Source organism: Haemorhous mexicanus, chromosome 4, assembly GCF_027477595.1.
Source record: "Haemorhous mexicanus isolate bHaeMex1 chromosome 4, bHaeMex1.pri, whole genome shotgun sequence".
Taxonomy (NCBI): domain Eukaryota; kingdom Metazoa; phylum Chordata; class Aves; order Passeriformes; family Fringillidae; genus Haemorhous; species Haemorhous mexicanus.
The window spans coordinates 13,250,126-13,538,483 of NC_082344.1; the positions used below are offsets into that span (position 1 = coordinate 13,250,126).

The 288,358-nt window shown below is 41.4% G+C and overlaps 2 protein-coding genes and 3 long non-coding RNA genes across 13 annotated transcripts; 3 read left to right on the forward strand and 2 right to left on the reverse strand.

Moving 5' to 3' along the window:
- The first annotated feature begins 285 nt into the window (after positions 1-285).
- GAB1 (GRB2 associated binding protein 1) lies at positions 286-100,092 on the forward strand. Of its 6 annotated transcripts, none has more exons than XM_059843845.1 (11): positions 286-425; positions 55,861-56,155; positions 66,685-66,898; positions 73,866-74,467; positions 76,337-76,422; positions 76,629-76,932; positions 88,252-88,341; positions 90,033-90,126; positions 90,477-90,600; positions 93,524-93,646; positions 93,854-100,092. In XM_059843845.1, exons 1-11 carry the CDS (start codon positions 354-356, stop codon positions 94,010-94,012), a joined length of 2,163 nt encoding a protein of 720 aa, XP_059699828.1. In that variant the 5' UTR covers positions 286-353; the 3' UTR covers positions 94,013-100,092. The 6 variants fall into 6 exon arrangements, with proteins under 6 accessions (XP_059699828.1, XP_059699832.1, XP_059699831.1 ...); XM_059843849.1 differs by having other exon boundaries at positions 76,722-76,932; XM_059843846.1 differs by lacking the exon at positions 286-425 and adding an exon at positions 1,964-1,999.
- Positions 100,093-106,274: 6,182 nt separating this feature from the next.
- SMARCA5 (SWI/SNF related, matrix associated, actin dependent regulator of chromatin, subfamily a, member 5) lies at positions 106,275-129,750 on the forward strand. Of its 3 annotated transcripts, XM_059843852.1 has the most exons (24): positions 106,275-106,599; positions 108,878-108,952; positions 111,151-111,317; positions 111,928-112,028; positions 112,671-112,771; positions 114,749-114,928; positions 115,283-115,438; positions 115,546-115,677; positions 115,948-116,016; positions 116,390-116,499; positions 117,348-117,574; positions 119,649-119,770; positions 119,859-120,011; positions 121,250-121,386; positions 121,834-121,978; positions 122,364-122,483; positions 122,720-122,830; positions 123,371-123,484; positions 124,096-124,218; positions 125,442-125,574; positions 126,545-126,663; positions 127,789-128,001; positions 128,454-128,564; positions 129,459-129,750. In XM_059843852.1, exons 1-24 carry the CDS (start codon positions 106,456-106,458, stop codon positions 129,522-129,524), a joined length of 3,129 nt encoding a protein of 1,042 aa, XP_059699835.1. In that variant the 5' UTR covers positions 106,275-106,455; the 3' UTR covers positions 129,525-129,750. The 3 variants fall into 3 exon arrangements, with proteins under 3 accessions (XP_059699835.1, XP_059699834.1, XP_059699836.1); XM_059843851.1 differs by lacking the exon at positions 127,789-128,001 and having other exon boundaries at positions 106,313-106,599; XM_059843853.1 differs by lacking the exons at positions 126,545-126,663; positions 127,789-128,001; positions 128,454-128,564; positions 129,459-129,750 and having other exon boundaries at positions 106,313-106,599; positions 125,418-125,521.
- A 59,171-nt stretch (positions 129,751-188,921) lies between these two features.
- On the reverse strand, positions 188,922-190,356 carry LOC132326108 (uncharacterized). The gene is made up of 2 exons (XR_009486136.1): positions 190,218-190,356; positions 188,922-189,622 (listed from the first exon to the last, which is right to left on the reverse strand). It is a non-coding gene; the product is annotated as an uncharacterized LOC132326108 (long non-coding RNA).
- A 79-nt stretch (positions 190,357-190,435) lies between these two features.
- Positions 190,436-194,811, forward strand: LOC132326110 (uncharacterized). 2 transcript variants are annotated; one of them, XR_009486138.1, is made up of 4 exons: positions 190,436-190,576; positions 192,740-192,879; positions 193,429-193,602; positions 194,636-194,811. It is a non-coding gene; the product is annotated as an uncharacterized LOC132326110 (long non-coding RNA). The 2 variants fall into 2 exon arrangements; XR_009486137.1 differs by having other exon boundaries at positions 193,429-193,570.
- LOC132326111 (uncharacterized) lies at positions 194,178-201,229 on the reverse strand. The gene is made up of 3 exons (XR_009486139.1): positions 200,926-201,229; positions 200,460-200,585; positions 194,178-196,622 (listed from the first exon to the last, which is right to left on the reverse strand). It is a non-coding gene; the product is annotated as an uncharacterized LOC132326111 (long non-coding RNA).
- Positions 201,230-288,358: the final 87,129 nt, after the last annotated feature.

Consider the following 288,358-nt stretch of genomic DNA (forward strand, 5'->3'; position numbering starts at 1 on the left):
GATCCTGGCCCGGGACGCCGAAGTTGCGGCGGGGCGGCGGCTGCCCCTGTCGTCTCTCTCGTTGTCGGTGTAACTCGGCGTCGGCGAGGAGGAGCAGGAGGAGGGGGCGGAGGGACCCTCCCGTCTCTGTCCCGCTCGCCGCCGCGCTCCGCTCCGCCGGGCTGTTTTGCGACAGAGACAGACAGACACACACACCCTGCGCCCCGTCCCGCCCCTCGCCTCGCAGCCCCGGGAGGCCGGGCCGGGCGCGGTGCTGCCGCCGCCGCCGCCGATCACGGCTCCCTGTGTCCGCTGCCTGAAGAAGAGAAGGAGCAGGACGCGGAGGGAGCACCCCGGCGGGCACCGGCGCAGCCATGAGCGGTGGGGAGGTGGTCTGCTCGGGCTGGCTCCGAAAGTCCCCGCCGGAGAAGAAGTTGAAACGCTACGTGAGTGCCCTCTCCCACTTGCGGGCCGCGCTCGCCCTTACTCCCTCCCTTCCTCTCTGCCCCTCTTCTCTCCCGCCGGAGCTCCGCGCTCGCCTCCCGCTCCCGCCGGCCCGGCCCGGCTTCCCCGCGCAATCCCTCCCGGCCGGGCCCGGGAGAGCCGCCCTCCCGGCCGCCTCCCCGTTCCAGCCGGGACTTCTGCACGCCACGTCCCTGCCACTTCCCCAGCGCTTTTCTTTTATTTTTCTTTTTCTTTTCTTTTCTTTTCGGCGCTGAGCAGTCAGATGTTTCAGCCCAGCTTTTATTACCTTTCCAAGGGAGGGGGCGGAGTTTTCCCCTCTTCCCTCTGGATCCGGGCTCGGTATATATGTGTTTTTAAACGTAAACACTTGCTGTCCCGAGGCTGGTGCCCGATGCCAGGGAGGGCGGGGGCAGCCCCGGTTCCGCGCCGCTCCCAGCGGGATTGCACCCGGGGCTGGTGGCCCGGAGACGGCGGGAACCGGGAATGCCCCGGGAGAGCTCCCGCTGGGGCGGGGGGAGCTCTGCCCTTGCTCTCCGCACCGGGGTAGAAAGAGGAGAGAGTTGGGAGAGAAGCGCCTGTGTCTTTCCCGAAGTTGTTCCCGCTGTTGCACGGTAGTGGCTGCGCTCGCTGGAGCTGCGGCAGATCGGACACCGCGCTGCTGGCAAGAAAATGGAGCGCGTTTGCTGAGCGGGCAGATTCCATGACAGGGCACAGCGGAGCTGCGGGGCCGCCGGGGAGGCTGTCAGGTCACGTAGGAGGGATGGGTGATGCCAGGAGTCATCACTGCTGGCTGAGCCCTTTCCCACTGGCACCCGGCTTGTTTCGCGGTATCTATGTAATTGGGACAAAATGTTGGGCCTTTTTTTTTCTCTTTTCTTTCTTTTCCTTCATTTTCCCCCCCAGTGTTTACCTTTTTTAAGCAGCTAAACTTCAGATTTATTTGAGAATCTGTGAATACAGATCTTAAGTGACCATGATATTTTTGTCTGTTACCGACTAGCAGTCTCTTCTTGAAGAACTGTTCTGGGCTTTATTTTAATGCCAGGAAATTTGTGAAATGAATCTCTGTTTAAATTAAATTAAATTAAAATAAATTTAAATAGTTGGGGTAGCCTGCTCCCTGGTTCCCAATGTCAAAAATCCTCTTTGTGCAAAGGAAGGAGAGCATTCTGATGGGTCATAGCAGGGTTCTGCTTCCCTGCTGAATTGGACATGGACTGTGTTCTTGGCCGATTCTCCATGGCTCTGTGTGTGTATTCACAGGATATCTCTTTACCAGTGTGGAGGAATTAAGAGCAGTATTCATGTTTTTAAAGACTTTTAATACATTTTCCACTCAAACTCTAAATCCTGTGAAGGGTGCTGTCTGTAAATGGACAGAGTTTGCCCTCATAAATCAATCTCATTAATCAGTCTCTTTATATACCAGCTTTTTTCCATGTAGCTGCCCCTTCAGTGTATTTATAGCTCCATTTCTATACTGGAATTACACAAGAAACTTTGAGGGGAAAAGCCTGACTACAGCGCTGGTCAAATGGTTCCCTGTCCTAAAGAGGTAATGCCTTAATTTTCACTTGAAAGGGGGACCTGCTTTTTGAGTATCAGGGAGATAATATGGCAAGCTTATGTTAGCATGATTTGGTTTAACATTGCCATGCATTGTAGGCCATAAGGTCGTGATTTTAAATCCTACAAGTTATTTTTGACTCTTTTCTGCTTGTATAAAAGAAAGGTACCACTTAAAGAAGGGCTTAAAGTAAAATTCCTCCTGTTTGTATGTAGTGCCTGATCTGTAGCAGGCTGAAGGCTGACACTCCCTTCAAAGACTAAAAGTGACCTTGACATTATGGTCACTGTCTTCAAGCAAACAAAAAGTTGATGTGCTTAAGACAATGAACTTTAGCTGAGTACACTGTCTGGAGAGTTGGCTTGTGCTCCCTGTAATTCTATGCTTGCACGAAGGCATAGCACAGAACTGCCTTTTCCAAAGCTGTGTTTTATGATAGTGGTATTTCAAGGGGCTGCACCAGTTGAAAAGATGGGAAAGTGATTTCAATAGGAAACTGCTTTTCTGCAATGCATGCTTTTCACAGGTATATATGAAAAATTGTAGCTTCATGCTCTATTAGTTGCAAGTGTTGGGGCAAACCCAAGTTACCATCTGGGAGGGAAGATAAAAAAGTCTGATATTGCTGTCAAATTGGTTTAGTTTTTAGAAAGGGTGAAAAGGAGGACTTTGAAGCTAGTACACAGACATATGTTTCACAGGGACTTTAATTTTTAGTTTGAAACTGTTGGACATTAACTGTTGGTATTAAAGCTAGCTTATACTCATTTTGAAGCTAATAAAAGTAAAATCTCTCTACCAGCCCTATTCTGCAGGTGGAATAATCAGATTTCCTTGAGTGTATGCCTTATGCCATGAGTGTCTGTTTCACCTCTTAGGAGTTCTGTTCTCATGCCTTCTTTATGTGGTTTTGGTATGGAATTAGTGTTTTGACAGCTATTGGCACCTGCTGTGAGTTCCCTGGAGCTGCTGTTCAGAACAGTTTGTTTGAGGGAATAGACTTGTTGTTTCCAGCAGCAGATCTCTGAAGAAAGTACAGGTAACTTTTGGTGCTGGTGGGGGTCAAGATGTGGATTTAGCAGAGGAGAAGGAAAAGGGAATTGGGGCTAAATCCTGCATAGTTCTCCACAGCCTGTGCTCTGGTTTCACAAGTACATGAAAGAACTTGTTTGTGCAAGAGATGGAGGACTGCTAAATTTCACAGCTTCTGCTATTTTCTTGTATGTTTTTCTTTCTTCCCTTGTTCCATTGCCTTAAAATTTGCAAACATTTATGTACTCACTTTAACTTGCTGTGATTTTTCTGTTTTCTTATTTTTAAAAAATGTAATTGGAAAGCCCCTTTCTCTCCATCTTTCCTTTAAAATGTGATAGTAAACCTTGGCTTCATGGTTTTCTGCTGCATTGCAGTTCTGCTGTGCATGTGCCAGTTAAAATAGCTGATGCTTTGTGGTGGCAGCACAGAGGTTTTTTTACTGCCATTATGCTAGGAAACCACCAGATGTTTAAACACAGCTGCCCTTGGTAAAGCAAGAAAAAAAAAACTTGAGGGAATAGGAATAAGTCTTAAATTCTTTCCTAGAATGACTACACTTTTATCTGGGGTAGGCTAGTGCTCAGTAGGACACCTGGATGTGCTTTAAAACAGAATCTTAGCATTGATGGCTGGTTTGTGGAACCAGTTTGTAGAAAGTCTGATGTAGTATAATAATTCCCAGTATTCTGAGGGAATCTCACCAGTGCATATAAATATCTCAAAGTCTGGTGCCAAGAGGTTGATGCCAGACTCTTTTCAGTGATGCTCAGTGACAGGATGAGTAGCAATGGCCATAACTAAAAAACCAAGAAGTTTCACCTTAACATGAGGAAGAACTTCTTTACATTGAGGGTGGCAGAGCACTGGAATAGGCTGCCCATGGAGGTCATGGACTCTCCCTCTCTGGAGATATTCCGGACCTACCTGGACATGTTCCTGTGTTACCTGTTTCAGGTGACCCTGCCTTGGCAGGGGTTTGGACTGGATGATTTCCAGAGGACCCTTCCAATCCTAACTGTTCTGTCATTCTAAAATGTCCTACTTAGAAATACATTTTATTGGATAAAAAGTAAAACTCCTTCAAAAATACTCTGTGTAGACTAAGCACTTCAGGATAAATTGGTTCTGATTTTTCTGTATCTAATAGACTTCCCCATTCTTCTTACAGTTCATAAGATGGTTTTTTAAAGTAAATTAAGGAACTTTAATTTCGATGTAAGTATGGCTAAAAATTGTCTGGTTATTTGACAATTCCTGTTGATAGTTCATTTAGTTATTTTAAAGCAAGGAGTTTAAAAATGAGAAATGGGCTTGATCTCCCTAGGATGTAAGGGGCACTGATATGATTCAGACAAGGCTACAGATAGCATCCTCTTTCTAATCTTTTGAGTTGTAGACAATGACTAAAAAAATGCCAGATTATTAAACTAGTTATTGATGTTTAAACTAGAGGCTCAGACAGCATAGGTACATAAGTGGAATATTTTGCTGTTTTTTTGTTTGGCAGTTGCTCTTTGGCACTAGTCACATAGGTGCATCTTTTGTCTTTAGTAATACTTAAATGTGCTAAGATATGTAAGGTTTTTAAGAAATGTTATATTCATCAGAATAGCTGTAATTTGGTAAAAGCTGCAGTGCCTGACCAAAGCCCTTTTTCTGGAAGACACCTGTTTGTGTTAAGCTTTTTTTTGGTGATCTTTCATCAGCAAAGTGAGCAAATTTAAGAAGCTGGTTAGATTACAGGAAAAAAAACAAGCCAAACTAAGATAAGCTTGTCTGACATCATTCAGTGCGGTCCCCCTGGAACAGGGTAAAGTTAAGTTAACTCAAGACATATGAGTATCATCAAGAAACATTATGTGACATCTTTTGTATTCTGAACTTGATTGTGCTTGTGCTACTCAAGAAGTCGCTGAAGACGTCACAGAGATTGGTGTTCAGGAGGAAACTTTCCTTCTGGAAGGAAGTCTGACCCTCCCCTTCTGCTGTGCACTGGTCAGAAAACAGCAGTTTCACTTTTGATCCTTTCAAACATGGGTTAGTAAGCCCTAAACGATGAAGCTGAAGGCATGACTAAACACGGTGTTTTTGTGGATTAGAGGAGGAAGTTGCATTGTTTTGTGTGCCAGCTGAAGATGCTGATATGTTCTTGGGTATGACTTCAGGGCTGTAGTTACGTCCTGAGCAAGCTGTTGGGCTGTAAGGCTCACTTGAGGAGCATGAAACTCATCATGCAAGTATTTGTCATCTTTGACAGGACATCAGCAGCTGGTGTTAGCTCTGCTGCCAAAGCTGCAGTACTCTTAGTGACTGACCTGTGGTGCATGCTCTGAATTAACTCCCAGAGGATGGTTGCAGAGGATAAGAGCAGGCATCAGCATATAAAACAGATTAAGAAGTCTAATGTGTGCATAATAAGATTATCTTCTGCTAGTTATTTTAATTTTTATGTAGTTTACTATACTAATAATTTAAGCATTTCTGAGCTTGGGGGTGAGTTGGTACCTGAACCACTTGAATGCTTTTTTTCCTTGGTGTAGATAGGCAAATTGGAGACCTAATTAACAGAAATTGTCCAGTTCCTCTTGAAGTGCAGGTGAACTACTGGATATATGAAATAAGCCAGATATTCTAGATATATTAAATGATGTGAAAATTTTTTCCTAACATCTGTGAAATAATAACTACTAATTTGAGAACACAGTAGCTGAGAAATTAAGGAACAATCAAATTCTGACTTTTCATTATATTGAAGATGATTCTCAATTGGATGTATAGCAAATTATGTATACCTTTTCAGTATTGCTTCTGTGTTTTGATTAAGTCTGTTAATGAGTTTTGGTGCAGCTAATCACGGGATTACAGTTCAATGAGAAACTAACAGGGAGCAGCGAGAGGAAGTGGGAAAACAAATCAGTGTCTGCTACTTTCTTGATGCTGCGTAGTGGCTGCTCCTCCATGTGTGCACAGTCTTGCAGCATTGAAATTGAGCATAAGTAACATATGTATTAAGAATAGGAAATAATGAAATAATATGATTTTAATTTCCAGTTATACACAGCTGAGCTTGATTTGCATGCCTTTTAGTCAATCATCAGCCCAGAGCAGCTGTGTGAAATGTCAGTTGGATAAATTGAGAAAAGAATGTTTTATTGGACACTTGAGCTTAAAAAAGTATAGATCTTGACTGTCAACATGAGCCTCAATTCTGGAAATCTTTGGTAGACCAGGTAACTCTTTTAGCTGAGAGGTAATTCTTGGTATTCAACAGTCCAAGAGGGAGAAGAAAGTGACAAACAAAACTGTTTCTAGTGTTCTTTTCTCTCCCTCTTTAAGTTTGAAAAATGTTGGAATAATGGTCACTTCTGAAGCATGTTTTATTTTTGTCTTTTTTGACATAACTTTTGAATCACTTTATTAGAATCAAATGCACTCTTCTGCAGACATTTAGAAAACATTTACTCCCCATTAAATTTTACTGATGCCTTTGACAGAAGTGTTGGAAAAAAAGTGAAAGGAATATCAGTTATTCAAAACATAGTAAATTTAAGGAAGAGGATAAACCTGTGGGTTGTAGATGACTCTGGCTTGGGAATCTTATATTTCTTTAGTCCTTCTTTCATCTTTTCCTAGTTTAAAAGTTGATGCCACTGAAATATATTGGGTGAAATATTTTCCTAAATCAAGAAGGGGAGTACAACTGATGAGGTGCAAGTTTTGTTTTCACATAGAGCTAAGATCACCCCCTTATTTTTTCATTCCCACTTTGCAGAGTTGCAGTGAACAGACTTCTTGAGACCTTTTCAAAATTATCTTAATGTTTTCTGTGCTTCAGTGAGTAATCATTTTGTTGCCAATAGAAGTAAGTTCAACTGTTGCAATTTCATTGCAGTGTTTCATTAGGAGGGACAAACCTTGTGTCTTGCAAATTACTTGTGCCAGGCAGGCAGAAAGATCGCACAGAAAGGGATAATCTTGTCAAGGGAGGTAGGTAAGTGTTGTGTACAGGTGAATATTGTAGTACAGTATAATTTGCTGCTGTTTTAGGAACTCTAATGTGAATTCAGCTCCTTATATGTACAAACAACTAGCTCTAAAGGAGTACTATGTATTTCTTTCTTTTTTCCTTTCTTTTTTGTTTTTTTGGTTTTTTTTTGGAGGGATGGAGGGAGAATTCTGCCATCTCCCAGCTGCAATGATATACTATTTTTTTTCAATTCCCTCTTTATCAATTCTTGATTAGGCTTTTACATTGGTTCTTTTATTAATTTTCTTGCTAGTTTGCTTTAGAAATAGTGTTCATAGTTGCACAAATAATGTTAGCATTGTATTGTTCAGTGCAATATGCTAGTTGTATTAGTGAAGTTTTTTTTTAAAATAAAAGCCCCCCCCCCCCAGGTTCCAATAAAAGGTTACATAGTATGTTTTCTGTACTTGTGTTTCCTACTAGCTGTTGACAAAGGTTTTGTTTCTCTTGAAGAACTTCTGCAGCTCTTTCAAGCATGCCGCAGTGCTTTTAGTTGTAAAAAGTACTCTTATGTTACGTAGTATCTGACTGTCTCCTTTGTAGTATCTAGCGAGGAAATGTTAAAATGTTAATGAGGTAACTTTCTCTGAGATGAAAGAGACTGAATTAGCTGTTGAACTCTCTAACCATCTTTTTCTTGATGTGTTTTTGTTTTTCAACTGAGGAGAAGGAATATATCTAATTGCTTTTTATGCCCAAAATTACAACTTTATGATTAAACTCCCTGAGGTTATGGTCACACATTTTTCTTCCTCTTTTTTCTTGGTAAATGGCAGCTATTTGGGGTAAATGGCAAATGGGGTATTTGGAGTTGTGTCTCTTGGTGACACAGCAGCATGTAACTAAAAAGGTCAGGCAGCTATGTCCATAGCTTTATAAGGCTTGTGTATTATTAAATATAATATCTGTGCTTAATACAAATAATTCGGTTTAAAAACATACCTTGAGAAAGAGGTGATACCTCAGCTAGAAAGCTGTGCCAAGATCCAGCCTCTCTCTTCAGACAGCCAGGTTTGGGCCCCAAATCAAGAAGTGAATTAAATGAAAAGCTTTTGCTCCTTTTTATTTTGTACAGCAATTTCTTGGCAGACTGATTTAAGAACAACTACGCTTTTTCAGGAGCTGTGCTTGTTCTTTTGTCTGAGAATTTCTAGGAAGCCAGAAAAAAGCTTTTCCCTCTCTGTGTTTTTTAAAAGGAGGTAGTTTTTGCCTTCTGCCACAGGCTGGCTAGCTCAGATGAGAAACCTTGATGGGCCTGCTGTGCAGGCCAGTGGCTGTACCTGGTGGCTGAGGATGGTGGCCAGGCATTGGGATAGCCTTGCTAGGAGGAGAAAAGCAACCTCGTCCCTTTGCCTGTTCCCCATATGAGTTTTCCAGCCATCTTGCTGGTGACATGTGGGTTGTTCTGCTGCTTTGTAAGTGAAAACAACGCCAGATAAACCCTTCATGGCATGGAGATAGTGGCTGTTGCAAAGTAAATCTGCTTTCCCACCCACTTCCCAGCACAGCCAGCCTTGGGGCAGGGTGATGGCAGATGTGCTCTCTCCTTCCTCCTGGGTAAGCATGTCTCCACCCCAGGAGGAATGCGATGGGTTTCAGTGGAGCAGGCCAGCAGGCTCCTCTCTCTGGTGCTGCAGCCACCACCAGGCTCTTTGGTATTTCTGCCTCAAAGGAAAAGGGGGAAAAAGAAAAACAACACAAAATTAGACTTTGGTTTATTTTTCTATGTTGTCTGGGGTTTGGGATTTGAAAGCAAAATAAACCCTCCGTAGGTATTTATTTCTGACACTAGGAGGTCACTCTGGGGTATGGAATAAGAACACAGAAAGCTCTTCAAACACAGTTCAAATAGATCTTTGATGCAATCAACACTGAATAATTACAGAGCTTTTGGGAAAGTTATTAAAAGGGTTAACACAGAAATTATATCAGATGAAAAATGGATTTTGAGTTTCAAAATGGAATGCAACCAATTTCTAAAAAAAAAAAAAAAAGGCAGTTCTGAATGTTATGTGTCAGTTTGTCACTTTCCCTTTGTATGAAGAATAACTGCACTGAGTCATGTACTGTGTTAGACAAATGTTCCCATTCACACTTAATGCATATTTCTGTTACAGTTTTCTGATGCTTGTGTTTCCATGTAGATTTTTTAAGAGGATCAGATGTAGTGGAAAAGCTGCACCTGGTTTTGGGATGGTGCAGGGAAAATTGCTGCTTTATAAGGAAAGCTTTATGAAACCAGTCGTAAGTCCTTATACAGAATTTAACAAACATTTATGATTTTTAAAAATGCATATACATATCTGTGATCCTTAAAAATAGGGTAAAATACTGACAGCAAGTGTGTCCCTTTGCAGCAAACACTGAAAAGTAAGGAATTTATTAGGAAAAAGCTGGTGGGGATAATTTATTTGATGCTTCTGATGGTTGTTATAAGGATTGGTATGTGTTTGTTTCATCAATAAACAACCAAGAAAGATGTCAGAGTAATGTATGAACTTGTTGTGAATTGACAATTTGTCCTTGTATTGTTTAATTAAACAAAAAAAAAAAGAGGGGGCAGAGAGAAAAAGAGGAGTGTTTGGAGTGTAGTTTGAAACAGAAGAGGCTGGTGTTTTCCAGGGCAAACAAGGCTGTAGAATGCTCTGCCATGTGGTGTCCACACTGGGAATGCAGGAGATTTTGGGGAGGCTTGGAGAGAATCCTCCGTCTGTAAAACATGAACACTTGGAGGTCTAGGCCTTGATAAGAGGAAACTTCTAAAATGTCATGTTGTAACTGGTTCCTTTGGTTCACTTGTGTGATCCAGTCTTTTCCTAGTTCTGCTGATGTGCAGGAAGAGTCAGAGGCTGTGAGTGTGATGCCATCTGGTAGTTCTGCTTTCCTAGAAAATAAAGATCTATATGAACTTAATTTGAGAGTTGAACCACAAACTGACAAAAACTTATTCTTTTTGAATCTTTTACTTGATACATAATTCTGTTATTTCTTTTGGTGCCCTTCATTAAAGAAATGTTTTTTCTTTCAATTGCGTGTTACACTGGGTGATGTTCTCATGGTAGCATTAGACAAACTTCTTGTTTACAAAATCCTTCCCTGTTGCTAAGGGAGATAACTGTAGTAAGTGTAGGAGTAGGGATGTCAATAAATATATCTTACTGAATCTTGCGTATCCTAGTGCCTATCCATTCACTGTTTGTATGCAATTATTACTGAAATTATTAGCATCATGCTGTGTGAGCAAGTTTTGCAGTCTAATAGCTTGTTACTCAGTGTGAAATAATGCCCTCAAAGCTGAGGTCATGTCATGCTCTTAGTTATGACGTATATATAATGCAGTTGTCTGTGTGGACAAATGAAGGAAAATTGCATAAGCTTCTCAGCACTGTGAGAGATAACTAAAATGACCCTTCACTACCAAAGGCCTGTTAGCAGAGAGGACATACTTTTATTCATTTAGGAGTCAGTCATTACTAAAATAAAACCTGTTTTTTCTTTTCTGGAGTTTTGGCATGGGGAAGGGAGAAATGGGGCAGGAGGAAGATCTAAACTGAGGAGTAGTACACAAGTGACTCATTAGTGTAAATTGGGAAACTTAACCCAGGTTTCATCCCAGGTTAATTTTGTCCTAGGACAAGTAACTACAGAGTTTTCTGCTATGTTGTGTATTTCAGTGCTAAGTTAATTCACAGTCCTTTGAATTTTTCCTTGATCTGATGGCCCTGTTGGTCTATGAATTTCTTCAGCTCTAGGAAAAAAAAAAAGCAGGAATTTATTCTGATTTAGAAAGAAAATGGCAGGAAGATCTTTACTGATAATATAATGGAGGCACCACTATCATTACATAAATTTGAGAGTATTCTTTGATGGGGTTTTCTTACGGTACAGCCATAACTCACTGTGATACAAATCTGCTTGTTTGCTGTTTTAGCCTTGAAGTGGGGATGTTAATAATGCAAATTATTACTGCAGTTTAAGAAACTTTAAACTTCTGTTGGGATCTAACAAACTGTGGATGGGAGGTGCAAAGTCGTAAGCAGCACTGCTGAGATTGCTTCCAACAACTGCTGGGAACGCAGTGCTATTCCCATCAGGGTGCATCTCCTGCCTTCTGCTTACGGGAAGAGGCTTTCCTGTCAGTCTCTGCAACCAGCATCAAACAGCTGGAGAGTGCTCCTAACTCCTTTAGCTGGCTGGAGAATCAGCTCTTTGATCCTTTGCTTCAGGTAGTTGTTGTTTAACGGGAGGGCAAATAGAATGTTCTTCTGAAATCTCAGTCTGCTGAAATAAAATAAACTATAAGATCTGTCCTTTCCAACTGAGAGACTGAGCTGGACAGATGTTTCTTACTCAGTGCTGAGGAGGAAAGTCCCTGGCTAGGGACTCTATAAGGAGGGTTAAAAGGTGAAGGAATCCTGTTGGGGCCTCCTGCTGCAATGATGGATTCAGCCCTGCACAAGTGGGATCGAAGATAAAAAACTTGTGTCTCTTCATCCTTTACCCCTCCTCCTCCTCCTCCTCTTCCTCCTTCCTCTCATTGCAACAACTTTGTGTTTATTTTTCTACTTTTAAATTACATAATTTAGTCCTTCCTGTCACTTCCTAATGTCTGAATCATAGGTAGCTCTTCCTGCCTGCAGTAAACAAACGTTTTATTCCTGGCGCCTTTCCAAACATTGAGATTGTGTTTATGAAGGTGGAGGGGGTCCCTCTGGCAGTGTGCTTGGGAAGCTAATTCAGTTGTGTACAGATTGGGTAATCTGCTTATTGCATGCTTCTGTGCCCAGCTGATTTCCTTGTCTTTCCAATCTTCCCAAACTGATGGAGTTGGTGGGCTAATCAGGGCCAATAAGGTGAATGGTAACAGATGATAAAAGCAGAGCATGAAGAGTGGGCTATGAGCTTCTGCAGTTAATAACAGTAGCAAGTAGATTGCCTCAAGTCTTCCTGCTGTTGGTGGTGCCTCTTGGCTCTCTCACACCTTGCATATAGGTACAGCGCTGAGGTACCTGGAGTGGATCATCTATCTAGTCACTTGGGAGAAACATTCCTTGGTCTAACACTCAGGCTTTGCTCATTTTTTTGGATTCTTTCACTGCAAGGCAAGAAGATAACACAGGATACTTGGGAGCATGTGTCAGCCTCCATCAGCCTGCTGTATATCTTGGACCACATTTGTAAAAGCTGCAAAATAGAAGTGTGTCATCCTCATTTTTCATATTATTACTCCTCTTTCTCTAGCTTTGAAAATCCTTTATTTTGTTTTTTAATTGACTGTGACTCCAGAATGATACAGAGAAGACACAGCTAACACCCATGGAGGCTTCCCACCTCTCCTGTTGCATTTGCACACTTTTTTCTGGTTACTGTTCTTTATGAAGAAAATTCATCTTGAGTCATCATAGACCAGCCTCACAATGTGTTGAACACTACAGCTCCTGCACAGCCTGTGAAACTATTAAATGGACTTCATTTGGTAAATGGAGACATTAGGGGAAAGATTCAGTCTTTTGTTTGGCAGCTTTGCACTTGTACCTTCCTGCTCATCTGTGCCTCCTCACTTCCCTCTCTGGTTCTTACTATTAAGATGCAAGAAGGTGAGAATAAGTTAAATACGTTTAGGATAGATTAGATGAGGAAAGAACACCCTGAATATTAGGCTGACTTAATTGTGTTTTCTTGTAAAAGATAAAGAGATTGCCTTTTTCTTAAGCTGCAACTTACCCTGACTTTTCTGACAGTGGTTTTTATAGCATGGGAGGCATATTCTCTATACAGATGACCTAAAAAAGCTACCAATACCATTTTGCAGGTTGTGCCAATAAGACAAAGTAACAGAATGTTACTCTAGTCTAGTTTAGTACCAGTTTCAGAAAAGACAATTGAAGCAAGAGAACCCCACTTTTACATGCCATAGGAATGCCTCATGTTCCAGTTTGTTCTGGCTGAGGCTGCACATGCACAGGGACATGGGCTTTCCCTTGTGCTTTTTTTTCTCATCCAGTCAGTAAATGAATTAATGAAGTTCCTCAGAAAGATAGGTTTGGGAGACTATGAACCTGTGAGCTTGTTTTAGTTGTGGTTGGGTTGGATACCCTTTTTGCCATCATTGCCTGCTTGCAGTGTTTGCCTATGTGTAATGAAAGAATTTACATTTTATTTTGCAATAGTGGGAGGAGTTACTTTTTCCTATAGTTGAGGCTGAAATGAGTTTTCTGTATGTGGAGTATGAAAGTAATTTTCTTGAGGGTGCAATTTGGGTAATGTACTATTCATTGTGCATACTAGGGAAATGGAAAGAAAACTTTGTGATAGAAGACAGCACCCTCTTAATAGTATATTCCAGTCTAAAATCATGGCAGCCTCTTTCATAATAATACTGTACCGTGTGGAAACAATTACATGAAAATATTTTTATCTGTTTGCTATATGCATTTTGGAAATCTTGAAACTTAACAGTACAAATAAATGCCATGGTAAATAATGTAGAAAATACTTATCTGTCCTTTCTCTGCCATGTGGTAAAAGTTTTGCTGAATCAGAAACAAAATGTAAGGGCTGGGTCCTGTGATTATTGTATTATAGGGCCTGTCTACTGTTGTCTTTTAAGCTTAAAATATAAAGCGTTTTGGTTAAAATTAAGATAACACTTACCAAAGTACAATGAAGCTCAATTTTGCAGTCATTTTCATTACTTTGTCTTGTAATGTTCCACAGTACTATTTTATCAGTTCTTGTCAATAAACATCACAGTGGTGTCCAAATCTTTCCATTGGAATTTGAGGTTATTAAATTATACTCTTGCACTGAATTTCGGTGATTGCATTATTGTCATTCATCTGATGACAATCTTGCCTTCTCAAAGAATGTTGGGTTTTTTATTTGTTTAAGAAGACATAAGTGGTATTAAAGTGAAATCTGATGGGGTGTTGTATGATTTTTAGCAACTTGTTAAGCAACGCTTCTGAGTTGCTTGTGAAATTTTAATAAGTCTCATTGTAAAGTGCAAGTATTTCTTTATGCAATTGAACTATGCAGCCTTAAGTTGCTATTAAACACCTATATAGTATAATGAAAAAAATCATGCTGAGCTTTATACCAAAACTTGTGACTGTGGACAGGAGTAAGTCAAGAAAATGGTTGTGGCTATAGTAGAAATGTGCTTTCCTATGAAATAAAATCCAGGGATGTAGCCACTGTAATTGTGCAATAAATTATCATAAATGTGATGTCATAGTCTCTGCAACTTTCTGAAGGGGTAGTCTGATTTTGAAATCAACCAACTAGTGAATAACAAGCCTCTGAATTGGCTGAGACAACAGCAGACAAGTCTGCATCATTTTGGGGAAAGTAGTCATCTCCTTAGTGAATTAAACTATTTCAAAAAAGAACTTGTTGACTCAATGTGTTAATCCTAGCTTTTCATGAAGAAATGCAGTATCCAACACTGATTAATTATTTTTTTTGTAACAGATCCCTGAACTGCAGACTATGCAGTTAGGAAGAGACTAATTAGAAGAGAGTTCATTGAGGCTATTAAACGTAACTCTTCTGAACTGCAGTTTTTCTCTTTTTTCTCTGGTAACATTCAAATATTCTTATTCACCTGTAGAAAAAGATCCCAAGATGCAGATGGGATTGCAGGACTGAGCTTTTGATTTACGAGGACAATTTCACAAGGGTGAAATTACCCAAGGATGTATCATAAAGATTAGACAGAACCCAGCAAATCTTTAAGATTTCAATGGCGTAATACAGAAAGTTTGTTTGGGATAATTATTGTATGTGATAACAAGGACATATTGCTTGAACTGTAGCTCTGTTAGTCATGTGTTATTGTAACTTAAAAAAAAAAAAGGGAGAGTCCTCCAAGTTTGTTATGGGTCTTGGTTAAAAATTAAGTGTCTTTAATGACATTATTTGAAAGAACAAATTAAAATTCAATTGATTGTGGTAAAACTTTCCTCAATGTCCAAATAAGGATAAATTCTAAATGTAATAAAGCACAGTTTATGCTTTTCAGTGATTATCAGAACCTCTTCATATATATATATATATATATATATATATATATATATATATATGTATGTATGTATGTATATAGTAATTAAAGCAGTTGAAACAGCTTAGGAATTAGGGAATTAGTGGTGTGCCAACAAAATAAATCTCTGTGCCTTCCTAGTAAGAAATAGGAGAATCTTTACAAAACCTCCATTCCTGTGGTGTTCAGGTAAAAACGCGGGTAAGTAAATAAGTCTTGCAGTGTGCCTAGAAGGTTTTCTGTGAGGGGTTGGCTGGAGCAAAATTCGGAGCCAAAAGCCTTCCTAGAAAGTGAAGCCTTGGCTTTAGCTTGGCTCAGTCTTTCCTCAAGAGTTTTGCAGATGCCTGCAGAGGCCTACAGGTGACCTTTTCCAAGCTGATACCCATTCGTTCTCTTTATTTTTTTCTCTTTTCACCTTCACTTTAGAAGCAATCAAAAACTCCTTGCTTGAGCTCTTTTACTTAGCCTTGTGACATAATACCCTGCTACCCTTGTAACTTAATGTCTTTCCTAAAAGGTAGTAGTCTTTTATTTTATTTTTTTCCTTTTCCTTTTGGTCTCACTTTCCCTTGAAGATCTGCAGCTTCTGTGTCACTTCGTATCTGTTCATTTTTGCTCTGCATTGCCATTAATCTGTCTGTGCATGGCTCCTCGTGCTCTCTGTATGTAAACTTTGCATCAATGGCACACACTCAATCTCTGCTCCTAAATGTTGCCTCTTCTCAGACTTGTCTTCTGTACACTACTACCATAAATGTTTTGCTACCAAATTAAGTATATTTTCTGTTTTCTTGGAAGTTGGTTTTGCAGCTGACATCTCTGTTCATTTAACATACACCCAACATTTTCCTGACATTTAAGTCTCTTCACCACTAGAATTGCCTATTCCAGGAACTTGTAGATGGCCTTGCCCACATTCATCATTGCCTGGGCATGTAGGCATTTACCAGACAGAGCTCACTGTAGCTGCTTTTTTTGTTTTGTTTTGTTGGTTTTTATTTTGTTTTTTTTTTGTTTGTTTGCTTTTAGTTTTTGGTTGGTTGTTTGATTTTGTTTTTTTTTTTTTTCTGTGTCAGTCCTCCCTGAGCCTCCTTTTCTCCAGGCTACAGAGCTCCAGCTCTTTCAACTGCTCCTCATAGCACTTGTGTTCCAGACTCTTCCCCAGGTTCATTGCCCTTCTCTGGACATGCTCCAGAGTCTCAATGTCTTTCTTTTATTGAGGAGCCCAAACAACAGAATTTGAGGTGTGGCCTCAGCAGTAATGAATACAGAGGGACAATCACTGCCCTGGTCCTGCTGCCCACACTATTGCTAATCCAGGCCAGGAGGCCACTGGCCTTCTCGGCCACCTGGGCATAGCTGGCTCATGTTTAACTGCTGTTGACCAGCACTCCCAGCTCATTTTCCGCTGGGCCACTCTGCTCCAGCCTGTGTTGCTGCCTGGGACTGTTGCCCCAGCCCAAGAGCAGGACCCAGCACAGGGCCTTGTTGAACCTCACACCATTGGCCTCGTCCCATTGATCTAGCTGGTCCAGATCCCTCTGCAGAGCCTTCCTGCCCTCCTGCAGATCAACATTCCCAGTCAATTTGGTGTCATCTGTGAAATTACTCAGAGTGCACTTGAACCCCTCATCCAGATCATTGATAAAGATATTAATCAGGGCTGGCCTATATATCTCTAAGTACCACAACTGTTTTTTCGTCATAGATTCATAAAATGCAGTCTCCTTGAAGGTTGTATTTAAAGCCATTCATAACTGCACTATATCTCTATAGAGACTTATCTTTCCTGACTGCTCTAGCAGATTTATCTCTGGTTTTAAACTCTGCACTAAGTTTGCGATTCAGTGATAAAACTATTTTCGGAACTATTAGAACTAGACGGTATTTTTTGCATTCTGTTCTCAATCAGGATTGATTTCTCCTATTATGTGTACAAAAGATTTTTGAGGTTATTCTATTCACTTGTGTATTTTTGTGAAATGCTCTTATATCTGTACTGAGGGAAGGAACTACATACAAATTTTTCAGAAGACTTCATGGTGGAACACATCTCTTTCTCTGCTTGGAAAGCATGTAGCAGGCTTTAAATGTAATTGCTCTTTTTTGTCTAATCTAGGCAGATTTAGAGATTTCTTTGTAGTTTGGATTTTGCCCATATGGAAATCCATGAAGGCCAAAATGGATTGAATTTGTGCATAGACATAATTGACAGAATAGAGACTGGTGAGCATGGGAATTATCTCTGCTCTTTAGGGAGTGCTGCCAAGATAAGCTGCTGTCCTCTGTATCAGCTGTAAAGTTTCTTTGTGGTCATCCTTCAGTAAAGCTCCAAATAGAGTGCATGGCTCAAATTTCACTGAGATATAAAAGCAAACACAAATCTGAAAGCTGACCCCTAAAGGAATGCAATATTTACTATAAAGCCAAATTTTCTTTCATTTGATGATCTCACTACTCTAATAATAAAATAATTAGGTTTTTTTAAATTTTATTTTTAATGTAACAAAACCTGAAGGCAATGGTATTCACAACATGCATTCATTCCGTCATTTGAATGAGGTAGAAAGTTTTGGAGTCTTCAAGTGCTTTGGCAGCATCAGTCATGTCTTCCCTTGACTATGCCTCAGTCGGTACTTTTCTCCCAAACTGTGTCATGCAAGTCTGAAGTTATTTGGAGCTGGAAGATACATTTATAGTGGTGACATGGCCACTGGCACTACTGCTTTCTATTTTCACAAGTCTTTGAGAAATTCTCTAAGAATGATGTGTGACAAAGCAGAATTAATTACTATGCACATGAGATAAGCCCTGTATCCTATGTGCCACCCCTTCCAACTCAGAATATTCTGTGATTTGATGATGTAATCCAAGCCTGTTGTTGTCTAAGAGGAAATAGTTGCATGAGTCCCCTCACCAGGATCCTGCACAGATCCTGCACGTAGTGACACAGATCAAGGTACCGAGGGCTGCTGCTGGTTGAGCTAAAACTGACCAGGCTGCATGTTTTGAGGTTTGCAATGATCCTGATTGGGGGAAAAAGATAGAGCTGTCTGCATATCTATAGGAAAGCAAATTGGAAGTGGTCCAGACCTGTTTGTGCACTCTCCAGTTGTTCTGCTGCATCAATCTGTGCAAAGTATTCCTAAAAGGAGGGTCCAGGAGGGGGGTGGAGAAGGTGATGGCTTGTTATTTTCTGATCTTGCTAACCAGCAGTGTTCTTAATGGGAATAACTGGAAATGAAGAGGCTACTCAGGTGTAATGAGGTTTAACTAATGTAACCAATGTTTCAACTTGTTCTACTGCATGTTTGCTCGAAGGCTTGTTTACGTATTGTATAAGCCAAACTAGCCTGTCTTGTTCGGTGAGTGTGGTAAAGTCTGTAGAGCTGTGCTAATGTACTGCAATGTCTTACATAGCATTAACAAAATATGCTCCTGTGCTATGACACACTATTGGCACATGAAATCTCTGTGCTTTTCAGACATCTCAGAATGATTATACCAATTTTTTACAGATTGTGGGAAATCAGGCACACTCCAAAAATATCATAATACCAGCCTTTTGTATTAAAAAAATAAATCAAGGGACATGAGTTCCTGACAGAGGCAAATGGGAATTGCAGTTTTTCTTATTGACTACTCTGAAATGTAGTGAAAATGTGTTGATGGACAGTTTGTATCAAGTGAGGTGACTTATTTTCCTTTTTTTTAAACCCCTTTCCCAACCTCACTGCCTTATTGGTTTTCTGGTGACCATTTTGAGTTCATCACAAGAATATTTTTGGTATTTCATATAATATAGCTACTATGAACAGCTTCTTTCACTGAGAAGATCTAGAGTAATAAGAACGTAGTAGTCGTTGTGCATAACACTTCCAATGCAAAGGGAAGTTTTATTTTCCTCTTGGACTAAGCTTCATGAATTAATATGAAGCAAAATCTAGGGAAGAATTTTTCAAGTGACCCAGTGAATCAGAGCTACTGTAATTTGATTGCTCTTGTGCTGAACAGAAAAACATGAAATTAATCTGGTTGTGAACCAAGTTCTGCAATTAATATATGTTTTACCAGTTTTGTTCATGAGAGCTGCTTCAACTATAGAATCAGATCTGTTGTAAAAATTTGGGGCTTTGATGTCTAGAATTACTTTTTGAATGCCTTTTGAACATAAGTATGTAGTACTCATTTGTCTCCAGGAATCTGAAGTTTCTCAAAAGAGTTGATGTTTTCCTTAAGAGAGTTATTCAGAATATTTGTCTAGATGAAGTATCTAAATATAATCCATTTTATAATGACCTTTGAATAAAAATGTTTTGATAAAATAAAAATATTTAATTATTATTTCTGTCACAGTAAAAAATAAAATATTTTAATTTTGCATGAAAGCGATAATAAAATTTAATCAGAAAACTAAAAATACAGCTCCACTGAACCAATTTATGTTTCCAGATTTTTTTTGTTCTGCTCTTCCCACTCTCCCAAAAGGTTGGAAGGAAATGTAACTTCACAATTTTTGATTTTTCTGACTTTACCTAATTTGAGAGCCTTCCTAATGTGCTTATCATAGTTTGCTTGGGATAGATTGTTCTGAGTTTCTTAGGGTAACTTAAAGTGGAGATAGTGAGCCTATGTTTATGCATAGTTTACCATGTGTCTTGCATTTCAATATTTCTGAGCAGTTATCTGACCTCCATAATCTATGTTACAGAAAGAAGGTTTGTGCAAAATGCTGGTTTTACAACTGGAGAAACCAGGACCCATAGTGATTTTTATCTGGAAATAGTAGCTAGAAGGGAAGATGTTCCCTTATTTGAAACTTCTCAGTAGTTTGGTTTTTTGGTGGTTTTGTTGGGGTTTTTTTTCCATTATTTAAATTTCCAGTCCAGTTATTTGTGTGTCATGTGAGAAACTGCTGTTTTCAGACTATAGTGATGTCAGCCCAGTGTGTGGGTACCATAGGGATGAAAATCTGGCTTTCCCTGGGATTCAGGGGTACTGGTGAAGCCAGCGAGGGGCAAGGAGCACTGTGAATATGTTAGACTTTACAATTCTGTATCACAATGTCTGACATTCCTGTGTGTTGAGAAACCTACAGGCAGAAGCTCAGGCTTGAAGGAAAGAAAATTGTGACTGGTAAATTTTAAATTTACCCTGGAGTAGATTTATCTAGCCAACTGGGGATAGAAGAATTCCTTGCTGCTCTTATTGTTTTCATCGCCTTAAACTGAGAGTATACAGAGAAGAATTGAGTAATATGGGCTACATGCACTGTGGGTGATTGGATGGCCTTGTATATTTACATTTGACTTATTATAGTATAGTCATTCTTCTTCATCTTCTAAAATTAGCAAAGCGCAGCACAATTATAATACTTTCATGCTTCAGGATTAGCTTTGCATTTCATTAGTTCATTGGTTCTTGTTTATGCTATGTCAGTTCAGGAAGAAAATGTTAAACTGGAATAACTTGTTTTGAAAGTTCAGTACAAGTGTGTGCTTTCTTTATCTCTAGTTTTGGATCTCCCACCTCTTCTGGTAATGTCAGAGTCTGCCTACCTGTCCTCTCTGTTGAGTTGTAGACACCACCGTGGAGCAGCATCAAAGCGGTTTATTTGCTTTCAAATACATGCATGCATTTGATAAGAAGTTTTTAGTTAACACCCCACTAAATCCTCAAATCCTCCTTTTTTTTCTCTTTCCTCCTCCCCCACGCAAATATTTTTAGGACAAAAATAGCAACAGGTTAGAGGCACCTTGCTTTAGCTTGATTATGCCTCTCATTAGAGACTGGTGTTTGTGTTTGTCTGTGTGGTGGCCTTTGTCACCTGGAGGGCATCATGCTGCAAGTAGCCACTTCTTTCTTCAAAGTCATGGCCTTCAGCAAAAGTAGTTTCTAACTGTTTGGGGAGGAAGTTTGGTCAGAAATGTGAGGGCAGCTTTTCTTCTCCGCCCTCAACCTTCAAGTGTAGGGCTGGAGGCTGCTCCCTGCACCTCTCCCCCCTGCTGTGAGGTTCTGTCTCACTCCATGCACTGCTTTCCAAGGAGACTATGAAGTGTGTCTGACTGTCCCCAGGGAATCCCCAGAAGTTCCTGCCCCTCTACCTTAGGCTGGCATTGCTGATTTGCTTTTGCACCTTGTGGGGTTTCTCCCACCTGGGCTGGATGCTGGTGGGAAGGGAAGTCAGGCTGTTGTGTTTATCTTCCTCGAGCGCCGCTTTAAAGTTATCTGGCAAGGAGTGCACGCTCTTTAAAGATGACAGTCTTGCAGTATTTTTATGGGTACTTTGAAAGGCAAAAGAGCACTCAGCTGGGTTAGTGGGCAGATGAATGGATGTGGCCCTGGAGCCTTACGCACTGCTGGAGCACTGTGCTAATGAAGCCTTCAGACAAAACCAGAAAGATGAGGCAGTCAGCAGTCACATTTCTCTTCCTCCTGTGACATGGTGCAGAGGCTGGAATGAAAGATGAAACACTCACCCTTAGACCAGTCTTCAGGGTGCAGCCATGTACTTCATCTCAGCGTCTTTCCTTGCAATTGATGTTAATGGAAATGGCCTTTTTCACCACTCATTTTTCTTGCTTGCAGGCTTCTCTGTGACCTTGTAGTGAAGTCATAAAAGCTTGAATCTTTGCTATCGCAGTCCTTGCCATAGCAACACACGTCATAGCTGAATAATAATTTATTTAATGGGTTTAATTATGGAAACTGGGGAAGGCACTTATGAAAACTGGATCAGGTAGGGGAAAAAAAAAGCACTAGTTTTAAAGTAAAAACAAAAAGCAGCAACACTTTTATGACACCGGAGACAGGAATAAGTTAAGTACTGAAGCTTTGGTTTTAACTATACTTTCTTCTTGGTCTGCCTTTTCCTCCCATTGAATTGTTTTTTCTTGTCTACTGTGCAAAAGCCATGCAGCTGCTTCAGTGTTTCCCTCCCTCCTCCATTTTCAAACCTATAAATACACTTCCTTTGTTATGTTGTTCCTTAAAAGCTTCACTTCCAGATAGCTTTGCTACTTAAAATCTTCCATTTTCAATTTCCTGCTATGGTGTAAAAAATAATTAGCAAGCCCAAAATTAAATGCTCTTTTTCAGTCTTCAAATTTCAGATTGTCAACAGCTTTCACTCTGTATGTTCAGAAATCAGTGTTTCTATTGACAAACCTTCTTAGAAAGAACCATCTATAGGAATAAAATTTAAAGTATTTAAGAACATACAGACACCCGCACATCTGTAGAGCAGAGAAACTGCGTTTTGTTTTTTATAACAATGACTGCTATGCTCTGGAGGATTTCCTCATTTATTCTTATGAGTATATGCACCAAAAGTTACACAATCTGCAGTACCTGGTGAACTGATCTCTGATCAGTAGTTGTTCTTTTTCCTTCATTCATGAGGCAAGAATTAAATGAGACAAATAGCTTTATTGATTCCATTGCAAATTTACTGACATGTTGGGAATCTTTCAGTTTGAATTGTCAGAGAACTCAGTAGCCATAGGAGAAAAATACCTGGACTCCTGGCAGAGGTACCCTTTCCTTGTCTCTGCTTTGAGGCTGTACTGGAGTCTTGAATGAGAGTGGGAGCAAGCGGAGTGGGAATATCAGAGCAGGTTTTGACAGGTCAGGATTTTATGGATTGTTCTTGCCACAGATACACTGAAGGATCATTGCAAAATATGTCTTGGTGACCGAGCAATGAATTGTTAGTCCAGGATGGGACTACTATTTCAGATTTTTGAACTTTTGGCATGGAGAGAAGGGTGGGGATTTGGAAGGAAATTTATTTGTTGGATTGTGATATAAAATCAAAGACTTTTGACTGAATAGCTCAAAAAATAACGTGAAACAACTTTTCTGTTGAAATTATTACTGGAGTCAGAAGCCATCTCTAGTGAATATTCCTGCTCAGGTCTGATACATGGAACCAGAATTTCCTGGTTTTGCGGTGTGTGTTTGTTTATGCTGGGATTTTTCTTAGGTTTTTTGTCAGTGCTGAAAAGGAAAACTTTACGTGTTGGCTGACTTAAATACTCTTTTGGTAGTCTCTTACTCACTGTGTAGGAAAAGGAGACATCTACTTCCCAGCTGCCTGCAGAGAGCTTTGTGGGACATAATCTTTCTTTTTTTCCTTGGAAAATTACTTTTTTGCATTTTATTCCACAGATGTGATGCAAAACTGTGTACAGGACTCACTGGCTGATAACAGTATTTTGAGAGAAAAGTCTTGCCTTAATAGTTACATTCTTGTTGTATCTTCTCGGCTGCCCACAAAAGTCTGCGTTTTGGAATTGCCATGAGGGAGTGCCTTAGACTTGGGTGCTATTTTGTGGCATTGCTCTTCACAGGAGGAATCAGCAAACCCCTTTTGGGTTAAAAACAGGAAAGAAAAAAGGGAAAAAGGCAGTTCTAAAAGCAGACTGTGGGGTGGTGAGTTCTCGCTGGTCCAAATGTTGTGTGAGTGACAGATGTATTTTTTAACCTGCAGATGTAAACCACCTGTGGGCAAATAAATTCATGTGCCCCCTGGGCTACAACAGCAGAGTCTCAGAAGTACAGTTCTGGAGCTTTGTGAGGTTCACAGTTGGACTTGGTGGTGGTCCAACAAAGCATACCTTTATACTGCTAATTAATCTTTACCCCGCATTCAATCCAAGCATAAGTTTAATATTCACAATATTAAAGTTTCTCTGGTCCTTCAAAGAAAAAGCCATACCACGTTAAAACTACTAATGCAAAGGTGTGCAGAAGTGTGTACAAACTTGTAATGTATCTCTCTCTGCAGCTGTTTTGACTTGAACTGTCTCTCTTAGTCAAGCTTCCAAAATTTGGAGGAAACTTGAAGTGAACAGTTTTCAGTTAAAAATAGAAGGAGATCTCCCATTTAAAATCATGATGCTATATTGTCAATTTGGATAACCAAGAGCTATCTGGGGTCACAGATATCACAGCATGTTGTGATAATGTTGGCTGAGGAACTTGAGGTATCTTTTTGGTGTCTGGCTTGTGTGTCCAGCAGATGCTTCCCTATTAGGGTGAACTTACTAGGGATCAAAAACTTGTTGTTTGGGTGAAGGGCAGCCTTTGCATTTGGAAAGGCTGGTGAAGTTCTGACAGTGTCCTTCCCTCCTAAGGTACTTTCCTCTTTTCTGGATCAAAGTGGAGCAGCACCCAGAGCTTGTAGTTGATGGGGGGGAATGTGTGTGTGTGTATTATTTCTGTCTGCAGCAGAAAAGTAGCAAATCCGCAGTGGACCTCTACAGTCTCCTTGAGTGACTGTCCTGGTTTAACCGCAGCTGGCAACTGTGTGACAGTTACATGGGAAGACTGAACATTGCTCCTTTCTTCTTCTTCCCTTACTTTTATATGCTGAGCATGGTGTTATATGGCCTGGAGTATCCATCCCTTTGATCAGGCAGGGTCACCTGTCCCAGCTGTGTCCCCTCCCAGCTGCTTGTACATCCCCACCCCACTCATTGGTGGGCCAGGGTGAGAGGCAGAAAAGGCCTTGGCTCTGTGTAAGCCCTGCTCAGCAGTAACAAAAACCATCCCCGTTATCAACACTGCTTCCAGTGTTGATCCAAGTTACAAATCCAAGTTACCCCATACCACTACTATGAAAAAAATGAACTCTAACCCAGCCAAAAGCAGCACATTGACACTTTCAGGAGGCATGGTGTAGAAGAAGATAGGTGGTGGACTTCTTTCTCCGCTGTTGCTAACCTCTACTGATTCCTCCTCTGTTGATGTAATGAATGCTCTTGCTTCCTACAGAAACTTTTGTTCTTATCTTGGGCTCTGAGTATAGAAACCTGGAGAGTAGCTGGCCTGCAGCACCCAGGCTGTGCTTCCGAGGAGAGGTGGTTTACTGGAAGCTTTAGAAGTGAGCCTACGCCTGCTGAGAAGGAAGTGGAGGGAATAACACAAGATACTTGTGCCTAAAAATACAAACAAGAAAAGCCAAAAGAAATAGAATTTTGTAATGTTACAGTCTTTTCCATCTTCTTAAAGCATGATCATTAAATTCACCCTTTGCTTCCATAAAACTTTCACTGGATGTGGGAAGCCATAGATTTATAATCCAGTAACTGTTGACAAAACCCCCTTTCTTCTACTGCAGTTTTTTAATCTTTTTTCCTTGCCACTATCTTGACAGTGAAACTATATTTCTTCAGAGGAAGATCAGATGTTCTTTTAGCATTGCTGCAAAACTGTACCACTTAACCGTGTTTTGATGCATAATGTAATCAGCTTGATTGCTTTTTATTGTCATTCAGACCTAGAGTTGGTGTCAGTTGGGCTGAAATTGTTCTCTTGGGGAATTTCAGTATTACTTTCTGGTGGATCACAGCACCTGGTGGTAATAGGGCTTTTTTTCTTAGGTGCAAATCTGTGTCCCCAGGATGACTTTAGAGGGGAGAGCTGAAACAAGGTGTGAAAAATGTGCTGGGTTCTTGGTATTTCTCTGCTTTTACAGTGAAGGGGGAAGGGCTGAACAGAGTTCAGCCTTTCTGCACAAGTACCAGGTGGCACAGCTGCACTGGTGTATGACAGGCATAAGTGATGCTGGGTACATACCTTGCAGGTTTTCTCTGGAGGAGAAGCTGAGGAGGATGAAGTGGCAGTCTGGAAACTGTGCTGCGTAGAAGTCTTCCTTCTTGGATATTAGTTGTGCATGTCTTATTATAGTTTGAGCACTGCAGAACTATTACTAAATTGTAACAGCTTTAAATGTATTCTGTTTACTTTGCAAGTCACAGTGACATGTTCCATTAAGAGACAGTGTTTTTTCTTTTTGAGTGTTTTGCTTTTGAAAGGCTTTATTGACAGTATTAGGTGTGAAAATAAGGCATATATGTGGCTGTGGGTTTTTTTCTTCCCTTTCTGAGTGTTGTAGCATATCATGCTTAATATTAATGCAATCTCACTACAATACCAGCTGGTTGAATGTGGAACCTCTTCATGCTATGCATTCTTGATTAATTGTGAACTAGACAGGTTTGAGTAATTAAGATTTTCAGTTTTCTTATTGGAGTGTGCTGGTTGTAGAAAATATGGGTGCTTTCATTTCTCCTTCATTTAAAGTAAGTATGACAAAACCCCAAACAAATCAAACCCATGTGGACTCATAAGAAATCTGCAATTGACATAGGTAAGAAATTACATTTGGCATTTTCATGTGTTTGCTTGCTTAAGAATACCATTATAGATCTAAGTATTCAGAGACTTTTCTTTTAACAGCAATGTGCCTACTTTTCTGTGGCAAGATGCTTGGCTGCAGCTTGGATGATTTAAAAATGGCACATAGCTGTTTTATAAACACTGGGCACAAAATAAAAATTGAACATAATTAAGTACTTGTGAAGTGTCCTTAAGAAAGAAAAAGTCCTCTGTGTGGGAGTGTGAGGAAGGATTAAAAGTGAGACAGTCATTAATCCCCCTCCTCTCTTTTTAAAGAAAGAAGGATTTCTAAGGAACATTGGAGAAAAGAATATTACTAATTAGAAAGACTTAGAGGTAAGAGCATATTGGTTAAAACAAGACTAATTACTCACCCCTTCAGGCTGATTCTGCACTGTGAGTGACTTTATTATGCATAAAATACAGATACTGGTCTCTTATTTTCATGCCTGCTTCTTTAGCCTTTCCGGCTCTTTTCTTTTCTTTTCTCTGTAGAAAACTTTTTGGTGAGGCTATTGATGCAAATTTGACCTTTAAGTTTTTGACTAAACAGCTCATGTATCACAGATAGCTTAGAATGTGGAAGATAATTTATTGCAGGAATTTGGTGCATTTAATCACTCTTTGAAACTTCCAAGGCCTTTTAAAATTCCATCTCTCCAGTCTTACCCTTTACCATGGGAAGGTTTTGCTTGTCAAGTGTCTGCATGAGGTGCTTGATGGTGGGGCTGAGGAGGTGGTTGCCTTGTAAGTGCCTTGGTGTGTGAACAGTGAACAGCTACCCAGCAGGGAGTGGGATGCCTGTCTGTCTTTTTTTGTCTTGCACCAAACTTGTGTCCTGTGTTAGTTGGCACAGCAGGTGCCAGCATGGATAGCACTCCAGAGCTGGTCCCATGCGAATGAGCAGCTCCCTTGCCCATCTCTCTGCATGCCTGCTGCTGAAGGGGGATTGCTGAGCTGAGGGTGCAACCCCTTCCATTTCCACTGGCTGTCCCCTGCCTGCTGCTTCTGTCGCCATATTAATGTGGAACAGTTGAAATCACTCCGTTGGCTGTCGGCCAATCTGTGCTGGATGTGCAGCTGGATGTAAAGACCACTCAAACTCACAGGCAGGGATGTTAGCCATGGAGAGGGGCAGCACCAAGGGCACAGGTATGTCTGATCTTTCTGCCCTGCCATCTTCAGTATATTCAAATCCTGCACTTGTCATTTCCTGGATTCTCCTTACTAGACTGTGTCTTTGTCCCACTGGGATAATTCTACTTTCTCACTGGGTAGGCAGAGTGATGCTGTTTTGTAAGCTAATGGTCTGCCTCCATTAAATCATTAAGCAAGTACACTTCGTTGGTCAAAGTCGTGTTCAACCGGCTTGGCTTTTAAGGTCAGTAGATCTCTGTGTAACAAAAGGGCAGGTATGCACCTGTAAGTATATCATACAAGCCAAACTTTGAAGAATTGTAGCAGGGGTTCTTTGCCCATGATAACTACGGGTACAGTAAATAGAAAGAGCAACTCAGATTATCATCAACATTATTATCTTGAAAGTTTCTCTATTTGCTGTTTCTTTTTTGGAAAAAGTCAAGTATTTTGCCTAAAATAATATAGAGCTTACTAAATTTGGGTCAAAAAAAAAAATACATGAAATCTGGAGTCATGTTGAGGGATTTCGTGTCCTAAATTGATAAACCAATTTCACAGGCATAGAACTGGTATTTCTCTTTACTTGTAATCTCAGTGCCTTTTTACTTGGATGTAAAGAGACTGTGGTGGAACACTTACTGGATTTACTACAGTATGTAATATGCTTTTTCATGAAACAATGTTCGTCAACTCTAGAGAAAGCAGCTCCTCATAATCTTTTTATGAGTTCTTCTCAAAAACTGCAATAATAAATAAAAGGGACGATGTTTGAAAACATACTGCAGAAAACTAGCAAAAAAGCTCCAATGGGTTTTGCTTCATTAGAACATACAGTTTGAAGGAGAAAAAAAAAATCCTTATGGGGCTTTGCTAACTATCTAGATTCTCATAACTGCCTAAAAAAACTGAATAAACTATTGAAATTCAGTCTTTGCTGTTGCAGTAACTTTTTCAAACTTCTGTGCAACTGAAATGACTGGTGTTTAGGTTTAAAACTATGACTTCAAGTTTACCAAGGCAGTTGCAAAACATTTTGTTTCTTCTTAGTGCAATAGATCTGGCAAGTGCCTCAGTCCATGCTTTTAAGAAAAACTGTGAAAGGTGGAGAAAAGAGAAACTGTTTTGGAGATGCCCTGCACACTTTGTCTCTCTCCATGTGAAGAACAGACTTTTCCCCCCTCATGCATCACCTGTGCTAAAGAAACTTCCGTGAGATAATGTATTGTCCAGAGATAACTGGACGCCTCAAGTGAGAAAATGTAAAACTAACCTTGGCTGCTATTATGTTCTGGGTACTGATGTTCTTATACTGAAAATAAACTTAACTTTTGCACTATTTCTGCTTTTATGAGTTGTTGTACTGACTTCATTTTAAGGGAGGAAGTATGACAATGCTTTCAAGTTCACCCAACAGTAGTAAACACTCACGTGAAGGTCTTTATTCTGTGTTTTTGTTTTGGTTTTTTGTTGTTTTTTTTCTTTAACTGTAGACTTTGGGATAGGTGCTTATAAGACTGGGATCTGAGATATGTATTGATTTTTGTAAATTCTTGTGTCCTATACATGCAGTTTTAGCTGTAACTAATAGCCTTTTGTTATAATTTGCAAAGTATGTTCTGAATGGCAGATCTCTATAGCAGCCCATATAAAATACAACCAAGATTTCTTATTTAGGTGTCAGGATCTGATGGTAATACAAAATGAGAATATCTGTAGAGAGAAGTGAAATAGTTTCTGGTCACTTATTTCAGTATGACTTTCTGTATGCTTAATAAAAAAAAACAAAACCAACAGAATATTAAATGTCCCAGAGAGGACTGGGGAGACGGCAAGGTTTTCCACCTTTCCAGTCTGACAAACTAGATGACATAGGCATAAAACTGAGTTTGAGATCTCTTGTGATTTTAATTTTTTTTCTGTGTGCCTGCTTCTCCTGCTGTATGTATTTTTTTGTAATACTTCTTAGGAGTATCAAGAGTACCACTTGTGCTTTATTACAAACTGTTTGTTTACTCATGGCACAAATACCAACCTCTTTGCTTCACCTTAGTATGAACAGCGATTCTGCTCTAATCCATAGGTATTGAAGTAATTATTTGTAGCTCTCAGATTAAAAGTTTTGGTTAAAAAATTTACATAATTCCTGTTGAAGTATTCCTTAGCCTTTCATAATATAAGACAAAATAAATATGTTGACTGATGGCAGTTGGTGCTTTCTCTTTCCTTTTGGTTGTTTACTCTGCAAATGTGGTTTTATTCCACATGAACAGAATTACAGTGACAATATGAGTTATGTCTTTCCTAACACATCCCTAGTAAATAAGATAGATGTGTATTTCCTAGTGATTGACATGAGTCAATTGGCTAAATACCATGATAGCTGAGAGATGTTGAATGCAAGAGTTGTTGATTTGGACTCTGTGCATTGTCTTTTGTTGTCACTGTTGATATTTTGCACATGCAAACTTGAAGTCAGTGTGGTAACTGGAGTTTTGTCTGATGTTTTTTTTTTCTTTTTTTCTTCTTTTTAACTTCTGAAAAGCTGAGATTTGGTTTGCTCTTGGAGCTACTGCTGTTTGTGCTGACCTGCTAAATGTCTAAACATGAACTGAAGTTGTGGCTAAAACAGTAGCCTATAACCAAAATTTTTGGAATTTGCAGGTGTGAGCAAGGTCTCTTTGATATTGCTGTGCTACTTTTGAACCTGCAGGTGATAGCAAAAATAGTTTTGCATTTAGATGGTATTGCAGAAAAATTTTTGCATGTGACACAAAAGAGAACTAACAGTTGCATAAACAGATGCTTGAATCCTTTTGCATATATGTTTGCCAGTGAAGAACCCTCTACAGTTTACCAGTTGTAAATTTGTTCAAATTAATAAACCTTCTTTTTTGATAATGCATTTGTAGAGCTGCTGGTTGTGCTGCACAGAAGGGGAGAGGAGTTCTAAAAACTCAAATGGCAAAAGAAAATTTTTTTTTTCTTTTTTGCTAATACAGTTAATCCAACCTGTTTTTATCATAATAAGAAATGTTTTCTATGCTTACTAAAAAGGATCCTTGCTTTGTATGTGGCTAAATTTTTGACTTCTTAAATTGTTCTTATCAAGGCCAAGATGAGAACTGGAAAAAAGGAAAACAATGCTCTACTGTCACTTGTACATACTGTAGTAAGTCTCAGCAGCATTGAATCATCCAGTATAATTCTGATTGTTTTGCTCAGTTCTTCACCATTTTTAGAGGATTCCCCCCACCTCAAGACTATTTCCTTTATTTATATTCTTTGTCTGTTATCATTTAGTCTGAGGAAAACAGTCATCCTTATTAACATGAAACTGAGGTAATTTTGATGTCATTCTTCAGAAAGAATTTAAATTTCTTTGCAACAGGACACTATTGTGAAAAATGACTCTTTAAAATTACCTACTTTATTTGCATTGTAATTTCCTCTGGGCCTTTAATCAAAGGCAATTCAGTTAAGTCTCTACATAGCTTTAGTCTGAGAAACTTATAATTTTTTTCTGAATAGTTGGCAGTGTGATCAATATTTCTGTGACTTAATATTCAAATAGTAATGGCAGCAGTGAGGAGATGATGATGAATTGAGGCAGTTGCAAAAGTAGCAGTTTCTTCTGTAAATGAGAGTCGCATTGCTAAAGTATACCAAGAGCAGTCACAAACCAAAAGAAATACATCAGTAACAGTTTAAAATCATAGCACCACATCTTGATGGCGTCTTTTGTTTTCTTAATGGAAGAAGTATCGTCAACGTGTTATTAGGCCAGTTCTAGTCACCCATTTTTATCGTCAACATGTTATTAGGCCAGTTCTAGTCACCCATTTTTACAAATTGGTAGCAGAAGACTTCTGAGATTTCTTTGTTGGCTCTGAGATGTAGGACACAGCTAATTAGCAAGCTCCTTCATTTGAAGCATCTTCATTAAAGATAATGCTTAATCATGGTTAATGACATTATTTATTATAATAGTGGATAGTCTGGAGCTGCATCAAATAGTGATTTATTGCTCAATGCTGCTGAATAATTAGGTTGTTCCAGTAATTACCCTGTCCATGGTTATTTTCTTGCAAGAACATCTTGTATTGGAATATTCTGACTGGCTTGCCATGGTTGCACTGATATATCTTGATTCTTACTTGGGCACGTAAGATTCCCAGATGATACAAGCTGTCACCCTCTTTCCTAGCTCTTCCTCAAAATAATTCAACTGTTTATTATTTTCTGCCCCACACCAGGAAATAGAACAGCTCTTAGAGATCAATTGTTCTATCTTGCAGGATGTGTAAATTAGAGGCAACATTTTCTTCTTTGTTTTTCTTCCCAGATGATGTAGGTTATCTCCAGGCAAGACTAACCTTAGGTTTGTGCGACGCTATAATGGCAAAACTCTTCTGCGCCATCTAAATTCTAAAGAATTTAGCCATCTCTTTTTTCTACACACACCCAGTCATTACTAGTCTTTTGTTTAGTTTACACAATTTTCTTATGTAGATAAAATGAGTTACTTTTTATAAGTGTAATTTAACAAGTATTTACACAATATGGCATGGCTTAGATGATGCTTAATTACTTGTGATTCAACTTGTTGGATGAGAAAATTTGCCGGAACTTATTTTAAGGAAAACACAGAAACGAAACTTTAAAATTAAATTCGGTGTAGCACAACTGCATCCTTCAGACAACTGTGTGTCATATTGAGCAATGCTGGGAGGACTGTTGATTGCAGGAAGTTTAAAAATACTTTGTATAAGTTCATTGCCTCAGACACACTTGAAGTGACTTGAAACTCTAATGCATGCTTGTTAATATCCCACACTTTGCAGTTCCAGAGTTTCGAACGGAGAGCCTCTGTAGAAAAAGCAATAAAACTCTGAATTTGCATTTAGAATGATGTGCTTAGGCAGTCAACTGTCTTGTCCTGTGCAGAGTTACTGCAGTTTCTCTTTTCCTCTGTAAACATCTGGGATTGTGATAATTCTCTAGTTTACCTTGGAAATACAACAGGACGTTACATTTGCAGGAAATCAATTCTTGTTCTCCCTGTCCTCCAAAGACACATGTGTTCAAGTGTGTGTGCACCCATGCACAGTTGCAGGGAGATTCTTAGAGGATGAGCAAGAGTTGTTTTCTTTATGATCTTAAGAGGCACCTCTGATCAAGTATAAATAAATACAACCAGCTTTCCCTTTTAAGTTGGAATCTTGAAGCCAAAGCATCAGAGGTGCAGCCAAATGCAGTCTGTATAGACATCCTTCCTGCAGATGGCCTTGGATAACTATCGCTCTTGGAGGAGGTTCAGTGGGTGGTGAGATGTGTGCCACCCCACACATCCCTCCAGAGCAGGACAGGGCACAGAGCTGGCCCTGTGTGGGCAGGGCTTTGCTGAAATACACATGGTGTATTACTGCTAGCTAATGCTATTTTAACTTGTCAGGTCTTGGGGCTCATTAATCAGTTTTTCCTCTTCTTGAAGGTGTGTTTCTTCCATGATATTTTGCACCTGGAACAGCATACCCTACACATATGTCTTGTCTCTGGTTTCGTGAATGTACTTCAGTGCTTCCCCCTCTTCCATAAAACTCACTGTACTTTGTGAAACATTTCAAGTGTGCTTTTAGTAAGTAAAATTAATGAGACTGTTCTGTTTTTCTTTTTGATTATAAATTTATAACATAAAATCTCATGTAGTTTCAATTCATATGTTAGCGAATGACTACTTGGTACTCTTGGAACAATAGTTGAAGTCACTGTCTTACCAAATGTTGGTAATTTATAATTGTAAAATCATGTTGTTTCTGGTGTATGCATACCATATCTCTGCGTGTAATAATGTACAATGGAAATTAGGGGCAGGAGGCAGATTCCAAAAAAAAAAGATGTTATCCTTTATTTTCATCCCTGAATTAGCACTACAGAGGTTAGGAGATATCACAGGTTGGTCATTAGCAACATCTTGGGTCTAGAGCTCACTCTGCTAGGGCTCTGCTGCCTCTGAAGACTTGTCTAGGCCAGCTTTTTATTTTGGCTCTTAGTAAGACAATGCCCTGGAGCTCCTTACTATTCAGCTGGTCTGTCCCTGGTAATGGTTGTCCCTGCTCACCTGTCTGAGAGAGCTGGCTGGAGGATAAGATCAGTAGAAGTGGTCAGGGTTCCCTGTTCTGGTAAGTTGAGATACATTGGTTTTGTCAGCCTGCGTATAAATGTGTGTGTTTCCCTCATCTGGTGCTGTTCAGGGAGGTTGTTCAGTGAGCTGGGCAGGAGCTGTGAGGGTGGGCTGAGATATGCCTTGCTACAGCCATGGTCTTGGCGGTGCCATGCAGCAAATATGTTGAGGTTTTTGGTTCTGAACTGCATCCGTTGCAAATCTTGTAGGCGAGGTTTGAAAGCATGCTGGCCTGAGGAGCACCTGCACTTTCCCTGAACAGACTCTTTTAAATATTCAGAATTACAAAAACACACAAACAGCCCTAATCCTATACGTAATGTGGTCAGATGTCCATCTCCAGAAGCATTTTCTCATCTTTAAAGTTTTCTGTGGGTGTAAGTTCCAGTGCAGCTTCGCACTTTGCTACGTCATAATGAAGTCAGAAAGAAATTACTGTCAGGTGGGAAGATATTTCTTAAAGCCTTCTTTCAATATTTGAACCTATTGAAATGCCCTGGTTAGAAGTGTGGAGCAATCTGTAGGTTCTGACCAACGAGAAATGTGCCAGAATTAGCATGTTTTAATAACCCAAAATGACTTGTCTTGCATCAAGCATTATTGTGGTCTTGCATACCAAGCTTGAGATAATAATTTCTTGATATGTGACAGTAATTGGAATTTTTTAAAAAATCTTTTTATAATTGCTGTTCCTATTCCAAAACAAATCCCTATTTTCTACTTGTCCTGCACTGAAAATCAGTTTTTTCTTGTCTGTCACTTTTTACTATTCACTGTTTGCTTGCATGTTCATGCAATTTTAAGATGCTTATCTTGCACTAGGAGAAGTATTTTAGAACCTTGGAGATCAACAAGAATAAGCAAATGCAGGAACTGCATGAATCTGTCACTTGGTTTCAATCACAAAGAAGGTAATTTCTTAATTTAGTCCTAGTCTATTCTGAATGATAGGTCACCTGCATGGATAAATTCTTATCTTCTGCTCTCTCCTATCCCTCCTCCCCATTCCAGATCCTCCAGAAAAATTAACAGAAAGGTGAACAGTGATTTGATATGTTTGATTTTTTTTTTTTTTTTTTTTTTTCTGGGCAACTTCTTTTCTTCCTTTTTAATCCTCTAAGTACTCTTGGTGATTCACTGGTCTTTCACCATAATGAGCTAGTACCTGGGTATCTCTGTCATGCTCAGACTGGCTCTAGTCAGCAGCACAGTGTGCTTATTTCTGGCCATGTTGTGCCTTTCTGTTGTGAATAACAAAAATTGTTGTGGGAGAAAAATGGTCCCACTGATAAATGAGTGACAGAAAGCCAATAAATTTTGTGCTTTGCTATTAGAAATTATTTTAGAAAAATGATATTAGAAATGAGTTCTCTCATCCTCATGCATCTCCTCTGGGCTTTATGCGACTCTCCTGCCTAAGCTTATAGTTACTGTAATCTAAATGACAATTTTATAGAGCATCACACAGAGGCATTAAGCAAACTTGGGATGCATGGTAAAACAAACTTCATATAAAGTTGATCTCTTGTAGTTTTGTTTGGGTTTTTTTTTTTTTTGAGAGTGCAACTCACACATTTTTTGACTTTTCATTTAATTAACATTTTGGATCCGTATGAAACCTAACATAAAAACATCAGGAATCTTATTATGGGTAGATCATCCAATGAATTTCAAACTTTTAGGTTGCCTAACATCTCCCATTATAGTATTGTCTTAGCTAAATCCTGTTTGAACTGGTCATGCTAATGACTTTCGTCATTATCACTTTTGGTCCTGGATATCTGTTGTAAGCTGTGTGTGAGAAAAGGAGTGAAAACGAGATAATTGTTGGTTTCTTTAAGCAAGACATCCTTCTTTGTCCTCTACCCCTCTTAAATTGTTGCAGTAACAAGGTTGAGAGACCCTGGAAAGCATTTCAGTGTTTTTCAACAAGAACTTTTTTAGAGGGGATGGGAAGGAAAATATTGGTCTCAGAAGGAGGAGACTTTTGGAATATTGCTCAAAGTTGAAAACAATAGAAAGTTCCTGGATGGGACAGAATTAAATATTTAGATCTATTAACAGCTCAGCAGTGTGAAGACAGACACTTTTGCACTGTGAGTGTTCCATGCTTACAGAGACCAGCTAACAGTTGCCCGTTCTAGGGAGGTTTCAGTGTTATGCTAGTGGCAGAATAATAATGCCACTTTTAATACCAGCATTCGATACTTTAGATTAAATGAAACATTATTAGCGAGCTATATTTTTTCCTTCTCTTTGTAGCCAAGTCACATGCATTTTCTCTCCTCTCTTCTGTCTTATCTCCTTTTTATCAGCTCAGTTATTTTGTTGAAATAGTGGAAGAAGCATTGTTGATTTTTATCTAGAGTTTTGATTTTGTGCATTTTTAAAATTATTTTACAATTTTACATTCTATTCTGAAGGGCTAGTATGTATTTGGGTGGCAAATTATTTGTAGGTCTTCAATTATTTGAACTAGAACTATCTGCCTTCACTTTGGGATGTCCAAAGATGGTATCCTAAAAATACAACTGCTTGAATTGAGTATCCTTGTTGAAAAGTAGGGCAAAAAATCTAGATATTTTTAATGCTATGTGTTTTGTCTCGAATGTCGAATTACACAAAGTCACTTTTGGTATCTTAATGTCTTAAAAAAATATTGCTCAGCAAAGCAAGAGTCCCAAGTGAGATCCTGGCTTCTGTTGGGCCAACTGAGTTAGTGGCTTACTAGGCAGTAATTTGGGATTACAAGGTCCAAAGCCTTATTTCCCTGACATTGCCATGCTAGTTTTCCTATTTTGCATTTCCATTTTAAGTGAGTATTCCTGCAGTGGAGTGAGATGCATTCAGAGGAGTTTTGGATGCTTAGGCTGATAGGGTTGTAAATGTGTAAAGCTGCTTCATATTAGTTGTGTCAGTTGTGTGTGTGTTTAATATTTGGACTTTCTCATTACCCGCATCTGTCAAACAGAACAAGTTTTATTTGTACATGCCTTATATTACTTTGAGGTTGGATGCTCCTGGCTTTGGTGAATGAAGGGCATACTGTAATATTTTTATATTGGTAACAGTAAAACGGGCAGGGGCTGTGCTTTGTGATGGTACCTGGGGAAGAAGCTTGTGCTTCAGAAAAGGCAGCTACTGATGTTCTGTGAAAGTTTAAGATTTTTCCAATGTGATATCTATTAACTGTAAACATGTAAATTGTTTTATGTAAACTTCATGTTTTCCATGAGACCTATTGTATAGAATGCATAGCGTATGTATGTAAAATTTAACAATGGAATGTGCCTGCTGGGTAGAAGTGACATTAATTTTAGGCTGGGACCTAGCAGTGTTTTCTCTCCACAATTCCTTTTAACATGTGGGTTAAAATGGTGAAAAATGGTGAGAAACGGTGTCCAGTTTTGGTTTCTGTGCATGGCAGCATGTCCCTGTAGGAGTGATAGGAGAGTAAGCCGATTAGTATGATTGATACTGTGTGTCAGGGGTCTGGCATAATGGGCTACCATTGAGACTGCATCGTGAAACTACACATGGATGAGGTAATCTCATTAGATGACTAAAACCGTCATTGAGTCTAACAGATTGCAGAGCATTCAGTTGTATTGGTGTTGGGAACTGATGCTAAATAAGTGACGTGCTCTCCTCGGAGTGATGCTGAAGTGGAGATCTTGCTGAGTTTTTCTCCAGGATAATAGTTGCAGCAACTGGAAGCTGATGAAGAGTTTTCCATTTTCCTGTGTTTAAAAGTAAGATTCTGCATGATGATGTAATTTTCTCTTAGCCTTATCATGCTTTGCTGCTTTTTGTGAAATTCTGTACTATTTATGTTGGGAGGATATGCTTTGTGTAACTTCATATGGAATATTGCAGTGTATGTATCACTGTTCTGTTTTTGTATTGTGTGTGTTTTTCCTGTGTGTGTTTTTGGCTTTGCCTTTGTGATGAGGTTTAGTGTGTCACTCCTTATCGTCTTGGCTGTTCTGTTTACAAGCAGTGTGGTAAGGTACCACATGTTCATACCAGAGCTGGTGTTATACAGAAACCCCACGTAACTTCTTCACATGCTACTTGTTTTAAGGAGCTCATTGAAAACACTCCATTTCAAATTAAAAGTATTATGCTTGATTAGTCCTATACTTGAGCTTTGCTTTTGCTAGCAAGCTACAAAATTTCTAATTCTGCATCTCCAGTGTTACAGTATTTGTAATGCGAGGGTTACTAGAACAGAGTTTTGGAAAGTCAGGACTTCTATTGTAAGACTAATAGTGACCACTGTTGCTGTATAATCAGATTTTTCTGTATTAAAATTAGTCCAGTTAACCTGTTGGGAGTTTGAGTACAAACAGAAGAAGGATTTGTAACTTCCATTGTGTGTCCTGAGCAGTTTGTCCATTTCTTTTGTTTCCAGAAAGTACAGTATGACACTAATAAGCACATCTAGCGAGACAAAAGCACACATATTCTATTTTTTGGCAAGGGAACTGCAGCAATGCGTTATCTTCTGAATTCTATCATCAGATGTGGTTTATTTATTTAGCAATTCTGCAAGGAAGTGACCTTTGTCTAGGAACTCTTTTTGGATCTGGTGTCAGAAAAAAAAAAAAGAGCCACCTGTACAGACTATTCCAGTATGTGGAGACATGGGGCAATATACAATATACACACTGTGAAGAAAATATTCTTTCATGTGTATTTGACAAAAAATAAAATCACGAACTTGTACAAATTAATAACAGGTTATGGACACCAGTATTGTGTGGATTTGATCTGCAGAGCAAATCTAACACATCAAGTTTTTTGGTTTAATTTTACCAGCTTACTAAAAATGGCATAGCTTGATGATGGGAGACATCATCATGCAATTGATTTTAAAATCCAGGGTTATACTGGCTATTAGTGATAGGCAAATTAGAGACAGGCCAATAATTTATATGGAAAATCAAATAAAGTTTCCTCAAATACCAAATACTTAAGAAAATAAATGAATTGAGAAGTGTTCTAATTTTTTGCATTTTGAAGAAAACTTTTGAACTGTTCACAGGGTGTTATTTTACTGTAGTTATCTTTCTGTGTTGTAGACTGAAGTGAATTGACTCTTACAATATCTGGTATGTATATTTAGGCAAATATTTTCCATTTCAACTTTAGCTTGCTCCCAAGTATGAATTATCTCAAAATCTCCCTTTCAGAGACCTTGGTCAAGTCCTGATGCTTCCTGAAATGTTTAAGGCTGCTCTATTAATGGCACTACTTTGCAGGTACTTTTTCCTGTAAGAGCAAATGTTATGCAGCTGTATTTTGCCAGTGAAGGACCTGTTCCTCTGAACAGAATATAAAATTATGAAGTGTTTCCATGAAACAAGACAAGTGTTTTCCAGAGCATCTCCTGTGAACGAAGGAGAGAAAATCACAAATGAGGGACCTCACAAAACCCTTTCCAAAGGGAATGAGTTACTGGCTTTACTTCTTCATGCAGCTTTCTTCTTTCTGCATGCTGGATGTGCTTAGAAAATGTACTCCAGGGATGATATCTCAGCCCTGTTGGCTGTTGGAACAGATAAGTGACTTCAGGATCACCAAGATGGAATATAAGCTAGGGAGATTAATCTGTAATTGTATTTGTTAGTCCGTCTTTCTTATTTAAAACTTTTAACTCTTTTTCTCCTTATATAGGCTGGTTGTGAAAGGGCTGAAAAATCCGTAATCTCTCTTGGTTCAGATATACTTATTTCAACTCTGTATCTGTAAACTGAGTCCCCTGGAAAACAACTGTAAAAACCCTGACTCCAAACTCCTCTCCTGACTGAAGTGAGGAAAAAAAAGATTTTTAATGTCATTTCTTAGATAAATGTTGGGTAGAGTGGAGAACTGGAGTCAAGTGCCTGAGCTGTTGCAGAAGAGAGGAAGGTAAGACTGAGCCCTTCTCCTTATAAAATGCAGTGGAAGATTTAGGTATCCATAACATGTGTTTTGTCCTTATTCTTTGTTCTTAAAGAAAACAAATAGGTTTTTTCCACTGGCTGAAATTTTGATAATGGTAATTTGTGCTTTGCCCAATTTCCTTTCACTGTAAGAAATCTATGTCCGCTGTTTCTTTGGTTCTTTTGCCTTGGGTTAAGCCAGGTGATTTAAACTACTTGATTGTCTGTATGAATGTTCAGGAGTTATTTTGCTAAGCATGAACCAGCTCTTGAGCCATCTCTTTTTTTTTTTTCCAAGAAACTTTCCACATTTCTTAAAATAGTGTGTTCACAACATATTTGCTCCACTGTTTTATGCTGTTTTTCTTCCTTCCCACCTCCCATAACAGCCTAGTGGATGAACCTGAGCAGCACCTTATGCTCTACCTCTTTGCTGTTTCTTTTGTAGTGTGTTTGCTGAGCTGACTGGCCTGTTTATACATGCAGCCTGTGTTTATACATGCAGCCTAATAATAGTATCATAACACCAATTTGTTTTACCTGGGGTGGAAATAAAAATATAAGTATTGTGAATCAAAGAGAAAGGAGTAATTTGTATATGCCTCTCTACCCTGTCAGCTCATTTCTGTTGAGTGTGATAAAGTCACTGAAACTTTTCTAATGTTCTGTGGGAATTTTGTCAGTTCTTTCAGTAGGAAGCATTTTAAATGCTAAGAAAAGTTCGGCTGTACCTTCTCCCCCAAGCTGCATCTGATGCTGCCAGGAGGAAGGTGATTAATTTGTATGTCTTGTTCAGGCACATGGTATTGCAGAAAATCATCTATGCCTGGCACCGTGGGGAGGAATTCATAGTATAGCAAAACATTAAACTGTGAACCATTAAACTATGCTTTTATTATAGTGTTTAAGCAGAGTTGTAAGAGGTAGGAAGAGTACAATAAACACTGGTTATGCTTATTTATTAGTCATGAAGTGACTAGCAAAACTGATTGCTCAGCATATTTTGGTTAAGGTGCCAAGACATTAAAATAAGTGCTTTTTACTGTTACTTTGATTCAGCGACTGTCAACACCAAAATAATTTTCCTCTGGATTGAAGCAATTCGGATTGTGTCCATCAGTAGCTGATGTGAGCAGTTCTAGCAGTATTTATACTATTCACATGCCATGGGGCCTCATGTTTTAAAGTTTATGTTTTGAACCTAAACACTCTAGCTATATCATCCCATTGTCCCATCCTCAAAATCTTCTGATCTTTACTAGGTGGTAGGATTATGTCTTATTTTCTGTGAAAAATTTTTACATGGAAGTGGAAGAATGGATGTTCTGGCCACTCTGGCTCATCAGCTTGTTACCAAAACTGAGAATTCCTTTGTTTCCACATCACTCAGCCTTTGGCCTCTCTGCCTATTGAGCATAACAAGTGCTGTCAAATCATGTAGTAGCTCCAGTGAAGTGGCACCTGCCTGGCTGTGGGCTGAAGCTGACAGCAGCAGTACGAACAAAGTGACATTAGTAGTGTCTTGCTTGCACAGTCAGTGACAGTGAAGATACAGTCACTCTGCATCAGTGGTTTCCAAAATTCTAGTTTGGCATTGTTATTATTCATCTTAGTTCATCTCTCATGATTCATGTTGTGAATGAGCAGCTTCAGCTCTGTGGCTTTCTAGGAGGAAGAGACTTCCATCAGAGGGGAAACAACATGCTCAAATTTAAATCATCAAATCAGTTGTGTGTCTAACTGGATTCATAATAATAATGTTATATATAGGTTTAAGAGATGAAAAATTTTGTACAAGATACTGTACAAAATTAAATTTTGCTTCTGATTTCATGCCTCTTGCTCTTGTCTCAAAGCTCTTTTCATTTTAAGGACTAAAAATGGTTGTTAGACTGCACTTCTTCAATGTCATGATACGGATGTTGAAAAACAACCAGTGCTGTTGCAAATCATTACTACCTATTACATTAGTAGGAGTTATTACTCATAAGTGGCTCCAGAAAAATAAAAAGGGTTAGGTTAGGAGTTGAGATAAAGTACCTACTGACTTAAGTTGTTTTGTCCATTTGAGGTTATGCGCTATTAAAAATATTTTGAAACTTCTGCATGTGTACCTTATAATTCTGTTAGATGAGAAAATGTAAAAAAACATGTTTTTCCCTTTCCACAGTCACATTGTTCCTGAAGTGCTGGCAGTGGTAAGAGCTTCCAGTCAGTAAACAAAGCAGATGCCATTTAGGTGTATAAGAAAGACAACAAATAAAGTAACAAGGTGTCCAGTTTTAGAGTTTCTTTCCTGCCTGTAAGTTAAAAATTAAACATTTTTATAGTGTATGAAACCAGTTATGAAACTATCAACAAAAAAAAAAAATTGAATTATGCAGTGCTTGCTTTTCATGTCAAAGAGCAAAATGTAAAAATGTGAAGTACTTTGCAGACCAGATAAGGTAAAGGGTAATACTTGATTCTGCTCAAAACCAGAAAAGAAATAATATTAATCTGATGGGGCTTAAATTCTCAGAGCAGTGTTGGTAATTTAATGGTAGATTTTTTTTCTTTAAAGTATTTTTAATGTTTTTCTCTATTCCATGATGTGACCTGATTCAAATGAAGAAATTAACAAACTCACTGTACTGAGCAAACAGCAGGCTAATTGTTCACTTTTTATTGAGTGTACAGAGGAGGAGAGGAATAGTTTGTGGTGAGATCAGAAATTTTTGATTTCCATGAATCTCTTAGTTACTTGTCAGAAGGATGCTGTTATTAAAAAAATCAACAACAACAAGCTCCACACGGATAAATGCTTAAAAGAAGAAATCCTTCCTAGCAGTAAAAAGTGGAAATAAATGGTGATATTTAACATGTCTTGAGTTTGTGGGCATTTCCTAGATTACAGGAATGATCTTATAGGTCCTTTTGCCTCATCTTGTTCTTTATCCAGAGAAATGCCTGGCATTTTTAGTGAATTTAATGTTGAAATTATGCCAGTTAAATTATTTGTCCTTCGATTATACTGAAGATGTTTACATTCATCATCTCTCCAGATATACAAAGCATGACTTCTCTTATGCTTAGATGAAGCCTTAGATGTTGGATGCTTTTAACTGATCTAAAAATGAAACACTGTACATTTGGTAAACTAAATGCCCTTTGTCTGGTAGGTGGTTAGATGCAGGGAGCTGTTCAGCTGGAGCTGCAGCACAGCTGTGGCATCTGGCTTTGAAAATGAGGGCTAAGAAACAAGTTCTTCCTTTCATAATACAGCTACATAGAGATATTTTTATTTTTCTCTCTTTACTTTCTTTTTGTCATATGATATTTACAGCAAAAAAGTATGAGTCAAAATGACAAGAACTGTTGAAGAAAGATTTCTCCCAGCAATTGTTGAAGGAAATGCTTCATTTTTAGAGAAAATGACATAAAGCTTCCTATCTTTTCACTTTCTTAAACTTAGCATCCAAACTGAATTCAAGGTGAGTCTGGGAAGAGGCATAATTTTATCTGTCACCTTCCACTTCTATTGTTTTTGCTTTTCCTCTCTCAAACATGCTAATGCCCTATTTTTAATTTTATTTTTAATGAAGGTTTCATGAACTGTGAGGGTTGGCCATTAAATTTAGGCCATTTTGTGAATGCTAACTTAAAAATAGTCATGGAGTCAACCTTGCTTCCTCTCAGGGTTTATCAGTTGGAAGCATCTTCTTTTTATCCCATGTGTAAGCAAAGACTTCTCTGGATTGACGATTTGATCCGTATAATGGAAAATCTAGGCAGGATATCCTTTCTCTATTATTCCTTGGTGTGATGGCATCAAGTTGTGTCTTAAAATGGGGGAAGGGAAGAGGAGGATCCTATTAGCAGACAGAGTGGTATCAAGGGACTCTTAAATTGCTGGCTGAGGACCTTCTATTTACTTTCCTTGTTGGACTATTTGTGCTTCAAGCTACTCCTCTAACATGTCAGTGGTGGCTTGTGCTGCTGTGCCCAGAAGCTTGTCTGTGTGCTGTTTGAATGTTTTGTGTTTGGAAGTTGTTGTTAGATACCGAGGTCTGTGAGGGGCTTCTCTGTAGTTATTTTGAGCTCTAGCAGATCTTAATGAAATGCTGCATTGACAAGGTACATCCAGTCTTATCCTGCAGAAATGCCATGCCTGAGTTTACCCTGGCAAGAAAAGAATGTTTCTGTTGTGATTCCATTATTAAAATGTCTCTGAAATTGAGCAGTGCCTAATGTGCAATAGAGGTGCAGTGAATGCTTAATGAAGTGTGTGCGTAGGGTAGCAAACATACTCAGTATTTTGAACATTAATAATGTTGGAAAATTATTATGACCTTGCATTTCAGCATGCTTGTAACTATTCCGTGTAATACCCATAGCTTGAGATTTTCCTTGGTATTTGCAAGGCAGAGGATGTTACCAACCTCTCTGATTGTGGAAGAACCGTGGGTTTGGTCATCCTCTGCTCAGGACCAGGAGTCTGTGTAAAAATCACACTGACTCTTTATTCCACCTGCTGCTCCTTCCTTTGTACAGAAAACACAGTGTAGCTCTGGTAAAAGAGGTGAGTCCCTCTCTCAGTTGGTGCTTCTGTTGTTCTGACTGTGGCTTCTGTGTCTTGTGGTGTAACAGCAGAGGAGGAACCTGGGACATGATTGTGGCTTTGCAAAATAATAATCAGCAGGTGCTTGGGGTGCAAAGCAAAAAGCATTAAAACTAATAAAAAGAAATGCTTCAATTGCTTATTTGGACTTTGGAATCTCTAACCTTCCAGTGTTTGTGTCAAGCTATTGTTACAATTTAAAATACATGAATTTTTTACTGTTAATGAAGATATATATGGGATCGTTGCTTGGGCTTTTATATGAGGAATAAAGATCTTTCCTTCTACACTGCGAAGTGCATCTCGGCTACTTAGAGTTAGCAAAAGTCCATTAGCAAACTGATCTGTAACTTTCCATCATCATGGATTAACTGCAGTGTTTAAATGGATGCTTGCATTTCTTACAATAACGTCTTCTAATTTTGTGGAACATATACCTATTTCTGATCTAAAAGCTCACATAAATAAAAGTTTTTTAAAGAACGACAAAATGCTCTAAGAAACTTATACTGCTCTTGCTTACACTGCTGGTAAACTAGTTTTGTTGTATTTAACAGCCTAATAACTATGACTTAAACACAACATCTCAACATATGCAAGCATTTTTACCTCTGTGCTCTTAGTCCCTGGTAAAAGTTTCACAGTTTTTAGCCCCATTCAACCTAGGATTGTGAGTAACATTTTAAGTCTATGAAGATAATGTGTTTTAAGTAGCTGTTGAAAAACCAAAGCAAGAGAAATTTTTCAAATCTTAGGCCCACACCTCATGTATTAAATCATGTGAAATCTTACAATTGCTGTTATTTTCAGTCCATTGTGTCGGCTTCCTGTTGGTCAAAGGTTATGAGGATAGGGTGGTGTAGAGTGAGGTGGGAAGCTGGCAGGAAAAATAAAGCTTTGCTTATTTTGGGGTGGACAAAACCACAGAAATGGCCACGACATTGCTTAAATTTTCTGAAGACTTGAAGAGGTAAACTAGTCAAAAACTATGTTCTTGATGTTGTTTATTTCCTGTTTTGTAACTTAGGTATGGGGAGAATGAATTGGAGTGAGGGGGCTTCCTTAAAGAATGTTATCTTTGTGCTTGAATTTTTTTTTTTGTTCAAAAAGAGTTTTAGTTTTGATTTACAAGTTAACTTGGTGAATGCTGTTGCTGAAGCAAGAGCCTAAACCTCTCTACCTGTTTGCTCACTCATATCTACTAGCTCTGCAAAAGAAAAACAAGAGAAAGGTATTGTGCCATGGAGTACAAACAGAAGCTCTGGTGTATTGCTTCAGTACATTGTGGGTATGTGTAAAATACATAATTTACATTATTTACTAAAATATTTAAATACATTATTTACTAAAAATACAGTTTATCTTAATATTTGTGCTGTTACTGAAGAGCTGTCTGTAATTCCTTGTCTGTCCTTGTCTGTGAATTGGTTGTGGTGGTTATGTTCTACAAAGCTGTTCATCCTAATAACGTATGGCCGAGGGTACTGTTACAGTCCAGGAAGCAGTAGAAAACATTTTATGTGAGCTGATGAGAGCTAGAGGAGTGTTTTGTAAGATAATCCAAGTAATTATATTGAAGCCTCTTAATATTCAAGTATCCTGGTATGTAGTGGAATTAGATATTGATATGTGAGGTTGCTGTTTCCTGAATTTCTTAACCATTTTGTTACTGCCAGTGAGTTATTCATATCTAAAAGTATTGTGTGCATTGTTGGAAAACCAATATTTTTGCTACAATAGGAACTCAGGGTTAAGGAGTGTAAAGGAATCTATATATCATAATGTCTTGAAAAGAATTTGGACTTTATGCTTGTTTATTTTGAAATTAATTTTTCTCTGGAGTTATTCAGGTCAGTTCTGCTCAGAAAAAAAACTGCTGGAGTCTAATTGGTAAATATTTTCAGCCATGTAAAGTGAGAATATATTTATCAGACAGAATACTGAATTTTATTTTATCTTAGCCTTTACTTTTCTTAGCAACTCTCTCTGCCATCTCTGCATATGCACATTTCAGATCTGGTGATTTGTAATGGGAAAGTTTATAGTTTGTGTTAAAATGTAAACTGCCATTCCTAATTATTCCCATTTCATATACACAGAGGAAAAATTACATGTTCCTTATATACGAACAGGAATTCCTTGCAATGCCTCACAGTATATAAAAATTACTGTGCCAAATCTGTGAAGCTTTGGCATAAAAATAGGTTTCCTTTAGCTCTCCCTTCACTGTGCCTGAGGGAAAGGGCTTTAGTAAGTGTCAGTCTTTTCATTGCTGGAGCAGTGGCTCACTCATTTGCAAGGGATGCTTTGTTCTGCACATACTTGATTTGCAAAGATGTTAGTGACTGTACATCCTTGCTCTCATGAGGAATGGATAAGGATGGAGTGTCAACATGTCCTAAGTTTAATTTGTAAGGACTATTTAAAACATAATCTGAATTTCCACTGGACACTGTGTGTTAATGGATGGCTAGGAGCTTCTTTAATGCAACTGGTAGGTTAAACCAGATTAGTTACCTGGGATACAAATTGTAGAAATTATGGGATGTCTTTGTACCATCATCCTTAATTCATTGCTAAATCCCTCTTAATTCATCATTCCCTATTGAAGCTGGAGAAACTGATGCTTCTGTAGCTCAAATCCCCTTTCTTTTGTAGGGTGCACAAAGCGCAGGACTGAAGCCTATGAATATTTTGTTGAAGAGATGATGTACAGAATGGTTGGCCTCTTGCCATCTGTAGAAAACTCTTGTATTGTATGCAAATGAGCATGCTTGAGTGATCCAAACATGAAGCAGTGATGCAAGCATGTGTTGTGTGGTCATTGCAACTGCAGTGTCCCAGGATCTAAACCTGTATTACGAATGGCATGGTTTTACAAAATTCTAGTGTCTCGTCTTTCTTTTCCTTGTGTATAAGTCTTTCACAGATGATGAAGATAGATATCTACACAGGAGAGTAAGAAGGAAAAAAGATAAAACTCTGTACAAAATATTACAGGAAGCACTGGAAGCTTGTGATGTGGAGAAATGAGAATTTTTCCCTAATATGTTACAAACACTGCTTCAAAACTTCTGTCCTCCTAGGAAATGAGGAATGAATGGATAAAAACACATGGTGAAATAGTTAATTCCCAGCTGTTAGAAGCAGCTGTTGATATCAGTAGAGTGTAGCCTTGATTTTTTTAGCTTTGAATTTTTCACGGCTCTATAAATGCTAATTATTTTTTCTGGGTCTTCATTCGTGCAACCTACACCCATGAGCTAAGTTGGAATCCAAGTCAAAAGGCATGGCTGGTGTCTTCTCTGCCTTGTCATGTTAAGGGGGTCCTGTGAGCATGGTGGCAATCCTTGTGATAAGCAATGTACAGAGACTTCTAAAAGCAGGGCAGAGGAAACCCTGAATTATTTGCTTTCTTAAATTAAGAGTTGTGGGGAGAAGTGAATTCTAATTAAAAGCTGATGAAAAGACTGAAGCAACTTTTAAAAAAAGATCTCAACAAAACCTTTGTCTGGTGAATACACAAATCCATCATTTCTTAAATAAATCCATGTGATGCAAAGCCAAATTGTAATTTGGTTGGGTGATCACAAGCACTGTCAAAGAGGCTGATCTTCAGGAGCAATCTGGAGGAAGGAGATGTCTTGCCCTTGCTTATTTGTTCAGGAAGCCTTCAAAAGAAAGATGAGAGATGCCGAAGAGAAGGAAAAATTATCCAAATCTGGTATCAGTGCTAAAGCAAAAAGCAATAGTGGGAGACATGCAAGAGGGAGAGAGTCAAGTAAGAGCACAGACCTCACTAAATAGAAAGTGTCAAAAAAGGAAAAGAGGCCCCGAAGTACAATACAGCAAGTCAATAAAGGGGAATTTTAAAATAGAAGATGATGTAATCAGAATAAGAGAAGGGAGAGTCTCCTGGCAGCATTAGTTCAAATAGGATGGATATGGGAAAGACTAGAGAGGGGAATGATCCAAGCATGCTCATGATCAGAGAGGAAATAGCCAAATTTTAGAAATATTCTGGGAAACAGGGCGGCAGCAAACCAAAGACCATGTAGATGTGTGAGTAAGGGACCTGCAGTAACTGCATTTCTCCTTGTACCAAGGCAGACCCCATGCCTTGAGTATTGTGTCTTCATTGCTGACAAAGGAGCGAGATGGAGTGGTGAAAGGAGATTGCAAAGCTCATATCAGTGGTGGGGAACATGTTCCCAGCAAGTTTCTAGGAGTTATGTCTTGGTTACACAGGATGGTTGGTGGAGGAGAAGTGAAAAGGTGGGTTTGCAAGAGATCAGAACCACTGGAACTATTATAGGCATTTCAATTGGATTAGAGAATGTAGGAATAGAGAGAGACAATCTGGTCACTGGTCCAGGCTTGGAGACAGTGAAATGGGGGCTCAGCTTCTGGCACTGATGCAGGGGTCTTGCTTTATTGCTCTGTAAAGCTATGAAAAGGTTCTTCTTTGCTGAAGAGATTATAGTCTCCTTTGGTGATAATTCCCAGGTGTTCAGGAGTAAGTTTGTGCTTGCCATTAGAAAATTTCTGGCATGTTGCAGAAAAGTATTTACTGAAACAAGTTGTAATTAAGATCAGTTTAATGTGAATTAGATGATACAGACCTGGCTGCACTATTGCACATTGGGAATAGGAATAAGTATGTAGGAAAAAAAGATGTAAAAGGCAAGAAAAAATTAAGAATTCCTATGTCAAATTAAGAGAAAAATGAAGATATTCAGTTAGTTTCAGATTCACAAAATAAAGCAGCAGTTTGTGCTACTCTGTCTGCATTTTATTTTGTACCTTTTCTGGCGCTTTATTAATGCTGGGAGACTAATTCACGTGCTGAAACATTGGTTATGAAACAGAGCTCACAGTAAATGTGTGTGGAAGTATTGTTCTGCTGTATAGAACAGTGTTTTGTTTATTTAACTAGCTAAAGTTAGAATTGACAGCACAAGACTAGAAAATGGTGACAATAGTTTGAAAACAGGAAGTTTTGGCCTTGTGTGTATTCGGAATAGATGATCAGGATGATGGCCAGGAGAGTGGAAACTTCCACTGAGATTGTTTTTTCCTTATTTTACTCAGTGAGAAAAGATGGTGCTTCCTGGAAAACAAGTCTTAAGTATTTAAAGAAAGTCATACATATTCAGTATTTTCCTTATATCCCGTTTGTTTGTTTCCTAGCAATCTATTTACACTTCTGAGTATCTAGTACTACTTAGAGTAGAATATTTGGACTATTGTCAAATCATAGAATTGTAGATTCTGCTGCTAAGACACTAAATATGCTTTGGGTTTTTTTTTTTTTTTTTTTTTTTTTTTGTTCTTGGTTTAATTGTTCTGTCTTAGGTTTCAAAAAATAAAGGACATCATTTTTAGGGAAGAGAATAAGAGAATGTCTGTTGCCAGTTGGTGTTATGACAAGGGTTTCAGAAATAACTAGTAATTACATATCCTTCAGTTCCTGGTGCTCATGATATAGCCTTTAAAAAAGAAAACAGTTAAAAAAACCCCACAAAACCAATGAACCTAAAAGATTTAAAAGAATTACAGAAAATGCGTTCCTTAAAACACCCCAAAATAAGAAATCTATATAGAAATCCATATGGAAATCTACAAGTGTTAATTTATTAGGGAAAACATTTGAAATTTTGCAGTTTCACCATGGTGTAGTAAGTTCTGCAACCTGGAAGAGTAGCAAGTGGAAAAAGTAAAGTCCTGTACTTGAAGTATTGTTACCTAACGTGACCTCTTTCTGCTACTTCCCAGCAGTCCTCCCAAGTATGTGCCTTGTGGGATGCAGCTCATCGATTATAGTTGTCACTGGTCTAGGCTGACCACAAACAGGATTTAAAAAGAAGCACAGTGTGAAGGAACACTTTTATTTTTGTTTCATTTGAGCTTCTACTGGGATGCAGAGCACAGATCTAATCCACAAGTCAGTGAAGCTGTGCCGGAGGTGTGTTTGTCTTCTGCGATGGCTGGAATACCTGCATACTGGAAATGTGGAGGCAAAAAGGAGCAGAAATACTCAGCTGTTGTTTGGGATCCTTTTTCTGGTTGTTTGTCAGAGTCATGTACCAATTTCACTGTTATTTAATCTTTGCACTGAGAACTAACTAGAAAGAGAGGAATAGATTAAGTAGATGGGAGCCAAAAGCATAAAAAGAATTAAATCTTGATTCCAGCAGACAATTGAAAAATGCTTAATTGTAGCTACAGGACTTAAATGCCCATAAGACATTTAAAGTGACATTTGAGGTGACAAAGTAACCTCAGGCTGTGTCTGTTGCTATTCCTACATCTCTCTGGTTCATGTTCTGCCTTCTGTCTTCTGTTTACTCCTTACTTCAAAGTTCTTTTGGAGTAAGGAAATGTCTTGCTGTGCATTTATGAAACACCAGGTATTTTTTGGAGCCTTCCTTGTGCCCCTGGGCAAGTAATTTCTTTCTGCCAGGTCTTAGTTGATGTCTCTGAGAAAGAAGGATGCCAAATAGTGCCCTTTTAAAGTACTCTGTGAGTACAGAGATGAAAACCTAAGCACAAACATCCACACACTTGAGAGATGAAAAGGAAGGCCTGAGATTTGTAATTTTATTCTTGGGTTGACTGGTCATACATAGGGAAATATATATTAGCAGTGTTAATGGGGTGGAGTGTAAGGAATCGTCTTTGACTTAGCTGGTTCTCAGGAGTTTTGATAGGTTTTTTTGACTGGATGCTACACAGAAGAAAAATGGTGGCAAATGTGCTAGAAGAGGAAAATCAGCTTTAAGCAGCCTTAGAATGGTGAGTAATTACAGTAGGAAACTACAGAAGGATAATCGATTAGTTTATCGGTAAGCAGTCACTTGGCCATGTGAGAGCTAAATCTGTAAAAAATGGATCACAAAAAGCTGCCTTTGATTTAACATCTCTAAGCTTTTATTTTAACATGTCATGTAATAATTTTGGCCTCTTGAGAAACCTCTTAAGGGGATCTAAATGGAAGGTTAAATCCTTTGAAAAATCTAAATTATCTGCTCTTTCCTGCCCCTTCCTCCTTCCTTTCCCTTTCCATTTACATATGCATCCCTGTTTCCTACATCTTTGAACTACAGGCAGCAGCTGAATGAAGTACATCTTGAGTGTGTTTGAGGAGAGGAGGGGAAAATAATCCATAAATGTAAGGATTAAGGGAAGTATAGCTACAACTTCTTCAACAGGTACACCTCTTGTAAGTAGAATATATTGTAAATTCTGTGTACTGCATACAGTAGTATGCAGTAGTTAAAAAAAAAGCCAAAAACCAACTAAACCCTAACACTGCTGCATGCCGCTTTCTGTCAATTTCTTAGCTCCTTCATTCACATTGAAATCAGCAGTTTGCATATATACCTTAGTAAAAAAAAACAACCCTAATCATTGAAATGTCTTGGTTTTACTTTGTAACCTACTCAAATTGCTGTGTAAAAAATACAGAATTCCACTGTTCCTTTGATAATTTGATGCTCTGTGGGTGAGCAGCATGCCACATTTCAACCTCTCTCAAAAGCAAGTAAACAAGCTCGTTTCTATAGTGATAATGGTCTCATGAAGCGATGGTCTCATGACAGAAGCAGGACAATGTTTGGCAGGCATGGTGGTGTCCTGTGTTCGGCCAGCTGATGTGCTGTGCAGTCCAGAGGAGAAAACAAGCTGAGAGGCAAACAAGGCCTTTCTTAGACTGAAGGAAAAGAAGGAAACCTTGTTAAACTGTGTTTTGTAATAATTTACAAAGCCTACACAGGTTTTTGGTGAACTTGAAAACCATGATTTTTGCCTTAGAACACTTACAAAAGGAGCCATTTTTTGTCTGAATTAGGAATTTGCTCTGCAAGCAATGTTTAGTGACTAAGTGCTATTATATTTATAAAATATATTATTAAACCATATTTATATTACTAACATATTTTATATGTTTGAGTGAATCTTTCATTTAAAAATATATTTGCTCAAATTTATTTCCAGAATTAAATAACTACAAAGTACTTAAATCATATTCTGGTTATTTTTTTGACTTCTGAAACTTAAAGCAGTTGATTTCTAGCAGAGAAAACCAGTGTTTGATAATGAATGGCTGATAATAACATCAGTTATGTGACAGATAAATAATTGGTACATTTAATTTTCCTGTGATGTAAATTGGTTGTATCTTTTTGAGTGATTATGAGAAATAGTTTGTAGCATGCACTTCTATAAAAGAAAATACAAAATTTTCAAACAAAAATGCCCAAATGGGTAAAAAAAAAAAGATCAAACTTGCATAAGTATGTATTTACACATGTGCACTCTCACTTTTAGAGACTGCTCTTTGGAAAGCTGTTGCTGAAAAAGCTCTTCCTTCCACATATAACACAAATAGCACAATATTCTGTATTTCAGTGGGGCAGTGCACAGCTTTCTTTGCAGCAACAAATACCGAAATGTTAAAAATAGATCAAGCTTTAAGAATCCCAGATATTTTCAAATAACAAAGGGTGATTTATGTGAGCTCATTTTACACTTGGACAAAGTATAGAGGCGCTTTTGTACTATGATTAGCAAGGGTGCTGATGTCAGTTTGCTCGTCTAGCTTTAAGCTTTATTCTGCTGCTAAATTGTGCTTTGTACTATAGTCCAGACAACCTCTGCATCTGCCTTATTTGTGTGTAGTTTATGGAATTGCATTTGTTTTTGAATATAATCTGTGCCAGTGTGACTCACTGTAGGACTGAAATAAATGTTTGCATATGCACTATGTGAAAACTCTTCAAAAATAGTAGCAGGTGCCAGCAGACTAAATTCAATGTTTTAAATATTTAAGACTTGCTGTTTTGTAGCCTGAAGGGCTGAAAGGAAATTCTTTTTAACGCAGTGTTTTTTCTCAGTTTTAGAGTTCTATTTACTCATCAATACTCCACAGAAATTGTCAGGAAGTCTAAGAACCTTTCATTCCCTAACACAGTACTAGAAACAAATTCTTGGAAGAGGCATGCCTGGTTGATACAGAGATAATAGAGGGTTTTTTGCCTGGCGTTTTGTTGTTGCACAAACTGTGAGACAAAATGCATCATGCTTCTCAATTGCTCTTGTTCCTCTCCTATCTCTAATGTCTTTCCTCTTGATTTCTGCTTTGTAAATTTCATCTGAGTGACTGAAGGTTGAGGTTAAAGATAAAGCTTGTTTCTGAAGCAGTTTGTAGCAGTTATCTGCGATCAGCCTTGCCTGAAGAGAGGCTCATCTACTGAAGTTTCATGTTATCCCAGCATCTAAGTTGTCGCTTGATTTGGAAGCAGGAAACAAAACAAACTCTGCTGATGTTTTTGGGTTGATGTTAAATGCTGCTTATCTAGCTGTGCTGCTATGATATACTCACATTTGAAATCTAAATTGAAGGAGTTTAATCTATTACATCTTCTACATTTTAACTGTTCACCAGCTAAATTTACTGCTACCATGGAAATAGTTGCTTGAGACTTTGACTTGATTCACACCTTTCATCATTTAAAAACAGATGCTGTTATTCAGCATTACTGCAGTAAATGCAATGGTTTTGTAAAGTATAGACATGATCTTAAAATCAAGAAACTTTTAGAGCTTTGCTAGTTGGAGAATGGATCACAAGCCTTAATTAAGCTGTCTGTTCTTTTCCCCTTTCTCCTGTTTTCTGTATTATCTTTTCATAATAGCTTTCAAAGCTTGATACCCCAAACAGGCATGCACAATGGGGGTTTTATGGGTCTCTGGGGTGTCACCCTAAGTTCTTCTATGTCTTCTGATGTTTACATTTTTGTAACGGAGTTTCTCACACACTTTTATGTAAATAATGATTGTTTTTGCATTCCTTTCTGGAGGAGGAGAAATTTGATAAACTGTTGGTTTGACCGGTGTCATTGGAGAAGTGGCAATTTCATCCTCCAATCTAGAGTAACTTTTAAAATTCTGTATATATCAAAGTCAAGAAAAAAACTTTCTTCTTTTTACCTTGCAAGTTTCAGTGTGCTTGTCATTCATTTCGTGTCCTATTGCAACACTGGGGCAAAACCGACAGCGCTTGTTCAGAGTGGGGAGACGGCAGTGCAGTACTTGCTCCTAGTCCATTATGTCCCTCTTCCACTAGTTTGTTTGAAGGCAGCACCTCCAAAAATGAAATGAATGCACTCTTGTGCCTCACAAAAATGGCTCTGAATCTTTCCCTAATACACAGTAAGAAACTATTGTTTTCAGAGCTGCTGTTCCAGTGTTTAAAGGACATCACAGATCTTGATCCCTTCTGGGACCATCCTTGCTGATTCTGTTCCTTTCCTTGGTTAGCACACAGCCAGGGCTGGCCAGGAGGAAAATGCCCTCACCTGTCTTATTTATGCACTTCTTCGGCTGTTTTTTTTTTTTTTTTTTAATCTTTCAAGGGACTTGCTGACAACCTTGTTTGAATATCCTAAGGAAGTTTAAAGTGGGGTGTCTTGGAGCATGCTGTGAGTCTGTGGTGCAATTCACAGTGTCTTGGCTACTGCACTGATTTACCTTGATCTCCAACTTTTCTGAAAAGTATAAGAAAACATGGATGACAAAGGGCTGGCTCCCCACTGTGTCTGGGCTCTGCTTTCAGATTTCTCAGTGTGAAAGACGTGCAGCTCTCCTAGTGATCAATGGCAGTGTTTCTGGTTTCCTCTGCTGTGCCCATTATCCTGCACTGGGATATAAAAAGAAGCTGCTAGCATAGTATTGCTGATAGAACTGAGGAACAAAAGTGCAGCCGAGTGGGACAATAAAGATGCTGTTGGAAGCAACAAGCTATATGCTGAGCTTGGTTGAGTGGTTTCAGTTAAGGTCTTTGATGAGAATTATGGCAGGTGATAGAGGCCCATGGGATGAAAGGCAGCTAAGAATTCATTAGAGAATACAACATTTTGCATTTGCTTTTCTCTTAGACCAGCTTCTTTCTGCAGCATCAGGATGGCTGGTATAATAGCCATAGTGTCAAATTATCAAATTAATTTGTTCTGTATCGTCCCCAAAGGCTGCATTTATCTGATAAAACTACAACATTTGGTCATTCTCTCCATCCCCATCTCTCTAACAGTTTCAAAAAATAATAATGTTGCTCTTTTTCTGTATGAAGTACTACTGTAGAGATGTGGTGAAGTTCTAAATGCAGAGTTCCCCTGGAATCGAGGTGCATGTACTGTGTGAGCATTGTCTGTTCCTTAAATGTAGGTCATATCATTGATTATTAGTTTAAAATTCAGTTAAAATGCGTCAACCTGAAACAACAGATATTGGAAACAAAACACAATGGAACACTTAAAGATGTATTTTATTTTGTCTTTCTCATGCCTGTGACAACTTCGTTCGGAAGCCCTTTTTGTGTGCTTTTTTCCCCCTCTCCTGATCCCCACCCCACTTTTTTCTTTAGTGTATTCATGCTTTCTCATTTTATAAACAGTGATTTAATTTATATATCCACTTGTTACAAACAAAGTCAAGATATAAAATTTAAAATACAAATTCACTAATCCTTAAGTCCACTGCTGTAACAATACCTAAATAGTGTTAGATGTGGGTATTTGGTGTGTAATCTCTTAGTATAATAATTGAACTGCTTATTAGTACTTGGTTCAACCCAGGCTGGAATCACACATAAAAGGTCTTAAAGTGTGATTTCTTCCTTCTTATTTTTCTTCTTTTTGTCTCTCTCCCATTTTCAGGCATGGAAGAGAAGGTGGTTTGTGCTTCGGAGTGGCCGCTTAACAGGGGATCCAGATGTATTGGAATACTACAAAAATGACCACGCCAAGAAGCCTATCCGTATTATTGACTTAAATTTGTGTCAACAAGTGGATGCTGGATTAACATTCAACAAAAAGGAGTTTGAAAACAGCTATATTTTTGATATCAATACTATAGATCGAGTTTTCTATTTGGTAGCAGACAGCGAGGAGGAGATGAATAAGTGGGTTCGATGTATCTGTGATATCTGTGGGTTCAACCCTACAGATGAGGGTAAGTTCTTTTGCTTTTTCTGAGAAAATGTCGTGCCTATATGTGAAGAACATTTTAAAGATCAGATGACTGTCTTTAGCTGGCGTATATTTTAAAACTTGTGTGTATTGGCATTGAAACTTCCTTGTTATCCTCAAAAAAAGTAAGCAGAACAGAGGGAGATACTCAGAATTTGTTACAAATTAAGTGTGCCATAGAACTTGGATGACGCTCTTCTGTGTGATGTTAGCTCTTGGAAGTACAGGAAAAATCTCAAGTAAAATCATGTGCGGCAGTAGATCTTCATAATCATCAAAGGAGTCCCATTTGGTATAAAAACATATGGTTATACAAGCAGGAATGAGAGCAAAATGTCAGGTTTCTAATATCACCATTTCCCTGCCTGCTTTGAAACTTGGGGGAAAAGAAATCAACCCCCATCAGCTAAAACAAACAAAAAATAACCTGTAGTTTTGCACTATCCAACTCAAATCCTACCAAAATAGATACTGTATGAAGGCAGCTTGTAGGAGACATGATGGTGTGTTTAATTCCTTGCAAATACCTTGTGGCCATTGCTTATTTATTTACTTATTATTCCTGCATTCCTTTTGGAGATTAGTGGGTTACATGACTTGCTTAGATCTGTGCACAGTTCCAAGAAAACATTAAATAGGAGTGGTAAGAGGGATAAGAGGCATAAGGCATAAGAGGGTTATACATAATGCCTGACTGAAGGGGCTAGAATTAAATATCTGCCTTTTGTAGGATTGTGGATTGAGGGAGGTGAAGGAGGAAAAGGGGCTTGCATCAGTTTGCTCCCACCAAATCTTTAAAAGTGACTGGAAAATACTGTCGCATTATGAAGGGGCCCTTTTCTTTCTCCTTATTGCAGTTTTGAACTACAACTTTGTCATGAAAACCTCATCTATGAATTGCCACTCTAATAGCAAATTCAGGGAAATTTGCTTCTTTTGACAGTTCCAGCATGGTTTTGTGGCATCCTGAGAATATCCAGGACCTGCAGCACATCTCAGAAAGTAACTGCCATGGGATTCAGTGCTCAGCCTGCCAGGCGTCCCTGTGTTCCAGAGAGGTGTGGGCAGGGGGCAATGCATCAGTGCGGGTGTGGGCAGAAGTTCTTGGTTCTGGGGACAAACTGGAAATCTTGGATCTAAGGATGAAACATGTTCACCTGGCAGCTCTTTGGCAGAGCACAAAGGAGCACATATCTGTTGCACGGAACAGAGAGGTGGGGTCCCCTAAAAACCATCAGACCTTTCCTCTGAGAGCTGGTGTTTTGTTAGCCCTTAGTTTTCCGTCATTGAACTGAAGATGAAACCTGCTATGGCTGTGGAGAGATGTAACTATGCCCTCATAAACTGAGTTTTTGCTTCAGTCAATTGTATCGATAACTTCTCCCCATTGTACTCTCATTGCATGTTTCATTTTTGGCATTTTAGCTTTGTCTGAATGCTTTGGTTTGAAAAGACAGGTGTCTACTACACTGAATTATTCCAACACCTTTACTTCACATGACTGAGAGTTGGCAGCACTGTCTGTTTTATTGGTTTAGTGATGCCTTGTAATGTATTGAGGAAAAATTTAAAAAAAGGAAAATGGGAAAATCAGTTGCTGAGTGTTTATTGCCAAGTTCTTATTTTTCCAAGATGAATCTTCCTGCCAGTGAAAGAGCAGGTCGTAAATGTACTTTAAAAATCTGTGTTCACCTGCAGCTTATTTTGGGAAGTTAAAGAACAGGCTAAGTTCAGATAGTAAAAACGCAATATTTTTTTAGTCTGGAGCTAAACAAAAGGAGTGTGTAGCATAACAAATCTTTCTATTACCTGTGGAAGCAGAAGATAGTTTTCTTTGAAGCTGGAAAAAATGTCTCTTACCAGATTGATTAAGGGTTGTGTTTTGAGTGTCCTGTCATTGGCATCCATTGCTCAATCAAGAACACCACTGCCCTGTTGCTCCTTCTGGGGTTCATTTGGAAATCCAGGAACATTGCCTTCTTGGATTTATAAAGAAAAAACTTGCAAGATGGCAGTGGCTAGTGCTATTAGAAAACAATTAGGGAGTTGATGTTATGGTGTTGGGACAAATGAGGGAGAAAGAGTTGCTCATAACTGTACAGAGACCAGAAGAATAACACTCAGAGTAGCTTTGAGCTACTGCTTTCATACATAGCAAAGACTCAGTGATTCCTGTAATGTAAAGTTTCATCTTTGTTTTATTTCATTAGAAATTTTTTTGAGTACTTATTTTTACCTAATGCTTTGTTTTGACCTTCCAACTAGAAACTGATTTATGCATGTGAAATCTCTACATTGTAGAGATCTGAAATGTTACATTTGTATTTAGACAGAGTGGATAATTTATGCTCTTCAATCATATTTACAAGCATTGAGTGTCACATTTCTGGTTGCGTCATAGTCTATGTAATCTGTAATGATTGCATTACAATTACAATATATGCAATATTTAGCTTTTTATAGGGACTTTCTTTTAAGAAAGGTTTCACAGTGATTTAGGTATTTTAAAATTAGACAAGACAGAAACAGGAAGGAAATTTTTTTTTAAATAAGGTAAATAATTCTTTTACTTTTAAAAATAAAATTCTGGGCAGTTTTAAATTTTCTTCAGCTAATGCTTCTTGTTTTCAAATGGAACCTGTAAAGCATTTCTTTCTGTAGCATCTTTCTGTTTAAAACGCGTGCAAAGTTGGGGGGGAACCTGAGCACTGCATTTGGTTTTGCCACAGAGTTTCATACTGCGCTTTTAGCATTCATATTTTCTCTGTAAGATCATGATACAATAGATCATCTAGAGATTAAAATGGAACTATAAGGCAAAAATGTGTCACCAGTATTTCGCTTTGAACTGTACTGAGAGACAATCTAGGATGGAGAGATTGAATGGACCTAATGGGTAATGGCTGTTTTGTGTCTTCTGCTGTGGAGATGTCCTCTGAAATACTTTCAGCAGGATGAGGATAAATGTTTAAAAAAAGGTAAAAAGAGAGGAAATGTTTTTTTAAAAATGATTATTGGGAAGAGAAATTGAAGGATTTTTTTTTCCCTGAGAAGAAAACATGGAGGGAAGAACTGACTTGCAAAAAAAAAGCCGTGATAAGCAGGACATGGATTTGTTGTTATCTGAAGAGAGAAGTTGTTTTTCTCTCAATGAGTGATGTAACGATAAAGAAAACCCTTCAAAGGATATCTAAGCACAGGCTGTGAAAGTCCTTCCCTAGAATTTAGTAGACATCTGTGATGAATGTTTTATACGTGATCCAGCTCAATGTTTCTGTAATTTAGTGAATTGTGTTCTTGGCAGAGCAGGGAAAGGAGGAAATGATCTTACTTTATGTAGACATGTTACATTTGAATAAAGATAGCAGTAGCAAAATAAACCAGAAGAAATAACAAGGTAGAGAAGAAGAGGAAAAAAGGGAAGAACAAGACATTGAAATCTACAATTACATTTAAATAAATAATAAATAATAAAATGTGGTGAAAAAAGTTTCTGTCATCTTAAGGACCATACATTGAAGGAGCTGCAGCTTGCTCCACACATGATGCTTTCAGAGTTTCTTTTCAGGCTGTTCCTATCTGGTGTATGCCTTCCTACCTTTTTGCCTTTGGAACAATAGAATTTTTTATTTGCTTTTTTTAAATGATATTCTGATAATCCGTGCACTGCAGGTTGCTCACAGCTTAGCTGCAATATCAGAGACTGAACAGGATGAACGTAACTTCACCTTCCCATCCTGACTCCTTGTCTTTGCTAAATAAATAGTAGATATTGGGAGTGTTTAGGGTGTCCTTCCTGCATGAAGGGTCTCCCTGTAAGAAACAAAAAATGTTCCTCTTTGACAGCTTTAAAAAGTTCATGACAGGGTCTAGCACACATGGCAAAGCAAAATTGCCATTCCAATAGCATATGTTGAATATTCAAGACCTTAGTCATTAAAGGTCTCAAAAGTAAGGAGAAATAGCTGAGCTTCTGGATGAAGGAAGGGCGGCTCTGGAAGAGCATAAAGGGAAGTGGAAGGACAAAGTAATAAACTTTAAAAAAATTGCAACAAGTTTGCACTATGGAGATGATGTACTTAATGAAGAGTTGAGGCATTTTTGTATCTCTCAGACATGATTAGCTAGAATTGTTGGCTCAAAGGTGATGTGCCAGAAGGATGGGTGATTGATGACCTGGAGTGCAGTAAAAAGTAACAAAAGAACTGAGTTAAGCATTAAGAGAGAAACTCTCCAGAGAAGGGTCATGGGTCTGTTGTCACAGAAGTGAGGCGGTAGGTTTAGAAGGAATAGTGGCACAAAGGTGTCTGTTTTTTGAAGTTGTTTTTGGTTGCTTACTTTGAGTAAAAAAAGTTGGGGAGATAATGGCCACTGAGACAAACAAATATGATTTTTTTAAGAGTGGAATTACTGAGAGGAAGGTGATGATAGACTGTGAAGAATGATGTTAGAGCTTTCTAGCAAAATTGCATAGGTATAATCAAGGGTTTGACAGAACTGGTAGCTGGTGGCTTGAGCTGAGATGATCACTGCCTGTTATCCAAAGGAAAAGAGAAGACAGCAGACAGGATTAAGATGTCTTCTACTGTAGTAAAAGAACAGGTGGTTAAGTAAGATGATGATGATGAAGAATAGAGCACAAAATCTGCAGCAGATCTTCCCTTTCAAGATGTGAAGCAAAAATACATATATTTTACATATATTTAAATAATTTACTATCGGGGTATGATCAGAATCTTAATCTTGAGTGATGGAGGTCATTATCTTAAGCGGACAGCTGCATGTAACAGAAGTTCACATGGAAGGTGATTCTGTTCTTCCTTCAGAAAAAATAAACTCAACCTATTATACCTAGGTAATTAACTTAATTTTCTCTTGTTCCTGCTGGGCACTTCTTGAGCTGTTACATTACTGTTGAGTCACTGGGAGAAGGGTTGGCAAAGTGTTTTGCAGGTTCCTGTGAGTTGTGAGGTGCTGAGAGGCAGCGCGTGGAATGATGGAAGCCTCTCTGGAACACAGAGATACCTACAGTCCAGGCACTGAGCTGGAGCCCCAGCTGGGAGAAGTCACCATGTGGTCAGAGCAGCATGCTCTGCCAAGGAAAGCTCTGGGCCTTTTTGGTGAAGAAAAATTTCCAAGCTTTTTAGTGTGGCGGGCTGCACTATTTTTCTTCACGAGCACCTACAGAAGTTAGTCTATAACACGGCTCCTTGATTATTTTTCCTGCATCACCCAGCCTGTGTGCCATCTGAAAATGGGGAGAACAGGCTACAGATGTTTCCTTGTATCTCCGTTTAAATGAAGTCTTCAAAACAAAATTGCAGGTGGAGAGGGGTGTCAATTCCAAGTGCAAATGCTTTTGGTATTTTCAAATTTTAAATGGGTAACCAAAACTACAGCTTAGAATTACACCTGAACTGTAGATAGCAAGAACTAAATTTTGGATGCTAGCTCTGAAAGCTGGAAACTTCCGTGTGTGATGGAACCTGTAACAGTCAGTCGTGTTTCTGGTTCAGATGCAGGAGGTGGGATTGTCCTGGACATAATGTGTGAAGCTGAATTCTTCATTCCTTAAATAGGGTATCATATTTATCTTCAGGAAGGGAGAGGTACTGTGAGATTATATTAACCTAAGAAAATAAACCTATAAAATGTATATGAAGTTTTTATTAGAACATTTTAAAGGACTTTCTCTGGCTGTAGCAGAAAGGTTCAGTATGGAGCTTTACTGCATAGATTTCATATTGATGCCAAGCTGATCACTTAATGCCAAATCCCAAATCCATGCTCATGTGTCTGTGCCTCTTCTGGGCTGGATCTGGCTCTCATCTATTGAATTAATGTGTGAACAATGCAAGTGCCTACCAGCATACATGTGCTTCTGCTCTGTGTGCGCACATGTGGCCCTTTGATTCCAGGATCTCTCAAACAAACAAAGAAGTTCTTTTAAGGCTTCAGGCGTAGTTATGAAGTTTTTATTTGGTGGGGGGTTTTTAATTACGGCTCTTATTATTGTGTCTGTGAATTTTTGGACAAGGTTATTGCTCTGATATTTTGTTGGCCACTGGTTTTCTTAATAACAGATGTTTTATAGTAAGTGGCTGGAATGAAACATTTCAGAAGAATGGAAGAATCATGCCATTGCACATTTGTTGCTGATTCACTGTTGCAATGGAAAAATCCCATTTCTGTTTTCATATTTCTACCTACAATGCACAAAGAATACATTTAATTACTTTGATTGCAATTTTGACATTTAAAGAAATGTGTGCTGTAATGAGGCCTCTGTGTTTTTTTCATTATGAGAACATTTCAAGTTTTTGCATAATTAGAATATTAAGAGACTGTACATCATAGTGTAGAAAACAATTTCATTTTTGCTTTCATTAAAAAGCAAACAAACACCAAAATATAAACCCAATCCTAAATAGAAACTCCCACACTCAGATTTTCTAGGTTGTACACAAAGCAAGATATGAAGGAACTTGTGGAATAAAGTAGCTTTATATATTTTAGAAGGAAGAAAGTGGAGCCTTGTGTTATTCTTGTTCAGAAAATGCTCTTTATACATCATAAATTTTCCAAGATATGAAAATGGTTATGAAGAAAAAAGTATAAATTCTAGTGAAAATTAGGCCTGTAACTACTCATAACAGGAGAACTGAGAAAAGATAAAACTCTTGCCCTGTTTTGAGAAAGCTGATTGTTCTAGCTGTACTGAATCCAGGAATAATAAAAACAAAATAGGATTCTTGTTAAACTAATTTGCATGTTAAATTTTCTGGCTGTTTTTCCAGCTCCCAGTTATTTCAAAGCAGTCTGAGTGTCTGAGCTCTGGGAACAAACCAAATGACTTAAAACGCTCTTTGGTGTGCAGATGACCCCATCCCTAAAAATCTGCTAGTCCAAAGTGGAGCAAGTTGATGATGTGCTCTTTGAAATCATAAATGGCTGCTGGAAGAGCAACTTTCCTACATATCAGCTTCAGGAGTACTTGGCGGAAGAGAATATTTGAGAGGGTGCAGATAGGCAAAGAGCTTCCATTTGCTCAGTGCTGAAAGTTTTAACATTACTTCTTCCCTTGTAGTCAAATTTGAAATGGCATCAATGCATAAAGCAAATCTGAAGTGCTTTAGACCAAATTCAGTACATCTTTCAATCTGGCATTAGCCCACACTATTTAACACATACAAAATGCCTGTATGAGGATGGATTTCAGATCAGAAATTTGGTATTTTAATAGTTAATGCTCTATATGCTGGAAAAACCAAACCAAACAAACCTCAACCAAACCACACAAACACCAATCTCAAACAAACCCCACACAGATCTGTGAGAGGATCAGAGATTTTATCAAGTGTTTTCTGTGTCAAAAGTAATGAGACAACTCATCACAAGGAAAGTATCCCTAACGGTCCATTAACATTAATGGGCTCCAAATCCTTGCTCAGAGAAGAGATTATACAGCTTCTGGACAGCTGGACAGCATCACCTTTAATATTCAGTAACAACTGAAAGGGAAAGGTTAGGAGGAATGGAATGAATCATTGTTATGTCTTTGTAAATCAGTGTGTCCTAGACTTTTTTTTTTTTTTTTTTTTTTTTTTTTTTTTTTTTGGTGCTTTGTGTGTAATAGTTAGTTTCTCTTCTCAGGAAAGAAAAAGTATCAGAGCTAGGAAAGGTGAGGGTAAAGGGAACCCAGATGTGCAATGAAATGGCTTCTGCACCAGGAAAAATTAAGCAGTACCGACTCAGTAAAAACTATGACAAAGTTGTGTAAAGTTGGGAATGGGAATTATGAGTAGGAGGCAATTGTTCACAGTTTCTTTGAAGATGGGAGCTGAAATATATCAAGGGAATATATCAGGTTTAAAAGGAAGTGGGTTTTCATGTCATGTGTAGTAAGGTGTGGACCTTACTGCCACAGGATGGTAGTAAAGGTCAAAAATATAAAGGCACTCAAAGAAACAGAAATTCAGAGAATAGTGTGTCAGAGGGTGGGTCAGCAGAGGCTGTGGAAGCAGCCTCTGTCTTGGGATGCCCCAGAAGCTGGAGCAGTACATCAGACTTTGTGGATACATTAGCCCTCTTTCAAAATTTGTGATTTTATTTTTCCCTGGAAAGTCACCCTTGAGTTTTGCTACTCTTCCTGGGAATGCTAGTGCATGGTCCTGTTTAATTGCGTCAGATCACGTAGGCATCTTACTGTGTACATGTTGGGCTCTCCTGACTGCATGAGGGCTAACTGACACACCCATCTTCCCTGGAAGCCCCAAGGATATCCTGCTTGATTTCTTTTTTTTCTTCTGTGAACTTGGCGCCAAGCAGTTCCAAGGCATGAAGGTTGTGCGTCGCCGGGCCCAGGAATGGGGTGGGCACTGAGGCACAGGGAAGCTCTTAAGGATCTCATCTCTTAAGTGTGGTCAAAAAATTACATATTTGGCAGGAAACTTTTCTTCCCCACTCCTACTAGTGCGTACATTTACTTCTGTTCTTCAGTTCTGCAGGGGACAGGGCCGAGAGCTGCTTGTCCTTTCTCCCACTGCCACTTTCCCAGAAAGTACAAAAAGTACATTTCTGGTAGGTCCATTGAGGCACTTCTCTGTTCTTGCTGTTGAAGCCCCGCATTAGGGGAATTAAGAAACATTAGTAGGTGCCTCAAAGAGGCTCCTTCAAGCTCTTGAATTTCCTAAATGATAGAAAATTGTTAATGTTTTATATTTAGGCATGTAGAAAATAATCTACTTTTTTAGTAGCTTTTGCATCCAAGTACTGTTGTATATGAAAGGAAAAAGGAAGTGACTCTAGAATACAAATAAATAGGAAGTGCATAGGAATTATACAAACAAGGGTATTTAAGTAAACATTGGCTCTTTTAAGTAACAGTTTTTAGGTAACAATTAATGTAATGAATTTTACTTTTTTTCCCCCCATTTTTCTAAACCATAGGACATGGTTTAGGAATATGTGTTTCAAGAAATGTAATGTATAAAGATTTTATTAATTATAAACATCTCTACACTATTATTTATCTGATCTGAGTGCATCAATTTATTTTTATGTGTGTGATCCCTCAATACAGTCTGTTTCTTTTCTTTCTTCTGCTAACTAGTTTGATAAATAGGTCAGCCACAACCCTTCATAATAACTTTTTTTAGGCTATCCTACCTTTTCAGGTAGGTTGAGTTGAAGAATTTTCATACGCCTAGATTTCTTCCAACCACATGGGTGTGGTGGGATTTAATTTCTGAGCCTGTTTAGATACCATGGGAGTTCAATGCAAGTGCTGCTATTTCTATTTCCATAATGTCAGTGTCGAGTAAATCACTTGTACTTGATGTTCACAGAACTGGAAGCAGGAGGGCTGTTCCTGGGCTGTTCATCTCTTATTTCCCAGGATAATGCTGAGAAGCAGAAGCTGAGTGAAGCTACTTTGTAGTGCATAGCTGGCCTGTAAGGCTGACAGGAGCAGGAGCGTTGGATAATAAAATGTTCATTTAAACAATTTAAACATTTAATCAGCATCCATTCTTGGGATGTGCAAATTGGAATGTACGATGAGTTGCAAGTAAGCCTTGATAATTGGGAAATAGTTTGCTTAATTATGTTGTTCTTAGTCAATGTCATTAAAACAATAAAAAAGCCAAATGATTGTTTAATGTTTGATGATGTTGATATTTTCTAGTCTCCCAGATAATTGAATAGTCTGGATATATGTATTTGGAAGGCAAAAAGAAGGTACATGGATAGGAAGTGGATAAGAATTATAAAGATAAGGTTATTAAAAAAAAAAAAAGAAAACCACAGTGCAACACCTCCTCTCCCCCCCACCCCAAAAGAAATCCATACTAAGCCAAAACAAAACAAGGAAAGGGAACCAAAACCAACCCCTTCATTTATTGTAAGAAATAAAAAATTAGGGTGTGTAATCAGGGGGCTTAGTGAAACATGTTACCTGTTGTACCTTTGCATTATTTTTCTAGTTGTAAAGAATCTTCCATTGCCAAAACAGCAGTTTTCCTGTCAATTTTCAGATATTGAGAGTGGCCAGGTCTTGCCTGGTAACTAATCTCAAATGTTGAAATTACCTTGGTCAAAAAGGAATGAATACTTGCAAGTGCTGACTCAGGTTGCCATGTTCAAGCAATAACCTATGGGGTTTTGCCTGCTCTTGATTAAAACAACAGATTTGTGTTTTTAGCTGTTTTACTGCAGCTGTCAACATATTTGTTCTTTCTGTGGCCAGAAAGCAGGTTAAATAAGTCTTTAAATAAGGCAGAACCTCTGTTTCCAAGGCTTACTTAAAAAATTGATTGCAGTTTGAAACTATAAAGATTGATATATGTGTAAATACCCTGAAACAAACGTTAACACCCAGATGTTCTCATGTCCAAATTAACAAATTTGAACTAAAACCTGAATTCTTTCCATCCTCTGTTAATAATTTTTTTTCTTATTATTGAAGAACTATTTCTTCACTATATAAAGAAATCTTTGCTTCGGTGTTTGCAGATGCTGTGAAGCCACCAGTTAGTTCTTTACAACCATCTACTGAGTTACCCTTGCCCATCAACACTTCACCGCCTTCCATGCAAGCAGAATCTTCCCTTCCTTCTCCTTATCAGCTTATTAATGTCCCCCCTCTGGAGTCTTCCTCTGGTCAAGAAGATCCTCAAGACTACTTACTGCTAATAAACTGTCAAAGTAAAAAACCTGAACCTATGAGGTAAGTGACTTTTGTTTCTTAATAACACTTATTTAAATTACAGGCCAAGAATGTTTGTGCTGAATGCATTTTTTTACTACTGAGACACTGAGCATTTGGATACACATATCTACACAGAGAAGCTGCCTGTAACTTTTCAATTTTTTTTGTTCCATGCATTAAACCTTTTGCTGCAATAGTAAGTTGTTTGATCAGTGTTATATTGCATTCTCCAAAAGCGTTGACAGCAATTGCCAACATGAGGTATCACAGTGATGCCGCAATCCAGGCATTCCATTGGAGCTTGGATTGATGCATGGCGCAAAGTATGCTTTCTTTAGCCACAATCTGGTGTGCTTAGTCCAGCTTAGTACTAGAAAAAGCTGGAGGAATTTAGCCTTTCTCCCTCCTGGCATTTGGCTCCCCAGTTTTGCCAGTTAAAGCTTTCATGGAAGGGGTTTAGGAAACATGCTGATTTTATAATCACCTGCCAGGTTACCACATGACTAAGTACAGTGATCTTCAGGTGGCATTTGTTTACTATTACTAGCATGGTTCAGACTCTCAAAACAAGAAAAAAACCCAATTATTTTATGATAACTAAGAATGCAGAGGTTGAAACCACTCAGTTTCCATATCCTGAATTTCAGCTTTTTCCTAATAACAGATACTTAAAAGGAAACTCAAATAAGCTTTATTTTTTACTGAAAAAAGAGTACCTACACAATCAGTTCTCTAGAGAATTGTGCAATAGGAAACTGGAAGAAAAAATTTAGAACTTCACAGAATTAAATTTCTATTTATTTCTCCAGCTGCTACTTCTAACTTAAATAAATCCACAGCACCTCCTGCATAGGAGGATATGATATTCATAGTAGCTACCTGGGAAATATCACTCTGGTTTTCCAGAATTTATCATGCTGGCCTTTCCTAGAGGAGGCTGCCCAGGGACATACTGGAGTCTCTGCCCTCTTTTAAAAAAACTATTTAAAAGAACCAAAAATGAACTTCACTGGACATGCTCCTGAGGAGCTTTTCCTGATTTTGAAGGGCTTGCTTAGAGGTATTGGAAAAGCTGAGAAGATAAAATCCAGAGGTCCCTTCTGACCTTAAACGTTCTGTAGGAGAACCTTATAAATCCCTCTGGGAAGCTTCTTTTCTGCAGTAATTTCAAATAAAATCTGCTGAGATATTTACAGAAAAATTAACAAAGCACCATATTATTTTTGTAATTACAGACAAGTACATGGAAGGTTGAGGAAAGCTTCCTTTGAGAGTGTTTTCATGACTATTTCACATGCTTCCTTAGGGCCATACCTTTTAGTGGAAGTGCCTTCTGCATCAACACCTTGATGCTCTGCCAGTTTTACCTGTACCATGTGCTCTATGCTCCCTTGGCATTTTTATCTTGCTCTGTTGTGCCTGAGTTTCCTGCTCCATTTACTGATGATTATGTAGAAAAGTATCCACCCTTTAGAGTCTTCCTTACAAAACAAGGGAATGAGCCTACACTTCCCCTAGAGTATGGAACATGCAGGTTACAGGCAACATGGAATGTCCCAGAACCTCCTGCAGGGGAAGGGGAAACCCAGTGTTGAAGATTTCAGTGTTTAGTGATGTTTAGAAGCTGATAGTGCTGAGGAGGAATGTCAGTGTTCCTGCCAAAAGCTTAGTTTGCTATCACTTCCTGAACAGCTTGGCAGAGGAATTGACTTGGATTTCAGCAATCCTGGCCTATCAGAAATGTGTCTGAGTGCCCATTTGCTTCTTCAAGGGACAGGCTCACAGCAGAGTTTTACCACCACAATGTGAAGTTGTTTTTAGGAATTATGAAGGTTGGGATGTGTAATTGACTTTCTGACCTGACTTCCACAGTTATGTGATGTGTGGGTTAAGTAGAGGCTGAGGAAACCATAGAAGGGGCCACAAAATGTGGTAAAGTATAGAGTCTGTGATTAGCCTTCAGAATTTCTCAAGGAAGTCTCTGGTGACACAGGAGAGAAGGTATTGGGGAAGGCAAAAGGTCCAGTGGTGATAAAATACCTAGTGAACTGAAAGAACGGGACAAAATCCTTGGGAGTGTAGAGATTATTTAAATAAATGATGGTTTTATAGGAATATCTGAAGCCATTGACATTATGATCACTTGGAGATTATATGAGTTTAGTTTATTTTCTATGACTAAAAAGCTGTGTCCTTTCATTAAAAAGGCTGTGGTGATGAAAATTCAGAATAACAGTTATGCTGGGCTTTCAGTTCCACCTGAAATGACTGCCTATGTTTTGTGTCTGGTAACGTAGGTAAGCTGCTGGATTTGGGACAGAGTATAGAGCATATAGACATTTTCCTGTGGATTGAGAGCTTTGTGTATCTCAGTAGCACATTGGTAAGATGATTAGTAAGAGTGCACTCTACCCCAATCCATATCCTTATAGGCAAAGAAAAAAAATTAAATGGCTGCACCATTTTCCTATTTTCCAGGCTTGGAACAATTTATCTGGGTATTTCTTGCAAACTTAGTGTAAACTGCAAGGCTTAATAGTTGTAATTAAACAGGCAGGTACTGTTACTTAAATGTTTTCCCTTTAGACTTAAAAATTACCAATATGCAGAGGGAACATTTTCTGTTCTGATTCTGCATGTTACTTTGCAGGTAATCTGACAACCGCTGAATTTTATTTCAAGGCTTTGAGGTTCTTTTCTGGGTGAGATGAGTCACTGTGAAACATATATGTGAAACATATATGTATCTGAGTCACCTCTTTGGGATTTTTGAGAATTGTAGTGTTTCAAACCTAGAAAATAATTATTAAATGTTCCATTAAAGTGTCATAGAGTGCACCACATGCTGTTGTGAGAATGTCTTGTATGCAGCAATTGCAGCTGTAACTATCTCATGCGGTACTTTGTCTAAAATAGTTTCATGCTCTGATCACTGCTGACTTAAGAAAGAGCATTGTTTCACTGTAGCATTTAGGGATATTTAAGGTTGTATTTGGATCCTAGATAAGAAAATGCAGCCAAACATTCCCTTATTGTTCTGGCTTATTCAGTAGGTGTATTGAAATACTAAATGCTGTCTTCCTCATCTTTCCTATTGTGTATGAACCAGCCAAGGGCCACCTTTTCTTTCAGAAGAAGGGCAGGAATACCTGCTATTAGAAGACTTTGAAAGTAAAAAGATTCCACTTCAGTGAGTGAACAGTAGCCATTCTTGGAACACGTGTGAGAAATTATTCACAGAGCCATTAACTTGCCTGAAAATATTGTTTGATTGAGACTCATCTTGCATGGTGTTCCATGAGTTTTAACAGAAAAACTATATAACTTTTGCTTCCATTTTCTGTAAAAAGGTCTGGATATTATTTATTTTTATGTATATCCTGTTCTTTCTATGCTTGCTATTGCTGTCCCACATTGCTGGCACACAAGAGCAGTTTTGCTGCCATTTTGTTTATAATATTCTGTTTAATCAGTCATACTGATTCCTGTGATGGGAAAAGATTCAGCTGAAAAGGATGAGTGGTCAAGCCAGCCCAAATACTTTATCTGGAAAAATGAGATTATTACCCCTCAGACTAAAGCACTTGATATACCTTTTTTCTGTGTCTCTGTCAACAAGTGGTTTTTAGTACATGGAGGCTGGCTTTTTACTGAGCTCCCCTTGCCTCACTGCCCCACCTCCTCTCAGTGCATCCTAATGCCCAGTCCTTGTAGCTCAACTGGCTGGACAGTTTTCTTTTCTTGGTATATGGAAGGAAATGGCCAGTCCTAGCACTGAGTAAGGGGTAGTTTGGCCACTCACCATAATTTGCGCATATGTGTTGCACACATGTGATAACACTGAATTCATGTCATAGTCATCCTCTGCTAATAAAGTGAGGAGTTATCATTGTGTTACATCCAGCCTTGCCATTATTTTAAATGGAGGTGTAAAAACCCTTTAGTACTTATCATAATAACCATTTGTTAATGGAATATTTCAGCCAATTCATTTTTTTTATTGACCTGTACTAAAGGGAAGAAATAAAATTCCTGAAGTACAGAAGTCATAAAAAAAACCAAAAAAACAACAACAACAACAACAACAACAAAAAAACAACAGGAGTAGAACCTGCTCCTGTCTAGTATGCACTGTACACTTTCAGAATTATATATAGTGTTCTTATCATGATCAGTGGTTAATGCTGACTTTTAAAATAGTTAAAATTCTGAGGCTGAATTCTCTGGCTTCATTTTGGCATAGACTGCTTTCTTTGTTTCACATTTTCTTTCTTCAAACTTTCAGTTGTGCAAAATCAGGTTGCTTACAACCCATTCATATTTTGAAAACTATTTCAGTAGACTAAGATGTTGATTCCAAAAGATTGCTTTCAAAATTGTGAATTAAATCAGAAATGCTCTCTTGTAATAAGAAATGTAAGCTGTTGACATCAGCTAAGCCAATGACAGACCTGGCTGTCTCATGTATCCTGGTTTTTGAAAGCCTTCTGTTTGCACAAGTGCTTGAGGTCAAGAAAGAATAAGCATCATTCACTTAGACCCAGAAAAACTCCTATATTTAGAAGGATAGCATTTGTTTCTTGCATTTCATGGGTAATCCTTAGGCTTTGGCATTGTAAATATGCTGTTGTTTATTTTGAGCTTTGGTTATATATTCCTGCATGTTTTTGTAACATAAATGTAGTGTTTATGTTTTATTCCTGTAGTTTTAGATTTTTTTTTTTCCTTTTAAAGTATATCCTAGTGAACTGAAACTAACACCTTTGGTTCTGCAATTGATTTTCAGTGTCCAACTTCTGTAGACTGCCCCCTTTATTTTTATAGTATAAAATTCAAAGATCCAAATCCTTGCCATATTTGAAAAATGCTTGACTCTTTCTGGGATTTTGGACTAAATGGATATCATAGAACCAGGAGAGTACATCTAGAAAGTGAGTAACTCCTGAATCAATCCTTTTTATAAAGAGGAAGGGCTGCAGCAGGGCCTGAGCTCAGTGTTCACAATCTATTATGCACTCTGTAGCCTCATGTGCTTCCTTCAGTCCTATGTGCTCTATATTTTGCAAGTATTTTAAACTTCTAATGGTTCATACTTGAATTTTTGAAGCTCTGAGGCAAAGAGCTCTGAGGCAACTGTTAAGAAACGAGAAATATATATTCGTGGTCAGCGTCATGAGGAATGTAGGAAGTTTTACTTCCTTGGTTATGTGAAGAATAAATAATGAGAAAACTATCTTCTTTTTGGGGGGGGGGGTCGACTAAACTAAATGCAGATTAAAGTTCAGAGTTACCTAGAAACCTGTTTTGACCAGTGGCAGAACTGAAATCTGTATTTAAGACAGTAATCACAGCAAAATTACTATACTTTTTAAATGGATATTAGAAAAGGTATAGTAAACAATAAGCTGATAGAAAAAGGTGATGAAATTGAAATGAGAGCTGTCATAAGCCTCTTGTCCTGGTGGAAGATTCTATCTTTGCTGTTAAACAGAGCAAAACCAGTTGGTGAGGTGAATGACATACCTCTTCAGTGCAGGTGTCCATTCAAAGCAGATCATTTTGGTTCCCCTGATAGCTGGCAGAGAGGCACTTTGGGGGTTATTAGTTTGGTTTAGATGGATATCTAAGAAGAACAGATTGTGTGTCACACAGTCTCCATTTGTCTGATGACTGGAGAAGGAACCTAAATTAATGGCTTAACTGGATTCCTTTTTCCTCAGGTTGCCAGAACGCTGGAAGATAAATCCAGCTGACCCTTAAATTTTTGTACAAACTTACTGACGAATTAAATGAGAATAATAAATATTGCTTGTGATCCTGTTGAATAAGGGGGAAAATGCTTCTTATGGTAGTGGGTGTACTTTATGTATTTTATTCCTCAAACCTTTTGGAACTGTGTGGCCCAATTGCTTAATAGAGCTTACTAAGAGTTGTATTGCAGGTATTCATTGATACACATGCATGCTGAAATGTTTAAATATTCAGGTATAAATTAACACAATGGTACGCTGTTGAGGTAATTAAAATAGGAAATATGGTATGTTTGATCAAAAAGTGTATGGCCTTCCTTAACTGCACCACTAACATCTCCAGTGTTAGTATTTTGCTGCTGTTTTGACTTTCATTTAAGCAAGGAAGCCAGACTGATAACAGAATTTCTCTGCCTGGAGCACAGTAAATGGAGAGGTTTAGAAAGGAAATCAAATTGTTGTAATGTGGTTACTTTCCATGTAAGTTTACTGGTAGTGGTTAGTACCAGTACTAATGAGTGCCGTTCTCATAAAAGAATTTCCTAATCTAACACCACCACCTTCATTTGCATGCAAGACAAAAGTTCTCTGTTGTACATGCAACCTATGGATTTTTTTTCCCCTCAAAGAACATACTATTTTCCTCCTATTTATGATTTTATCACTTATTTCTCTTTTCCTTGTATATTTCAAATGGGTTTTATATGGTCAGTATAACTTCAGGCACACATTTAGGGGGGTTGCAAGCAGTTATATTTTTTCTCTTAACATTTTTTTCATAATGATTATAATGAGCAAGTACTCTAAGTCCAATAATTGAGCATCTTATTTTTACCTTTAACAGTGCCAATAAAGTGTTGCTAGTTTGCAGCATAGGTTAAAAAAAATGAATAAAAAACTCCAGCCCCCAAACTTGGCTTCAAACTGGCATACTGAAAATCACTTGCTTTATGAAATATCAACCTGTTGTTAAGCTGTTGGTAAAGCTCCACAGTAATGCTATATATTTCACATGAATGAATTTGTATGAGTGTAGTTACTTAGGATGCCTAGGTACTCCTGTTTGTTTAATAATTGAGTTCCTGCATCTCATTTTAAAAAATGAAAATAAAAAAATTGGAAGACACTGTTAGACTTTTCAGTTGGTTACATGATAAACATTGCGTTTATGATTTGCAATGTTTGTTTTTCTCTGTGTGTTCATCAACATTCTAATCTCACAATCTCACATGTAGATCTCAGGCTGACTCTTCAAAATCCAGCTCTTCAGAAACAGACTGCAATGACAACCTGCCCTCCCACAAAAACCCTGTTGCATCAGGGAGCAAGCATGCTGTGAACGGCTTCTTCCCGCAGCAGTGCGTCTACGATTCCCCGCCTTCCCGCTCCGCGCTGACACTGGCAGACTCCAGCCTCTACAACCTGCCTAGGAGTTACTCCCAGGATGTTTTGCCCAAGGCAGCGTCTCCATCTGGAACTGATGCCGAAGGAGAGCAACATGTTTTCAATACCCCGTCAGCAACGTCATTAGACGCACAGATGAGGCACATCTCCATTAGCTATGACATTCCCCCCACACCCGGAGGTACTTATCAGATCCCACGAACTTTTCCGGAGGGAATGTTGTCTCAGACTTCAAAACTGGAGACTATTCCAGACATCCCTCCACCTCGGCCACCCAAACCTCACCAGGCAGCAGATCGATCTCCTGTGGAAACCTGTAGCATCAGCCGCACTGCTTCAGACACAGACAGCAATTACTGCATCCCCACTGGAGGAGTGCTGCCCTCACGCAGTAACACCATTTCAACGGGAGATCTGAATGTCTTCCGGAAAGGTCAGCATTCCATGTGTTATCCTGCAGAATTTTTGTCTTGAGTTATGTGGTCTGAATGATACAAATGGAATAATGTGAGGGGCGTTTCTAGCCTGTAGGAACAAGTGTTTAGCCCCTCACAAACTGGTCTGTTTTACTATGTTTGAAATATATTAGGAAGAGGAACAGAGATTTTTAAAGGAAACCATCAAAACAGCAAAGCACAGAACATCCATAAGGGATGTATATGGTACTGTGGCATTCAGCCTTGAATATTTGAAGATCTAGACATATTTATTTGGAAATAAGCTCATATAACTGAATTCAATACTACCATTTTCAGTCTTTCAGAATGACCAAAGTGAGCTTAGTGAAGTGTGGTACAATCTGCAGAAGCTGAAATTGTTTCATGAAGATCAGAGGGATATGGTGTCTACCCAGAGCTTTGAGATCAACCCTGATTTGATGATCATTGCCACCAGCCTTTCTTTCTGTCCATGTGATAGATATGCTTACTGCAGTCTTTTAGTAAAATTAAAGTTGTTCCTTGTGGCCACCTAAATGTTGCTACTCCAGATGTGCTGTCATGTGTATTATCTTGTTAACCATTTTTGGGCTGAGGGTTTCACTTTCTTTCAGATTTCTGAAGCAGGTGGGTATTACAGTGTTGTTTTTAAAGTGAAATTTTTTATTTGTGTAAGTCAATATTTATGTTACAGATGATTTTAAAGGAGAATTATTTGAAATGAGGGATGAATACAAGGATTTTAGAGGAGGCAGTATGCAGAATAGATGAGATCATACAGATACTCAGATACTATTGTCCTATTTGTCATTAATTTTGTAGACTGAGCATAAAATATTGGTGGTTGTTAGTGTTTTAAAATTACAAACAAACACTATGAAAGACCCTTTTTTGCTTTGATTATTTTCCCTTGTGTAGTATTTTCTCCCAAGTAAAACCACCACACTCATTTTGCTAAGTTTATAGGTGAGTATTCCTATACTGAATCTGAGATTTTCTGCCTCAAGAAAATTAGTCATTCTGAAAACATTGTTTAAATTTGGTACTTAAGAGCAGAATTGTTTATCTTTCCTCTGTGTTGAAAATCTTAAAAAACTTCAAAGGTTTTTTTTCAGGGCAAGGTGGGGATCAATTCCAGAGTTTATCCAGTTTCTGTGCTGGCATCAGGAGGAGGGGCATCCCTGCCACAGGGTAAAGGAGCCTGCTGCATGCATGGATGAGCAGCACCTGGGAGCCAGGGGTCTCACAAAGACCCCTGTCCAGCAAAGAACCAGCCACAGAGCTGAGGACCTGCTTAGTGGTGACTGCCAAGAGCCAGGACTTCAAAAAGGGAGAAATCTTTGGTTTTGCAGCAGTCCAGTCCAGCTGAAAGCCCCTGGAGACCACACTGGGGAGCTGAGAGAAGGGATTCACCTGTTCCTGCAACCGATGGGATCCTGTTGAATCAGCACTTTCCAAGCAAAGTGTCAGTCAGAAAACCTTTTTCCAGATGTTAAACTACATCTGTTGTTTGTTTATTTTAGACTAGGTTTTTCATGAGGGCCCAGATTCTCACTCATTGCACTAAGTTCTTACACATGCTCAATTAAAAGATAGACTCTGCTGCTTCTTTAAAAGCAAAAATTCATTTCTCTTTTCTTGCCATGATAAAATGCCACTGTGAGTGCTTCAAGTTGTAACTGATGAGTGCTAAGGTTGTTTGTGAACACAGTCCTTTCAAATATAGATATATCTAAGTGCCACACCTTCAAGAGGTGTGTTTGTGTACTCTCAGCAGACAGTAAATAACAATAGACTCTGGATGCCTGTGCCAAGTGACTGGAACAGGGGTGATAAATAGCCACTTTCTCTTCTTTTTTCCTTAGAAATTAGTTCTCAAGACTGTTATGATATCCCACGAACGTTTCTGAATGACAGATCTAATTCATTGGAGGGCTTCCATAACCACTTTGTAAGTATGACTTGATCTGATGAGAGGCAACAGTGACAGTGCTTGAATGCTCTTTGTTCCTGTGTAAGAAACCAAGCTGTGCAGTGTTTGTCATTTTTCACTTTCAATAGACTACATTCATCTGAGTAGATTAGGTTAAAAGACTCATATGATTCACAGCTGATTGCATAACTTGTTTTGTTAAAGGAAATATATGTTAATTCTAGAAAAACAGAAGCATGTTGACAGTGGGAAGTGTTTCAAGTGAAGAACTAGATGAAAATTATGTCCCAATGAATCCCAACTCTCCTCCACGACAGCATTCCAGCAGCTTCACTGAACCCATCCAGGAAACAAACTATGTACCAATGATACCTGGCACGTTTGATTTTCCATTGTTTGGAAAGCAAGTCCCTCCTCCTGCTCACATGGGTTTCAGGTCCAGCCCAAAGACCCCTCCCAGACGGTCGGTACCTGCTGCAGAATGTGAGCCACCGCCAGTAGATCGGAACCTCAAACCAGACAGAAAAGGTGAGGAAAACCTCCAAGAAAACCTAATTTTTATCGCCTAAGAAAATAACATAGCTCTCTCAACTTCTGCTTAGAGGAAAATTATCATGTTTTTAGAAATTATTTTAGAAATAATTTTTGTCCTATGAGATAAACAAATCACAGAGGAGCCCTGGCATTATTTTTAACATTATTAAAACACTGCAATAACAATGCCAAATAAAAGCTTCCGTTTAGATTTTATTGCCATACCTACTAATGAAAAAATGACACTGAATTCCTAAGATTCATATGTGTGTCCTTGTATATAGAAGGCACTTGTGATGCAGAGTTAGAACTCAAGGCATTGGGTGGAACACAGACTTATAGCCATAGCAATGCTTGGTACAGGATCAACACACATAATCATTTTAGAGGGCCCCTTTGAATCTATCCTAAAAAATTAATCTCTAAAATCTGGCACATAACATGTTTATTTTTCCTTGAAATAAGGATTATTTGGGTGACCAGAGTTCTTAAGAAACCAAGATGATTGGGTTGCAATGTGTCTATAAGAGATACTTGTATAGAGAATCACTAATAAATAGCCTGGATTTTCCAGTTTATCTAAAATGTTTTATCAACCATCTTACTAAAAATACAGGCAAATGCTTAAAGAACTTGTTTCCCTACTAAGTTTTTGAGACAAGATAACTGACTTGTAGAAGAGGGAACTAAAGAACGTCAGGTCACATCACATGTCTGTCCATTTTGCATTTGAGTAAGTCCTATTTTTAATCTTATGTACTTGAAAATATTAGTATTTACACTGACAATGGCTGACTTAATTTTGGGAAAGTGTAATGGCTAATATTCAGATGATCCAAAATATGTACTTATTAAACCTTTAAATTAGTATTTTTACCACTAAGTGAAAACCGTCTGTAATTAAGGGAAGTAGAGAGTGTCACTCTGATAGATAAGCTGTGTGCTATGGAAAGCATTATGTCTCATTCCACCTGTCCGTCTTCAAAAATTGGGGCATGGCCTTTTTTAAGACTTTTGGCCCTCTGCTTGTGTCTAATTGTTTCTGTGTTATCAGACAGCAGTTTTGTTTGGTTCTTAAGAAATACTGGACAGGAAGAGATTGATGAAAGTTGATACTGGAAAACATTCTCAGAATAAACTGAACTAATTTAAAATATTTTTCCAGACTGGCCAGTTTGTGTATTTTATGGATAAAATGTTTGACCTTCAAAAGTCATAAATGTATGTGTTGAAAAGCATCTCACTTTTGCTGTTGGCAGCACAAAGCTGCCACACAGATGTTTGCTGAGGCAGCATCATTGTTCTTGGATTTCTCTTTTTGGAACAGAATTAGTGTTTCACATTTAGAGAGTGGCATGTCAGGCTCCTGCTTTGCTCCCATCCTCAAATACCCTATAGCTAGAAAGATGTAGCTAACACCAGGGGAAGGACTTTAAGATGTGTTAACATACCTCTTAATGAATGTAGAGTTACTGGATGAAATTTTTGCCTGTAGACTTTTGTAAAATGTTATCAAATAAAATAATAGGATTGTTTAATGTAATTTAGAAACTAAAGTGATTTTAAAGTAAAACTATCCTTAAAAGTAAATATGATATAGTGTTTAGGGGCTGAAAAAAGTTTTGTGAATATCTTGAGCTGCCAAGCATGGTAATGATTCTGATTTACAGCTGAGGGTTTTATCTTAGTAGCACACACACAGAGACTGCCTCACTCAAATTTTATCAAATGCACCACTGCAAGTTTTCCATTGTTGTGAAGAACAGATCTGATGACACATTGGAATGGTGATATATTCCCATTTCAGTAATTGAGATCTCTACACAAATAACTCCTTTTAGATATACCTTTGGGTTCCTTTAAATGATGTAAAGCCCTTGTTTAAGTGGACCTTTACCTAACTAAAAAAATGGTGTGCTTTATATTTTTCTGTGTTGCTTTTTCAGTTTCAAGTTCTTGTAGCAGCTTCTATTATCAGGTTGTTTCTGTTTATTTAAATGTACTGCAATGCTCTTCTGCTACAAATTAGTGCAAAGGAAGTGTCAAGTAGGTCTGTGTGTTCAAGAAATCTTTGGCAGACACAGAAGGGGAGGAAATGGAACATAAATTATTTATCTTCAGGCTTTTGCTCCTATAAATGTTGAGGGGATTTAATATGCCATTGGTTCAAGAATGTCTGTTGAAGACCACTGGTGCTTCTCCAAAAGATGGTCTCTAAAATACTGCAGAGATGAGGTGTGTTGGGGGTAAGGTGTTAAAAGGGCACATTTCATGTTCTGTCAGAAGAAACTGCTCTGTCTTTTTTTTTATTGGTTACAGATTGCTGCAAAAACAGTGTTTGCACTGCCTCCAAGCTTTTTGGAAGCTGTTAGAAATACCATCAACACCTTTCACATGAGCTTTAGCTTTAGGTCAGTCATGTTTCTGTGGGCCAGAGGTTTGTTATATCCAGGGCTAAAAATACATTTGACAAAGGGATAATGCAGTGAAACCAGCACATAAAGGAAGGATACACTGCTTTTTGTTGTCATATATATGTGTTTAGCATCTCTTTCCCTTTATAATAAGGGCTTGCCGCTTGCAGCCTTAGACTCTTTGATCTCTGTTTCTTTTTCCACTGATCTCTAGGAGATCTTTGTTTCAGAAAGTGGGTTAAAAAATAACAATGAATAAAAGTATCTATAGCCTTAAGATTACAATACAGATTTGTGTAGTTTCATTTCTCTGGCTCACAGCTGCTTCTGTAATTACGGGGAGGTTCCAGTACTTTCTGGAAATCTTGAAAGGAATTTCAAAACAATGTTGTTTCTCTGCCCCAATAACTTGAATCAAAACACTTTACTTGTTCTTTAGAGAAGAATACCAAAAGGTAAGTGATGTATTGCTTAGGACAAAATGGAGACTGTTTGGCAGGTCCTTTTCTGCATTCACCTGTAATTGAAATTCAAAAATAGTGACAAAATAATTTTTAAGTTTGTTTTTTTTCAGAGTGCTCTTTCTTTAGTTATGGAGGACCATTTGCTATATTTATTTTTGTATTTCTGCTTTTTGGCTGCATTAGCTTGCCACAATTGCATGTAGTCCTGATGCTAAATTGGAAGTGTGTTTACTGGTAAAAGGCTTCAGGCAGAAAAAATACTGCATCCCCCCATGCAGATGGGTCTTGCTCTCTGAATTATTCAAAGACAGTGACTGGTTCTGCCACAGAGCAAAAGTGATACTTGTTGTGGTGGTGACATACCTTCTTCAAAATACTGTTTGTCCTAGAAGGAGCAGTAGATTTAAAGGTGCCCAACGCTGTGAGGTGAAGGAGGACTCCCTAGACAGATTAGGCAGCAAAGAACAACCAGGTTCTCTTTTCAAGCAAAAAGTTTGTGGTCAAAAATAAAGTTAAAAAGATGTGAATTGTTTTTTATGGGTCAGGAGGAAGCATTTGAGTGGTGCAGCATTTGAGAGATGGGGGTCTCTGTGAACCTCTGGGCATGACAGTGACCCTCTCCTGCCCTGGGATTTGTTTCCATGGCTTGAACAGAGGGGTATCTAGTCTTAAATCAAGACTTTTTTTTTTTTTTTTTTACGTTAACAGTTTAGGAGCTGTCCAGAGCAAGTCCTTATGGCTATGTAATATTGTCCCATTTGTAAGGTTGAAATCTCTTAAGAAATATGTGCTTGTCATCTTGACTGATAAAATGCAGTTTTTCAATATCTGAATCAAAGTGCAAAGTCAACAATGGAATTGGAGATGATGGAGTTTACTTTCTCAAAATCTCAGCTTGATTCCCAGCTTACATTTAATTGGTAACTTCTTTTTTCTGTGTTAAAGCACATTTCTATCAAAGTGGGTTTTTTAAGATTCTGAAAAGAAATATATGAACAGTGGGCATATGGCTGAACTAACAATGGCCATGATAAAATGAAAGTCAAAAGTTAAATCTTATTCATTTGTATATAGTATATGATTATAATGTATGAATGAATTAATATAAATATCATTTTTGTAAAGTTTTTGATCAATAATACTTAAAAGCACTTTCTGAGAGAGCTCCATTTAGCTCAGGTCATAATTCCAGGTCATGGGGAGCTGAGATAGAACAATGCCTTCAGGATCATTCAGCAAATTGCTGACAGAGACAATACAGAATTTAGAATTCCCAGCTTATGACATGGTACTGGACTTTGCTTCTTTTGTCTTGAATAGAAACTTTATTTGTCCAAATATTGTTAGGATTTAATTGCATTCAAGATTATTTTGAACAATATTTTCTGTCCTAGTTTTGGATTGGGTGGCACAGATTATTTTGCTGATAGCAAAAATAACCAATAGTTATTGTGGTGCTTGGGTTGTTTGGGTTTTTTTTTTTTTTGGGGGGGGGGGGGTTGTTTTTGGTGGGTTTTTTTTTTTTGGTTTTTGATGGCTTATATTTCAACAAAAATATATCAGCATTTAATCTGAGAGGCTTTTTACAACCTTATATTTCTACAAAAATATATCAGCATTTAATCTGAGAGGGTTTTTACAACTTAAGTCCACATGATTGCCTTTAAAGAGACTGCTGCTTAGCCCTGGTAATTTTCAGCCCAGCATGTGGTAAACTTGGATTTAAAGACAATGAGTGATGACACATTTATTTTCAAGCCAAGAAAATACCCAGCTGCAGCTTGAAAACAAGAAAACAAACAAAAGAAACCAAGAGAGAGCAGGAAAATTCTCATGGAGTTGGAAATCATGATTAAAAATGTTTAATTGTTTATCATTTTTAAGAATGTTTTAAAAATTATCTGGTCACTTTTGTCTTTTTTTTTTTTTTCTCATTTAAAATGTTAAAAGACATAATCTGTGTGGTTAAACCACAAATATGTGGATTGCTTCTAAAAATGTGGCTATATCTTTGCCACCACTCCTCTTAAGCATCTCCCAACTGGATTAACTTCACAAAGAATTCCAGTTTTCTTTATAAAAGTGCTGAGGCCTACTTTGAAAAGGTAATTGTGTACAGAGCGTTCCTGTGTCAGGAAGCACCTGCCACATTCTGGTCCCCATAGGATTCACTGTGATGCTTCTGGATGACTGGAATAATGATCCATTGTTGCAGTGTAGCATGGTGCTCTACAAATCCCAGGCAAAGTAGGTAATTGTTAAGGAAATTAATAACCCATGTTAATCATGAAGGTAGCTATAAATAGCCTGATGAACAGTTTCCTTGTTAGACACTCAAACATGTAAATATTTAAGTTAGACACTGGGAACATATTGCATGTCCTGATACAGCAGGAGCACCACACCATCCTTAAATAAAACTTCAGAGAAACACTGACAGTATTTGTGACGACGGGAACTGACAATTTTTTAAAAATAATAATAATTAGGAACTGGCAACATTTCAGTATTCTACACTGTCATCATTGTCTTGCATGTTCTTTAAAAAAGGTTCAGTTATGTTCTGAGGGTTTAGGACAAGGAGGCATTGAAAATATGAGAATGGTGATTTCTGTCTGCAGCAAGAACTGAACTAAAGATTGTTGAAACTTTTGTGATGACTTTTATGAACAGAAGTATTGTTCATTTTGCTTTTGAGAAATCCATGCATTTTATCTTCTGTTCTCTTTTGGAGAGAGAATACACCCCTTGTTCATTCCATTTAGGAATTTTAAAAAATTAAGCTTTTGGGGGAAAAGCAAATTATGTTTTGGTGCTTCTTTAGAGTTCATAAAACAAGTTGAGTACAAATTTATTGATTTTTTTTTTTCTTCGTTGATCTTCCACAAGTTCCCATTTAGCTGAAAATTAGACTTCCTCCATGCCTGTACTAAATTACTTGTACAAGTCTAGTTTTTCACTTAATGGCTTCAAATAACTCCTTGCTGTGATGTACCAGTTGTTTACTTGCAGCTGTGATTTGTCTTTTAAAACTTTGAAACAACAAATAGTTTCAATAAAGATTTCATTTGGATGGCTGTATCACAGCTGCAGGGATTGGGATTTGTTGGACACAATGGTTGTAAAAAAATTAAACATGCCAGTTTTCTAAAGCTAAACTGCAGTACTTACTCTGCTACTAGTGCTGGGGATGATTAAGTTTAGGGATTAGGGCTAGAGATTTTTTTTTTTTTTTTTTTTTAGGTAATTTTAAACTCCAAAGATATGAGGTAGAGCAGGAACAAGAGACCATGGGTAATAATGCCCTATTTTTAGTTATCTTCATAAAATTTTTCTCTTCTTTGCTGTGCCCTTCTCACTTTTTTCAAGAAAACATAATTTTTAATGCACTTATTGTCATGCCATTCCATTACTTTTTAATAGGCCTAATCTTAATCTTTAGTTTTCCACTGAATAATTTAAATTTTGGGTTTTTTTTCTGTGTTTTGTTTTTGAAGTCTTTTGGACTTTGCAAATATTAGTGCAGCATTAAACCGTACTAAACATCAATAAACACTCCAGAACATTGTACTTAGGTTTTAAAACAGTCTTTGTTATTGAATGTTCTTAGTTCATCATGCTTTGGGGGCTTATAAAATACAGACATGTAGAGTTACTCACAAATTAGAGTAGTCAAATAGTATCCTGATGATTAATAGCTTTGGTATTCACTGAGTAATTTTATGGCATTTGCCATTCTTTGAGGAGTTTTATAGCACTTGCCAAATATTTTAGAAATACCGGTGAACATTTGCTGTCAGATCCAGTTGGACTTATTTTTTTCAATTCATTCTTAATTTCTGTAGTATTCAAATTACCAGTTCACTGTAAAAAGTTATTTTGAGGGGATAAAGATGTCTGAGAAGACTGAAGAGCAACTCTTTATGTGACTGCTTTTAATATTTCATAACATTGAATAGTAAGTTGATTTCAGTTTGTTTTTATTGTCTCAAAGAGACCATAGTTATCAGCCTCCATATCTTATCCCCAACCAAGCACAAAGCACATTATTGATATTCCTATTTGTTGGTGGATACTAGTATGGAAATCCATTGAAATGTTGTATAACTAAATATATGTTTCTAATTGCTAGTACTTTGGCAGGAAACAGTCTTACAAAAACAGAGATGAAAAAGCGAATTCAGGTTTTTGTAGAACTCTGTGTTGAAGACCATGTACTTGGGAATCAGGGTTCACTTGGGTGAGGAAAAGGAAGAGAAGAAAAGCGGGAGTTTAGTCTGCAGAATTGAAAACCAGATAATAAAATCTTTGGGAGCAAGACAGTGAATTTCAGCCTTGTTTTTTGAGGAAAAATCTACAGTGATTCTGAGTATGGGAATTCCTGGACCTCAGTGCAAATTTCAGTTTCATCTAATTACAAAGGAAAGGGGTCAAGATAAGTAGTTTGTTGATGGAAACAAGGAACTGTGGTTAGCTATCTCGCTCTGAAAGTACTTTTGTGTGGATGCAGTGCACTTATGTGGCTGATTTCTCCTTTTGCTCACCCCCTCCTATCCCAAGCACAACACTGCTCTAGCATTCCTACATATGATCTCCTTGTCTCATAAGGATTAGTCCTGCTAGCCAGGAAACAGATAATGCATTTCTCAAATTTTCTGCTACATTAGTATATTTACCTTAAAATTTTAAGCCCTGATAAGCTAGTATTTAAATGGAAGAGTTGGCCTCTTTTGTGAGGATGTTTGAAATTTCCTGACACGAAATCCCCTTGCCAGCAAGCCATGGAGCAAGCATCCAGTCAGGAAAGAAGTGTCCTTAACAGAAATCATGTTTAGTTCTGGTGTTTCAAAGCAATAATCTGAGAACAAAATTATCTTTTCAGCATTATGTCCTCAAAACCGAAAACATTAGGACCCACCTACACTGATGCAGGAATTTACTGCAGTGGGACAACTTCCCCCTGCCCCCAATATTATATTCTAAGTGTTCTATGGAAAACAACAAGAGCCAATGCAAAAACCAAAAAGTATTTCTCAGTTTAAACCATTGTTTGAAATGAACTCAAACATGTCAAATGGACTCTTCTCCTGCTAACTTCACAGACAAAGGCAGCATTGACTTGCCCCAAATATCGGGAACAGAATTCATACATCTGAGTGCGCTCCAGTGCCACAGCCATAATCGCCTGCTCTGCCTGGCACTTGGTACAAGCAGCCATTTGTTAGAAAAATAGACTTCATTATTGATTTTTCAGCTCAGAGTGCCATGCCCTTGGACAGCCTGATAGAACATGCAGAAGCTGTGCTTCTCTCTCCTGGCTGTAGCATTTTGCATTTTACAGGTGGGGACTTGATAGAGCAGTAAAAATATCTAATTTTCACTTCTTGTTTAGTTGGTTTCACTTGACATAATTTATTTGGTTTTGGGTTTTTTTTTCCCTATGTAGGTTTGCATCCAGTGGTGTTGCAGCATTTATTTCCTTTTCAGTTTGAAAAAAAGTTAAATTGCATAAATGAAACTTTTTTTTTCCCTTTACACAGATTTATCTTTCCCAGAATAGGTGTGTAAGTTAAAAGTATTATCTTTCCTGAGATGAGGTAAATCTGGGCCTGTGGGAACCACAGGAAATGTGTTCCTCAGTATTGCTAGTGTTGGAATGCTGTATGGAGCCAGGCTCTCCATGGAGCCCTACTGTCACTACACTGATTTGAAGAACAGCCCTGTGACACTTTAGTGAGTATTTGTGGATAGAACAGATGTGGGAGACCAGCCTGCTGTACAGGTGGGAAGCGCTTTCCCCTCCATATTTTAATCAGTTTGTTGCTTTTCAGAGATACAGAGACGTGCTCCTGGGGAAAATTGTCATTTGAATGCAGTAAGGGATACTATTAAGGCCTTTCAGTGCCCTGGCTCATGTCACTTTATCTTCTTAAATGAGCAAAAACAGGGTGAAAGAATTTTGCAGTTACGCAAACAGGTAACCTTAGTTTTGTGATTTTGATCCCCCCCCTCCTCTTTTCCTTTCCCTGATGTCAGGTCTTTCCTGTTGCACAGTATAAGCCCCTCAACAGTTTAGGCCTTTGGGTTTTTTGTTTTGTAGGGAGGAAAAAGAAAACACTCTGCACAAATATTTTAATTCTCTGTGACACATCAAATGTGAAGAATTGCATTATCCTGGCTGGTTGGTAGCAGCAAGCTAGTTTGCCACAAAATTTATTGAGATTAAACAGTCTTCCAGCAGCAAGAGATGAAAACTCAGTGAGTTTTGTATGTTCTTTTCTGATGTAGAAGTATTAAAAGGGACCTGTACTTATTTATATAGCTCTTCTGAAAATCTGAGTGGTTGGTATAAGTGCTAAATTAAGTGGGAAGCAGGCAGTTACAAAATAGCCACGTTTTACAAATTGGGCTAATCCCAGTTCAGAAAGGTTGGCTGCTAGACCACGTAGCATCATTAACAGAAGGCAAAATAATGAGTTACAGCCTTGAGTTCCTTGAGCTTATCTCTGTATTATGGGTTTCAGGCACTTGAGTCTGTTTGGTTATAAGAGCAGAGGTTATTAAGTGCATGCTGCTTAAATAATTTAATTAACTCTGTTACCTCTGCTAGTTTTCTCACTGTGCTTACAATCTGTGCTTCTATGTCAGTGCAGATTAACTTGAGTTGTATTGGGCCAGATTTCTTTTAAATCAGATTATAAAACTGTGAAATACAAAATTATTATGATCAGCATCAAATTGTCCTTAATAAAAAGTGTTTGGATTTGAACTTCTAAAATTGTTACATCAGTTTGAAGATCCTGGTCTTTTTAAATAGGCAGGCTTTTATCAGAGAGTTGTAGGCAAGGACTTAAGAATATTGGATCAGCTCACAATTGAGTACATGTTGGCTCATGCTTTTGACTTGGCTCTAGTCAGGAATACTTAATGTTCTTCACAGTCTGTGTCTTTGGTCATCATTGCCCAACTGTTCACCCGTTTCATCAGCGCATTGAGCCATTTAAGGGAGCATCTGATTTTGAAATTGGAAAAGAACTGTCTGTGTAAAAAAAATTTCATGTCCTTTTCTTTTTAAGGAAGTTGCTATGCAGCTCTACTAATGAATAAATAAATTTTATCTTACCTGCATGATCCCTCAGAAGCGCTGTGTAGAAGTTAAGATACAGTACAAAACCTGTGTTTACCTTTCTTGTTGTTACTTAATTATTCCCAATATTTCAGTGATAACACTAATAGAGCACTTCATATGCAAAACCCTTGGGGTAGAGATTTGCAAACTTCTGGTGTTTGTTGCCAAGTTTGTTCTTTATGAAGCATTCTCATCCATTGCTGGGAGTACCACACCTGAGTCTGTACCAGGCCTTTTCCATTTTGTGCTGTAGGGCAGCTTTCTAACATAACCAGACTTAAACTTTTCATTTGGTTTATTCATATGGCTTCTTGGTGTACCACTTGAAGGCACTTGCCTTTTTGAATATTAAATTTATAAATATTATAGAATATATTATATTATTATATATTAATATTAATATTATACTTTGTCAGATAGACTTTAATGAAAGCTTAGGGCTATTACACATTATTGATCATGTTTATTTAAAATAGATGGCATGACCTGGAACACTTGCAGAGTTTGGTCAAGTTGGTTAAAGAATATCCTTGTTTTGGGAGAGGATTTGCGTTACTGTCTGTAGGGAGATGATTGGTATTTTGATGCCAGGGTCATTTCTGGTGGAGGTTGGATTGTGCATTGGTTGGGGGGGGGGGGGTGGGGGCGTATGCAGGCTGGAAACTTGGGAAGAAAATCCTACTGTGTCTGCAGGGTTGGAGTGGTGGGTTTTGGTACAGACAGATGGAGACCTGGGGAACAAGTTTAACAAATACACTGGTAAAAAAGATTCTTGGGGCATCTCAAGTGGGAGATACACATTAGGTAGAAGACCCCCCAAGAGCACCACAGGAGGGGAGAATCCCAAGAGTCAATTTTTCCAAAGAAATTTTGTGACTAAGGAGGATTTAATTTCTCTGAGGGTACTTCAACTTGTATCTGAAACATGACTGTTCTCTTTTCAAACATGACTGTTCTCTTTTCATACTAAATAGACCTCAGATATGTACTTTTATTTTTTTTAGTCAAACCAGTTAGTAGTAATGATTAGTTGCAATATTTGTTGATGCACTTTTTAGCCTTTTTGTACAGCTTTTACGTTTGCCTCCAGTATATTTATTACTTGTATGCAGTGTTTTCTTTATTTCTGGTTTGGTGCTTAAGCCCTTAGTGTGAGTCCCAGCTAGACTGTAAAATCTCCTTCAGCAGCTTGCTTATGCTTGTGGCATTAACCTTTCTGAAGGGGGTTGTGATGTTTATTTATAAAATTCCAATTTTCCACTTACAAATAGAATATTATTAAGAGAGTCTTCTTTTTGCCAATTAGGTCAAAGTCCTAAAATTTTAAGACCTAAGCCACATGGTTTAGAGCGAACTGATTCACAAACCATAGGTGACTTTACTACAAGAAGAAAGGGTATGTACTTTAGCACTGTATGTATATGGAGCTTTATAAAAATAAGTGAAGCAAAAATTTTAAAAAATTGTTATTTTAGAATAACTTTGGCATATTCTATTCTGCTATAGTCTGAAGTTGCCAAGCAACCAGTTTCCTTTATAAGGAATTAAAGATTTTCTGGCTTGAACAGTGCATGGAAATTTTTCTTCGATATTAACATGAATGTTCTGATGTCTTAAGTTGTGGCTGTTCATATTTTGTCTGTTTATTTAGAAGCAAGTATATAATAACTTGTAAATTGTACATAGTAACTTGTAAGTTACTTGGGACTTTTGTTAGGCAATAACCTGAAATCACAGTCCTCTTAGGTCTCAAAATGAAGCAAAATACTGATCTTCTGATCATCCACTACTACAGACATCTATTTATGCACCTTAAAGAGGTCTGCAATTAATTTGATGGGCTTTATTGAAGATGCTGAGTTGGTGCCTTACATAGTCACAAGAAGTAGAGAAAATAATGAACAACATTAAAAATCTCAGAGAAGTATCACTGATTACCTTTGGGTGTTGAAGTCCATTGCAACAGGATGAAATATTTCTGCTGTTCTTGGTGGGCTTTGGACGAAGTCCTGGCTCTGTCTGCTGCAGCAGCACCTTGCCCACTGTTTATTCCTGCCAGGTAGTCTCAGACCTTTACAGAAAACTTGAGTCAAGCTGACAAATTTTTGTGTCAGTTGTGCTTTAGTATCATCTTGCCAATGTTCAGTTCTGTTACTACATGCCTGACACTTGATCTTAGTGAACCTGCCAAGACGCAGAAAACTCATGGTGGGAAGGGGCACAAGGACAGAAAGGGCAGTTTTTATGATGACATTGCATTTTGTTTTCCAAGAACAGTTTTAGGGAGGATAAAGTCGACAGCAGTTTGACTCTGTGATTTTTTTTTCCACAAGCCTTTTTATACTTTTCTTTTTTGCTAATGTTTAGGAGGTGTGAGACATATGAGCTAGAGGAAGGGATAATGTGTTTCTTGCTAATAACCTGTTCTGTTCTGAAAATGAAATTTAAAAATTGCACTTTTTTTGAGAACAGTGTTATCTGTCATGAGTGGCACATTGCTCTGCTCAACTGTGGATCTCTGAAACGAGCCAATCTCCTCCTGCTGTTGGTTCATTTCTCACTTTTGCAGACTTAGTCTTAGCTGCAGGTTCTGCCCACTCATGGAGCTATGAAACCTCACCAGTAAGGGCACATGTATGCAGTGAGGGCAGAGTTTGCATATTAACAGCTGTCTCTGAGCCAAGAAAAGTCCCCAGAGTTGGCTCTGCTGAAACAGCCCATCAGCCCTGCCCTGGGCTTGCCAGCTCAACAAGTCATCAAGGCAGAATGAGACAGAACACAATGCTGTCACTTTCAAAATCTCTTTTCAAAACAGAATTTCTACCTATAAGTATATGCTGCAAAATTCTGAAGTTGCAATGGGTTTTTTTATTTTATATTTTAATTTTTAATTGATGTTTCCTCTCATTACCTGAAAAGATTAAAAACGTAAGTTAGTATATCATGTCTTTCTGAAAATGGAAGTGTCTCCCTTTCCTTACTATTTGAAAGATAAAGGTTTTTTCTGTATTTAGTCTGTGAAAAGCTATTAAATTTAAGTTTGTTTAGGAAAGTTCTGTGTTTTACAGTTGTCTGTTTCTTACATAGCAAAACCAGCTCCACTAGAAATAAAACCTCTGCCTGAATGGGAAGAATTACAAGCTCCAGTTAGGTCTCCTATCACCAGAAGCTTTGCACGAGAGTAAGTTTCTTTGCTTTTCCTCATTCAGATTAATCATTTTGGTGACTGGAGTGTACATCTGTATCATATTTTTAGCTTGTTTGTAGCTTGAAGTTTCACTTGGAAGAATATGAGTCTGTGTGTGTATCTGTGCATTGAAATAAAGTGTGTCCGTGTGAAATTTTGTTTTGTGGTATTAAATATAAGGGACTATAACCATTAGAGTGTCGCATTTTTTGTATAACCAAAAAATGTGACACTCTAGTAAACTTGAATGAAAATTTCAGCTCTAATATGGTTATTTTTGTTGTTCACCAGGAGGTTTTAAATATTGCAGATGTATTGTTTGTAAAATAATTCCTGGTAATTAGCTCCTCCAGGTTTCCCATGTCTCCCAGACCGGATTCAGTTCATAGCACAACTTCCAGCAGTGACTCGCATGACAGTGAAGAGAATTATGTATCCATGAACCCAAATCAGTCCACTGAAGACCCAGTATGTAAAATCTACATCTTAACTACTCTCTTCCTGTGCAGTCCTTACTTTTAAATCATGCAAACACAGCTCCTTCACTCAAGATCACTCCCTTTATACTTCTAGATCAACAGAATGATAAAAAAATCTCCATAGCAAAGCTGTAATTTTGGTAGGATTTCACTGAAGAAAATGGTTGATATACATTGTATATCTATTATATAAAACAGTATACAACATGACTTTTTTTCTACCTCTTTCCTAGAATCTGTCCCCTCTTTACAATTGTTTGTCCTTGGGCTATGTACGAGTTCAGTATTATGACATGAAGGGAAATAAACTGTCCTAGGACCTCTGAGACATGCTTAAAAAAACTGTATTAAAAGGACAGGAAATGTAGAAGGAACAGGGGAAAAAAAACGATTGATATTTGTATACATTCTATGAAAATTGAACCATGTGTATTTTATTAGGCGTCTTTCAAAGAAGAAGATAAAAGGAGTCTTTGTGTATTAAATGTCTGTATTTTTTCCCCTTTTAGGAGGTTTTCTGAGATAATGAAGCTTCAGATACTCAGCATGGAGTGCAGCTAGTTAGGAAAAGTTAATGATGCACACTGTGGTTTTTCTTTGGTGAGGGGAAGGAGAGAGAGAAAAAGAAGACTCAATAGCAGTAGTTTTAAGGAAGACAATAGCAGTAGACCTAGGCCTAAACTAAAATGTAGTTTAGAATATGCATAAAGCACTGGAGGAAACCTGTATCTTGAGCTCAGCTTTTCGTCTAGTCATGGAATGGTTTGGATTGAAAGGGACCTTACAGATCATCTTGTTCTAACATCCCATGCCATGGTCAGGGTCAGTCTAGTAGACCGGGTTGTTCAAAGCCCCATCCAGTCAGTTCAGTGCACTCATATGTTTGAGTTGTTAGTAGGGGATACAGCAGTATTTTTCATCTTGAAATCATTTATGTATGACCTTCTTTGGGGAGGGCCTATCTAGCACCTTTTTTGTTCTGTTTGTGTGTCTGCCTTCTTATATGGCATGTGCTGGCCCATCTCACTGCCCCTGGGCTCTCCTCTCACAAAGCTTTTCACTTTCCTGTCCCCTGCTGTTCTGGATGCCCTCCCAGCTTCCTCCAGTATCCCTGCCCCCCAGCTCACCACTGCTACCTCTGGATGCTTCATCCCAGGTCCCTCTCATGCCAGTCCCTGTGGGAGATAGTGGAGTGCAGGCTCCAGAGCCTGCAGAGCGCCCCAAATTGTGCCTTATGCCGTGCCTGTTGTGCTTCCCAGGGGAAAAGTACTAAGCACAGGGGAACTGCTGATGTTAATTCTTAGCTCCTCTTTTGCAAGGGCCATTGGTAAGTAATGGGTGATGTCCCATTTCACAGGTGCAAGAAACATCCTGTATTACACCAGAGATTAGCCCCACCCAAGCCCACAGTTCTTCCTGCACAAAATCACAGATCAATCTGGGTGTTTCTGTTGAATCTTAAGGCTGTTCCAAGGTCTTAACTTCCTTACCAAGATGGTACAATTAATCCTCCAGCACATTAATATCTTCTGTTTGCTTGCACCAGTCCTCTTTTAAGGTTATTCAACAGATTTCCTTTCTGTTTCATTTGCGTGTAATAAAGTTTCTGTTTCCTAATGCATATGTTCTGCCTGCTTAGTTTGTTTGAAATAACAGATTATTTTTTGTTTAATGAGTAACAGCTTTTAAAATTTATCCTGGAAACATTGATACAAAATCTGATTTTTGTATCTTTAATACACAGAAATTTGTTCTGAGAATTTGAGCAACGAAAATGAACTTCATATTAGTTGTTTGTGTTTGTCCTTGTTACCACTTAATGTTGAATGAGCTGGACAGTAGAGATATAATAGATAACTTCAGTTTAAAAAGCCCAGTCTGTTTTGCTTTAGCACATAAAATATTTTACTTCCTAAAGAACTAGAACATTTCTGCATATTTTACGGCCTTTGTTTTAAAAATTGACTTTTTGAGAATTTTTACTTGTTCCAACTCTATCTTAGCAAGGAATCTGTATTTCTTAATCTTTTTCTGTCATCAGCTTTGAAGCATCTTGTTTGATGTCATACTTATGGGGTTTTTTTAATAAAATCAGCAATATTCTGCTTTTTCTTTCAAGTTGCTCTCAGCCTTACCCTTCTGTCTTTCCTTCTGCCTTCTTCTTCATTTTTTGCTGACTGCTGCCCTCTATCTTCCTGTTTTTTCTTTATCTTTTAGAGAAGAGTCCTTCTATTGTACTGTTCCTATAACACCTGTTAAGAGGGAGGGATCAGGCTGGGAGAGGACAGAGGAGGTGAGGTTGTAAAAGTCTGGGCTAACTGAAATTTAGGTGTATACAATGCAACTTCAGTTCGGGCAGCCCTACACATATTTTCCAAAGTTTAAATATTTTTATCCTGTCAGTTGAACAATACTCTTTGATTTTCACCTTAATCATGATGACTTTTGAATGAAATGTAAAAAATTCATTTTTAGATTTGCCACTACTGTCAAGCAGAAATTATTGTAGGTATTTAACAAAAATTGAGGGAAATAGAAAATTTGTGCTTAAGTAATGCTAAATTTGAGATATAATAATTGCATTTAAAAAGAATAAAATACGATCTGTTCTTATTTCATTATATGAAGAGGACATGAAGTGGAAAACACAGATGGGTTTGGTGGCAACCCTAAATTTGTGGGGGTGGTTTTTGACTTTTTTCCTCCCTTTGGGTTTTGACTCTGTCCCATTTTAGACATAGAATGTATCCCCTTGCCATACAGGGTCAATGAAATTTGCATGATTTAAGTGATTGCAATAATAAATGATTCCTTAACCTTTTAGATTTTGGCAGTTTGTAGTAAGCATGTTTGATAATGTGGACCACTAGTTTGTACATTTGTAGCTGAGGTTGTTTATACTATGATTTCAGAATTTGTTTGGAAGCACTAGCCTTGATGGAGGAAGCAGCCCTATGGTAAAACCTAAAGGAGATAAACAAGTGGAATATTTAGATCTGGACTTGGATTCAGGAAAGTCTACCCCACCTCGTAAGGTAAGCAGTAGTTCAGCCCTTGCTTTTCTGCTCTCAGGAGTTCAAAATTGCCTTCAGTAAGATCTCTTAATGGTCATTTCTCAAATGATTAATGGAGAGACAGTGTTGGACCTTTCAGAGAAACCAGTGCTTGTTCTGTGTCTATTTGGGACACCTACTTGCTTTTTTGTTGTTAATTTACTTGAACTTGTTTCTCACTGTTCCCAGAAAAAGAACAGTGGCTCAGGCAGCAGTGTGGCAGATGAGAGAGTTGATTACGTTGTGGTGGACCAGCAGAAAACGCTGGCTCTGAAGAGCACGCGTGAGGCATGGACTGATGGCAGACAGTCTACGGAGTCCGAAACACCCACGAAAAGTGTGAAGTGAAAACACTGCTTTGTATTTGAAGAATGGAAAGAAGTGAATTTTGAAGAATCACAGAACCACAATGGCAGTGTTGTTCAGCTGCACAGTACCTGATTCCCTGGGGTGGGAATCAGTTCCTCACTGAATAGGTTGGAAGCCAAAAGACAATGAATGTATCAGAGGAACTTTAAGATCATGAATTGGCTCTGTGGTGTCTGGAAAAATCACAGCATGTAAATAATCTGTAAAATAATATTACTTAAGTTTCAGAAAACCTTTTGTTCTGTAGTTAACACATTTGTAGTATTACTGTGTTTATGCACTTTTTCAGTTACAATGTTGGTTCAAGTATTCACAGTTACTATACCTTACTGTCTAATTCATCTGGAGAATTCTTTTTTCCTTACACTACTATTCCTCACAATTTTAGGTTAATTAAGCTACATGTAGAAATGGAAATTAATATTTGAACTTCATTTTAACAACTCAAAATTGATTTTGCAGAAATACTTTTGCAATTGAATAATCTACTTGAAATGCCGAGAGACAAGCGTTAGTTACATACTTGTTTATATTTAATACATACAAAATTGTTTGGAAGTCTACAGGTTACCTTCCTAACAAAAAATAGCTGTGAGTTAATAATAATGAACTGTACTCGGTTTAGACCTAAAATCCTGCCTTATATGTTAGTTGTTAGTGGTGGAACTTCTATTGTATTTTATTAATGACAGTGTTCTGTGTTCAATGGGTGAAGATTCTGCAGGGTGGGATCTTACACTTTCAAAGACTGAATAATTAAATGTCAAGTAAGCCTGCAAACCACTGATGGCATGCAGTAATATTGTGATCTCATACTTATTAACAAAAAAATAACCTTTATATTATTTACACAAGGTAGAGTATATAAATCAGGTACGTACCAAGCACTGTTGTGCTAATACACTGATCAGGTTTAGACAATGAGCTTTAGTTTTATACTGTTTAGAAGTTCTAATGTCAGTTTTCCATTCAAGATTAATGGGACAGTTTGACATTCACTTTTTTTAGTACTAGCAAAATACTGTGATTTTGAATTAGACATTAACTCAAATGGAAATACTATGTTTTAACACCATAGTGCCCTTCTTTTGAGCTCTATTTTACTTTAATCTCCTGCTTGGCCTTATATTTAAATCCCTATGCAACTGATATTTTATATCTCTGTTTTTAAAAATTTGATAATATACTTAAATGATCCCCTTGTAAACCACTTGTTGCTCTTTCCTGGTACAGGATTTTAAACTCTATATACTGTGATCCTTTATTTTACTATGCCAGTTCCAAGTAATAATCTGCCTTGGTTTAGAAACATTTTTTTGTTATATGGAAGAAGATAGAATTCTTTAAATACATGAATGAGTTAGGTCTAGATAGAAAAATTGCTAACACTTTTGTTTAAAGCAAATGCCCTCAATTAAGTGGTTGGTTTCATTTTCCTGCCCAATTGGGTTTTTTTTTGTCCAGATCATTTAAAAATTGAGCTTAAAGCTGCATTGTTTTCTGGCATGTTGGCCTTCATACTGTGCCTAATCTATCATTGGTTGTTTCTCTCCCCTCACAGCCACAATCTAGTATGTAAATTATCTTCTTCTTAACAAAGGTTCTTTTTAAATTAGTAATATTTTGATGTTTTGAGTGTTCATTTTAAAAAAAGAAACTAAACACAGTGACTTTTGAGGTGAATTTTAAATAAATCAAGTTGTTCTGTTTTGGTGTGTAAACTCTGTCCTACAAAGCAGCAAATGGATGTCAGTGTGTCTGGGAAGGTGCCTGGATACCAACCACATTTTTTCAGAATTGTAGATGTACAGCTAGAACAATTTTTAACTTGGATCTCTGATTTAAAACTCTGTGCCAAGAAGCCAAATAATGTGAATTCCCACTCTTCTGGGAGCCAGGAAAAAATCAGTCTCCTAAGCCAGCCTCTCTTGCTGAGTTAGTGATAGGAGATGGATTTGCTCTAATTTTGCTGATATCAGTCCTTGATTTACAGATTACACTTACTCTTTCTTCATTTAAAATTTGGCAGAATTCACCAGATTATTTGTTATTATGATGAGAGATTTGTTATTATGATGTTATTATGTTATTGTTATGAGAATCCACTCTTAATTTCTAGGCTTTTCCCCTTTCTTTTGTTAAGGAAAACAGGAGTTCCCACACTGTACAGACAGTGTAACATTTTCTAAGTAGAGCCTACAATTTTTCTTTAATTAGATTTCTAAGCAGTTTCCTCCCCCATATTCCATTCTTACATTTTCCATACTTACATGCTGTCTATGGTATGTTCAGAATCAGAGGAGTGATTTTAACTTCTGATGATACATTTCATTTTCACCAGGGAAGCTGCACGGGCTTCATAGTGCAAATCTGTCTGAGCTCTTGGATGGTCTAAGGATATGAATATAAAATTGAAAAAGTGTCTCCTAAAGTTGTAGGTGATAGAAAGCAAGTGAAACTGATATCAGCCCTGTGTCACTTCCAGTTACTAGATTTGTGAGGACACTCTAGTTGGAGGCAAGCTGGTGGAAATTCAAGCAGATACTGGTGCAGAAGTAGCTTGTCAATGTTGCTTGTCAAGTGTTCTTTTTTCAAATAGGTAAGTTTTCTCTTGTTTTGCTCAAACTCTATGTTACCAGTTGCAGTTTGTTGTATGTGTCATTTTAAATTGCAAATATATATATTCAATATGTCTTTTACAAGTATACAACACCTTGCTCCTAAAAATCGAAAGAAAACTTGGTGCCTTGTACTCTAAGATTGACTTGAGAGGTGATTTGGCATCATTCCGTGGTGTGATCTGAACATTTCTTTATCTGCTAAGTACCAATAGCCACACTTTTACACACTGCGATATAATCACTATTACCTCATGAAGTGCAGGTGCAAACACAGCTGCTCTGTTCCACTAGAACTTCGTAATGTGACATGGAAAAAGGTGAAAATGTGGTGATTAGTGGTTTTTTTTACTAATATTTGTATTTATGTAAAAAAACAATAACAAACCATTCATGTATGACAGTTGTGACATAGTGCCACACCTAGGGAGTACAGGCAAATTACAGTATGGCTGTTTTGATTAAGTAATTTAGAATTTATTGCTTCTTGTCGCTAATTAGGGAGTGATGGGCACCTCTGTAGCTTTTACAGTGCACTATGAGCCAAGCAAGATTTTAATCACAGTGAAATTTAAGTTTAGCTATTACTGCAGCAGTAAATTTGTGTGTGTGTGTGTGTGTGTGTGTGTGTGTACATGTATATGCATATATATGTGTGTATATACACACACATACACACACACACACACACACACACATATATATATATCTATATATCTATATATATCTATATATATATATATATATGTAGTACTTTTGCAAAAGCACTTTGGAAACTTAGCAGCCCTGGAGAGCAGTTCCATTCCCTCCTTAGCTATAGAGGTTTGTGTCATGAAAAGTGAATGGACATTTATTTGCTCAAGGAGAAGATACTGCCGTACAATATCAGTGTGCAATTTGGACAGCAATAGTGTCACTTCATCTGTTGAAATATTTTATACCTGTAGTTCTTAAGAAGCTCAGCACTATCCACAGGTGAACTTAAATTTCAAGATTATCCTCCATATTTCCTAATCTGCTCTTGATCTCTGTATTGCACCAAACTGCTTCTTAAATGTTGATTTCTTGTTGTTTTATTTCTTGGGAATATTAATATGGCGATGACCACAAAAAAAAGGTGCTTGTCTAGCAGTTATTGTAATAAGTGTTCCACAAAAACATTGTGTTGATTGGGTGTAGATGAACCAAATCCCAGACAATGAGGTTTCTGGATTTTGCCCTAACTGAATGAACATTTTGAGTTCAGCTCTCAGCCTGACAAGGTGCAGAGTATGATACAAAGAAAAGGTGTTGAGAGAGTTATGAACAATATCTTTGACATTTTAAGTTTTCCAGAATATGTTTATGGTTCTGCAGCCCTGATGTTAATTTTCAGTAGCAAAAGCAGGAGGAGAACAGGTATTGGATGCATGACCAGCTGAAAGGTTTTTGCTATCTCGTTGTTAAGTAAACAGAACTAGACTGTTCTGGTGCCAGTGGTTTTCTTTCTAGATGGTCTAGAAAAGAAGATTTTCATGTTTCATTTGAAAGGGATGATCTGTTTGCTTCAGCTTTTTTATAAGCAGGTTAGCTGAAGTGTACAGTTGTATAATCTGCTGTGCACACACATAAAATGTTTAATTTTATATGCTAAAATGGAATAGAATAAAATCCTGTACAGTTTAGAACATAAAGCACCAAGTTGGAAAAATGGAGATTCTCAAAGTTTTCCTGCAATTATAAAGCCAGCACTTGTAGTAATCATCATAATTGGCTCTTGAAAATTCTCCAGGATCTCTCATCACTGTCAAGCCTTTTCCTAGTAAGTTGCATCTGCAGTGAAATAAAAAGAAAATGTGTGTCACATTTTCAGAAAGGGCAATCCTAATAAGATTTTATTAAATGCTCTTTGAGGTCCTGGGTTTAATGTGTGGGGGGGGGGGCTTGCACAAGGTACCCAGACAGCTTGATTGTTTTAATCAGAAGGCCAGAAGAGGAGGAAAATATAAATATGCCTTATTTTCCCTGAATTCGTTCCAGACTTTAAAATATGTAAGTTTTCATATTTTTATGTGCTTTTTAGGGAATATACTTTAGAGGAAGGAATCGCTACTTGCTTCTGTGCATTTTTGCTGGTTTTTGCACAATTATAAACTGTGCAGACTAGCTGAAAGTTTAAGGTTTTTTTCCTTTCTATTTTGTGTTAGAGGTGAAGGATGCAGACCTGTGAGTTTGGGGATGCCTCAGACTGGCCTGCTGGTGTACCTCAGAGTCTGGAGTTAATTGCATCAAAACAGTGATTCAACCCTCTGCTGAGATGATCTTCATAGTAATACCTATAAATCATGGTGTGTATATTTAATTAATTTTTTAATTAATCATAATCGAAACCTAAACATTGGAAACAAATAGTGTTCAGAGTTAAGGTCCCTAATATCCAGTTAGGCATAGAGCAGCATTTGAAAAGGCATTATGTGTAACAGGGTTCAAATTCCCCAGGCACACAGATCCATTTACAATCTTTTGAGGAGCAGAATTTCATATTCAAGGCACTGCTGTCCTCTTTAAGTAAGTGAAAGTTCCAAGAACTTTTTCAAAATCTAATTTCTACTCAATTATATGAATATAAGTTTAGGAATTGAATTTGAAAAACACACCTTGTGTTATAACTATGGTTTTTTTCCTCCTTAAATGTCTTAAGAATCATCACTTCCTGAAAGAAGTGATATGATTCTTAAGACATTTTTGCCTTTAGTTCTACTCACTGACAGCCCAATATGAGGAAGCATAAAATAGACTTGGCCCTTGAACTTTTTAAAAAGATGGAAAAAAGTAAAGGAGCCACCCAGGACCAGGATTTTGCCTCTGATCTCCTCATACACTATATGGTGCAGCTGCCCCCAATTCCAGTGCTCAGTTTAGAAGTTGGGACACAGATCCTGTGGCCAGTATCAGGGAAGTACCAACAAGCTCTGAAAAAAGTGGTTTGCTTAAAAACAATATCAAGAGTTCAAGCAAAACTTTAGTTTTGGAGAGGGCTGGTGGGTTTGTTTTCTCTGTGTAAAATGAATAGGATAATATTTAGGATTGTGATGCAAGTATACTCAGTACCACCCTTTGGGAGCTATGCTTTATCTCAATATGAATATTATTGTTCACTCCATTTTTTGGGTATCTGTGGTCTGTATTTTTGTACAGCATTTGGTATACCAGGAAAAGGGCTGTCTTTAAAGTCTGGGATCAAGAATCAGAAAACGTTGGCTCCCAACAACGTTTTAAGGTTAAGGATAAATTTCCAATGGATAGTTCTAAGATCTTGAGATTTTCCTTTAGTAGGTGCATTGTGCATAAGGATGGAAACTTGAAATTAAGCAAGCAGTTATTGTTCTGTAAATGGGATATTGTTCTGTTTTTAAAAAAGCCCAAACAAAACTTTTTTAAAAAATAAATTATTTAAAATTATCCATTCTGCACACGCAATGTCAGACTTTTCTCTTAGTAGTTTTTACCTCCCCTGCATCATAATGATCTGAATAAAGGCTGTTACATTTTCTCCAGGACACATAGTTCTTTGGTGAAGTCTTACTTTGATTTCCTGTGTATTTTTGACATGAATTTTCTCCCAACTATTCTCTTTAATTAAAGGAGGGTTGAAAACCAATTTACTTTTATAAAAGCTGCTCTGTTTTTTGTGAGCGAGCAGAAGGTTTTTTTAATGTAGAAAATCTCTGTTATGATTTAGAATAGTCACTACTGCAGAAAGGAATTCAGACGATGTATACAAAGCAGTAACTCCAAAGCAGTGACTATAGGCTAATACAAAAAGCATATTCATGTCTAAAACCAAAGGCTCAGGAAATACATGTGGCACAAAACAACCACAATCCACAGCACACATGAGGGTTCATCATTTTTCCAATAAAAGCTGTTTTGGAAGCCCTGTATGTCCTATCTATTCTGATACTATAGTTACAGGTAAGTAGATATTTATCAATGTTAAGTGTCAAAGTGTTTTGCAAAGTCTTTCATGACTATTTAAGTATCTAAACACTATGGGAAAACTGGCCTAGATGACAACTGAGTGGAAACATAGCAGCATAAGAAAAGCAAGGTAACCATGAAAATCCGATTAAGATGCCATGGCAGAGGCATCAATATATGAAATTTGAGTGTAGAGGCAGATGGATACTTGTGTATATGTGGAATTCAACTGGAACTATTACTGAAGGGATAAAATGTAGTTAAAATAGAAAAATTAAAGTATTATATCTTCCTTAAAAAAACTCTTTAGATTTATCCCTATCTTTCACTGAAGGTCTATATCCAACTTCTTAAAGTCCTTTTTTGCTCTAAGAATAACAGCAGCAGGAGGAAATCTTGATGATGTCAAAGGTCTTTCCCAACCTAGTTAATTCTGTGATTCTGTAAGTCAGATGGCTTAACTGCTGTGCCAATACATGGAGGTAAGTTTTCCAAAAGAGTCTTTCCTTGCCCTGTCTCACTCTGGTTGCAGTACTGTAAGGTGAGGAGTAAGCTTCATGAAAGGAAACAGGGCCAGGGCAGAACCTGGTTGCTGAGAGGGAGGAGAACCCGGAGTTTTGAAAAGGATCTGTGTGTGTAATAAAGTGTTTGTGCATTACTTTTTATACTAAAATGTATTTTACATATTGAAAAAATATATATGTTTGCCTTTTGGTGGAGCCTTTTCAGTCATAGCAGCAAAGAAATAAAATCTAAAAGCATTTTATTAATTCTGGGGTTTTTTCTGTGAAAGTGCTGCTTGTTACAGAATCTCCATTCTTCGAGGATTTCTGTAATGAGTATCAGCAGTTGACTCAATATGGGGTCTTTTTTTTTTTTTTTTTTTTGCATGGGTAAATTTTATCGATCAAAGGGCCTGTATTAAGATGGACACAAGGAGAGTCTGATATCTGCATGCCACGTTGCTGTTACCAAATATTCACTGGTTTGTGGTTGGGCACAATTTGAAAGACTTTTGGTCTTCATATGTCACTATTTTTGTAGTCTTCTTTTTGAAGATACACACAGAGCAGGCTTACAGTTTGTTTAAGCACAGCAGATGAAGTCTGGGCTATTTATTTTCTGTGGAAGTTTAATTTTACCAGGATAGCTACACTAATTTGAACAATCTCAATGTCATCTTCATGATACTCAAAGAGCACATGGATGAAATTTATACACCTACATATGTTAAACTCTAAGAAGTTTCCATTCCATTGAGGAATCTACTGAAATTAATATATGGTATTGTTAGCATGTGTTGGGTTTTTTTTTTTTTTTGGGTGGGGGGGATGGGTGTTTTTAATACTGGAAATCAATGCGTTGACAGTTTTGATGAAGCTGATGACAGTGACCTTTGCTGATGGGCAGAGGGTTTAGGGGTTTTTGTTTTGTTTTGAGGGTTTTTTTTGTTTTTCATTTGTTTGTTTGTTTTAACAGATGTAGCCTGAGTTTAATGGCTTCTTTGACTGTTGATCGTGTGTGTGTGTGTGTGTGTGTGTGTGTGTGTGTGTGTACACCACCTCTTGCCTGCAGCACTGTTAATCTGAGTCTAGAAGAAAAGTGACAGTGACAGAAGTGATAGTTTGAAACACGTCTAATTGTATTTACTCTTGGTGGGATAGTCCAGCTCCACATCAGCCTTGTGAGGAAGTAGAAAAACTGGCAGTATCTCATCTCATGTGGGTCATATCTTGCTTTGGCATTGTAAACTAAAAAAAACTGACAATTCCCCCCTAATATCTGAACACAAACCAAGTTCTCACCCCTCTCTTACCTTCTTGAACCCAAATTGATGTCTCATGGAGCAACCACAAACAACTCTATTTCACTCCTTTTGTTTTCCAAATTTTGGGAAGATTTACAGTTTTGATACATGTTCAGCAATGCGTATTAGCATAATTGCTACACAGCTAATAATATCAGAGTTGATTTTACTTGTGGTGTTTTAATTTCTTGTTTAACAAGGAGTCATCTAAAGAATAATTAATTAAAGTTATGATTGCTCAACTAAGCAACAAAGTTGCAAGATGTGTCACCCGAGAGATTTGACATAAATCTGTAATTAAACAGCTCTTTACTAACTTCATAAGCATGTTAGCAATTAGTTATCACTGCTGTTGGGTACTGGCTGAGGGGGGATTTCTTGCTTTATTGTGCATTTGACCATAATGTAGGTGTTCAACACATCAGTAACCTTTGTCATGAACTTCTTTATGCCATTGGTTGCTTTCAGTTTAAGGTCTTCATATTTGGGCTCCATATGGTTCATGAAGATTTTCATGTCAACTTGGAAAGTCCTCTTTCCTGCGTTGGTTGGGGTGTTTCTTTGGAGGGGGGGTGGTTTGGTCTGGTTTGGTTGTTGTTGTTGGGTGGGGTTTTGTTTCAGTTTTGGTTTTCTGGGTTTTTTTTGCATAGTCTTCTGTTCTGCTTTCAGGACTTCAGAAAACTCAAAAATAAATTTAGAACCTTTTAACTTTTGGCAAGATTTTTTTTTTTTTCAATTATTTTGTCTGTTGAAGTAGAGGTGAATGTTCACCTTTGCTGATACCAAGCACACAAATATCTCAACACCCCCATAGCCTGGCGTGGTGCTGGGGGGCCAAGAATCGATGAGATTTGGATGGAGGTTGTGCTTTTCTCCCTTCCCCATCAAACCAGATCCTACCTGTCAGTTTTAGTCTAAGAGATGGTGTCATAGGTGCTGAAATATACTCATTGCTCTTCCCAAACACCTGACTTCTTCCCAAGGGCCTTCTAACCCATTTTCCTTCACCAGTGATTCTCTATGTGTGGTTTTGTTTGTGTGCTTTGTAGGGGAGGTAAAAGAATGAAAAATGGGAAAGGGGGAGTATAGCTCCCCCCCCCACCATGACCTACACTCCTCACCACAGAGAGAGCACTGCATTATCTGGAGCAGCTCTGGGAGAGGGGACAGGAGCTGAGACACAGCAGGTGGACACAAAATTATGCTGGAAGAGTAGAGCTGGCTAAAATAACACAGTTATTTTAATTTGTAATTTGCTGCTGTGTGTATTTAAAAAGTTCAAGCTGTGTCCCAGAATGGAGAGAATAGCATTTAGCAAAGCTCAGGGACTAAGTTTTCATCTGTGATAAGAGATGACAACGAGGAGTGGGAAAATATGTCAATAAATTTGTGATTAGCTGAGAAATCCTATTCTAGGAAAACTGAGATTTTCAGGGAATTTATTATCCTGCGTAGTTCTGGCAGAAACAGAGTGACGGCATCTTTTGGAAATGTCAAAGCTAATGATTTTAACTTCAAAAAACTATTAAAGGATTGTAATAAAAGACAATGGAATGAAGGTTGTAATAATTGTCATGAAGATGGTCTGTTTTGCTGCTACATTCCAGGTTACAGTTGTTTCTCAGGATGTGGAAGATGCAGCTTCACAAACTTGTGGAGTGCACTCAGTGGCTGCATCTGTGCTGAAAACACGTGAATATTTCTGGAATACCTACAGGTGTGACAAATCTGCAGGAGAAGACATGTAGAGCAATTCAGATGATGTGGAGAACGTGGCTGTCCACACTGTGAACCAGTCAGGGGACTTTTGCTTCTGACTAGGTCAGGTCTGGCCCTTTGGAAAGCCTCTGTTAGCACCTGGAGGGCAATAGTAGTGCTCTTAAGCAGATTTTCCTGTTCAGTTTCATCCTATTCCGTGCACTCTGGGGTTCTGGGATGCACGTTCTGGTAGGTGGCACCTGGCAGGTTATCAGTGAGGAGGTGCACTCCTCCCATGAGCAAAAGCCGGTGCAGGTGTAGATCTGCTCAGTCACATCCTAAAGCAAGGGGGCTGCAGCCCACGATGCTTCAAGCTGGGAGCAGACACTGTTGTTGTATTCAGGTGGTTACAAAACTGTACTTCTGTACCTACAAACTTGGTCTGGCTCCATTAACCTGAACAAGTGAGAGCAGGGAACTTGAGAGGGTGGCTCTGTGTGACACCCTTTCCGTGAATGTTCAAGTCCCTCTACCCAGAGCGCATGGAGAAGTGAGAAGCCCATGCAGCAACCTGAAGCTGCCTCATCAGTAACTTACTGTATGGCACACTGCTGTCTCCTGCTTTAACCACACCCCCTGCTGCTCCCGCCTGGTGGTGCCGGAGCCGTGAGGAGGCATGGGTGTGGGGGGAGGGCTGCTGCTGGGCTCCAGCCAGAGCATGGCTTCACCTCCTCAGGTGATTCTTGAGCCTTTCCTGGAGGGCTGTGAAGATGGTGAAGGGCCTTGAGGGGAATCCATGTGAGGAGCGACTGAGGTCACTGGGTCTGTTCAGCTTGTAGGAGACTGAGGGGAGACCCATTGCAGCTATAGATTGAGGGGAAGAGGAGGGGCAAGCACTGAGCTCTTCTCTGTGGTGACAGTGACAGGACCCCGAGGGAACGGCCTGAAGTTGTGTTGGGGAAGTTTGGATTTGTGAAAAACGCCAATCACTTGTTTTAAAATTTTTAAAAGTTTAATAGTAATAAAATCGTTATAAAAATAATAATAATACAAATTATAGCAATAAGAATTTGGACAATCAGAGTTAGGACAATAAAGGACAATAAAAAAGCAAAAAAAATTAAAAACGTTCAGATGCTTTCCTAAAAAAAGCATGTCTGCTAACAAAGGATTAGCCCTTAAAAGCAAGAGCCTGCTGCATATTCCTATATCTCACACATGATGCAAACATTCCTTTCAAACTAGGGATTTTTCTGTTTCTTTTTAACCCCCCCACCCCCATCTTGTAAATCATGGTTTGGCTCCATGCAGTCTGAAAGGAGATAGAAGAAGCCTGATTCTTCCCGATAAGGAGGAAATAATTATTCTCTTTCTCTCTAGTGACCTGTTGCTGTTATTTCTGTGCGAAGAATTTCTTGATTATCTTATTGATTCCTTGAGGTAGTTAGAAAAGTATCTTAAATCGCATAGTTTCTATTTTAATATTATGTTGTAGCCTAAAACTATATTTAACACACTACTTAAAAGGATTAATACAGCATAACTTTCTAACATAACACATATAATATTCATTTTAATATTTGCAAAAAGCCAATCCTATAATATGCATTTTTCACAGGTTAGATTCAGGAAAAAAATCCTTCCCCCATAAGGAGGCTAGGCCTGCACTGGAAGAGGCTCCCCAGGAAAGTGGTCACAATAGCGAGCTCAAGAAGCATTTGGAAAATGCTGACAGGCACAGGGTGTGACTCCTGGGCATGTCCTGTGCAGGGCCAGGAGTTGGAATCGATGATCCTTGAGGGTCCCTTCCAATCCGGAATGTGATTTTACGCAAGGTATGAAACCTGATGCCCGTCCAGATTTGACCTGATGTTGCCTGTACAGTCCTAAATCACACGGAGGTGAGGACTCCGCAGTTACAGAGACGACTTCCACTCCCTGCCCGGCTTAGGGACCCCCGCAGTCTCGGTGGGATCCCGGCAGATCCCAGAGCGCTCCGTCCCGGGAGCTTCTGGGAGAGCGCGGACCGGACGAGCCCCGCAGCGCCCCCACCGGCGGCGGCGCGCTGCTCACTCCCCGCCGCGCGGAGGGGGGGGAAGTCTCGCGAGCGCGGGCTCGCGGCGCGGCTTGCGCGCTGCTTGGCGGCTCCCGCCGAGACGAGCCGGGCCGGGACTCGTTCCGTCCACCGGCCTCGCTCCGGGAACCGGGAACCGCAGGCCGCCGCCTCTTCCTCCTCCTCTGCCGGGATCTCGGTTGCCGCCCGCACCTGCCTGCAGCGCGCAGCCCACCGGACGCCAGCCCGAGCCTCGGCGGAGCGCCGTTTCCTCACGGCGGGGATCATGTCCGCCGGGCAGCCGCCGCTGCCGCCGCACCCGGACGAGCCGCCTGCGCCGCCGCTGCCACTGGGCGCCAACACCGGCGAGGCCGCGGGGACGGGCCCACCCTGCGTCGCCGGCCTGTCCGGGGGAGACATCAAGATGGAGGTGAGTCGGCTTGGCCCGGCGGGGTCCCCCCATTCACTCGGCGGCAGGTGGGATACCCCGGCCGCGTGGGGCCGCCGGAGACAATGGAGGAGCGGCCGCGGGGCCGCACCTGGCAAAGCCGGGCCGCGCTCTGGTCCAGCCGCCCTCCCTTCTGCCCTCTCTCTCGCCGGGAGCGCGGCCCGGCGGGGTGGGGGTGTCTGGGGGCGTCCCATTTCTCCGCGCCCCCTCCCCGCCGCGCAGGGGGCCCGGTAGTCGCGCTCATCCTGCCGCTGGGACACGGGGACGGAGGCCCTGCGGCCGGGTCACACCACTTATTTGTTTTCTAAACCGGGCGGCGGGAGCCCCCCGCGCATCCTCAGGCTTTCTGTCTGCTCCTGCCCAGCCTTTGCCCTTCCTGCTCCAGCGGCAAGCTAGCCCGGCGTCTAAAAAGCATGAGCGATGTTTGTCTGCGGAAGTGCTTCAAAACTTTTTTCTTTTTTTTTTCTTTTTTCTTATTTCTTTTGAGGTGGAGGAAGACGGTGTGAGGGTTGTGGGAGGGGTTGTTTTGGCAACAGGTGCTTATATTCCAGAAATTTCAAGGGGTTGGAAGTGATTGCCTGGAGATGTTAATTCTATCGCCGCGTTGTTTCTTTGATGATAGCAGGAAACTGGTCCGTCCTGCTTTCAGCGCTGGGTGTTTTGTACCCTGAGTCACGCTGGGCTGTTCAACCTACTTGTTCTAAATAAATTTGCAAATACCATGCTTTTCGGATGAACAAGTAGCCAAAGCACTGTGGGAAATCTTGTTCGAACCTGCAGAAATAGGCAATTCCAGGCTGGAGTTTAGCGTGTGTAGGCTGAGAAACGTGTGCTCTCGAGGCGCTTGTGTGCGAGGGCTTTCTGTGCTGCCAAGTCCGTTCTTTTTTTACCTTGGGAGGGGATTTCCTGGCATACAGTGAAGTTTGAGTTGGAATGCTTTGGAGCCGTGAGCATTTCAAGGACTGCTTTCCCTGGTCTCCAGCTAAATTGCAGGGGTTTTGTCATCTGTGCAGCAGATGATGGGCTCGGATGGCCGTGCTGCTGTGTTTTCCAGGTTAGGCTTTGTGGAAGAAAGGGGAATTGCGAACAGAAGTTCCAACGGTCCTCTGCTTTTGCTCACTGGGTGTTGGCTCAGTCCAGTGAGGGATAAGAGGATTTGGTTGTGACTTCAGAAGAGCTTTAGCCATAACTTCTTATGCTCAATTATTTATATTTTGACTAGTGAATGAAACATTTGTGTTAGGATTTTTCACCTGCCAGAGGAAATACCCACCGACAAACATCCTGTTTCTTGCCAGCCTTTGTTTCATCTGTTTCTTACTTTTCCTGTTCCTTTCTTTTGTATTTGCCAGTAAAGATTGAATTTAGCCCCATCCTTACTTGGCTCAGATAAACAGATGGTTAATAAACACTTGAAAGCATCTCATTTGTTTGATTTTGTCACCCTTTCAAGAGTTATTTTGTAATATGTTACCTTAGTATTGTTTATCAGGGAAGGATCATCTCACTGCTTTTAGTTTTAACAACAGAAGACGAAAATGCATATGGGAGATGATGTGGAAAGAGTTAACCTAATGACAGAAGAGACAAGGATAAAAAAGCCCTGATCCAAAAGAGTAATTGAAGGAAGTATGTTAAGTATTTGGCAGGAAGGGAATGAGGGAGGACTGCCCTCTCCCAGCTAGCTGGGTTTACTGTTGTCAGTAGTAGCATGGGTGATAAACATTTAATTTAATAAACTACATAGGAGAAAAATACCATTTCCTAAACTCCTCAGCTTTCAGGACAAAAGTGCAGTGTGGATTCTTGTTTAGATTTGTTCCTTTAATACAGAGTGATGAAGGATTGGGCTAATCTGGCAAAAACCTTGAAATTACCCTCACTTCAGGCCTGGAGCTGGTGCTTTCACAGTCCACCTCAGAGACTGCTTCAGGAGGGGTTGGCTCAGCACCCTAGAAGTGGCATGCTGATCTCCTGGACCACAGCTGTCTCCCTCATTCACATTGATGTGATGCTTTAATGATGCACCTAAATCAGATTACAGAGACCCAGCTCTGTCCCTCACCCCGTGGCAGGGATCTTCGATCCATCTCCAGGTAATTGTATAGGAAATAATAGAGAGCTGACTACTATCTGTCCACCATCAGGCACTACAGCCAGCTTTTGCTGCTTTGATACAATGTGAAACAAGCTTGTTCTCCTTTAGATGGGTATCTTCCCTTTTTCAGAAATATTTCTTCTGAATTCTTTTTCGTTTCAGGAGTCTTTTGATGATGCATCTTTGGCAAAGCAAAAAGAAATCCAGGAAACCGATCCTACATATGAAGAGAAAATGGTATGTAATATTTGGCACTGTGTACAGCTGTTCAGTACTTATGCACTTATTTAAAAAAAAATATTGTTTGAAATATGTTAAATGGATTTATAAAGATTTGTCTAGGTATTAAAAAATATTTAAGTAACTTGAAACAAAAAATATGCAGAAAAGCACTCCTGGGACCGTTCTCCTTTCCGGCATTTTAAAGTTACCTGCAGAGCAGTCCATCCTAGGCAAGGGGGATTATAAAGAGTTGAGCATTCAGCTTCTCTGTCAGAAATTGAAAGATTCTCCAGGAATCTCTTTGTAAAGCTTTAACTAGAGTCTTCAGGTTTTTGAAGGTGGGTGCTGATTCTGTGCTTCATAGGTTAGAAAGGAGACAATTTGTTATTATCATTGTTTCTTATTATTTCATCGTTTTTATAATGTAAGAGATGAAGTCGCCCATTCCTCACCATCTCATTGCAGTTTCTTTCTCAGATGCTCCCTGTTTGCCTTTTTCCTGTTTGTAATTCCAGTGTCTGACTCCATGTGAAATTTCTTCATAGGAAAGTGAAACTGATTCTTATAATTTGCTGCTTCCTGTGTTATTTCTTCTTTTCACTGAAAATAATGCCATCATCTTCTGCATATTTGTTTGTGCTACTTTGTGGCACACTGAAGGAAGTGAACTTGGAATTGTCTCTTTTAGTCTCTAGACAGACACAATGACAAGGGCAATTGTGTTTTAGGGATGCATTGAAAAAGAAAATGGGAAGAGTGGCTCTGTTGGTATAAGGATAGCTCAGGGTTGCAAAGTACAGCCTGTTCTTTTCTGTGTGCTGTCTAAAAGACATAATGTTTGTTAGTCCCTTAAAAGAACATCCTCAAGTGCAGTGAAAGCAAGTGTGGGGATGTGTGTGCAGGGCCAAAACTCGGAGAAAATCCCTTACTTAAATTTTAGAATGAGGAACCTTCTGCAATGCAGTCTGCATCTCTTCTGTTTTGTACAGCCAGTTTAAAAACAAGAAGGGTCAGCAATTTGGATGGCAGTGAGATCTTACCTAGTTTAAACCTCAGAAACTCACAAAGTAAAGAAGCAAAACCTATGAAGAATAAACAGGAAAAACCCAATTTAGTGGATGTGGACTGTAGCTGTGTCATTCAAGCTTAAAATACTGTTAGAGTGAGTCTGAGTCCTCTGTGGTACATGGAGATCTATGGAGATCTCTTTTGTGGTCTCTTTATACTCTAATACTTTGTCTTCCTGTCTCTTCCGTAGTGCTCTCGCTAAGGAGGAAAACACAGAGCTGCCATTGCTTTTGGAGAAGCTTGGAACATATGTTCCTTTTTACTAAGAAAACTGACTTCCTGTAGCTAGCTGTCCTGCAAGTTACTAAATACCAGGTTATGCTGTGGCAGGTGGCAGAATGTCAGAGTGGTTACTGTTGGCCTTGAAGCTGGTTTTGGCTTGTTTGTCTGTTCAAAGTTTTGGTGTGGCCTTGGCAGGGTGTGTTGATTCCAAATGGAACCTATCTCAACAAAGCTGAACTTTTCGGATACCAATACTGTCTGCTGTAATTTTTCTTGTGCAGCAGAAACAGCAACTCCTATCAAATGGGGCAGCCTGATGAGTTAGGCCAAGCATATCTAAGGTCTCTGCTACTGAAACAGATGTTCTGGCTTGTGGCTATGAGCTGTTCTGTCCTCACTGTCCCCTTTGATGCCAGCTCTGTTGCTTATCTGACAGCACAGGGAGGTGCTGTATCTCACGGAGCAGGCATTTCATATGATATCAGGGCAGTTGGGAGCAGTTGTTGCAGTCTGGTTAGAACTGAGTTAGTACAATGAAGAATCCTGTGTGTGATGTGTGGGGGAAAATTTCTTGGGAGTGAGACTATCACTTTTGATCGAAGAAAGTTGTTAAAAGGAGTCTGGCCTTATCTAATGAGACTTGGGCAATCTTTCTGGCAAAGTCAGATTTTAGTCTTGGCCACAGGTCTGTCTCACAGCTTTGATCTTGCTGCGTAGCAAAGATGAGCCTTGGCCCCACAAAAGAGTGTTGAATCTGTCAGCAGCAGGTACATTAATGTTACTCATCTCTTCTTTGGTGTTGTAGTGATGTGTATAAAGTAATGTGAAAATCTATATTGAAAAAGTATTTGTTTGCTTTTTCTTTTGAATTAATACATACTGGAATGTCTCACTTGTTCCATTTAATTTTCCTTTGTCACCAGCAAACAGACAGAGCAAACAGATTTGAGTATCTGTTGAAGCAGACTGAGCTCTTTGCTCATTTCATTCAGCCTGCTGCTCAGAAAACTCCAACTTCACCTTTAAAAATGAAACCTGGACGTCCACGAATAAAGAAGGATGAGAAACAGAATTTACTGTCAGCTGGCGAGTGAGTGATGACGCATACTATGAATAAGATCTGATTGTACTTTAAAAGTGGAAGTTGAACTTGCTAAGCTTTTGTCCTGTGTCTCTGTGTGTGCCTTTTTTTTTCAACTGCCCATCTGTAAGTTGATGATTGCTTAAGAATTCAAGGAGTTATAAGAGATTTGTGTTGATGCTTTCCAGCATGAAGAAAAGCAGGGGCAGAAAAGTAAGGCAGTCATGGCTCTGAATTGTAAGAGCTCATGGAGAACATCGCTATGCAACACCTTGCAGGCAGCTTGAAAATTATAAGTCTAGAAATTTGGATTGCCTTCATTGTAGCTTGTGTGGCTGCAGTGTTTGGCAGGTGCAGCAGAACTTAAATGCAGTGTTGTTCCCTGTCTTGTAGTTAAAGGCTTGTACTGATGCACACATTAATCCCTGTCCAGTCACTTTGGGCTGATATTTCAGCCTGCTGAACATGAATTCTAGTGAAGAATGTTGCTAGAAATTTCTTTGGGTGTTTTCATTCTGTATTACAATATATACATTAGTTTACATTAGATTTAATTTTGCAGCAACTTGATATCTTTTCAGTTTGTCCACAGACTTACTACTTTCTTGGACTTTTCCAGCTATCGGCACCGTAGAACAGAGCAGGAAGAGGACGAGGAGCTGTTAACAGAAAGCTCCAAGACAACAAATGTCTGCACTCGATTTGAAGAATCTCCATCATGTGTGTTTCCTTCCTTTTCTTTTTTTTTTTTTTTTTTTGCCCCTGCTCTTTTTATTCAAAATGTTTAAAATGAACTTGATTTGCATACTCTCTAAGGATAGTGAAATAATTTGGTTGGACAGGAGAGGGAGGAAAAAAATCCAGCACTGAGCTAATGGCAGAAAATGTATTATTGAGGAGCTGCTTATTTTCATTCTGGTCCAGAAAGATGGTCCAGTGAGTCTTGTCTCTTAGAAATCCAGTTGCTATGTTTCAGTTAATAAGAAAGAGTTTTTAAGTCTGTCATCTTATTATTTTTACGTGTGTAATCTATATTCTGATATAAAACACCTAACAGCTTCGAATTCATTTAATGGTATTCAGTATTATGTTGTTTTAATGTTTGACTGTGTTCTCATTTTGATAGTGATGATGGATTTAGAATTTCTGTGTGTTTTGGGTCTTTGCAGAAAACAAAGTGGTTGCAGCAACTTGCAGAAACAAAATTAATATGTTGCTGTCTCCACTCTGCTTTGTCCTTGAATTTATTACATGAATTTGTTTTGTAGCTTTGGTAATTGCTGTCAGTTAGCAGCCAACAGGTGGTAAAGTTCTTTCCGAAGTTTTTGTGTATCTTTTAATCTATTCTTTGATGTCTTTTAGATGTGAAATGGGGAAAGCTGCGTGACTACCAGATCCGAGGACTGAACTGGCTCATTTCTTTGTATGAAAATGGCATCAATGGCATCCTGGCAGATGAAATGGTATGCACAGAGCCTGTGTTTAGGATCACTTAAGAACACATGCGGTACAATGCCATTTTAGTCCATCAGTGTGTGTATATATATATATGGGGGTTTTAATAACACATAATTCAATATATAGTTTGCCAGTCTTATTTTTCTACTGTGTTTAAAGTCACTAATTTTGAAAGTGTCAAAGGTATTTTAATTTAAATAAATCATGCAGGCAGGTTTCAAAAATAGACACATGGAAGGGGAATCCATCAACCTTTAGGAACATGAAGTTGGTGGAGGGGAGTTGTTCCACAGAATGACATGTCCTCTGTTTTCTTTCTAAATTGCAGGTGTTTTGTTATGGTATTCTTCAGCTGCCCTTGTGAGGAGAGGGTCATATATGAAAAGATCAAATGTGGAAACGCTTCCTGTTTTTAGGGCCATGTGTAGATATTAGGATATGAGTGTCCTCTATGGACTGATGTCCACAGAACAGCTACAGCAGTGGGAATTTTCTTGAAAAAATGATGCAAAGGTAGATGTACCTAGAGAGCTGTGTAAAAATTTCTTACACATCATGACCATGGGCATTTCAGTTGGCACTGGCAAACTGTGTGTTTTTTATTCTTTTTCCCTGAAAGATATGGGATAAATGCAGAAGTTGTAGTAGTTTCAAAGGCAGATATTTTTGTTCCCTTAATAATTTGAGACGTATCTTTTTTTCATAAGGAGTAGAAAAGAAGAAACAAAAGTCTAAAATCTAATTTATTTCAGTGTTTTGCATTTCCTCTATCTTGTAATTTCTGTGTAATAAAACTTATAGATAAGTTACAGACAAAAGAGTTAAAATTACTGTGTAGTAACATGCTTCACTTTTAAATACATCAAGGTCTTTTTAAACATACATGCTTATGAATAGAGGATTTTTTTTGGCTAAGTGGAGAGGGTTGTTTTAACAAAAACACCTCGGAGGCTTTATGAGTGCTTGGATTTGTGGTATTCCAATATCCATTTTGTGTTAAAGATATTAAATATTATTAAACTTTTTTTTGTTTTTAATTAGGTATCAATTGTTTTGAAGTTATTAATGCATTTCACACAGCCTATAAACACTTTTCCACATCTTGCACCCGGTGCATTTTGGTTATTTTGAAGACAAAGACTCGAATTTTAGAAACAGAAATTCCTTGTGCTGATGGTGTTTGGAGTTTTTAATTCCCATGCATTTGAATCATATTTTTTAATTATTTGAAGTATAGGAATGATCTGGGTTTTCAGTTGTTCCTCAGTTTTGTTTTAGTTAAAATTATATGTTGAAGATACTGTGTTATACCATACTTTCAGTATTTGTTTTCCTCTCTCAGATATGCAGTTTTTTACACTTGTTTGGCTCTTTCCTCACAGGACCTGATGTAATTTTTGGCCTGTGAAAACCTTCTTTTAAAAATTAATTAGAACATATTTATGATTATGAAGCATAAATAACATAATCTATACAAAATATGATAGCATTTATGACAATATATAATATTGTGCTGACAGTGTTATTAATATTAATACTTAAGTAACTGAACAAATTAAAAATTCCTAAGGGTTCTTAATTTATTCACTTTATGTCAAGTTTAAGAGACTACCTAAGTCAAATTTTTAAAGTTTGACCTCTAAATCACCTGAGTACACCATAGTCTACAAAATAAAGTTTTAGGAAATAATGTTTCCTTGCACTTTTAACAAGTTGTCTTGAAAGGTAAGACAAAATTCTAACTTCATAATCCTTCAAACTTCTAACTTCATATCACTTTCAAAGTGATACTCTTGCTACTTTGTTATTCTGAAATGGGGGAAGCCCTGCAAGCTTTTCCTAACAAAGGTTTTGATACCATTTTTCTATCTCCCTCATTCATTCAGGCTTCTGTGCCTTCCATGCTGAGCTCGGAGCTCACTCTTAGGTTTTCATTTTCAAAGGTGTTTTCTGAGAGGTTTTCTTTTTTCTAATACTTACAGGGTCTTGGGAAGACACTGCAAACAATTTCTCTTCTTGGCTATATGAAGCACTACAGAAACATTCCTGGACCTCACATGGTGTTAGTTCCTAAGTCCACTCTGCAGAACTGGATGAATGAATTCAAGAGATGGGTACCAACACTTCGAGCAGTTTGTTTGATTGGTGACAAAGACCAGCGAGTAAGTTTGGATATGGTAGTTTTTCCTGTGTGTTCCTGTGTAAATCCAGCATGTCATCTTTGCTGTCCTTTCCCTTTCCTTCCTGGAGAGGGACGTTACTTGGATTTGTAGTGGTTTAGGAGCTACAGTGCTGCCTACTGGAGTATAACCAGCTTAGAATTCATATGTGTGTTGCCCAGATAGTGCTTCATCACTTTATGTTCATAATTTCTTGTTCAAAGATTTGCAGTCTCGTTTTATGAAGGCGGGACACTGCCTTCATGAGACAGTAGGAAAATTGTAGCAGTGCTGCTGTGTTCTTTTTGCTTTAAATTTGACAAAGTCTCAGTAACCAGCTGTCACCTTGTTATCTAGGCTGCTTTTGTGAGAGATGTGTTGCTGCCTGGAGAATGGGATGTCTGTGTAACATCATATGAAATGCTTATCAAAGAGAAGTCAGTATTCAAAAAGTTCAACTGGAGATACCTTGTTATAGATGAGGCCCACAGGATTAAAAATGAAAAATCAAAGGTAATTTACACTGAGAAAGAGATTTGTGTGGGTTATTTAGGTGGTGGTGTAGGAACTAGTAATGTTTATATATGTTTAATATTTGGTCATGTCTCAATGTCCTTCAGTTATCAGAAATTGTAAGGGAATTCAAGACTACCAACCGGCTCCTATTAACTGGAACTCCACTTCAGAACAATTTACATGAACTCTGGGCACTTCTCAACTTCCTTTTGCCAGATGTCTTTAACTCAGCTGAAGTAAGTCTTCATTTCTGCTAATCAAATTAATTTTGCTAGTTTTCCCAATTTGAAAGTAGACCTGGATATGTATAGTTAGTGGTGTCAGTTATGATAAGTGATAGATTGAGTTAGAAATGTTTATGTTATAAAGCTTTTCATAAAATAGGCCAAATAAGGTAATTTGCTCTTTTACTTCCTGGCCATAGGAGAGTTGTATTTGTTCGCCATTGTGATGCTATTGTACCTTGAAAGGAAGCCTCTTATAAACCAATGATTTTGTTGATACAGGATTTTGATTCGTGGTTTGATACCAACAACTGTCTAGGGGATCAGAAACTGGTGGAGCGCCTTCATATGGTCAGTCCTTTTGCCTTTTGTACAAGTGTTACGTTTACTTAAGTTAAATCCCAAACAGTTCTTCTAATGCTTCTTATGATAGACTATTAGGATGAGAGAGATTATTTCACAAATTTTCAGTCAAGCAAAATTAAGTCAGAGGACACAGAACCATATGAAAGATCACTTTGACCTAATATTTGAGTTTTTCAAATAAAGCATGTATATCCTATAGATAGCAAATAATTTCTCCAGATAGGTTGCTTTTTTTTTTTTACCAGATTGTCTAACACTAGGTCATGTATCTGCGATAGAGATTATCTGCTCTTTGATTCGTCCATTGACTTGATCAGTGTTTGTTTCCAAAATGTGTTTAATGATGAATCTCTTTCAGGTGCTACGACCATTCCTTCTCCGTCGCATCAAAGCTGATGTGGAGAAAAGCTTGCCTCCAAAGAAGGAAGTTAAAATTTATGTGGGCCTCAGCAAAATGCAGCGAGAATGGTAATTAATGCATGTGCTTGACTGGGCTGTGGTTAAGGCTCAGAAGGAATGTGCTGTCTGTGACTTGAAGGTTGTGTGGAACTCAATTTATTTTCTTTGGTATACTCCCAATTTATAGCTAGTTCTTTGTGACACTGCTATGTCAGTGCTATATGGTTTGTGACAGAACCATGCATGTCAGGGAGATTTACCTGATTAAATGAAGGGTAGGGTGAGTTTTTGACAGTATTTGTTGCCTAAAGACTTAAGAAAACTTGTTTAACTTCTTGCTTAAAGGAAAGGAGGTTCAGGAGGAAACTTTTTGCTCTGCATAACTCCTGGATGGGAGGGTGCAGCCGAGGGGGTCATCAGCCTCTTCTCCCAGATAATAGGACAAGAGGACTACAAACTACACCAAGGGAGGTTCAGATCAGACATCAGGAAGAATCTCTTAATGGGAAGGGTTGTCAAGCATTGGAATAGACTGCTCAGACAGGTGGTGGATTCACCGTCTCTGGAGGTATTTAGGAAAAAGCTGGACGTGGCACCCAGTGCATAGTTGTGTTTAGCCTAAGGTTGGAACTGATGATCTCAGAGTTCTCTTCCAACTCAATCGATTCCATGACTCTGTGCTGCATTTCTGACTTGCCCAGAGGCAAAAGAATGACACCTAAACCATGTCCCATGGGTGCCATGATGCTGAGGGTAGGTTCTGTCTCCCATAGGCTTTTCCTGGCTTACACACATTCAAACCTTTCCTCCTCCTCCCTCTGCACCAGCAAAAGATGCAGCTTGTGAATCATCCCCCAGCTTCATTTTACACTTCATTTTAGAGTGAACAGAAGGGTTTTTTTTTTTCCTTGCTGTAGGTATACCCGAATCCTGATGAAGGATATAGATATCCTGAACTCATCTGGAAAGCTGGACAAGATGAGACTGCTGAACATCCTGATGCAGCTGCGGAAATGCTGCAATCACCCTTATCTCTTTGATGGAGCAGAACCTGGCCCACCTTACACAACAGACATGCATTTGGTCACTAACAGTGGCAAAATGGTAGTTCTGGACAAATTGCTACCTAAGTTGAAAGAACAAGGTATGCATCTCCTTTCTGGGGTTTTGAGAGTTTTTGGGTTCAGTAATGTTTTTGTGTATTCTGAGCAAAAACCAGCAGACTTTAGCCAGGATTATTGTTGGTTTCTAGTATGATACCAGCTTGGATCAATCGTCCATTATGGCTTTTTGTGCTGAAGTGCTTTGATTTCTTTTTATTTTTCTTTCCCATTTTTTCATCCCAGCTGAGACCATAAAAACATCATTTGATCGGGGCTTTAGGTTTTCTTTCTTAGTCTTATTAGCTATTTGAAATATAATTATGTAGTATTTTAGCCACACCTCTAATTTGCCATGAAGGACCATTTCAGATTCAGAGTCCTCACACAGACTTCAAGTCAAATCCTGTGTGAAATATTGGTCATTCTTGCTGGATGTGATTTTGAACAGTACCTGAGGTTTTTCTGTGTATTCTATAAACTCAGACATGAGGGAACTCTTGAGTTGTTTTAAAGTTATTTGAGCTTTGAAATGGATTACTGTAAAACTCACTTGCCACAGAGTTTTTGCTACTGGAATAAATTTTTAACTCACTATTATGAGAGCTCAGCACATCACTCCTGATGTCCAGAGCTACCGAGAGAACCCTTGGGGGGCTCAAGAGTCTTAGAATGTTGCCAAAAGCACTTGGTGGCTTAATTTTGATCCATCTAAGGATGTGCCACCGATGTATGAAGAGATAGAACCTGTGAGAATTCACTCGGGTGTGAATGGTGAAGAGAAGACATCATTATAGAGTAAATCACAAATTTTAGAGTTTTAGTACAGGGGAGTTATAGAGACAAGATAGAAAAATCAGAGCGTGTCACCAAGCTCTTCTTTCTTCTTCCTGTCTTCCATTTTCTGTTGTGGTGTTGACATTTGTAGATTAGTCTAGAGTGAGAGTGTAGTTAGTGACGAAAGTAATAAGTATTAGAGATAAAAAGTAAATATAAGTAGTTTTTGTTATAAAAGATGCGACCGCCTTAGGGGTGAGCAAAGTGCCTTTAGCTGCCGTGCTAGTCAGATCCTTCGAGCAAAGAAGAAATTTTGTAGATAAAAGATAATAAACAATTCTAAAGACCAAAAAAACCTAGCGTCCAGACTCATCCTTTGAAGCCCAGCGTGCAAGAACCATCCTAAGCGTGTGTGGGAGCAGAGACAGACAGCCGAACCTCATAACTATTTTTTGAGTATGCTTACAGTAGTAACTTAGCTAAAGAAGATGGAGGTAAGTCTGGGAGTGGGGACACTGCAGAAAAACAAAACCACGTCCAAACCTCAGCCTTCTGTAGTATAAAAGTAAACTGTACTTTGTTTCTAGGTATCATACAAGCAGCTGTGGCCCGTATAACTCAAGACTAAAAACCAAACAATTCAGTGGTTACTATGCTCTTTTGATTTTGGTTTCTTCCTGATACCAGGTTTATTGATGAGGTGTTGTAATTAATACTGGACTGGTCTCAAATCAAATCATCATCTTAAACAAGAGAGTTCAGTATTAACCCTTGAGTCCAAAGGACAAAAGAAAGTAGAAACTGTGTTATATCCTGTTTTTTTACTTAAATTTGTCCAGTAGACTGGAAGTGGTTGAGTGTGTATGCATAAAGTACTGAACATTTGCTTTTTTTTTTTTTTTTTTTAAGTTGTTCTTGGCAGGTAAGTAAACTGACAAGTACTTAAGAAGAATTCACTTTATTTCTAGAGATCTTAAATCCAAAACAAACAAATACTTCAAAATTTTATTATTTATACTTGATGATGTTTTTATATTTGTGCTACCATCTTACTCTGCCTTGTTTGGGAACTTTTTCTGAAGGAGTACAACACAAAATGAAAGGGAGAAGCCAGCCATTAATTAGACAGTGACATATCAGAGTAAGACAAACGTGTCCCATGGTATGGATATGCTGTGGCGGCAGCAGCTGCAGCCCTGCACTGTAGTTTGGCGTCTGAAATTCAAAGACTTATCTTAGTACATGGAATTGCCCTCCTTCCTTTTCTGGTAGTGCAGACTTGAAAAGTTTGTTTAATCTTACATTTTGGTGAAAGCATAAGAAACCTTTTTACCCAAACAGGCTCAAGGGTTCTAATCTTCAGTCAGATGACAAGAGTCCTAGATATTTTGGAAGATTACTGTATGTGGAGGAATTACGAATATTGCAGACTGGATGGACAAACTCCTCACAATGAGCGACAGGTATTGAAAATTTTAAGGATTGTATTTATGTAAAAACACTACTTGTAAAACATTTTGTTTAAATGATACATTCTTTTCATTTATTTAGGCTTCCATTAATGCATTCAATGATCCTGACAGCTCAAAATTTGTGTTCATGTTGAGTACACGAGCAGGAGGTCTTGGAATCAATCTGGCTACTGCTGATGTTGTAATTCTCTATGATTCAGACTGGAATCCACAAGTAGACCTCCAGGCTATGGTAAGATTCCAGATGGAAATTTTGGAATTTTTTTTTCTTTTTCTCACGGAACTTTGCTAGAAATGTACACTTCCAAAATAAATTGGTATTTTCCCATTTTAGCACAGTAGCAGGATTTGTAAGACTAATTTTCAGTTCAAGTGCAGCTTCCATTGCATGGAACCATTAGTCCTTAGTCACATATGGGTTATACAGTGTTTTATGCAGTGGGAAATGCTGGGTGTATGCTACACCTCTTAGGATTGTTTAATACAAATAGCCTACTTGAGTAAGTAAAAATGAATTGAATCTAGGTTGTTAATCCCAAAACTATAAAGGTTTAAAGCTTTACTGTTGTGGGGAGTGGAGGTGAATGTGTTTGCACTGTTTTTCCTGCGATCTTGAAAATGAGATAAAGAAAAGTTGAATTAAACTTTTCAAAATCTGCTTTTATGGTGATGGCAATGGAAGGATCTCATTTTAGCAACTATCCTTAGGGGTAGTTAGGTGTTTTTTTAAGTAGATTTGGATGCATCTCCATCCTGGATACATGTCAAGGACATTAGTGACCACATAAGAAAGCAAATCTATCTAAAAGCTGCCAGTGGTTTGTTTTGGTTTATTTTTTTGACAAATGAGGTCTTTCAGAGACAAGTCTTGGAAAGGTCTTTAATTATTTCAGTTAACCTGTGGGGTCTCAAGTACTCTAGCAAAAATTACTTCAAAAGAATGATGGAACTGTCTAATAGCTCAAGTGGGGCAGTACCAGCTACCACTACAGATGTATGTTGAGAATACTGATTCTCACAGTGGGTAATGTTTCACTAGTCAGGAGAGGCAGGGTATTTTATTTTTCTTGAACCATTCATGGCACTACTGAAGGATTTTGAGAAAGGCAGCTTTTGGTCAGCACAGAGATGATTTCTTCATGATTTGATTCTACAGAAGGTTGCTTAAGGTCAGAAGTATCCAAGTCTTCTCCCCTGTGTGATTTAACAAAAAACACCAAATACTGCAATTTTTTAGCTATGACACATAGAGACAGACTCACTATCAATGTTATTGAAGAAAACTCCCCAAACTTGCAATGTAGATAAAAATGTAATATGTTGGGTAGCCATGGATAGCTGTAAACATTTAAGTAACCTGTGCTGTTCTGTTTTGTAAATTTGTGTGCTGGAAATAATGAAAATCTTAAACCTAATTATGTAGTCATGCTGGAAGGCAAGTGCTGAATTTTTTGTTAATGTTTTGGGCAGGATCGAGCGCACAGAATTGGCCAGACCAAGACTGTCCGGGTGTTCAGGTTTATTACAGACAATACCGTGGAGGAAAGGATAGTGGAGCGTGCGGAAATGAAACTCCGCCTGGATTCCATAGTCATCCAGCAAGGCAAGTATATGAAGGCACTTCATATCTAGGATGAAATTCCATTCTTCTCCCATTGTAAATCATGGTGGAATCAGCCAGTAAGAACCAGTGGGAATGTTGTTTTTGCCTCATCTGAACTCTGAAGAGAGTGGGCAAAGGCCTCATCCACTTGAAAATTTGTTTTACTGTAGGAGTAGGCATTTCCTCACTAACTTTTTGCTTACCTACTAGTGGGATATAGTCAGATTTGGCTTTTTAAACAACTCAGTTTCTTCTTTAAACTGGGGAAATGAATGCCTTTCCTTTTTCTAATAGATGGAGAAAAATAAGGTAACTTTAGTTGACTTGCTTGGAATCAGTAATATGTAGCTTGTATGTGGAAATATAAGGGGCAGAAAAATCCTGTATTGCTCCTTCCATAACATAAACTCTTTAGTGATTGCTATCCTCAAGCATTTTTATCTTTAGGAAGATTGGTGGATCAAAACCTGAATAAACTTGGAAAGGATGAAATGCTGCAAATGATCAGACATGGAGCGACACACGTGTTTGCCTCAAAGGATAGTGAGATTACAGATGAAGATATTGATCACATTTTGGAAAGAGGGGCAAAGAAGGTGAGAAGGTTTGAAAAGGGGAAGCTCACCTGTAGATTTAAATGTGATGGCAAGATAGTGAGTCTCTGGATGATAACTTGGTTCCAAGCTGGAGAAAAAAGGGGTTTTCGCTGTAGAGGGTTTTTGTGTTACTCAATCGTGTTTGTTTTTTCTGATGTTGTCAATAAGATGTTTTATAGTCAAGTACCTTCTAGAATGGCTCCTCTTATTTCTGGCAATGGGATGTTTTAAAATGAAGTACCTCTCAGGGTGGCTCCTTTCTGAAATGAGGTGTTTAATAATGACATGCCTTCCAAAATGGCTCCCGTTCTATCTGGGAATAAGATGTTAAATAATGAAGTACCATCCAAATGGCTACTGTTCTTTTCTGTATCCCCTGTCCAAGACTGCGGAAATGAACGAAAAACTTTCAAAGATGGGTGAAAGCTCCCTTAGGAATTTTACTATGGATACTGAATCTAGCGTGTATAATTTTGAAGGGGAAGACTACAGAGAAAAACAGAAGGTAATGTTTTAAGTTTCTTTTGGAGGAATGTACTGAATTGCATGTTTTAATCATACTTATTTAAGAGGTATTGGGTAAAATACAGTGTCATCTATGAAAATAGTTTAAATAAAAACATTTATAACACTTATAATGAAGTAGATGTAGATTTAATTTTACGTAAAACTTGTAGCTGGTCTGATGATCTTGCAAGACTTAATTTTTGGTTTTGGGGGTGATGGGTTTTGTTTTTATAGTTAGCATTTACAGAGTGGATTGAACCGCCTAAAAGAGAAAGAAAAGCCAATTATGCTGTGGATGCTTACTTCAGAGAGGCTCTTCGAGTCAGCGAACCAAAAGCACCCAAGGTGAGTTGACTAATCAAAAGAAATTTTTAAAATATGCATGGTAAATGGCTAAAGCTCTAAGTAACAAATAAGTCTTTAGTCATAAAAACTGCTCTGTTCACTTTTTTAAAGTGGAGAGACTATTTGAATTTAGAAAAAATTTCCAAAGGACTTGAGACAAACTTCTGTGATAAAAAATAAGAACAGTATGAAACTTCTAAGATGTTAGGGAGGCTAAGATCAAGTTTTTTCTGGTTCTTATTTAAGCAGCTGTAAATTTTCCTGTGGAAGATTGATGCTTTAAAGACGTGTGACTTTTTCACCAGCCACCTCCTCCTCCTCCCAAAAGACCTCTCTTCCCCTTCTCTCACTGCTCTTTTACTTTCAGAATTCTTTGTGGTGGTTGGTGTGTCTTGCATGGTGTGACTTTTTTTCCCCCAAGTCAAGACAGTGCATTTTTGTAACAATAATGCTTTTTGTTTGCGCATAAAATTAAATTACTTCCTACAAGAAAGCAGATTCTGGATGTGAAAGGGAGCAAATGCAAACTTTGTGTTTCAGGCTCCACGGCCTCCAAAACAGCCAAATGTACAGGACTTCCAGTTCTTTCCTCCTCGCCTGTTTGAACTATTGGAAAAAGAGATTCTCTACTACAGGAAAACAATTGGTTACAAGGTAACTGAAGAATTTCCTTGACCAGAGGCATGGAGCGCCTCTCTTAGGAGGAAAAGCTGAGAGTTGGAATTGTTCAGTCTGGAGAAGCAAAGGCTCTGGAGCAACCTGATTGAAGCCTTTCCGTACCTAAGGGGGCTTACAGGAAAGCTGAAAAGGGACTTTTTACAAGGGAACAGCTTTAAACTGACAGAGGGCAGGTTTAGGTTGGATATTGGAAGGGAATTCTTCACTGTGAGTGTGGTGAGGCACTGGCACAATTTGCCCAGAGAAGCTGTGGATGACCCACATTCCCTGGAAGTGTTCAAGGCCATGTTGGACGAGCCTTTGAGCAGCCTTGTCTAAGTAGAAGGTGGTCCTGCCCATGGCAGAAGGTTGGAAAAGAGATTATCTTTAAGGTCCAGTCCCTTCTGTGTTATTCTCTGAATTCTCACAATGGAACAGTTTAATGCAACAGTAGGAGAATATGTACTTTTTCAGCCTTTCACAGTAATTTAAATGAAATAAAATCATGTTCAGCTGTAGAAGTTATTAGGTTATATTAACAGAAAGGTGACAGTTAGTAATTATCTGTGAAAAATTAATTCAGTTTTACAAAGTGCAAAACCTTTCAGGTACCTCGTAATCCTGATCTCCCAAATGCAGCCCAAGCACAAAAGGAAGAGCAGCTTAAGATTGATGAGGCTGAACCTCTTAATGATGAAGAACTAGAAGAAAAAGAGAAACTTCTAACCCAGGTATTGTTGGGTCTTCAGTGAGACTGAAATCAGCCGAAGCTTGTTTTGTGTTTCACAGTGTTATGGGAACATTTCTTGGTCACTGATTGGCATGTGCTGTAGTTAACACATTTGCAAAGTTTGGTTCTGACTGAAGAGAGTTTCTAGCATTAAGTTTGTCATAGGCCTATGTCATAGGATATCTTTGAGGAATGTGCACCAAGTTAGTGCAGTTGGATTCTCCTGAATCCTAGTCTGGCACTGACTGTGGACTGTGATGTCTTTCCATGAGACCTTGCAGAATGGCTACAGAGCTGGATGTGCCGCATTCCACATTATTTACTGCACATATTCTGCCTCAGTTTCACACCCATATGAAAGTGAATCTTGGAATCTGAATGATCAGTTTTCCTAAATTACATCTGATAGTGGATAGTTCCCCTCACTAAAAGAGGGTGTGAGCTGAATAGGTATATAATTAGGAAGCCTGTAAATTTAAATAATTTAAAACAGGTGAATGCCTGATATGCCTTATTTGGATATTGTATTTACACGTTGTATTTTGGCAGGGGATCGGAATTACAGGACAGGATTTCTTGATTGCCTAGTAATGAGCTGGAACAGCTCACTGTGGAGACACCAGAATCACAGAGGTCAGGAATCAGTACAGTCCAGTAAGCTGTGGCTAAATCACAACATGGCTGGCAGAACTTGCTACTTCCCACTACTTGTAAAAGTTACTGGTAATATGAAATGAACCTACTTTGCCTTATGACTTCAGCAGTGCTTGTGTCTCTGCTGAACATCACCATCACAAGATGGCTTTAGTCCTTCTGAGGGAGAGTAACCAGGTGCAATAGATGAGGGTGTCTGTGAGGCACTTGGGTGGCCTTTTTGGCAAAACAAAAGCCATTACACTGCTTTCACTTGAGCAATTTTTTTTCTTAGAAAGCAATCCCACGGAGAGACTATTAGGAGGGATTAATTTTTCAGCTGAAAACTTACCAGAAGTTACTAGGTAAATAAAGAACTAGTACTAGTCATTTTGCAGTATTTAAATAGAGAGACTACAGTGACTGCAGTATAAAAACAGTTCTACTAAATTAAACTGCAGAGAAGGAAAAAGTTTAACACTGTGGAATGATGGAAGTGTTACAGGCAATTTCAAGAAACCTGTTGAATCTAATTCAGAGATGGACAAATCCTGAACCTCTGTGCAGTGTTTCCTCTTGATTGCTGTATAGGGCTTCACTAACTGGAATAAGAGAGATTTCAACCAGTTCATCAAAGCCAATGAGAAGTGGGGCCGTGATGACATTGAAAATATAGCACGAGAAGTCGAAGGAAAAACCCCAGAGGAAGTCATTGAGTATTCAGGTAACTTAATTCTGTATTCAGCTCTGAGAGTATCTAACTCTGCTTGGCTCATTTGAGCTGCCTGAGAACATGGTAACATCCTACTGCTGAGAATTTCTTACACTGCTGTTTAAGATTTTTAGGGTAGAATTATATTGATGTATTTCGGATCTGCTGATCTGTCTTTTACCATCATTACCGCCTGTGCAGCTAAGACTGTACTAAAATGCACACATAAACTCCTGTTGAGCCACTTCACTATATCCTGAATCTAACTGGATAGCAGTGTCTTCAGTTCTTGTTAATTTTTGCAAAAGGAAATGCTGAGAAACACCGCTTAGCTTAAGAGATTTCCCTTGTATTCATTAATGAGAAGTTAACCTTTACCTCCTTCACAAGAGTAGAACATAGTAAATACATCATGATTGAACCTACAGCAACCACTGGTTTTTGTAACCTGAGTCCACTTGGCTACTTACCCTCTCATTAGAAGAGATTTTTTCCACTGTAGTGTAGCTACAAAGTCCTGGCACTACATTTCTAAAGGTATAGAGCAGGTTGAAAATGTGAAAAATTCTTCTAAAAAACCCCCTTATTTAAACACCTAATTGTCTTTCAGGCACTTGCTTGTCTTCGGGCAATCAGTTGCCTTCTTGCTTCTCTTGATAAAACTGTATTCTGTTACATCCGTTTCCATTTGAAGAAGCTTTTTTTCCTTTGAGGAGACTGACACACAAAAATCTTTCTGGCTTGTATTGTACCTCACTTAAACTGAAGATTCCTTTATCTACCCTCTTCAAAATAGCATTTGTAATACTGCAGCATATGGTAGCCAGAAGGGAAGGTTTCTTACCAGCTCAAGGCGTGTCTGTTGTTACACAGCAGTAAGCTCTGGTAAAAGGAAGGAAGAGAGCTAACATCCTTTTTTTAAGGTTAAACCTCTGACTTTTACAATGCCTGATAAGAAACTAAGCAGTTGTTCTTTTCTTAGCTGTGTTCTGGGAAAGATGCAATGAACTCCAAGACATAGAGAAGATCATGGCTCAGATTGAAAGAGGAGAAGCCAGAATTCAGAGACGAATCAGCATAAAAAAGGCTCTTGATACGAAGGTGGGTTTGCTCAGTTTCCTGCTTTTTTTTCCCGGTGCCAGTGAGGGGAGATGCAGGACCCCTGTCTGGCCAGTGCTGCTGATATATGAAGACATCTTGGGCATGACATTGGCCTCTTTGCATAACACTCAGCAGTTTCTTCCTATGGCCTTTCCATCCCACGGAAGTGCTGTGATGACACCCTTAGCTATGGTCTACCCTGGTGTTTGTAACAGTCTTCTGTATCACAGCACACAGTTCAGAGTGCCGTGTAACTCCACATAGTACAGGCTTTGGGGAGGAGCACAGTTCCTTCTGGACGCATGTAACTGAAATGAAGAGAGAGAGAGAGAGAGAAAAATTGAGGGAGAAGGATGGAGTCAGAGTGGGGGATAGAGGGATGGAGAGAAAAATGGAGAGGGATAGAGAGATGGAGAGAGAGAAATGGAGGAAGAGGGGTAGGTGGGGAGAGAAAAGGGTAGAGAGATGGGGAGAGAGAAACAGGAAAACAGAGAAATGGAGAGAGGTAGAAACAAGTAGAGATAGTGGAAGACAGAGGGAGTTAAAAATATGAGATAAGAGAGCACTTTAAAAAGACTAATCCAACAGAGGAGGCTTTTGTTCTTGTTTGTGTTTTACCAAGTAGTATTTGGTAGTGAAGAGATTTATACTTAATTAAGACGCTTTATCAGAATTTTCTCCCCACTTCAGGTTTGCTGAGTTAGTTGTCTTCTAGAGAGGAAGTGTCAGATTCAGTAAACCAGAAAGCAGCCCAAACCATGTGCTAACTCTCATGTACCTTTCTACTCTTACTCTGAATTTACCAGTTCCTGTGGATTTGTGTCAAAAAGGATCGTTGCCATTTGAATCGTGACCAGTCTTGCCTGTTTTTAAGTGTAGTCAAAGTCTGCCATTCGTCAAGATTACAAAGCTGTCTATTGTCTAAACCAGAATTTACCTGTTTAGATAGCTTTGATAAATGCACTGTTCTGAACCTACAGTCATTTTCTTGTGAAGACTTAGCATGGGAGATCCTCAAAGATCTAGTTTTCTGTCTTCATGTATAAAAGCATTAAATCACAAAAGACTTCCATGCTAATTCTGACCTATTTCTTAGCTTTATGTGGTCTTATTTGTTTTGTTCAGATTGGGAGATATAAAGCCCCTTTCCACCAACTAAGAATATCCTATGGTACTAATAAAGGGAAGAATTACACCGAAGAGGAGGATCGCTTCCTAATCTGTATGCTTCACAAACTAGGATTTGATAAAGAAAATGTCTATGATGAATTAAGACAATGTATCCGAAACTCGCCGCAATTCAGATTTGACTGGTTTCTCAAGTCCAGAACTGCAATGGTATATATATATATATACACATATATATATATCTCTATATATATATATCTTTTTTGTTCATGAATGCCTATCACAATATTAAATTAATTAAATTGCTGCTGAAATACTGAGGTAGGTGCATGGGAACAAGGCTTTACCTTTTTATAACTTTCTGACAACTGTATGGGTGTCAAATGCAGCCATGGCAAATGGGAGGAGAAGTTAAAAATTCTAAGGTACCCTTTTCCAATTTGAGTTAAATATAAATGTGTTTTACAAAGCAAACATCTGCAATCAAATCCACTTCTATGAAGCCAGCCAGGAAGCACGTATCACTAAAACATTTAATTATTTGTTACTCTGACAAGATCGAGCAAAATACTTACCTACTCACCAGCATTTTTAATATTCTAAGTGGATTTTTACATTAAGTGGCTGCCTAAGGTACTGATGGAATATGTTGTGTAATGCAGGAGCTGCAAAGGAGGTGTAATACTTTAATCACACTCATTGAAAGAGAAAACATGGAACTGGAAGAAAAGGAAAAGGCAGAAAAGAAGAAACGTGGACCAAAACCATCTTCAGTAAGATTTAAAAGTTATTTCGGTGAAAAAGCTCACTTGAAAACAGCGTTTTTCCAAGTGTCTAGGACAAGTGATATCTAAAGTTATTTGAAACCAACAACTTAGAGGGCAATGTTAAAAGCTGCCTAAAGTTCATGTCAGTGTTCAGCTAGTCCAGCTGAGGATGTCAAATAAAGGAGAAAAGGTTCTTAAGTGTAGCTCATATGCTTTGGAGCAGATAAACTTCTTATGTTTTGGCTCACTGGGTTGGTACACTGTATAGATTTACCATGGTAAGTACATCAGGGATGTATTTGGTATTTTGATTTATAGAATCTGCTAAATAATCCACAGATCTATTTACAAATGGGCCTGTAGAGCTAGATTTGGGAAAACAGCACATATGCTTGACAGCGCTCTTTGCTGACTAAATTCAAAGTATTGCTAATATGCAGGCCTATTTTGTAAATAAAATATCACCTTTATGTATTTTCCTACCTCCATTTGTTCAGGTTGTTGCCTAGAGCTGTTGAAGCAAAAACTTAAAAGCACAACTTACTTGACAGATGTGCAGAAATCAGTAAGGTTAATAGTGATGGATTATTAAGTTTCTTAGACTTGTTCACAGAAATATTTAAATGAGTATTTAGAAATACCTTTTCATAATAGGAAGCTTTATAACATCCTTACTTATTTTTATACACTTTCTACCTCTGCGAAATCATGCTCTTCCAGATTTTAAGAATGAAAAACAACAGCAAAGATACGCATATTTATTATATGCCACATTTGCAATTTATCACATTTTAAAGCTGCCAGGGTGGCAATGTTCTCCGTCTGCTTTGTTTTGAAACACATTGCTAGCTCACAACCTTTCTGTATGACAACAACTTACTATAAAATCTTACCTTGCAGGCACAGAAGCGCAAAATGGATGGCACTCCTGATGGGCGTGGGAGAAAAAAGAAGCTAAAGCTATGAATGCAGAATTTTTTTAATCTCTAAATTTAAGAAGTAGTTCTTTAATTTACGGGTCTTCATAAGATGTACTGTATAATGCTTAACTGTTTTAAAGAACATTGGGTTCATCTGTTTATTGAACTAGAACATAGTACTTAATTGTAGTTTCACTTTTTTAAATGCAACAGCTGTGCTGAATTTTTTTTACCATTAACACTTGAAATAATAAATTGTCTTCATTTATTAATGAGGCTTCTTGTGACCTTTTTTTCATTAATGTTTCCACTTCAATGCATATTTATTTAATCATCCCCCAGTTTGTTTCATCTTAGGTTGTTGTGAACATTATGATAAATAGAACTGTTTAGTGGTGTTTTCTTGGTACAAGCCACCACTCAAACTCTGTTTCTGGAAATTTTGTGGCTCTCACTTTACCTTTACTGAACTTACAATACCAATATAATCAGTTCCTTGAAATTTGTGGAAAGGCACTTACTTTTAGAATAATGATTAGAACAAAACTGTTAACAGTTTTTGCTTAAAATCTGAGCCAGTAGAAAGGTTGGTGAGTCAGGCTGAGGTCTGCACTTCTTTAGAATGGCCTAAGCATGGCAGAATTGGGTCTATTGGCAAACAACCATGAAGTCAGAACAAGGAAAAGTGACAGTTTGGGAAACAACCCCTTCTTTCACACAGCTGTGGTAAATGCAGAGACGGTTGTGACTGGAGTGAAAGGAACTGGTGCTGACTCCAGCTGTGCACAGCTGTAGTTCGCAACTCTCATTCTGCCCTGAGCCAGTCAAACAGTGCCATGCTTGAGTGATCCCTACAGTGTCCCTTCCTAATGCTGTATCTGGCATCTGCTGACTGAGATGCCATCATCTAATGTAGCATAATTTTGGAATCTTTTAAGAAAACAAACAAACCAAAATGGAGCAAATGCTCATAAGCCCTGCTCAGTTTTGGCCTGGTAAGAGCCCAAATCTAAAAGGCAGCAGCTTTGTGTAAACAGAAGTTATGAAAAGTCAATTTTGCTGAGGAGTCCCAGATGCAGCACAGTTCTGACTTGCACAGGACATGAGTTTCTGTTTGTCTGTGACTGGTTTGCAAACCTGCTGAGAACAGGTTGAGTAATCACACTTGCTCTTCAAATAGTCCAACAACATGATAATGTGTAGCAGTGTTACCAGCCAGGCTACAGCATGTCACACATTGAATTGTCCTGGCAGCCCTTGAAGAAATTATTTAACTTAGCAAAACCTAAAGAAAAATGCTTTAATGCTTAAGCCTTTAAAATCATCCATTTTCACCAAAAAACCCCCAAGCAAATACTATCAAAAAAATCCAAAAGAAACCATGAGCAGTTGCTTTACATTAGTCTAAATAAAAACTTGAAGAGCAAACAGAAGGGAAAGATTTATTACATAGTTAAGCAGCACTTCATTTGTAATGATTGTCAAGTGTCCACATGCAGTAAGTGAAAGGAACTAAACTTTACTCTCCCAAGTGGCGTCCTACAAGTTGAAGAAAATCTGTTTGCTTTCAACAAGTAAAACAATGAAAATATTTTGCTTGTAGGTTGTTTTCCGAGTGTCATCTGGAAAAAAAAAACCCTGCCTTTTCATAAGTATTTGCCTGTATTTTGATGTTATTGTCAAGCAAACAAATAGGCTATTATTGTACAATATGGGAAAGCACTCATTACTACTGTTCTGAAGGCTAGAATCTGTTTAAGAATGTTTGAAAGCACTTGAAGCATTGGCATATTATTTTTCCAGTGTAGCTTTACAATGCAGTTTTAGTGCATATGGACCATATGCCATACTCTCCTTGCACCCAACTGCAATTACAGCCTTACCTGTGAGAGCCTCCTGTCCCTATAGCTGGGGTCCTTGTTAAAATTTGAGAAAATGCTGTCTGCCAACTTAAAAAATACCCCCTAACACATAGAAAGCCCCAACAAACCAGGACTCCCCTCAAGCACATTTATTATGGGCTAGAGAACACCAAGTATCAGATTCATCAGGACAGACTGTTCTCAAAAACTCTCAGGAGAGAAATTGCCTAACTTTAGGTGTATTTATTTTTGTATGTGAAAACAGTGTGCACTATGACTGTCACTACTGGTTTATCATGGGTTTTAGTCTCATTTTCTGTTAAAATTCATCCTGAATTATGGCCCTTATGGTGCCGTTCTTTTAAAGCAAGTTCTCTCTTCTCTTCACTAGAGGGCACCCCACGACCACATATAAGCAACTACCAGCCTGATAACATTACAGCAAGTAAAATAAAGTTCTTGACAGGACAACTGAGTTTTAGACTGATAAATGAGGGAGTAATTAAAACCAAAATTATTTCTGGTCCAATACTGTCACTACCAGAAGTTCCCCTGGAACCTGATTACATCTCCCATCAGTGAGTGAGTTCAGTGGCTGTGAGCACCTGCCCTGGGCCAGAATCAGACAAAGATCAAGAATTATTTTGATTTTCAGATAAGCTATTCTGCATCCAGTCTGAAATTGAGAATAATCCAAGGCAAGGAGCCTCGGTGTACAAGTGTTTGATTCCTGTATTTCTGACTGGAATAACCTAAGTAATGAAGGTTGTTTTCAGGAAAACAATTTATTAAAACAGTAGTTATTTTGTATTCCTCAAAGGAAAACTCAAGGAAAAAAAAAAGTAATGCTATTTAAAGTGTACAAAGACAACAAAATTTAACTTGCAGTTTTCTTGTTTTAGAAAATTAACTCTAGAGAAGTATTAGCTCTTTAGAAGTATTCTGTCCAATTCTTATGTGATCTATTTTCACACAAAAAAGGTAACCAAATAACAACTGGTCTTGAAGCCATAAGCTGTCAGCTTATTATCTTTTTTTTTTTTTTCGCAGCAAAATTAGGCCTTATGGCATCAAACAGTATGCTTTATTGTTAAAAATCACGGACAAAGTGTAGACAAGAAATAGGTAAGAAAAAAGCTGCTCATATCAAGAGCTAAAACTCTGTCATCCTGAAAGTTTTCTGATTATTTTTCCCAAAATTTGCAAATAATAAAAAAAAAATACTCCAGAAGCCTCTGCTTATTGAAAGAGACAATTTAATAAAACAGAAAGTTGCTGAGCAACTTGTACTATGCACAATACTAATGTAAGTTTCAACACCTGTTTAAATGTCTCAGTAATTGTTCACCAATTTCTTATTTCAGAACTAGGAAAAGGCTGGAGCAGCAGGTATATTACACTATTTAAGGTAATGGATTTTCTGGAGTTTTTAAGAGATGAACTAAGTGCATTCTAAAGAATCCATTCTTTATGTTGAGAATTTATTACTTTTAGTCTAAAAATAAAAAATAGGAAAACTTTATTCCATAAACCTGTAAAATCTCTCAGCTTCCTATTTTTTAATTTGTAGGAGGAATATGAAGGGGCAATTGCTAGGAAAAAGAAGCATTCACATTATATGCTTTACATTTGCATTTTTCAGAGAACCAACACTGACAACCAACTGTATCTTAAAAACAGGCCAATATGAAATTAGAAGGTTGCCAGTTCTGCAGTTATGACCATAGAATCACAGAATGGTTTGGGTTGGGAGGGACCTTAAAGATCATCTCATTGCAAGCCCCCTGCATGGACACCTCCCACTAGACCAGGTTGCTGAGAGCCCCATCCAGGATGGGCTTGAACACTGCCAGGGATGGGGCATCCACAGTTTCTCTGATCAACCTCTTACAGTGCCTCACCATCCTCACAAGTAAAGAATTTCTTCCTAATACCTAATCTAAACCTTTTTTCTTTCAGTTTGAAGTCGTGCCCCCTGGTTCTGTCATGGTCTTCCAAATAGCCTCTCTCCATGTTTTCCTCTTGTCAAAAAATATTTCATAAAAACCTTGAGTTTCATAAGAGACAGCCACCTCTTTTTACTGTTTTCCTAAAAATACTGCCCTGGTTTATTGCTTTCTTGGTTTTATTACTCCGAAGCAAGTTTTGATGTCATGCCAAGTGTTGTAAGACCAGGAAGAAAAAGGATTAGATTACTGAAAGCAGGTAAAAGCTTGGCATGTGGATCCTGATACTACAAAGAATGGATTTTCTTTCTGTAACCTTTAGAGATAGTATCAATATATATTTACCAGTACTAAACTAGTAAAGAATAGTATATCAGTAATCCAAATGACAGAACACTTTTTTTTCTCTGATGAAAAGTCCATTCCACCAGCATCTCAAACTTTTGTTTAGTTTGGTTGGTTGGCATTGTTCCTATAAATTCCTTCAAGTGAAATTATGTTTCTTTACAACAGCTGTCCTGGGAATACAAGCTTGTTTGCAGTCGGCTTTGATTTACTGGATGGCTAAAATTTATTCAAAGGGATCAGAAACACAGAAAGCAGTTCAGGGGAATAAACAGTGAAGGAGATAAAAGAACTGAAAAGTTGGAAAAGCATGAAAAGAAGAAAGAACAAAGCCCATCATGTCAGAAAAAGAAAGTAGAGAGCTATATGAAAGGGAAACAGTTGAATATGTTGGAAAAGTTTAAAAGGAAGATGAGAGAGAGTAGAAAATCTAAATTAATTTCTAAGTTGAGTTTAAAAATTAAGCCTTATTAAAGTAAAAATGGGTCCTCATCCCCCAACAACCATAAAAACTTCAATGATTATTTAGCAAGAAAACAGGTCAGGAAACGTGAATGTGCTGGGATCTTGGCTGGTTTTTTCTTTAGTTTGAAGGAAATCACAGTTCTCTGAAGAAAAAGAAAATCACAAAACCCTCCAAGTCCTGTTGTCACCTTTCAGTTGACTTTGATAAGCTTTGCATCAATTAATTATACAACATATCTAGAGTCAAGTTCAAAGAACAGTCAAACAGTTTAAGTTTTATTTGCACAAGTTTTTAAACAGCTAAAGTTTTATTTGCACAAGTAGTTTCATTGTGCCTCAAACGCACACAGCTGAGCAGCTTCCTTACTACAGTCGTATTCCCTCATATTCCCCCACAATCCATTGTATTTCAATATGAAATCAAATTATGAGTAATGGTCATAAGATGGTCAATAAAACATGGATGCTGGATATCAGTGAGAGATTGTGGAATCTTGATTTATCACCATGCTAGTCCAGTGTTACAGCACCAGAAATACAATTAAAAGATGAAAGTTGCCTATATTCACTCTACATTGTACATCTCTTTCATTAATACTCCAAGTTCCACATGGGGCTCAAAAACATTTCTGCCCAACATTCACATAAAGAATTCATAGCTAGGAGACAGTCCAAACCTAGTTGCATCACAGCCGACACAGCTGGCTCCTCAAGTTCTATGTATGGCTGTCTAAAAATAACCAAAACAAAACAAACAACCAAAACAAATAAGGCAGCAAAGAAACAGAAGAATGCAGATATAGGGGCTCCAGAGGGTTTTGAAAGTGGAAAAGGAAGTTCCATTAAAAAATCATCACTTTGCACTAGTTTCCTATGCATCACATTACACAGGCTGCCAGCATTAGGATCATGTGGATAGATGATAGGCACTCAGACTCCTGACATCTATAAGAATTCATGGGTCACATTAGCTCCTAGTGGATCATTCTCTAAGTTCTTCATCATTGATACTCCCCACAATCACCAGGCTGAATATACACACATGCCTTGTGATTCAGCTACATATAAATGTTTAGTCAAAAACTGAAATCAGACGGCAAGGCTTTGAAAAACAGAAGATACTTTCCCACTGTAAGGAAGTTTTTTGAAGACACCATAGCTGTACTTGCAGGATGTCAAGGATATCAAGCATAAGAATTTTCCCAGCTTTCCACATATATGTTAGCATAAACAAATGCTGATTTATATAGAGATTATATTGTTCCAGGAGTCTAATCAAGATAAGTTGGAGATTTACTAGCTAGAATCCAGCTATGTCAGTTCATCTTCAAAATAACATGGGATAAAACAATGATCCCACTTCATGAAGGGAAGCCACTCAGCTGGCTGGAAAGAACAGGGGATTTCTCCATGAAAGACTTTCAGGTTTTTTTGCCCACAGCCACTCTGCCATAGGGAACATCCTATGGATGGGAAGGAGACTGGGAAATGCACTGGATTTATAGAAAAGGCGGACAATGGGCATGTTCTGTGTCCCATACACTGCCCAACTGCTGCCAAGGCGCATGGGGCTGCAGGGACATGCCATGTGTCAGGCAGGATTTGGTGTCACCCAGGTGCCTTCAGCCCCAGGCTGGCAGAGCTCCAGGCCCAGGGCAGCTGCCCCTGGCCCCTTTACTGGCAGCCCTCCCACCTCAATGGTGGCCACAGGCCTTGCCTGGAGCAGATGCCGCTGGCAGCTTCCCCCCTTTGGCCACACACAATTCCCTCACCCTGAATGTCACCACTGGCACCCGGCTTGCCTGCCTCACCCTTGCGAACCACTAGCCACTTCCCAGGTATTTTGAACCCCGTTCTACCCAAAAGGATGGCAGCATCCCCTGCCCACATGCTGGGGGAGGCAGCAGGAAGTTCCTAGCAAAGCTACTCAGCCCTTCTGAGCCTGGGAGCTGCAGCTGTCCTCAGGCTGTGAAGGAGAACAGCAGCAGCCTCTTGCAGCAGCTGCAGCTTCCTGCAGGTGCCTCCCAAGTCTCCTTTGCTCCAAGCAGAACACACCCAGCTCCCTCAGTTGCCCATCATCACACCTGTGCTCCAGACCCTGCACCGGCTCTAGTGACATCTCTGGACATGCCCCAACCTCATAGTGTGGTCCCAAACCTGAGCCCAGGATTCCAGATGCACCCTCAGCAGTGCCAAGTATAGGGACATTGGTCCTAAATCATAGACTATTCTGAGCTGGAAGGGATCCACGAGGATAGATCCTAAAGTACTCCAAAAATTCTTAGAGTAGTGTTCAAATGTTGGGATCAGCAGAAGAAAGGAAGGCATTTTTTATATCAGAGCATCAAACAACCTGAATTAATCAAATTAAATGAAGAAACAGGTTATGATGGAATAAACCTAATTTATTTACATCCTGCTTCCCGTCATTTTAAAACATGACCTTATATGATTGGTTTTTAGCATTTGTCACTTTCCTTTTCTTGAGTCAAAATGAAATGGTTCCTTTAAAAATAACACCAAGATGTACCCACTACTAGCTGCGATGGAGCCCATCAATGATGGCAGTAATTCCTCTGAGATAAAATAGTAATGAAGGAAAAAAAAAAATGGACTAAAATGCAGCCAGAGAAGAGACCACAGTGCCAAGAGAGAGTCTCATGAAAATTGCTGATGGGGATGGATATGAGGAGAGCAAGAAGCAGGAGTGGGCCATCAGCAGCAATTCCTCACAGCAGCACAGTGAGCCAAGGGAGCTTCCTCTCAACAGCCAAGTGGCCAGAGCTCCTCAGGACACTCATCTGCCAACAAAAATGCAATGGCCAGAAGCCTCCTTTGCACACCAAGTAGAACTTTTATTTAAGTATTGCAAGGCCAGAAGGAAATACCCCTTAATTCTCCCTTGAACACCAGCATTAAGCATGGGAAAATGAGACAAGGGAACATACGTGCTTTAAAACTCAACTGTACATTTTAAGAGGATGAAGTAGAAAATTTTGTAGTAAACAAAAGAAATGTGAAGTGAAATGCAAGTTCTACTTTTATTTCCAAAGACTGCAGAAGTGCATATAGAGCCATTGGGTTAGGTGGGAAAGAGGCTGGGCAATAGGTATCCTGTCTCTGGTCAGGGCCTTTCTCACCTCAAGTCCCTCAGGGCTCCCTAAGTGCTGGGCACGGCACGGGAGCTTGGTGACACAGGGCCCTGCTGGCCCCCATCTTGAGGAGAGCCCGTGTGCTGCTGCCTGGCAGGCCTGGGTTCCCGCACTGCAGCAGGGTGTGCAGGCAGGCTCCAGCAGGGTTCCGTGCCCTCTGACCCCCTGTGGCACCTGGACACTGCCCGGCCGTGCCTGGGGCATTCCGTTGCCACCCGGGCTCTGCCAACGGCAGAACTGTCTTTGGGCAGAGCCCCGCAGGCTGCAGCAGCAGGGAGCGAGTGCAGCTCCATTCGGGGAGCATTGTTTGGCCTGAAAGCCTGTTTGCAGAGCATTTACTGCCACTCGGGAGCCATTCATCACCCCCAAGCCTGGTGGCTTGTGCCAGGTAATTCTGCGCTTTGCTGCCAGGGGGCAAACAGGCCAGCCATGGCTGTCTCTGCTGCATTCCAGCACTGAGCACCAACACGAACAGCTTCAAACCCAGGTTCTTGCTCCTGCCTCTGCAAGCTGACAGCAGTTTGCTGGGAAAGAGTCACTGACCAGGGAAATTGCCTTTAAGGCCTTCTTTATGCAAACATTTAGCACTATTATTCTCCAGCTTGCAGTGGGACAAATCACTTTCAAGTGCAGAAGACAAGATTGCAGGAGGGCTTGCTTCTGATTTAGGTTGAATCCTAAGTGTCTCTAAGGAGCAGCTAGCCAGGCAGTCCCTGGGAAAGAAGGGTGTGACATGGGAAGCACAAAGGTCCCCCCTTGGTTCTGCCCCATGTGCTGCCAAAAGGTGCCAGCACTGAGAAGGAGAGGCTTAAGGGCAGACCCAGCAGATGTGTGGCAGGGGGAACTCTGGGCTTTTCCTGGGCAGTGCCCTGCAATTGGTGCTCCAGGGGCCTGGGATTGCCCCGTTGGGAGTGGGAGCAGCTCCTAGGGACCGCTCTTACAGTTGAACTGTCACGCCAAGGTATTGATTTATTATTTTTCTAGTTTTAGGAATCAAGGCTGTTATAATTACAATGACCTTGTATCTATCTATCTATCTATCTGTAGATCATATGCATATAGAAACAATGGCCATCAGAATATTTTAATCACTCAAGGATAGGTTGGACAGGCCTTTGAGAAATCTGGTCTAGTGAAAGGTATCTTTGCCCATGGCAGAGGAGTAGAACTAGGTGAAATCTAAGTCCTCTTCCAACCTAAACCATGGTTCTATGGTTTCATGGGGCTGTGGTTCTATGAATCTGGTGTGTTCTCTGACTGTATGTCAAGCTGTCCCTTCAAATACCTCAATATATGCAAAACACCAAGCTTTGCCCATAAAAATATCACAGAAAGGTTAGTGATAGTGTGAGAAACGACCACTCAGTTTTAAAAGTTTAAATGTTTATTAAATCTTAACAAAAAAATACAACAAAATGAGTAAATAAGGAAAAATAACAATGCAGGGATCCCATCGCGCCCCACCCCGTGTCTGCCTGCCACATGGCTCGCCCACAAAAGAGCGTTCTGCCTTTTATACCCCTGGTGGGGTTGCATCAGCAAACTCTGGCCCCTCCCAAAGTCTGCCAGTCAACTCTTCTTTGCCCTTGATTAGTGGAAACTTCTTTCTTGTGACTTGATTGGAGGGCCAGGTGTTGTCATGCTGTGCCCCTCTAACAACAAGCTTTTCCATTCCCAACTGCCCCATGCAAGGGGCATATGTACATGTATTATTGCACTGTGCTAGAGATGACTGCTGGGGATATTTCTCCTCAAAGACACCTTTAGCTCGCAGGCAATTGCAGCCAGGCACTCGGAATGAGCCCATGCAAAGTAGAAACTCAGTTTACCTCTAGTGGAAAAAGTTCAGGCGATGGTGAAGAGAAAGAGAGCGGGTTCTGCCGGAGAGTTAAATCCAGAGTTTATTCCAAGGTGACACAGTTCTGAATCTCAGTACAGCTCCAACAGACCCCGACCGCATGTTTCCAGCACCTTTTAAACTCACAGGGAGGTGGGAGGGAGAGGATAGGTGAGCCACCAACCAGGTGGGAGGGGGAGGGTCTCAGGGGACAATGACACCTGGACAGGCCACAATGACCCCAGGCCTGAGAAGCATCTTTTGAACTTCTGCCAATCACGTGATGCCCTTGCTGGAATGTGGAACTTGACAGACAGCAATTAGGAAGAGGGCAGGGGGAAGGGAAGGAGGAAGTAGTCACAGCTGGGCGACAGGATTTAGCTTCACACCACAACATACATGCTTTCTTTCTACCTGTCCTAGATGACCCAGGTTGTCTGATGGCAACAATAGAAAGGGGAAAAAGGGAACTACGGGGAGAACAGAGGATATCTAAACAACATACCGCAATAACATAACTATACATAAATAAAGCTACTCTTAATATACACACAATATTCATCCTTTAATTTCAAGGGCCACTCATCTCATTATTTATCTATTACAATAGCAGCATCTGAAGGAAAAGCTCTTGAGGTGGGTACATAAGGTTTAAGTTTCCGAACAGCTTCCAAACTTCCTTGTTTCATTAGAGCAGCTCTTTGCCTGTGGCTGGATTGCAGAAGGCAGAAAGAAGAGCAATCAATTATGTCCTGCTATGGGATGCAGAAATGAGCCTGGCCAAAAAAAGCGCTGTCAAAAGATTGTAAGAATTCCCATCAGGGTCACAGGGGTGCCTGCTTTCCTCTCCACAGCGAGGAAAGCTTATGTTCAGAAGCACAGCTTGGTTGCAAGAGCATTTGTGCCTTGTGCGAATAGTGTCAGGTTAATGCCGCCTGTGCAACCTCAAATCCATGGGGCACCAGTGTGGTCAAAAACCTGGCCCTGCCAAGGGCATTTGCAAAATGTTTTGACTGTTCAGTGGAATCTAGATTTCCTGCTGGCCACTTGTGTGCTTTGTGGCCATGTTAAGGATAAGCTGGTGGCAGAGCAGGCCTCCCTGCCATGCTATTTATTCACAGGTTTGTGTGCATCTCTCTCTGCCCAAGTTATGTCAATGCCAGGTCCACTCAACAGAAGTTGGAAGAAAGTTGGAATGACTTCTCCCTGTATGCACTTCCTACTTCTCCCACCTTCATTTATCTTCAAATTCAAATGGGCACCTTGTTCTTTTAAGCAGTTTATTTCCTAGCCAATAAATATTTTCCTTTTCATGATGATGAGGAGGCAGCAAAGATGCAGTGTTTGTTTGCTTCCAGATGTGTTCTCTGAGCTTAGTGTGAGTGTCCATTCTTAGGCTTCCCAGGTGCATGGGTAGGTGGGGGTTTGACAGGATTCCCATTTGTAGTGGCCTGTGTCTCTCTGTGGCTTGCAGAATGGCTCCCTGCTGGTCCCTTCCCTGGTATTAAAGCCATGGCCTAGAGCTCAGCTGCTTCACCTCTTCCCCCAAGTGTCTGTGCTCTTGTTTCACACCAGTTGCCCTAAGTGGGGTTGGTTCACAAGACTTCACAGAATGCTCCTGTAGCCTCCTCCACAGTGAGAAATCATTCTGCTCCCTCCGGAGTGTGAGATGCTGCAAGTGAATGTCATGAATTGAAATGTAAGTGTTTTCAATCCTATCTCCACCTGTTTGAGATTTTTTGCTTCTGCTGAGGGAACCTTGTTACCTTTTCATATAGAACTGTCTTTTTAGGACTTTTTTTCCCTTTTCTTTCCTTCCTCTTTCCACAAGTGCCACCATTCATGTGAGGCCCAATTGATTGTCTAAAAGCAGAGTTCTTAGAGCACATTTATTCTTAAAATTGAACCAAATATCCAGGAGCCTCTAGAAGTGGCCTGGTTTGTTGTGCTCTTGTGTAAAAAAAAAAGCCACTGGGCTTGCTTCTTAGCCGGATAGCTGATTCCCTGTAGGGACAGAGAGCCCCAAGCAAGCTGTATTAGGGCCGGACATCTCAGCCCTCCGGTGGCTGGGTGCCCGAGCCCGAACTGCCACACAGCCGTAGCTAACCCTTAGCAAGCTCAGTGATTGTCAGCTCTTAGTGATTTTCAGCTCTTTTATAGTTTCAGCTCTTAGCTTGCTAAGTGGCTCTGGCTGATCATGGCTTTCAGAAGAGCAGACTGGAGAGAGGAGAAGGCAGCTGCTTGGGCTTATTCCACGGTGGTTTATTGGGGGTCCGCGAAGGGTTCCAACGACAGCTCTTCTCCCAGAATGGGCCAAAGTAGCCACTTTTACAGGGCTGGGGAGCTTGGAAACTGACCAATTGTAAGGGTTAGGGAAAATAGCCAATGGGGTCACAGAAAGATAAGCAGGCCTGGAGGACCGGAGTGAAGACTTCTGGTTTGGTTCCTATGACTTGGCATTTCCTTATCTCTAAGCCTTCATCCACCATGGGGCTATAGCTAGTCCCGTGTCTGCTACACTCTTGGGCAAATCTGGAGTTAAGAGCTGACCTGAGATGCAGCATCACCACTAGGGGAAGGGGATCTCTTGGTTCTTCCATTCTCAGCTATGTGCAGTCCCCATGTTTAGATGGCTGATGTTTAGGAGCTCTACAATGACTCCCAGTTAGGCCCTCCAGGCTCTGAGTATAGCAAGTCCCTGGAGATCTTGACCTCCTGCAGATGGTGAATATTTCTTTGTTCTCTTCCAGAGAAGCTGACTCAAACTGAGGCTTCCTTACGGTAGGTGATAATAGGTAGGAAATAATTTGATGTAATCTTGGCACTTGGGAAGTTTGATGGACAAAGAATTTAGTAATTGTAGGTATAGGGCAGGCTGGAAATAGATATTTGCATTCACTATGCCTGCATGCTTTTCCTTCCCCAATGTTCACAAATATCAGAGCCAGAGTTTCCCTCGTTTTGCAGTAGTCTTTCACAGACCAGGAACAGTTTAAAGGATCTGGTATTCCCATGATGACCTTTATTGGTATTTTGGTGTGGGGGGGGTGGGATTGAGTACATACATATTCAATCCCACCTGAGGAGGAACAGGGGGATTTGAGCTGGCATTTTCTGAATTATCTGTGATCTTCTTTCTAATTATGTTTATGGGATGACTCTAAATGCAGCTACATGATTTTCCATGGAAGCAGCTTTCCAAATATCCGTTTAAAGTAGAGAGTGAATTTCCAAGGCTATCTATAAAGTGGACAAAGTTCAAGCCTTGAAAGTGGTAACACCTTCAGAATAGAGGATTTTGTTTAACTTGCAAGGGGGGAGAGTGGGGTGAGAGGTCTGAAGGAGAACAAGACTGGCAGTTTTTCCCATTAATCATTGCAAGTGGATTTTCCAGCTCATGTGCTGATCACCCCCATGATTTCACAAGAAAATGGGGGGAGAGTCTTTCCCTTCCCACCCTTCTTGATGGCTGAGATCAGGAGTAGCAATCCCTGAGAAGGATGTGTGCTGTCCCCTGTGTGTCTCATTGCTCTGGGGCACAGCACACACTGGACAGAACCAATCTGTCCACTGTCAGCATCCCCAGGATTTCAACATTGCTTTGCTGCTGGACATGTGCCCTTGTGGGAAAGCCCCAGTTTCTGCACGGAGTATAAACAGGGGTTTGAGTGTTAAGTCTCTTTTCTGTGTCTCTGTCTGAAAGCTGGAACAACAACAGAGACTTGCTTCATATTCTGGAGTGAGACAGGTGGAGGAGAAGGAGGCTCCAGAGGACAAAGATCCATTCTTGGAGAAGACTCCCCTCTTTGCCAAGCCCTACAAGGTAATGGGAGTGGGGTGCAGGCTGGAAGGAGAGAAGGAAGGAAGCCTGGGGTGGGAGAGATGAGCTGTGTCTTCTGCATGGACTGTAGCAGACTTGAGCCTGATCCCTGCAAACACAGCATCTTCCCATCTGCTGCAGTGAGCTTGCCTAACTGCCCTTGTCAGGATATGGTGATTCCATGAAGATGCTGAGCAATGTCTCTTGCTTGGAGTGTTTCTAACATTTCTCCCTCTCTGTTCTTGTGTTGCAGACTGATAGAGATGAACTGTCAAGGCACGTTAAGAACTTGCTGGGCAATGAGGACTCCAAGGTGCTCCTGAGCCACGAGTCCCCTCGTAATCCCATATGGATTCCAAAAATGTCCAAATCCAAGTCACAGACCTGGAGTCATAGGCCAGCCTCCAGTAAGATAAACCCATATGAGGACATATGGAGAGAATCCTCACCAGAATCACTGGACATCATACCAAACCCTGAGCAGAACTACAATGACAGCAATGAAGGTCTCTCAAATCGGAGTGACCGAGCCAAAGCTCCACAATCCTTCTTGAGCCTGTCAAGGTGAGTGTAAGTGTTGGGGCCCTCTGTTATTGGCAGTCCCTCAAGGCCAAGGGAAGAGCACACAGGCCCTGCTTGGTTTGTAGCTCAGCCTCCCCGGGGGTCAAAGGCACTTGGTTCCCAGGTGTATTTTGAGGTTTTGCCAGGTTCATCCTTTAGCACTGGGATGTTGCTGTGCCCCATGGAATGTAGGCACCCACAGTGCTGAGCCATGGCAGCTGTGCCAAGAAGGCCACAGAAGTGCTTTTCAAACTGTGTTTGGAAGGAGAAGGAAGAGCTGGAGGCTGCAGTCAGCTTTTCCTGGAAAAGGGTGTTGATCAGCTGCAGAGGAGTGAAGGCAATATCTTGTGGAAAATGAGAGGAAGCTGACAGAAGTATTGCAGGGCCTTGCCTTCTGCAGGAGCCATTCTTAAGTATCAAGTGGCAAAAAGATAAAGCACCATTCCAGGTCTCAAACTCTTGGATATGCAGAGTGCTGCAATCAGCCCTCAGGCTACCAGCAATGGGCAGTGTTTGTCCCTGCTGCTTGGAAGCTCAGCTGACGGAATATCAATGTGAAGAAAGGAGCAGGGATGCTGCATCTTCCTTGGAGAGTGTGGTGAGGGAGGGGAAGGAGTCGGTGCCCTGAAAAAGTGTTTCTGAGAGAGCAGTGGAGTCCTTGCCAGCTTCTGCCATCAGCTGGGGGTGGACTCAGCTCTTGGGGTAGTCCAAAGCCAACATCTCTCTATAGTCTATCTGTGGGCACCCTTGGAGAACATCCATTGCTCTAAATTGGGCTGCTAACTCCATCACTTTGCCAGGCAATGTGAGAGTGAGAAATGGTTGTCGGGGAGTTGCAAATCCTGCAGGGGCAAGAAAAGGATGCCTAAAGTCAACCAGAATTTGCATAAACTGTGGTGCATCATTCCAGATGGGTCAGAAGTCAGTGTCTTTCCCACACTGCTATTGCGTTCAGAAGAATAGAAGGAGATTAATTTTATTTAGGTGAATGAGAAATATTCTTCTTTCTCTAGAACTGGCTTAGAAGAATTGGGAACCACTATTTCTGACTGTTTTGGTTTTTTTTAAGGAAGCTTTCTGCTCAACTTATTGAAATGCAGAGGCAGCATGTGCCTTTGAAGACAAAGCTTAGCTCCTTCAAAGCACAATTCCACAAAGGGAGAAGACTGCACAAACATACTTTCATAATATTATTAGCAATAAGGATAAGCAGTAGTAGTAGTAGTAATAGATTAAGAATGGAAAAAGTGTTTCCTGACTTCCAGGTTTCAAAGAGAACACAGACATTTTTGCGGGATTTCAACTGCTTTTCTGCCTGGCATCCATTATTAACTCCCCATCAGATAAGCCTTTTGATCCTTAGTAGAATTTTATTATTAATGGACTTGCAAGACTTTTCTAGAGTTGTTGGTAACCAAATGCTTCTTAGTGCATGTCAATTAGTAAAAATCCCAAACAAACTCCTTCTGTCTCCCTCGTTCTTGTTTCAGAAAAAGAAGACCATTGATGTGCCATCCACTGAAAAAACTTTAAAGGTTGGTGCTCTTCCATAATAGATTTCTGTATTTGTTCATGTTTTGCATACATTAAGGAAATGGCTGGGGAAAAAATACATTGTTCATCTCCTGTTCACTCAGCAGACGTTGCCCTCCCTGAAAGTGTGTTCTTGGGTGAGCTGAGGAGAAGTAGGGATAAAAGCTGGAGTTATAAGATCAGCCTTCCTCTCAGTCTGTGAGCGTAAGACTGTCTAGAGCACTTCAAGAGCCAGACTGACAACTCATGCCAGGCAGCCAGAGCTGCTGCTCCCTCAAGCTGAGGGCTGCCTTTCCTGAGCTCCCCTTGTCCAAAGGCTCTGGAACCTGCTGTCTTATGTCCAGGCCTCGAAATTTCCATTTGGGAAACAACGGGAAACCAGCCCCATGCTTCCAGCGCAGGGTGTTACTGAGAACAAGATGCCTTGGAGCGTTTCTGAATGGGCCAATGTGGCAGCAAACTTCTCTTTCCTTTTTTCTATTATTTTCAGTAGGCTCTGTATTTGTAGAGCTGAAACGTTTGAGCCAGAGGAAGCGGATGAATGGAAAATGCATCGGGGACTCACACTTTTGTTACAGTTGTATGTACAACTGTACAAAGTTTTTTGTGCAGTGGCTGGGTGGACCCCAGCTTGGGAATAATGAGCCTTGACTCCATGATTGCAGAAGGCTGAACAAATAAGCTATACTATACTATATTATATATTACACTAATACTGTACTATACTAAAGAAAAACCTGTGACCCTTACAGACAGATGACACAGCTTTGACCTAATTGGTCAATCAATCAAAACACCATCACCAGAGTCCAATTAAGAAACTTTTGGTAAACAATCTCCATAACACATTCCACATGTGCCAAACAACAGGTGCAGCACATAGAGATAAGAATTGTTTTTCTTCTTTCTCTGAGCTTTCTCACAACCTTCCCCAGGAAAAATCCTGGGAAAGTTGTGCCTGCTGCTCTCCAAGAAGAGAGCAGCGGCCACACAGTTGTGATCTCCAAATGTGGTGTTTTTCATGAACACTTGAAGGATGTCATCTGTGTGGAAGCACAAATCCCATTTTATCTTGATTGCCAGCAAAAGCATTATCTGAGTGTGTTAGACAAAAGTGGGAATGCAGAAAGTGCTGACAACCGAGTCAGTTTTAGATGGTGCCTACACCAGGCACACAGACATGCCTTTAAATCATCCACAGTTGTGCTGTGCTGAGCTCCTGTAAGAACCATGTCTCTCGGGCTGTTGTTTGAGTCCACTCTGGCTAGCTATGGACCCTGGCCCACACAGTCTTACATGGACGAAAGCAAAAGATGAGAAACGCTCTTCTCCACTTGGGGACGAGTGTCCTGTTTATTGGCTTGGGAAGGGACACCTCAGACTCTGGCGACACCCCAGGCAGAAAAGAGACTGTTCCCTTCTTGCAGGGGACTTTTATACCCGTGGGAATGGGGGCGGAGGAAGAGGACTGCCGCCAATGGGATACCATTGAGGAGGGGCCAGGGGAGGGGTAACCAGGGGACAGATGACCAGGGGGTATAGGGCAGAGGGATAGATGAGGGAGAGACCATATAATGGGAGAAGGGAATAACAATCTACGTGACATAACATTAACTATTTCATGCAAGATGAGGACTACTCAGTGCAAATTTCAAATCACCTAGTGCAAAACAACAATTAAAGAAACTATTAAGTGCAATATAACAAGTTCCCTGAGCTAACCTTTCCTCCCTCTCTCCTCTCTGTTTTTGTGAACAAAAGAGATTGTGGAAAAGCCATCTTCTTCACTTGCTCCTCCAAGGTACAGTTGTGTTCCCAAACTACCCTCTAGACCAAACAAAAATACTTTTCATTTCAGGGGGAGAGGGGAAGTGGTACCTGGTTTCCCTTGAAGCTGCAGGCTTTGGATTGATGCTGCTCGGGGCTGCTGTTGAAAATTTGTTTCATTTTAGTGGGGGTTTCAGGAAAGCTCCCATTAGAAATGAACAATCCAGGCGTGCTAGAGTTTGTCTAAGAACCAGACTTGTATTTCCCCAGGTGTTCTGTTCTTTTCTCTTCCTCATCCCCAGTGAACTTTTGGGGATTCAGGCTTTCAGAAAGGCACTGGGCTGTTTTGAGGGGTTTTTTTAAACTTACTTGTCTGAATGCAGCTTTACAATGTAGCAGTGAGCTCCTGTTTACATTCTTGTCTGGCTGAGTGTGAGTTGAAGATTTGATGGGTTTTTTCATGTGGCGCTTTATTTTTGGGGCACAGCCTTCTCCTCTCTACTCTGAGTGGCCAAACACAAGGTTCAGTTTTAGTTTTGAATGCTGCCATGTCAATGGAATAAGTAAGTAACCTTTCCCCCCCACTACTTCCTAATTTTATCACCTGGTGGCCTTGCAGAGTTCTCCACTCCCAGCACAAGAGGATGTGGCACCAGCACAGCCCAGCAGCTTGGAGTCAGGGAGCACCAGGGACTGCCACAGCTCTTAAGTCTCTGCACTTCCATGAGCACCAGCACCTGAGGTGAATGCAAATCAAATGCAGAAGTTGCTCCTACAGCCCCTTGCCTCACACTCTCTGCTGTCTGAGAGCACTTGGGACAGGAGACCTTAAATATTGTCACTGTTCAGGTGTCCCCTTGAGACCTCTGCAGCAGTATGAGACATTTCTTGTCCTCTGCTTCCTTTCTAGACTTTGTCAATAAATAATCCTTCTTGGACTTCTGGTGCCTAACCTGGCAGTGTTCCCCCTTGTCCTTTGGTATAATTTTCTAGCCCTTCCAGAGTTTTCACTCCAGGATTAATCCATTCTGAAGCTGAGATGAAACTTAGAGTGAATATGCTGAATGATCCTCCTCTGCACTAGGGATCTCTGGACTGTGGCCACTGAGTGATGATTTCTGTTCATGGGTGTTTTGAGATAATACAGTCCTCCAGTGCTGAAGCCTGGAGAGAGGGAGGAAGAAACAGTGAGGCTACAGCCCTGGATCTATGGCCTGTGTACTGGATGTCCAGCATAGAAGAGATGATTGGGCAGCAGGACTGGGCTGCTTGGCTCTTAGGAAACATCCAGTGAGCTGTGCTGCATGGAGGAGAGACATTCAGCCAGAGAAAGGATCTTGGGAAGGCTGATCAGGGGGCCTTTAGCTGAAAGCTCATCCCTCCCTCCTGTTTTGGGTGAAACAAGAGCTGTGGGGAGACCCCTGCCCTGCAGGGACCCTGACAGTGAAGAGGTCTAGATCAGAAGAAACTCTGCTGTTCTTCCCTCCTCCTGCTTTGAATTCCATTTGAATTAAAATGTTTTGCCTCAATTGTACTGAACAGCTACATATCAAATAGGATTGTTCCTGGGACTTCCCTGGACATCCCTTAGGAAAGCCATTTCTTCCAAGCCAGGATTTTGGCTCATTCAATGTCTAAGGCATGTGTCACCTGCAGCTAGGAATTCCTTATTGATGGCTTCTTTTCCTGGCTATCACAGACATGTTTTATGAAAAATCCTTTCCTTAGGATTTTTCCTCCTGAGAAGCTGAGAGGACTCAGAAACAAAGTGTAAACAGTAATTATCTGCTGCTGTGGAATGCAACAGGTGGATCTGTGATTGGTCTCAGGTAGTTGTTTCTAATTAATGGCCAATCACAGTCCAGCTGTCCGGACTGTCTTGGTCAGTCACAAGATTTTATCATCATTCCACTCTCTGCTTTACTTTCAAGCCTTCTGATGAAATCCTTTCTTCTATTATTTTAGTATAGTTTTAATACAATATAGATCATAGAATAATAAATCAAGCCTTCTGAAACACAGAGTCAGATCCTCGTTTCTTCTCTCATCCTGGGACCCCTGTGAACACTACCACAATTGGTGACCCTGAGTGAAGAAAATTTCCTCATTTGGTAAGACCCTAGAGGAGCGTTGCTACACTTGGGGAACCCCGAGTGCATGGCATGGATGGTCACTATATAAGTGACTACAGAAGTGGCTTCTAGTCTGGAGCTGAAGAACCAAAGACCCTGAATTTTGACAGAGTTCACAGCCAAGGCTGACCACAGAGGAACCTTTTGAAAAATCTCCCAGACAAGATGTCCAGAAACCTTTGCAGCCAGAGCAGCCTGCTGAAGCCCAGAGGACACTGTCACAAGGTACTGTTAACTCTTCCCTTCCTGAAAATGATGCCCTTCGCACAATGTGGGCTGGGATGTGGAAGAGGGTGCCTATGGAGATGAAGGTTCCGTTCTCTCCCTCAGAGGAGAAAATTATTGCCCTCTGGCAAAGACGGGGTCATGAAGACAAGAGTTCCTATGGTGAAGAGACATTTCTATGAGTTTTTCAGATGGACAAAATTCCATGGATTTTTTACAGATGTGGTGTATTCCCTTGAATCGTACATATGAGAATGCATGGAATTAATTTTTGACGATGGTCTGTACCAGAGTTTTGGATTTCCTTGAATTTATCCGGCATTCAAAACTCTCTTCAAAGTTTTTAAACTGAAAGAATCTTCAATTTAATGGATTGCCGAATGCAGAGGTCGTGCTCCCTTCCCACCAGACCTTGCAGGAGAGGAACCTGTCCAGAAACACAAATTGCTGCTTCCCAGGCCCCTTGAATTGCAGGGGAGGCGAGGCTTTGCCCTCAGCCGAGGAAAACTTTTTTTGGCGCCTTTGGAGCATGCTCAAATGGAGCCACTTTTCCCACCCTCTCGTTGCCTTCAGGGGGGATCTGAGTTGGCTTCACCACCCCGGCCAGAGCCACGGGCCCTGCCCCAGCCAGCACCACAGGAGGTGCCGGTCCCTGCGGCCCTGCCCGCGGCCCCGCCACAGCCCAGGCCGGCCCTACTCGCAGCTGGACCAGCCCTGCCACCTCCAGCAGAGTTTGTCAGCGTTCCTATCACAGAAGCACCGCCTCCCCCAGCTTCACCTGTGTTGCTAGGCGACACAATTGACGGCAGTGACAATCTACAAGAGCCTGTCTCTGTGTTGCTCGGCAACGCACTTGACAGCAGCGGTGATCGACGGCAGCCCATTCCAGAGGCAGGGGCAGAAGCTGTTGCCACTCCTGTGCCTTCTATTGCATTGCAGCTGGCAGTTACATTCATGATAGTGCCGGCGGCGCTGGCCGGGGCCGACCCTGTGCCGCCTCCGCCAACCCCTCCCGCAGGGGCAGAGCTCGCGCCTGCACTTCTGCTCCCAGAGCCAAGTGAGGCATCGGCGGCACTTCCCCTTGCACCTCTCACACCCCCGCTGCCCCCACCGGCCCCCCCAGCGGTTCTGCTGCCTTCGGGGACCCCATCCTCCACGTCAGCATCTGTGTCACAGGCTGCACTGGAACCGGTGGCATGTCCGAATTTGGACCGTCCCAAGCCGTTCACGCCGGGGGCAGCGGCTGGGGCTGCGTCTCCAGCAACCAGCCTGCCCCTCTGTGGAGGGAGCGTGGCTCGGCAGCTGATTGCGGGCGCAGCCCGGCTGCCTGCTTTCAAACTCAGTGTTTTTCGCGGGCCAATTCATGTTTTGTTGGAGGCTTCTCGTTGGGGGTTGGAATGCCTGCCATCCCTTGCGTGCCCCAGCGGCATGGGGGAGGTGGGTCCTGAAAGTTCTGCCTCTGGTCCCCAGCCCAGAGGGGGTGGGGGTGGTACCAAGGGGCAGAAAGGCGGAACACTTTTTGCATTTGCATTGCAGAGGCAAGAGAAACAGTGGAAAGCGAGCATCACTCGCTTGCTGTGGGGAGAAAGCATCCCCGGATCCGGGGTGGTGATCCCTGGGAAAGCTTTTCTTCCCCAACTGCCAGTATGCATCAGTGGTGCTGGGGGCAGGAAGCGTTCGGTCACTCATGCTGCCCAGGCATTGGCAGCATGGTGCCAGGTTGTGAGAACACAGAGCCTGCTCTGCTGGCCGGGTCTGGGCTGTTTGGCTCATTTCCCTGGGCCAGGGCCTCCGCCCAGCCAGCTGTTGGGTTTGGGGGCTTTGCTTCCCCTGTCAGGACCTGGGCCACCATTCTGTGGGCCAGGTCTGGGATTCCTGATCCATCTGTGAGGGTCAGAGACCCCACAGGGTCCTAGGGGCTCTCTGCTGTTATGAGTAGAAAAGTTGTCCATTTTTTTAAAAAGGTTGCAGAGTTTACAGGTTACACCAAATGCTGCCAGGGTGGAGTTCTGTTTGTTGTTGATGGTTTCATGTTGTAATCACCTGTTGTTAATAGTTTTTCGTTAACTACCTGTTGTTAATGGTTGGAAATCCCCCTTTGTCGAGTACTACCCTGCTGCTTCCTGGAGGATGGCACCCCCTGGGATGGTGAAGAGGAGGGGACAACGGGGTTGGCATGCAAATGAGGAAACCACTCACCAAACCTAGCAAAAACCCCTAAAAACAACGAGCCAACACAGAATTAAGGGATCAAAGTGATGTCTAGACTTAAGGAACAGAATCCAGTGTCCGCTGAGACCCTTTTTACCTTTCACCCTAACCTAAAAAGACGTCGGCTACAAAGGGAGGACCCCAATGTCAAAGTGAAAAAGTGGGAATCTCCTGGTGCTCTCATGAGGACAGAAGCCCCAGCTCTGCCTGCAGACCAGTGGACAAAGCTGCACATTTTGTCCTCCTCTGTGCCACTCCTGGAAGCAGCCGTGGCGTGAGCGCGACCCATCAGTTCTTCCCACCCAAGCTGATTTTTAATAAAGGCATTAAAAAGGAGAAAGATCTCCTGCCCTATTTACTTCAGCTGGGGCCTCGTCCAGGATAGCCACACCTGAAGAGTACACCAGGACTGGGACGGCTGCCCACACTGGACCTCCAGGACAGCTGGCTATCAGGACCAAAGAAGATCAGCTTGGACCAGTGACATGGAGGAGCGCCAGACTGGTGAGAGTATCTGGGAGCAGGGGGTGAGCAAGTGGGATGTGATTGAGAGGGAGGCCGGCAGCTCAGACCCTCAGAGCGAGTGAGGGCTCCCTAGTACTGCAGTTTTGGACTCCCACAATGGAGCTGGCCAGGAGCAGGGGGAAGCAAGTGGGATTGGTGGTTGAGGCACCTCCTAAGGGGTAGAGAGGGCCCCCCTCCGGGCGTGCGGAGGAAATAGTGTGTGAGTGGCACGCAACCCAAAAGTCCTGACAGGGGGAAGTCAGGCAAATCTCAAGTCCCGAGAAGGATTCAGGGCAAGCCCACAAGTCCCGCAGGCAAATTAAGTCCTGACAAAGGAGTCAGGCACGAGTCTCGGCAGAGGAGGCCGGGGTCTCGAGTTTAAGTCCTGATATGTAAGCCCTAGCATTAGGCAAACTATAGAGATCAGGCAGCGCTTTTCTTTTAAAGTCCTGAAGAAAAGGGGTCAGGCAAATCTGGGTTTCGGTGGAGGAGGCTGGGACTCCTCAAATAGAATTTTTCTTGAGTTACCTGTTGGTGCATTTCTTTTTGAGTAGAGGCACCTTTGTGATTTTTTTCTGGTGAGACCCGGAAAAATCAGAGGATGTAATAGTGAGAAGAGAGGCAAGAGACTGAGGAATATACCCCCCCATAGTCCCTTAGGTGAACTGCTAGAGAGATGGGATTCTATAAGGGCTAAAGGGAAACCATTTAGAGCCTCAGTGATTGAAGATGTAAAAATAATCGGAAACTCAAGAAAGTGTGAAGCTAATTTTATTTACCTGCCTAAACTAGAAAAAAGTTTGCTAGGAAGAGATCTGCAAGTTCATTGAGGGATTGGGATTGTCCCAAGAGAAGGGAGGATGGCGGTACAAATAATGAAGTTATCCCAAGGGGATGTCGCAGAGATAAACCCTGAGGTATGGGCTGAAGGAGGAAGCCTATTGGACATTCAGCTGGTAACAATAAAAATGCAAGATGATACTTCATCCATACAGGTTAAACAGTATCCACTTTCCCTAGAAGGAAAGAAGGGCCTTGCCATAGTTATTGAACAACTGTTGCCAGAAGGAATTTTGGAAGCCTGTATGTCACCACACAACACCCCTATACTGGCAGTTAAGAAAGCTGAAGGGAAATATAGGCTGGTACAAGATCTGAGGGAGGTCAACAAAAGGACCATTGCTAGACATCCAGTTGTGCCCAACCTGTATAGTCTTCTAAGCCAAATTCCAAGAGAACATGCTTGGTTCACTGTTATAGACTTGAAGGACGCTTTCAGGGCATGTCCTCTGGCAACAGACTGTAGAGATTGGTTTGCCTTTGAATGGGAGGACTCAAGTACAAAAAGGAGACAACAGCTAAGATGGACCCAATTACCACAAGGGTTCACTGAATCCCCCAACCTCTTTGGACAAGCCCTGGAAGGTTTGTTAGAACAGTTTGTTCCTGAAGTGAAAGTACAGATCCTGCAGTATGTTGATGGCCTGATGGTGTCAGGGAAGGGAAAAGATCAGGTCAGAACAACTAGCATTAAGCTTTTGAATTTTCTGGGGGAGAAAGGACTAAAGGTTTCCCAAGAGAAGCTACAGTTCGTGCATACCTTGGGCACATAATAGGAGAGGGATATAAGAAGTTAAACCCTGACAGAATTTCAGGTATTTTATCTCTCCCAGCTCCAAAACCAAAATGAGATGTGAGAAAACTCCTGGGCCTGTTCGAATATTGCAAGTTATGGTTGGATCAATACACGCAAAGGGTAAAGTTTTTATACAATAAGTTAGTAGCTTAGTAGCTCCAGATCCCATAATTTGGACAGCAGAGGATGATCAACAACTGGAGAGCTTAAAAGACAATTTGTCTTCTGCCCCAGTCCTAAGCTTACCAGACCTCAGGAAGGGCTTTGATCTTTTTGTGAGTGCTGAAGGGGGTATAGCCTATGGTGTACTAACTCAAGAGTGAGGAGGCTACAGGAAACCTGTGGCTTACATCTCCAAATTGTTAGATCCAGTGGCTAGAGGCCAGTTTGTATACAAGCAGTAGCAGCTACTGCTATCCTGATAGAGGAGACCCAAAAATTAACCTTACAAGGAAAAATTAAAGTACATACTCCTCATGATCTTAAAACAGTGCTGGGCCAGAGGGTTCAGCAGTGGCTAACCAATGCAAGATTATTAAAATATGAAATAATACTATGACTTAGAATTCATCACATCAAATGCCCTCAATCCAGCACAATTCCTTATGGGAGAGCCTAGAGAATTTAGAACATGATTGCCTTGAATTGATTAACCTTCAAACCAAAGTAAGAGAGGATTTAGAAGATCAGTCTCTAGCCACTGGAAGAATCTTGTTCATAGATGGCTCTTCGAGGGTAGTAAATAGAAAAAGAGCTTCAGGTTATGCCATCATAGATGGAGAAACTTTACAAATTGAGGAAAAAAGGAAACTACCACCAAACTGGTCAGCCCAAGGTTGTGAAATATATGCCCTGAAAAGAGGATTAGACTTACTGGAGGGAAAGCAGGGAACTATTTATACAGATTCCCAATACGCATCTGGGATAGTTCACACATTTGGGAAAATATGGGAGGAGCGTAGATATCTGAGTTCAAAAGGAAAAAGCTTAGCCCATGAGAACCTGGTCAGGTCCGTATTAGAATCTCTACAGAAACCAACAGAAATAGTGGTGGTCCATATAAAAGGGCACCAAAAAGGAGACAATCTTGAAGTTAGAGGAAATTGATTGGCTGATCAGATAGCAAAGGAAGCAGCTTTAGAACGAGGAGATCCAGTGAAAGTTTTCAAAGCAGAAACCACATCTGAGGAGGGAGAAAAGAGAAGAACCCATATTTAATGAAAAAGAATTGCAGATTATAAAAGATTTAAAGTTACACCAAGGGCGATGAGGGAGTGGTTAACTTCAGATGGACAGGTGTTTTTAAACAGAGCACTTGCTTGGACAGTGCTAACAGAACTACATAAATTAACCCACTGGGGAGTCCAAGGATTATGTGATCATTTCTTAAGAAATAACCTGTGCATAGGCTTATATGGCCTGCAAAAAGCAATTACAAAAGGGTGTTTAATTTGTCAAAAAGTAAACAGAAGGTCATGAGAAAGGTGGCACCCGTGGGAGGGAATTACCTCTAAGAGCTTTCCAGGGCATACAGATAGATTTCACTGAGCTGCCTCCAGTGCCAGGATACAAATATTTACTGATTATAGTAGATCATCTCACCCATTGGGTGGAAGCCTTCCCAACTAAAAGGGAAACAGCCCAGGTCGTGGCAAGAGTAATCTTGGAGAACATTATCCCCAGATATGGAATGGTGAATACCACAGACTCAGACCGAGGTCAACATTTTGTGGCCCAAACATTGCAAAATATAATCAAAGCTTTAGGAATGAAATGGAGATTACATACTCCGTGGCACCCCCAGAGTTCTGGAAGGGTGGAGTGGATGAACACAACTCTCAAAAATGTATTAAATAAATTGACTGAAGAAACAAAAATGAGTTGGCTAAAGTGTTTGCCCCTAGAGCTTTTGTGCATCAGAACAAGACCTCGGTCTGATATAGGGATTTCACCCTATGAAATGATGTTTGGACTGCCATTCTTGTTAACACCCTATAGCACTGGTGACTATTTGGAAGGAGAAGAAGCTACCAGAAAATATTTTGAAGTCATTGGAAGAACCCTGGAAGGAAAAAGAAAAAGAGGATACCACCCCCATAAAAAGGTATCCAAAGAGGATATCTCCCCCAAACCTCCCCTCTTGACGCGAAAGTACATAACATTAACCCAGGAGATTGGGTTTTGATAAAATCCTGGAATAGTGGACCATTAATACCTAAATTTGAAGGCCCCTTTCAGGTACTCCTCAGTGCTAATTTGGCTGTGCGGACCAGAGAAAAGGGTTGGACCCACATCACAAGAATAAAAGGACCAGTCTTACCCCTGGGCATTGGACAGGATTCAATGTCAGTTTCTCCCTCTGGCATTGGACCAGATTCCACACCTCTCTCACCCCCTAACTCAGGACAGGATTCAATCACATCTCGAGTTAATTCACCTGAGTATACCATTATAAAAGGACCAAAAGACTTAAAGTTAACTCTAAAAAGGAAGAGCCAAAAAGACTGATGAACTGAATAGGAAAAGAGTTTGGTATCAGAACCATACCTTATCTTAAAGTGTTTCAAGACAGTTCTGTGTTCAAAAAAAAGCTTGATAAAAAGGTTAAAGACTGTTAATAAGTAATTCTGGTTAAGTTCTCCCAATTTAGTACCAAGGACTCCAGGTTAATCTTCTACAGAGTACTCCCCTAGAAGAAACTAAATCAGGAAAGACGGACCAAGAGAGGGTTGGAGAAGCCGACAGAAGGGACTCTAAAGAGCTTGAAGGCTTCTTCTCAGTAAAGTCCCCAAGAGGCAAGGCTGAGTGGGCAGGTCATCCAAGATGACCCATACCGGACTCATGGGAAGGGTAGTAATGATGGCTTTCATTGCTGATGGTGCTCTGTAGCAGACATGGGACTAGCTATAGCCCCGTGGCAGATGAAGGCTTAGAGATAAGGAAATGCCAAGTCATAGGAACCAAACCAGAAGTCTTCACTCTGGTCCTCCAGGCCTGCTTATCTTTCTGTGACCCCATTGGCTATTTTCCCTAACCCTTACAATTGGTCAGTTTCCAAGCTCCCCAGCCCTGTAAAAGTGGCTACTTTGGCCCATTCTGGGAGAAGAGCTGTCGTTGGAACCCTTCGTGGACCCCCAATAAACCACCGTGGAATAAGCCAAAGCAGCTGCCTTCTCCTCTCTCCAGTCTGCTCTTCTGAAAGCCATGATCAGCCAGAGCCGCTTAGCAAGCTAAGAGCTGAAACTATAAAAGAGCTGAAAATCACTAAGAGCTGACAATCACTGAGCTTGCTAAGGGTTAGCTACGGCTGTGTGGCAGTTCACACTTGGGCACCCAGCCTCCAGAGGGCTGAGATGTCCGGCCCTAATACAGCTTGCTTGGGGCTCTCTGTCCCTACAGGGAATCAGCTATCCGGCTAAGAAGCAAGCCCCACGGCTTTTTTTGCAACTGACGCACCGAACAGGTGAAGGCAAGAAAATTCTTCACTAACGGAGCAGCGTTTCTCTTCAAGAAACTGTAACTGCCAATCGACAAGCGTTCCCCTGCAAAGTGGCTCCTACGTTTTAGTAGATTCCTCTCAGCAGGACAGCCGATGCAACACTCAATTGGACATCCGAACGAAGAAAATTCCAAGGAGCCCGGCCGCAGCAGACGTATCCCCAGCAGCCCCTTTTGACCCACAGCTGAGGAAGTATGTAAGTTTATATCAGCCTTTAAGTGTGCTAGAAATTTCTCGTGTTTTTTTGTTTGTTTGTTTTGTTTTGTTTTGTTTTGTTTTGTTTTTTTTCGTTATTTTTTCTTTTCTTTTCTCGTTTTGGCTGCTGGGGGGGAATAGATAAAATGGGATTGAAATTTTCAACCCGAAAACTTTCCCACATTGAGAGAGATTTATATTTACTAATCCTAGAAATCTTATCTGCTAATAACTTTTCTTTATCAAATGGCAAACATTCTAAGACTAACCTGAAGAAATTTATAAAATGGATACTTTCTCAGTTTCCTGATACTAACAGAGAAAAAATTACAAAAGATTCCTTTTGGGACATTATAGGGAAAACGCTATATAACCAACAGACTAAAACCAGGATTTTTCTGTAACTGGGTATGTGCCTTTATTTCATGTTGTAACAAAAGCGGTTGAAAAAATCTAACAAAACTAGCCCTTGTTGTGTAATAGAGACAAAGGTTTTTTCACATGCTAATCAACCTGATAACGATTCAAGTGCCTCTGTGCAGTCTACTCCGAACCCACTCCCCCCCGACCCCGTCCGCGGGATCTGTACCGTCCTTCCCCCCCCCGCTCATCCCCCTGAGCACTGCAAAAAACCAGTTCTCCCTTTGAGAGAGCAGCCATACCCCCCTCCACGGCCTCCACCGGTCCCGGTCCCGAGCCGCCCCCTCCCCCCGCCAGGGCTCAAGCCACCACGGCCACGGCTGCCCCCGCTTCCCCCCCTACGCTTATCTCGGCTTCCCTAACATCCGGCACACATTCCGCCGCGCTAGCCTCTGCAGTCCCTTCCGCAGAGCCTCTTCCTCCACCCGCCGCGCCCACCCCCTGCTCCTCATCCTGCTCCCCCCACCCCCGGCCCCGCTTTCCCCCCATCCCCTTTCTGCCGCGGCGTTACCGATCCAAGTTGCGGCTCCAGCCGCCCCTGCTCTCGGGTCCGCGGGTACTCCCCCTCCTTGCAGCCGGCCCGCGGCAGCAGGAGGTCCCCTGGGGTGCAGCCATGACCCAGCCCCAGCAAGCCACGCTGTATCCGTGGGGCCACATACCGATCTGGCTGCTCCCCCACCCCCGCCTACCCCTTGTCCCCATCCTCATGTTACCCAACCCTCATCCCACTCTCAATGCCATCCGAACGGTATCTCAGGGACGCCCGACGCCCTTCCCTTCATTTGTGTGTTTGCTGTGGTGCCCCAGCTACAATGGTGACTCCCATTGGCCAAACCTTGCAGGTGCTTCCTCACAGCCTCCAAAACTTTTGAATAAGCCCGCTTCTAAAAGCTGCAAAAAGCACAGAGCACAGACTACCCGTCCTAACTCCTCATTGGAGGGTAACAGCAGTGACAGTGACTCGGAATCCGATTCTTTGGAAATTGACCCTTGGGCTTTGATTAAGATAGAGGCAACCAAGGCAGGCGATTGGCAGATGGCAGAAAAAATAAATGCTTTCCCTCTAGAGTATAGACAGGGGGTAAACGGAGAAGAATCAGCTATAAAGACATGGAAGCCAAATTCAAATAAGGAACTTGTACAATTAAGGAATATAGCTAAAGAACATGGCAGAGGTTCACATATTTTTAGAAATTTCTTAGAAGCTATGTTCTCAGCACATGTTTTACTTCCACATGATATTAAAAACATATTGCATTGCCTGCTTTCACCAGCTGAATACATGTTATGGGAAAGGCATTGGAAAAAACAATTAAAAACATTGTTGGACTCTTATTCAGCAGATGCTGATAGGACAAATTTTACTGTAGAACAGCTGGCTGGGGAAGGCCAGTTACAGAAACCAGCTGACCAGCTTGAAACATTGAATAAGGATGCTCTCCAAGATGTGGCACTTGCAGCAAAAACCTCTTTACTTCTTATACATGATGAGCCAATACCCACTATGCATTTTTCTACTATTAAGCAAGGAGGAGATGAAAGCTTTATCAAATTTGTGGACAGGATTAAAGATGCTTTGGAAAAACAGATAAAGAGCCCAGAGGCAAGAAAGGAACTCTTATGCAAGCTTGCAATGAGTAACTCAAATGAAAAATGTAAAACAATTCTGAGGTCTCTTTCCATAGATACAGACCCTACCATAGAGCAAATGCTGGAATGTTGTACACGCCACTTGTCCACTGATAATACAGTGGCCCAAGCTGTTGCTAAGGGCATTGCAGAAGGCATTTCTGGTGCATATGCAGTAATAGCTTCTAAAGAACAGGTACAATGCCATCACTATGGTAACATAGGTCATTACATATATGATTGTTCAGAAAGAACACCCCCCCGATATCCTCGTTACACCTATCAAAGACCCCACTATCAGCAGCGCTACCAACCACGTCTGGGAAACGCCTCGCGCAGCCTGGTGGAGCCCCAGGCTGGGACAACAAATCGAAGGCCACCCAGACCCAACCACGCTCCATCCCAGGAGGTCCTGGACCACAAGAGGAGGTTCCAACACACGACGCGATCCAGATGGGAACCCGCCGCCAGCTGGTAACCGCTCTGTCTGTTGACTTTAATGAATGAGAAGGTTTATCATGTTCCCACAGGCAAATATGGACCAAAAAGTATTCCTTCTGACATCTTAATTATAGGTGATACTCTCAATAGCCCAAAGGAAATTTTTGTTGTTCCAGAAGTGCAAACAGTGCTCCCAGGACAAGAGATTCTTGTCCAGGTGTGTTGCATGGACTTACCATTTTTTCTTTCAAAGGGAAGTCCAATTGCACAAGCCTTTCTAGTCCCAAAAACTCACAGGGAACAGGTTCCTCTCAACCCTATGGCAATGTGGGCACAAGTTGTGGGTCCAAGCAAGTCTACCCTCAAGTGCGCTCTTAATTACAGAGGGGAGAGGACCCACTTATGGGGGATGCTGGACACCGGTGCTGACATGGCCATCATCGCTCTCTCAGATTGGCCATCACACTGGGACCTACAACCAGTTGCAGGCATGATTTCGGGAATTGGTGGAGCCACCGTATCTATGCGAAGCAAGAACAACATCCTCATCGAAGGGCCTGAAGGCAAGTTGGCAACCATTCACCCATTTGTGGTAAGGGCTCCCATCACCCTTTGGGGCAGGGACGTTCTATCCCAATGGGGTGCTTCCCTTCGTATTCCCAATCGGGATTTTTAATTGGGGCCACTGAGGCACGTGTGCTGCCAGAGACTCCTCGTCTCTCCTGGAAATGCCATAAACCGATCTGGATCCCTCAGTGGCCCCTCTCTGATGTAAAGCTGCACGCATTACAAGAACTGGTAAAGGAACAGCTTGACAAAGGCCACATCGTAGAGTCTTCCAGCCCTTGGAACTCTCCAGTCTTCGTACTAACTAAACCTGGAACCGGCAGGTGGAGGCTGCTCCAAGACCTTCGCAAGATCAACGAGGTCATCGAGGACATGGGCTCTCTCCAGCCTGGCCTGCCTTCCCCATCGATGCTGCCTAGAGACTGGTCACTCGCTATCATAGATATTAAGGACTGTTTCTTCAGCATCCCGCTGCACCCCCAAGATGCTCCAAAATTTGCGTGTTCTGTACCCTCTCTTAACAAACAAACCCCACTCAAAAGATATCATTGCCTTTTTGTTCCTCAAGGACTTAAAATTTCTCCGACTATATGCTAGTGGTATGTTGCTCACATCCTGTCTCCCATTCGGAAACTATTTCCAAGTGCTATCATCTACCATTATATGGACGATATCTTAGTTTGTGCATCCGATAAGGGTTACTCAGAAGAAGCGATTAAAACGACCATCAAAACCATAGTAAAGGCAGGATTTGAGATTCATGAGGACAAAATACAGTACACCAACCCATGGACCTACCTTGGAGTCCAGATCTGGGAAAGGACCATCGTACCGCAGAAGCTCACCATCTGAGACGACCCAAAATCCCTGAGAGACTTACACAGCCTGTGTGGATCCATCAGCTGGATTCGTCCTTTGCTGGGTTTAACCACAGAAGATCTTGCTCCTCTGTTCAACCTTCTGCATGGCAGCAAAGACCTGGACTCTCCATGCACCCTTACAACAGAAGCTCGAGGTGCCATCACTAAGGTCCAGGAAGCCCTATCCTCGTGCAAATCTCATCGCTTCAAGCCCAGCCTGCCTTTCCAGTTTGTCATCCTGGGAAAAGCACCTCGATTCCATGAACTGATTTTCCAATGGGACTTACAGCTTCAAGACCCTTTGCTGATCCTGGAATGGATTTTTACAAGCAACCAACCTACAAAGACAATTACCACCTACCAGGAAATCATGGCACATTTAATAAAAATGGCTAGAACTCACCTTCGCTCTCTGGCAGGGTGTGACTTCAAATGCATTTACCTGCCAATAACCATTTGCTCCAAACCAATGAAAATCTCCAGTTTGCCCTAGACAGTTATACAGGCCAAATTTCAGTTCGGTTCCCAAAACACAAACTTTTTAATCCTGATGTAACTTTTCATCTGACCCCAAAATCAGTTCAAAGTAGGAAACCTCTCAAAGCTCTAACCATCTTTACAGATGGCTCAGGGTCATCCCACAAGTCTGTAATGACATGGATGAACCCTCAAACACAAAAATGGGAATCTGACATACAGATAGTGGACAGATCTCCACAAATTGTGGAGTCAGCTGTTGTCAGAACCTTTGAAAGATTCAAAAATGAACCTTTTAATCTGGTCACAGATTCAGCCTATGTTGCTGGTATAGCTATGAGAGAAGAACATGCTCTTCTCAAAGAGGTTTCCAAGCCAACATTATACAAATTGATGTCTAAATTAATATACTTAATTTCCCACAGAAAGCAACCTTGCCATATAATGCATGTGAGATCGCACACTCCCAGGTTTCATCACAGATGGGAACAGGAAAGCAGATGCATTAGCAATGGCAGTACAAACTGCTAATGTTCCTAACATCTTTGCCCAGGCAAAGTTGTCACATGCGGTTTTTCATCAAAATATACCTGCCCTTGTCAGAATGTTCAAAATTCCAAAAGATCAAGCAAAAACTATTGTGGCAACATGTCCGAACTGTCAAAGCTATCAGATACCATCCATGTGGATGGGAGTCAATCCCTGAGGTCTGAACAGCTGCCAGCTGTGGCAGACAGATGTGACTCACTTCACACCTTTTGGAAGGTCAAAATACGTGCATATATCAGTCAACACATTTTCAGGAGCAGTATTTGCATCATTGCATCCAGGAGAAGCTGCACAGCACACAATAAGACATTTCCTCCTCGCCTTTGCCACCCTAGGAGTACCAAAGGAGATCAAAACAGATAATGGACCTGCCTATACCTTCCATAAGTTAAAGGACTTCTTCAGTGAATGGGGAATAGCCCACAAGACAGGCATACCTGTAAACCCCACAGGACAATCCATTGTGGAAAGGACACATCAAACCCTCAAAAGGGTCCTCAATCAACAGAACTTGGACATGAGTATCAAATCTCCGGCAGAAAGACTTTGCAAGGCTCTCTATGTCATCAACTTCCTGAACTGTACAGCATCAGAGCCTGACCCGCTAGTATTTCGCCATTTTGCTAATACAACGCAAGCAAAGCTCACTGAGAAACCACCGGTGAAAGACCCTGAAACACACCAGATTTCTGGACCTTTCCAGTTAATTACCTGGGGCCGAGGATATGCGTGTGTGCAACTACCCTCTGGTCCAAGATGGTACCCAGGAAAAAATATAAAACCATCCCTAGGCACTGCAAACACAACGAGAGATGACAAGAATTCTCCTGAGTCAAACACAGATCCTCCAAAAAACCAAACTAGTTCTGCCTGGAGACAAAGACATCGCCCAATACCCACAAACAGAAGAACAGACCACCCCATCACGAGACAGCAGACAAAAAAGAAAGTTGAATAACATTCTGCTGCTTCAAACTGTAGATAGCCTGAACACAAAAGTGTTCTCTGAATTATATGTTGTTACCTCTTATATACCTCAAAAAGCCCTATTATCCCCTTTTCCTGACTCTTTTTCAATACCCCTAACCTTATCCCTCTCCCTTCACTTAGAAAAAATAAAAAAAAAAGGGGGGGAGGAGGGAAAGAACAGAGAAAAGAACAAAGGAGTAAGCCCTCCCCTCCCACCATAAAGATAACAAAATTTGCTTATATTCCCTATCAGAAGCCCCATTCCTGTCCAAAGATGAAAAATATCTCCGTTGGTGCTGTCCTCACTGCTGCCTGGATGTTCTTCACTGTACCGCGTGCCTTCGGCTGGATTAGCCCACAGCCTAGCCATAATGTTTGGGTAACCCTAGCAAAGACATTAAAACAGGATAACCTGTGCTTATCCATGGAAGCATTGATAACCCACTTTCCACACGCCTAGGAGGAATTCCCTTTGTAGCAGATGATTGGTCTGTCTATAACTCTGAGCTCCTCCGCACCACAGGTAAGAGACCCAATCTGGCAGATACTTGGGACGAGTGGACAAAAATGCTGCCCAATGCTCTAGATGAACCCCAAGAATTGGATCTGTTGGGGTCCTCCAAGGCCGCATACTGTGTCAAATTCTACTTTAGACACCTGAAGAACAATTGGCCAGAAATTGATTAGACAAAAAACACATACTGAGAAAACATATCACCAATCAACAAAGCCTATAACTATCCCGATTGGTGTAATTAAACTGCTCGTGTGACATCTGTGTCCTCTCTCCACCCCAAAGTATTACCCAAGGGAACATTTCTCATCTGTGGTGACAGAGTTTGGGCTGGGATCCCCTCTCGATTCCAGGGAGGTCCCTGTACCCTTGAAAAACTTTCTACCCTCACTCCAAATATCACACTGTTACATAATTGGAGAAAAGAAAGTGAATCAAAACACCACAAAAGGTCCTACACTGAATTAGATGAAAATTGTGATCCCAAATTATACAATTGGAACAAACCCAAAAAGATTGCTGTCTCCCTATTCCTACCCTGGGTAGCTGCAGCTAAAGCCCTTGGTGAAATAAATCACCTTGGGTGCTGGCTCAGTAAACAAGCTAACACTATATCTGCTGCCCTGAGCGATCTCCTAAAGGAAGAAGAAACCATAAGACATGCTTCTCTCCAGAATCGAGCTGCGATTGACTTCCTGCTGCTTGCCCATGGACATGGTTGTGAAGACTTTGAAAGGATGTGCTGCTTCAATCTCTCTTCACGCTCGGAATCAATCCATGCGAACATCCAGAAACTGAAAGATCTTGTGACGGACTTGAAAGTGGAAAAAACCCTGGACTGGGTCAATGACCTTTTCAATCAATGGGGATTAACTGGATGGGTTGCATCTTTGGTTAAGAGAATGTTGTGGATTTTCCTTATAGTTGTTATTGTATTAGCTATGTTCTCATGCCTTGCTCACTATTTTAAAAGAAGCATAGGGAATGTCTTTTTTCTAAAAACAGAAAGTGGAGTTGTAGCAGACACAGGACTAGCTATAGCCCCATGGTGGATGAAGGCTTAGAGATAAGGAAATGCCAAGTCATAGGAACCAAACCAGAAGTCTTCACTCCGGTCCTCCAGGCCTGCTTATTTTTCTGTGACCCCATTGGCTATTTTCCCTAACCCTTACAATTGGTCAGTTTCCAAGCTCCCCAGCCCTGTAAAAGTGGCTACTTTGGCCCATTCTGGGAGAAGAGCTGTCGTTGGAACCCTTCGCGGACCCCCAATAAACCACCGTGGAATAAGCCAAAGCAGCTGCCTTCTCCTCTCTGCTCTTCTGAAAGCCATGATCAGCCAGAGCCGCTTAGCAAGCTAAGAGCTGAAATTACAAAGAGCTGAAAATCACTAAGAGCTGACAATCACTGAGCTTGCTAGGGGTTAGCTATGGCTGTGTGGCAATTCGGGCTCGGGCACCCAGCCACCGGAGGGCTGAGATATCCGGCCCTAATACAGCTTGCTTGGGGCACTCTGACCCTCTGCGGAATCAGCTCTCCAGCTAAGGAGCAAGCCCAGCGGCTTTTTTTACAGTGCTCTGGGGAGCCCAGGAGAGCCATGCAGTACATGCTACCAACCCCTCTATGAAGAAGAAGAAGTAAGCTCCTTGTCAAGAGTCCACACCAATTTTAACTCTAATTTTGTTAACCTCTCCCAGTCGGTCCTTTGTCAAGAAGATGAGAAAATATATTGGATAGCCCGGAATACCGCCACTTTTAGGCAGCAACTCCTAGGAGAGTGCCCTGTAGAAGAAGCCTGGTTGTGCCTTGAACGTGATGCTACTGAAGCAAGCCTGGTAGATCTGGTCAAAGAGAAAGAGATAGTAAAAGCAATAAGAGAACAAGACCATTTAGAGATACCCTGAGGTAAGAACCTATTCATAGAGTCACTGGAAAAAATCAGCCATGAACTAAATCTAAATAATTGTCGGGTTTGTAGAAGTACTCAGATGACTGAAATTTGGTCATGGGAATGGATTAGCCTAGGGCCATTGGAGATTTTAAACTGGATATAGAATAACCCAGAACATAGTGTTACAGAGGTGAAGGGAAAAGAAAAACGGAATCTGAAAGCAAGAAAAATAACAGAAAAAAGTATTTTAAGAAAAGGGAAGGGGTAGAGTACGCCAGTAGGAAGAACGGTTTGTAAAAGATATTTAGCAGTAAAGAACTCTGCTACCCGGTGGATCCCAAGAGATCCAAATAAATTTTGGTCTGTTGAGAAAAAAGAAGGGAACAAGTGCATCTACCATGAAGTATATGAACTTTATGAGTGTGCTGAAAAAGGGATAAACCTCTTTTGGGGAATGAAAGAAATTTCTAAATATTGGGAATGCCCAACAGAAACTACAAACACATTTTGGGGGGGGCCCTAAACACCTGGTTTGGATCTGTGGTACTACAGCATAAACTAAATTGCCAGGAGACTGCTCTGGCAGTTGCATCATTGGAATGATAAAACCAACTTTCTTTTTATTACCCAAAGAATCTGGATCAAGTTTAGGAGTTCCTATATACGAGGATTTAAGAAAAACCAAACAGAGGAGGTGAAGAGCAATAGAAATTAGGGAAATCCAAAATTGTAAGAGCCAGGTTTGGACCCCAAGAAAAATTATTGAGACTTAAGGCCCAGTCACCTGGGCTCAAGATGGGTCCTGGGGTTATCAGACCACGATATCTATGCTAAACAGAATCATCAGGCTTCAGGCAGTACTAGAGATAAAGAGTGCAATCATTAGAAACATCTCAAATGAAATAAAAAAACTAGCATATGTAAGTAACAAAGAACAGACAAACACTTGATTCCAGTTGGTGGGATAACCCAAGGACTTTCAAAAGAGATTGGTGGAAAAAGGTAGCTTTCCTCACTGTGTGTATACTTGCTGGCTTGCTCTTTTTACCATGCTTTTTTCCCTGCTTAATTAAAATGGTAACATCTGCCATGCAGACCAACCTAGAGATCTCTAAAGAAATTAACCTGAAAAAACCAGAAAAGGTAATGAAGTTAAGTAACCATGATTACCAGAAGGCTCAAGAAATTTATAATCAATACAAAAAATTAAAAAAACCTCTATGTTCATGAGTCAGAAATTGCAAGTTGTTGCGGGCTTAGGTTTAAGCCCGATCAAAGAAAAAGAGGGGGAACTGTTATGAGTAGAAAAGTTGCCTGTTTTTTTAAAAAGGTTGCAGAGTTTACAGGTTACACCAAATGCTGCCAGGGTGGAGTTCTAACCGTTTGTTGTTGATGGTTTCATGTTGTAATCACCTGTTGTTAATAGTTTTTCGTTAACTACCTGTTGTTGATGGTTGGAAATCCCCCTTTGTCGAGTACCACCCTACTGCTTCCTGGAGGATGGCACCCCCTGGGATGGTGAAGAGGAGGGGACAACGGGGTTGGCATGCAAATGAGGAAACCCCTCACCAAACCTAGCAAAAACCCCTAAAAACAACGAGCCAACACAGAATTAAGGGATCAAAGTGATGTCTAGACGTAAGGAACAGAATCCAGTGTCCGCTGAGACCTTTTTTACCTTTCACCCTAACCTAAAAAGATGTTGGCTAGAAAGAGGACCCTGAATGTCAAAGCAAAAAAGCGGGAATCTCCTGGTGCTCTCATGAGGACATGAGGACAGAAGCCCCAGCTCTGCCTGCAGACCAGTGGACAAAGCTGCACTTTTCGTCCTCCTCTCTGCCACTCCTGGAAGCAGCCGTGGCATGAGCGCGACCCATTGGTTCTTCTCACCCAAGCTGATTTTTAATAAAGGCATTAAAAAGAAGAAAGATCTTCTGCCCTATTTATTTCATCTGCTGCTGCTCTTTCAGGGGGAAAAAAAAAAAAAGGAAAAAAAAAAGAAAAAAGTTAAATAAAAATAGTTGAAAGAGCTAGCAGCTCAAAAGCATTGAAAAGCCAAAAATTAGCTTCAGCCGAAGTGGTTCAATTAAGGGCTGTGGCCAAGGCATTCCAGAAATTTTCTCAAAATTGTTTGATAACTATCAATGGATTTTTGAAAGCTGTTGATGGGTTTTTTTTAGCAGTTCTTTGTTTCAGGATTCTGCAAGTCTGTTTCAGGACCAAAAGGGATTTTCAGTGATGTCAAAGAAGAACATCTTCAGTCCATGGACTTTCTCCTGAAACTCAACTGCTTGGACTTGAAGCAATGAACTTTCTTTGCATGAGTTTTTTGCATTTTCTTATATTGTAAGATTGTTTTAGTGATATGATAGAATTTGATGTTCTACAGGTGAAGAATCTCCTGATCATTCCACATCAGCACTTGATTCAGGTTTTGATTGGCAACAGATAACCTCTCAAGTGTTTGTTCTCTCTTCTGCATGGGCCCAGCAGACAAAATTACAAACACTTTTCTTTTAACTGAACTTAAATAAAAAGGGTGACATGTCACACATATGTTTTATGAAAAATCCTTTCCTTAGGATTTTTTCTCCTGAGAAGCTGAGAGGCCTCAGAACCAAAATGTAAACAATAATTATCTCTGTGTTTGCTTATGTTTTGCATACATTAAGGAAATAGGTGGGGACAAAATACATTTTGAGAGCTGCTTCTCTACCTCTCTTTCCAGGAAAAGAGCAGCTCACTGCCATCTCTGCTGTCACTTCTTCAGATGCCTACAAGAGCATAGACTTCCAAATTTCCATTGGCAACAAAGGTAACCCAGCCCATTTATGCCAGAGCTTCTGATTAATTACAAGAGATCTTCCTGCTGGGCAGAAGTCCAGTTCAGCTATTTGGCAGCTCTTAGAATATTTTAAAAATATTTATTCAAAAATGCACATGCCCATTAGCACAGTTTTGGAGTTTTGGTGTCAGTAGATGTGTTGTTTAGCTATATGCTAAGCTACTTTGTCCTTTTATTCTAGGAATACCAACTTGATGGATCTGCAGTACAGAAGCAGAGTAAGTAGAAATGCAAAGAAAACACAGTTCTTTGTGTGCTGACAGGTAATTTTATGTGTTACATGTAGCAGAAACCATCAAGTGTTCACACTGATTAGGCAGCATGACTTCCTCTGCTTTGCTGAACAGGGATGAATTTAGGAATGGCTTAAGAAACTGTAACCAATCATTATCTAGACCTCAAGGTAGCAGTTCAGCAGAGGACAAGCAGTATTTGGTTTGGAAACTCCCATCTGGAGTGAGGAACCATCTGGATGGCAAACCCCTCCTAGAAGAAAGTGACTCTAATCTGGTGCTGAGAGACCTCAGGGTAAAATACACTACAAGGGAGGCATATAAATGCAACCTTTTCATTTTTGCTTTTCAGAGCAGGCTGGCACAGCTTCAGAAACATTGCTGAGTTCTCAGCCAAGTGCATTGTGAGTAATCAGACTCTGTTCTCATCTCTGCTGGGCAGTTACTTAAAAGAACCTGTAATGCAAAAAAATTTGGGTTATCAGACAGATTCCTCACAGAAAACTTAATTACAGGGAATTTTCACCAACAGAAAAGTTATTGTTTCACGATAGACTCATGAAATGGTTTAGGTTTGAAAAGGCCTTAAAGATCATCAAGTCCTATCATTAACCCATCAATGCCAAGTGCACTAAACCATTTCATGACTACAACAACAGCGTTTAAAACCGAAACAAAATAAAAGTGAAGGAAAAAACACCCCAAGTTTTCATGTACCAGACTGAAGTTTTTGTCTTCTTTTAATCTCTGGTGTTTAACATCTTGTCACACTTTGAAGTCGTCGACCTACTAATAATGCCTTTGACTGAAATAAGTGCTAAGGGATACCAGCTGAATCTGATCATTCCTGGATATTGTTTTGATGCCTGGCAGGGCTAGTAAAGCTACAGATACCTAAACTCTGTAAATCTGGCAGTGAAATTTTAAAGTAATCTCATGTGCCCAAAGAAAACTTTTCTAAGAAATGTTGCAATGATTTTATTTTTATTTAAAAAGATGCAGAAATAAATATACTATTTCATATGGATGTTCTAAAACCCTCACTTTATATGCTAATAAGGTGGCAAGTTGCAGACTGGGCTAAAGATGAAATTTCTGTAGGCTATTGGAATTGTGTCTGTTTGTCTGAATGGGTATCAGCTGGAGGTTTGATTTTTTCCAAGGGATTTTTTATTCTGGTGATTTTTATTTCGAGTATGGCAATATATTCCTCTGGCATTCTCCCCTCTGCTCTCAAACACAAGGTTCAGTTTTAGTTTTGATTGCTACCATGTCAGTGGAATAAGTAAGTAATCTTCCCCCCTGCTGTTTCCTAATTTTGTCTTCTGGTGGCCTTGCAGAGCTCTCCAGTCCCAGCACAAGAGGGTGGCAAGAGCACAGCCCAGCAGCTCAGAGTCAGGGAGCATCAGGGACTGCCACAGCTCCTCAGACTGTGACAGAGAGATCAGTTCCAGTGACAGTGAAGAGGACAGCCTTACAAGGGCGCTGGACCTGCCAGGATGTGAGGTGAATACAGAGACCATGGAGAGGCTGCTTCCACAGCCCCTTGTCCACTGCAGTGCGGTGTCATAGGAAGGAAGTAGATGTTGTACTTCTCCTCTATACCAAATTCTGCCTGGTTTGTCCTGGAAATACTGATTTGTAAGACCCCTCCCACTAGAATGAAGGCTTAGGTTTTTCCCACTGATTGGTTTATGGTTTTTTATTCAGCAAATATCCATCCATGGTGCTGAAGAAGCAAGTTAGTGCCCATGGACTATTAGTTTAGAGTCAATTCTTCACAGGCCAGAGGCCAGACTTTACAGCCTCTGGGAAAGAGTCCCGGGGCTCTGGTGAGCTGTGCTAGGACAGAAAGAGCCAAAAAAGGCATCAGTCCTGAATCCTTTTTTTTTTTTTTTTTTGTTGGCAGCCTGAGCCCTCAACTTCTAAAATTGGCACCTTGACAACCTGGTGACCCAGACAAAGCAAGGAGCAGTGCCAAGAGAGGGTCTCATGGAAACTGCCCATAGGAATGGACATGAGGAAGGTGTTAAGCAGGAGCAGGGTATCAGCAGCAGTTCCTGCCAGCACCACTCCAAGGCAAGGGAGCCTCCTCACAAAAGCTGTGTCCAAGTGGCCAAGAATTCTTACAAGTGCTCATGCAAAGAGGCCAAGACATTTCAAAAAAGCTGTGGCAAAGTGCCCAAGGATTCTCACCAGAGCTCTGACCAAGTGGCCAAGGATCCTCAGAAGACCTCTGGACAAGTGACCAAGGATCCTCAGAAGACCTTTGGTGAAGTAGTGAAGGATTCTCAGAAGAGCTGTGGGCAAGTAGCCAAGGACCCTGAGAAGAGCTCTAGCCAGGTGATCAAGCAATTTCAAAAGGGCTCTGGCCAAGTAGACAAGACTCCTCAGGAAGCTTATGCTACAACCAAACACTGCTGCCTGAAGCCTTCTGTGCACACCAAGGAGGCCTTGCCCAGGAAGATTCTGGGTATCAAAAGGCCTGGCCAGCCCTTGGTGCACAATAAATTCAAGAGAGTCCAGAAGGTGGAGAGTGAGCCTGGTCCTTTGCAGGTCATAGACCAGTCTTCCAAAGATCAGATGAAAGACAAGAAAACAATGAAGCCAAAAGCCACTGACAAAAGAGACCTGAAGGCTGCACTTCACAAGCCCTCTGAGAAGACAAAGGACAAAGGCTCCCACAAGGCCAACACCACAGGCTCTTTGGACCCCAGGCTTCTGGAGAGATGCTCAGGAATGTGACACTCTGATCCCCAGTGGCCACAAGCCTGGGGATTTGCACAAGAAGGAGGTGCCCTTGTCTCCAGGGGAGAAGTTCTTGCCTTCAAGGAAGGAAGACTTGAAGAGGAAAGCCATGAGGAGCCCTGAGGAGTCCTTTGGAAAGAAGAAGGTCGGAGGGGGAGGGGGAGGTAGGTTTGGACAATGACCAAGGTGGTGTTTGAAAAACCCATGTGGAGTTTCCACTTCATAGGTTGCCAGTAGAACCTTCTCCTGTAAAGGTGTTATCAAACCTCTAAGGGGAATGTTAATCAAAACTTTCCACAGCTGTTTCCAATTGATCACAAATCCCCTCCTGAGCAAACAAAAAGCCCTGTAAACTGTCTAAAATGCTTTGTTTTTTATAGTGTTTTCATGGAAACCTGTTTTCCTGAGAAAACAAAACCCCTCTGTCAGAAGAGGTTTTGGCAGCAGGCTGTGTCAGCTTGTGGATGACCAAGTCCTGCCAGCACTGATGGGTTTTTCTAGGTTTCGGTTCAAGTAGAGCTTTGTAGGGTGGCAGTGTCCCCTTCTTGTGCTGCTACATCAAAAGCAGTGTGGTACCTGAAGCACTTGGCACATGGATAAATAGGCAAAAAGTTTGTTTGGATTTCCCTGGCGCTGTTGTGATGCCAGCAGTGATGTCTAAGATGTGGCTGTGTGTAGTCAGGGGTTTTCCAGAGAGCCCTCTGCAGTGTCCCTCAGCCATTGGGCTGAGGCTTTCCCTTGAATTCCAAGACAGCCCTTCATTTAACTTGCTCCCAAGTGTTTTTTAGGAAGCTGCCTCCCAGAGTGGACTGGGTCAGCTGCACAAAGGGCTGGCTGCAGGCCTTGTGATTTATGGGTACTCCTTGTGGACTCCCTGATTGCAGGAAATCTCAACTCAGAGCCTGTATCCCAGACATGAGTGCAACCTGGAGGGAAAAGTCATTGAGAGGAGCCCTGCAGAGAAGCTGGTCTCTGGCATTTTGTTTTTAAAGATTTGTTAATATTGGTTGTGTTAGTTTTTTTGTGTTAGGAAAATGGTTTGGTGCATGGTTTCCCCCATGTTCTCCCCTCATGATGGTTTGTCCCAAGTTGTTTACCACTTTCCTTTCCCACCAGCTGCCTGCCCATCAAACCCAGTCATCCTTCCCTCCTCCCTCTCTGCCCTTATAAGTCTTCTCCCCTCCCAATGGTGCTGCCTACTCCCCTTGTGAGTTACTGTAACCACCCCCCTTTTGTTCGAGATTTTTCAGTGTCAGTCATCCCTACCTTGCTGTATGATTTGCCTCTGGGGCTTTTCCCCTCTTATGTATGATCCCCATTGGTTCAAATATGTTGTTCACTCCTCCCCTGCCCTTTTCTTATTGGTTGCCCTGAGTCTCCTCCTTCCACGCCCACTCCCTTTATCAGTTCCTCCCTGAGCCCATCTCTCTTGGTGCTTGTCCCTGGGCCCATCAAGGAATGATGCCTCCTTGACAGCCACACAAGTGTCCTCTCTTTACTTCCTTTGCCTCGGACTCCTCGTGGTCTCATTCTCGCCTGTGCCACCCATGCCACAGACGGCACCACCACCTGGGATCCTCTAAGGGAACTCGGGGGTGGTAAACCTCCGGCCAAGCTTAGGGAGCAGCTAGCCGGGACTGACTGGCTCCCGTTGCCGCAGAGAAAGGCTGCACTGCTCCATGGTTCCATGTTTGTCTGTACTCTGAGAGAGGGAGAGAAAGTCCTGGAATGCTTTTGGCTCCCACCAGGCACCTAGTGGGTAATGCCAAGTGATAGGGAACTTTTTTTACAGCTTCTTGGCTTGTAGCAAATGATTCTGTAGTTTCCCATTCAGGTGAGCTGATGATTTTCACGCTTGATGTTGTAAAATCTAAAAAAAAATCTAAGCCCAGTGTTTCCAGTCCCTCTTCAAAGAGAGACTTTAAAATTGTTGTTCCCTCCAGCTCAATACAACCTTTCATCATTTTCCAAAAGCAGCTTTTGAATGCAGCCTTTGCTGGTCAGAGTTCTTCAAGGAATTTTCCAACTACTCAAATCGTGTCTTCATCTACATCTAAAGCTGCTAAGCATCACTGGTGTGGAGGAAGAGGGGGTCATCGCCACCATCACGTTTGTGGAGTGTAAAAAAATCAATGTTGTTAGCGTTCAGGAACACATAATCACGAGAAATGATTATATGCAGGTGCTTTTATTGAAGAGCTCTGGGTGTCAGGGGTAAAGACCCAAATCTGACTCTGACATAGGTTCGGGATGGATATGCTTTTATATTCTATCGTTATATAACTTTCATGTTAATTATTAAACTTACATTGTTCTATAGTATACATAGATTTCAGCCAAGCATGGCCACCTTAGACTAGGAACATACAGTTTCTCATTGTTCTTCTTATGATTATACAATAATTATTTTAATCACTAAACAATCATTTCAGCTAGCAATTATACTACTTACGCAGGTAAAACACAAGGCTTAACATTTCAGAGTTTATCTTAGCATTTTCCAGGGCGCCACTATCATCCTGGTTTAGGGTAAATTTGGGAGAGAATCCCCAAAGGGTGGCCCCTCCAGAAAGCAAACCCACACGGCGCCTCCCCCCCCACCAGTTCAGGAAGAATTCCTCAGAGAGAAGTGGAAAGAACCTGTTTATTTAACAGGCACAGCACCCCCCAGCACAAAAAATGAACAATACTGGATGACACCACTCTTTCACCGCTCTGAAAAAGATGACAAATTCAGAAAGTCTCTCCTGGGGTGGTTGCTCTTTTATCAGTCCCTCCGGCTCTGGGATAGCTGCTTCAGACCACAAGGTGCAAACTCTCGGTGTTCCAGGTCCCAGTCCAGAGCAGGTTCGAGTAGGTCCAAAAAGGAAAGGAGAAACAGTCCAGGAAGAAATTTGGACTGTTTAGGTAAACTATCTAATGAGGCGAAGCAAAAAAGCAAGAGCAAAGCAGGAAGCAGGAGCAAGCAGAAGCAAGAGTGAGAGCAAAGCGAAAAGCAGGGGAAAAAGCAAAAGCAGCACTATGTATTGTCCCGTCTCTGTGTCCTGCCAGCCACGGGGGAGTGGCTGATAAGAAACCAAAACAAAACTTTCACTCTTCAGAGCCAGTCTTGAAGGCACAGAACATAATAACCAGCATAAACGGCACACACAAATGGGGATACAAGCATCATAACGTCATCCCAGCACAGCAGGTTATTGTTTGATTTGTCCTTTAGGGGTTTTTTCTCCACCTGATTTTAGAGTGACACAGACCTGCCTTTGTTACTCAGTTGAGCCAGGTGTTGATTTATCTCTTTGCTACTTAGCTACTTTTCTGCCAAGTTTCAAACCGCTTTCTCCCACATGCAGTTGTTAACCCCTCCTGTCCCAAGTAGTTTTCCTCTCTTGTATCCCTTGCCCTAGTGTTCCACCCCCAGTGCTCTTGATTAATTGAACATTGTATCCTCCCTTGAGACCTGGCCCCCTTTATAAGCTGCTGTTTGCCCCCAGTTCCTTGCCTGGGACCCCGAGACTCAGGGAGTGTAACATCACATAAAGTAACCCAGTGCCACCCCAGGCCCATGCTGTTCTTTTGTTCCACAATGCGCCTCCACTGGAAGCTGGGATTCTGCGGAGCCCCAGAAAAGGGGGAGTGTCGCCCCCCCCCCCCCCCCCCCCCCCGCCATTGTCACCATCTAGCCAGGACGTGCGACACCACCCCCGTTGTCAATCTACCCTGAGTTCACTGTCAATCCTACCTGGTGCCAACCCCCTGTTTGGAATTCCCCTTTGGAAATTCCCTAAAGTAATATGTCCCACTAGCCCATGTGACCCAACCTCCACTCCTACTTCCCTCATTGGAAGATGCTTTTGTGAACCCTGCCTTTTACCCCACCCCAGGATATCTCCAATTAGCCGCTGGTTTGTACCCTCCCTTTGGACTGTCCCCCTATACACCTTCATTCTATGTCTTTAGTCCCTGATGCTTCTATAGAATAAATCCTTTTAGAAACCATACTAAAGACCTCTCCCTTGTCCTTGCTCCCGCTCTCAACCATAAGCCCTACAACTGTATCCCAGACTGCACTACTTTCTGGGATACAGCTCACTTCTGGCCCAGTGCCAGGAGCTGGCTGGGGAAAAATCCAGCACCATGTCAGGATTAGTATAATTTCTATTCAAAATCTTGATGGTAGTACTATATTCTAGATTTAATATCTCTGAACTTCATATTTCTGAGTGTCCTTGACTGGGCGCTGCCCATGCTAAACACAGAGCTGGGTATTTAGGGGAGCAGGAGGCTTTGATGCCTTAAGTTAGTGAATATGGTCCAGTTCAAGTCTATGGAGACATCTTGGTTTTCTCTTCGGGTTAAGGTGGAACATCTTGCCTTAATTATCACTCTTTCACACCAACCTGATGCATCTGGTTATTTCTACAGCTTGCTTCCAGGAGCTTCTACCTCTTCCTAAAAGTAGCTGTGTTTTAAAGGAAATATTTGTCTGTGAGAAGAAATGACCTGGAAAAGATTTCCTTGCAAAGTAAGGGAAGCTAACATTTTAAAATGTTTGTGTTATTTCAGTTACAAAGAACAACCACACAAGCAATGTGACTCCAGTTTCCCAGTGTCCTGCTGCTTGTCCAGTATGACAGCCACTTAGCAGGGAATGTCTGGGGTGTGTAGAGTGAAAAAGTTTTTTAGAAAAGATAGATCTTGACTATTTTTAGGTTCATTAGGTGGCATGGACCTTTGAGGTGTAGGAAAAAATCAACCGAAGTTGTGTCTGCCATGGAAGCAGTAGAAAGATTCCCATGGGGTGCATGGCAATAAGGACATGTCAGACCACTTTATTCCTGTCCTTATTCAGCTAAGCTGGTTGTTTTAGCAGTTTATACATAAAGCTTGTAGGCTTCATACACTTTTATGCCCTCACAGTTATCTCAGGGGGATGTATAATGATAAATGTATCCATTATCACCTGTGTCCAAGGATTGCTACTGCATCATTCAGACTACACAGCTAGGAATTCGGGGAGGTTGGGGGGGGGGGGGGAGTTTTTGCCTCCATGCCTGAATTTTAAAAAGCTGCCTAGGCAGTCCTTCTCGCTCCTCATGGTGTGGGGGTCAGAGACCACCGTGTGAAGAGAAGAGGCAACAAAAGTCCTTTCCAGCCTCAGTCTTGGTCTCTTCTCTTCCCCACAGTTTTGGGAAACTGGGGGCACTGTGCCAAGACACAAGGCCAGTGACACCTGCTCCAGTTTAAGCTACCATTAGCTGCTGCCAGCCAAGAGGGTCCAGCCCAGCCACTCACTTTTGACTGCCCCTGTGTTTAGGAAAATGAATTAATCTCCATGGGTTTTCCAGCTCCTGGGTTCAAAGTACTCCAGTCAGAACTCTAGCTGTCAGGAAATAAGCAGAATGAGAGAAAAGAGAATAGAGGAGGGGGCGGCTGGGAAAAGACTTGACACCATTGTTTCCGTCTGTCCTACCAATGTGGCCAAAATCCCAGGCATCTCAGGGAATCCACAGGAATGGAGTCGTCTGTATCTGTTGGTTTTTTGCTGTTGTTTCCTGACAGTTGCTGTTCTGCTTTTTAGTAAAGGTTTTTTTCCACTTAATCTTCTTGCATTCATTGTTTATTTGCAACTATAAAGGAGAGAACTCAACCCAGAGATTTTCTCATTAAACTGCCTCAAATCAAGACAATAATGTACAAAACACCATGCAGGGAATTCTTCCTACCATGGCTGTTCCAAAGCTTTCCCAGCCTCAGTCACACTGAGTCTTAAAATATAACCTAAAGATCACCAGTAATTCAGCTGAACTGAGGCCTGCAAGTGATGTCTTTTCAGCATGTCAACAGCTGCTCCTCAGGGATGGGGTCCAGAGCAAGAAGTTGCTGCCTGTAGCAGACACGGGGCTGGCTAGAGCTCCATGGAGGACAGAAGCGTAGAGATAAGAAAATGCCAAGTCATAGTAACTAAGCCAGAAGCTCTCTCTCTGGTCCTCCAAGACCTAAGCTTATCTCTCTGTGACCCCATAGGCTACTTTCCCCTAAACCTTACAATTGGACAGTTTCTGATGCCATCTACCCCTATATAAGGGGCTACTTTAGCCCATTCTGACGGGGAGGGGAGGGGAGGGGAGGGGAGGGGAGGGGAGGGGAGGGGAGGGGAGGGGAGGGGAGGGGAGGGGAGGGGAGGGGAGGGGAGGGGAGGGGAGGGGTGGGGTGGGGAGGGGGGGAGATAAAGAGTGTGCATGGAGGATGGAAGAACAGGGAGAGAGTAACATGGGTTAGGTAGAAACATATGACCCATCCAAGGGTCCCAGGGTCCCAATGACATCTCGTGGCTTCCTGCCATCTGGTAATCTTGGTGGTGAGGGTCCTCTGCTGCCACACTGCACCATGCCACACTGAAAAGTATAGAGTTCTGTGGCTTGTTATGTTCGGACCGGGTGGAAATGCCCAGATGTCTCCCCTGAGGAGGAGAGGTTTGACACTGTCCCCTGCAATCCTGTGGATCTGCTGCCATTATGTTGCAGTGCTCTGGTGCGTAGTCTGAGGACCTCACCTGGGGGGCCTTTGACAGGCCATCCCTCTGGCGTGAATAAGCTTTTCCAGGGGGAAAACCAATCCTTATGCTGACCAGAAGGCCCTGTGGGAAAGGCACAGCTGCAGGCTGGACAGCTGGAAGTCAGTTGTGGTACGAGGGGCAGTTATGAGGGGAGGAGAGAGTAAATTGAGTGACAGTTGGAAGTGAGATTGTGATTGGCTGGAGGATCACAATGACAGCATGTGAACAAGAAGCTGATTGGGTGACAGGACCTGTGGACAGCAGCACTGAAACTGACCCAGCCAATGGATGCCCTTCTTCTATTAAATTCTTTTAAGCCTCTGGTTTCAGTTATGGCTGGTGGAGATTGAAGGTATAAAAAGGGGCTGATTTCTGCAATAAAGTGATCTTCTTCAGATGCATATGGAGGTCTTTGTTATAAGTAAGTTGGCTTTTGTAGGTGGGGTTATGAATTAATTATATAATCAATATAAAGGCACCAATCCAGCAGCTCAAGAGACTTTAAAACCCCCGGGTGTCCAGCATCTTGGTCCTTCAGCAGAACTCAGTGTCCAAAGAAGCACTCTGTGTAAAGAATAAAACCCCAAAGACACAAACTCTTGATTAAGGTGTTAGTTTACTATTGAATACCAAGTGTTAATAAGCTCTTAATTAAAATGTTAGTTTGCTATTGAATGTTAAATGTTAAAATTCTAAACTTACCTTTTGTTGTCATTGTTAAGTGCTAATATCCCTTGATAAGTTAAGTCGTGTTTTGCCAATCCTGTATTTGTATTCCTTCCCATCACTTACCCTGTGTCCATGGCCCTTTCCATTAGGAACCACATCCACTGCTCCCAAAAGAACTTGCACAAGAATCACATGCAAATGAGGGGCCTTTGGTGCAATTCAGACCCCCAAAACAACAAACCAGCATATAACAAAAGAGTAAAAACTGTAACTCTAGCCCAGCAGAACCACAGAAAATATACCATCAACTAGAGCCAGGTTCCGTCCTGTCACTATGACAGCACTCAGTCTAAATGACAGTCCCAGACCACGAGGTAACAAACACATTCCTAGGGACTTTCCTGAGGACAAAAGCCCCAGCTCTGCCAAGAGACAAAGACAAAGCTATGCACCTCCTCCTCAGCATCACCCAGCGGGAGCAGTGGCAGTGTGTGCAACCCCTCAGGCTCACCACCCAGAGCTTGTCTTTAATAAAGGAGCTGGTTTTCCTCCTTTTCAGAGGAGCTTGTCTCCTGGCCTGTTTCTTACACCCTGTGAAGTACAGACTTTGTTGTTCTTAGGCTTATCCTGGGGTGTCATTTCCGATTGCTCTCTGGTCAAAATAAACAGGCTCACCCTTTTTAAAGATTGACAGCCTTGTTTGTTTTTAACAGTCTGTGTTGCTTTGTTCCCCATTGCTACAGGCATTACTGCCACTGATCAAAGGCTGTTTCACCACACATCCAAAGCCTCTCTTCCTCCCATCCTTTGGTGTCAGGGTCTGTGCAAGCCTGGCACCTGATAGCCCTGGGGCTGTGGTCTCCACTACGATCAGTGAGTGGTGTAGGGCCTCAGTCAGAAGGCTATTCAGGGTGTGGTGGTTTTCTCTGCAGCTTTTGTAATACAGTTTTGCTATAATAGGCAGAAGTCCTTCATGAAGATTTGTAAGTCATAAACGATAACATTTCAGTCTGACAGAGGTGCAGGTGGCTGACAGGGTTGTTAAAAATACATTGCAAATGGGTTGAACCTAGAGAAGCAAAACAAATCAAATAGATATGGAATTTTTGTTTTTTAACTCCTATATGGTAATTTTACAAATAGGCCCAAGTTTGACCCTAGGATGGGCAGACCCACAAGCTCTTCTTGCAAGATAGTAGCTGTGGATGACTTCCATTTGAATGCACCCAGAGACACATTTTATAGGGGTAAACCATCAGAGCTCTGGCACTCTTGTATTTCATTACTGGGCTCTCTACTCCTCAGTTATCCCAGTAGTCCCAGTGATGATCAGGGCTTTAAACATTTTGCTTCAGCTAAAGGTTCATTGTCTGCCTGAAAGACACATTAATTTAATGCTGACCATGGATTTATATACAAAATCATGAATGGGACTGGACTGCTGGGGAACACATCTCGAGCTGTTTATTTTCCAGCATCAGTCTCATTACATGGTTATGACAATGGGAAGATGCCAGCAGCTCATGTCCTTGGTAGCAGTCAAAGAACTTAATGTTACAACTCACTTTAAAAGTTTTTTGACCTATCACACAAAGCAAAAGCATATTGACAGTATCCAACCACTATAAGCATACATCCCTTTGGTTAAAATAATGCTTGCTTATTTTGAATAAAAGACCTGCTTTTAAGCCTTAAGATACAATGAACAGAGTTCCATTATTAAGCTTAGAACTTCATAATATCTTGCTAGATATACTTTTCTGTAGCTTAGGGAGTTATTCTAGACAAGTGTTAATACACAGACCATTATTCTGTTTATCCTTTCTACATCTCATATAACTTTTCTGCTGACAAATCTTATGTCTACCACCTGTCTCTAATTGCAGTTCAGCTGTCTCTGAGGCCTACCTTTTGCAACTTTCCCAAAAGCCTCTGATTTTAAGGATTCCCACATATATGACTAATGTGTGCCCTTCTCTTCATGTCTTAGGGGTAGCAGTGCATAATATTATCAAGGGCCTCACTGAAGATATCTTATTTGCATGGATTTGTCATATTATGTATAGTTTTGACTTTGATGGAGTTGCACCATTAATATTTAGTGGCATTTTGTAAGCACTTAATCAGCTCATATACAGGAGACTGAAACGGCCTTTTTACAACCCAGTTCAACATTTTTGGCTTGCTATTTCCCATGTTTTTGTGTTACTCACTTGTGAGCCCAAGTAACATACAGAGTCTTCAACTGTGAACAACAAATGACTTGTCAACAGATTCAGCAGAAGAGTGGCATTTTTGTTGGACAGTTTGCTTCTTTTACTCTCTAATATTTAAAATGGTTCTTCTTGGCAGGTTAATATTTTCAGTCACTAACAAAAGAGTGGTGAGAAAAAAAGCTCAGGTGTGGTAGTAGGTAATGTGTTTGTGGCAGTAGGACGCCTTGGATTTCTTTTATTTTACAGCTTTTTTATTTTTTACTTCAGGGCTCAAGGCAAGCAGGGAATATCAAAAATTGTATTTTGTTTTCTTATTGTTAATTTTAACAAAAAGCATCTGGAATGTGCACAGAGCATCATGTTGCTTCAGAAAGCCCCTTTACTGGAAGTAGCAGCTGAGTAGAAGTCTTGCTTGGCAGCTGGAGTTATGAGAAGGAGACTGGGGGGATTGGTTAATTTCTAAGATGAGCCACAAAAAAACTGTCAGCTTTTAACCTTTCTTTCCTTTCCTCCTATTTCAGTCAAGAAGAAGGAAGAAAATAGGAGGAGGCAAAGAAATAATGATCCTTTTTTTTTTTATTTGCTCATGAAACCAAATGGAAGAACGTGAGCACTGAAAGATTATACTTTCTAGACTTTGCTGTATTTGCAGAATGTACTGCCATAACTTGTGTGACAGAAATAAATGCATCTGAGACAATCAATAGGAAGACCTGTGCTGCACTGCTATTCCTTCTCAGGACCATCCTCAGGATTAGCTAGTCCTCTTTTTGCACCAAGGCTTCCCTCTTCATTAAGTTGTGACTATGACAAATATGCAGCCTTATTTTTTCTCTATTTTTATAAACAAGAGCTTTTTTGTCAGAGTGATAATTGATATTTGGGTAGTGGAAACAAAAAACCAGAAGATGATTAAAAATAATGTGGTATTTATTACTAGTTTTAAACTTCCACACATTCTTGTGGAGATAATGTTTATGATGCCTGAATAACTGGATTGGCAAAAGCAAGAAACCTCTGTGAGAAACTACTCTCACTTTCAAAATTTCAAAGATTTATTAAACTTTAACAAAATACAACAAATGACTGAATTAGGAGAAAGAACAGCACTCGGAGTATGGAACTAAACCACCACATGCTCAACCACAAAATGGTTGTTCCACCTTTTATACTCCTGGTGTTGCATCAGGTAACCCTAACACCTCCCAAAGTCCATCAGTCAACTCTTCTTCGCTGTCAAAAGGTGGCTGCTTTCTCGCAACTTGATTGAAGGTCAGGAGTTGCCATGCGGCACCTCCTAGTAACAAGCCTGCCCTTCCCCCAAATGCCCTGACTACCAAAGCCATCCAGTGGCAACAATACAAGAGGGAGGGGAAAGAAGACTATGGGGAGAACCTATTGCAATAATATAAACCTACATCAATAAAACTTCTCTTAACATATACATACGATTCATCCCTTAATTGTGAGAATGAACCATCACATTACCCATCTGTAACAAACCCCCCCTTTTCTACAAGTCCTTTGGCTCACACTATTAATTCTCATTTTTGATTTCAATGATCTACTCCTACTTCTCTTGAGTCAAAATTTAGTTTTGGATGAGTCATAACAGCATCTGTTGGATCTCGGTGAGAGCAGTGGGAAGAGATAAAAAAACCTCAGGTTTTTCTTAAGCACAAAGATAGGTGGTTTTGATGACTTTATTTGGTTGGGGCAGACAAAGGGAATCATCTCTATGATGGTATGGCTTTTTACCCCCATCTACCATGCCCACGGAGCTATTACACATAGCAGATGTGTCTTGGTGGCATGTACAAAGGCCAACTCGGTCTTGCCCTCTAGTCTGTTGTATTCTACTTGTCAGTTATACCCATATTGGATTCTGGAGGGAAAAGAAAATTGAGGAATGATAGAAGTCCAATATAGCTTCTGCCCCCACTTTACCATGCCTACAGGGTTGCTGTCTGCAGCAGGGCTATATAATCTTCTCAGCAGCAAGCAAAGGGCTGCACCATTCGCTTGCCACACATTAGCTGTATCAAACTCACCCATGCACTCTATTCCTATCCTTCTCCACTGCATCTATCATTGTGTTGTCTGGGTCTTGGTGCGTGTAGTAAGTGCAATTGTTTCCACAGAGGGCTGGAAAAAGAATTGGTAGAAGTACAAGTAGCTCACATTTAACTGCTTCCTTACTACTGCCCGCATGAATTCAGCTGACAGGCTAGCGGCAGCCACAGTTGTCATGCAGCCAACATGCTGCGCACTCATGCCCGGTGCTCTGTGTCCTCCTTCTTCACCTTTTGTAACTTGTCTCTCTATCAATCTCTTGAAGACCAATCATTGTCTACTTCACACACAGAACACTGTGCTGGCAGCAAAGCGTCCCAAAGCATTGCTTCTGCCAATACACTTCTGGGCTATGCACTTTCCTTCTAAACACTATGTACCATATCATTCTACTTCTGCTGTCTTCTGAATCTAAACAGAATGCTTCCCAGCTACATCTTTCACACAGAACTGTGACAGGACAAGCTTGCCTGGAGCTTGCCACAGAAACATTAGGAAAATTTTGAAGCCCTACAGAATTTACATGAGCAGTCTTAAGAGAGAAGTCTAAGGACAGCTTTTCTTGTTGATACCTCTTCTTCTTTCAGCTCTCTATGGAAAGAATTGTGCTTTCATCTAGGCTCCTAGATGCAAGCAATGCAATTGTAGATGAAGCAAAGGGAAGGATGGAGTGCAGCCATCAGTTTGATATGGATTATGTGTGGTAAGCGGATGGTGCAGCTCTGCACTTGGTTTTACTTCTAGAACTTTTTTCTGAGTGTCATGGTTTGAGCCTGGCACAATGCCAGTGCCCCCTATGAAAATACTTCTTCCTTGGTGTCTGCTGTGAGATGTGATCAGAAATAGAGCAAAGCAGGCTCTAGCTTACGAATAAAAGGGGAAAACCTTTTTTAACTTACAACTATAAAAGAAACACACAGACTTCAGGATGAAAACTTCCTAAAAACATTCTTCTTCCCCCCCCCACTAAATTTCTATTACATCCACCCCTCAGTTTACTAACTCTCAGTTCAGCACTACTCTTCAGATAATAAATTTTCAGTTTATCAAGGAGAGAGGAGTCCCTCTTGTACTATAGGCTTCTCTTGGAAACACAGTTGAAACTTCTTGTGTTTCTCTGTCACACGTGGCACTGCCCAGAGAACATCTGTTAATGTGACATCTTCTTTCTATGTACAGTGCTCTCACCACTGCGCATGGACCAGAGCTGCTTCTAGGTTTTTTTTTTAAAGGGTGTTTTGCCCAGTTCTAAAAAAGAGCACAGTCTCTCACTTTTGAGACACTTTTCCCCCCCAGATTTCACCCCCTGGGGCCAAGGGGTCTCAAGAACAGAGATCTTCTTCCCTGGAGATGGAGGGCACTACCACTACCCTCCTCACCCGTCATCTCTGTTCACGCCACTCTTTCGCATAACATTATTGCACTCTCTTGGCTCTAAACTATTGCTTCTCCCTTAAATGCAGTCTCTGTGTCACAGGAGAAATGGTTATGTCCATGGCTATACAAGAAAAGTCTAGCTAAAGGTCACTCTATCACTTCTTCTCACCTAAAATTCTTTTTAACTTCTCCTGTGGCCTATTTCTTCTTATCTTATTTCTATCTCTCTTCTTATTCAACTCCAGGAAGAATCAGCATTTGTAAAGTTTCTAGCATCTAAGAGAAGACTGAAAAGTCTCAGGCTCTGCCTGTCTACAACTCCCATGCTGCCCTGCCGGGCACTTTCTCACAGCACCCCCCCCCTTCTCCTTCACGCCAGCCGTGCTATCAAATTTCAAAATGGCACAAGTACAGACACTAGCTCTTTCTCTCTCCCTCGGGAGAGAGTGGAGAGAGCTGCCCGAAGCCTCTCAGTGCTCTTCCACTCTTCCATCTTGCAGAGGCCTTCACTTTTTTTCTCTGTTCAAAGCCTGACCTACCTCCTCTAGCTGCATGGCTTCCCCTCCCCCACCCAGCTCAGAGCTGGGCAGGGAAGAGTCTGATGTCTTTCACGGACAGTACTCAAGAGAAAGCTTCTCCTGGGAGTTCTCAGCTTTTAACTCTCTTATGTTCTCAGAAGCGTATCTATGTCTTCAGTAGCCACACCAAGTGCTAATACTCAAATCTGAGCATCTATTGGTTTGACTACAGCATCTCAAAAAATTGACTTCTTTTCAAACCACGGCAGTGAGCAGCTGCTGAAAGTTGGCACTGGAGCTGAGAGAGTGAATTTTATGACAGCACATTTATCTGAAAAAGAATGTACACAGCAGCAGTGTGTTTTGCGCAGTTTCAAGGCTGCTTGATAAAAGGTACTTTAAGATGGCCTTCTGTTTTCTCGTGTGCTTCTGGATGTTCTGTGGACTGGGTGAACATGGACTCACATTGCCTGGCTTGTGCAGAAAAAAATCATTCAGTCACACAGGATTATTACAGGTTTTGACCTGTGCAGTCAAAACCCAGAGAAATTCATTGGTTCAATGCTCCTCTGTCACAAGTAACACAGTTCTTGCTGTTTGGTTTCCTATTGGTTATCGATCCCTTTGCCTTCCACATTCATAAGGCTCTCATCCTCCCTTCTCTTCTCTCTCTTTTCCCAAACCAGTAGTCTCAGACCATGCAGGGCTGATGCCTCCTCTGCCACTATCAGGGCAGCTGCAGCTCTCAGTTTCCAGGGCTGCCAAGGGGCAAATGCCTGCACACAGCTGGGCACAGACATGGCACAGCCTAAACACCCCAGGGGTGTGCCTCCAGAGAGAACAAAGGGACAGTACCAAACACAACTCACCAACAGGAACTCCTAGAAACTCTCCCAACACCATTTACTGCTTCTCTCTCTGTCAGGGCTCCAAGAAGTTTTGTTTCACTTCTTGTCCCACACTTGCCAAAGACCATGAGAGGGAAAAAAGGTCCAATTGTTACCCTTCATTATGGCCATAGGCTTTGGCTTCACTGGTGGGTTCAGCCTCCCACAAATAGAAGCAGACACTCCTCACCCTACTGGAGCTGATTTGTCCCCTTTCTGCTCTGCTCTCACAAATCTTTCAACCACTCTGCCAAACTCAGCACTGCTGCAGAGCTAGAATAGAACAGCAGTTTATCCACAGGAGGATTCTCCAGACACACACTTCCCATGATGTATCCAGAGTGGTCCAAGTGTTTATTTTACATCTCCACAAGTGTGGCCCTAGATCTACATACACAAGAATAGCACATTCTCACAGTGTACCTGTCACTGTTGTATTGAGGATGGATTAATAAGGCAACACACAGACTCGCAGGTCTCAGAAGGCTAACAATCCCAGTTTATTAAAATCCACACACTTTTCTAAACACTTACAATACAGGTGGACCTGATTGGTCCTCAATCAATATCCCACACACCATTGGCTAATTAGACCACCCTTTTGTAAACATTCTTATGAGAAAACAACACCATCTGCAAAGATTAAGAATTGTTTTAATTCCTTCTCTGAAATTTCCCAAAACTTCCCAGGGGAAGGCCTGGGAAAGTTTATCTGACTTTCTTCTCTGACCCGTTCACAACATCCACAACTCCCCCTTTTTGTTTTAAAAAGGAAAAGTGGCATTTGTGATCCCCTGTAGGGCCCTTGCAGGAAGGAGAGCAAACACAGCTCAAGAAGTCCCTTTAGTAATTGGCCAGTTACTAAACAGAACCTTAATCAGACACTGGCTTAGAATGGTCAGAGAGGACTAACATCCTTGTTGTTCATTCTTGTAAGAAGTCGATTACTAATTCCAATACAGTAAAAAACCCATCATTAGTCTGCTCAAAGAACTGGCAGGCTAACTTGTCAACATTCACCACTCCAGAAACAAAGAAAAGAACAGAATGCTCATCCTCTACTTGCAGAAGGACCATCTGATTGATGATCGGCATCCTGATCATCATTTGAGTGTTGCCTGTTGGCTACATTCTGCTTTCGGTGTCATGAGTCAGGGCAAACACACCTTGGAGGTATCCACCATACCCCCAGTATCTGTGGAAACTCCTGCATACCCACAACCCCTATAGGAATGTGCCCCCTGTTGATGGAGTGACAAAACTATCCTTTGTCCCCTTAAAAAGGAAAGAAGCCCAGAAGTTTCTCTCTGCAATTAGGTGAAAAGACATCTCATAGGACCTGGGGGACTTCACCTCAAACTTAAGTATAGCTGATTGGACAGAAGCCAACAAGTCCCGCCTGAGTAATTTACTAGAAGAAGAAGACAACAAAGAAACTAATAGCTTTTGTGAGGTGTTTTACCAGGAGAAAGAACCTCTTGCACCTGGCTTGGTTTTTCTCTGTAAAGAGTTTTGTTATTTTGCTTTTTATTAAAACCTTTTTGTTTCCAACACTATCACAAAAGCCATCCTGCTGATTTTATGCTTTCTAAGGTAGCTGAGCTATCTTGGGTGTGAAGTAGATCTCCAGGAGCTTATAAGACCTGGCTCGAGGAGACCCATATTTCAAACCCCAAGTGATAAGCTCACACAGGCCCTCCCACTTATTAGTGGTTAGAGCCCGTACCCAGACTTTCACTCAAAGCATGTCCATCTTACCTGAAGACTGCAACAAAATAAAGTGATTTAAAATGACAGGATTGTTTGAATTTTGTGGCACTGTAAAGTGATTAATTGTATATAGAGCTTTGTTGTATTGCACTAAATAGTTTATTTAGTTGATGTTGCACTGGGTGATGGGAAATTTTTACTGAGCATGTTAGGTCCCGTGGATGGGTTATACACACCTGGTGGTCTGTCCCATGGGTGCCCCTCCCCTCGCCCCTCCCCAATGGCATCCCATTGGCTGCGGTCCTCTCTCCCCCGCCCCCATCCCCTTGGCTATAAAATTTCCTTGTAAGAGTTCCATATTCTCTTTTTCTACCCGGGTTGTTGTCGTCACCAGAGTATCTTGCCACCAAGCCAATAAACAAGGTACTTGTACCCATGTGGAAAGAGCGCTTCTCGTCTTTTACTTTTGTCTGTGCAAGTCTGTGTTGGCTAGAGTCTGAGCTAGCCGGATTTGGACTCATATAAGGCCCAGGAAAACCATGGAATATTGCAGAGCTTTTTCCAATTGGCTGTGTGGGGTTTCTTCAGGCATTCCCCCTTTTTGTTTTTCAGGCACACACTTTTAAGTGCCATGAGTGCGTTCTGCAATAGCTTGACCAGTGGTAGAATGTAGAATGCCAAATTCATGTGACACTCCCCATAAACGCAAAAATGGCTGCATCTTTTGCGAGACGTAGGCGGGACCATTATCAGTTTTCACAGAAGAAGGTATACCTAAGATCGCAAAACCAATCCTCTAATGGGCAATAACATCGTGATCCTTTTCTCCAGTATGAGCAGATGCCCACATAGCAGAGGAGAAGGTGTCAATAGACATGTGCACATACTTAAGTCAGTCAAATTTGGCAATATGAGTGACATCCTTTTGCCAAGGCTGCAAGGCTTTTAGGCCTCTGGGGTTTACCTCTGCTGATAAAGGTCCTGCAGCAAGGTCACCACAGCGCAAGAACTGACAATGTCACGAGCCTCAGCTGGCACTAACTAAAATTGTTTCTGCAAAGTATGTGTGCTGTGATAGAAAAAAATCATGTGATGCTTTGGCTTGTGTAATTTTGTCAGGCTGAGGCGCTACAACGCAGGGTTAGCTAACCTTTCAGCCCTGGCATTACCTTCTGTTATGAAACCTAGTAAATTGGTTTGACTCCGAATGTTTGGTATGTAATATGGATGAATTCAGGCCTGAATTGCACACCACAAAGTTTTCAACAGCTGAAACAAAGCTGCATTGTTGACTTCTTTCAGAAGTGAACAATCCAACAATCAACTGTTTGGTTTCATCTGCTGCATAAGCAGAATCAGTGACCAAGTTCAGATGCACCTGAGAAAATCACTGGAATGCCATGGCAACAGCCTTCAATTCAATCAACTGGGCCGAGCCTGACTCATGGCCTTCCAGCACTTGCTACTCAGATTCATCCTTCCAAATAGCAATGGCTTTCCCTATTTTTCCTGAGCAATCAGTGAAGATGGTGGTCCTTGCACTGGCACCCTATCAGAGTTGCAAGGTGCTCCCCAGAGGGAAGAATGATGCACAGAACTCCATGATATCAGAAGGCTAATTAATTACTTTAATATACAATATGATACTATACTACAAAGAATACTAAAGAACAAAAAAAAAAAATTCGTGACTGTCTCCCAACAGTCAGGACACAGCTTGGACCTGATCGGCTAATTAACATAAAGAATTCCACCAGAATCCAATCAAGCAATCACCTTGGGTAAACAATCTCCAGAACACATTCCACATCAGCACAACAACAGGAGCAGCAAATGAAATAAGAATTGTTTTTTCTTTCTCTGAGGTTCCTCACTGTGATTCCCAGGAAATATCCTTGGGAAGTTGTGCCTGTTTCCTTTCTCTTAAGAGAGCTGCGGCTACAATTCACCCTTCTTACTATAATAAAAATAAAAAGAAGACTACATTTGCAATTCTTCTGCTGGGCCCTTGCAGAAGAGACAACAAACACATCTCGAGAGGTTTATCTGTTGCCAGTCAGAACCTCAGTCAAGTGCTGACGTAGAATGATCAAGGAGATTCTTTACCTGTTGAATATCTAGTTCTATTAAATCACTAAAACAAGGTTCACAATACCAGAAACCCAAACAATGCAAAGAATGCTAATTGTTTCCAGTCCAAACAGCTGAGTTTCATGAGAAGGTCCATTGGCTGGAGATGTTGATCTTTGACATCCCTGAAGGTATTTCTTGGTCCTGGAACAGACCTGCAGAATCCTGAAACAGAGAACTACTAAAGAAAGTCACCAACAACTATTAAAATCCATCAGATGTAAGTTCATATAATTATCAAGCACTAAAACCTTGACTGTCATTCCAGAGTCTGCGCCAGCTGATAAACCTCAATTCAGCAGAGTCAGAAGATCATGTCTGGATCATGATCTTCAAACTCCCCTTGATTTGGGTGCAGAAAACCTCTGGGGTGATCGTCAATCATCCCCTATCCAGACAGAGTTAGGACGTGGCCACAGCCCCAGCTCTAATTGGATGGTTTGCCTTTTCTGTGCAAAAACATCACCAAATTCAGAAGCATTGAGAAAATCTCTGGAATGCCATGGCCACAGCCCTTAAGGGCTGAGGCTGGCTCATGGCTTTCCAGTACTTTACTTCGAGCTGGTAGTGAAAACACAGCCTTTTTTTTTTTTTTTTTTTTTCCCCAGAAAGGACAGCAGCAACCGCGGGTCCTAGGACCGTGGGCCGGTGAGCAGGTCAGTGGTCCAGTCCCCGGTGGGCAGGCGAAGGGGCCCAGACCTGGCCCACGGAGCGGAGTCTTTTCTCTCACAGCCCGCCCCCACCATGCTGCCAGTGTCCCGGCACTTCCTCACCAGGGGCGTCGGAGCCGGGAGCGGTGAGACAGGCTGGGGAACCGGTGGGGTAGTCGATGCAGGCTCCTGGGATGCGGAGTGAAGCCACTTCAACATTCTCTGCCGGCGCGGCGGGTGGCACGGGAGACATGGTGGTCACAGGCGTGCGATTTTCCCGGTACCGGGGAAGGCTGTGCTAGCAAGTGCCCTCGCCACTGCTACAGTGTTTTTGGACTGGCACTCAGCGGCGGAGGCACGCCCTTTCTCAGGACAGGCTGTCCTGGCTCGCAGCTGCCGTTGTTTGGGTTGCCTGGCAACCCGAGCGAAACAGCGAGGGGCGGTGCTGGAAGCGGTGGAAGAGGAGGCGCGACGGCAGGCAGGTCCGCCGCGGGTATGGCAGGCGGGGTGGCCGCGGGAGCAGCGGGTGTTTCTCCCAGTCCCGGCAGAGGCAGAGGAGAAGGCGGTGGTCCCTCCTCCGCTGGCTCACACGCTGCACGGGGGGAAGGAGGAGGGGTTAGAGACGGCGTAGGTCTCTCCGGCTCTAGGGAAAGCGATGAATCTGGAGCGAGTGCTGCTCCAGTTGAAACAACTGTTGACCAATAAGGTGGAGCTGCTGAAGGCTTCGGTCCTTTCTGCGCATGCTCCCGGGGCACAGAAAAAAGCTGCTCTGTGCGCTGCGGACAAAGCGGACCTCCCCCGCTGCTGTGATGGGGGGGATGGGAACCAGCAGTTTCTGTCCTTGAACGTATTTTTCTCCTGCTAGCTATGGCCGGGGAACTGATGGCCCCCCACGCGGGGGGAAACGCCCCTCCACATCCAAGCTGGAGGTGCCGACAGAGTCAAATACACTATCCAAAGGGATGTCCTTTCCCCTCACAAGTCTGAAAAGCATCATCCAGGCCGGCAGTTGCCGATGGATTTTCCCAGTTCTGTCAGACTCCCCCAAAAGATAAACACCCAGGTCATCCCAGGCCTGTGGATCCCAGGAGGAACCCATGCCTATGGGGAAGCCATGACCTCTTGCCCATTCAAAAAGATCGGAGAGCGCTTCAGTCGACACAAGCCTCCACCGTTCCAAAGTGAGTTGTTCACCCTAAGAAAATCGAGTGCTGAAATCTACAGACATCTCTTCCCAGAGTCAAGCCCACCCCAAGTCGGGGTAGTGCTACTGTCAGGAAAGCTTTCCCCACCCTGTAGTAAACACGGCCAGGAGACCAGCTCCTTCAGAAGGCCTTAATTAATAACAGCTCTGGGTGGGGAACCCGAGGGGTTGCGCACACCGCCGCTGCCCCCACAGGACGACGCTGAGAAGGAGGAGTGCAGCTTTGTCTCTTGGCAGAGCTGGGGCTTCCATCCTCACGAGAGTCCTTAGGAAGACACTAGTGGCTGGTAGTCTAGGAGTGTCATCTAAGCTGAGTGCCACTTAAATTATGGTGACAGAACGGAATCCAGCTCTGGTCACTGGTGGGTGATCTCATGTGGTTCTGCTGGGTTAAAGTCAGTTTATGTGTTGCTTTGTTGTTTTTGAGAGGGTTGATACAGTACCGTCAGCCTCTCATTAAAATTCAGCTTGGGTGCAAGTCCTTCTGGGAGCATGGGAAGTGGTTCCCCACGGAAGGGGATACAACTCCGGGGCAAGACGGAAAGGGGTACAAATACAGAGTATGATGGAAAAAGGATACAAATACAGGGTAAGACTGAAAGGGGTAACTTAAAGATTTAACAACAATTTAAATAACACAACTGGTTACAGTTTCAGATTAACTCTAACAACTCTAACAGTATTAACTTGTGAACTTGTTCACAATAGAAAAGGGATACAAATACAGGGTAAGAGGGAAAAGGGTAACTTAAGGAACCACAATTTAAATAACACAACTTGTTACAATTTCAAATTGACCTTAACGACTCTAGCAGTATTAGCTTGTAAACTTGTTCACAACAACCCCAGCCTCTAAGGCTACGGGGCCAAAACTCAGACAGAAAAGACCGGGTCTCCTCTCTAGGGAGAAGCAGGAAAGGTCAGCATTACTTCTGCGGAGAAAGCAGGCAGCAGTGTCCAGTTGCAAGCAGGCTGCTCAGGGCTCCACGGGCTCCTAGTGAGGGTCCCAGCTGCGTCTCCCATCCCACGACTCCACAAAAGGTCTTTGGACCCACCTTCCAAGAGGATTCAGCCTATCCTCTCGAGTTCAGCCCTAGCTGTGAACTCCACACGAACCATCAGGGTCCTGGTTCTTCTTTTTGTGTTGTTAATTTAAATTTATTTTTGAGATTTTTATTTTTGCAGTTTGATTTATTTGTTAATTGTTCTGGTGTTTTATTTTATTTATTTTCATTTTTGAGGATATGGGTATTTTTTATTTTTGTTTATTTTTATGATGTGATAGGAATTGTTAGTGAAGAGAATGTAGTGTGTTTCTTTAGTTGGTAGCTGATTGATTGTATGGTGGAGTTTCTTTTAGTATGTGTTATTTGTTTTTGTTTTTCTTTTTAGATGAAATATTTTATATTTTTGTTAGTCTGTAATTATTATTTTTTCTTAGAAGCTGGAACAACCACCCAACTCTCCCCTGTGTTTCTCATCGCCCCGCCATGATCGTGATAATTCCGTTCTCAGGCATCCCCATCTTCCTAGTGAGAAGAATGGCAGATTTGTCTTTACAAACAAGCTATGGGTCTGCAGGTAGATAAAACTAGCACTGAGAGATAAAAGAAACAATGGGAAGGATTCCACTAATTAATGAATGGGAAAAGATATTTGCTTTTACAAATAAATGTTTGGTTTGCTGAGAATGAAATTAGACATTGAAAGATGAAAGAAACAATGGGGAAACCCTAAATTCCATAAGAATTAAAAATTAAAAGGGAGGGTTGTACATTAGAGGGAAATCTTCAGTATCAGGCGTATTAGGAAGTCTGTACCTCTCAAGTACCTCAGCCGCTGGGGAAAGAGAGAAGGAAAATGGGGCCAGGAAATTAGGAAAAAAAGGAGGCTGTGGCCTACAAAAATTTGAGAGGCCCCAGGGCAATGCCTCATGGCTTCTCCCTTTATTTGAGCAAAGTAAAAGGACTTGTCCTTTTTGGACATAAATCTCTGATGGTTGTGGATTAATTTTCCTAACACTAGCAAGTCCCAATTCCCCATTTCCAGAGCTCCCAATTCGACCAATTCCCAAAAACGCCCTGGGTGCTTTGGTTGCACGGTGACCTGACAGGGTGGTAATGTCCACAGGTGGCTCAGGGGTGATCTTGGAGCCTGTCAGTGCCGGTGCTCAGCTGCCAGGCCATCCACCGCTGTGGGACATGCTATCGATCTTCATCCATGTCACTGTCAGCATCCCGTGGCAACAGCACACAGGACAGCCTTGAAGAAGGTGAGGAGGGTGGGCCACCTGGAAGTGATGAGGTGAGGAGGGCAGCCATGGCGGGTGCTGCTGGGGGCGGCAGTGAAACCATAGAAGGCACAGTGCCTGCAGTCCCGCATGTGGTAGTGGGAGAAGGTTGTCGAGACCCTTTTGCTGACTCTGCTGATGGGAACGGAGGGCTTAACAGACAAGGGCTCTAGAGGGTGGAAAAATGCGGGATGCAGAGGTTCAGGGACATCACACCATAACCAATATGATCCAGTGAAGCCAAATTTATTATCCCTAAAAAGACTATATTTATAATAATTGTCTACTGTCCATGAGTCTCTAGGTAATACGTGATTGGTTAGACCTAACTGTTCATGTGTGTAAAATAGGATGCTGATTGGATCATCTAATTTTTCATGCATCTGGCTGTAGTTTTCTGTCCCACCCATGAACTGTCTTTTTTCTTACTTTCCCAAGCTCACTGACAAACTTGCTGAGTCCTGATGACTCTTCTTCTTGTATCTTTTTCAAGGATATACTGACCCCATTTTCTGAATATGTCCATTATTCATTGTTTGTGAACGCATCCATTTGTTAGTGTTCAGGAAAACATAATCACGAGAAATGATTATATGCAGATGCCTTTATTGAAGAGCTCTGGGTGGCAGGGGTACAAACCCAAATCTGACTCTGACATAAGTTTGGGATGACCATGTTTTTATATTCTACTGTTATATAACTTTCATGTTAATTATTAAACTTGTTCAATTGTATACATAGATTTCAGCCAAGCATAGCCTCCTTAGATTAGGAACATACAGTTTCTCATGATCCTTCTTATGATTATACAATAATTATTTTTAATTACTAAACAATCATCATATCTAACAATTATATCATTTATCATACCACTTATGTAGGTACAACGCAAAGCTTAACATTTCAGAGTCTATCTTAACATTTTCCCAGTGCCCCACTATCATTATCCCCCCTTTGAAAGCATTTTCACTTCACTATAGGTGTAAATGTTTTCATTTGATACAGTCCTTTACTTCTTAATTTATGCTTGATGTTCTTCAAATCCAGGGTTGATGTAAACGTTGTCGTGGATGCGATCACGGACTGGAGAACCAGAAGATAATGGGCGTGGATCTCGTGCCAGTGCTTTTATTATTCTCTGTTCCAGGATGTTTTCTTCTGTATTTCTCTCCTTAAGATGCTGTAAACTAACCAAATTGCTAAGAATACAATTAGTAAGATTATCACACTCTCAAAGATAGATTTAATCCATGAACTCACATTCCACCCTAACCCTTTAAAGAATTTTCCTAACCAATTTGTAGTCAAATCCTTTTGCTCTTCTTGTGCTTCATGCTCTATTTGTTTCAACTGATTGATGTCATATTCTACATCTGCAGTTACATTTGGGATGCGAACGCAGCAATGATCAACTTGTCCCTTTAAAAATCCACATACTCCATGCTTCTTCAGGAGTAACAAATCTAAGGCTAATCGATTTTGCAAAGTCATTTTTGTGGTGGCTTGTAATTGTATGTTTAATTCTCTAAATCCTTCCCAGGTGACTCTTGCAAGTCTGTCTACCTGACCTGTAAGTTTGTACAGCGTCTCTCTACTCTGATAGTTTGCTATAGGACCAAGCAAAGGGGCCCACCCAAATTTCACTCCACTAGAGGGTTCTTGCCAAGTGTCATCTGGATTTTCATTGTCTAGAACTTCTCGTCTTGCTCTTATCTGCAGAAGTTCATGTTTTCCATTAAATGGGGACTTTTTCCAAATTGGACATAAGGTTGGGAGGCCCAAAGTAATTTCCTTTACTTTCCCATCTACAGGCAGATGTGTTGTCCAGGTACCATCGCTTGTTACCCATACAAATTGTCCTGGACTTTTAATTGTACTCCTGGTACATCCTATAATCACTTTATAATTCATTTTGCCTTGTTTATGTTTGATCCCTCTGCAAGCACAACCAATCTGTAGGGCTATTGCCAGGGGTGGCATCTGTTTTATGTCTGCATTATCAGAAGTACAGTCATAAGTTTTATTGCATGCCCACCAACTTACTTTGTCTGCTCACGTTCTGCTACTAGTGGCAGTGTATGTTACTGCTGGATCTGTTTCATTCTCGGAGCCTTCCCACTTCATACACCAAGGGGTGTTTGTCATATATTGGAATTTTTGAAGTATACTCATAGACCACACACTGTACCAAGGCTCTATCTGATCTTTCTGATCCTCGGCCTCACACTTCCATACCAGAGTGGTTTCTGTAACATTTTCTATGATCTTTTTATAGTGTGGCAAATAGTATTGCCATTGTGTGATGCCTCCTGACTGTCCCATAGGGGTTCCTAGTATGCTATCACTTAGAATACAGTCTTTCTGGCTCATAGGTCTCATCCATGTTCCTATTTTCTCCCAAGTTTCCTTGACTACTTGTCTCAACTCGGGTACCTGTTTGCATGCAACTGTTTTGTTCTTTTGTATTTCAGGTACTTTTGATGTTATGATTCCCCAATTTACTGGGTCTCCTGCTGCCTTTGGTATTGGCAGACAGGCAGTTATTCTTCTGCTGTTTTGTATTTTGGCAAAATCTTTGACTAATCTAATCATTACATTCTCAGCCCGAACTGCATTAGAAATTTTTATCACCTGTGTTTCTGCCTCTCTCTTCATTCTAGAATGAAGAGTGGTTAGTTGATCTTTTTGCATTCCACATCCCAAAGACATTAATGACCATAACATTAGCACAATTACTAATAGCATTCCCAAAGTAATTAAACACATCTTATCTGCAGTCTTGGTTCCACAGTTTACATAGTCCGTGATCCAGGATGGACTTTCTTCACTCAGGTATAGTGAATCCAGGGGTCTACGCCGGCTACTTTGACTGCCATAAAGGTGGTCAGCAGTACATGATAGGGTCCACTCCACTTTTCTTTCAGCGGTTCTTCGTTCCAGTTTTTAATGTACACCTCGTCTCCTGGATGTACGTTATGAACTGGATTCTCGAGAGTTATTGGTCTATTCCACACGAGGATGCTCCGGAGCCGAGCTAAAGTTTTCCCAAGAGACAGAACATAATTATACACTTCCTGTTTTCCTGTGACGTGTACATTAGGGTTAGGCTCAGGAGATTCATATGGTTTCCCATACAATATCTCATAAGGACTGACTGACATCCTGCTCCTAGGTTTTATCCTAATCCTCAACAGTGCTATTGGCAAAGCCTGGGGCCACTGCAGCTTGGCTTCTTGGCATATTTTACTGATTTACCTTTTTAGTGTCTGATTCATCTTCTCTACTTGTCCCCTTGACTGGGGTCTCCACAGTGTGTGGAGATCCCAAGTTATCCCCAGCAATCTACTTACCTCTTTTACTACTGTAGCTATGAAATGGGGCCCCCTATCTGATGATACCCCTAGGGGTACCCCAAACCTGGGAATAATTTCCTGTAGTAACCACTTAACCGTTTCCTTTGCTTGGTTTGTGCAACAGGGAAGGGCTTCTGGCCATCTAGAAAATGTGTCAACCCCTACTAACAGGTATTTGTATCTTCGAGTTCTTGGCAATTCTACAAAATCTACCTGCCAGTAGTCTCCTGGCTCTATTCCTATCTGAATTCTTCTTAGCTGTGCCTGTCGCCTAGCCACTGGGTTGTTTTTCAAGCCGATACCACATTTTGACATGACTGATTTTGCCGTTGTGTAACATCTGTACCGAAATTAAACTCTGCTTTAGCAATTTTACCAATGCCTCTGCACCCCAATGACATTTGTTATGTTTAATTTGAAGAACTTCTCTCATTATCAAGGGGGGGTACCACTATTTGTCCTTGTGCAGTCAAATACCATCCTTCCTAGTTCTTTTGTGCATTCAGTAAACGTGCCAGTCTCTCATCTTCTACTGAATATTTTGGTTTGAAGGCAAATTAAATTGGGATACATTGAGCTTTGAAGGTATCAATGCCATTGTTGTTTGCACCTCTCGAGCAACCTGTTGGGCTGCCCAGTCTGCCTTTCAATTTCTTTCACAGATTTTGGAGTTTCCTGATTGGTGTGCCTTATAGTGTATAATTGCCACTTGTTCAGGTTTTTGTACTGCTTTTATCAATTGCAGGACTGCATCTTGGTGTTTAATGGGCGTACCTTGAGAAGACAATAATTCTCTTTCTTTCCACAGTGTTCCGTGTACATGCACTACTCCAAAAGCATATTTTGAGTCAGTCCATATATTTACCTTTTTCCCTTCACTTAATTCTAGTGCCCTGGTTAAAGCAAATACAAGTTCTGCCTTCTGGGCAGATGTATTTGGTGATAAATGCCTTTGCCTCCACTACTGTGCTGACTGTTGTTACCGCATATCCAGCGTATCTGGTTCCGTTTTCCACAAAGCTGCTCCTATCTGTAAATAGCTCCCACTCCGGCTGCTCTAGCGGGACGTCTTTCAAGTCTTCTCTTGCTGAAAAGGTGTACTCTATTACCTCTACACAGTCGTGCTCTAATGGCCTTCTTCAGTTGTGGTCCCTAGGAACAAAGCTGGATTCAAAAGGTTAGTTGTTTTTAATGTGACATCATTTTGCTCAGTCAGGACTACCTGGAATTTTATCATCCTGCTTGGAGATAGCCAATGGCCCCCCTTCTGTTCTAAGACAGTGGTTACCATGTGTGGTGCATAGACATCTATGTGTCTTCCCATAGTAAGCTTCCTGGCTTCTTGTATCAGCATCACAGTGGCTGCGACTGCCCGCAGACACGGAGGCCACCCAGCACTTATGTTGTCAATTTGTTTGGAAAAGTAGCCCACCGGCCTTTTCCAGCTTCCCAGACGTTGGGTCAGGACTCCTAGTGCTAGGCGCAGTCTTTCATGTACAAACAGCTGAAAATCTTTAGACAGATTAGGTAACCCTAATGCTGGAGCAGTTGTCAGTGCTTCCTTTAGTTTTAGGAAGGTTTCTTTCTGTGGTTTGCCCCAGGTGAATGGCTGCATCTTCTGAGCTTCATAAAGGGGTTTCGCAGCCAGTCCATAGTCCATGATCCACAAGCGACATCATCCTGCCATCCCGAGGAAGACTCGCAGATCATATAAGTTCTGGGGCTCTGGAATAGTACAAATAGCTTGGATACAGTTAGTACCTAGTTTTCTTTGCCCTTGTGAAATTTCACATCCCAGGTAGATCACAGTCTGTTGGGCAATTTGTGCCTTTCCTCTGGATACTTTGTAACCTCCCATTCCCAGTGAATTTAAAATCTCAATGGTTACCTTTCTACAGGTTGCTTTTTCTTCTGTAGCTATTAGTATATCATCAACATACTGCAACAATAGGTATTGGTCTCTTGGTACTTGCCCATTTTCAGTCCAAATCTCCAGCTCTTTTGTCAGTTGGTTTCTGAATAGGGTCGGCGAGTTCTTGTACCTCGTGGAAGTCGTGTCCAGGTGAGCTGGGTCTTTCTTCCGTTCCCTGGGTTTTCCCACTCAAAGGCAAACAGTTTCCTACTTTCTTTGTCAAGGGGGATGCAGAAAAAGGCATCTTTTAAATCAATTACAGTAAATTATTTATATCTTCTTTACGGATGTCAGCAATATGTAGGATTTGTTGCTACTGGATATACGTTCTTTGTTTTTTTATTTACTGCTCTCAAATCTTGCACTAATCTATATTCACCATTTGGTTTCTTTACTGGAAATATTATGTCTTAACTATATATTTATTACAGGTTCTTGAATCTGTTTTACAAGTTCCATGTCTAGTCAGCCGTTATATTCGCCTAACACCATCGCCTTGGCAATGTTTTCCTGCTGGAACTGATTGCCCTGGTGAAACCGGTTGTTCGGGTACTCTCTCTTCTAATGCCCCTCCCTTTTGCAATATGCACATTGATTTAGGCTTAACCCTTGTATAATTGGTCCTCTACCACGACTACCTCTGCCATGTCTTTTCTTTCTACAACAGGGGCAAGCTTTGATCGGCTTCGGGTTCTGTGGGCTACTGGGGTCGCTGATTCATTACTGTTGCTATCTTTTCTACTTGCATCCCTCCCCCTCCTTTCCATCACAGTTAGGTTTTGCTCATCTTCTGAGGAAGAGGAATCAGGTGATGATGGGAGAGGAGGATAAAGAGGGAAAGGTGTACTAGATGAGACAGGTTCAGGATCAGGTGAGGTAGGGGCAGGCAGTGGGATAGAGACAGATGAAGCAGGTGGGATAGAGTTAGGTTCCCTTGGTCTTATTGGAACTACTTGTAAATCAATATCTGTATAATTTTCTCTACTCAGACTTTCTTTCAACGCCAAGTGTTCTAGACAACGTTTCTCGCAAACCCCATACTTATCACTTGCAGACGCTCTAACCACCATTAATCCACATTCATCCTGCCATTCTGGCTTTTTCCATAAATAGAAAAACAAATCAACATAAGGAACATCATCTGTTGGGGTTTTTTTTCTTGTTTTTTTTCTTTTTCTTTTTTTCTTCTTTTTTTTTCTCTTTTTCCTTCTTGCTTACGAAACGACATTAACTGCGAAATGGTGTTATATTGCAAAGTCCTGTATTTTGGCTATTTTTCACCATTCTCCAAGACACGTTCTGGCCACCATGTATTACAATAATTAATCAACTTAGCTTTACGTAATTCTTCCCCAAAATTACCCTGTTTCCAATGTGCTAATAAGCACCCCAAAGGAGAAGTTTGCGGAGTAGAGGCATTGCTGCCCAAAATCCCTTTGAGCTTCTCCATCCAAAAATACACCACAAATGCCGAACCTGCAACACTTTCACAATTGTCTTACGGATGGCGCCTAGGCAATACCACCAGGAATTCCTTAGCCCAGCTAAGCGTAGCTTTCACTGCGTCTTATTGGCAGGCACCCAAACCAAAATAAAAGCACCTTACCACTCTCCTGGGGACGTTGTGAGCGGCAGAGGCGGTTGCGGCCGATGGGCTCCCCGAGAATCCCTCGGTTCTGGCTGGACCATGATCAAGTCACGAACTCATTCAGCAGCACTCACAGGGTCCCACCTGGGTTGCCAAAATGTTAGCATTCAGTAACACATAATCACGAGAAATGATTATATGCAGGTGCTTTTATTGAAGAGCTCTGGATGTCAGGGGTACAAACCCAAATCTGACTCCGACATAAGTTTGAGATGAACATGTTTTTATATTCTACTGTTATATAATTTTCATGTTAATTATTAAACTTACATTGTTCTATAGTATACATAGATTTCATCCAAGCATAGCCACTTTAGACTAGGAACATACAGTTTCTCATGATCCTCCTTATGATTATGCAATAATTTTTAATTACTAAACAATCATCATATCTAACAATTATATCATTTATCATACCACTTACGTAGGTACAACGCAAAGCTTAACATTTCAGAGTCTATCTTAACATTTTCCCAGGGCCCCACTATCACATTGACCATTATCCCAAGCAGGCTGGATTGTGCATCAGCTGAATATGGCCATTGTCCTGCAAAAACTCCTCAATCTGCAAAAAATCTTTAACAGGCTCTGGCCGCGTCACCTGCCCCCTGTGGGGACATTCCCACTGCCATTTGCGATGCAGAGGAAGGAGGGGCCGGCGGAGGGTGGATGGAGCTGGCTGGAGTGAAGGCATTGCCGGCGGCTGCTTGCGGTGAGAGGTGGGGCCAGTAGGGAAATGAAGCCATCTGTCACAAAGGCTCCACCGCTGCTGCTTGAGACGCCGAGAGTGAGGGAGTGGGGGCGCGGATGAAAGAGAACACCCGTCAGTTTCCAGCTTGGGCTCTCACAGGGAGAGAGACACCTCGGGGGAACGCAATCTTGCGGCGGGGGATAGATTTTACAAGCGATGTCCGTGTCTCTCAGGGGTCCAGGCGGAGGCAAAGGAGCCCCCTCAGCACCGCCAAGCTCCAGGATGCAGTGTCCATAGGATTGTCCCCACCCTCTGAGTCACTCACATCCATATCGACCTTCCTGGGGGTCCAGTGCTGTTCTGATACAGCTATTACCACGGGCGGTAATGCATCCTTCAACACAGAAAGGACTATTTGTTCCTCTGTTGTCGCCCTGATTTTTTAAGATTTTCTAAGCCTTCTGATGTTTACATTCCTGTAATGAACTTTCTCACACATTTTCTGTAAATAACTTATTGTTTTGAATTCTTTTATGGAGGAGGAGAAATTTGATAGACTGTTGGTTTGTCCAGTGTCATTGGAGAGGCAGCACTTTCACCCTCCAATCCACTGTCACTTTTGGAAATCTATAAATGTTGGAGTCAGAAAATAAACTTCCCTTTTTTCACCGTGAGAACAGCGGTGTGTGCGCTCATGTTGTTTCGTGTCCTATAGTAACACTCTGTAGGTTTGACTCCCCAACTTGAGGGGAATCTCTTCCCAGGAGCCTGTCTAAGCAGTGCTTTGTTCCGTAATATAAACTCTGGCATGCTGGGGACCTGTGCTAAGTAGCCTATCTAGGCTGGGTCTACTACCCGTGGTCACAAAAGGCCAGCCTCTCTGGGAGGGAGTGGGGAAATCACTGTACCTCTTGTTTCAGAGGACGGAGGGCAATTCCGAATTTTCAGTCTTGGCTGCAGGAACGGCAGGGTCCACCAGACCCCTGGTTCGTAAGTTTCAGCTGCAAACACATCTGGGGTCCATCAGATGTCGCTGTTGTATTGAGGACGGATTAATAAGGCGACACATAGGCTCATAGGTCTAACAACCCCAGTTTATTAAAATCCACACACTTTTATAGACACAATACAGGTGGACCTGCTTGGTCCTCAGTCAATATCCCTCACAACCATTGACTAATGAGACCACCCTTTTGTAAACATTCTTATGAGAAAACAACACCATCTGCAAAGATTAAGAATTGTTTTAATTCCTTCTCTGAAATTTCTCAAAACTTCCCAGAGGAAGGCCTGGGAAAGTTTATCTGAGTCTCTTCTCTGACTCGTTCACAGTATCCACATGTACCAAAAGAAGCTGGAACAGGTTTAATACTCTGTTCTTCAGAAAAAAACTAATTCCAGTGAACAACTGTGCACTCACACCTCTTAGTGTGCAAGGCTCAATACACCTCCTGTGTATGCTGAACTACAGAGCATGGAAACAAAAGCCAGTCTTGCTCCATAAAACCAAACAGAAGAAAAATCATAAGAAAATTCTATAAACTAAGAAATACTTGTGTGCCTTTGAACACAGTAGCTCAGAACTCAAAAAGCCATTTACAATAGGAAATAGTCATCAGGCTGACAAAAGCACCAAATGATGAGGGTCCCTTAGGTTAAGGCTGGGTTGTCCAATCCCTCTAGGGGCAACTCACACCCCTGATCAATGAGGAATTCTTCTACAAATCCCTCTTTTTCTTTTTGGACAACCCAGGCTTGAGATGCCAATCTTTCTATCGCTATTCTAACAAAGCTTAGTAAACAGCTTTATATTATACATCTCAAAATTACTAAAATGACGAGGAATAGGAGGGTCTTTACCAAACTCTTTACCCACCTAGTCAGGCCTCCTCAAGGTAATAACCCATCAAGCCCAAAAAGTCTAACATCTTGTGTGATCTGTATTGTATGTTCCTGCAAATCTTGAATCTTCTTATGGATGGATTTGGAGTGATCTTCAAGGTCCATGCAGCACATTCCGTCAAAGTCTTCGCACCCATGGCCATACACTAACAGTAAAAAGTCAATAGCTGCTCGATTTTGGAGCACCGCATATTGCACAGTGGATAGGTCTATATAAATTGCTGCTGCATCTAAAGCTTTTTGTACATCTTCCACTGCAAGCTGTTGCCACTCTCTCTCTCACAAAAGGTACTGCAATGGTGTTAGCAACAGCAAGGCTATACTGGAACAGTCAGCAGGGCAAAGAATGTCCACAGTGAAAATAAACTGAAATATTTATTGCACAGCTTCTGATTGAAGGCCATGTCTGGTGACTGTCTGCTTTGTCCAAAAAACACTGGAAGTTACGTGATACTTTTTTAAGTTCTCCACAGAAAGCAACCAAGGAGCCAAGCACAGCAGCATTCCTGCATTTCAACCTACCATAGCCAAAGGAATTTCCAACAAACCTTTAAGCCAGGCCATTTTTTATCTGCCAGAGGGGACCATCTCATAGAAAAAAGCTAATCAAGCAAACTCAACAAACAGGGAACCAGAGGCTACCTGAATGCCCTGAAATTATGAAAGGTTAAGCTGGACAAAAAAATTCACAGTTCTCAAAAGCTGCCTCTACTTCCCATAAATAGCTCTTATGAACTCAATGGCAACTTCCACACAATTTTTTGTATTAAACTCATTGCCTAAATCAGCCAAGAACACAAATAGCAAAGGGTTTTTTTCAAGGTAAAAGCTTATTAACATCTTCAGCATCCCATGCAGTCCAGCTACTTTCCCACTTTCCCATAGCCTTCACCCCATCTTGTAACCACATCACAGGGCTCAGACAGCTTTCCCTGCAGGGATTTCAGTTTGTAACTTCCTTCCCTAAGAAGGAGTCCGAAATAACAAAAACACCCTCATGTCCCTCACAGTGGTCAGCCTTGAGTCTCCCCAGGCACATTCTCCCAAAGGCTCCAGGACAGACCATGGCTCCTGGCTCCAGAGTAGAGCACATTCTTCATTTCTGGTCTTGTCCTGACTGGCTCAAGGACTACCACATAAGTGATCTCCTGCTTGATCTGGATGAAGGCTTGCTGCTGTTCGGGACCCCAGTGGAAATTGTTCTTTTTGTGAGTAACCAGGTACAGAGGGCTCACAATTTGGCTGTACTCAGGAAAGTGCATTCTCCAAAAGCCTATGGTGCCTAGGAAAGCCTGAATTCCTTTTTCTTTGTTGGTGGAGACATTGCTGTGATCTTTTTGATGACCTCAGTGGGAATCTGATTCTGTCTGTCTTGCCACTTCACTCCCAGGACCTGGATGTCTCGAGCAGATCCCTTGACTTTGCTCTTTTTGATGTCAAAACCAGCTTTCAGGAAAATCTCAATGATTTTCTCTCCTTTCTCAAATACTTCTGTGTTCCCCCACACAACGATGTCATCTATGTAGTGCAGATGTTCTGGAGCCTCACCCTTTACCAGTGTAGTCTGGATCAGCCAGTGGCAGATGGTGGTGCTGTGCTTCCGCTCCTGGGGCAGTCAGTTCCAGATGTACTGCATACCCCTCCAGGTGAAGGCAAACTCAGGCCTGCATTCTGCTGCCAGAGGAATGGAGACAAATGCCTTTGTGACATCAATAGTGGCAATACCACTTCACTGCCTTGGACTCCAGCTCCTACTGGAGCTCCAGCATGTCTAGCACAGTAGTGTTCAACTATGGAGTCACTTCATTAAATGCACGGTAGTCCACAGTCAATCTCCATTTCCCTTCAGATTTGCTCACAGGCCAGATGAGTTAAAGGGTGAGTGGGCCTTGCTGACCAAGCCTTGGCTCTCCAGCTCACAGATCATCTTATGGATGGGAATCCCAGCATCTCCAATTGTTCAGTACTGTCAGTGGTGCACTGTCAAGGTGGCAATTGGCACTTGTTGCTCTTACCCCTTCAGAAGGTGTGCAGCGTACCTGGTGCCTAGTACCACGGTAATGCCCAATACCAGTGTTCTCACACCTTTGTATAGGATCAGGCCCTGGATGTTTTGGATTTTGGAGGAGGGGATGCCATTTCTTTTGAGATGGGCTTCTAGTTCCTCTCTTTGGCAAAGTCTGGATTGTCACCAACACGTTTTATGAAAAATCCTTTCCTTGGGATTTTTCCCTCCTGAGAAGCTGAGAGGCCTCAGGAACAAACTGTAAACAATTCTTATCTGCTGCTGTGGAATGCAACAGGGGCAATCTGTGATTGGTCTTATCTGGTTGTTTCCAATTAAGGGCCAATCACAGATCACCTGTGCAGACTGTCTTGGTCAGAGACAAGCCTTTGTTATTCATTCCTTTTCTATTCTTAGCTTAGCCTTCTGATGAAATCCTCTCCTCTATTCTTTTAGTATAGTTTTAATATATTATCTATGATAAAATAATAAATCAAGCCTTCTGATACATGGAGTCAACTTTCTCGTCTCTTCCCTCATCTTGGGACCCTTGTGGGCAATACCACACTGGATGGGCACTTTGGGTGGTGTCAGTGAATTGAAAGGTTTTTCCCAACAGGCAGTTCTCTGGGTTAGAGTTGTTGAACTGCCAGTGGGAATGCAGAGGCCAAGCCTCTGCAGGACAAGTTTTTGTCCCTTGTAGCTTTAGTGTGTGAGCAGTCCCTGGTGCCATCCCATTTGGATCCTGACTCTGTGAGATTGAAGGCTTACGGTGGTACCTAGAGCTGAGAAGGAAAAGTGGCAATAGCAGGGTGTAGTTTGATTGGTGCAATTGAAATCGTAGGCAGCAAAGAGCTTTCTCCACTGACAGCTTTGCAAGCTGTTTTTGGCTGACGTTTTCAAGTTTGTTACGAGACTCTATGAGAGTGAAAAAGTTTGTTAGGGCAGAAGAGCTGGTGTTGGCCTTTGAGTCTGGTGCAAAGAAGAGTATCCACTCGGAAGGGGATGACTGGTGAAATCTTTTTGTCCCGACACAGTTGATTGAGAGCAGGGACGTTTGTGACTTGGCTGTGTCCTGGGGGTGGTTTTGATCCGAATCCGGTGCGTGTCCCTGTTTTGTGAGTTTACAGTGCCATGGTGTTGTTATTTAGATGAGGGCTGACAGTGCCCAGGAAAAAGACAAGCGCTTTTCTAGCCCAGCCCCGTTCCTGGGGGAGCAGTGTGGGGGCAAGAGCTCCGCTGTGGATCCTGGTTCTTGGGCACGGACAGAATGTGATCCTGCATGTAGCAGAGAAGGAAGAGGAATCATTTCATTGTTGGCTGCACAGTTTATAAGCTTCAAAATAAAAGGCAATTGCAGCAGGGCCTCTTCCTTTTAAAACATTTTCTGGGCCATCAACTTCTCAACTCGCATGCAACTTGCACCCACTGAACTGCATCCAGCTCCCTGGAGATATGCACTTTCCCTCAAGATCTATGTACCGTCTTGCACTCTAACTCTTGAAGATCCCAAACCGCTTCAAAATGTCCAGTGGCTGCTCTCAAAGAAAAAGTCCTACAACAAAAAGGCAGTGCTGGCCATAACAGTCCCTTTGCAGTCTATAAACTAAACAAAACACACTAGTGATTCTCACATTCCTTCTCAACGATAGATAGATAGATAGATAGATAGATAGATAGATAGATAGATAGATAGATATAGCATCAGCACATTCTCTCAAAGTGGCAGGGACTATGGTTACAGCCAAGCGTTTTCAGCTGCACTTCTGACTGACAGATGTGCCAGGACAGAAGGCATTTGCCAACCTACCCTCTTTCCTGTGCAAACTGACATTGGCAGTGCAAATATTTTCACATTCTTTCATTGTGTCCAACCGTGTCCAAGCAGCTAGAAGTCATGCAGGTGGAAGTGTCAAGACAGAAGATGTTCTCAAAGTACCTCCTTTTCTAAACAGCTTTTAAACTGTGCGCAATGCTCTCTATCTTCTTTCCCAGATAGACCTGCCGTCACTTTTTCACTCTCACATCTTTGTTGCAAATGTCCAGCAGCTGTATGCATAGAAAAAGGCTCCAGAAATAAAAGGGAGCCTTGGGCTGCACCTTCCTCCTGCCCCACATAAGCCACACCAAACTCACCAGTGCACTCTGTCCTTTCCTTCTCCGCTGCATCTACCATTGTGTTCTCTGGATCTCAGAACCTAAAGGTGGACACAGTTGTTTCCACAAAAGAGTTGGAAGAGGCATAGGTAGCAGCACAAGTAGCTCTCACTGAACTTTAATCCTTAGCACTGCCACCATGAGTTCGGTTGGTAGGCCAGTAACAGCCACGTTCCTTTTACAGCTGGTATGCTGCAGCAACCAGCCTGGTGCTCTGTGGCTTCATTCTTCGACTCTTGTAACCAGTCCTGCTTTTACTCTCACGGAGGGGAATAAGCATCTATTTCTCACACAGATCATTGTGGCAGCAGCAAAGGGCTCTAGCGCACTGCTTCTGCCAAAAGATGCTCGGGCCAGGCACTTACATTCTCAGCACTATGTATTCTGCATCTCTTGTCGTCCAAATCATACCAGAAAGCATTTCAGAGTGAGAAAATGTGCCAGGACAACAAGCTTGGCTGGAGCGTACCCCTGAAACTGGTGGAAATTTGGATTTGCACCACATTCAAGGGGCAGTCCTCTTTCCTATGCAACCTGCAAACCACTGTCAGATCGCAGTGCTCTCTGCCCGCTCCTTCTTACCTTGAAGTACCGATGCACACATTACAGCCTCGCAAGAACAAAAGATCCAGAGAGACGTCACAGTGCATTCGTGCAGCACAGACGCTGAAAAGTGGCAAGGCTGAATGCCTTCGCTGAGCTTCAGTTCTGTGCAGATCACAGAAGGAAGTGGCAGAGTACCGGGACGTTGTGCGCAGTGCACCTCATTGTGGAAATCGAGAAAGAGCTCATTCACAGTCAGGTGAGAATACGCTTGTAGCCACAGAACTTTCTAATCCAATGGACAGTCGCCAGAGAGTATGTTTTGCTTTCCTAACCTGTCACCTTTACTTCTTTCTACTGCAATGTGGATACTTTTGCCCAATAAGGTCTGATTACATGTACACATATATGTCCCTTCCTTATCTTATCTAATACAGTTTCTTGCTTACTTAAGGCCTATTCTTACTTGTAACTATAGAAACATAAGTTGATGATTTCTCTGTTCAGTGTCTGTGTACCTTGCTTTCACATCAGGCTAGGCTTCTTCTAAGGCTGTGAATCAAACCCTCTTGAGTCTGTGAAGATTTCTATCTTTTCGATTCCCACACCTCTTCCAATTCTCTCAGGAAATTCCAACTGGAGTGTTTTCCAGTGTCTTCATAAGTGGGCTTTTTCGGGCTAGATCATGCATGCACTGCCTGTCTAAGGAAAAATCAAATGTCCCAGCTATGGAACATGTAGACAGAGGTTTGTGTGTCATCAATGAGATGTTTGTGCTGACACACACATGCAGTGAGGGCAGAGCAGTCTTATGGTGAGGGCTGTGGCTTGCAGACAGAGATGGTACACATTCCAAAGGTTCTTGTGACAAACAGCCTGTTTTATTGTTCAGAGCTTACTTTTATAGGCAGTTCAAAACTCCCGGCTCTAGACAGCTCCTTTGGTCTGATCCTCACACAGCCCAACTCCTAATGAGATACCTGCAGCCCAGGCTGGAGGCTGATAGGTCCCTGCTGGTCCCGGGCTATCAAGCCACTCGACTCCAATGGCATGGAGTGGAGCGGAGACTGGAACCACTGATGGAGAGCAATGTAACAGCAACCCTCAACCAAAACCAAGAAGAAAAAGTTTTCCTCAGTCAAATGTTTGGACAGTAAGGCAGAGACACATAAAGAAAGGAAAATCTCCTGCAGAACAGTTGGGATTATGAAAAGAGAGGCCTCTTATTAGAAAATTAATCTTCATAGGGGCAATTCATTCCCTTTTTGGAATGACTTTGCCTTTCCCACAAATGTATAGCTTCTTGGAGAGAAGGAAAAGGTATTGAAAGGGCACATTTCAATAGCAGAGCAATTTCTTGCTTTATGTATTAATCTTTCCACAAATGACACAAGTGTAGAATGGTTGAAGAGGGAAGACTTTGCACAGGTAGGGTGTTGTCTGGAAGCTGATACTGCAATGGGTTTGTTACTGGCATGAGAATCATCTGTGTCATCAGAGACGTAATAGCAAACTAGTTGTCAATGATGAGTAACTTCAGCTGGATTAAAACCACCGGAGTGCAGATGTCTGAGTGAGGAGAGCAACCATTATTTTTATAGTTAAGGTTATTATTAGACAAAGGGTAAAGATGCAAATGAAAAGTAGACGTTTGCTACACGTCACGGTGTACCTTCATACAAGTCAGTCCTATAGAAGAGAGAAATTCACTTCTGGGAACATTGCAGGATTTGAATGCAGAGTCACACTCACCTTTTTTTTCTTTGTTGTCTGCTTGGCGTGGAACAGGCTGCTTTGAAGAGGGAAGTGCCTAACAGACATTTCACTTTACAAACACATATGCTTCCCTCCTCTTCTGAGACCTCAGCACAGAGCCCTTATTAGCATGGTAGTTTCCTTCCATTAGAAGGGAAACTCATCTAGCCAGGCTTCATCACCCGCTGCATCTTTTGGGGTAGTTCTTGGAAGAAAATAGATAGCAACTTTTCCACTCCACATGATTAATATTTCATTCTCTTCCTAATGTACTTCAGGGAACAAGCTACCAATTCCCTACTGTTTCTACGAAAAGGCATGAAGCTAGTAACTAAATTCCCATCGATATAGTAAGGAATCAAAATCTTTTATGCCTACAAACATGCCCTTATATTATGAAAAGTATGGATTGTAAAGGCTGGAAGAAGATCTGCATGAAAAGGGAGAAAACCCAGAAGCATGCAGGGATTTTCAAGTATGAAAGGGAAAACGACATGAAATTGTAGACAGAAAGAAATTGAAAGAGGGAGGAGGGAGAAGGAGGCACAAGCTGTCTTTGAGGGAGCTGACACAAGGACAGTCGGCCTCATGAACAAACAAGAAAACCAAAAGAAACTTCACAGCAATCTCATCAAAACATTAGTGGACAAATCTGCAAACCCATTTGTCCATTTTTTATGTGTATAATATATATAGAGATGATCTTCATTCTGACAGAATTTTCAGGTAGCAAGCTAGTGTATGGTAACTGGAACCAATGGTGTATTAGAAGTGGCCAACATGCAGAACACGCTTCATCCTTAACGCTACCATAGCAGAATCACAGAATCATAGAATGGCCGGGGTTGAAAAAAACCTTAAAGGCTACCTAGCTCCACCCCTCTGACATGGGCAGGGACACCTTTTACTTGCCCAAGTTGCTCAGAGCCCCATCCAGTCTGGCCTTGAACACCAGGTAGGGGTGTCCATAACTTCTCTGGGCAAGCTGTGCCAGTGCCTCACCACCCTCACAGGGAAGAATTTCTTCCTAGTATCTAATTGAAACCTGCCCTCTTTCACTTTGAAGCCATTGCCCACTGTCCTGTCTCCATAGTTCCTAATGAAGAGTTCCCCTCCTGCTTCCCTTCAGATATGGGAAGGTGCTGGTAGGTCTCCATGCAACCTTCTCTTCACCAGGGTAAAAAGCCCTAATTCTCCCAGCCTGTGGGATGTGCTCAAGTCCTGAATACTGAACTGCAGTATTGAGCGATGATTTTTTGAATCCTTTGAAGGCATTTTCTTTTTCAGCCTCAAATTAGGCGAAATAGCTTTGACTTGTGGGTAATGCAAGTGAGCAACAGAAATCACTCCCCTGGCTTTCCTTTTCTTCAGTTCCTTTCCATGGGAGACTTGGTGAAAACATCACAGCTGGTGAGACAGCTCGTCATTCTGAAAGAGCTTTGCATAGTAAACATAGAAGAAGATTAAATATTGAAATGCAGATGATATATGCTGCCCAATGGACTGCGCTGGTGGAAATCAAATACTAGTCTAGTATTTTGAATCCAAATAATTCCTCCCAATCAGGCCCGACAGGATTGTTTGGCTTTGAATCTGAGCACATGGACAGTAGTGGATGGGCCACAGATTGAAAACAGTGTAGATTCTTCTCCTTTATTTCATTGATGGCTCAGAGACTGAAAAGGCAGCTACAAAATGGTAGATACATCCCTACAGATTCAAAAATTGTTCTTCTTAATTTTCATCTCCACCATAACAACAGATGGTTTGAACTAAAATACAGATGGGAATTTTATAGCTTCTCAGAAATGAAACAGGACCTGGCCAATGGGCCTTAGCAGTAGCTACAAGTTTTTCAGCACAAGGCATCTCAAAAGTATTTTAACCTTACAGTACTTTTCTGTCTTATGCTTTCATCTCAAGGATGCAGGCAAAAAAAAAAAAAAAAAAAAAAAAAAACAACCCAAAAAAATAAAAAAACACCAGTTAGAGAATAAGCAAAATCAGTAACATATATAGAAACAGAAGCCATGGTTTTGAACTTCCAACCTTGTCTTCTCAACACACTCTCTAAAATGGAATTGTTTCCCTATGTGCCTTGAAACATTTTGCAGCAAAAAACACTCTAAGGTCCTGATAGGTGTTTTGTTCAAAAATCACTTCTTCTGGTTTTCTGTCCAAAAGCTGAGTAACGTGGCTGTGCTGGTACCTGGCCAAAGGAGGTAGGAAGAGTATTCATCATGCACAACACTGAGGCTAAAGAAATTTCCACAGAAAATTACATGCCCTATTACTTGTTCATGTGTTGGGTTGAACGCTCAGAATCTCTCTCCGTTTTTCCCGTTCATAGAATGATCTATTTCACAGAATTCCAGCCCCTCAAACATCAGTCCTGCCAGAACAGCCCACAATAGGGGGCTGTCATATGGGGATCTGCTAATGTCCAGTGACTCTTGCCAGTATAGTGCTTGTCACTGTTGCAGACCAAGAACTTCTGAATAGTTTGGATTCATGCTCTTTGAGGGGTTGAAAACAAGAAAAGAATGACTAGATACTTCTATGATCAAATCCCCTGATGGAATAAAAATAGGAGCATAATAAATGTATTCATTGTTCTAAGAAGGGAGATGAAGGCTCCAAATGATTACTTGCATACTTCCTGTTCTAAATCCCTTGTTATCTGGCAAATTGCAAAAGATTCCAGGCTTTTGCCAAAATGCAAACCAGATTAAAATGTGAAGCCTTACAGTTTACTGGATATAAAACTTCATCATCCATTTTTAAATCTTTGAGATTGTTATGTACTTCCTATTAATACCCTGAAGTTTAGAGATGTAATTGAGAGAGAAAAGAATGCTGTTTTGAATTCATTCTATTAAATCATCTTGTCGGCACTCCCTCCTCTTGGTTTTCACTTCTGAAACTCAGTACGAAGGAGTGCATTAATGCATAGAGCTCTGCATCAATTCTTTTCAACAGTTTTCCCTGTAATTCTTCTTTCAAGGCAAACCTATAAAAATCCACACTTTCTTACCCCACCACTTCTAAAATTCTATTGAGAAGCAAAAAAGAACCCCATCAAACAACTAAATCTCTGCTCCAATCTATATAAAAAAAGCAGTCCATTAACTGCTTTCTTAGCAGGTTCTTTAGCTTCTATTAATATGGCAACCTTTTTTTGCTCTTCTAGATTAGAACCAAATTCTTACAGCATATAAGGAAACATTGGTTTACTGTATCTGATTCTTAGATACAGAAGTCCAGCAAGGAGTTCAGACCTCAAAAGAAGTGACCGTACAACAAGATTCAGCACAACGTTGAGACATATTGGCTATTTTTCAAGAAAAGTGGCCAAACTGAAACTTCTTAGACTTCTATACTATCACGGCTGCCTGCTTCCAGAACCTGACCTAAGTTGCTGGAAACTAGCTGCAATATTACTGTAAACAATGCTGTGAATGTAGGACATCATCATTCTTCTCTTCCATTGAAAACCTCAAGTGGAGTCGCGTCACTTCTCTTCAAAATTCTGTATTTCCTTGCAAACTGGTAAAATAATGATAAATAAGTGTTCTGTTCATTCAGTTTAAAATTAATGTCCAAAATGAAAAAAAAAAATCCATTCAGATATGGTCTGCAATAATACAGCAGAGAGAAGAGGAAGCAGACTGGCCTACAAAGGAAAAATGCGAAGCAGAATTTGGGAATTTAGAAGACCTTATGATGAACTATTCAAATAAATAAATAAATAATCTATAACCTACCCAAATTCAATCAGTGATGCACAGACAGAGAAAAAGTACTAATTACTACTAATATTTCTTTCATTCTCAGACAAGAAGTTCAATGATCCTCTTGAATGCACGGAAGATTCTCGGAAAAGACAGCAGCCTTCTTCTTCACAACATATTCCTCAGAACTCCAGGAGACAAATCATTTGAGCTATGAGGATCTTTCTCTCTGTAAAACTCCCAGAGCAGAGCCAATATTCTATGCCTTTAGGGATCCTCGCCTCCCTGGGGGAGTGGTGGATAGTCTACATCCTGGTACATCAGCCAGACACTCCACCTTATTTCCCATGGCTACTGCAGCAAGGACATCATCTACACTGGCTTTCTAGCCAAAATATATGCAAGGCACAACAAAGAACATAGCCAAAACCTTGAGCACAGCTTATGGGCTTCGAAACAAAACTCTCAGGATGGCAATACTGGATCTTCTAATCCAAACCATCAGGAAACATTTCTTTAGAGGTGTTGGGAAAGATGAAAGTTTGAAAAGAAAGTCTCACAGATATGTATGCTTGGCAGAAAGATTTTTGAATATGGAGTCTGAAGAAGGAATAGAGTTGGAAGCAAGTTTTGATCTAGAAGAAAAGAATTGCTGAGCCAGTCTTACTGGATAACCAAGGAGGCAAAGGGTATGTTAGTTAGAAGGTGGTTTTATGACTTAGAGCAAAGGATAAACCCAGTCCAAACAAGAAGATGTTTTTACCAAGCAGGAAGATAGCACTGGAAACAAGCCTGCCGATGTGGCAAGCAGAAAAACGGTCTCCGAATTTTCCACTGTCAAGAAAACTGAAAACAACTTTCAGCTTAAACTCTAATGTACTTTTAGTGAGTGGAGAATAGCAACACGAATACTGTAATTAAAGTACTTATGATAGGCCATAGATAATAGTTAAGGCATAGATTGGTTCTACTGTATTAAGATGCTCAGCAAAGTATATAATGCATTGTAACCAAAACCAAAGGGCCTCCAGGCCTGCCTGCAGCCGGAGCTGACAGCTGTAGGCACAGGCTCTGTCACCCATGACCCTGGACTGCTGCAATGTCTTGGACGGAATAAACTGCATTTTGGAGAGCAGCCTGGAGTCCTGCATCCCTCATTTAGGCTCTTACATGGAGGTGAAAAAACTTATGTGTATTGAACAAAAAAAAATAGCTATGTAATCTAGAGTTGCATTACCCAATATTTCTACTGAACTGGAACAATTTTTATCGATATAATTGATCCACTTCTTTTCTGTGCGTTTGGTCAAAACCGTAACGTATCGTTGAAAAGAAATTATTGGATGCGTACTAAGCACTACGGATTAGTTAAGGTGTTGGTTTTTCATGGCTTGGTTTTTGGTGGGGAGGGAAGAAGCCAGCCACAGAAGTGACTTTTTGTGAAAAGCTCCTAGAAGCTTCCTCCATGCCTGGCAAAGTGAATCCCTGCTTGGCACTAAGAACAGACATGCTGCTAAGCCAATTACAGAAGCTGGTAGCGCCTCGGTGATATATTTAAGAAGGAAATCAAAACTGCAGCCAGTTGTCTTTAAGGTTTGGAAATTTTTAGGTTGGCACCTCTTCTGGTTTGAAAGCCAAACCAGTGAGACACTCTGATACAGTGTGTGTTTATTATTGTAATGCAGTTCTAGTAGTCCGTTTTAAAATTCTTTCCTATTTTGTGCTGTTATAGCATATGTTATTATTAATGGATTGTTCCTTTCCCCCCTGTATTGTTGGTTTTGGCTCTAGCTGTCCATCTCCCCAAAGACCTGCCCTTTTGTTCCCTGTTCCTCCTCCCATTGAATATCAACCCCTCCCCAAGCCTGCCCCTTTCTCTAGAAACTTCCCTACCAATTTTGTACCCTTGGAAACCCCATTGGTTTGTTCAAGTTATTCTCCTCCCCTGTAGTCCCCCTACTGGTTTAAACATTGTATTCCCCGCCTTGTGTTCCACCTCCAGTTTCTCCCAGTTGGTTAAAGATTGTATCCTCCCCTGGGACCTCTCCTCATTTCTTAGTTGAGGTATGCCTTTGAGTCAGTGTCTTTCTGTCCTTGACCCTCCAGGGAGTAAACTGGAAAACATACAGAAGGCCTCTCCCTGTTCCTTGTCCCTGCCCTCAGCGCAGTTCTATCCCCAAGGCAGTCCACCTGTGCCGTAGAGCAGCTGTGCCCTACAGCTGCAGCCCGGATTCGACAGCTTTCTTGGGGCGGCCCATTCTCGCTGTTGGTGTTGGGAGCTAGTCGGGCTGAAGAAATCCAGCACCGCAGCAAGACTCCAAGTCAGAAATACAGTTATTAGGAAAAGGGGGAAAACCCCAAATACATGCAAGAATACAAAAGAAAAACCACTGACAGAGTCAGAATAGAAGCTGACGTCCTGCTAGTTAGGGTGGTGAAAGCAGTTTGGATGAAATGGTCTTGTTGAAGTGGTGATTCTGTAGAAACCATCTGGTAGCTCTTGTCCTCTGGAAAACCAGTGGCTAAGGGTGGCCGTTCCTCTGGCAATGCAGTGGAAAGACTGCTTGTTGCGTCCCAAAACCCAGATTATATCCAGGTGGGGATGCTTAGCTCCTCCCCCCTGGGCAGAGCATCTCGCAATGGGCTGATATCCTTCTGAGTCATGCTGTGAGTCCTTGATTACCCGTTAAACAGAAATTGCTCAGAAATCTCTGAGTCATGTGGCAAGACATTGATGGGCCCCTTAACAGGAGGTAAGGAAAAAACGATGCCACCCCTGGTTTCCGCAGTTCTTGAGGGTGGGAATAGAATGCATTTTTATATTGTAAGCTAGGACAATACAGGATGCAGGTTTTTGCATTTGCAGGAAGTTTGTATGGATTTGAAAAGTATCCTCATAGCAGAGGCACAAAAGTATTCTCATACCCCTTTTAATCATCTTCAAATGAAGCAATTCTCCCAATAACCTAATGCATGAATGACTTGCAAGTGAGTTGAAGAAACGCACCAAAGATAAGTAGTGTTCAACTGAAGAGAATTGTTTAGGGACATCATACCCTAATATTTTAAATCAGAAAGCATGGATGGATGGGTCTTTTTTCCTTAGTTGACTACAGAAACAGCGGTCCTTTGCAGGAGGGTGTTTGGATTTAGGATGACACTGGCAACTAAGAGCATGGCTACATAGAAGGTGCTACTTTTAGACCAGAACATTCAACTACTTAAAGGCAGATAGGAGAATAGCTGACTAGTGACACCTCCGACAATAGTAGCACATTTCAATTTTAGAAAACCATTCATTTCAGAGGACCAAGCATCAGTAAAAATAAAAGGTCAAGTAAAGACACCAGACTGCTCTTCTTATCAGAAGCATGTTCCTCCATATGAGAGTATTTAGGAAAGAACAGTGCGTTCATAAAGAAAGGTGTGCCAGTTACAAAACCTGTAGAACAAGACAAGACAAACTTATGCAATATACATACTCCAATGCAAAATGAAGAAATATTCATTTCAATCTTCCATGGAATTAATTGCATTTTATTTGCTATTTTCATTTCAGCTGCTAAGAAATTATTTTTTACGACTGAATTTTATGAATTCTGCAAAGCTATCTTTTTGAATGTCTTCATACCCGTATTAAACACTGAGGTGACAAAGAGAACGGCAGTGGAAGGAAACCTTGTCCATCTCCCCCTCCTTGTAGCTTTAGGCCAGTGAGTGATTAGAAGTGGGTCACTTCATTTGAGATAAATAGCTTTACCAAGAGAGAATATTATCCAGCCTTGATCTTTCCTTTTGGAGCTGATCCACTTTGTAGTCATCAATTCTTGACTCAGTTGGGGAGAAACAATGGCATTACGGCCATGGATGTTAGAGTGCGCTGATGGGAAATGAAGTTCTCATCTTCCAGTCCTTGCTTCAGAAAATATTCCAAATTCATCAGAAAGAAAATTCGAAGACCAGTAATCCCCACTCAAATGACCTAATTCAAATAGTCTGCACACATAAGAGACATCAAGCAGGTGCTTTCATCTGTTAGGGGAATAGCCAGCCAGTACATTATTGTCTAGTTAGGGGGCAATAATTTTGGAAATCATTGAATTTTTTGTATTGCAAGTGAATGGTCAACACATTTTATTACTGGATAAGGTAAAATCATGTCTTCTGTATCCTTTCAGAGAGGAAGCTTACCTGGATCTAAAGCTGCTCAGCTCCATGATGGGATGCTTTGTCTTCAAAGGGAGCTCTAGTCTTTGTCCTTTTGGATTGTTTCCATAGCTTTTCACTCACTCTTCAGGTACCTGTTATAATGTCCCATTAATCCCATGCAAATTTTTATGGGCTAGTCACTGAATTGGTAACTATTCCATCAAGTCCACAGGACCTGTTGAGATGGAAGCACAGCTCTCAAGGGTGTTAGCAGATGTTATTCTGAGGCCACTCCTGATCATGTTTGACGGATCATGGTGACTGAGGAAAGGGCCCAAAGAGTGGATGAAAGCAAATGTCACCCATCTTCACAAAAGGCAACTAGGAGGACTCAGAAAAGCACAAGCCAGCCAGCCTCATTTTTATCTCCAGGAAGTTAGTTGATGGAGTAGCTATTCCTAGAAAGCATTGCCAGGCACATGAAGGAGGACAAAAAAATGTAGTCAGCATGGATTTACTAGGGGAAATTCATGCTTGACAACTATTTAAACTCCTCCGGCGAATGAACTTGCCTGGTAGATGAAGAGAATATTGTCTGCCTGAGCTTCAGGGAAGTTTTTGACGTTTATCTACATGGCAGCTCACATACATACGGGAAGGAATAGTACAAAGAGCAGGGAACCAGTGTCTTTTCAATGATGCTCAGTGAAAAGACAAGAGGCAGTGGGCACACACTGAAATACAGGAGATTGCCTCTGAATATCACAAAATTATTTTTTACTGTGATGGTGACTGAACCATGGCACAGAGTGTCCAGAAAGATGGTGGAGTCTGGATCATTGAAGACATTAAAAGTAAGCCCAGATATAATCCTGGGCAACAGGCTCTAGGTATCCTGGTTGAAGCAGGGGGATTGGACTTGGTGAGCCCCACAGACCCCTTCCACCCTCATTCATTCTGTGCTAGTGAATTCTCTTACAGATGCATTTCAAGGACTGGCATGACAAAGCTCTGTGCAGAGCGAGATTCAAATGGACATGGGATTTAAGTTCCTTAAGTAGTGTTCAAGAAGAATGTAAAACTCCGGCATAACTGTCTCTTCCATAACTGAATCCCTTTCATGAGAAAATTCCCCAGCTCTAGAAAGATCTTCTGAGATGCATGCTTAAGACTGACACTGGCAGAGCAAATTTCTCCCTATGTGTGTCTAAGACCAGTAAGGATCTTTACCAAAAGTGTTGTCAACGTAGTCACAGAAGGCATATTGTTAAGAAGTGACAACTTACATCAGAATGACAAATATTGGTCCTCAAAATGTATTACTCTATGGGAATTATCTACTTGGATTCCAAATAAAAATAAAGAGTTGGTCTTTATTTAACTACTTCATTGTAATATTCATAAGGGAAGAAAAAGACCTATGTCCTTAACTTTCTTAACTCTAACAAAGATTTAAAAAAATTCCTTGTAAAAAGCGTATCTTAATTATCAGTCTATGAAACAATTTCAGTTGGGAGAAAAGTTCTACAATTGTGTAGATAGTTGCAAAGAAGCCAAGAAAATAAGAAAGAAACAAAAACAGAGTAAAAAAGAGTCATCTTGAGTCTGCTAGCTAGTTCTAGAAGTAGTCTGCTAGAAAAAGGAAACCCCAGTTGAATTCCCAATGTGTTCATGCACTTGATTCAGTAACTGGTCAATGTAAAAACCAATCCTTTCGTACAACTTCCCCCAGCAACAAAAACTCCAACAGGTTGACACCACCATCATGCCTGTCCCAGACGTATTGAAAAGAGAAATGATGATTTTCTTGAAAATCTATTTGCGGAAAAGTTGCAAGGCATTGGAGGGATTCTCTACATTCTCATTCCTCCATGTAGCGTGAAAGCATATTTGATAAAATATGCAGCAAATCATGTGATTTACAAGGAAGAGTAAAATGGTTGACTTGTTAATTGATCTCTTTTGGAGATTAAACTTCATATCCAGTCTCTGTGAAGTTTCTAAAAGAAAGGATGGAGCTGAGGCATGAATCTTCCACTACGTGTGTTAAGCAAAGATACACACTGCCCTTCACATGCCCCTCCTTCCGCACACACCTAGGCATGCACAGAGATCAGCATAGCAGATCATGAACACCTTGGAAAACACTGAAATGCTAAATGCCACTCTTTGTGGGCAAAATAGCCGGTACACTATTTCAAATATCTGGTACTAAAATTCTGTTTAATATCTACCTCATATTTAAAACACAGCTTTTCATTGAATTCTGTTTGCAGAATATTTTGCTTTCATTTGTTCCTTAAAAATTACTGAGTTCTATGTCTAGGAATATTTTCTTCTACAAATAGAAAAAATTGGATGATGTCTTTTCAGAAGAAAACATTGGTTTAGACAATTTTAAACCATCATGGTATGGAAGAATTTATTTGTCCCTCACTAAGGTGGAATAAGTATTTTGATCATAGATCATTTACAGTGAAATACTTGACATTTTTAAGATGCTTTCAATCAATTTTGATCCACAATGCTTATTCATTATAAACAGTAAGTTTTCAGTGCATGGAAAGTGTGTGTGGTACATCTACATTAGTTCAAACACCAATTCCGACTAATGGCCAGGCTGAACCACATTAAATAATGTCCTGAAGGATATTTTGCCGCCTTCTTTGGCACTGCATGAAATCCTAACGTGATGAAGTGTTGAAATACAGAGATTTTCTCTCAGAGAGTGTCCCATGTTGAAACCCATCCCATGTGTTTGATGTAGTTCTTATCTCTTTTAAAATTTGATATCTTCTGCTTAGTTTTCATGAAGCTTTCTGTTACAGTAGTGAAAATCACAGTGAATTGCAATTGTGTACAACTTTGAACTTACCCCAAGAGCTGAGAGAAGATTTGCTCCTATACTTCAATCTGAGTTTCTTCTATATTCAAGCTTTGTTTATCTACCATCAAGGGTCGCGTTCGTTGCTGTTCAAAGCCCCATCCAAGCTGACCTTGAATACATTCAGGGATGCGACATCCACAACTTCTCTGGGCAACCTGTTCCAGCGTTCCAGCACCCCAACAGCAAAAAATGTCTTCCTTTCATCTAATCTAGATCAGAAATACTAAATCTAGGCATATGAACTTTGAGGAAAGGTTTGAAATTCTTTTGATTTGAAACACATTTGATAGGAATACTAACTTACAGATGACTGAAATATGTTGATGGCCATTTGAGATTGACACTTTTTGAAAAAGTGCATGGAATTGAAAATTAAAACCAGTAAAATTAAAAACTTCTTGCCATTTTCTTTTTCCTCTGATATTCAAAATTGCATATGTCAGATATGTGTGCTTCATGCAAATCTGTCAGATACTCTCAGACAAAAGCCTTTCTTTCAGACTAAATTGCGGTTTAGGTAGAACGCTAGTACTAGTGAAGGGGGATTTGTGTGCACAAGAGGTTTTATCCAAACTGGAAAATTCATCCCAGCTGCGTTCTGTTCATCATTCTTACTGCATCAGGCCTGAGGATTCTGTGAAAAGTATCCTGTGGACCTTGAACATAGCTCATGTGAAAGAGATGAGAGGTGATGGAGAAGTTGAGGGAGAGAATCAAGAGCATATGGCCCAGTACAGGCAGCAGAAGGTACTTTTCCATGTGGTCCACAGCCCGAACAATTGTTTAGCACCATTTGAAGGCTGTGTTTGACAAACAGGGCTGAAGCAGGTCTTCAAAATACCCGGTAGATCAAAATCCATTGAAGCAAATGACCCTGGCCAGTCACCTTGCTGCTGATAATTCACCCTCCATACCAGCTGGTCAGGCCTAGCAATGCTGCTGCAAAAGTATTGTGGAAAAGGTAGGCACATTTTCACAGAGGCAGGGGGAAATGCCCTTGGATGATGACTTCAAGGGATAACTTGATGGAGCAAGTTAGGTACTCTTATACTGTGCAATATCGAAGTTGGTGAGTTCACCATCTGTAAGCATCACTTTAGAAAATAAATGTTTGATCCACAAAACAATATTTCCTATGTCCTGTCTACCTGCTTCATTTCAGCCAATGAATAGGCTATGTTCCATCAGCAAAGTGTTCATGATCGTATGCTTCTTTAAACTGTGATAATTCTTTATTTTTTTCTAAATCAGACACTGTCTATTCCTAAGATTCAGATGTCCATGGTGTCATGGTCTGAGCCTGGCGAAATGTCAGTGCTTCCATGAGAAAATCTCTTTTCCTGGTATCTGCTGTGAGATGTGATCAGAGACAGAGAAGAGCAGGCTCTAACTTATGATTGAAAGGAAAAAAACTTTATTAACATAGAACTACAGGGGAAAAAAACACACAGAACACGGGATGAAAACCTTCCAAATTTCCTCCTCCTCCCCCCACCAAATTTCTTAATTCCGCTGCCACCCTTTGTATAATCAATTCTCAGTTCTTTGAGAAGAGAGGAGTCCCTCTTGCACTACAGACTTCACCCAGGAAACAGTCGAAACTTCTCGTGTCTCTGTGTCACGTGTGGCACCGCCCGGAGAACATTTTGCCATCGTGACCTCTTCCTTCCATATCCAGTGCTCTCACCACTGCACATGGACCAGAGCTGCTTCTAGGGTTTTTCCCTTTAAGGATGCTTTGTCCAGTTCCAAAAAAGAGCACAGTCCCTCTCCTTTTGGGACACCTGTCCCCCCCCTGTTTCACCCCCTGGGGCTGAGGGGTCTCTCGAACAGAGATCATCTTCCTCTTCTTCTTCATCAAAGACGGAGGGCACCACCACAACCCCCCTCCACCCTTCGTCTCTGTTCACACACCTTCACATCACCGCACTCTCCTGGCTCTGAGCCATTGCCTCCCCCTAGGATGCAGTCTCTGTGTCACAGGAACTCAAGGGTTCTGTCCATAGCTATCCAAGAAAAGTCCAGCCAAAAGCCACTCCATCATCTCCTCCCACCTAGAATTCTTCTCAACTTTTTCTCAATCTCACCAACTCCAGGAGGAATCAGCATTTGCAAGGTTTCCATCGTCCCAAGAAGGGTTAAAAGTCCCAGGCTCTGCCGGTTTGGTTCATGAACTCTCACGGCTGGCTGCCCTGCTGGGCACCCCCTCCCTTCTCCTTCACTCCAGCCGTGCTATCACAGGCACAGGCTGCTCTCTCTCTCTCCCTCCGGGGGGGGAATGGGGGATGGCTGCCCGAAGCCCTCGCAGTGCAATGCTCCTCCACCCTTCGGCCCAGGCCTGGCCTACCTCCCTCCGGCCGCATGGCTCCCCTCCCCCCTGCCCAGCTAGGAGCTGGACAGGGGAGAGGTCTCCTTTGGTCCAGGGCCGGAACTCAAAAGGAACTTCCAGTGGGAGTTCACAGCTTTTAACCCCTGTGTTCTCAGAGGTGTATCCATGCCCTCAGTGGACAAACCAGGTGCCAATATTAAAATCTGGACACCGATTGGTGTGACCACACCATCCCAAAAAAACTATTTCCTCTCAAACCACGACACATGGGTAGGGGTGTAATTAAGTTCACTGTTAAAAAATATCCTTCTTGTTATCTTTTGATTAAATTACTGACATGTAACATCAGTCTGAGAGCTGAAAGAAACCCCTTCATTTGCTGTTTGCCAAGTATCATCTATGTGATACAAATTCTACTTGATAAATCACACCCATACATTGCCATATCATACTAGTAGTAATGCCTTCACAACCTTTTCTTCATCGTTAGGGATTTTGGCAAAGTGAAAGATTGGAACATAAGCAAGGGCATTTGTTCAAGATGCTCCAGAAAGAGCTGCGGTCTGTTCTCTTCTTTGCTGCCTATGTTAGCAGGAAGCTGCAAAAAAAAAGAAAGACAACTAGGAAGAGCGTTACTTCTAATGTAAATTTGGAAATGATGTTTGGAATACCCTGTTAAATGACAAGGTGCTCTTTTAAAATATGGCATCTTAAGGGGAAAAGTCAGCTTTACAGAGGTTTTGAGACAGTTGCTTCTGGAAAAAAAAATTTGAGGTATCTAAGGTCTTTAGCCATACCACTTGGAAGATTGATTCAAAACACAGTTTCTTCATCTAGGAAGGACAGAGGACCATAGATGCAACCCATTTCAAAACGGACTTCTTTAGGTTTCAGGTTGGGATTTACTGGACATCATTTCTTGTAAAGTCGAGGAACTGCAGTTAGCTCTCCAATAATTTCCTTCCCTGAAATTCATCTGCATTTGCTCCTTTGTCCAGCTTTCCCATTTCTTTGTGATGGTATAATCCATCTATGCATTCGAATATTCAACTATAGTGTGTGTCTGATATTTTCTAGTTAAAATTGGCTGGAACGCAATGGATAGTTCCAGTTGCTTGTATACAGTAGTCTTATTTTGACAAGTTTTCTTTTGACAATGTTTAAGCAGCAGTAGCAAATAAGAGGTACAGCTTGCGGCAGGTAAAGACACTTCTGCTTGCTCAAGTTTCCTGTAGTCAAATAGATGCCAAAAGGCTTTTTATATTACTGCTACTGTCTTGTAGGAATACTTGATCTAATCCTACCTTTGCTAAAATTACTAATGGGCTACTTTTCCACAAGGCAGAACATTTTTCTTTTAAGAATATGTTTTTTGTAAATTGGAAACATGAACTTATGCAAGAGTCAGGTGGAATGTACTCCTATTCTTCATAAGTTTCACAACCTTATTTAGAAAATATTGACTCTGTGTAACTTCAAAAGAAGAATTCTGGGCATCTTCATTCTATGGATGTAATTTTTTTTCTACCATGCTGTTCTTGGTTTCTATGGAACTCATTTTTACCAATAGAAATATTTTTCCCTGACACATATGGAAAATACCTATGTTTACTCAATATTGCAACCTCAGTACATTGTTTAGAATTATTTCAACATGGTCCCAAGCATATCCGACAGCTAGACAGCAGAGGTTAGTAACAGTGAGTGGGAATAACTTCTGAACCATTTCAGTAGATTTCCCAGGAAGGGCTTGCTTTCTGCCCCTGCAAATTTTCCCAGAGATACTGTCTGGTTGACAGTTGCATCAAAAGTGTATTTTTGCACAAACCTTGGGGCAAGCTCTGTCTCAGACTTACTAGTGAATACAAAGAGGGTGAAAGTGCTGCTTCAAAGCCCTCTGTGCGCTTTCTGTACCAAAAGGGAGGTGACCCCAGAAATAAGGTTTTGATCTCTCTTCAAAACACGAGGCATGTCACCACCTCATTCATCTTTTTCTGGGACTCAGCATCTAAAGACCAAGAAGCTCTCTTGCTTGCTAAAGTGTGTTCAGCAAAAAACTCTTGTCCCATCAGCAAATTTGAACACAACTACAGTCGAGTCAATTCCAATGCTTGCATGGCAATACTCTACCCCAGTAGTAACATGCCACTGCTAGAAGACGGTGTAAAAATCTTTGTGTACAAAGTAATTGGAGGGAAAAATAGAATTGGAAAGAACTGCACATTGTTCTGGAAAAGCCTGCTGCCACAGTCTTACAGACGTCATTTTCTGATATAATTTTTCAATTGTTGGTGTTTTTAAAATTTTGTACAAGACAAAATATTACTGCACCTTTATGTTTTTAATAGAAGTACAGCCATTTCTTAGTAGAATAGAAGTAAGCCATTTGAATATGCACAAATGGCCTTTTAAAATACATATCCTATAGCACACTGTGAAAGGAATTAGCTATAAAAAGAAATTTAAAGGTTTAAAAAGGTTTTGAATAAAGTAAGTCTAAGGTGATAGAAGAAGAAGAAAAGAGCAGTTTTCTTCTTCTGGTGAAAAAGCAACTCGCCAGACCTTGTACTCTACAGGTGTATTATATCACTTTCTGAAAAACTGAGTAGGTTTGCTATCGCCAATGGTTTTCATTAGGAAGAAAGAGATTCCTTTGGAAAAAAACCACTTCAAATTGACTTGACATTATTGTTATGACACTTAACTTCACCAATCATGAAGAAAAATTCTCATCACTTGACATGGAAATCATGATGGTAATGGAGACAAGGATGTCTAAGCTGTGCCATCAGGAACATAAGAAAGCATTAGAATACAGGTAAGACTGAGCTCCTGAACTAGTCAGAAGAGAATGCAACCAAGGCATTTTCCTTTAAGAGTCTTCAGGATGAACAGCAGATCAAATTTTTTCCTGTAAAGAATTTACGAATAGAATTAACCTTTAAAATAACGTTGTTTTCAAAAACCGGTGCCCAGTATCTCTTAGAATGATACACAGTTCTTATTACTAGAAAATAAAAAAGCACTTTTTTCCAAACTGTTGTGCACTTTTAAACGATCTACAATAAAAAGAGTACTTTTTCATGCTGGGAATGATGTTCATTACAAAAAAGCCTTGTCGCACGCTTGGTACTCTAGTGTCCTGATTAGCATGGTTTTTTATTCATCAAACAAGTTTCACATTGACTATTTTTCACCTTGAAATAATGGTGTCTTTGTACTTATGCAGCATCCATGAAGAATTTCTTGGGTGTCATTTTGTACTCAATCCTAAACGGCAGGTTCTGCATTCTGCCATCCGTCTAGCTTTCCCGTTTGATGCAGCTTCTGAGAGGTCTTTTCAGAACTGAGGACTACCTGCAAGAATGATGCTAAATGCATGCATTTTACTCCTTGCTTAATGCAAAACTGTTTTCCTTTACAGCACAATAATAATAGGAAAAGAATGATGGTGGATTCAATTCTTATAGTAATACAAAGAGGACTGTTATCATCATTAGAATCCAAGCAAGTCATATTTATTGCACATGCAGTACAACCACTAATGCAAATTACCCTGTAAATTCAAAATGAATCTGTATCACAGGAGTGGATTGAATGCTTCTATTGATATTTTGCTTAAAGCAGAAAATTAATTCTTTTGACAGCCAACTCATAATTGCAACCGAACTTTCAACTACAGCTTTCAAAGAGTGGAAACATGTCTGTTTATTAAACAATACCGTACAGTACACAAGACCAAATCAGGTCATACACACTCAAAAGAAAGAAAAGATCAAAGGACAGATTAATTCACATCTGCAAGCCCTCAAGAGTGTACAGATGAAAGTCCCCAGAAAACTAGGCCAGTGGCACAAATTCTCTATGTTGGCACCAGCAGAAGCAGCTGCTCTCTTTATAGGATGCAATCTTGCTTACATCACCCTTCAAAGCAATCTTCTGTCCCCCTGCCCAATACGCCTTCTGCTCTACTCCTTGGACTTCACGTTTGCATTTCTACAGAGTCCTGCAAACTGAGTCAAAGTTCAGGTAATAGATTTCCAAGATTTAGAAATGTTGTGTTACGTCTATTTATTTCATATTTCATCCCGTCTAAGCATACTGTAACTTTCTGAAGTGAAATATGTCGAGTATGTCACATGTAGTTTACATGTTAGTTCTGCTTCACACTAAAACTTCTCACAGACCCCTGTGATGCCTTACTGCAAAAATATATAGCTGCAAAGAGTGGTTGCGCAAAGTTAGAATGGCCAGAAAACCACGTAAACAACCTAACAGTAGAGGCTTGAATTTCTGAATATAATATTGCACTATGTGAAATCAAAATAGAATATTGAAATGATTTTCATCTAATAATGAGCATAGGGAAGAGAGAATCCAGTTAAGCTTTTTTTTTTTTGGAACAGTTCCAGGAAATACATGGCCTTAACTTGGAAGTATAGCATTAAATATTTTTATACAGCATGAGTTCTCATTACCTAACCATATGATTTGTACAACTGAATTGGAAAGTAGGAAATAAACAAAGAAAAATATTCAAGCTATGAAATACGTGAATTTAAAATTTTCTTTGTATTTCTGATTAAAACTATGCTAAATGGTCACCCATTATTTTAAAAAGCATCTGGACATAAAAAACGGATCCATTTCGGTGGGGCTTGGATGTCAGGTATTCCTGAAAAACTTTCTTTCACTGCTTCCCAACCCTGATTCAATCCACTTAAATGCAGCTATATTTCAGATGCTCAGTGAAACTGTCCATGTAATGCATATAGTTTACAAATAATCTGCAGAAAAAGCTAGCTAGATTTAAAGATCTTTTTCTGTAAATGGCATTCAACTGATTTCTACAAACACACAGCTGGGATTTCTGCTGTCTTCTTCAGGCTACTTCCTGCAGAGACCTCTCCATTAAATTTGTCTCGTTCTACTAAGAACGCTTCTGATGATTCAAAGTCAGCACTGAGATTGTCCAACTGCATGGAATTACTGTCTGCTAGAGCTGCACACTGAGGGCTTCTGTGTGCAGCATCATGTGAGCCCTGCTAATGTCACCCTGTTGGTATAAACTGAGCTAAATGGACCTTAAGGGACAAGATTGTGCACTGATTTTGTAATAGAAATTAGGTACTAAGAAGGAGGCAAGAGGATTTCAATGTTTCTGCCTCCAGCTGAAGCAAAACTAAATCTCGGTCTTTACCTGAAAAACTAGGTGAATTAACCCGTTTGGCATTCATATGCCAAAAAGTTCAGTAATACACTCAGAACTGTCAAAAGAGTAACAATTCCAATCATTACTTTCTAAAAAGGAATTCATTTGAAGAAGTCAGGAAGAAAGATGAAACATGCAAATATCCTACCCTGAGAATCATTCTGTTGATCTGCACAGGTTTCTTATTATATTCCCATCTAATGCATTGGACATGTGTGCTTGCGATGACACAAATACTTGCAAAGCTTACCAGATAAACCATGTTCTCTTCAAAAAGCAAAGCATTTCTTGATGGTTGCATTTGCTAATTCCATTTAAACTCAATGTTCTTAAAAGTTTTTTCCAACCAAAGTTCCAACCATCATTCTCTAAGTCGCGCATCCTGATTGTCCTGGTTTAGGGCAAATTTGGCAGAAAACCTCAAAAAGCAGCCCCCCCCCCCCCCCCCCCCATAAAGCCCCCCACAAAGACCCTCCCCTCAAGTGGTTTGTGGAAAATTTCCTCGGAGAGAGCTGGGAAGAACCTGTTTATTTAACAGGCAAAGCACTCCCCAGCACAAAAAATGAACAATACCAGACGACAACATTTTTGCCACTCTGAAGAGATGACAAATCAGAAAGTCTCTCCTGTGGGTGCTCGCTCTGTTATCAATCCCTCTGGCACTGGGGAAGGCTGCTGCCCAGAGTAGGCCCCAGTAGGCCACAAAGTGCAAGTTCCCAGTGCTTCCCAGGTCCCAGTCCGGAGCAGATTCGAAACGTTCCAAGAAAAGGGAATGGAAAAAAAAACAGTCCAGGGAAAACTCTGCCTCAGCCAGCTAAACTAACTAAAAAGCGCTCTGTTCTGCTCCGTCAGTGCCCAGACAACACAGTGCAGCGCAGAATGTGGAAGAGGGTTGCTTTTTAAGGAGTGCAGCCTCTGGTAACAAACTCCGTTCTTCTTCTCCCCACCTTTGCTCTCAGAACCAGTCTTGAAGGCAGAGAATATCATATCCAGCATTAAGAGAACAGATGACTGGGGATACAAGCATCATAAAGTCACCCGAGGACACTGCTCTATTGAGATATGTCACCAGACTATGCTAAGACCAAGTTTTGGAAATGCTCATTAAAATTCTACTATCACAGTGAAGCTGAGGAGGAAACACAGCTCACTACAGTTACCTTGTGGCATGCCAGTGCTTCCTTTCAATCCCAATGTTCTTCGTTTTTAAGTCCCTGACATCACAGGCATAATGAAACATCCTTTGGGCAGGATGGAAGATATTATTCTTCTCATTTATACTGATGGGTAAGCTGACATGCAAAGCAGTTAATTCAAAGTGAAAGAGCAATAAAGCCAATAGTAAAACTCACCACAGTTTTGTTTACTCCCCTAAATCCTTACTATCCCAAAAGACAAGAAGAGCTGTAAAAGCCTTGTGGCTACCTAATTTTTTCCTATACCTACATGGTGGGGTAAGGGAGAAACGATCCCAAACAATGGTAATCCACAACAAAGCATTCTTGACATCATATTCAGGTTTTGCATAGTGAGCTCTTCACCTGATCAACTTATTCCATCACAATACTTTGGGGAGTATCTTAGAGGGCTGGGTGTTGTTTGGTTTGAAAGCATCTTGATCATTCAGGAACTCAGTAGCAAGGACAAAGTTTAAAAGAAGATAGTGCTATGATTGATTTTCATCTATGACAGACATATTTCTACAACCCAGAAGGCTGACCTAATGCTTCACGACAACGTGGCTGAAGTGGCATCCTGGTCCCCATAGGTTTTTCTGTTTACTTTCAGCTGCTTTCGTACCAGATTATTGAGCTGAACTAGCTCAAAACAGAATCAGATAAGTGCCAGAGCTTTCAAACAAAAAAATAAAAAAACCCCAAAAAAACAAAAAAAAAAACCAAAAAAAAACCCCAGATGCAAAATGGTGATTTGTAAGTGCATTTGAAAACAGAAGTTTTTTGTACTTCTCATAGGTACATGGCATTCTCTAGAATGATATTGCTCCAACGCTTTGGGTTTGGTTTCGGGTTTTTTTTTCCTTCAATTCTAAATGTTACGCATTCTTTTTGGCCATTTTAGTAAACAGATTTTCTGACACATGTGACAGACGGTCCGAAGTTCCCCGCATTTGCCTCACGACCGTTCCCAGGACAGACATCGGGACCCTGAGGACCCTGATTGGAATTCCAGCCTGCCGGTCGTGGAGGAATGCCAGAAATCCTGAGGCCCCTGAGCAGAATTCTGGCCTTCCAAGTGATTGTTTACAGCTGTGTCTACAGTGACTGCTTCTAGCAGGGCCTGCCAAGGGGTGATGCGCCCTATATGCTCGCACCTGCTTGGCAAATACCAGCCCAGGAATTATCCCACCTCTTGGCCAGATGAACTCGCTGGGGCAACTGTGGTAGCCGCCCCATGGAAAATCCTTCATCTGCTCCGCTACCACTGTGAGGGATGGAGATTGAAGCCCCCCTCCCAAGGACTGAGGCTGATACCCCTGTAATTCTGATCCGGGGGTGCTGGCGTGACTGAAGCAGGATGCCTGCTAAGTGTTGCCTGCAGATGTGTTCGCTGGACCTAGACTGGTTTCCCATAGAAACCAGTCCTGAAACAATGGGTCCCGCTCGCTGCTGATATTGACTTATCCTGCTTAGAACATGGACTGTCTGTACCAGTCTTCAATACCTTTCTCCCCCTCAGCAATTTCAATAGACTTGCTCTTTATCGTATCTGCTCCCCCTCAGCCATTTCTAGATCTGTTCCCCCCCTCACCAATGGACTATAATAGAACCTTGAGATAACCAGGACTTTGAGATCTCTCCTAGGTGAACTCCTTTTGCTGGACTGCGAGGACTTCTCTCTACGTTTGGTAGCTATACTCCTCTCCTAGTTCAGGGCAAATTTTGGAGAGAGCCCCCAAAGGGGCTCCTCTAGGAAAGCAGATTTGCTTGGCCCCTCCCCACAACCAGTCTGGGGGAAAACACCTCCTTGGAGAAAAGTGGAAATAACCTGTTTCTTAAATAATAAAACCCCTTGCTGCCCCACAAGAAATGACAAACTGAGAAAGACCCCTCCCCAGGTTACAGTTCAGCTAACTGAGTCCCTTATCAGTCTCTCCTGTGCTGAAATGTCGCTGGCCAGGCCCAGCCCGGTGGGCCACAGGTGCTAGCTGCCGGTGCTCTTCTGGGTGTTCAGTCCCGAGCAGGTTTAAATAGATCCAAAGGAAAGGGAAAAAAGAAAAACCACAGCCCAGGGAATTTCTTTGCCTCAGCTAGCTAAAGCTAACTAAAAGCAAAGGAGAGCTCATTCCTGCTGTCTGTTCAACCGCAGATAATAGAGTCCAGGAGCAGGAATATGGAGGAATGAGTGCAGTGTCTGAAAACAAACTGAACTCTTCTTCTCTCTCCCCTTCACTCTCTTGAACAAGTCTTAAAGGTGCAAAACTTATTATTCAGCATAAACAGAACAAGACGATTGGGGATAAAAGCATCATATAGTCAACCTAGGACAACTCCCTGTCTCTTTCTCCCTCTCTTTTCTGTTCTTTTCCTCTCCCTAATTCCTTTAAGGCATTTCTTGTGGTCATTCTATAAAGGTGCATTTGTTTTGATTGATACTGCAATCCCCTTTCCGTGTTGTCTTTTGCACTCCTAGATCAGTTAAGGAACCATCACCAGCCCCGTTCACATGAGCGGATTGTGACATTAATTTGGCATCACGGACAGGATTCTGATAGACAGAGGGGTCTGCAGGGCTGTTTGTAGTCTGTAACAGGGGAAGGAGGATTTGTTTCAGCCGCACTTAGCCCCTCATCCCAAAAGGTTGAACGAAGCTGGATAGCAAGGAAAGCTCTTTGAATTTCCTGCAAACAGCACACGCCCAGGTGAAATACACCCGCATACTCTATTGAGGGTTCTGTCTTTAGAATTTCACAGAAGATCTCTTGGTGCAAAAGGGAAAACTGTTTTTGTGTATGTGTGAATTTGGACTGTCTGGGAAGGAAGGGACAATTTGAAGGAACTAAGGAGGGCCTCCCAGGCAGATTTTGTCTCTTCACCCACCCAGGGAAGCAAAGGGGAGCACAGCAAAGGCTGTGAGATTGTGTAACTTAAATTTGCACCTCCCTGTCGTAGTTTTGGTCCCTTCATAAAATGGCTGAAAACTCTAGCACAAAAGTTAAGGCTGAATTTTCTGCTCGGCTTGCGAAATACAATGCCAAGCCTTCTCGGGGGGGGGGCGGCGGGGGGGGGGGGGGTGGGGAGATTTAGGCAGAGAACAACTGGATGTAATTTAGAAAATGCTGTAGTTAGAATATGTTCTTTACAACGTGAAATAGAATTTAAACTGGGCAAAAATAAAACCATCCTCTGCTCAGTTTTGGGAGCTTGTCTCACAACAGCCATAGAAACCCTTTTTAAGCGAAGAAATGAGGAAATAGCAGTAATAGATTCCCTGCCAAACCTAGTTGAAATTTTGCAAAAAGAATTAAAGGAAGATAGAAATGAGATCTATATGTTGCCAGCTGCCCTTAGAGAGGAACATATTAAGACTTCACATAATACTGATTCCTCTACAGAGGCAGAGGAAAAGGACACTCCTCACATTAAACAAATCTGTCCCATAAGGAACTTGAGGCAGTAAAACCATGGGGAGAATACTGCTGTCCTTGCTTGAGACCCTTGGTTCAAACAGAATAGAACTATATTGATGATGAGGACCTTGACCCATGTGTCACAACTAAACAAATACCATTCAGCGCTACTGAATTAGCTAAGCTGAAAAAAGAATTCGGGCTCCTCCCACAAGAATCGGAGACAGAATATGTCTTCCGAGTGTCCCTCACTGGTGGAGATCAAATTAAATTAACTGAACAGGAGGCCAGTGGGTACTGGGGACATGGAGTCTTCTCAACAACAGGAGGTAAGCGTGACCCATGGTCCCTGACACAGCGTGCGGCTTTTTGGGCCAGGGGAATGAATCCTTTGGAAAGGGGGGGACCCCCTGGCAATCGTTGGTACCCCTGAGCAGCTCTTTGAAAGTGTCCACAAAGTTGCCTGCCCGCAAATGATTGATGAAAAGAAATTAATTCCTGGTTCTGAATCCCCAATGCAATTGCCTGTGAAGCCAGAACTAATGACCCCTTGAATTCGTGGGCTTCCAGAAACCCTTAAACCTACAGCAGTCACTCTACAGAAAACCTTCATGGCTTTGAGTCCTGTAGAAAGACTAGATAGATTGCTCAGGAACTCCAGTGACCAAAGTGGATCTAGAGATCATGGCTTCACTCCGTACTCTTCCCCCTCCCAGCCCTCAGCTTCTCAATCTGATTCACCTGCCAGTAGCCGTAAAGTTTGGACATGGGGTGAAGTCGCAGTAGATCTGATGAACTATTGTAGACAATATGGACCTATAAAAACCCCGGAAGAGAAATCAGAAAAAACAAAAGGTGTTGGGTTATTTGGGGCTCCTAACAGTGAAAATATAGAGAAGGGAAAACAGATCTCGAACTGCCACCATTGGCGGTTGTTGGGAGTTAAAAAGGGGCTTGCCCAAAGAGGTGATAGATGGTTTGCCCCTTGATAAATTGCAGAAAATAATAAATAATTGGCACCATCGAAAACCGAATCCATCGGCTCAAGCCAGTGCACCCCTCCCTTCTCAGGAACCAAAACCAAGCCTTCCCAGCCTCTGCCACAGAACATGGGCAACGAGCCAAAATTACCCCTCTGCCAGCTTCTTTCTCAGCATCCTAGCAGCGGAACCCTCCCCTAGGCTCTCCCTCAGAACACAGGCAGTGAGCCAAAACCAACAGGGTTTTCAGGAAACTAATCTCTCTGCCGCTTGCAGGTGGGCGAAGGGGCGGACCTTAGGTTTATTTAAGAATGCTCACTAAAAAGAAATCAGGAGATATATGAATCCCAGCTATCAAGGGCCCCAAAAGGCTACTAGTAACCTTTTGGATTGACACTGGGGCTCAAAACTCTGCACTAACAAAAAAGGATGCCCAGAGGTGTGGAATTGTTCCACCTGAGAGACAATGCTGTGTTCTTAATGCTCTGGGAACTACAGAAACTATGAATGTTGCCTTAGTCAAACTGATGCTCCACTGGAGATGAGCATCAATTAGTCATCAAGATGGTAATCGGGGACATTCCAAATAATTTATTAGGAATGGATGTCCTTTCTGGGAGGCAGTGGGAAGACTCTGAGGGATTTCTGTGGTCTTTTGGCACACTGCCACTTAATATTAAGCTGCTTCAAAACCGCACCCTCTCTACCGTATAGTAAAAGAACTAATGTAAAGCAATACCCTCTACCTTCTGGTGCCAGAGAAGGTATCAAAGCGGTTATATGGGACCTGAGAAACCAAGGGGTAATAATTCACACACATTCTCCTTTTATGTTGCCAGTATGGCTAGTCCAAAAAGCCAATGGAAAGTGGACATTAAAGGTAGATTTTCACAGGCCTAATGCCAGCACAGACCCTCTTACAACAGTGGTCCCAAACTTAGCTGAATTAATAACATCCATTCAAGAAAAGGCTCACCTAATCATGCCAACTATAGATGTCAAAGACATCTTCTTTATGATACCTATACAGCCAGAAGGTATGGACCGTTTTGCCCTCGCAGAGGAAGGACAGCAATACACTTTCACTAGGCTTCCCCAAGGCTACAAACACTCCCCCACTTTGGCCCAGCATGCTTTAGCCCAGGAATTAGAAAAAATACCCAAACCTGATCCTGTAGCTGTTTATCAATACATTGGTGACATTCTGGTAAGGGGAGGGGGGGGGGAATGAAATAGAGGTAGTAGGGAAACATCAGCAGAAAATAATCTCTCACTTAGAAAGTCTTGATTTGCAGATGCCCCCAGAGAAAATTCAGAAGCCTTCTCAGGAAGTGAAGTTTTTGGGAATTTGGTGGAAAGGAGGTATGACATGTATTCCACCCGATACCCTAACCTCCTTAGATCAGATTCAAATGCCTGAATCCAGGAAAGATCTCCAGCAAGCTCTAGGACTATTAGTGTTCTGGAGAAAACACATCCCTGATTTCTTAATAATTGCTAGGCTGCTTTATGACTTGCTGAAGAAAAGGGTGAAATGGGATTGGACTCCTTCTCAGGAAGAAGCATTGCAATTACTGATTTTTGAGGCAACAGCTCACCAAGCACTAGGCCCTATCCATCCCACAGATCCCTTTCAGGTGGAATGGGGATTTGCCTCCTCAGGGCTATCTGTACACATTTGGCAGTGGGGTCCCCAGGGTCCGACGGGGCCTCTTGGGTTTTATTCCTGTGGTTTCAAAGATGCTGAGAAAAGATACACTACCTGGGAAAAGGGGTTGTTTGTGGTTAGCTTAGCTCTCATAGAAGAGAAAAAAATTGGACGACAACAGTCTATTGTATAAAGAGGCCCTTTCAAAGTTATCAAAACTGTCACTAATGGGACCCACCCCCCCCTGCCCCGCCTGGCGGGCTGGCCCAAAGGGCCTCACTTAGAAAATGGTACCCTCAGATGGAGCACTACTGTAATACCGTCTCAATAACAGAAGGTGCTGTTAAAAATCTAGCAATCCAAGACACTGAGAGCCAGGCTAGCAGCCAAGATAAACCTGCCTCTGGAATCAAAGCTGCCCTTCCTTTCTCCCCTGAACTAGCAGCAAGTTCTTGGTTGACAGATGCCTCTGCAAAATGGGAAGGGAAGGTATGGAGATGCAGAGCAGCTGCCTTACACATTTCATCTGGTGAAAGAATCATTACCAAAGGGGACGGCAGCGCTCCGGTTGGGGAGCTCATAGCTGTTTGGAGTGTTTTCCGACATGAGGCACAGAACATTTCTCTTGTCTGCATTTACACCGACTCTTATGCAGCGTACAAAGGTTGCACCCGAGTGGCTTCCTTTCTGGCAGCAAAATGATTGGGAAGTTCACAGAATCCCAGTGTGGCAAAAGGAAAAGTGGCAAGAAATTTCAGATATAGCGAGTCAAGGAAACTTTGCTATTGGTTGGGTAGCTTCTCACCAAACAGATGGAAATCCAGCGGGAGAGTGGAATAATAGAGCTGATGAACTAGTAAGGCTCAGCCCCCTGAAAAAGGAACTAACTACTGAGGACTGGGATCAACTACTAGAATGGCTGCATGTAAAAAGACAGCACACAGGTACGAAAAATTTGTACAAGGAAGCTCATGCTTGTGGTTGGCCGGTTACCAGGGAAATGTGTAAAACATGCACATCAACCTGTGAGCAATGTTGCAGGCGACAGGAGAGACATCCTTTAGAAGATGACCCTCTGCATTTAAGAAAGGGTAAAGGCTTATGGGACGCGTGGCAGGTAGACTGTATCGGCTCCTTTAGGAAGTCAGGGGGTAAACACTTTGTGCTCGTAGGAGTAGAAATTGTATCTGGGTTGGTTGAAGCTGATGCTTTTAAAAGAGCTACAGGTGATAATACGGTTAAAGCTTTGCAGGGGTGGTTTGGAACTTTCCCAAAGCTACAGGTAATTCAATCTGTCAACAGGTCCCACTTCACTGCAAGAGGTGTACAGCATTGGCAAAAGGTGAAGGAATTAAGTGGACTTTCCACACCCCTTACTACTCTCAAGCTAACGAGATTGTAGAAAGGACCAATGATATTTTGAAATGACTTCTGAAGCCACAGGAGGCAAATTGGGACATTCAGTTATGGGAAGCTGTGAACAGTAGATGGGGTATGAATGGATGTCCCAAAATCACTGCCTTTTCCCTGACAGCTCCAAGCATCATTCCCTCACTACGAGGACCTGACGATTCAAAAAATCCAGCACATTACCCTGGACAACCTGTTCTGGTGGACCTCCCTACTGTAGGGGAAGTACCACTAGTGCTGAAAACCCCTCTGAATAAATATGCATGGGTAGCCTCTGATGCTCTAGGGAAAGAGCATTGGATAAATACACGCTGGATAATCCCATTGTCTGAACTCTGTTCTACCTCTCAGTGGCAGGATTTCTGTTGTTTTTACTTTTAAAGAAGAACCCCGAGGGACATGAGAATCATCTGAACCATGAGAACACTGGTGATACTTTTCTGCACCCTACCACAACTCCATGGACAGAATCCTGCTGAGTGGTCGTGGTCTGAAGGTACCATCCATCACACTAATGTTCTAGGATGGTATCCCAAGGATCACCGCCCGAACCTAGAGCCTCTAGTGCTGCATGACTCCGAGGTATATCATCCAAGTGAGTGGGGATGGGATCAGAAGGACTGGACTAGAACCCTAACTGGAACAATTGATGATTCCATTGTGGGAACATGCAGAAAAATGGAAGGATCTCTCTATGAGAAAGCCACCTCCATTACAGATGCCAGAAATGTTATGGAACCAGGTGGGAAAAATTACCTGGCTATCCCTTCAGCGAGACTGTGTCCTACAAAGAAGTGGGAGTGTGCCAAACAAATTCCCCTTACTCTCTGTTGCCGCCAGGAGTATGTTGGTAATTACACTCTAGGTCCCAAAACTAACAATGTCGCAATTACAAAGGATTGTAAAAATGAACCAATTGATTGCTGGCATAATTTTACTTTAGCTAAACCAACTTATGTGACATGCTGCTGGCAAAATAACTTGACCAACCGGTTAGGTTTAAAAGGCTTAATTCATACATTTAAGATAAACGCTACAACAAAACCCACACTGAGTACCGTGGTTAAATCCCAGTGGAGACAAGGGACCAAGGACATGAAGCCCACACCGAGTGTTCTTGCTGTATGTGTAAATGTCATGTTAGCTGCTGTTGGGATAAAAAACATGAGCATAAGCAAAGATATCTGCATGGATAGAAAAGAAACAAAGAAGATATTTGTTGTGATTTCTGCACTAAGGAGCAAGAAGAATGAAGTGCTAATTTCAGTGGCTAAGACAGCATCATCCTTGGGCCAGTTCTCTTAAACATCTTTTGAACAACCTTGACTCGGCACTTGAAGGAATATTAAGCAAGTTTGCCAGAGACACTACATTGGGAGGAACTGCGAACTAACTCCCTTGAGGCCAGTGAGACCCTGCAGAGAGATCTTGACAAATAAGAGAGATGGGCGATTGTTGCTGGCCAGGAGTCTATGAACAAATCACGAAAGGGGCGGGACTGCCGCGGAAGGCATCCCAAGCTGTTGTATTTTCCAGCATCAGTCTCATGACATGGTTGTGACAGTGGAAAGATGCCAGCAGCTCACGTCCCCAGCAGCAGAAAAAGAACTTCATGTTACAACTTACTTGAAAAGTTTTTTGACCAATCCCACAAAGCAAAAGCATATTGACACTAGTTCTCTCCGATCCCTAGAAGCACACATACCTTTGGTTCAAAGAACGCTTGCTTCTTTTGAATAAAAGTCCTGCTTGTAAGCCTTAAGATAGAATGCACAGAGCTCCATTATTAAGCTTAGAACTTCCTAACATCTGGCTGGATATACTTTGCTGTAGCTTAGGGAGTTCTTCTGGTCAAGCGTTAATACACAGGCCATTGTTCTATTTGTCCTTACTTCTCTACTTCTTCTATCATTTTTCTGCTGACAAACCTTATGACTACTGCTTAGCTCCAAGCACAGTTCTGCTGTCTCTGAGGCCTGCCTTTTGCAGCTTTCCCAAAATCCTCTGTTTTCAAGGATTCCCACAGGCAATCCCCAACCTTAGGGAGTTGTGTGATGGCAAGTGCTGGATTCAGCACCTGGAACAGGGCAATCCTGCTGTGTGTGTTTATAGACTAGGGAGCCAGAGGCTGGAGAGAAGCAGTGCAGAAAGGAAGCCAGGCTCCTGGCCAATGGCAAGCTGGATGTGCATCAGCAGTGCCCTGGCAGCCAGGAGGGCCAAGCCTGTCCTGGAGTGCATCAGGCACAGTATCGCCAGCTGGGCAAGAGAGGGCATTGTCCTGCTCTGCTCTGATCTGCTCTGCTCTGCTCTGCTCTGCTCTGCTTTGGGGCGGCCTCACCTTGAGTGCTTGGGGGCAGTTTTGGGTACCACAATGAAAAAAGACATGAAGGTATCAGAAAGTTCTCAAATGAGGTTTACAAGGACAGAACTGGAGGAAATGGCATGCAGCTGAGTCAGGGGAGGGTCAGGTCCGGTATCAAGAAAAAGTTTTTTAACCAGAGGTTGGCTGGGCACTGGAAGAGTCTCTCCAGGGAGTGGTCACAGCATCACACCTATCTTGAGTTCAAGAACCTTTGGGACATTGCTCTCAGGCATCCGGTGTGATTCTTGAGGAAGGTCCCATGAAGGGCCAGAAGTTGGACTTGATGCTCCTGACGGGCCCCTTCCAATTCAACTGATTCTACGACTCTATGGTTCTGTCCTGGCCACTCAAGGTGTATTGCTTGATCTCACCAGATTTTGACCTGCTCTTGTTGGTCAGAATTTGTCACTACTGCCTAATGATATTTACCACAAAAGACAAAGTGCCTCTTCTCAATTTTCTCAAGAAAGTTGAACGTGCACTCTAGAATCCTAAAAAAGTCTTTTCCTTGAAACAGCACTGTCTCCTGCCCAGTATTCTTTCCAGATCTTAAGGAGAAAGAAGGCAATATCAGGGGATGTATTACAATGAAGCACTGTCAATTTTCCGGACCTTTAGCGGTATATTTGTACTTCCACTATTCTTTTCTATAAAATCATGGTTTTGTAGAGCATGTCATTTTCTAGCAAAACACATTTTTGCAACTGAGCCCATCAGTCTCTGTGAGAATATATTGTCAAAAACACAACATATATGAATAGGCAGTGGCAAGTGAGGGAAAAAACAGTATGGGAAGCAGCTCCGTGATACTACAGTAAGACAAGAAGGAGGTGGAGGTGTTCCAGTTGACAGAGCAAAGAATCCCCCGCAGTCCCTGGAGACATCCTAGTGAAGCAGGTTGTCTCCCAGCAGTCCCTAGAGAACCATGGAGGAACACATACCTATAGTGCAGCTGGTGGAGGGCTCCATGCCATAGGAGGTGAAAGTGCCTTGAAGAAAGCTGCAGCTTGTGGAGGGAGGGCCAGAAAACCATCCTTGACCTCTTCTTTAGAGGAAGAGTATGTGCAAATGTTAAACAGCTGCTAACTGGAATCGATCCTCTTTCTAGTTCTTGTCATAGGTAAGTAGGACAATACAAGAATTAGAAGCCTAAATTGTTTTTCTTGAGGCTCCCATTCTCTCTGCCACTCCCTTAAAATTTACTTTGAGATGAAATAAAACTCATGATCAAGTTCCTAAGGCTTGATGGTCAGGCTTCTCAGAAAACAGGCAGTGCAAAGAACTCTTATCACTGTCATTTTTTTTCATAGAACTAAAAAAGTTAAATTACTGTTTTCTAAGAACTTACGAAAATCAACTGGTAGAGGTGGTGAGAGTGAAGAGTATAATTAGGCTGGAAAGAGAATATCATGTAGCTCCCTCATCTGCATATAAGTTTTTTACCAGGAACTCTGGACTTTTAAACAGACTTAGGACACAATAGTTATCTCTGGGAATGTTTTAGTATGTATAGAACATTCATCTTTAAATAGCTCAATCTGTTTTACCCTTATGACTTACGTTTTAAATTTTATTTGAGGAGGAATATTTGTGATTCAGATCATTTCCAGTTCTGAAGCATTTCAGTCTTTGAGAGTTTTTGCTGTCTCCTGAGGGCAGGAAAATAGTCTTGGAACCAATACTGAAAGAAAGTAGATGGAAAAATTAGTTTTCCTCATTCTTTTCTGTCTATTCTAAGAGGCACAAGAGCAAAACCACTGCTATGAGTGAGAGTTGCCTTACCACTCATGGATGACAACCTTGTAGTGAGTAGTCTACTATTTGCACACATTTCTGATGCTGGTTGTTACCTGTTGTGCAGAAAGGTCTGTAAACTATTTTCACGGAAAGACATTCCTGAATTGCTTCACTTATCCCTGAAGCAGAGAACTAAGCTGGCACTCTACTTCTGAGATCTTCCTGTGCTCACCCCCAAACCCGTTTCCTTCAAATGCAATTTACTTTCAACCAAAGCACTTCATTACTCCATGAGGTAATCTCTTGTTCTTAATGTTTGGGGGATTGTTTTAAAACGGTAAGAACATATTCTAGTAAGAAGGTAGAACGTCTGTCTTAAGTAGTAGACATCACTTGGCTTTGATTCATGCCCCATAACAACAGCAAGGAATGTAGTTTACAATCAATAGATGGGTTGGGGAAACCGGCCACAAGTTTAGGAATCTTTCTCCAACTAATTGTGCTTTAAAATTTGGCTCTTATCATTTCAAGTGTGTTTTTACTAAAACAATCAACTATTTATTACCTGTACCACAAGGAAGCACAATCGGCAGTGCTTGTGCATCCTTCAACAAGTCCAAGAAGAAGAATGGTCTGAGCCTCCAGTGTAGCTCAGGGAGTCTGTCATCAAGCCAGAGTCCTCCAGGCATCTTCTCAACCTGGAGAAGAGCAGACTCTGAGCAAATGTTAGAGCAGTCCTCCAGGATCTGAAGGCAGCCTAGCAAAAGGAGGCAGATGAGCTACACAAGGGAACGATGGAAAAGTGTTGATGGCTTTAAAACCTGAAGAGTATATGTTTCCTTTGGGTATTGGGAAGAAATTCCTTGCCAGGAGGCTGGTGAGACACTGGAACATGATGTGGGTGACCCATTCCTGGAAGTGTGTTCAAGGCCAGCTTGAATGGGTCTTTGAGCTTAAGGCAGCCTAGTGGAAGGTGTCCCTGCCAATGACATGTGGGGTGAATTTAGGTGAATTTTAAGGTCCCTTCCAATCCCAACCATTCTGTTATTCTGTGGTAATAGTCATTCTGTGCAGTAGCAGTAACTAGCTGAAGATAGAAAAAACAGACTATTGATTCTGAGAAACCGCCATCCAGTTTAACTGTTTTGGACTCACATAGAAGTTCCTTTTAGCATTATTATATGTAGGAACAGTCTCAGCACTTAAATATCATCCACATAAATATTTTATAATTTTTAAGGTTTTGGACATTTGGGAATTTCCTTTCTCTCTCTTTCTTTCGTTCTTTCTTTCTCTTTCTTTCTTTCTTTCTTTCTTTCTTTCTTTCTTTCTTTCCTTCCTTCCTTCCTTCCTTCCTTCCTTCCTTCCTTCCTTCCTTCCTTCCTTCCTTCCTTCCTTCCGTCTTCTTCCTTTCTTTCTTTCTTTTCTCTTTCTTTCTTTCTCTTTCTTTCTTTCTTTCTTTCTTTCTTTCTTTCTTTCTTTCTTTTCTTTCTTTTCTTTCTTTCTTTTCTTTCTTTCTTTCTTTTTCTTTCTTTCTTTCTTTCTTTCTTTCTTTCTTTCTTTCTTTCTTTCTTTCTTTCTTTCTTTCTTTCTTTCTTTCTTTCTTTCTTTCTTTCTTTCTTTCTTTCTTTCTTTCTTTCTTTCTTTCTTTCTTCTTCTTTCTTTCTTTTCTTCCTCCTTTCCCTCCTTCCCTCCCTCCCTCCTTGCACTGTGATTTCAATTTGTAAAATGTGAAGTAGTTTCAGTAATTGACTCTTACCTGAATATCATTTCGAAGCTTAGAAATGGATCAAGAAGAAAATTGTGTGAAGACAGAGCATTTAAAAGATATTAATATGAGATTTAGAAGTAGCTCTTGAAAATTCAAAAAGACAACATTGAAAAGATGCAACGGATGATTTTTAAGCTTTTTTTTTTTTTGTATTTCTGTGATATCAATTAGGATCTCGGTTTTTTCACCTTCGAAAAATACATCTTGAAAATTGTTACTTTGAAAACCAAAAATATTTCCAAAACAAGGAAATGGATTGATGCAGATGAAAATATCATCTTCTAAATAGTCATCATCTAGTCCAAAGGACTCTCCTCACACAGTAAGCTTTATGGAGGTTTCTATTCTCACACAAACACAGAAGAATTTTTCAACTGACTAGAAAATCTGTAAAAACAAATGAACCTTGGAAAAAAAAGTCCAATAAAGAGCAGGAAATTATATGCATCCACCCTTATGATATGTTGGTTACTAAATATTGCCTCTGGTTTGTGGGTGAGTACACTTCCCATTCACACACACTGGTGTACTCCCCCCCCCCCTCAGATGTCTAATAATGGGTCTCAAAGAAGGGATTATCTTTTTTCTATTCAATAGGCATTGCTTCTAAAACTCAAGCCGTATTCTTCTTGGATTCTCCTATTGCCTGGATTTAATACCTACAAGGTAATGTGCCTCTGTCTATTCGCATGGGGTGGGAGGTGACATGGAGAGCGGCTATTTGAAAACAACTACGAGCTTAAAAAAGAAAGAAGAGCACTTCTGGAATCCATAGCAAAGGCAAAATATGAGGCCATAATCAGGGGCAGTTTGCTGTGCTGGCACAGTTTCTTCTGGATAGAATTTGTGGAAAAACTCTTTCGCTAAGGTGTGGACGGCAAGAGACGCGGAAGACGGGCATACGCGGCTCTCCGAAGGTAGGTGCCGGTCCCGGGCGTCTTTCGGCAGATGCCGGGGTCAGGAGCTCACTGCGACTGGCAGAAAGCTCTGTGCGCGAAACGCCGCTTCTTCGCCTCCTGGTGCCGGGGAGCTCGGCCGATGCTGAGATGCAAAGAACAAAGACGCACAGCACCAGGATTGAGTGCGCAGCTCTCAAACTGAGAGAAGACATGAACTAAACACTTTCCAACGCTTTAAACTTACTTTACCAAGAGTTGGGAAAAAGTTCTCAAACAACTTTCTTTTACATCCTTCTAAACCTTATGCAGCACTCCCTGGCCAAACTTACTTTCTCTTTTCTCCAGGAGATGGTAAGAACTCGACTACTTTCATGAAAAACGTCGAGGGACGCTTGATGTGCTGGCACAGTTTCTTTTTGAGAAAATGCCTGGAAAAGCTTTTCGCTAAGGTGTAGGCCGCAAGAGCCGCAGAAGACGGGCATACTGAGCTCTCCGAAGGTAGGTGCCCGTCCCGGGCGTCTTTCAGCAGAAGCCTCGGTCCAGACCGCACCGCGACTGGCAGAAAGCTCTGTGAGCGAAAAAGCCGCTTCTTCGCCTCCGGGAGCGGGAGAGTTCGGAAGATGCTGAGACGCGAAGAACGAAACCGCAGAGCACCAGGATTGAGTGCGCAGCTCTCAAAGTGAGAGAAGACGATAATTAACCACTTTCCAACAGTTTAAACTTACAGTACCATAAGTAGGGAAAAAGTTCATAGACAACTTTCTTTTGCATCCTTCTAAGCCTTATGCAGCACTCCCTGGCAAATCCTACTTTTTCTTTTCTCCAGGAGATGGAAAAAAGTCGACTACCTTCATGAAAAAAGTCGTTTGATGCTTGCGGTGCTGGCACAGTTTCATTTTGAGAAAAAGCGTGGAAAAGCTTTTTCGCCAAGATGTAGGCCACAAGAGCCGCAGAAGACGGGCATACTGAGCTCTCCGAAGGTAGGTGCCCGTCCCGGGCGTCTTTCGGCAGAAGCTTTGACCCGGACCGCACCGCGACTGGCAGAAAGCTCTGTGCGCGAAAAAGCCGCTTCTTCGCCTCCGGGAGCCAGAGAGCACGGCAGATGCTGAGACGCCACGAAAACAGCCGCACAGCACCGGGATTGAGTGCGCAGCTCTCAAAGTGAGAGAAGACGATAATTAACCACTTTCCAACAGTTTAAACTTCCATTACCATAAGTAGGGAAAAAGTTCTTGGACAACTTTCTTTTGCATCCTTCTAAGCCTTATGCAGCACTCCCTGGCCAATCTTACATTTTCTTTTTTCCAGGAGATGGTAAAAAGTCGACAACCTGCATGAAAAACGTCGAGGGACGCTTGATGTACTGGCACAGTTTCTTTTTGAGAGGAAGCGTGGAAAAGCATTTCCCTAAGGTGTAGGCGGCAAGAGACGCAGAAGACAGGCATACGCAGCTCTCCGAAGGTAGGTGCCCGTCCCCGGGGGTCTTTCGGCAGATGCCGCGGTCAGGAGCTCACTGCGACCGGCAGAAAGCTCTGTGCGCGAAGAGCCGTTTCTTCGCCTCCTGGTGCCGGGGAGCTCGGCCGATGCTGAGATGCAAAGAACAAAGACGCACAGCACCAGGATTGAGTGCGCAGCTCTCAAACTGAGAGAAGACATGAACTAAACACTTTCCAACGCTTTAAACTTACTTTACCAAGAGTTGGGAAAAAGTTCTCAAACAACTTTCTTTTGCATCCTTCTAAACCTTATGCAGCACTCCCTGGCCAAACTTACTTTCTCTTTTCTCCAGGAGATGGTAAGAACTCGACTACTTTCATGAAAAACGTCGAGGGACGTTGATGTGCTGGCACAGTTTCTTTTTGAGAAAATGCGTGGAAAAGCTTTTCGCTAAGGTGTAGGCGGCAAGAGACGCAGAAGACGGGCATACTGAGCTCTCCGAAGGTAGGTGCCGGTCCGGGGCGTCTTTCGGCAGATGCAGCGGTTCGGAGCGCACCGCGACCGGCAGAAAGCTCTGTGAGCGAAAAAGCCGCTTCTTCGCCGCCGGCTGCCGGAGAGCTCGGCAGATGCTGAGACGCGAAGAACGAAGCCGCACAGCACCGGGATTGAGTGCGCAGCTCTAAAAGTGAGAGAAGACGATAATTAACCACTTTCCAACAGTTTAAACTTCCATTACTTATCATAAGTAGGGGAAAAAGTTCTTAGACAACTTTCTTTTGCATCCTTCTAAGCCCTATGCAGCACTCCCTGGCCAATCTTACATTTTCTTTTTTCCAGGAGATGGTAAAAAGTTGACAACCTTCATGAAAAACGTCGAGGGACGCTTGATGTACTGGCACAGTTTCTTTTTGAGAGGAAGCGTGGAAAAGCATTTCCCTAAGTTGTAGACGGCAAGGGACGCAGAAGACAGGCATACGCAGCTCTCCGAAGGTAGGTGCCCGTCCCCGGGAGTCTTTCGGCAGATGCCGCGGTCAGGAGCTCACTGCGACCGGCAGAAAGCTCTGTGCGCGAAACGCTGCTTCTTCGCCTCCTGGTGCCGGGGAGCTCGGCCAATGCTGAGATGCAAAGAACAAAGACGCACAGCACCAGGATTGAGTGCGCAGCTCTCAAACTGAGAGAAGACGATAATTGACCACTTTCCAACAGTTTAAACTTACATTACCATAAGTAGGGAAAAAGTTCTTGGACAACTTTCTTTTGCATCCTTCTAAACCTTATGCAGCACTCCCTGGCCAAACTTACTTTCTCATTTCTCCAGGAGATGGTAAGAACTCGACTACCTTCATGAAAAACGTCAAGGGACGCTTGATGTGCTGGCACAGTTTTTTTTTGTGAAAATGCGTGGAAAAGCTTTTCGCTAAGGTGTAGGCGGCAAGAGACGCGGAAGACGGGCATACTGAGCTCTCCGAAGGTAGGTGCTGGTCCCGGGCGTCTTTCGGCAGAAGCCTCGGTCCGGACTGCACCGCGACTGGCAGAAAGCTCTGTGCGCGAAAAAGCCGCTTCTTCGCCTCCGGGAGCCGGAGAGCTCGGCAGATGCTGAGACGCCACGAAAAAAGCCACACAGCACCGGGATTGAGTGCGCAGCTCTCAAACTGAGAGAAGACGATAATTAACCACTTTCCAACAGTTTAAACTTACATTATCATAAGTAGGGAAAAAGTTCTTGGACAACTTTCTTTTGCATCCTTCTAAGCCTTATGCAGCACTCCCTGGCCAATCTTACATTTTGTTTTCTCCAGGAGATGCTAAAAAGTCGCATACCTTCATGAAAAACTTCGAGGGACGCTTGCTGTGCTGGCACAGTTTCTTCTTGCAAAAATGCGTTGAAAAACTTTTTCGCAAAGTTGTAGGCGGCAAGAGACGCAGAAGACGGGCATACTGAGCTCTCCGAAGGTAGGTGCCGGTCCCGGGCGTCTTTCGGCAGATGCCGCGGTCAGGAGCTCACTGCGACCGGCAGAAAGCTCTGTGCGCGAAAAAGCCGCTTCTTCGCCTCCTGGTGCCGGAGAGCTCGGCCGATGTTGAAACGCGAAGAACGAAGCCGCACAGCACCGGGACTGAGTGCGCAGCTCTCAAACTGAGAGAAGACAGGAACTAATCACTTTCCAACATTTAAACTTACATTACCATAAGTAGGGAAAAAGTTCTTGGGCAGGTATTCTTTGCACCATTCTAAATCTTAAGCAGCTCTCCGTGCCGAGTCTTAATGTTTTCTTTTCTCCATAAGACGGTAAGAACTCAAAAACCTTCATGAAAAAAGTCTTTTGATGCTTGCTGTGCTGGCACAGTTTCTTTTTGAGAAAATGCCTGGAAAAGCTTTTCGCTAAGGTGTAGGCCGCAAGAGCCGCAGAAGACGGGCATACTGAGCTCTCCGAAGGTAGGTGCCGGTCCCGGGCATCTTTCAGCAGAAGCCTCGGTCCGGACCGCACCGCGACTGGCAGAAAGCTCTGTGCGCGAAAAAGCCGCTTCTTCGCCTCCGGGAGCGGGAGAGTTCGGAAGATGCTGAGACGCGAAGAACGAAACCGCAGAGCACCAGGATTGAGTGCGCAGCTCTCAAAGTGAGAGAAGACGATAATTAACCACTTTCCAACAGTTTAAACTTACAGTACCATAAGTAGGGGAAAAAGTTCATAGACAACTTTCTTTTGCATCCTTCTAAGCCTTATGCAGCACTCCCTGGCAAATCCTACTTTTTCTTTTCTCCAGGAGATGGAAAAAAGTCGACTACCTTCATGAAAAATGTCGTTTGATGCTTGCGGTGCTGGCACAGTTTCATTTTGAGAAAAAGCGTGGAAAAGCTTTTTCGCCAAGATGTAGGCCACAAGAGCCGCAGAAGACGGGCATACTGAGCTCTCCGAAGGTAGGTGCCCGTCCCGGGCGTCTTTCGGCAGAAGCTTTGACCCGGACCGCACCGCGACTGGCAGAAAGCTCTGTGCGCGAAAAAGCCGCTTCTTCGCCTCCGGGAGCCAGAGAGCACGGCAGATGCTGAGACGCCACGAAAACAGCCGCACAGCACCGGGATTGAGTGCGCAGCTCTCAAAGTGAGAGAAGACGATAATTAACCACTTTCCAACAGTTTAAACTTCCATTACCATAAGTAGGGAAAAAGTTCTTGGACAACTTTCTTTTGCATCCTTCTAAGCCTTATGCAGCACTCCCTGGCCAATCTTACATTTTCTTTTTTCCAGGAGATGGTAAAAAGTCGACAACCTGCATGAAAAACGTCGAGGGACGCTTGATGTACTGGCACAGTTTCTTTTTGAGAGGAAGCGTGGAAAAGCATTTCCCTAAGGTGTAGGCGGCAAGAGACGCAGAAGACAGGCATACACAGCTCTCCGAAGGTAGGTGCCCGTCCCCGGGGGTCTTTCGGCAGATGCCGCGGTCAGGAGCTCACTGCGACCGGCAGAAAGCTCTGTGCGCGAAACGCCGCTTCTTCGCCTCCTGGTGCCGGGGAGCTCGGCCGATGCTGAGATGCAAAGAACAAAGACGCACAGCACCAGGATTGAGTGCGCAGCTCTCAAACTGAGAGAAGACGATAATTGACCACTTTCCAACAGTTTAAACTTACATTACCATAAGTAGGGAAAAAGTTCTTGGACAACTTTCTTTTGCATCCTTCTAAACCTTATGCAGCACTCCCTGGCCAAACTTACTTTCTCTTTTCTCCAGGAGATGGTAAGAACTCGACTACCTTCATGAAAAACGTCAAGGGACGCTTGATGTGCTGGCACAGTTTTTTTTTGTGAAAATGCGTGGAAAAGCTTTTCGCTAAGGTGTAGGCGGCAAGAGACGCGGAAGACGGGCATACTGAGCTCTCCGAAGGTAGGTGCTGGTCCCGGGCGTCTTTCGGCAGAAGCCTCGGTCCGGAGCGCAGCGCGACCGGCAGAAAGCTCTGTGCGCGAAAAAGCCGCTTCTTTGCCTGCGGGAGCCGGAGAGCTCGGCAGATGCTGAGACGCCACAAAAACAGCCGCACAGCTCCGGGATTGAGTGCGCAGCTCTCAAACTTAGAGAAGACGATAATTAACCACTTTCCAACAGTTTAAACTTCCATTACTTATCATAAGTAGGGGAAAAAGTTCTTAGACAACTTTCTTTTGCATCCTTCTAAGCCCTATGCAGCACTCCCTGGCCTATCTTACATTTTGTTTTCTCCAGGAGATGCTAAAAAGTTGCATACCTCCATGAAAAACTTCGAGGGACGCTTGCTGTGCTGGCACAGTTTCTTCTTGAGGAAATGCGTTGAAAAACTTTTTCGCTAAGTTGTAGGCGGCAAGAGACGCAGAAGACGGGCATACTGAGCTCTCCGAAGGTAGGTGCCGGTCCCGGGCGTCTTTCGACAGAAGCCGCGGTCAGGAGCTCACTGCCACCGGCAGAAAGCTCTGTGCGCGAAAAAGCCGCTTCTTCGCCTCCTGGTGCCGGAGAGCTCGGCCGATGTTGAGACGCGAAGAACGAAGCCGCACAGCACCGGGACTGAGTGCGCAGCTCTCAAACTGAGAGAAGACAGGAACTAATCACTTTCCAACATTTAAACTTACATTACCATAAGTAGGGAAAAAGTTCTTGGGCAGGTATTCTTTGCACCATTCTAAATCTTAAGGAGCTCTCCGTGCCGAGTCTTAATGTTTTCTTTTCTCCATAAGACGGTAAGAACTCGACTACCTTCATGATAAAAGTCTTTTGATGCTTGCTGTGCTGGCACAGTTTCTTTTTGAGAAAATTCCTGGAAAATCTTTTTCGCCAAGATGTAGGCGGCAAGAGCCGCAGAAGACGGGCATACTGAGCTCTCCGAAGGTAGGTGCCCGTCCCGGGCGTCTTTCGGCAGAAGCCTCGGTCCGGACCACACCGCGACTGGCAGAAAGCTCTGTGCGCGAAAAAGCCGCTTCTTCGCCTCCGGGAGCCAGAGAGCACGGCAGATGCTGAGACGCCACGAAAACAGCCGCACAGCACCGGGATTGAGTGCGCAGCTCTAAAAGTGAGAGAAGACGATAATTACCCACTTTCCAACAGTTTAAACTTCCATTACCATAAGTAGGGAAAAAGTTCTTCGACAACTATCTTTTGCATCCTTCTAAGCCTTATGCAGCACTCCCTGGCAAATCCTACTTTTTATTTTCTCCAGGAGATGGTAAAAAGTCGACAACCTTCATGAAAAACATTGAGGGACACTTGCTGAGCTGGCACAGTTTCTTTTTGAGAAAATGCCTGGAAAAGCTTTTTCCCTATGGTGTTGGCGGCAAGGGACGCAGAAGACGGGCATACTGAGCTTTCCGAAGGTAGGTGCCCGTCCCCGGGGATCTTTCGGCAGATGCCGCGGTCAGGAGCTCACTGCGACCGGCAGAAAGCTCTGTGCGCGAAGAGCCGCTTCTTCGCCTCCTGGTGCCGGGGAGCTCGGCAGATGCTGAGATGCAAAGAAGGAAGACGCACAGCACCAGGATTGAGTGCGCAGCTCTCAAACTGAGAGAAGACATGAACTAAACACTTTCCAACGCTTTAAACTTACTTTACCAAGAGTTGGGAAAAAGTTCTTAGACAACTTTCTTTTGCATCCTTCTAAACCTTATGCAGCACTCCCTGGCCAAACTTACTTTCTCTTTTCTCCAAGAGATGGTAAGAACTCGACTACTTTCATGAAAAACGTTGAGGGACGCTTGATGTGCTGGCACAGTTTCTTTTTGAGAAAATGCGTGGTAAAGCTTTTCGCTAAGGTGTAGGCGGCAAGAGACGCAGAAGACGGGCATACTGAGCTCTCCGAAGGTAGGTGCTGGTCCCGGGCGTCTTTCGGCAGAAGCCTCGGTCCGGACTGCACCGCGACCGGCAGAAAGCTCTGTGCGCGAAAAAGCCGCTTCTTCGCCTGCGGGAGCCGGAGAGCTCGGCAGATGCTGAGACGCCACAAAAAAAGCCACACAACACCGGGACTGAGTGCGCAGCTCTCAAACTGAGAGAAGACGATAATTAACCACTTTCCAACAGTTTAAACTTACATTATCATAAGTAGCGGAAAAGTTCTTAGACAACTTTCTTTTGCTTCCTTCTAAACCTTATGCAGCACTCCCTGGCCAATCTTACTTTTTCTTTTCTCCAGGAGATGGAAAGAACTCGACTACCTTCATGAAAAACCTCTTGTGACGCTTGCTGTGCTGACACAGTTTCTTTTTGAGAAAATGCGTGGAAAAGCTTTTTCGCGAAGATGTAGTCGGCAAGAGACGCAGAAGACGGGCATACTGAGCTCTCCGAAGGTAGGTGCCCGTCACCGGGGGTCTTTCAGCAGATGCCGCGGTCAGGAGTTCACTGCCACCAGCAGAAAGCTCTGTGCGCAAAATGCCGCTTCTTCGCCTCCTGGTGCCGGGGAGCTCGGCAGATGCTGAGATGCAAAGAAGGAAGACGCACAGCACCGGGATTGAGTGCGCAGCTCTCAAACTGAGAGAAGACATGAACTAAACACTTTCCAACGCTTTAAACTTACTTTACCAAGAGTTGGGAAAAAGTTCTTGGACAACTTTCTTTTGCATCCTTCTAAGCCCTATGCAGCACTCCCTGGCCAAACTTACTTTCTCTTTTCTCCAGAAGATGGTAAGAACTCGACTACTTTCATGAAAAACGTCGAGGGACGCTTGCTGTGCTGGCACAGTTTCTTTTTGAGAAAATTCGTTGAAAAACTTTTTCGATAAGGTGTAGGCGGCAAAAGACGCAGAAGACGGGCATACTGAGCTCTCCGAAGGTAGGTGCCGGTCCTGGGCGTCTTTCGGCAGATGCAGCGGTTCGGAGCGCACCGCGACCGGCAGAAAGCTCTGTGAGCGAAAAAGCCACTTCTTCGCCGCCGGTAGCCGGAGAGCTCGGCAGATGCTGAGACGCGAAGAACGAAGCCGCACAGCACCGGGATTGAGTGCGCAGCTCTCAAAGTGAGAGAAGACGATAATTAACCACTTTCCAACAGTTTAAACTTACATTACCATAAGTAGGGAAAAAGTTCTTCGACAACTTTCTTTTGCATCCTTCTAAGCCTTATGCAGCACTCCCTGGCCAATCTTTCATTTTCTTTTTTCCAGGAGATGGTAAAAAGTCGACAACCTGCATGAAAAACGTCGAGGGACGCTTGATGTACTGGCACAGTTTCTTTTTGAGAGGAAGCATGGAAAAGCATTTCCCTAAGGTGTAGGTGGCAAGGGACGCAGAAGACAGGCATACGCATCTCTCCGAAGGTAGGTGCCCGTCCCCGGGGGTCTTTCGGCAGATGCCGCGGTCAGGAGCTCACTGCGACCGGCAGAAAGCTCTGTGCGCGAAACACCGCTTCTTCGCCTCCTGGTGCCGGGGAGCTCGGCAGATACTGAGATGCAAAGAAGGAAGACGCACAGCACCAGGATTGAGTGCGCAGCTCTCAAACTGAGAGAAGACATGAACTAAACAATTTCCAACGCTTTAAACTTACTTTACCAAGAGTTGGGAAAAAGTTCTTGGACAACTTTCTTTTGCATCCTTCTAAGCCTTATGCAGCACTCCCTGGCCAAACTTACTTTCTCTTTTCTCCAAGAGATGGTAAGAACTCGACTACTTTCATGAAAAACGTCGAGGGACGCTTGATGTGATGGCACAGTTTCTTTTTGAGAAAATGCGTGGAAAAGCTTTTCGCTAAGGTGTAGGCGGCAAGAGCCGCAGAAGACGGGCATACTGAGCTCTCCGAAGGTAGGTGCCGGTCCCGTGCAGCTTTCGGCAGAAGCCGCGGTCCGGACCGCACCGCGACCGGCATAAAGCTCTGTGCGCGAAAAAGCCGCTTCTTTGCCTCCTGGTGCCGGGGAGCTCGGCAGATGCTGAGACGCCACGAAAAAAGCCACACAGCACCGGGACTGAGTGCGCAGCTCTCAAACTGAGAGAAGACAGGAACTAATCACTTTCCAACATTTAAACTTACATTACCATAGGTAGGGAAAAAGTTCTTAGACAACTTTCTTTTGCATCCTTCTAAACCCTTTGCAGCACTCCCTGGCCAATCTTACTTTTTTTATTCTCCAGGAGATGGTAAGAACTCGAATACCTTAATGAAAGACCTCGAGTGACGCATGCTCTGCTGGCACAGTTTCTTCTTGAGAAAATGTGTTGAAAAATTTTTTCGCTAAGGTGTAGGCGGCAAGAGACGCACAAGACGGGCATACGCAGCTCTTCGAAGGTAGGTGCCCGTAGCCGGATTCTTTTAACAGAAGCTGCTCTTCGGACAGCTCTTTTACCTTCATAATGGTCTTTGCTGGACGAAGCCGCTTTTTCGTTTCCGGGAATACCTAGAGAGCAGCACTAGCTAAAAACGCGATTGGCACCATTATGGAGAGTTTTGCTCGTTCCAGCAGGAATAACTGTGTTGTTCCTTACGCTAGGTGTCGCTGCTTATCAAGGTTTGGCTGCTTTTAACCATTTGGGGTGCTGGATGTTCAAACAACTTACTGTAACTTCTTCTATTTTAAGTCAGGTGCTCACTGCCGTAGATGCTATTAGATATAGCACACTGCAAATAAGAACTGAAATTGATTTATTGTTATTAGCACATGGGCACGAGTGTTAGGAATTTTAAAAGGAATGTGTTGCATGAATCTTTTTGACCATTCTGCAGCCATTCATACGAAACTCACACAAGTACAAGACAATATGAAGAAATTGACTGGGAACGAGTGGGGTTTGCATCAATGGTTTGAGGGATGGGAAAGAACTGGATGGTTGAAAGATCTCGTAAATGGAGCTTTGTTTTTACCAGTTTTCATTATTTCGTTGCTTTGTGTTATTCCATGCATCGTGAAACTGGCGTGCCTCTTGGTAGAAAATACAGTGGAAAGGGTCTGGCTGGTGCAAGAAGAAGGGGGAATTGTGGCAATGTATCTGAACCGCTTAGTCTACAGGGTGCACCAGCCATCCAGCGTGGAACTGTTCTTCTCAGAATTTTCTCAGGGCCTTCTGGAATTCATCAAGACATAAGCCGTGCTAAAACAAGAGAGGAGAAGCTGAGAAAGCATATTCCAAGACCACAAGAACTCCAAAATTGGGTGGGGGGGGCAAAGTACCTGGACTGTAAGGAAACACATCTTCTGAGAGGTGCACGCAGAATGCGTGGACAAGACAAAGGCACCAATAAGAAAAGCGTGACTAGTGTGTGCAGAGAGTCAGAATGTGTAAGTGCATCATGTAAACCATAAACGGCTTCTGCTTAATCCTCTTGGTCCATTGTGCAGGAGTCCTGAATTTCCCCTAAGTGATACTTACTAAAAGGGCTCAGATTTTAATGCTAGAGTTACTGTCTATACGATGATTCATGGGAATGGTTCTTTCAAATCCTTCCCTTGCTGACATCAGTCAGTTTTGTCTTTTCCTGATTGTACAGGTGGCTATATATTAGTTAGGAATAGAATGGAATGAGTTTTAGGGATGTGTCGCAAGGAAATAGATTGGTAGCTCTGCTTCCATTTCCATTGTCTAAGTAGAATTCCGATTATTTTTGGCCCTTTCATCGACCTCTGACTAGATTAGCATTTGTCTTTGATTGACCCCCTAAATTTTAGGCTACTAGGCTTGACCAATGAATGGAAAGGGGAAAGTCACAGAGCTTCAGTGGTTCTCTTGTCAGCAATTTCTCAGGAGCAGGGAGATTTCTGTCCTCAAGTTTGTTACTTCAGCGAGCAGATTATGCTCACGCCAAAAGGAGGTGAGAAGGTTGCTTCCTTAAATGGTCAAATAATTCTTCCTGCTATTTGTGACGCTTTTGTATTACAGGAGTTTGTTCCAGAAAGTTGGATTAAATTGCATGCATCCGCTCCTGGGGAAACAGAGTATTTAGCCAATAGCACGTAGGCATTTATCAACCTGAGATTGTCTTAACGGGCCGGAGGCTTAAAGCACATTAATTCCTGCACAGTAGTTTCAATTCCACTTTTAGGCTCGACAAACCAAATGGTAAACCTGCATCAGCAGGGAGGAACATTTAATTGGTTTTTCTCCTTTTTAGAGAGAAGCTAATGAAAAAGTTTCATCAGAATCAGAGCGGGCTGTATAACAAGAAGAGCGTCATGAAAAGAGGCCAATCCTATCCTCTTAGTATTGCTAGCTGTGATTGGAATTCAATGAAATGTGTCAACTCTGTGTTCCTGGGTATCACATCAGTAACAGGTACTTCCGCTGCTGTACGTCTCTCCTAACGCTAAGTACAGAATCTCAAATAATCTTAATTCCAAGGTCCCAATTCACCGTGTGATGCTGACAGGTGAAAAAGGAGTGGAAGGTGCACCAGTAAATGAACTTGAATGGCCTATCTAAATCAGCGGCCACTGATTTCCTGAAGGCTTAAACAGGTTAGTTGCCCCTATTTTTCTTGGGATTCTTTTAGTCTTTGGTCATGTTTTTCTTGGGATTCTTTAAATCCTTCCCCCATTAGTTCAGCCTCTGCTGTCAAATCTTTTGCTGTCATTTAAAGTATCTCAATAGCCTGGAAACGTGTTGTCTTTATTCATCACCTTATTATTCGTTTCAAAGGGTTGTTTGCCTCAAGTCTCATTCTTGCTGATTTTCTGCTAATTCATTGACAGATGGCAGCAGGTGTTTTGTAAGACACCTGCTGCCATCTGACACAATCCTATAGCTTGCTTTTCTTTTGATTTGGCCTGTCTAGAAAATGAAATGACTGAACATCTCCAACAGCATTTTCTCTCCCCGTTGTGTTTCACCGGAAGGGCAGATGCAAATCGTCTACCTAAACTCCTGGCGCTGAAGAAACTAGTGGCTTGCTGTTGCATATAGGTAGAACCTTCCAAAAGGAAGGCCTTGTAAAACCATGGCTGAGGCCCGTTACTTTGGCTAAGTAGAAAATGACTAGGGGAAAGTGAGTCAGCTGAATTAGAGGTAGATCAAGAAGTTCTAGAACCATTGCGTGTTCACAGCATGGTGTATGATGGTTGGTTGAATTACGTTTGTTGTGGCTTAAAGCTATGCAACTGACAAAGGCCTGATTGCTTCAAAAGCCTGGCTTTTGCAATAAAGCAGCTCTCCTTTGCACCTGCCTGGGGACTCTGCGTCACTACGGACCCTCACGCCCAGTTTTCCAAGGAGATGATGAGTAGGAATGTTGCAGAGCTGCTGTGTGCATATTAAAGGAATGGCAGAGAGAGAAGCGGTGGACATTTCTGGACTTTAGTACAATGCTGCTGCATTGGTGCCAGTTTAGTCGGTTTTCCATCAGTGGCATTTCTGTCTAGAAGTACACTGCCCAGAGTCTTTCTAGCATTTGATGCCATTTCCTTACTGTCGTGTTAATACCTTCCTTCAGTTTAAAGGATGATGCAATCTTTACGTTTTGAAGATCCCTGTTAGGAAACACTATGCCAGAGGAGTCATCGCTCCCTTTTCTTTTGCCACCTTTGTAATTTTTATAGACTCATTTCACATTTCTGCTAATGGCAATAAGAATACTTAGCAAGGTTGACGCTCTCAGCTGCTTTCCTCTTTCCTACTGCTTCATACCGTATGGGACTTGATGGCCTCGTTTTGCAATCAGCATTTTGCTGTGGTTTGCTAAAACCTGGCATGCACTGCCAACTCACAACTTGTGTGTTGGCATTTCAGGGGCTTTGATGGGTTCCTTTCTGAGATTGCCATGCACTGGACTTTCACAGTCACAAAGACTTCATCTACCATTGCTTGAAGTTCAGTATTTAATACTCTTTCCTGGAATGTAGGCAACCTAGCAGCAATTACTAAATTTGCTGCAAGCCCTGTCTTCCCAAAGGACCATTCAAAAAGTTTGCTTTTCCCCTCTGACCAATCTGCCAGTATTTTGATGGAGAATTTGCTACCTTAATAGAACCTCTTAGAAGGGATCTCATCACAGACAATATCTCAGGCTTTCTTGAAATACTGGTTCCTTTGGATCTCAATTCCATTCAGAGTGCATTTAAGATTTTTTTTCCACTGAAGCCATTCAACAATGCCTCTTCTCTTATAAAATGTGATGCACGTGAGAAAGATGGATCCCCATGAAAGGTTCTATTGATATCAAAATTCGTGCCCAATGGACTGTGCTGGTGGAAATCAAATACTAGTCTAGTATTTTGAATCCAAATAATTCCTCCTAATGAGGCCGACAGGATTGTTTGGCTTTGAATCTCGGCACGTGGACAGTAGTGGATGGTCCACAGGTTGAAAACAGTGTAGATTCTTCTTCTTTTCATTGATGGCTCAGAGACTGAAAAGGCAGCTACAAAATGGTAAATACATCCCTACAGATTCAAAAATTGTTCTTCTTAATTTGCATCTCCACCATAACAACAGATGGTTAGAACTAAATTACCAATGGGAATTTTATAGCTTCTCAGAAATGAAACAGGACCTGGCTAATGGGCCTTAGCAGTAGCTAGCAGTTTTTCAGCACAAGGCATCTCAAAAGTATTTTAACCTTACAGAACTTTTCTGTCTTATGCTTTCATCTCAAGGATGCAGGCAAAAAAACCCAAAAAAAACCAACAAATCAAGAAACCCCACCAAATAGATAATAAGCAAAATCAGTGACATATATAGAAACAGATCCCATGGTTTTTAACTTCCAAACTTGTCTTCTCAGCACACTCTCTACAATGGAATTGTTTCCCTATCTACCTTGAAACATTTTGCAGCAAAAACACTCTAAGGTCCTGATAGGTGTTTTGTTCAAAAATCACTTCTTCTGGTTTTCTGTCCATAAGCAGAGTAACGTGGCTGTGCTGGCAGCTGGCCAAAGGAGGTAGGAAGAGTAATCATCATCCACAACACTGGGGCTAAAGAAATTTCCACAGAAAATTACCTGCCCTATTACTTGTTCACGTGTTGGGTTGAACGTTCAGAATCTGTTTCCATTTTCCCCATTCATAGAAAGATCTATTTCACAGAATTCCAGCCCCTCAAACATCAGTCCTGCCAGAACTGCCCGCCATAGGGGGCTGTCATAGGGGATCTGCTAATGTCCACTGACTCTTACCGGTATAGTGCTGGTCACTGTTGCAGATCAAGAACTTCTGAATAGTTTGGATTCATGCTCTTTGAGGGGTTGAAAACAAGAAAAGAATGACTAGACATTTCCATGATCAAATCCCCTGATGGAATAAAAATAGGAGCATAATAAATGTATTCATTGTTCTAAGAAGGGAGATGAAGGGTCCAAGAGATTACTTGCATACTTCCTGTTCTAAATCCCTTGTTATCTGGCAAATTGCAAAAGATTCCTGGCTTTTGCCAAAATGCAAACCAGATTAAAATGTGAAGCCATACAGTTTACTGGATATAAAACTTCATCATCCATTTTGAAATCTTTATGATTGTTACTTCCTATTAATACCCTGAGGTTTAGAGCTGTAATTCAGAGAGAGAAAAGAAAGCTGACTTGAATTCATTCTAGTCAATCGGCACTCTCATCTTGTCGGCACTCTCTCCTCTTGGTTTTCACTTCTGAAACTCAGTACGAAGGAGTGTATTAATGCATAGAGCTCTGCATCAATTCCTTTCAACAGTTTCCCCTGTAATTCTTCCTTCAAGGCAAACCTATAAAAATCCACACTTTCTTACCCCACCACTTCTAATATTCTATTGAGAAACAAAAAAAAAACTACCCATCAAACCACTAAATCACTGCTCCAATAAAAAAAGCAGTCCATTAACTGCTTTCTTAGCAGGTTCTTTAGCTTCTATTATTATGGCAACCTTTTCTTGCTCTTCTAGATTAGAACCAAATTCTTACAGCATATAAGGAAACATAGGTTTACTGTATGTGATTCTCAGATACAGAAGTCCAGCAAGGAGTTCAGACCTCAAAAGAAGTGTCTGTACAACAAGATTCAGCACAACGTTGAGACATACTAGCTATTTTTCAAGAAAAGCGGCCAAACTGAAACTTTTTAGACTTCTCTACAATCATGTGTGCCTGCTTCCAGAACCTGACCTTCGTTGCTGGAAACTAGCTGCAATGTTACTGTAAACAATGCTGTGAATGTAGGACATTGTCATTCTTCTCTTCCATTGAAAACCTCAAGTGGAGTCGCGTCACTTCTCTTCAAAATTCTGTATTTCCTTGCAAACTGGTAAAATAAGGATAAAATAAAGTGTTCTGTTCATTCAGTTTAAAATTAATGTCCAAAATGAAAAAAAAAAATCCATTCAGATATGGTCTGCAATAATACAGCAGAGAGAAGAGGAAGCAGACTGGCCTACAAAAGAAAGAAGTGAAGCAGAATTTGGGAATTTGGAAGACCTTATGATGTAATATTAAAATAAAGAAATAAATAAAATTTAACCTACCCAAATTCAATCAGTGATGCACAGACAGAGAAAAAGAACTAATTACTACTAATATTTCTTTCATTCTCAGACAAGAAGTTCAATGATCCTCTTGAATGCAGGGAAGATTCTTGGAAAAGACAGCAGCCTTCTTCTTCACCACATACTCCTCAGAACTCCAGGACAAAAATCATTGGAGCTGTGAGGATCTTTCTCTGTGTAAAACTCTCAGAGCATAGCCAATATTCTATTCCTTTAGGGATCCTCGCCTCCCTGGGGGAGTGGTGGATAGTCTACAGCCCCGGTACATCAGCCAGAAACTCCGCCTTCTTTCCCATGGCTACTGCAGCAAGGACATCATCTACACTGGCTTTCTAGCCAAAATATATGCAAGGCACAACAAAGAACATAGCCAAAACCTTGAGCACAGCTTATGGGCTTCGAAACAAAAATCTCAGGATGGCAATACTGGATCTTCTGATCCAAACCATCAGGAAACATTTCTTTAGAGGTGTTGGGAAAGATGAAAGTTTGAAAAGAAAGTCTCACAGATATGTATGCTTGGCAGAAAGATTTTTGAATATGGAGTCTGAAGAAAGAATAGAGTTGGAAGAAAGTTTTGATCTAGAAGAGAAGGATTGCTGAGCCAGTCTTACAGGATAACCAAGGAGGCAAAGGGTATGTTAGTTAGAAGAGGGTTTTATGACTTACAGCAAAGGATAAACCCAGTCCAAACAAGAAGATGTTTTTACCAAGCAGGAAGATAGCACCGGAAACAAGCCTGCCGATGTGGCAAGCAGAAAAATGGTCTCCTAATTTTCCACCACCAAGAAAACTGAAAAACAACTTTCAGCTTAAACTGTAACGTACTGACTTTTAGTGATTGGAGAACAGTGACATGAATATGGTAATTAGAGTAGTTATGATAGGCTATAGATAATAGTTAAGGCATAGATTGGTTCTACTGTATGAAGATGCTCAGCAAAGTATATAGTGCAATGTAACCAAAACCAAAGGGTGTCCAGGCCTGCCTGCAGCTGGAGCTGACAGCTGTAGGCACAGGCTTTGTGGCCCACCACCCTGGACTGCTGCAACATCTTGGATGGAATAAACTGCATTTCGGAGAGCCGCCTGGAGTCCCGCATCCCTCATTTAAGCTCTTATATGGAGGAGAAAAAAACTTCTGTGTATTGTACAAAAAAATAGCTATGTAATCCAGAGTTGCATGACCCAATATTTCTACTGAACTGGAACAATTTTTATCAATATTATTGATCCACTTCTTTCCAGTGCGCTTGGTAAAAACCGTAAAGTATCGTTTGAAAGAAATTATTGGACGCGTTCTAAGTACTACGGATTAGTTAAGGTGTTGGTTTTTCATGGCTTGGTTTTTGGTGGGGAGGGAAGAAGCCAGCCACAGAAGTGACTTTTTGTGGAAAGGCCCTAGAAGCTTCCTCCATGCCTGGCAAAGTGAATCCCTGCTTGGCACTAAGAATAGACATGCTGCTAAGCCAATTACAGAAGCTGGTAGCGCCTCGGTGATATATTTAAGAAGGAAATCAAAACTGCAGCCAGTTGTCTTTAAGGTTTGGAAATTTTTAGGTTGGTACCTCTTCTGGTTTGAAAGCCAAACCAGTGAGACACTCTGTTGCAGTGTGTGTTTATTATTGTACTGCAGTTCTAGTAGTCCGTTTTAAAATTCTTTCCTATTTTGTGCTGTTATAGCATATGTTATTATTAATGGATTGTTACTTTCCCCCCTGTATTGTTGGTTTTTGCCCTAGCTGTCCATCTCCCCAAAGACCTGCTCTTTTGTTCCCTGTTCCTTCTCCCATTGAACATCAACCCCTCCCCAAGCCTGCCCCTTTCTCTAGAAACTTCCCTATCAATTTTGTACCCTTGGAAACCCCATTGGTTTGTTCAAGTTATTCTCCTCCCCTGTAGTCCCCCCACTGGTTTAAACATTGTATTCCCCGCCTTGTGTTCCACCTCCAGTTTCTCCCAGTTGGTTAAAGATTGTACCCTCCCCTGGGACCTCCCCTCATTTCTTAGTTGATGTATGCCTTTGAGTCAGTGTCTTTCTGTCCTTGACGCTCCAGGGAGTAAACTGGAAAACATACAGAAGGCCTCTCCCTGTTCCTTGTCCCTGCGCTCAGGGCAGTTCTATCCCCAAGGCAGTCCACCTGTGCCGTAGAGCAGCTGTGCCCTACAGCTGCAGCCCAGATTCGACAGCTTTCTTGGGGCGGCCCATTCTCGCTGTCGGTGTCGGGAGCTAGCTGGGCTGAAGAAATCGGGCACCGCAGCAAGACTCCAAGTCAGAAATACAGTTTATTAGGAAAAGGGGGAAAACCCCAAATACATGCAAGAATACAAAAGAAAAACCACTGACAGAGTCAGAATAGAAGCTGACGTCCTGCTAGTTAGGGTGGTGGTAGCAGTTTGGATGAAATGGTCTTGTTGAAATGGTGATTCTGTAGAAACCATCTGGTTGCTCTTTTCCTCTGGAAAACCATTGGGTAAGGGCGGCCGTTCCTCTGGCAATGCAGTGGAAAGACTGCTTGTTGTGTCCCAAAACCCAGATTATATCCAGGTGGGGATGCTTAGCTCCTCCCCCATGGGCGGAGCATCTCGCAATGGGCTGATATCCTTCTGAGTCATGCTATGGGTCCTTGATTACCCGTGAAACAGAAATGGCTCCTGGAAGGAGTTATCTCTGAGTCATGTGGCAAGACATTGATGGGCCCATTAACAGGAGGTAAGGAAAAAACGATGCCACCCCTGGTTTCCGCAGTTCTTGAGGGTGGGAATAGGATGCATTTTTATATTGTAAGCTAGGACAATACAGGATGCAGGTTTTTGCATTTGCAGGAAGTTTGTATGGATTTGAAAAGTATCCTCATAGCAGAGGCACAAAAGTATTCTCATACCCCTTTAATCATCTTCAAATGAAGCAATTCTCCCAATAACCTAACGCATGAATGACTTGCAAGTGCGTTGAAGGACTACGCCAAAGATAAGTAGTGTTCAGCTGCAGAGAATTGTTTAGGGACGTCATACCCTAATATTTTAAATCAGAAAGCATGGATGGACAGGTCTTTTTTCCTTAGCTGACTACAGAACCAGGGGTCCTTTGCAGGAGGGTGTTTGGATTTAGGATGACACTGGCAACTAAGAGCATGGCTACATAGAAGGTGCTACTTTTAGACCAGAACATTCAACTACTTAAAGGCAGATAGGAGAATAGCTGATTAGTGACAGCTCCGACAGGAAGAGTCTGCGGCTTGCCCCGTGGGAACAATAGTAGCACATTTCAATTTTAGAAAACCATTCATTTCAGAGGACCAAGCATCAGTAAAAATAAAAGGTCAAGTAAAGACATCCTAGTGCTCTTCTTATCAGAAGCATGTTCCTCCATATGAGAGTATTTAGGAAAGAACAGTGCGTTCATAAGGAAAGGTGTGCCAGTTACAAAACCTGGAGAACAAGGCAAGACAAACTTATACAATATACATCCTCCAATGCAAAATGAAGAAACAATCATTTCAATCTTCCACGGAATTAATTGCATTTTATTTGCTATTTTCATTTCAGCTGCTAAGAAATTATTTTTTACGACTGAATTTTATGAATTCTGCAAAGCTATCTTTTTGAATGTCTTCATACCCGTATTAAACACTGAGGTGACAAAGAGAACGGCAGTGGAAGGAAACCTTGTCCATCTCCCCCTCCTTGTAGCTTTAGACCAGTGAGAGATCACTAAAGTCGGTCACTTCATTTGAGATAAATAGCTTTACCAAGAGAGAATATTATCCAGCCTTGATCTTTCCTTTTGGAGCTGATCCACTTTGTAATCATCGATTCTTGACTCAGTTGTGGAGAAACAATGGCATTACGGCCATGGATGTTAGAGTGCGCTGATGGGAAATGAAGTTCTCATCTTCAGGTCCTTGCTTCAGTAAATATTCCAAATTCATCAGAAAGAAAATTCGAAGACCAGTAATCCCCACTCAAATGACCTAATTCAAATAGTCTGCACACATAAGAGACATCAAGCAGGTGCTTTCATCTGTTAGGGGAATAGCCAGCCAGTACATTATTGTCTAGTTAGGGGGCAATAATTTTGGAAATCATTGAATTTTTTGTATTGCAAGTGAATGGTCAACACATTTTATTACTGGATAAGGTAAAATCATGTCTTCGGCATCCTTTCAGAGAGCAAGCTTACCTGGATCTAAAGCTGCTCAGCTCCATGATGGGATGCTTTGTCTTCAAAGGGAACTCTAGTCTTTGTCCTTTTGGATTGCTTCCATAGCTTTTCACTCACTCTTCAGGTACCTGTTAAAATGTCCTCTTATCCCATGCAAATTTTTATGGGCATAGTCACTGAATTGGTAAGTATTCCATTAAGTCCACAGGCCCTGTTTAGATGGATGCACAGCTCTCAAGGGTGTTAGCAGATGTTATTCTGAGGCCACTCCTGATCATGTTTGACGGATCATGGTGACTGAGGAAAGGGCCCAAAGAGTGGATGAAAGCAAATGTCACCCATCTTCACAAAAGGCAACTAGGAGGACTCAGAAAAGCACAAGCCAGCCAGCCTCATTTTTATCCCCAGGAAGTTAGTTGATGGAGTAGCTATTCCTGGAAAGCATTGCCAGGCACATGAAGGAGGACAAAATAATGTAGTCAGCATGGATTTACCAGGGGAAATTTGTGCTTGACAACTTTTTAAACTCCTCCAGTGAATGAACTTGCCTGGTAGATGAAGAGAATATCATCTGCCTGGACTTCAGGGAAGTTTTTGACATTTATCTACATCTCATCGCAATGTAGGAAGGAATAGTACAAAGAGCAGGGAACCAGTGTCTTTTCAATGATGCTCAGTGAAAAGACAAGAGGCAGTGGGCACACAGGAGATTGCCTCTGAACACCACAAACTGATTTTTTACTGTGACGGTGACTGAACCATGGCACAGAGTGTCCAGAAAGAAGGTGGAGTCTGGATCATTGAAGACATTAAAAGTAAGCCCAGATATAATCCTGGGCAACAGGCTCTAGGTATCCTGGTTGAAGCAGGGGGATGGGACTTGGTGAGCCCCACAGACCCCTTCCACCCTCATTCATTCTGTGCTAGTGAATCCTCTTAGAGATGCATTTCAAGGACTGGCATGACAAGGCTCTGTGCAGAGCGAGATTCAGATGGACATGGGATTTAAGTTCCTTAAGTAATGTTCAAGAAGAATGTAAAACTCCGGGATAACTGTCTCTTCCATAACTGAATCCCTTTCATGAGAAAAGTCCCAAACTATAGAAAGATCTTCTAAGACGCATGCTTAAGACTGACACTGGCTGAGCAAATTTCTCCCTATGTGTGTCTAAGACCAGTTAGGATCTTCACCGAAAGTGTTGTCAACGTAGCCACTGAAGGCATGTTTTTAAGAAGCGACAACTTACATCAGAATGACAAATGTTGGTCCTCAAAATGTATTACTGTATGGGAATTATCTACTTGGATTCCAAATAAAAATAAAGAGTTGGTCTTTATTTAACTATGTCATTGCAATATTCAGAAGGAAAGAAAAGGACCTATGTCCTTAACTTTCTTAACTCTAACAAAGATTTAAAACATTCCTTGTAAAAAGTGTATCTTAATTATCAGTCTATGAAACAATTTCAGTTGGGAGAAAAGTTTTACAATTGTGTAGATAGTTGCAAAGAGGCCAAGAAAATAGGAAAGAAACAAAAACAGAGAAAAAGAGTCATCTTGAGTCTACTAGCTAGTTCTAGATGTAGTCTGCTAGAAAAAGGAAACCCCAGTTGAATTTCCAATGTGTTCACGCACTTGATTCAGTAACTGGTCAATGTAAAAACCAATCCTTTCGTACAACTTCCCCCAGCAACAAAAACTCCAACAGGTTGACACCACCATCATGCCTGTCCCAGACATTTTGAAAAGAGAAATGATGATTTTCTTGAAAATCTATTTGCGGAAAAGTTGCAAGGCATTGGAGGGATTCTCCACATTCTCATTCCTCCATGTAGCATGAAAGCATATTTGATAAAATATGCAACAAAGCATGTGATTTACAAGGTAGAGTAAAATGGATGACTTAGGAATTGATCTCTTTTGAATATGAAACTTCATATCCACTCTCTGTGAAGTTTCTAACAAAAAATGATGGAGCTGAGGCATGAATCTGCCACTACCAGGGTTAAGCAAACATAGACACTCCCCTTCACATGCCCCCCCTTCCGCACACACCTAGGCACGCACAGAGATCAGCATAGCAGATCATGAACACCTTGGAAAAGACTGTAATGCTAAATGCCACTCTTTGTGGGCAAAATAGCTGGTACGCTATTTCAAATATCTGGTACTATAATTCTGTTGAATATCTACCTCATATTTAAAACACAGCCTTTCATTGAATTCTGTTTGCAGAATATTTTGCTTTCATTTGTTCCTTTAAAATTACTGAGTTCTATGTCTAGGAATATTTTCTTCTACAAATAGAAAAAATTAGATGATGTCTTTTCAGAAGAAAACATTGGTTTATACAGTTTTAAACCATCATGGTATGGAAGAATTTATTTGTCCCTCACTAAGGTGGAATAAGTATTTTGATCATAGATCATTTACAGTGAAATACTTGACATTTTAAAGATGCTTTCAATCAGTTTTGATCCTCATTGCTTATTCATTGTAAACAGTAATTTTTCAGTGCATGGAAAGTGTGTGTGGTACATCGACCTTAGTTCAAACACCAATTCCGACTAATGGCCAGGCTGAACTACAGTAAATAATGTCCTGAAGGACATTTTGCCGCCTTCTTTGGCACTTCATGAAATCCTAATGATTGGGATGAAGTGTTGAAATACAGAGATTTTCTCTCAGAGAGTGTCCCATGTTGAAACCCATCCCATGTGTTTGATGTTGTAGTTCTTATCGCTTTTAAAATTTGATATCTTCTGCATAGTTTTCATGAAACTTTCTGTTACAGTAGTGAAAATCACAGAAAAATGCCATTTTGTACAACTTTGAACTTACCCCAAGAGCTGAGAGAAGATTTGCTCCTATAGTTCAATCTGAGTTTCTTCTATATTCAAACTTTGTTTATCTACCATCAAGGGTCGCATTCGTTGCTGTTCAAAGCCCCATCCAAGCTGACCTTGAATACGTTCAGGGATGCGACATCCACAACTTCTCTGGGCAACCTGTTGCAGCGTTCCAGCACCCCAACAGCAAAAAAGGTCTTCCTTTCATCTAATCTAGATCAGAAATACTAAATCTAGGTATATGAACTTTGAGGGAAGGTTTGAAATTCTTTTGATTTGAAACACACTTGATAGGAATACTAACTTACAGATGGCTGAAATATGTTGATGGCCATTTGAGATTGACACTTTTTGAAAAAGTGCATGGAATTGAAAATTAAAATCAGTAAAATTAAAAACTTCTTGCCATTTTCTTTTTTCTCTAATATTCAAAATTGCATAGGTCAGATATCTGTCCTTCATGCAGATCTCTCAGATACTCTCAGACAAAAGCCTTTCTTTCAGACTAAATTGCGGTTTAGGTAGAACACTAGCACTAGTGAAGGTTTTTCTGGGCATAGGGGGATTTGTGTGCACAAAAGGTTTTATCCAAACTGGAAAATTCATCCCAGCTGCTTTCTGTTCATCATTCTTACTGCATCAGGCCTGAGGATTCTGTGAAAAGTATCCTGTGGACCTTGAACATAGCTCATGTGAAACAGATGAGAGGTGATGGAGAAGTTGAGGGAGAGAATAAAGAGCATATGGCCCAGTAAAGGCACCAGAAAGTACTTTTTCATGTGGTCCACAGCCCGAACAATTGTTTAGCACCATTTGAAGGCTGTGTTTGACAAAGAGGGCTGAAGCAGGTCTTTAAAATATCCGGTAGATCAAAATCCATTGAAGCAAATGATCCTGGCCAGTCACCTTGCTGCTGATAATTCACCCTCCATACCAGCTGATCAGGCTTAGCAATGCTGCTGCAAAAGTATTGTGAAAAAGTTAGGCACATTTTCACAAGGGAAAATGCCCTTGGATGATGATTCCAAGGGATAACTTGATGGCGCAAGTTAGGTACTCTTATCTACTGTGCAATTTTGAAGTTGGTGAGTTCACCATCTGTAAGCATCACTTTAAAAAAATAAATGTTTGATCCACAAAACAATATTTCCTATGTCCTGTCTACCTGCTTCCTTTCAGCCAATGAATAGGCTATGTTCCATCAGCAAAGTGTTCATGATCATATGCTTCTTTAAACTGTGGTGATTCTTTACTTTTTTCTAAATCAAACACTGTCTATTCCTAAGATTCAGATGTCCATGGGTAGGGGTGTAATTAAGTTCACTGTTAAAAAATATCCTTCTTGTTATCTTTTGTTTAAATTACTGACATGTAACATCAGTCTGAGAGCTGAAAGAAACCCCTTCATTTGCTGTTTGCCAAGTATCATCTATGTGATACAAATTCTACTTGATAAATCACACCCATACATTGCCATATCATACTACTAGTAATGCCTTCACAACCTTTTCTTCATCGTTAGGCATTTTGGCAAAGTGAATGATTGGAGCACAAGCAAGGGCATTTGTGCAAGATGCTCCAGAAAGAGCTGTGGTCTGTTCTCTACTTTGCTGCCTAGGTTAGCAAGAACCTGCATAAAAAGAAAAAAAAAAAAGAAAGATAACTAGGAAGAGTGTTATTTTTAGTCTAAGTTTGGAAATGAGGTTTGGAGTACCCTGTTAAATGACAAGGTGCTCTTTGAATATATGGCATCTTAAGGGGAAAAGTCAGCTTTAAAGAGGTTTTGAGACAGTTGCTTCTGGGAAAAAAAAAAAAAAATTGAGGTATCTAAGGTCTTTAGCCATACCACTTGGAAGATTGATTCAAAACACAGTTTCTTCATCTAGGAAGGACAGAGGACCATAGATGCAACTCACTTCAAAATGGAGTTATGTAGGTTTCAGGTTGGGATTTACTGGACATCATTTCTTGTAAAGTCGAGGGACTGCAGTTAGCTCTCCAATAATTTCCTTCCCTGAAATTCATCTGCGTTTGCTCCTTTCTCCAGCGTTCCCATTTCTTTGTGATGGTATACTCCATCTATGCATTAGAATATTCAGCTAGAGTGTGTGTCTGATATTTTCTAGTTAAAATTGACTGGAACGCAATGGATAATTCCAGTTGCTTGTATAGAGTAATCTTATTTTGACAAGTTTTCTTTTGACAATGTTTAAGCAGCAGTAGCAAATAGGAAGTACAGCTTGCGGCAGGGAAAGACACTTCTGCTTTCTCAAGTTTCCTGTAGTCAAATAGATGCCAAAAGGCTTTTCATAGTACTGCTACTGTCTTGTAGGAATACTTGACCAAATCCTACCTTTGATAAAATTGATAATGGGCTACTTTTCCACAAGGCGGAACATTTTTCTTTTAATAATATGGTTTTTGTAAGTTGGAAACATGAACTTGTGCACCAGTCAGGTGGAATGTACTCCTCCTTCTTCATAAGTTTCATAACCTTATTTAGAAAATATTGACTCTGTGTAACTTCAAAAGAGGAATTCTGGGCATCTTCATTCTATGGATGTAATTTTTTTTTACCATGCTGTTCTTGGTTTCTATGGAACTCATTTTTACCAATAAAAATATTTTCCCCTGACACCTATGGAAAATACCTATGTTTACTCAATACTGCAGCCTCAGTACATTGTTTAGAATTATTTCAACATGGTCCCAAGCATATCCGACAGCTAGACAGCAGAGGTTAGCAACAGTGAATGGGAATAACTTCTGAACCATTTCAGTAGATTTCCCAGGAAGGGCTTGCTTTCTGCCCCTGCAAATTTTCCCAGAGATATTGTCTGGTAAACAGTTGCATCAAAAGAGTATTTTTGCACAAACCTTGGGGCAAGCTCTGTCTCAGATTTACTAGTGAATGCAAAGACGGTGAAAGCGCTGCTGCAAAGCCCTCTGTGCGCTTTCTGTACCAAAAGGGAGGTGACCCCAGAAATAAGTTTTTGATCTCTCTTCAAAACACGAGGCATGTCACCACCTCATTCATCTTTTTCTGGGAATCATAGCATCTAAAGACCAAGAAGCTCTCTTGCTTGCTAAAGTGTGTTCAGCAAAAAACCCTTGTCCCATCAGCAAATTTGAACACAACTGCATTTGAGTCAATTCCAATGCTGGCAGGGCAATACTCTACCCCAGTAGTAACGTGCCACTGTTAGAAGACTATGTAAAAATCTTTGTGTACAAAGTAATCGGAGGGAAAAATAGAATTGGGAAGAACTGCACATTGTTCTGGAAAAAGCCTCCTGCCACAGTCTTACAGACGTCATTTTCTGGTATCATTTTTAAGAATTGGAGTTTTTTAAATTCTGTACAAGGTAAAATCTTACTGGACCTTGAAGTTTCCCTACTAGAAGTACAGCCATTTCTTAGTAGAATAGAAGTAAGCCATTTGAATATGTACAAATGGCCTTTCAAAATACATATGCTATAGCACACTGTGAAAGGAATTAGCTATAAAAATAGAGATCCAAAAGTTTAAAAAGGTTTTGAATAAAGTAAGTCTAAGGTGATAGAAGAAGAAGAAAACAGCAGTTTTCTTCTTCTGGTGAAAAAACAACTCCGAGGACATTGTACTCTACAGGTGTATTATATCACTTCCTGAAAAACTGAGTAGGTTTGCTATTCCAAATGGTTTTCATCAGGAAGGAAGAGATTCCTTTGGAAAAAAAACTTCAAATTGACTTGCATGAATGTTATGACACTTAACTTCACCAATCAGGAAGAAAAATTCTCATCACTTGACATGGAAATCATGACAGTAGTGGAGACAAGGATGTCTAAGCCATGCCATCAGGAACATAAAAAAGCATTAGAATGCAGGTAAGACTGAGCTCCTGAACTAGTCAGAAGAGAATGTAACCAAAGCATTTTCCTTTAAGAGTCTTCAGGATGAACAGCAGATCAAATGTTTTCCTGTGAAGTATTTATGAATAGAATTAACCTTTAAAATAACATTGTTTTCAAAAACCGGTGCCCAGTATCTCTTAGAATGATACACAGTTCTTATTAATAGAAAAAAGAAAAGCACTTTTTTCCAAACTGTTGTGCATTTTTAAATGATCTACAATAAAGAGTACTTTTTCATGCTGGGAATGATGTTCATTACAAAAAAGCCTTGTCGCACGCTTGGTACTCTAGTGTCCTGATTAGCATAGTTTTTTATTCATTGAACAAGTTTCACATTGACTATTTTTCACCTTGAAATAGTGGCGTCTTTGTACTTATGCAGCATCCATGAAGAATTTCTTGGGTGTCATTTTGTACTCGATCCTAAACGGCAGCTTCTGAATTCTGCCATCCGTCTAGCTTTCCCGTTTGATGCAGCTTCTGAGAGGTCTTTTCAGAACTGAGGACTACCTGCAAGAATGGTGCTAAATGCATGCGTTTTACTCCTTGGTTAATGCAAAACTGTTTTTAATTTACAGCACAATAATAATAGGAAAAGAATGATGGTGGATTCAATTCTTATAATAATACAAAGAGGACTATTATCATCATTAGAAACCAAGCAAGTCATATTTATTGCACAGGCAGTACAACCACTAATGCAAATTACCCTGTAAATTCAAAATGAATATGTATCACAGGAGTGGATTGAATGCTTCTATTGATATTTTGCTTAAAGCAGAAAATTCTTTTGACAGCCAACTCATAATACAACTTAACTTTCAACTACAGCTTTCAAAGAGTGGAAACATGTCTATTTATAAAACAATACAGTACAGTACACAAGACCAAATCAGGTCATAGACATTCAAATGAAAGAAAAGATCAAAGGACAGATTAATTCACATCTGCAAGCCCTCAAGAGCGTACAGGTCAAAAGTCCCCAGAAAACTAGGCCAGTGGCACAAATTCTCTATGTTGGCACCAGCAGAAGCAGCTGCTCTCTTTATAGGATGCAATCTTGCTTACATCAGCCTTCAGAGCAATCTTCTGTCCCCCTGCCCAATACGCCTTCTGCTCTACTCCTTGGACTTCAAGCTTGCATTTCTACAGAGTCCTGCAAACTGAGTCAAAGTTCAGGTAATAGATTTCCAAGATTTAGAAATATTGTGTTAGGTCTATTTCTTTCGTATTTAACCCTGTCTAAGCATACTGTAACTTTCTGAAGTGAAATATGTCGAGTATGTCACGTGTAGTTTGCATGTTAGTCCTGCTTCATATTAAAACTTCTCACAGACCCCTGTGATGCCTAACTGCAAAAATATATAGCTGCAAAGAGTGGTGGTTGCGCAAAGTTAGAATGGCCAGAAAACCATGTAAACAACCTAACCGTAGAGGCTTGAATTTCTGAATATAATCTTGTACCATCTAAAGTCAAAATAGAATACTGAAATGATTTTTATATAATAATGAGCGTGGGGAAGAAAGAATCCAGATAAGCTTTTTTTTTTTTTTTGGAAACAGTTCCAGGAAATACATGGCCTTAACTTGGAAGTATAGCATTAAATATTTTTATACAGCATGAGTTCTCATTACCTAACCATATGATTTGTACAACTGAATTGGAAAGCAGGAAATAAACAAAGAAAAATATTCAAGCTATAAAAGATTTGGGTTTAAAATTCTCTTTGTATTTCTGATTAAAACGATGAGGTAGCCAAATGGTCACCCATTATTTTAAAAAGCATCTGGACATAAAAAACGGATAAATTTCGGCGGGACTTGGATGTCAGGGATTCCTGAAAAGCTTTATTTCACTGCTTCCCAACCCTGATTCAATCCCCTTAAACGCAGCTATATTTCAGATGCTCAGTGAAACTGTCCATGTAATGCATATAGTTTACAAATAATCTGCAGAAAAAGCTAGCTAGATTTAAAGATCTTTTTCTGTAAATGGCATTCAACTGATTTCTACAAACACACAGCTGGGATTTCTGCTGTCTTCTTCAGGCCACTTCCTGCAGAGACCTCTCCATTAAATCTGTCTCGTTCTACTAAGAACGCTTCTGGTGATTCAAAGTCAGCACTGGGTTTGTCCAACTGCATGGAATTACTGTCTGCTAGAGCTGCACACTGAGGGCTTCTGTGTGCAGCATCATGTGAGCCCTGCTAATGTCACCCTGTTGGTATAAACTGAGCTAAATGGACCTTAAGGGACAAGATTGGGCACTAATTTTGTAATAGAAATTAGGTACTAAGAAGGAGGCAAGAGGATTTCAGTGTTTCTGCCTCCAGCTGAAGCAACGCTAAATCTCGGTCTTTATCTGAAAAACTAGGTGAATTAACCCGTTTGGCATTCATATGCCAAAAAGGTCAGTAATACACTCAGAACTGTCAAAAGAGTAACAATTCCAATCATTACTTTCTAAAAAGGAATTCATTTGAAGAAGTCAGGAAGAAAGATGAAACATGCAAATATCCTACCCTGAGAATCATTCTGTTGATCTGCACAGGTTTCTTATTATATTCCCATTTAATGCATTGGACATGTGTGCTTGCGATGACACAAATACTTGCAAAGCTTACCGGATAAATCATGTTCTCTTCAAACAGCAAAGCATTTCTTGATGGTTGCATTTGCTAATTCCATTTAAACTCAATGTTCTTAAAAGTTTTTTCCAACCAAAGTTCCAACCATCATTCTCTAAGTCGCACATCTTGATTGTCCTGGTTTAGGGCAAATTTGGCAGAAAACCTCAAAAAGCAGCCCCCACCCACCGAGAAAGCCCACTCACACGGCCCCTCCCCTCAACTGGTTTGGGGAAAATTTCTTCGGAGAGAAGTGGGAAAAAGCTCTTTATTTAACAGGCAAAGCACTCCCAAGCACAAAAAATGAACAATACCAGATGACAAAACTCATTTGCCGCACTGAAGAGATGACAAATCAGAAAGTGTCTCCTGTGAGTGCTCGCTCTGTTATCAATGCCTCCGCCAATGGGGAAGGCTGCTGCCCAGAGTAAGCCACAGCAGGCCACAAAGTGCAAGTTCCCAGTGCTTCCCAGGTCCCAGTCTGGAGCAGATTCAAAACATTCCAAGAAAAGGGTAAGGAAAAAAAAAACAGTCCAGGGAAAACTCTGCCTTAGCCAGCTAAACCAACTAAAAAGCAAATGAGCGCTCTGTTCTGCTCCGTCAGTGCCCAGACAACACATTGCAGCGCAGAATGTGGAAGAGTGTTGCTTTTTAAGGGGTGCAGCCTCTGATAACAAACTCCGTGCTTCTTCTTCTCCCCACCTTTGCTCTCAGAACCAGTCTTGAAGGCAGAGAATATCATATCCAGCATTAAGAGAACAGATGACTGAGGATACAAGCATCATAAAGTCACCCGAGGACACTGCTCTATTGAGATATGTCACCAGACTATGCTAAGACCAAGTTTTGGACCTGCTCATTAAAATTCTACTATCACAGTGAAGCTGAGGAGGAAACACAGCTCACTACAGTTACCTTGTGGCATGCCAGTGCTTCCTTTCAATCCCAATGTTCTTCGTTTTTAAGTCCCTGACATCACAGGCATAATGAAACATCCTTTGGGCAGGAAGGAAGATAATATTCTTCTCATTTATACTGATGGGTAAGCTGACATGCAAAGCAGTAAATTCAAAGTGAAAGAGCAATAAAGTCAATAGGAAAACAACCCACAGTTTTGTTTACTCCCCTAAATCCTTACTATCCCAAAATACAAGAAGAGCTGTAAAAACTTGTGGCTACCTAATTTTTTCCTATACCTACATGGTGGGGTAAGGGATAAACAATCCCAAACAATGGTAATCCACCACAAAGCATTCTTGACATCATATTCAGCTTTTGCATAGTGAGCTCTTCCTCCTGATAAAGTTATTCCATCACAATACTTTGGGGAGTATCTTAGAGGGCTGGGTGTTGTTTGGTTTGATCTTGATCATTCTAGCATCTTGATCACTCAGGAACCCAGCAGCAAGGACAAAGTTTAAAAGAAGATAGTGCTATGCATTGATATTCATCTAGGACAGACATATTTCTACAACGCAGAAGGCTGACCTAATGCTTCACGACAACGTGGCTGAAGTGGCATCCTGGTCCCCATAGGTTTTTCTGTTTACTTTTAGCTGCTTTCGTACCAGATTATTGAGCTGAACTAGCTCAAAAAGGAATCAGATAAGTGCCAGAGCTTTCAAACAAAAAAAAACAAGCCAGATGCAAAATGGTGATTTGTAAGTGCATTTGAAAACAGAAGTTTTTTGTACTTCTCATAGGTACATGGCATACTCTAGAATGATATTGCCCAAACGCTTTGGGTTTGGTTTTGTTTTTTATTTTTCCTCAATTCTAAATGTTACGCATTCTTTTTGGCCATTTTAGGAAACAGATTTTCTGATCCATGTGAAAGACAGTCCGAAGTTCCCCGCATTTGCCTCACGACCGTTCCCAGGACAGACATCGGGATCCTGAGGACCCTGATTGGAATGCTGGCATGCCGGTCGTGGAGGAATGCCAAAATCCTGAGGCCCCTGAGCAGAATTCTGGCCTGCCAAGTGATTGTTGGCAGCTGTGTCTACAGTGACTGCTTCTAGCAGGGCTTGCCAAGGGGTGACGCAACCTATGTGCCTGCACGTGCTTCGCGACACCAGCCCAGCAATTTTCCCACCTCCTGGCCAGATGAACTTGCTGGGGCATGAACTGTGGTAGCCGCCCCATGGAAAATCCTTCATCTGCTCCACTACCACTGTAAAGGATGGAGACTGAAGGCCGCCTCCCAAGGACTGAGGCTGAGACCCCTGTAATTCTGATCCAGAGGTGCTGGCCTGACTGAAGCAGGATGCCTCCTAAGTGTTGCCTGCAGATGTGTTCGCTGGACCTAGACTGGTTTCCCATAGAAATCAGTCCTGAAACACTAGATCTCACTCACTGCTGATATTGATAGTGACTTCTCCTGCTGAGACCATGGACTCTCTGTACCCGTCTTCAATACCATTTTCCCCCTCCGCAATTTCAATAGACTTGCTCTTTATTGTATCTGCTCCCCCTCAGCCATTTCTAGATCTGTTTCCCCCCTCAGCAATGGACTATAATAGAGCCTTGAGATAACCAGGACTTTGAGATCTCCCCTAGGTGAACTCCATCGGCTGCACTGCGAGGACTTCATCTCTCTCCATTTGGTAGCTATACTCCCTCTCTCTTTCTCCCCCTCTTTTCTATTCTTTTCCTCTCCCTAATTCCTTTAAGGCATTTGCTGTGGTCATTCTAGAAAGGTGCATTTGTTTTGAGTGATACTGCAATCCCTTTTCCATCTTGTCTTTAGCCCTCCGAGATCAGTTAAGAAAACATCATCCCCCCTTGGTATGAGCGGATCAGAACAATATGTTCTTTCCAGCTGAAATTGGTTCTAGTCAATAGAAGCACACTGGTAGGTAAAAGTAGACTATAAAAGATAACATTCAGAATGTATTTCCCATGTCTTCCCATTAAAGCGAGTGAAGAAAGCAGACAGATCTTCAGATAACATGCTATACGAATTGAAAGGAATCTTCTTGGAGGCAACTGTGAAACTCACGCAATGAAATGCAGTTCCGACAGATGAAAGGGCCACATATGATGCCAAATCTATTCTTTTAATGTTTGAATGAAACAAGATTTCTTGAAGTACAATCCTACAAAATGAAGGTGAATTTGCAGAAGCAATTGAACTGGGTCTCCTTTAGAAACACAATGTTTTCTAATTAAACTGAGCATTCAGGAAGGCAACCTTGAAATCAAAAGGATTTAGAAACATACAAATACCAAGACTGGCAGTTCATTATCTTGAACAGTCGCTTTAAGATAAGATTTATTTTAACTTCCACTTGTAGTAGGTCTGAAGACATTAGGAATGATGCAATATGAAAAAACCAAAACAAAACAACTTTCTCAAAAAGCTTTGAGAAACCAGAGAAATGACGATTTTTAGTGGTTAGGTAGTCCTTTAAAATTTGTCTTGGGGGAAAGAGATAAAAAACTGACTGAGATCAAATGACTGTGGAGTATATTCCAAAACAGTAATGAAGAATGTAAAGGGCAAGAGCCTGTTAGAAAAATACTGTGCTGGCTTCATCTGTTGAAAGCATTCCAGAATGGTTGAAATTATGAATCATATCTTGTAGGATTTAAAAAAAAAAAAAAAAAAAAAAAAAAGAGGAAGAAAACAGAAGGAAAAAAATATTTTGAACATATTTTTCCATTCCAAGATGGTATAACGGCTTTATTTCATTTTGTTCCTATGACCGGTTAATAGCTTATGAAGTGTTTAGCAATAGGGAGTGAGAGTCTTCACACTAACCATACCATTTGGATGGGTCTCTTTTACTTTATAGAGCAGCAGATATGGTTTAGCACTCCACAATTCAGTCCCCAAGAGTGAGTAAGTGTGGCAGATTTAACCCAACTGCCCAGTCCACCAGAATGCCTAATTATCTTGAAAAATGCTTTGCTATATCTCATTATCTGGACATGTCTCTCTAGCTCCACTTTGAGCTTCTTGATCTTTCATCTACAGGATGAGATCCAATTTAGCTTAGCAAGGATATAGCCTTTCCAAACCATATCTTTTACCTTCTGTATTCTTACAAGTACATTTCTACCGCAGGGACCAGTTTGGAAGATCCTAGTTGTTTTATTCCTTAGATTATGTTGCTGCATTAAATAGCTCTTCTTTGAAGTTTTTTCCCTGCTCAAGTATAGGGTCTGTGCTGAAATGATTGTGATGCTAACTCCTTATGATATATTCTGCAGGCTTACAGAGTATGCAGCAAAGTTTTCTCTTCTTCTGAGGACATTCTATTCTTTTGATGAGAAATGCTGAAGGTCTGACTTCAGTTGCAAAGGTATCTGATTGACAGATTGCAAAATTGTTAAGTCTAGTAAGAGCAGGAAAAGCGTGCTCCTGCTGTGTATGTAAATGTCGTGTCAGCTGCTGTTGGGATAAAAAGCATGAGCATAAGCAAAGATATCTGCATGGATAGAAAAGAAACAAAGAAGATATTTGTTGTGATTTCTGCACTAAGGAGCAAGAAGAAGCATGAAGCGCTAATTTCAGTGGCTAAGACAGTATCATCCTTGGGCCAGCTCTCTTCAACATCTTTTGAACCACTTGGACTCGGCACTTGAAGGAATATTAAGCAAGTTTGCCAGAGACACTACATTGGGAGGAGCTGTCAACTAACTCCCTTGAGGCCAGTGAGACACTGCAGAGAGATCTTGACAAATAAGAGAGATGGGCATTTATGGCTGGCCGGGAGTCTATGCACAAATCACGAAAGGGGCGGGACTGCCGCGGAAGGCATCCCAAGCTGTTGTATTTTCCAGCATCAGTCTCATGACATGGTTATGACAGTGGGAAGATGCCAGCAGCTCACGTCCCCAGCAGCAGAAAAAGAACTTCATGTTACAACTTACTTGAAAAGTTTTTTGACCAATCCCACAAAGCAAAAGCATATTGACACTAGTTCTTTCCGATCCCTAGAAGCACACATACCTTTGGTTCAAAGAACGCTTGCTTCTTTTGAATAAAAGTCCTGCTTGTAAGCCTTAAGATAGAATGCACAGAGCTCCATTATTAAGCTTAGAACTTCCTAACATCTGGCGAGATATACTCTGCTGTAGCTTAGGGAGTTCTTCTGGTCAAGCGTTAATACACAGGCCATTGTTCTATTTGTCCTTACTTCTCTACTTCTTCTATCATTTTTCTGCTGACAAACCTTATGACTACTGCTTAGCTCCAACCACAGTTCTGCTGTCTCTGAGGCCTGCCTTTTGCAGCTTTCCCAAAATCCTCTGTTTTCAAGGATTCCCACGGGCAATCCCCAACCTTAGGGAGTTGTGCGATGGCAAGTGCTGGATTCAGCACCTGGAACAGGGCAATCCTGCTGTGTGTGTTTATAGACTAGGGAGCCAGAGGCTGGAGAGAAGCACTGCAGAAAGGAACCCAGGCTCCTGGCCAATGGCAAGCTAAATGTGCATCAGCAGTGCCCTGGCAGCCAGGAGGGCCAAGCCTGTCCTGGGGTGCATCAGGCACAGTATCGCCAGCTGGGCAAGAGAGGGCATTGTCCTGCTCTGCTCTGCTCTGATCTGCTCTGCTCTGGGGCGGCCTCACCTTGAGTGCTTGGGGGCAGTTTTGGGTACCACAATGAAAAAAGACATGAAGGTATCAGAAAGTTCTCAAATGAGGTTTACAAGGACAGAACTGGAGGAAATGGCATGCAGCTGAGTCAGGGGAGGGTTAGGTCCGGTATCAAGAAAAAGTTTTTTAACCAGAGGATGGCTAGGCACTGGAAGAGTCTCTCCAGGGAGTGGTCACAGCATCACACCTATCTTGATTTCAAGAACCTTTGGGACATTGCTCTCAGGCATCCGGTGTGATTCTCAAGGAAGGTCCCATGAAGGGCCAGAAGTTGGACTTGATGCTCCTGACGGGCTCCTTCCAATTCAACTGATTCTACGACTCTATGGTTCTGTCCTGGCCACTCAAGGTGTATTGCTTGATCTCACCAGATTTTGACCTGCTCTCGTTGGTCAGAATTTGTCACTACTGCCTAATGATATTTACCACAAAAGACAAAGTGCCTTTCCTCAATGTTCTCAAGAAAGTTGAACATGCACCCTAGAATCCTAAAAAAGTTTTTCCTTGAAACAACACTGTCTCCTGCCCAGTATTCTTTCCAGATCTTAAGGAGAAAGAAGGCAATATCAGGGGATGTATTACAATGAAGCACTGTCAATTTTCCGGACCTTTAGCGGTATATTTGTACTTCCACTATTCTTTCCTATAAAATCATGGTTCTGTAGAGCATGTCATTTTCTAGCAAAACACATTTTTGCAACTGAGCCCATCAGTCTCTGTGAGAATATATTGTCAAAAGCACAAAACATATGAATAGGCAGTGGCAAGTGAGGGGAAAAAAGAGTATGGGAAGCAGCTCCGTGCTACTACAGTAAGACAAGAAGGAGGTGGAGGTGTTCCAGTTGACAGAGCAAAGAATCCCCCGCAGTCCCTGGAGACATCCTAGTGAAGCAGGTTGTCTCCCAGCAGTCCCTAGAGAACCATGGAGGAACACATACCTACAGTGCAGCTGGTGGAGGGCTCCATGCCATAGGAGGTGAAAGTGCCTTGAAGAAAGCTGCAGCTTGTGGAGGGAGGGCCAGAAAACCATCCTTGACCTCTTCTTTAGAGGAAGAGTATGTGCAAATTTTTAACAGCTGCTAACTGGAATCTATCCTCTTTCCAGTTCTTGTCATAGGTAAGTAGGACAATACAAGAATTAGAAGCCTAAATTGTTTTTCTTGAGGCTCCCATTCTCTCTGCCACTCCCTTAAAATTTACTTTGAGATGAAATAAAACTCATGATCAAGTTCCTAAGGCTTGATGGTCAGGCTTCTCAGAAAACAGGGAGTGCAAAGAACTCTTATCACTTCCATTTTTTTTCATAGAACTAAAAAAGTTAAATTACTGTTTTCTAAGAACTTACGAAAATCAACTGGTAGAGGTGGTGAGAGTGAAGAGTATAATTAAGCTGGAGAGAGAATATCATGCTACCCCATCTGCATATAAGTTTTTTACCAGGAACTCTGGATTTTTAAACAGACTTAGGACACAAGAGTTATCTCTGGGAATGTTTTAGTATGTATAGAACATTCATCTTTAAATAGCTCAATCTGTTTTACCCTTATGACTTACGTTTTAAATTTTATTCGAGGAGAAATATTTGTGATTCAGATCATTTCCAGTTCTGAAGCATTTCAGTCTTTGAGAGTTTTTGCTGTCTCCTGAGGGCAGGAAAATAGCCTTGGAACCAATACTGAAAGAAACCAGATGGAAAAATTAGTTTTCCTCATTCTTTTCTGTCTATTCTAAGAGGCACAAGAGCAAAACCACTGCTATGAGTGAGAGTTGCCTTACCACTCATGGATGACAACCTTGTAGTGAGTAGTCTACTATTTGCACACATTTCTGATGCTGGTTGTTACCTGTTGTGCAGAAAGGTCTGTAAACTATTTTCATGGAAAGACATTCCTGAATTGCTTCACTTATCTCTGAAGCAGAGAACTAAGCTGGCACTCTACTTCTGAGATCTTCCTGTGCTCACCCCCAAACCCGTTTCCTTCAAATGCAATTTACTTTCAACCAAAGCACTTCATTACTCCATGAGGTAATCTCTTGTTCTTAATGTTTGGGGGATTGTTTTAAAACGGTAAGAACATATTCTAGTAAGAAGGTAGAACGTCTGTCTTAAGTAGTAGACATCACTTGGCTTTGGTTCATGCCCCATAACAACAGCAAGGAATGTCGTTTACAATCAATAGATGGGTTGGGGAAACCGGCCACAAGTTTAGGAATCTTTCTCCAATTAATTGTGCTTTAAAATTTGGCTCTTATCATTTCAAGTGTGTTTTTATTAAAACAATCAACTATTTATTACCTGTACCACAAGGAAGCACAATCGGCAGTGCTTGTGCATCCTTCAACAATTCCAAGGAGAAGAATGGTCTGAGCCTCCAGTGTAGCTCAGGGAGTCTGTCATCAAGCCAGAGTCCTCCAGGCATCTTCTCAACCTGGAGAAGAGCAGACTCTGAGCAAATGTTAGAGCAGTCCTCCAGTATCTGAAGGCAGCCTAGCAGAAGGAGGCAGATGAGCTACACAAGGGCATGGAGCAATAGGAAAAGTGTTGATGGCTTTAAAACCTGAAGAGTATATGTTTCCTTTGGGTATTGGGAAGAAATTCCTTGCCAGGAGGCTGGTGAGACACTGGAACATATTGTGGGTGACCCATTCCTGGAGGTGTTCAAGGCCAGCTTGAATGGGTCTTTGAGCTTAAGGCGGCCTAGTGGAAGGTGTCCCTGCCAATGACATGTGGGGTGAATTTAGGTGAATTTTAAGGTCCCTTCCAATCCCAACCATTCTGTTATTCTGTGGTCATAGTCATTCTGTGCAGTAGCAGTAACTAGCTGAAGAAAGAAAAAACAGACTGCCATCCAGTTTAATTGTTTTGGATTCACATAGAAGTTCCTTTTCGCATTATTACAAGTAGGAACAGCCTCAGCACTTAAATATCATGCACACAAATATTTTATAATTTTTAAGGTTTCGGACATTTGGGAATTTCCTTTCTCTCTTTTTTTACTTCTTTCTTTCTTTCTTTCTCTCTCTTTCTTTCTTTCTTTCTTTCTTTCTTTCTTTCTTTCTTTTCTTTCTTTCTTTCTTTCTTTATTTCTTTCTTTCTTTCTTTCTTTCTTTTCTTCCTCCTTTCCCTTCCTTCTTTCCTCCCTCCCTCCCTCCCTCCTTGCACTTTGATTTCAATTTGTAAAATGTGAAGTAGTTTCAGTAATTGACTCTTTCCTGAACATCATTTCGAAGCTTAGAAATGGATCAAGAAGAAAATTGTGTGAAGATAGAGTATTTAAAAGATATTAATATGAGATTTAGAGGTAGCTATTGAAAATTCAAAAAGACAACATTGAAAAGATGCAACGGATGATTTTAAGGGATTTTTTTTTTTTTTTATTTCTGTGATACCAATTAGGATCTCGGTTTTTTCACCTTCGAAAAATACATCTTGAAAATTGTTACTTTGAAAACCAAAAATATTTCCAAAACAAGGAAATGGATTGATGCAGATGAAAATATCATCTTCTAAATAGTCATCATCTACTCCAAAGGATTCTCCTCACACAGTAAGCTTTATGGAGGTTTCTATTCTCACACAAACACAGCAGAATTTTTCAACTGACTAGAAAATCTGTAAAAACAAATGAACCTTGGAAAAAAAAGTCCAATAATGAGCAGGAAATTATATGCATCCACCCTTATGATACGTTGGTTACTAAATATTGCCTCTGGTTTGTGGGTGAGTACACTTCCCATTCACACACACAGATACACTCCCCCCCCCACAAAGATGTCTGATATTGGGTCTCAAAGAAGGTATTATCGTTTTCTATTCAATAGGAATTGTTTCTAAAACTCAAGGTGTATTCTTCTTGGATTCTCCTACTGCCTGGATTTAATACCTACAAGGTAATGTGCCTGTGTCTATCCGCACGGGGTGGGAGGGGACATGGAGAGCGGCGATTTGAAAACAACAAGGAGATTAAATAAAAAAAAAGAGTACTTCTGGAAACCGTAGTAAATCAAAATATGAGGCCATAATCAGGGGCAGTTTGCTGTGCTGGGAGAGTGTCTTCTGGAGAAAAATTGTGGAAAAGCTTTTCGCTAAGGTGTAGGCGGCAAGAGACGCAGAAGACAGGCATACGAGCTCTCCGAAGGTAGGTGCTGGACCCGAGCGTCTTTCGGCAAAAGCAGCGGTCCGGAGCGCACCGCTACCGGCAGAAAGCTCTGTGCGCGAAAAAGCCGCTTCTACGCCTCCAGGAGCCGGAGAGCTCGGAAGATGCTGAGACGCCACGAAAACAGCCGCACAGCACCGGGATTGCGTGCGCAGCTCTCAAACTGACAGAAGACGATAATTAACCACTTTCCAACTGTTTAAACTTACATTACCATAAGTAGGGAAAAAGTTCCTGGACAACTTTCTTTTGCATCCTTCTATACCTTATGCTGCACTCCCTGGCCAATCTTACTTTTTCTTTTCTCCAGCAGATGGTAAGAACTCGACTACCTTCATGAAAAACGTTGAGGGACGCTTGCTGTGCTGGCACAGTTCCTTTTGGAGAAAATTCGTTGAAAAACTTTTTAGCCAAGGTAAAAGTGGCAAGGGATGCAGAAGACAGGCAGGCATACGCGGCTCTCCGAAGGTAGGTGCCCGTCCTGGGCGGCTTTCGGCAGAAGCAGCGGTTCAGAACGCACTGCGACCGGCAGAAAGCTCTGTGGGCGAAAAAGCCGCTTCTTCGCCTGCGGGAGCCGGAGAGCTCGGCAGATGCTGACACGCAAACAACAAAGCCGCACAGCACCGACATTGAGTGCGCAGCTCTCAAACTGAGACAAGACAGGAACTAACCACTTTCCAACAATTGAAACTTATAATACCCTAAGTATGGAAAAAAGTACTTGGAAAACATTCTATTGCATCCTTCTCAACCTTGTGCAGCACTCCGTGGCGAGTCTTTATTTTCCTTTTCTCTAGGAGATTCTAAGAACTCGACTACCTTCATGAAAAACGTTGAGGGACGCTTGTTGTGCTGGCACAGTTTCTTTTTGAGAAAATGCGTGGAAAAGCTTTTCGCTAAGGTGTAGGCGGCAAGAGACGCAGAAGACGGGCATACGCAGCTCTCTGAAGGTAGGTGCCGGTCCCTGGCGTCTTCCACAGAAGCCGCGGTCCGGAGCGCACTGTGACCGGCAGAACGCTCTGCGCGTGAAAAAGCCGCTTCTTCGCCTGCGGGAGCCGGAGAGCTCGGCAGATGCTGAGACGCCAACAACAAAGCCGCACAGCACCGACATTGAGTGCGCAGCTCTGAAACTGAGAGAAGACAGGAATTAACCACTTTCCAACAGTTGAAACTTATAATACCCTAAGTATGAAAAAAAGTTCTTGGACAACTTTCTTTTGAATCCTTCTACACCTTATGAAGCACTCCCTGGCCAATCTTACTTTTTTTTTTCTTCTCGGCGATGATAAGATCTCGACTACCTTCATGAAAAACATTGAGGGACGCTTGATGTGCTAGCACAGTTTCTTTTTGAGAAAATGCGTGGAAAAGCTTTACGCTAAGGTGTAGGGGGCAAGAATCGCAGAAGACGGGCATACTGAGCTCTCCGAAGGTAGGTGCCGGTCCCGGGCGTCTTTTGGCAGAAGCCGAGGTTCGGAGTGCCGCGCGTCCGGCAGAAAGCTCTGTGCGCGAAAAAGCCACTTCTTCGCCTCCGGGAGCCGGAGAGCTCGGCAGGTGCAGAGACGCCAAGAACGAAGCCGCACAGCACCGAAATTGAGCGCGCAGCTCTCAAACTGAGAGAAGACAGGAACTAACCACTTTCCAACTGTTTAAACTTACATTACCATATTAGTGAAAAAGTTCTTGGGCAGGTTTCCTTTGCACCCTTCTAAAATTTTGCAGCACTCCCTGGCCAATCTTACTTTTTCTTTTTTACGGGAGATGGTAAGAACTTGACTACCTTCATGAAAAACGTCATGGGAAGCTTGCTGTGCTGTGAAAGTTTCTTTTGGAGAAAATGCATTGAAAAACTTTTTCACTAAGTTGTAGGCGGAAAGAGACGCAGAACACAGGCATACGCGGCTCTCCGAAGGTAGGTGCCGGTCCCGGGCGTCTTTCGGCAGAAGCTGCGGTCCGGAGCGCACAGCGACCGGCAGAAAGCTCTGTGCGCGAAAAAGCCGCTTCTTCGCCTCCGGCAGCCGGAGAGCTCGGCAGATGCTGAGACGCCAAGAACGAAGCCGCACAGCACCGGGATTGAGTGCACAGCTCTCAAACTGAGAGAAGACGATAATTAACCACTTTCCAACAGTTTAAACTTACATTACCATAAGTAGGAAAAAAGTTCTTGGACAACTTTTTTTTGCGTCCTTCTAAAACTCATGCAGCACTCCCTGGCAAATCTTTTCCTTTTCTCCTCGGAGATTCTAAGTATTCGACTATCTTCATGAAAAACGTCGAGGGACGCTTGCTGTGCTGTCACAGATTCTTTCTGAGAAAATGCGTTGAAAAACTTTTTAGCTAAGGTGTAGGCGGCAAGAGACGCAGAAGACGGGCAGCTCTCCGAAGGTAGGTGCCGGTCTCCGGGCGTCTTTCGGCAGAAGCAGCGGTCCGGAGCGCACCGCGACCGGCAGAAAGCTCTGTGCGCGAAAAAGCCGCTTCTTCGCTTCCGGCAGCCGGAGAGCTCGGCAGATGCTGAGACGCCACGAACGAAGCCGCACAGCACCGAGATTGAGTGCGCAGCTCTCAAACTGAGAGAAGACGATAATTAACCACTTTCCAACAGTTTACACTTACATTACCATAAGTAGCGAAAAAGTTCTTGGACAACATTCTTTTGCACGCTTCTATACCTTATGCAGCACCCCCTTGCCAATCTTTTTCTTATTTCCAGGAGATGGTAAGAACTTCTGCAAAGAGAGCTTTGCAGAATTCATATAATTCAGTCTTAAAAAAATCATTTTTTAGCAGGTGAAATAAAAACAGGAAATAAAATATATAAGTTTGTCTTGCCTTGTTCTCCAGGTTTTGTAACTGGCACACCTTTCTTTATGAACGCACTGTCCTTTCCTAAATACTCTCATATGGAGGAACATGCTTCTGATAAGAAGAGCACTAGGATGTCTTTACTCGACCTTTTCTTTTCCCTGATGCTTGGTCTTCTGAAATGAATGGTGTTCTAAAATTGAAATGTGCTACTATTGTTCCCACGGGGATAAGCCGCAGACTCTTCCTGTCGGAGCTGTCACTAATCAGCTATTCTCCTATCTGCCTTTAAGTAGTTGAATGTTCTGGTCTAAAAAAGTAGCACCTTCTGTGTAGCTATGCTCTTAGTTGCCAGTGTCATCCTAAATCCAAACACCCTCCTGAAAAGGACCGCTGGTTCTGTAGTCAACTAAGGAAAAAAGACCCGTCCATCCATGCTTTCTGATTTAAAATGTTAGGGTATGATGTACGCAGCTCTCAAACTGAGACAAGACAGGAACTAACCACCTTCCAGCAGTTTCAACTTAGCTTACCATAAGTAGGGAAAAAGTTCGTGGACAACTTTCTTCTGGATCCTTCTCCACCTTATGCAGCACTCCGTGGTGAATATTTTTCTTTTCTCCATTAGATGTTAAGGACTCAACTACCTTCACATAAAACGTTGAGGGACGCTTGCTGTGCTGGCACAGTTTCTTTTTGAGAGAAAGCGTGAAAAAGCTTTTCGCTAAGGTGTAGGCTGCAAGAGACGCAGAAGACGGGCATACGCAGCTCTCCGAAGGTAGGTGTCGGTCCTGGGCGTCTTTCGGCAGAAGCCGCAGTCCGGAGGGCACCGTGACTGGCAGAAAGCTCTGTGCGCAAAAAAGCCGCTTCTTCGCCTCCGTCAGCCGGAGAGCTCGGCAGATGCTGAGACGCCAAGAACGAAGCCACAGAGCACCGGGATTAAGTGCGCAGTTCTGAAACTGAGAGAAGACAGGAACTAACCACTTTCGAACAGTTTAAACTTACATTACCATAAGTAGGGAAAAAGTTCTTGGACAACTTTCTTTTACATCCTTCTAAACCGTATGCAGCACTCAGTGGCAAATCTTTTTCATTTCTCCAGGAGATGGTAAGAACTCGAGTACCTTCATGAAAAACATCGTGGGACGCTTGCTGTGCTGACACAATTTCTTTTTTTAGAAAATGCGTTGAAAAGCTTTTTCGCTAAGGTGTAGGCTGCAAGAGACGCAAAAGACGGGCATACGCAGCTCTCCGAAGGTAGGTGTCGGTCCTGGGCGTCTTTCAGCAGAAGCCGCGGTCCGGAGGGCACCGTGACCGGCAGAAAGCTCTGCGCGCGAAAAAGCCGCTTCTTCGCCTCTGGCAGCCGGAGAGCTCGGCAGATGCTTAGACGCCAAGAACGAAGCCGAGCAACACCGGGATGGAGTGTGCAGCTCTGAAACTGAAAGAAGACATGAACTTATTAGCTTCCAACGGTTTAAACTTAGATTACCATAAGTTGGGTACAAGTTTTTGGGCAGGTTTCCTTTGCATCCTTCTAAACCTTATGCAGCACACCCTCGCCAATCTTTTTCATTTCTCCAGGAGATGGTAAGCACTCGAGTACCTTCATGAAAAACGTCGTGGGACGCTTGCTGTGCTGGCACAGTTTCTTTTTGAGTAAATGTGTTGAAAAGCTTTTTCGCTAAGGTGTGGGTGGCAAGAGACGCAGAAGACTGGCATACGCAGCACTCTGAAGGTAGGTGCCAGTCCAGGGCGGCTTTCGGCAGAAGCCGCGGTCCGGAGCACACCGCGACCAGCAGAAAGCTCTGTGCGCGAAAAAGCCGCTTCTTCGCCTCCGGCAGCCGGAGAGCTCGGCAGATGCTGAGACGCCAAGAAAGAAGCCGCACAGCACTCAGGATAAGTACGCAGCTCTGAAACTGAGAGAAGACAGGAACTAAGCACTGTCCAACAGTTTAAACTTAAGTTACCATAAGTACGATAAAAGTTCTCAAACAACTTTCTTTTACATCCTTCTATACCTTATGCCGCACTCCCTGGCCAATCCTACTTTTCCTTTTCTCCTCAGAGATTGTAAAAATCGAGTACCTTCATGAAAAACGTCCTGAGACGCTTGCTGTGCTGGCACAGTTTCTTTTTGAGAGAAAGCGTGAAAAAGCTTTTCGCTAAGGTGTAGGCGGCAAGAGACGCAGAAGACTGGTAACGCAGCTCTCCGAAGGTAGGTGCCGGTCTCCGGGCGTCTTTCGGCAGAAGCCGCGGACAGGAGCGCACCGCTACCGGCAGAAAGCTCTGTGCGCGAAAAAGCCGCTTCTTCGCCTCCGGCAGATGGAGAGCTCGGCAGATGCTGAGACGCCAAGAACAAGACTGCACAGCATCGGGATTGAGTGCGCAGCTCTCAAACTGAGAGAAAATGATAACTAACCACTTTCCAACAGTTTAAACTTAGATTACCATAAGTAGGGAAAAAGTTCTCAAACAACATTCTTTTACATCCTTCTAAAACTTATGCAGCACTCCCTGGGAAATCTTACTTTTTCTTTTCTCCAGGAGATGGAAAGAACTCGAGTACCTTCATGAAAATCGTCCTGAGACGCTTGATGTGCTGGCACAGTTTCTTTTTGAGAGAAAGCGTGAAAAAGCTTTTCGCTAAGGTGTAGGCGGCCAGAGACGCAGAAGACGGGCATACGCAGCTCTCCGAAGGTAGCTGCCGGTCTCCGGGCGTCTTTCGGCAGAAGCCGCGGAACGGAGCGCACCGCGACCGGCAGAAAGCTCTGTGCGCGAAAAAGCCGCTTCTTCGCCTCCGGCAGACAAAGAGCTCGGCAGATGCTGAGACACCAAGAACAAGACTGCACAGCATCGGGATTGAGTGCGCAGCTCTCAAAGTGAGAGAAAATGATAACTAACCACTTTCCAACAGTTTAAACTTAGATTACCATAAGTGGGGAAAAAGTTCTCAAACAACTTTCTTTTGCATCTTTCTAAACCTTATGCAGCACTCCCTGGCCAATCTTACTTTTTGTTTTCTCCAGGAGATGGTAAGAACTCGAGTACCCTCATGAAAAATGTCGTGGGACGCTTGCTGTGCTGGCACAGTTTCTTTTTGAGAAAACGCATGGAAAAGCTTTTCACTACAGTGTAGGCGGCAAGAGACGCAGAAGACGGGTAACGCAGCTCTCCGAAGGTAGGTGCCGGTAGCCGGA

Bases quoted from the DNA above. Each gene is read 5' to 3' on its own strand.
- SMARCA5 (XM_059843852.1), top strand. From the start codon at position 106,456: ATGTCCGCCGGGCAGCCGCCGCTGCCGCCGCACCCGGACGAGCCGCCT. The intron at 112,029-112,670 runs GTGTGTTTCCTT...GATGTCTTTTAG, and splicing joins ATTTGAAGAATCTCCATCAT to ATGTGAAATGGGGAAAGCTG. The intron at 123,485-124,095 runs GTAACTGAAGAA...AAAACCTTTCAG, and splicing joins GGAAAACAATTGGTTACAAG to GTACCTCGTAATCCTGATCT.
- GAB1 (XM_059843845.1), top strand. From the start codon at position 354: ATGAGCGGTGGGGAGGTGGTCTGCTCGGGCTGGCTCCGAAAGTCCCCG. The intron at 74,468-76,336 runs GTCAGCATTCCA...TTTTTTCCTTAG, and splicing joins TCTGAATGTCTTCCGGAAAG to AAATTAGTTCTCAAGACTGT. The intron at 76,933-88,251 runs GTGAGGAAAACC...TTTGCCAATTAG, and splicing joins CCTCAAACCAGACAGAAAAG to GTCAAAGTCCTAAAATTTTA.